Genomic DNA, 288,358 nt, shown 5'->3' on the forward strand with positions numbered 1-288,358 from the left:
AAACCCAATCCTCGGAAATATGGAAGGACATTTCAACAAGAAATCACTGGAAATTAAGAGCCATGGAGGGCTACTTATTCAAGGACAATGCACTACTCATTCCTTCTTACACGGAAGTTACAGCAAAAAATAATAAACCTTTGTCATGACACACTCCATTCCGGGGACAGAGGTATCACCAACACCCTCCGTCTTATACAGAGACAGTTCTGGTGGCCTAAAATGAAGTCTGACGTACAGCAATACATCCAGGCTTGTATAACCTGTGCCCAAAATAAACATGATAACAAAAGACCGGCGGGTCTTCTTCTGCAGCCCAATCTACCCTCTAAACCATGGGAAATCATTGCTACAGACTTCATGGTGGAGTTACCACCTTCCCGAGGATATACTACCATCATGGTCACCATAGATTTGTTCACCCATATGGCCCATTTTACGCCACTGATGAAACTACCCTCCTCTTCAGAGCTAGCTGGAATATTTCTGGAACACATATTCCGACTACATGGGCTTCCTTCCAAGATCATATCTGACCGGGGTCCCCAATACATTTCACAATTCTGGAAACACCTCTGTCAGGTACTAGGAATCCAACGTGCCCTCTCTTCAGGATATCACCTCCAAACCAACGGAGCCACAGAACGTGCAAATCAGACCCTGGAACAATATCTCTGATGTTTCGCCACCAAGGTCCAGGATGACTGGTCTCTCCTGATACCCGTTGCGGAATTCGCTTACAACAACTCCGAACACTCAGCGCTACAGACCAGCCCTTTTTATTGTAGTCAGGGGTTCCATCCATCGGTTTTACCCTCGGTTCTTCCTTACCCTACACCAGTACCTACTGTTGACTCCTGGATCGAAACTCTTATCAACATTCACCGGGAGGCTAAAGAACACTGAGAGAAAGCCAGATTACAGACCAAGAGGTATGCGGATTCCAAGAGAAGACCAGGTCCTTCCTATACGGTCGGTGACCGAGTGTGGTTGTCATCAAAACTACTCCCCCAACACTTGCGACCAAACAAGCTGGCTCCCCGCTACTATGGTCCATTTCCCATCAAGGAGATTATCAATCCTGTCTCATATCAAATCAAGCTACCTGACTCCTGGAAAAGAATTAATCCAGTTTTTCACACATCCCTATTGAAGCCCTACATCCAATCCTCTCGAAAATACAGTAGACCTCCTCCTCTACCGGTTGACAACCAACTGGAATATGAGGTGTCCCGGATTTGTGACTCCAGGTATAAGCGAGGCCATCTTCAATACCTAGTGGAGTGGAAAGGATATCCTCCTAGCGAAAGGACCTCGGAACCTGTTTCATATATCAAGGCTCCTCGGTTGCTCAGAGGATTTCACCTAATACACCCGGGCAAACCTGGAGGAAAAGGCCTTCGGAGGAGGCATGCTGTCATGAACTTCAGATCACGCCCCTTTTGGACCTCCTGGTCCTTGTCTCAACGGGGCTTACATTCCGTACTACTTCCAACATGGCCGTCCAGAGCTGAAGCCCTTGCTCGCTCCATGCGCTGAACGCGGTGTGATCTATTTATAGACCACGCCTTCCTGGGCTCCGCGTGTCTCAATGCTATTGCAGAGTAGCCTCAGACGTGTGTTCGTAGCTCGCGGTATTGTTTCCTTTGTCCCAGTGCTATTACCCGCTCCTGACCCTTTCCCCCTTCCTGATCCTGAGCATTACTAGCTTTTCCCAGACTCCCGGATTACTGGACTCCGCGTTCCCGGAACTAAACGCAACCTGGAACCAGACGAGACTCGAGCAGCGCTGCTCAGACCAGGAGCATTCGCAAGAAGGCAGCGATCGAAGACACCGGCAAACACCGGACCCAGGTGAGAAGGGGCAAACTCCTTGACACCAACATTCACTCAAACATGGTGACAGTCAGAAATAAAGTTGCACTGTATTTTGTTACAGAACTACTTTCCTACTTATCTGCTTGTTGACAACCTTCACACCGCATTCATCCAAGCTCAAAGGCATAAAAGCCGGCAGTCACTCGGATATCTGTCTAGCGGGGAGAGTGGTTGGGTATATGCTCTCAGATCATGCAATTCATATGTTCAAATACATTCAGCTCTGCTAACACCGCAAACTCTAGGTTCCCGCCAAATTGGATCAGAATGGAATAAATAATAGACACAATGTCCTTGCTTTGATTGAAGCGTCCTTATGGATCCACTATGATCTCGCTGCAGGGATCCAAACCGAGCCGAGAACGTGGCCTCCCGGCCACCCAACACTCTTCACACTCTGCACGCTCTGCTGGGTGGAAAAGTTATTAAAGTGAAGTGTTGTAAAAAGTGTAGAAAGACTGATTTTCCAGCAGCAGCCTCCTTTCTGCAAACGAGCAATATAGCAAATGAACAAAAAGGTGCTTTTCCTCAACACGAAACACTCTTCACACTCCGCTGGTGTAATCTCTCAAGGTTCTCCGAGGTCCCATTAGTTACAGACCTCAGTCAGGTCCGATACTTTTGTAAGGGCACGCTTCTGTTAGGTCCTGCGGGAACTACTGTGGAGCAGACCTAGAGGAAAGGGGGTAACTCCTACAGGGAAGGAGAGGAACAGAAACAGACGGATGCGAGACAGAGGCAGAGGGATTCTATGCTACTGTGCTAAATGGTACTAGAGAACTAGAAGAGGGCTTCCATTGGGGATGGGAGTATCCATAGAGGTGAAACCCAAAGGAAGCCTAGGCGCCACATGCCCAATGACTTAGTCCCTCCTTAAGAGATGGGGAATGACATAATTGATTGGTTTGATTGACAGGAGCCCACCTTCTGCATGCAGGATGTGGAAAAATAGTTGTGGGGTGCAGCCCCTATGAACCACCTACCGACGGCTGGTACTGATGTAATAATTAAGTTGGCTCCTGAGGAGAGACCCATTTATTAGAAAATGAAGGCCTCCATCCACAGGAAGTTCTGCAAGACCCCCCAACAGTACCTTAGGAGCTTTAGAGAGCTCATCAAGAAAGGAGGTCCAAAATTTGAGGGTTTTGCGCATCAATACTTAAAATATCTCAATGGAGGGGTTACAGGAAACAAAGTTGACACATTTAAGGTCATGTTCAACTTGATTGCATGTGAGAATACTCTTAAGAATTATTGTGAAGTGGAGTTACACCAGCATTTAGTGGAAAAGAGTATCACAGACCCATGGGAGCTTTCAAAGGCTGCTGACAGTTATGTGAGCACTGAAATCCAGAAGAAGGCCAGGCAACTACATCTAAATCAGATGACAAGGCAATTGATACAAGTAAACATAAGGAGGCTCACACCCCTTCCTGCCATGTAAGGGCCCCAAAAGCACAACAGGAAATCCCTGACACATGGTTCATTGGCACCCACAGGAAGAGGGAATTAGGGCACACCTAGCACTGGGGCACCAACCTCCACAGCAACAAGAGGCTGCTTTCCATGTGATAACATGCCACATAGGAGAGGAGATCAAGCCTGCAAGGGTAGACCCAAGCATGCCTTAGTAAGTGTTTCTCTCATGGCGAAAGAGGCAATAGTCAGTGTGGGTATCATAGATGATGAATTGCCGCTAGCTCAGGGGTTGGCCGGATGTACCATAACATCATTATGTGGGACAGGTACTGGGTCTCCTACCCAGGCCTGGTTCCCAATAACACAGCAATATTTTTGGACCATGCGTTCATAAACAAGAGCAATGCCCAAGCACTGTGAGTATCATTGCTATCCGACAACTGTGAATGCGCAAGGACCAGATTCTTCCTGCTCTTTCCAAGGTAGTTGGGGGTTTTGATGGCCTCACCAGATGCCAATTAGCTATGGTAGAGTTTAGCTGGAGTCGTGAAACCTCTCAGCTGTGTGTCACTGTCAACTATGCATTTCCAGTGGACTGTCTATTAGGGAACCACAATCCAAGATTGAATTAATTGCTGCAATCATGATATCTAGGGCCAAAGAAGCAGCATGGTTAGAAATACTTGAGGCTATGGGTCCAGGGGCACTACCAGTTGAAGACGGTGAAAGAGCAGTACTGCCGGTGCTGTCTAGTCCAGAGCCTGAGTCCACAAAGGGGCCTGCTCCTACCGGAGAGGATCTAGTGACCACTAAGGTGCCTACTGTGGTGGTACCAGATTCAGTGATCCAAGAGTTGCCTAAAGGTCTAGAACCACAAATTGGGGTAGAGGACATGGTTTTCTCAGACCTCAAAGTCCTGCCAGAGGTAAGTGACTTGTCCTTAGCTAAAGGTCCCAGTCAGACTGAATGTTTCCAGGCGCAACGCATCTATCCAACTCTGGCAGATCTGCATGAGCAGGCAGAGAAATAGGCTCAGAGAGAACCCTCTGAGGTATTCAAGGTGTACTGGGAGAATGGTCTCTTGTACTCTGAACTCAAGAATCTTGTGACAGGGGCCAACCGAAGGTTGGTGGTGCCGCAATATCACAGGAGGTTCCTCCTGGACTAGGATCATAACATTCCTCGGGGAAGCCCTCTCATGCCCAACCAGTTGTCAAGGAACCCTACATTTCATCATTGGAATGTGTCATCAACCAGGAAATTCAAGGTTTGTTGTCCCCTGAAGAAAATGCCAAAAGCAACAATCTTGTTTATGCAAGATCCCTCCAGGCCACTGTCCCCTGCAAGTCCAATGTTTATACTGATTCCCAGATGACATTGTCCCAACCAGAGAACCCAAAGCAGTACACTATGACCGGCAAAACCCCTGATCCCCATATGATGCCCACCGTATTGGTGGCACGTGAGCAATGCTCAACGGCAATCTGACACCACTGCACGAAGGAAACCAGAACACGTACCCAACGCCCTAGTGGGAGTTTATTTAAGCGTCATGGCCACGGGGGGATGGGAAGTGCTCAGTATTCCTCCATGGGGTACCCAAATTGTCCACTATTATGCGAGAACCAACAGAGGCCCTATTCACCTATTCACCAAATGTATACACTGGCTTCGTACGACTGGGGGTTGCTCTTTTGTATATAGGGAAACTTTGGTAGGCTGTCACAGAAGGAATAGTGATGGTAACAACCCTCATGATTCAGTAAAACTAGACTTTCTGGACCAGAGAGTGACCAGTGGTGTTTGGGCAAATTAGAGGATTATCTCCAGTTTGCCAACAGTGGGATTGCAATTAGCACTAGCCCCCAACATGGAAATGTTGATCTATCTAGAAACATGTTAATTAATCATGTTCTTTCTGGTGTGAACCGTAAACTCTTGGGGACTATCGGGAATCGGGAAGCAATGTGGGCCTGGGATATTGGATTGTGTCTTGATTAAATAAGGGTTCTTCCTTACTTCTGAACTGTTGAGCCCTTATGGGCTTTCTAGATACTCTTATTTGTCCTTCCTTCCCGCAATGATGATAAGATGTATTATGGAAACCTAGGTAAAAGTTGTGTTAGGATGTAATTTGATGGCCTTTGGCCGAATAAAGTTATTTGATTGCATTTCTTTTGGAGGTCCTTTAGGAGTGGACAAGCCAGCTGACAGGGTGTCAGCCCAGTTTTACTGGCCCTGAATGGGTGTAAAAATAAAGGAGTTTATGAGGTCCTGCCGATTTGCCAAGCATCCAGTAAGGCTAGCGGGGCAACAAAGGCCCCTTAATTCCACTACCAGTTGCCATGCAGCCACTTTCAGAGAATTGGCATGGACATTGTGGGTACTTTGTATGTCAGACCTCTTCTGGAAACCAGTAGATGTTGGTCATGGTACACAATGCCACCCAGTACCCAGAGGATGTACCCGTGAAAAACATCAAAGCTTCAGTGCTGGCGAAAGCTTTGATAGGAATATTCTCTCAGGTGGGATTCCCCAAAGTAGTAATTTGAGACAGGGGATCAAACTTCAAGCCCATGTATATGAAGGCTATGTGGGATGAATGTGGAGTTACTTGTAAGTTCTCCACAGCCTTTCACCCACAGACAAATGGGTTTGTTGAGTGATTCAAGAGGACGCTAAAGGGCACGATAGGTGGCTTGGAAGAGCACCTGTGGAGAAATTGGGATATTCCCCTGCCATGCCCTCATTTTGCCTACCGGGAGGAGCTACAGAGAACTGCAGGGTTTAGTCCCTTTGAGCTTCTGTTTGGCCATCCTGTTAGGGTTCCACTAAGCCTTGTGTGGGAAGGATGGGAGGGCTATTCCCAAACCCCGTCCCAACACAATGGATTATTTACCTGGCCTGAGATCCAGGATGGCCAAGAACAGAGGACAAAGCACTCAAAGTCTGAAGGCCAGCCAGGAGCTCATGAAGCATCGGCATGAAAAGAAGGCCACAGTGACAGAGTATACTTTAGGACAGGTGGCCAGGATTATGGAACCGGTCAAACCCAGTGCCCTTCATGATACGTGGACTGTGCCCTTTATGGGGCTTTCTAGTTAGTTATTTTTTGTACATGGTGTGTTTCTTTAATAGAACCCTGACTGGACATTCCTTTATTTTGGATGGTTATACTATGCTGTTTGTGTTGCTCGTGAACCGCATTCACACCCCTCTTAAAAGCAAAGTCTACCCTCATCCCAGGTTACCACAAAAGGCAAAGGAGGTATATCTCTTAACTGTGCCTGTTCTACCTTTATGATTGTGTTGGCTCTTGGTTTGGAGATTTATGAGGGCTGAGGGGGTGCTTCAGCCTCTAATTATCCTTGTACTCCCGCAGGGCCGAAGTCAATTCGTCTCAGCAGGTGAAGAGCATGTTTGTTTTTCAAACCTCTGCCCTTCTAGATCTGCTCCAAGTTCACATCCCATTGACCTATCTTGTAGCTGCTAGTTTGCTGTTGTTGATTTCAGTAACCGGTTTGGGACATAAAGCCCATTTTCCGAGCCCCCTCATAGACCTGTTCCCTTAGTGATGTGCCTTTGCCTTATTCATCTAAGCAACCAATTAGCATCATATTGCTGCAGGCACAGTTGTGTGTGTAGGTAATTAGTAGGTGGGAGTGGTGGCTGTAGTCTTTGGCAAATCCATTAAGAGGTGTGGAATGCAGGTGATTAGAAAGGGGAGCTGTATGCTGCTTTGGACAGTGACCAAAAGTAAGGTTGGTCGTTTAAGATGCGTATTCTTTCACTGCGTTTCTTTCAGTCTATGTAGTGCAGTAGTAAAATACGGTGGATGGAGTGGAGGAAAGTCAGAACACAGGTATGGGATTTGTGTTGCAGGCATTGTGTGGGTATGGGATTGTTAGGGAGTGGGTGCAGGCCAGCAGGGATCTTAGTTCCACTACATCTTTGTACATTTCAACCCCTGGGCCACAGCCAACATGAAAATGTGCTGCAAAATGCTCCTGTGTATTTGTATTTGATTTCATTTATAGAGTACTTTCGCCAAAGCGCTTTGACAATGAATAGAAAGTAAGACAATACACATAACAGCAAAGAAAGTGAAAAATCAGGAAAACAGAATTAAGTTTGAGATAACGACTGAAGCAGATGGGTTTTGGGCTGGATCCGAAAAACATGGAGGGAAGGGAAGGAACGGAGAGGAAGAGACTTCCATTGGTTGGGAGCAATAAGCAGAAATGAGTGGAAGCAAGAGGAGGCGCAGGGTGGTTTAGGTACAGAAAGAAGAAAGAGAAATTGAGAATGGAGAGAGCATGCGGGAACGTATGAAACAAAACAAAGCGCAGAACTAGAGTGGGGCAAGGCCATGGAGAGATTTAAAAACAAAGCATAGAAAATAGAAAAGAAGATAGAGGTCAAATGAGAGAAGGGAACCAGAGCTAAGCGATGGGGAGACATGGGGTGGATGGGAGCTGAAACAATAAGTGAATAGCAGAGTTAATAATAGACCACAAGGCGGCAAGATGAGAAGAGGGGAGACCAAGAAAAAGTACAGAATAGTAATTATATCTGGAAAAATCGAGTGACTAGAAAAGATTCTCCGTGGCTTGAAAAGAGATGAATGGTCGAGCATGACAAAGATTAAAGAGATGATAGTGGGCAGAACAAGCAGCAGCAGAAATGTGAAGAGAGAAGAAATAAGATTGTGAGCAGAAGAGGAAAAGGGAAGCAAAGTAGGGGGGAAATAGATACCAGAGGGCTGGAGAGAGGGAGAAGGGGAGGTGGAAGGAAAGTAGAGGATCTGAGTCTTAGTTGGATTGAGATGGAGAAAACGAGCAGCCATTCAAGTTGTACCAGCCGATAGGCTAGAAGGAACAGTGGCGTGAGGAGCGGGAAAGAGGGAAGAGAAGGAGAAGAAGATTTGTGTGTCATCAGCATAAAAATGACATGAAAGATGAAAGGAGCTGATGAGCGCAGAAAGAGGAATGGTATAGAGAGAGAGAGAAAAGAAGTGGGACAAGGACAGAGCCTTGGGGTACCCCAAAAAGAAGTGGACGGAACGAAGACAGCTGTCCAGCCCATTAAACCGAACAGAAGTGGTTAGAGAGATAGGATACAACCCACTTGCAGGCTCTGCACTGTTGGTGATCTGGAAACTACTGGAGTATTACATACGTGAATTTAAATTGTATTGCTCTTTGCTCATTTTCTTCTTTCTGTGCTAGTGTGGTAAAATGTATAATTTTTGACCCATTATTTTAATGAATTTCTCAGGGCAGCCCTATGAACGCCTCTGTGATTGTACAAACATGATCTCTGCTCTTGCCCATACTAATAACATTTACACAGCACCACTTTCACATTTCAGCAGTCACACAGGTTGTGTGTGTGGAACTTGGAGTTGTGCTGCCTATTCAATGACTATTCTGGGTGTGATTTGGAATATGTGAGTGCTGCTGCCCACATTGTGTCAGTTCTATCTGATTGGGAGAATCTTTCAGTGTTACTGCCAATTCAGCTCCACTTCTCAATGAGGGAAGCTTCCTGGCAGCACAAGCTTTAGCTTTTCCTCTGCTGTGGTCTATGCTGTTCCAGTTTCTTGATAAGATCGCTTCCAGAAGATCAATCACACAATTCCTCTCTTCGTGGTGCTACCTGTCATCACAGGAGACTGGGGCTGCAACCTGTATCCATAATCCACTCCCTCCATCAGGCGGTCGAAGGCTCTTCCATACCCTTATGTGCATGACAAAGCCTACCCCAGCAGTACCACCTTCCTTCTCGGTCATTCGGCCCATGAAGCAAGTGTCAGTGGAAGCCTTTGCCTCTACTTTCTCTGCCCCTCCTACTCCTGCAGCTGACTCACACTCTGACACAGCCAACTCTAACCTGTATCTTTCTATCTCCAACATGATGGAAATCCTTGCCCCTGTCATCAGAATCCACCTGAAGCCTACCTCCAAGTGCAACTCTTCGTATGACTGCAACCTCGCCACTCTGAAATGTAAGTGCAGGGAAGGGACGTCATTTTACCAAAAGGCCAGGGGTAGCGGAAGTGACATCACACAACCCTCGAACTCTGATGACATCACAGGAAGTGATGTAATTTGACCTTACCCTAAAGTGATATCACGGGAAGGGATGGAACACAACCTTTCACCCCTTGACAAAAGAGGAAGTGGCATCACATGATATGATATGGCATTTATAACGTGCCTATACACAAGTGTTTCAAGGCGCAAAGTATGTGGCATTGCATAGCATTGTTCCTAAGTACACTATGAAAAATAGGGTTACGATATCACTATAGTGTGATATTCATTTCATCAGCTCCCATCCACGCCATATGTATCGTTAAGATCAGCTTGTATAGGCCCAAATTACCAAATTACTTTGAATGCAATCAGACGTTCATGGCCAAATGATAATGATGTGTTATTATATAGCACTTATGCTTAAGCGCTTTATATAGAAACGTGTGCCTTAAATAAACCTTTAATGAGTCTAGTAATTATTATATAGAATTCGAGAAGGACACATTTTTTGGTATGCATAGTCTTTATTATTTATGGTCACTGCTGAAAGTATTAGACTTGTGGAATCCCTGTACTTTTTCTTATTTTTGTTAAGAGGCCTGAACAAGAAAGCCAGGTACTCCAGAGGTAAAGAGCCATATGGCACTGGCCACAGCCCAGGAGCCTGCATTAAAAAAAAGATAATTCTTTTAGGGGTAGCAAGGGAGACCTCAGGGGTCGCAGTCGCGACCCCTGGTGACCCCTAAATGATGTCCCTGGTGCAGGGTGGCTGAGAAGAAGTGGAGAGCTTCGGGTGAACCATCTGACAAACTGACCTGCCGCCACCTCCAACGGCAATACAGACTCTCTGTCCTCTCTAAGCAGAGGGTCCATATTCAAGCCTGCGTCTCTGCAGCATCTAACAACACAGACAAACTCTTTCAAATCTGCAAGGACCTGGCCAATCCTACCGCAGTCTTTGCCTCTCCTGTTACCTCCCAGGCCCACAACATGGCGCTGACTTATTAATTTCACCACAAAAACTCAGAACATGGTAACACAAGTATGACACTGACACAAGAGCTACAAGTTTTAAAACCTTAATAAATTCTTGGGGCTTGGAAAAACTCCTACTTTGCCCTAAAGCTGTGATGGGAGTAGTCTCTATCATCAAATAATAAATAAAACACAGCCCTAGTCAGTCTAAGTCAAATCAAAATGGCCTACACTCAAAAAACGAATACCTGCCCTATCTCTTTTACAAAAAGTGTGTAAAGAGGAATGTGTATGTAAAGGAAAATCTGTGTTATAACATAAAGGAGCAAGTTGGCTGAGTCAGCTCTCCTCCCCACGTTGGACAATACAGAGTAAAGCGTCCCCGTAGACAGGATGGCACACTTTGGCTAAGGTTATAAAAAAAAGGCAGTTCAAAACATGGGTAAAAGTCTGCTTGGCCTTCCACGTTAAAACCACCTATTTTTAGTTCATCAAAAGTTCTTTCACAGTTCAACAAAAGTTCACGTAGGTCTCCCTCTGTCGAGCTTGGACCTCTCAATGCTTCAACATTTCACGTAGGTCTCCCTCAGTCGGGCTCGGTCCTCTCAACAAAAAGTACCTGATTGAACGTAGTTCTCCCTCAGCTGTGCTCGGACCTCACAATCACAGCACTTGCAGGGGTTCCCTTCCCCAACCTATTAACCTTTGTTAGCGTTTCCCTTCCCCAAACTTATTTCATAATCCAGGTCTCCAACAGTTGGGCTCAGACCTTTCACTGATGTCAAAGACTTTTGAGTGTGGAAGGCTTTTTCGATAGCCCTCAGCAGGACCACTTCGACTTTCACTTCAGCTCTCGCTTATGGTAATTGCCCCAGTGTCTCTTGGTCTTGATAGTTCCACAACACAATAAGAAAAGTTCAAAGAAATCTTTCTCTTAAAGCAATCACCTGTTAACTTACCCTTTCGTCTGGGTTAATCTTGACCATTCCGCATTTCAGAGTTCATTCACTTTGTCGCTTTATAACAAAACATCAAACATTTTGCGGAGACTTTCGAGTGGGCTATTTCTGTAGACCACTGTGCTACTTTGTATCACTGGCTTCACAGTTATCAGTGACTTTAAAGTTCACTACAGGTTTGCTTTCTTTGGCGTCTCATCAGCACGTGCGCAACCTTCAACCAGCCTTTCATGTCTTTCGCTAACTCACTGGTTGTGTGCATTCCTTTCTTTCACTGCGGCTTTGAGTCACAAGTCAAGGTTGATACCACATTCTTGACCTCGCCTACCCAACTCTGCTGTTCACCCAGGAGGGTTGCTGGCGTCCTTGGAACACAACGCAGGCTTCTTCTTGTCTGGGATTTGGCTTTCTTCATGTATCCTTCACAGTTTCCTGGAGGCAACAACCTCCTGCAGGGATTTTCAGGGTTTCCCTACCCCTCACTCTGGTCCCTCGATTGGTCATCCTGCTCCAATGGGTTCAGGTTCACCTTCACCACGGAAGATCTGCTCCTTCTCATGTCTCACCTTGCTCAGAGTGTGTCAACATGTTCCGCCTTTAATCTGTGTGGCGGGAGCTACTGAGTATCAAATGTATGTGATTAAGGTCACATGCCTGACTTTGCCTGACCTTCTTAACGGCATATGTCCAATTAGATATGCAAGTGATAGTCTCTTTACTCTCAGTCCTCCTCTTCCTCAGCCCAGTGTTTGTGTAGAAAGTGGCATGGGGGGTGTTGGAAAATAGAATTGGGCATGGGAATGGGGGAATACCGCATCTCACCATTGGTTGTCCCACCCCCACTACCTGACGATCCCTCACCCAGGTGATCCTCCCACACTGGTCCACCCCCAGGATCTGTATCCAAAAGTGATGGCCCTGCTCTAGCCACCTGAGAGAGAAATCACTGGGGACTAGTAAGTGAGACACCCTTTGGTTTCTCACAACATCCTGTCCTCACTTTCCTCCTCCTCTCCCTCTACCTCTCGCAGGCCCCCTCTGGCCACCTCTCCCTCTCCTCTTCCTTTTTCCACCTTTCTCTTTGACAACACCTGACAACGTCTTTAGACAAGTCCGACCTATGAATATTTCATCCAATCAGGTGCTTCCCTGCTCTTCCAGAACAATCAAGGATCACATTTCCACCTTTGCTCCAGCCGTGGCCGACTTCTGCAATCACTCTTTCGCCACTGGATCTTTCCCCTCTCTCCTCAAGCACTCCCTTGTGCACCCCCTCCTTAAAAAGCCTTCTGCCAATCCTACCTGTCTGGCAAACTATCACCCGATTTCTCTCACCCCTTTCCTGGGCAAACTCCTGGACAAGCTGGCTTACTCTCCACACCAAATCTGTTGGTTGTCTCCATGACCATCAGTCTGGCTTCAGAGAAGACAGAGGCACGGAAACTGCTCTCCTGAACACCCGTAAAGATCTGCTCTCTAATCTTTTTTTTAAAAAAAACTTTATTCAACATGTGGCATCAGTATACAATAGGTACTCAGGTATATCTTCAGTTTCTTTATGTTTCATTTGCACATAGTTTGTTACAATCAATTCACTGTTATAATATGTTGAATACCGCTTCTAGCATTTAGTTCATAAGACTACAATAGTATCTCAGACAAGATATCGGTTTCAGGTTGTCTTTTCCATGTATACACAGTAAGGGGCCCATATGACTTTTGGCCACAATGTTGTTACTACGGTTTGCATTTATCCCTCCTCGTTTTCGCTCACATGTGCCATTTCGATGAACCACTGTTTTTGTGTTGGTGCCTCTCTTGTCTTCCATTTAAGCAGTATACATTTTTGGCGATTATACAACCTATGTGAATAGTCTGCGGGTCTTAGTGTCAGTTTTGCCAATATCACCCAGAAGGTACTTTAATGGATGAGGCGTTGGCGGGATGGCTACAATTTCATATAGTATTTGTGCAATTTGCTGCCAGAAATCAGCTATCGGTTGGCATCGCCAGAAGATGTGTATTGTATCAGCATCTTTGGCGTTACATTTTGGACAGAGCTGTATATCTTGAGGGTTGAATCTAGTGATATGTTTAGGGGTATAATTAAGTCTATTTAGGACCTTATATTGAATCATCCACAGTCGTGCATTGAGTATCTCTCTGGTCACCGTGCACATTTTCTGCCATTTGTATTCATCAATCACGGATCCTCTGTCCCCTTCCCATTGTTCCCTGAGTGTAGTTATTAGGGGAACGCCGTCTTGTATCTACAGTCTCATCGATAGTTTTTTCTTATTGTTGTTTTTTATCACCAATTCCATGCATTCATTAGTTTCAGGTTCTGCAGGATAGGATGGCCATTTTTGTCGCATAGAGCTCTTACATGATAATTTAGCAGTATTTTCCCCGGGTTGTCCCCTAGTTTGTCTTTAAACTCGCTTATTGTGACAAATCTGCCTTCTGGAAAGAGATCTGGTAATGCCATCGTCTTATTAGTGTCCCATGCTATCTGGACATCTGCATCCATAGTAGGGGGTAGATCTGGAGTCTACCATAGTGAGATGTTCCTGCTGTATGGGTTTGTGATTTTGAGTCTCGACATTATGCGTCTCCAGGCATCTAGTGTAGTGCGCAATGGATCGAACGGGCAGGGGTCTACTCTATGTGAGCATATTAGAGTAGATTTTATATCGTTCGGGCTGCAGAGAGTTTTTCCATATCGATATGTGAGTATTTGTTGTCAGGACTATACCACAGGCCAGCATATGGACCTGTGCAGCTAGATAATATAGCTTGAAGTCGGTTTACCACTGGACCCCCTCTATGATGTGGCTCAGTGAATGATTCCCATTTTACACAGGCAGTGTTACCGCCCCATACAAAACCCACAGCCAGTTTACGGAACGAGTTTAAGAATTGTCAACCAGTCCAGATCGGGATGGTATTAAAAAAACAATAGCTATGGGGCTACTATCATTTTAAGGATGTTAACTCGGCCTATTAGTGATAGCGGGAGCTTACCCCATAAAGTAAGTTTATGTTCCAGTGCATTGAGGTAGTTTGCATGGTTATGTTCATATAGAAGTTTATGTGTTCGTGCAACTTTGACCCCAAGGTATTTCACAGAGTCTTCTGCCCACTTCATATCATGTAGCTGTGTTGGCTTATTAGTTTTATCATTAAGGGGAAACAGTTCAGATTTCGTAGTGTTGATTCTATAACTAGAGTATAGGGTAAACTTGTCGACCTCCAAGAGGGTAGGCACTATGTTTTTCTCAGGGTGTTTCCGATATATTAGGGTATCGTCAGCATATAGTGATATAATCTGTGTGGGTCCCTGTATGTGTATTCCCCTATGACTGTGGGATTCACGGATCCTACTTGCAAAGGGATCTATTGTTAATGTGAACAGAATCGGGGAGAATGGACACCCTTGTCTGGTCCCTCTGGCAAGTTTAATTGTCTTGGAGTAATTCCTATTGGTGCGTACCCTTGCTCTAGGGTCAGTATATAGCAATCTTACAAATTTACTAAATTCCTCCTCCAGCCCCATGCGTTTCAGGTCCCCAAATAGGAAATTCCATGATACTGAGTCAAAAGCTTTTTCAGCATCTAGTATCATTGCAGCTGCAGGAATCTCAGGGTTTATCTGTGCCATGGTTCCAAATAGCCGCCTCAGGTTTAGGGCCATTGATCTTCCAGGTATAAACCTGCCTGGTCTGGGTGGACCAAGTCAGACATGTACAGAAGTAATCTGTTGGCTAGTGTTTTTGCGAAGATTTTTGCATCCAAATTTATCAGAGAAAGTGGACGTTATGAGGACATTTCATTTGGGGGCTTTCCTGGTTTTGCGAGGACCGTTATTACTGCCACAGTGAGAGAGAGAGGCAATGTTCTTGTATTGCACGCCTCCTCCCACACTTTAAGTAGTTTAGGGGCAAGGATGTCTTTGTAGACTTTATACAGCTCTATGCCAATGCAGTCTGGGCCTGGAGCTTTACTCAATTCTAAGGAGGATATGGCTTTGGCAATTTCTTCCACTGTTATTGGACTGTTTAGTTTACTGCTGGACATAATATCCAGTGTGGGTAATTTAGTTTGTGCCAGGTATCGGTCCACCTCTTCTATTGTAACCTTGTCGTTGTTAGAGTATAGTGTTTGATAGTAATCCTTAAACATGTCGTTTATTTCTTCATGTTTAATGGTTGTCTGGCCATTGGGTTTAGTGATCCCACTTATGTGTTGTGTATCGCGTTCCCCTTTAATTATCCCGGCTAACAGCCTACCCAGGCGGTCCACCTCCCCATATATTCTTGCTTGCACTCTCTTGGTTATGAACGGTGTTTCTCGGTCAGCCAATTCACAGAACGTTTGTCTGTTACCTTTAATTAGGTCTAGCAATGCCCTATTGTGTGTTCTACTAAATTAATTTTCTAGTTTTCTCAGGTTCTCTTCGGTCTCCCTGAGTTCTATCCTAGTGGTTTTTAAACTACCAGGTGCAGCGGCTATCATCAATCTGCGGAACCATACATTGAATGTCTCCCAGACCGTGAACATTCTGGACGTTTTCTGTGAAGAATGTTTGAATGTCGATCCTGAGTGTCTCCACTAAGGAGTCGTCAACGAGTGCTGTCGGTGGCATTCTCCATGTGAATTTTGTTATAGGCGTAAGTCTATTCGAGAGTGGGCATGCATTGTGGAATAATATGTGTATTGCTTTGAGGTTGGGTGTTCTGCTCTCCAGATGTCTATTAGTCCGTATTGGGACTGTAGTAAAGCAGGTTCCAGGCTTACTTAGGTTACAACTGAAAAGTTTATTACAGGTTCTTAAGTTACAGTTACATAAGTTATAAGGACCGATAAACACCAGCTCCCATCACCCAGGCAGGGGAGATCTAACTGCCTAGTAGTGGAACCCTCAACATAAACATTCTCACATTCACACATCAACATTCCACATGACATCACCATATACATAACATATCACCCTCCATTATCAATACACATACACACTGGCACTGGCACACTGGCACATCACAGAAAGGCACTACATAACACATCTCCCTCCATTATAAGTACACACACACACACTGGCATGACACAAACAGGAACATAGTAACAGACACCCATATATGCACATCACACCACCACCGCCGATACTGCATACTTTCAGCCACATACTGGGTGCCCCAAATATGTACGAAAGAAAGTGGGTCAATTCCAACCTCCATGCAGGAGAACAGAAACAAGTGGAAGCCAAATGCCTCCATCCTCTCACACAACAAGATTGTACCTACCACCAACTAACACTCCTCCCTGGAGCCGCCACAGCTTATGGCCAAACATCACATTACTGGAAATCCATACATGCGAATGCGTCCTTCACATCCTCTCAACAACTTTGAAAACCCATGCATGCAAATGTGCCCTTCAAAAATTTAAAACAATGACAAGGAAACTCACAATGCACCTTTTTATGGAGAGGTGCATTTCACATAAATCCTTGTATCTTCAATCCTATGGTTGGAGGCACTACCTCCTATTAACCTTTGTGGTACTATCAAACATACTCACTACTCCAACATGCCCAAATGGCTAAACAGAATGCGCTACCATCCAGCAATGCTGCGGCACAATTAACCACATATGCTAATTCAATTGAAGCGCTACCTCCCTGATACTCTTGTGGCACATACATCACATCCATAACACAAACTGGAAGCACTACCTTCCAGGCACTCTCTACCTAACTCAATAAACAGCACCAAAGAGGCGATTTCATACAAACATCACTCACAGCAATCATCCCTGACTTCACACACTTTTTCAGAGATACACACTTTATGATAACTTTAAAACATCTTCCAAACTTCTCATACTTATATTTCCTAGCAATCATTGGCCAAATGATGGCTGATAACCTTACTTTAATCCTAAAAGTCAATGTTGCATTATAGCAACTTAACGTCTGCAATTCCTCAAAACATTAACTCTATGCATCACATTTGGCTGATAAGATTGGTTTAATCCTAAGAGTCCATGTTGCATTGTAGCAACTTACTTGCTGCAAATCCTCAAAACGTTAAAACATATAACTCTATGCATCACTCATGCTACATTCATGCTCATCGCCTTCTCCATGCACTTCTCGCACTTTTACATATTTAACATTGCTGCTACAAGTTCTTTTGTGCTTTGCATCTTTAATCTGTAAAACTACACTAGACACAGAACATTACAGCTAAATGTCCACGGGTGTCATGCACCCCCAACCTGTAATTGCAAAAAGGGTTAAATATATACTCTCATATAACGTTACCCTTTAGGACATCTGCCGCACATTCTTACTCATCTAATATCACTTCAGTACATCCGTAAAGCTCTTGCCATTACCACGCTTCTAAAACATCATATCTATGCCTTCCATAGCAAACATGGAGAAGATAAAAAAAAACACAAAAGGATACTCATGGTCAAACGTTTTACATTACTGCAGCACTTTAACCCAAACTCACGTTATCAGGCTACATATGATACACAATTTCACCTAAAATGTTCCAACACCCGCAACGGATACATATTGTATATTTCTCCATCTCTTGCACCATGCTGCACCCACAAATGTGATCTTCTTCTCAGGGCAACTCCACTACATTTCACCGGTCTGTCCCGCGTCGAACCTTGCTTTTTCATCAACAAAATGTTTCTCGAGTTCATAATCTTCCTTGTATGACACCGTCCATCGGCTGCACTCCCGTGTCAGTCATTCCGATTTCCTTTTTTTTTTTTTAATGAAACGCTGCGACTCGGATCCTTTAACTCCTCCCTCTTAACACAGAGATGATGTCGCAACACCTTTCTTGTGATTCCCATATCATCCGCCGCACGCCGTGCAACGCCTTAGAGTCCTTTCCTCTTAATATAACGCTGCATCTCCATCATGTAACTATGGCAGTTAATCATCTCGAATCACAGGCAAAGATACGCTCATGGAACAGCATACATGCCAACATTCTGTGACCAAAAATCTGTAGTAATCTTAAAGTTTCAAAAATAGTCAGGCGAGGAGGCAATGGTAGGAATAGGGCGCGTCAGCAGCCATTGTCATTGAGTGAGCCCGCTGACGCGGGTGCATTCAATGACAATGAGGCGCCTGCCACGTCTTCTGCCACCACGCCAGCTCGGGGGAGCCCTTGAAAGACACCCCCGAGCTGGCGTGGTGGGGGGCTAATGGTGCCTTTTGTCAAAGGCACCCGTGGCGGAGGGGTGCATTTAGCCCACCGCTGTGGGTGCCTTTGGCATCAAAAGCCTGCATGCCGCGCCTTCTCCCACTACGCCAGCTCGGGGGAGCCCTTAAAATGACTCCCCCAAGTTGGCGTGGGCAAAAAAAAAATCAGTATTTGTTGCCAATAAATCGGTAGGCGGTAGGACTGCAAAAAAAAAAGCGGTATCCTACCGCCTAAATCGGTAGGGTTGGCAAGTATGGAACAGTAGCGTAAGTGAACCTTGGGAAAACTAATATTCAAGTCTTTCGCCATCTCCCTTTCCCTCAAACATGACGTCACCATTAGTGCAGCCACAGCTGAGCACTTCTGAGCTCCATCTGGCCAACCATCAAAAATGCCCCGCAATGACTCCGCAGGCAGCATTCTTCCTCATCTAGGTTTCCACCGCCGGCCCCCAACATCATTTTTCACTTATAAACGAGAGGCAACACTTTCATTTACAGCTCGCTTGGGCTAAACAAATCGGGAGCTCATTTACTAACTGTGGTAGTGCACTAAAGTCTGATTATGCAGGGCAACCACCTTCAGGATAACGAATGGCACTTGGGTCAAACTGCCAAAACTCGTCCTGACACAATCCTTAAGGCCCCCTTTCCTGTTACTGGGGTTTCTCCCTCCAGCCCACGGCCAAGCTTCCTTTTCCAGCTTGTGGCAGCATCTCCCTGTTTCAATTTACAGAGTTCCCATTCAACTGGTGCACTCCTCCAAACACAGCTTTTCCCCTCTCTCATGGGTATCTTCCCTTTTCATCTCATGGTATGGGGCCAGCTTCCCTTCTTAAAATATGAGCCCTGCCCCAACTCCTGCCCCTGGATTCATCTCTCCCCCCAGTTTATGGGAAGCTAATCCCTCCTGCTGTGGGGCTCTCCTCCTCCCCTTGCTGCCCTGGGTGATGGGTCTTACTCTTACTTGTCCTGGGGGCCACTGTTGTCCTTCTTCTTGTCCTATGTCTCCTGCACCCCCCCCAGCAGGTTTCTTCATCTATCTTCAGTTTCTTGCATTGGATTCTTCTTCTTTAAGACCAAGTCGTCGCCAATGTAGTAAAGCAGGTTCCAGACGTACTTAGGTTACAACTGCCAAGTTTATTACAGGTTTTTAAGTTAGTTACATATGTTATAAGGACAGATAAACACTGGCTCCCATCACCCAGGGAGGGGAGATCTAACTGCCTAGTAGTGGAACCCTCAACATAAACATTCTCACATTCACACATCAACATTCCACATGACATCACCAGCTTACATCAGACACAGGGAAGCACTATATAAAATATCTCCATCCGTTATCAATACACATACACACTGGCACATCACAGACAGGCACTACATAACGGGGACATAATCTGATTTATCGTTAGGGAGGGTTTGGTGATATTCCTATGTTTGGTGCTTGATCTGTCCATGGAAAGGTCTAGTATTGTGTAAAAGTCCCCTCCCCATAGTATGGGAACATCAGGGGTATGGTCTATCAGTGTCGCTAGTTTAATGTAGAATAATAATGGGTCATCAGTGTTAGGACTGTATGTGCTCACCAGAATCAGCGGTCTGCTATTGATGGTGCCGGATACCATAACATATCTACCCTCTGGGTATATATTTGTTGTTCCTACCCTGAAGTCAATTGGCCCTCATTCCGAGTAGGGCGGTAAGTATAGGCGATTACCGGCATGGCGTAAAGAGCGTTTCCGTGCTGGCACGTAAAAATCAGCCTATTCCGACTCCGCGTGCACGCGCTTTGCGCCATGCCGCTAACGCACCTCAGCGCCATGCCGTAAAAGGGCCCCAAAAGCCCTTACCGGCAACAAGCGCACCATACATAACACTACCTACATAACACTACCGACCGCTAATTACGGTCACCGTTAAAAAACGGAACTGGAAAAAACGCCATTGCACAGGAACGGGAAGGAGCACGGCGGCCATCTTTCAAATCACAATCCATTGCCATCCTCTCCATACAGGACCCGGAGCCATACAGTGATCAGAGAAATAGGCATTGGAGACCAGCTTCATGCCCAAAGCATTAAAAGAGGGTGCTGCACGCATAAGAAAGGAGCGCTTTAGCCAGGATGAGCTCCAGGTACTGGTCGACACTCTGCATGAACATGCAGACACTGTATTCAGCAGTGATATGCGTTGGCCCACCGTCGTCAGGAAGAAAGAGATCTGGGCCTTGGTGGCACAGAGGGTGAGTGGCGTGGGAAACACCCCCCACACCACCAAGGACTGCAGGAAACGTTGGGATGACCTCCGTCTCAGGGTGCGGGACCTCCTCTCGGCAAACCAAAGTCAGGCCCTGGAGACAGGAGGAGGGCCAGGTACCCCAATCAAAATGATGCCGTGGGAGGAAACGTGTGCGGCCATGATGGGCACAGAAGCCATAGAAGGTGTTGGAGAAATGGAATGCGGTGCAGCGTCATCCGCTGATGGAGGTGAGTGTCATGAGTCAAGACAGAACATGCATTCCTAACGTAAGTCACTGCCAAGGGCTGGGCAAGGTGTCACGTCATGGTTGGGCAACCCCCCCCCAATGAAATCATGCTGTAACAGGTGGGACCCAGGCTGATGTCAGGTGCAAGGCTGTAACCCATATGGCCCATACCACACAAAGAGGCCGAATCTGTGAGGCACACGGGGCAGTGATTTTAAACATTGTGAATGTGAGTCATCACAGTACTCCGCCAACATGAGTGACCCAGACATCTGCATGCATTGACCATCCAAGCCCAGATCACTGTCCCACTCACCAACCAAATGTCAACAAACCGCTGCAATCCCATTGTGATACGATAGGTATGTAGAAATGCTGACCCCCAAATCATTGCTCATGCCGTCTCTCTCTTCCCCCCCACAGGCAGTGAGCATGACAGCGAGGACCAGGAAAGCACCCGGGCCAGTACCTCCAGGGGCAGAGTCAGGGGCCGCCGCATACCTGCAAGCAGGAAGACAACACAGGCAACAACACCTGCTCCAGCAACCCCATGGAGGGTGCACAACCCCCACCCGCACCCCTACCCAAAGGGAAAACTCTTCGGAGATTCCTCCATTAAAGAGTTAACTAAGTTCACTAACTCCTACGCGGCGCTGGACAAGACGCAGGCCTCACTCAAGAGACTGCTTGGGCAACAGATTTTCGGAAGGGCCAGCCGAGGCAGGGGTCACTCGGCTGGCCGATTCCACTTTAACAGATCCTACCAGGACAGAAGCCAGTGGTGAGATCAGGAGGATCGAAGACAGACTCCCTTCTTCCCATCAAGGGGCAGAGGAAGGGGTAGAAGCTGGCGACATGGAGAGCATCAACAAAGCAACTCAGGTGAGAGCGAACAGCCCACAATTAATTACCCCAGTGGTAGGGGGAAGAATAGCAGAGTTTACACAAAATTGGCACACTATATCGGGGGATACTTGGATAATAGAAACCGTACAAGGTTTTCACATACACTTTCTAGAGACACCTCATCAGAGGAATACTCCAAGGGGCTTAGAGCTAAACAGAGAAGACAAATTATTGCTAGAGGAAGAAGTGAGAGGGCTAGAAAGCAAAAATGCCATAAGACTAGTAACAGATTCCTCAAGGGGTTATATAAGCAACATGTTTCTTGTGAAAGGGAAACACAAAGACTTGAAGGGTTTAAACAAATATGTGGTGTACAGGCACTTCAAGATGGTAGGGATACACCTGTTAAGAGATACCTTAAGTCAAGGGGATTGGCTAGCCAGGATACATTTAAAGGATGCATATCTAACTATACCCATAGCAGAGGAACATTGCAGATTCCCAAGATTCATCTGGGGAGAGTCGACATGGGAGTTTCGATGTCTGCCCTTCGGCCTGGCATCCGCACCATGGTGTTTCACCAAGATAATGGAACCAGTGGTGACGTACCTCAGGAGTCAGGGAATAGACTCATAATATACTTAGACGATATATGTCTGATGTGTCAGTAGAAAGAAACACTACTAGTACAGGTGCAGAAGACAATCAAATTGTTAGAGGACCTGGGGTTCCTAATAAATTGTGAGAAATCCAAAATAGTACCGGAACAGTCAATGGAATTTCTGGGGTTCATAGTGGACTCTATTCAGGGATCTCTCAGCCTACCCATTCCCAAGGTGAACAATATCAAAAAGCAGTTAAGACACACCCTAGCGAGGGGAGCAATGTCACTGAGGGACATCGCAATGTTAGTGGGCCGAATAGCGTAATTAATCCAAGGGATATTAACAGGACCGCTACATTACAGGGCACTCCAGAGGTTAAAGATCAGACACCTCAGGAGGGGCACTTCATACGAAACAAATGTTACCATCTCCCAAGAAGTGAGGGAAGAGCTGGAATGGTGGCTACACCACATGGATGTATGGAATGGGAGCGCCATATTTGGCTCATCCCCGGACCTGGTCATCAAATCCGACGCCAGCAGATGGGGCTGGGGAACCCGATGTGGGAATCTGTCGACAGGGGGCAGGTGGTCGGATCAGGAGACAACTCTCCATATCAACTGTCTGGAGTTACTAGCACGGTCCTTCGCAGTGAAATGGTGGACTCAAGAGAGGGCATAATGTTGTGTCCTGCTAAAGATGGACAATGTCTCGCCAATCAGGTACATAAACAGACTGGGCGGGATAAGATCCAGACTACTGGCAGAATTGGCAAAAGATTTCTGGGAACTCTGTCTGCAGAGGAAAGTGTCAGTGACGGCGGAGTATCTGCCGGGCCATCAGAACGAGGTGACCAATTGGAACTCCAGATATCTCAGGGATGCTAGCGATTGGAAGCTGGACGAGGAGGTGTTTCAAGAACTAATGACTCAATGGGGACCATGCCAGGTCTATTTATTTGCATCTAGACTGAACAAACCGTTACACCGGTTCTTCAGCAGGAGACTGGACCCAGAGGCAGAGGCGACAGACGCCTTCTTGCAAACAAGGGGCCATCAGACAAACTACGCATTCCCGCCTTTCTCCATGATAGCGAGGACGTTAGGCCAGGTGAGGCAACAGAAAGCATCCATAGTTCTAGTTACGCTGGATGGAGGGGTCAGGTGTGGTTCCCCATTCTACTGGAATTATCACACCACAACCCAGTGGCACTACCCAGCTACAAATTAATTGATCGAGACCCCTGGGATCTCAGCCATCCACTAGTGACGTCAGGCAGACTCAATCCAATCGCATGGGCGATTTCAGGAGATCTTGGGTTAGGTCAGGACTATCGAATGAGGCTGAAAACATCATTAGCGAATCCTGGGACCCAGGAACACACAGGACTTATATGTCCGCATGGGCTAAGATGGAGTAGCTGGTATTTGGAGAGGAGTTTTCATCCCGATGGAACGGATGATGGACACATAGCCAATTACTTAGCACAGTTGGCAGCCCAAGGGAAGGCATACAGAACAATCAATACAGCCAGGTCTGCGATATCGGCAGGACACCATAGGATCCAAGGCATAGCGATAGGTGAACATCCCTTGATTTGTAGACTAGTAAAGGGAGTAAAAATGACTAGACCCTCTAGTGAAAAATATACTCAATTGTGGGATGTCGGCACAGTTTTGAGATTATTTCTATCATGGCCAGATAATCAGGACCTATCCAGGAAGGTTATGTCAGGCAAGCTAGCCATGCTTCTATGTCTATTGGCTTGTAAAAGGTCATCAGACGTTAGAGCACTAGAAATCAACAGGAAGAGTCTATCACCAAAGGGAGTGACCTTTCCCATAACAAGAAGGACTAAGACAGGTTTAAGATCCATATCTTACAAATCTTTTCCGGGACAACCAAAACTATGCCCGGTCAGATACTTAGCAGCATATGAGTGTATGACAAGGGAAGTGAGACCTCCAGGAGTAGCTCAGTTACTGATAGCAATTTGTAAACCTTTTAAGGCCATAACACCGGCTACCATAGCCAGCTGGCTTAGATGGGTAATGGAACAGGCAGAAATCGACGTAGTAAAATATGGCGCTCCCTCAGCTGGAGGAGTGATGGCTACCAAGGCATTCAGCATAGGAGCCAGCATAGAGGACATTATGAGGTTGGCAGATTGGTTGAATGAATCAGCTTTTAAAACATTCTATTTTAAATCAACGGAAAGTGTGGCATTGTTAGTGGAGAGTAAGCTTTGAACAAGCATAATCTGAGCCTCTGGTCTTGACATTCAGATTTTCAACACATTTGTTCCAGAAAGTCATGATTCTATTAAGGATACAGAGGCGAAGGATTATCCCACCCTATCAATCGTAATAAAGTTGATGGAATGTAAAAAGTACTGGAATGTTATACATGTTTTACTGTAATTATTGAAATGGTTTATGATGAATACATTAAAGTGTTACAGATTTGTTAAATGCACAGAAGGATAATAAATAGAAATTGTGGTTGATATTACGATTGTCCCACCCTCTTTCGGTTTATAGTGACCAGTTACTTTATGTTTTTATTAGGTACAGTGGCAGACAACAAACAATCCAGAAATTGAGATCGTATCGACATGGAATGGACAGGATTGCAAAGCTCACAGACGCATTCTCAACCGGCAAAGAAAGATGAAGTGAAGTTGAGGGACAATATGGTTTAGGGATATGGAGTATGCTGATTGGATGTTATTATCATGTGGTCAGTTTGAAGGACCAATAAGAACAGAACTAAAAAAAGACTCAAAACAATGGTTGTTGTAGTTTTTATGAGTTTTTTGTTTCATGTTTATTGGTTTGTACATTTGCTGCTGAAATAGTAAAATGAAAGAGAAGCGTAATCCTTCGCCTCCGTGTCTTTAATAGAATTATGACTTTCTGGAACAAAGGTGTTGAAAATCTAAATTCCTCTCCTGCCAGTTCCTTCCCGCTCGAGATGAGGAGCTGATGCCGGATGCTGAAAAAATACATGAAAGTAACATAATGTCACATGACAAGGAGGAGGTCACATGACAAGGAGTATCTGGGGTGCTTTCTATGACCATTTCTCGCATTTGGAACATGTTTCTACTTCCCATCAAACGGAACGTAGACATGTTTTGCTTCCTTATCGCCATGTGACTTGAATGATGTTAAGGATTTTCTGCGCAATTCATTGGATGAAGCTAAGTTGAAATATTTTACCAAACCTATCTCTTTGGACGATCCCACCCTACAAACTCTCTAATACACTCCACATAATGCTGCAACCTCGCCCAACCCTAACTCTATTTCTTTTGTGTCTTTTAAATTCTGTGCCCCCTACTATCATCCAATATCTCCAAGATTCAAGATGTCCCTACCTGTTTAGCTCACCTTCGCCTCCCATCTCCTCCACAGTTACTCCAACCACCCCTACTATCTCCTTCTTCGGCTGCTTTTCCCCACCTGTCCTGCTGAAATTACAACCATTCGTCACAAACCTAATCCAGTACGTGACCCTGTAGACACTTTAGTCATTTCAAACATTTAGGGCACTGGCCCCATCACCTCCTCCTGCTTTTTATTCCGCTTACAGCACTCTCTCGAAAATTGAACTTTCTGGGCCTCATTTAAGAATGCTATCAGGGCCACTGCAACCACTAGGTGAGCTAGACCCTCGCCGAAGGTGCACTGAAGAGGTGGCATGAGTGCCATGCTATTAGAGGAAAGGCCAGTTAATTGCTTTGTTGTAAACAGGCAGGTTCCATGCAGTGATAGTGATGCATCGCCAGGTCAGATGAAAGTGAAACAGAACATTCCACATGTAGAGCTGCAAGGAAGGGTCGTAAATGTTGCACATGCGATCGGGAAAAGCAACTTGTTGCTGGGCACTTTGGTTGGAGGTGTGGACCATTGCCGGTTGCATCCACAGGGCTGAAGCCAGAGCATCATGAGAGGGAGCAAAACCAAGGGACCATTCAGGAAAAAAGTAATTGGAAAAAACAGGTGTTTGTGTGCTTGCATGTGTGAGAGAAACCTTGCGGAAGAGACAGAGAGAGGTGTGTGGGCTTGAGTGTCAACGAATGAGAGCAATATGGGGCAAAGCCTGTGCAAAAATCACCATGAAATTGTGTTTTACAGTCAATATGCTGGCATACATTAAGATAATCCCTTCTATCTCCCTTTTGCAATCAGTTAATTGTATTTCATCTTGGTTGTCATTGCCTGTTATCAGCGCTGTCACTCTGAACGGGGAAGACACTCAATTAACAGTGCATTGTACAACCCTGTTTTTCTCGACTGTAATTGCAAGGACTGTTAGTAAAACAGGCAAGTATGTCGTGTTGAACCTGCTGATTGTGTCAACAGAGGTAGCGGCAGCCTGAATTGCAAGTATTTTTACTGAGAATAAATCAAACAGTTTCATCATGTCGGTTTTGTGGAATCAACATTTACTTCAGTCAGGTGGGGTTTGGGCCTCATTACCTCATTGAATGTAAATATGTATATAGTACAGCCTATAGTGTTTATGTCCTACCCTTCCTATTTGGCGTGATACGTCAGGCACTGTAACCGTAGCTGGACCTCACCCTACTGTATGTAACTAAGTTTTGCAACCCTCTTGCTGCCTTTGCGCCTGGCTACCCCTGGGTTTGGAGCGCATTATAAATAAATAAATACAAATACAAATACAAAAATGATGAGGTCCGCGGTAACCCGCTGGTGCTACCAGCAGGTACCCGCCGATCTCGTAACACAGTTCCCGTTGCATGATATACCAGTGCCACCGGAACATTACAAGTCACAGCGGCCCCAGATGTCAGACGGCAGGAACTGTAAGTCTCCATTCCTGTGGAGTCCCATAGGGAATGGGGACAAAGAAGCACCAACACCTTTGTTACTGGTGCTGGTGCTTCTGTGAAAAACATGACTGCTGGGTGCGGTGCTCCAGGCTGGACAGACCTGCCGGGAGATTCTGCCCCTGCAGGCATTCTTGCAATCTGGCGGTCCGAAAAGTGTGCGGGTACATTGCTACCAGCACCCTTATTTCCAGACCACCACACTTGGAATGAGGGCCAATGGGGCATGTCAAAATTCACTTCTGTGGACAGTATATTCTTTCTAGCACATTCGAGCACCAGAATTGGAAGGGTACTAGATGGGACATTATCCACGTGTGAGGAGGGCTCTCTGTGCATGTGCTGTTTTCATAGTATTTCTATCAATACAGTAAGATCTGTACATGGAATCATCTTATTGTGTCCCTGACATTTTGTCTTTCCTTTTATTCTTTGGACACAACCATTATAAAAGGGGGCAATGAGGACATACATCGTTATTACAGTTCTCATGAAATTCTTTGGTCACTACAGCATGATATGTAAGCCAGGGCCTGCATATTTTACTGTGACAGGCCTTGCAACAGTTTTTGAACACAACCAGCAAAATGACACAGGACAGGTGCAGCAGCCAATCAGGTTGCTCGGATAACAGGCCGAATCCCACAATCCAAGCCCTCGTTCCAATAAACCTGGAGGCTTCTTACACCCACTCCACCATCTTTCCCCACTTTACCTCTGTTCTCCACTCCTCCCACCCCTCCCCTCCTACCCCAAACAACTTACCTGATTCCTCTGGTGGCGGGCCTACCGTCACTCCCACCTTCTGGGCCACCATTGAAATTGAAGTGGGGCTTCCTGCAGCCATCTTAGGTGAGTATTTGTTTGAATGAAAGGGACGCTGCGAACGTGTGACCCATCAATTGAAGGTAATACATTGCTTTCAGCACCCCAGATTAAAAACGGGGGTGTTAAAAGCAATAATACCCTTGCTGGTGGGTCATATGATTGGTAAAGCACTGGGGTCCATCATTAACTATAACTTGGGCCCCAGGCTGTTACCACACCGATCTGGCCTGCCGGCTCGTGTTTTATTGCTTAATTGAAGGGTGCTAAAGCTGGCATATATAATTCCGGCAGGCCTCATGATATTCTTTGGAAACAACCAACATGAAATATGTGAGAGGCCTCATGAGGTTGGTTGGGCACTAAGCAGACCTTCCGGGATTTTGCGGCATGAAATGGCAAATTTTGCGGCATGAAATGGCAAATTTTGCGGCACAAATATTTATTTATTGCGGCATTTTTGCGGGACATTTTGCATTAACTGGAGGGTGTAAGATTGCCACATTGCAGGAAATAGGCAGAGTGCAAGGCTACAAGAGAGCCAGGGTATCATTATTATGTATCTTTTGTATTAATTTAATAGGAAGATGTCTCTGGCTTGGCAGAACAGTGTTTGATTTGGCTACATTTCTGGTTTAATGTTCATGCCTATTTAATAGTATTAAATAAATTGATCATTATCAATTGTAATGCTGAAAATATTCCCCTTCTATGTTCTCCAATCCCCCAAACACCCACATACCTCTCTCACGAACACACATCTCACCAACTCTCCATCACAACTTACATTCCTTAACCTCTCACTCTGTCATACAAATACTCACGTGCTATGTCACACTGTCAAGTCGCAATTTGCACTGCCCAGCCCCTGCCATACTCCAAATCATACTCCCAGCTCACACCTTACGCTCTACAATTCCTCCCGCAATATGCAGTGCTTCATTCTTTTGTGCTGCTTCTGCATCTTGCATCCTTTCTCCCATTCTATCGCACTCTTCCCTCATCCTTTTTCCCAATCTACAGCTCACTGCCTCTTTCTGGCCAACCGCTTCCTCCCTGCTTTCTGTCTCACTGACCGCACGCTCCCTCTACTTTCTGTACCTCTGCTCGCTCTCAGATTTCTGGCCCACCGCATCACTGCTTCCTCTGCTCTCTTGTGCAGCGCTTCCTCCTCTGACCCACTGCTCTCCCTTGCCTATCACTTCACATCTCACCCATCACTCTCCCTCTCTTTCATAGTGTAACCATTTTTTTAAATGTAGATTTTGACCCAGTTCCTCAAATAATGGGGCATTTAAAAAAAGAATGGAGGATATGCTATTTTTAGACAACCCATTTTTGGAAATGAGCAGGTCACCTTATTCTCAAAGGTGACCGGCGCATTTCCACACGCTTGAGCTGTAACGCAAATTGTGCGCTGGCCAGCTGCCTTGAATGGTGTTCTGGGTTGTTTGACCGAAGTGTAATTATTTGCGGCGGAATTGACCGTAGTCAATTTCGCTGCAAATTGATTTGCATTTCTGCCAAACAACCCAAAATGTACCTTTCACCACCACCCCAACCCTCCCCTACTTAACTGCTTGGTCGCTGCCGCTTCCCCTGCAACCCTGCGGTGCCAGATCCGTCCCTCTAACGCGGGTTGGATCTGACTCTGCAGGGTCCCTTTTTCGTTATTTTCTTTTTTTTCTGTCCCTGCCTCCAATTTTGAGGAAAAAGGGGAAACACTTCTACAACCACCCTAGACCAAAAATACTGAACATGGGGAGCAGGTGACACATGTTCAGTATTTATAAAAATGGATCGAATAGTACTGGACGAAATAGGTCAAATTGTAACATTCGATAGATTTTTGTCATCAAAATGGGCAGCACTTTGAATAGAATCGCTCTCCCGACAGTGTTCTGCAAGCTCCCAGCACCTTTCACAGGGACAGGCCCTCCAGGTGCCTGCCGCTGTAAAATGCGACCCAAAAAATACATTTTTATCCTGTTTGAGGAACAGAAATGCAAGCGACACAGCAGCGGTTCATACCTTTAAAAGAAATGCATGACACGGTCAAGAAAGACCCTGTCATGCAGTGGCAGCCCCACATCCCGTGCGCGTAGGGTTGCCTACAATTTCTGTAGATTTAAAAGTGCATCTTGCCTGGAAATGAGGGATGTGCTTTTAAATTAACAGAAACGCCACTTTATTTGATCAAGGAGGAGAAAAAGGCCATCTGAATGGGCGTGCATATAAAATGTGCCCATTCATGTGTCCCTTGTGGATTGGGCTGCACTTTTTTGGGGCGCAAGTGATGAGATGTGTTAGCGCATTTCATTTCTTGTGTAAAAAAAAAAGTTGAGAACCTAGCGCCCTGAGTATTATTTTTTTTAAAACAGTAATTTTAGCAGATTACTTTTTTAAAAAATGTAAAAAAAAAATATATTTTTTTAAAAGATGCTGTTTTTGCACAAAATGGCCGTTTTTGCGGCATTTGCACAAAACGGCCGTTTTCGCGGCATTTTGCGGGATCGCAAAATCGCTATAAACTGGAGGGCCTATGAAATGTGGTGATGGTTTGACAGGTCACTGGGCGCAATCTTGACTTGTATTTTGTCTGGGTGAGTTTAAGGCTGTTGGTATTCATGCAATGGTTTATTTCTGTGAGGCAGTTGGTAACGGTTGGGTTTTGTTCTTCACTAGTATTGTCTTTGTTGATGATGTGTGTATCATCTGTGTAGTTGAAGCAGGTGAGACTGTGACTTTTGATGAGGTTAATGAGGCAGTCATGTAGATGTTGCACAGTAGTGGTGAGAGTGATGAGCCTCGTGGGGCTCCATATGTTCTTTTGTGGGGTGTTGGTTCAAATGGTGTTATCCAAGCCGTTTCTGTTCTTTTTGTCATGTAGGATTTCAGCTAGAGTTTTGCTGTGTTGCTGATTCCTATATCTTTGAGTCTTTTGATGAGTTGACTGTGTCAAAGGCAGCTGATGGATCAAGTACTAATAGTGCAGATTTGACGCTGGAGTCTGCGTTCGTTTTTAGTTCATCCCATATTGATAGTAATGCTGTTTCCCTCTAATGGGTCTGAAGCCTACTCGTGCCTGGTCTATATGTTCCAGGTTTTGTTCATAGAGACGTCGCTTTCCAGTAACTTTGCCGGGTATGGAATGTTTGAGATTGGTCGGTTGTTGGTTAGGTCTTCCCTGTTTCCTGATGGGTCTCTAAGAGATTTGGGGTTGAATGCCCGAAACGGAAAGGTTTGAGGGAGAAATGACCGAAGATATTTTTTTTCGAAATAATATTCAGTGTTTTCTCCCCTGATATTACCGATGTGCCCAAACTCGTACCCAAACCCCAACACACCACTGCCACTCCCACCACCCCCCTACTTACCTTGCATTCTGTCTTGCCATGTCCCTGCAACGTCTGTTCCCTTTCACTTCTGTGATCGGGAACCGGCGCAGCAGAGTCGTTTCCTTTTTTTTCTTTCGGGTCAGCTGCAGGGGTGTCCCCTGCAGGCTTTATTTTTGTGACTGCGGGACAGCTGCAGGGGATACCCCTGCAGCCCCCGTTCACAGTGCCCTGCAGCACCTGCAGTCATTTTTATGTTCTACTTAGCAAAAGTCGAACTTTTGGTAAGTAGAAAAATTAGTAGTATCTGTTTTAGAACTTTTGGATGGGTTGGACTTTTGTATTCAGTCTTTTTGCCTGAAACCCTTTAAGGAGCGGCTTGATGTATGCCGATTTGAAGACTTGTGTCACAGCCCCTTTTGCTAGTGAGTGGTTGAAGAGTTTGAGGAAATATCCTACTGGTGTTTTCTGGGTGGGGATAGTCTTCTATAAGTCTTGTGGGCAGGGGTCTGCTGTAGAGCTGGATCTGTTGGTTTTGGTCATCAGGCTGTGGAATTTTTCTGTCGATATTGGTGAGCGGTGTTTTAGTCTATTTTATTGTTTGTTTCTATGCTTTCCTGCTGGGTTTTTTGTTTGTCCTCCTGATTTTTTCTCCTCACTTGAGGTTTTTGTGCTATTCCATCATGGGGGAAGGTTCTGGGAGCTATGCCAGGGGCAGGAGCTATCCCAGGGATATGATCTACCCCAGGGGGTGTGAGCTATCCCAAGGGGTGTGAGCTATCCCAGGGGGCAAGAGCCATTCAGTGGGCATAAGCTATTGCAGGGTTGTGAGCTATCCCAGGGGCATGAGCTATCCCAGGGTCTGAGCTGCTCTAGGGGCTTAGATGTTTCAGGGCAGAGCTATCTAAGTGGAAGGAGCTATTCCTGGGGCAGAGCTATTCTAGGGCAGAACTATTTCCTGGCTGGAACTGACTGTTGTGTTGTACATCTGCGCAAAGGGGAGCCTCAGCTGTTGTTGCTGCTGCAGTAGACGATTTATGACGACATTGATAACTCAGGGCACCATTACCTGTTACATCCCATACTTTTCTATTTCCTGGCTGGGCTATTCGCCAGAGCTGGATCTCTGGGTGGTAAGTCCTTACTGTGTTAGGGTTCCAGGTTGTGAGTCCACGTAGCAATGCTGCCTTTATTGGTGAAAGATTTAAAGTGGTTTTAGCCCCACCAGTGTTTGGGTTCCCCTTTTTTGGGGGCCCTGTAGACGTATCGGCTTCATAGTGGCGAAAGCCTCTCTGTGGTGGTTGTATTTCAGTCTCCGAGTCTTATGGTGATAGGGAACCCCAGGTTATTAGGGTTTTGTAGTGGAATCAGGTTTACAGTGGTGAAGGCCTCCCTGTGGTGTTGTATCTTAGTCTCCTGACTTTGTGGTGCTTGAGAACTCCAGCTTTACAACAGTAGTGTTTGAGGCAGGGAGTTGAAAGTCTCCCAAATTAGTAGTGGGATGTACAGTGAGCTCAAATGTGTTTGTAGGCCCTCCTGAGTGGGAGCCTACCCCTAGAACAGGGTATTTGGCCTTGTTCATTCTCAGTAGAGGGTCTCCCTGACCTCTGTTGAAATATGTAAATCAACCCAACCTCGTGAGCGCTGTGGGAAGAAAGTGCAATGTGATGGAACACAACCGTAGTGAGATTCAAAAATGCAAACCCAGCATAAGGGGCACTGTGAGAAGAAAACACAATGTATTGGAACACAAAAATAACGAGATTCGAAAATGCAAACCCATCCAACCCAGTAATAGTAAGAAAAACATATGTTTCCACATGTACTATTGTCTGCTTCTTGTGTTAATACTCTTCAACTGTGTGCATGTGAGTAGTTCTCCATTGTTTTGCTACAATTGACAGCGGAATCAGCACAGAAACAAAATAAGTCTTAATAGCAAATGTTTCCAAGTCTTTTCACTATAAAATCAGTTCTTCGTGACAATTCTGCTTCTGATCTCAATGGATCATCATAGTCTTTGGTATCAACTTTGCCTAGCAACAATGCATATCCATTATAGTATGGGTTTAATACGTATCTGAAACATATGCACCACCATCCTTCTACTGGCACATCTAGACGGTATGTGCTGTCCCTTCACCACCCAACGGAAGGCTTGAGAGGGTAAATAGAATTCAATAGGGGTGGAAAGATGTACACAAGGCAGTGTGGAGCTGCCCCAATCTGCATGACACATTTCAGAGACGGGTGGCTGTCGCCTCATAGCTGCCTATACCCACCCTTTCATTGTCTTCCATCTGTCATTGATAAGGGGTGTGAGATCAGCCGCAATCCCAATCCATTCTGGGAGGTAAGTATCCTTATAATGAAAATAGTGGGGGAGTTTGGATTTTGGTGATGTGAAGTTGGTTAGATAGACCACCTCTCCACCAGCCAGGTAACCAGCCCACCAGCCAAAGGTCCCAATGGTCATGATTGTGTGGTTACATTGGACAAGCAGAGCAAAGTCATTTGCCGGCGTGGATTCATTACTGTCACCAGCAAAATAGACATCCCCGTTGGAGGCGTTGATGTTTTCTTTGCACCACGGCATCCCGTTGCTGGCCACCACAAATATGGGCTCTTGATACTTTTTACGGAAATAGTCCATGGCTTCTTGTAGGTAGGCTCGATCCCCAATGGCCCCTTTCCAATCTCTGGGCATATGGACAACGTAGTCTCCTCTTCTCACATGAACTCCGACAAAGGTGACATTTGTCCGAGAACCCTTCAGCTTTGCCAGCTGCTCATTGGCGCCGTCTCTTAGAAAGTCATGTAATGTGAACTCTCTGCGGATCTCATCTCGTATATCACGGTACCAGGTCCATGACCAGGGATCGCCCGTTATTTTCACATATTTGCCACTGATGGTCTTGTACTCTTCGCGCATCCAGTTACTGGGGTGAAATCCCTTCCATTGAATCTTTTGGGCTACACTGTCATGGATCACTGGAATAGTGATTTTAAAGATAGGGGCTAGATAACTGTGCATACGAGACAGAATATAGGGCTGCTTTCCGTTCATCTTTGCAAAGGCATATAGCGCACCATACCCGTTCATCTGATTGCCCAAGCGGTTGATTGAATTCACAGTCCACATGCCATCCCTTTTCACTTCGGTCTCTCTTGCCGGTGTGGATGTCTTAGTAGCCGAATCTTTGCAGAAACAGTTTTCTCCGTTAGAGTAGTGCTTCCTCCATTGGCTATTGGTGTATGACGATAGAACCACGATGCACGCCAGAAATACTGCGGTGAGAAATCCCCTACGAATAGAAAATAGATTTGGCTGCTCCATGTTCTTTCTTCTTCACCTGAGCTCCTTCCTTTTTCTCATTATCTAAACAGAGAAAGAAATGTATTTATTTTTTTAAATTAACCACTTTCTTCAAGTTTTCCCACTCGTTGACTTTCCACCCATCCTACCTTGAGAACTTAGCAACTTGTTTTGCCTGAGATGGTGCAAAGTAATTTCAGGCACACAGTTCTGATATGTACACCCTTATTCATATTTATCATGGTTCTTGGATTTTTGTATTCTGTATACGTCATAACATGTCATTGATATTTGAAAGCAGGTCCGATGCATTGTTCCCCCATTGCCTCCTTCAGGGAGTTTGGCATCATTTATTTCATGATTTCCTATCACCAATAGACATAAGAGAAACTAACAGAACCAATTTGGCATGTAAAAAAAGTGATGTGTACAAATGTTGCAATGAAGCAATGCAGGTGTGCCACATGGTCCACAAATACACCCCCGTTCATAAACTTTGTCTTAGATTATTACAACAAAGTTGCAATGCATGCACCTCGTGCATTATTTACTGCATCTCCATTTGTTGTTATGATTAAAACTGCGATCAGCATAGCAACACAACATTTCTCTAAGGCTTCTGAACATCGTCTTCTCACCATTCCTGCACATGTACTAGCACTGTTAATACTTTTCTTAATGGGGGGGGGAGTGGGCTTATTAAGAAATGTTGACTGTACATTGTATCTGTAGAGAGTTGTAAAATGAAAAAATTGCTAATAAAAAAATGTATTGAAATTACTGGGCCTAGCAAAAATCTGCATCTGGTAGGATGTGCATGTAAAACATTTCCAAAGCATGTGCATCAAGTCAGTATTGTGTGCATGAAGTCTGCAAGAACGAATCTTCATAATCTTACCATTTATTTGTCTGTGGAAATATGTAGCCTGTGCATTGAGTGATATTGCCTACTCTATAGTTAGCATTCATCTAACGCCTTAAACAGCATAATTACTTTGAATCATTCTTTGTTCATGTTGCGATTTTACTTAATTTCAGAGACAATACAATCAAAATGGCGGCAAAAGTAGGGTGGGGGAGGGGGAGGCTGGGTGTTAAATACATCATTTGCCTTACTCACCCAAAGATGCATGGCTTGGTTTTAAAGAACATTAAGTCACATGTAGATTACAAATCATTCTTAAAAAGTAGACCTCCCAAAACATATTGAGATGTTTCAGAATGTGGGAAGGCCCGAGCCTCACCCGTCTGCCCGCCCCTCTATGTTCATCCATCCGCTCATGACCATCACTCCTACGCAATGGAATCACCTATGTGAGTATCCACCTATGGAGACAGTCCCGACATAATATCCCCAACTAGAACCAGCAACTAAATGCTCAATACAAAATATACTGAGGTCCAACACTGACATTCAGTTTGCTGGCCGGTATTGTGGTGGCAAAGCCAAAGACTGGATCGCGGATGTCCTATTCACCATCAACCAAATCCACATAAGCTCAGAAACCTTAATACACGGAGGCATTCCCTGGGAAACCGAAGCCACTTTCCTGAAGGAATCCAATGGGCAATACACACTTTGGAAAATGGCATCATAATGTCCCTGGCTGGTAACGCCAACCTAGGAGCACTGGACAAACCATTCTCTCTGCTAATAGGGCAATAGAGGTGAATAATATGACCCAGCAAATGACCTGGCATTTAATGCAAGTTTCCACTAATCAAGATCATCGGGTTTAATTGCAAAAACAAACCGCTCAGCAGCCAGGACACAAGGAAGCTGTACGTGCAGTCACATCTGGCTGCTCTGCTCATTAGATGCTCTGCCCGTGTATTCGAAGTTCAGTAGCTCACACGTGATCGGTGCAGAGAACTATGATTGCATATATTACCCAGAATCAGTGGAGTAACTTTGCTGAAAATGTTGGGGGGGACATGACATCTGAAGAAAAGGTGCCCCAGCCAAATGAATGGGGACAAAATGGTGTGCCATGTAAATTGGGGGGGACAAACACCCCTGCCCCCCTAAAATTACGCCCATGCGCAGAAGCAAATATTTCAATTGGATCCTCGAAATAAAACATTCCAAAAATAAAAAAGAGACAGGAATAGGGTAAAGAGAGAAAGAGGGTCAGTCAAGCCAGGAAGAAAACAGGAGAAAGATAGAAAGATACAAGAGATCAGGAGCATAAAGTGTTGAACTGCTGCAGAAGCGCAGGATTCCACCCTGCCACCTGCAGGTCACACCTGGCTCGCAGCAGCAAGCGCTTATCCCACTGAGCCATCCTGCCAAATATTCCTGCTGCGTATCCCACTGAGCCATCCTGCCAAATATTCCTTCTTAAAATGTGTATACGGGCAGCTTCAGGTAATGCCTTGACTCTGGGGGCTGCGTTTCTTATTAATAAGTAACACCTATTATAACAGTGCTGCGAAGCAGGGGGAATATGTCATGACACATTATATAAAAAAGAGTGGAGTCGGTAGGTACAGGAGAGGGTGGTGGATATATATTTTAAATATTTATATTTAACTGCACAGGCCATCATACAGACTGCAGTACACGTGGATTGCTCAGCAAGTTAAATGCTCAACTCTGACACGTGCCAGCATGCACTTGCAAAGTTCAAATATCAGCCCTTCATCCTTCCGAGGGTGATGCATTGACTTGAGTATCATTACTTGTGGTAGTAATAACACCAGTTGTTTCAGCCCTTTGAAGCAGGAGGAACCCGGCATGAAGAGCTACATATAAAAAGGTGACATTATATAAACTATACAAGCTGTTTATGGGAAAAGACAGCCCACAATAACATCAAAGTGTGCAGCTTTGCTCAAAATAAAAAGTTAAAATAATCAAGGTCACTGACTCTAGAAAGACAGCGCTGCGGCAGGGCCATCACTCTCTTCAGCTGTACCCAGAATATAACACATTGGTGAAAGCCAAAACACACAATAAGGAAGACTTGTGGCAGGGGGTATTGTGGTTTAAAGTTCATACTGCAGCTCACATTAACTGCAATGTGCACACAGTTAAGCTGACTAGAGTGTACAATAAGGTCACTCACCACATATAATGCTTCTCATTGTTTCTGCGGACTGTACGTGCCGAGTGCAGAGCTTCTAGCTGCTCACTAGAGAGGGAGTCCATCTCTGGTTATATTTTTTCTTTAATATGGTAGGCTTGCATCGATGCAGCCAGTCTAAATGTATTTATTTACTGTGGCATGGCATTTTTTACTGGCCTAACTCACATGATGAGGGTTTTTATATTATGTTATGTTACCTTATGTGAATTTATACCGCACTGCTAACACCCAGGGGCAGTCTCCAGGTGCTCGCGTGGCTCTGCAAGAGATTGGGGTAGGGAGGTTAGTGAGGATAGGTTAAGAACCAGAAGGAACTAGAATCTGTGAGTGTTGTTTTAAATGTGGGAGTTGGTGCGGGAGGCCCTGTGGGTTTATTTTTTATTTATTTTATTTTTTTTATTTGTTACACGCCCAGACCCTCGGGTGTCACGGCGAGGTTATAAGATAGCTTAGAAATTAGTCACATTGAAACATTACATTAGTTGCATTACATGATATAGGTTACAACATATTCACAACAATATACAGTGGCCTAAGTATTCACAACAGTATCCGATGGAAGGGGTCCTATCTTTCGGTGCTAATATTGGTTGAATAACCAGGTTTTTAGCTGTTTCTTAAAGATCGTGAAGGAGGATGCTTTTTTGATGATGATAGGAAGGGTGTTCCAGTGTTTGGGGGCTTAAGTGGTGAAGGGTTGTAACCGTATGGGTAAGATTCAGTGCCTCGGGTGTGTGATAGTGTTTGTGTTGGTATTAGTGTGTTGTGGTGGGTTGTGGTTGTGCGCACTGGTTAGATGATGTCCATAAGGGATCCAGAGTCGCGGCTTGGCCGTAGCTGTAAGTGTCTTGGTGTGTACTTGCGTTGTTGACAGTTTTATGGCCTATCTGGGGTGGTTCACTCTAGGTGTGCTTCCAGCAACTAAAAGATGATGTGTGTGAACATATAATTGATGCTTGGTTTGTTTATGTGTAGTGTGGCTAGCCCAAGATCTGGTGTAGTGGCCTTGGTTATGTTGGAGGCCGGGGAAGTTGGTTAGTAAGTCTGTTGGTTTGTTGGAGCCTCTGGTGTGACACTTTGGTTGCTGCTTGATGGTATCTAGCCAGGTTCTTGGTTGTGGTTCGTTGTCCCATCTCACCCCCATTCTAGTTGTTTGTCTGTGATGTCATTGCTGCTGATGTCCCTTTGTGGTTATCGTTGTTAGTTAAATAGCCAGGTTTTGAGTCATTTCGTGAAGTTAATGCAGTGTTCTGTGGTTCTAATTTCTTTGGGCATGGTGTTCTACGGGTTAGCAATTAGACGTGAGAACACTGTTCTGCCGAATTTACTTTTTTCATAATGTTTTGCCTCGATTTGTAGGTTATTGTTGGATCTTAGGTCCCTTCTTGGGCATTACCTGCTGTCATACTGGTCTACATTGGTGCAGCCTGTCTGGACATATTTTTCAGTTGTGACATGGCTTTTTTTACTGCCAATAACGAACAGGATTATGTTCTTATCGGGTAATTCTGGCATATGTTGGTGCAGCCTGCCTGGACATGTATGGTTATAGCCAGTATAAAAAAATGTGTTAATTTGTTACTTTATTTCGGTATGGAACCATAATAGTATATACCGACAGTAGACAAAATTTTTACTTTCATAATCACAATAAGAACTGAGGACAATCATTAAAAAATTCAGTAGTGTGCCGTACATTTATAATAGAGTAATTGATTTGTGCCTAATTTTACCTGGTTTAGTAAAAACAATTACATCCTACAGGACAAATAAAACACCTCACTGCCCATGATAACAATTAATTACATCTTTTGTTTAAACTGGTATAAAGGCGTCAGGAAAATTCGTTGGGAAATGCTGCTGTGCACTGTTGTTGCATCTCTTGAATTTTTCATGTCACTCCACAAAACTGTTTGCAAACCGTGTGGTTTTTTATCATAATATTTCACAGAAAGTGTGCTGAAAAATGCACCGTTTGTATCTATTATTTCACGGGAAGACCTCCCTAAAGCAACCATTGATTCGTTGGGCTCCCTTGCTACGCTCGGTTTCTCATGACCCTCTAATCAAAAAATGCACCAACCGCCACTGTGACCATTCAATTCTTGCATTCTCTGTGGAACCCAAACACACGCACTAGTCTATATTTCCTCTAAGGTGCTGCCTTTACATTTACCCAGCCTTCGAGCATGCGCACAAGCAGTAGCGGAGGCAGATTTTGGTGTGCGGTGGGTGGCCTATAGGGCACCAGCGGGAAGATTGGGGGTGTCTGGGCAGCCGAGGGGAGCCCGGGCAGGGGCAGGGGGGTGGGGTTTAAGCGAGCGGCCGCTGGAAGTGTGCTTGGTCCCAAAGCAGCAGCCGCTTCCACCAGTCAGAAGCGTCTTAGATCTGTCCAGCAAACAAAAATCCCCTTTCTGTTATTCAATAAATAGAGCAGTTTGCCAGTTTCCAGGTGTTCTTCTTTGTATGCCATCCCAGTAATGTGCACTGCTACTTCACGTCTCAACCAGAATGTGAGAGTGAGTTTTTTAGGGATTGTGGGTAGGCACATTTTCCTTAGGAGACCTGCTTGCAGCCGGGTATTTTCCATGGTGATGTGTGCTGATTGTTGGTATAATGTATGTGCTGTGGTGTGGAACGCAAATAGTCACTAATCTCTTCACAGCGCAGGGAATGTGCGTTGACGGGTCCTGCTCAATCACTATATATATATATATATTGCCCAGTACTTGGTCGGCCATGTTCTTGCTGCACCTGCTAATTGGGCGGTTCGATACTGCAGCAGGAATTCCTGCAGCCGCCAAAACCTACCCTGCCTTTAGGTGCTTGCATTCTTTTAGTTGTTCATAAGCAATTCAACCCTTCTCTGGAAAGAGTGAAGGGTGTCAGTCATGACGAGGGTGCCTTGGCTACCTGCAGGACAAAGTGGCCGCCATAGGTGGTCCACTGACTAGAGCCCGACCAGCCACAGGATTTAGCCCTGGCAGCGGACTCATCCCGGTGTTATGTGCGTGGGGGCGGTGTCAGGCCCCACACTAGCATTCACTCATGTGCTCCGCATTCGCACAAGGAGACACGTCGGAGACGTGTGGTTGCTTGGGTCCCCGGCGCAAACTGCCGGCGGGCCATCTTTATTTCACACTGCGCATGCGCGAGCCTCGTCATCGCTCACGCATGCGCGCACTCACGTATTACTACGCAACATCCCTCCTTTTCCCCCAAACAGTAAACTTTAACAAACATTATATTTAACAGTGCACTCTTCACACCTTCTCTGTCCATACTGTACTGACTACGAGGCAGGGTCCATAATGAAGTCCTGGAACCTCTGCGGCGGCTTGCGCCCCGCCCGGCTCGGGTATCTGCGTGCCTCGGCCTGAGGCACATCTTGTGTCCCTTGAGTCTCTGGCTGTTCATCGTGTCTGAGTGTCGATCCTGTGTTCTGCTCTGGTCCTTGTGTGTCGGTCTCCTCCGTTTCCGCAGCTCTGATGCGCTTGAAAAATGAGACGTTCCTGGTGACTGTTCCTCGCGCATTGGCGGCGGTGTTTGAGTGCTGTCGGTCTCACTGACCCATCGATGTGGAGGCGTATCGGGTCAGCCTTTAGTGTCCCTATACCTCAGAAAATCGTCTCAAAACGCTGCAGTAGATTCTCCAGGTCGGCGCGGTAAACAGCAAATGAGAAATGTACAATGTTTAGTGCCTCAGCTGCAGCTGTCACCAGGATTGGTGATATCCTCGTCAGAGAACGTACAATCCGATTCGCCACCCTCCCCTAACTCCTCACCTTCGTCTCTTCTTCCAGTACCCTTCTTCCCTTTACTTCTTGGTCGCTCCTTTTTTTTATGTAGGTAGGGACGCCCACGGAAGGAAGCCACCGTGTTACCCAAAAAAGGGTTTCCGGTGCCTCCTCCCGGGAACGCCGGTAAGGGGAAAAAGCCAAAAGGCACAAAAAACCCCGAAGCGACCTGCGTGACTCTCCTTTGGAATGAGCTGGAATGTGTTGGAATGCAGTCGGCTGAAGCAGATCCTCCGTGGTTATTAGGATGAATATTAGGATGAAGCTCCGAAGGAAGGTAGGCAGTAAGTAGTACGGAATCTCACAGGGAGAACCAAGTCCAAAGGTGAAGCGCAATCAATAGGCAGTCCTTAAACAGGCCGGGATCTGGTACACGGGAGATCACAGAGTAAGGTATCCGAATCACAAGAATCAGCTATCCAAGTAAACAGGCCTAGGTCTGGTACACAAAGAGGCAGGCAGGAGGAGAAAACAGGAAGGGGGAATAGAAGAAGGAAAAAAAGGGCAGAAGGCAAGACAAGGGGAATAGGAAAAGGACCCGAATAGAATTCGGGTATAACCAGCAGTGAGTGAGAGCAGGCGAAAAGGGCAGACAGCACTAACGGAGGAAACCGGAAGCGTTGCAACGCGTACACAACCCGGAAGGAGCTGTATTTATACTCCGGGCCGCGTAAGCGAGCATACGCACGGGCGGAGCTGAAAGTGGGCCTGACAGGCTACCAGCGTGCACGGCTGGATAATGTCCGCGCCGCCAGCGGTTCCACAGGCGCCAAGTACCGCGTGGCATGACAGTATGCCCCCTCCCAAGGGACCCTCCCCCTGGTTTGCCCGGATGGTAAAAGTGGAATTTGCGCAACAGTGTAGGGGCAGAAATATGGGAGATGGGTTCCCAGGAATTCTCAGAGGAGGGGAAGCCTTTCCATCGTACAAGGTATTCTAGTTTGCCTCTACGATATCTGGAGTCGCATATTTGAGCTACCTCGTATTCTTCCGGAGTGGAATCCTGAGGAACAGTAACTCTCTCAGCTTGACGCCTCCAGGTATCAACATGAAAGGGCTTAAGCTGAGACGCATGAAAGACAGGATGAACTCTGTTCAGGCTGGCAGGAAGTTTAAGACGGAAGGCCACAGGGTTGATCCTTTGTACAATCTTATAAGGCCCTAAAAACTTCGGGGATAGTTTGGATGGATGGGCCCAACGAGGTAAGTATCTCGTAGAAAGCATTACCCTGGAACCAACCTCCCAACCTGGCACGGGTTGACGATGTCTGTTGGCTTGGGACTTATAGCGTTCCTGCGCTGCCTGAAGGCTTTCCATAGCCTTCTTGTGTATCTCTTTAAGGCGGGTGAGTGAGGAATCTACAGATGGTATATTAGTAGAAAGACAGGAGATAGGAAGAATAGACCGGGGATGGTAGCCATAATTACAGAAAAATGGACTAACCCCTAGAGCTGAGTGTACGGAATTGTTGTAGGAGAATTCGGCCAGAGCCAATAACGAGTGCCAGTTGTCTTGTTGGGAATTAGTAAAACACCTTAAGTATTGTTCTAGAGTTCCGTTTAGCCGTTCAGTTTGTCCATTAGACTGGGGGTGAAACCCTGACGTGAGAGCTCTTTCAATCCCCAGCCGCTCACAGAGAGCCTTCCAGAAATGAGAGGTGTACTGACTTCCCCTGTCAGAGATGATCTTAGAGGGCATACCGTGCAGTCTAAAGATGTCTTGGAGAAATACTTCGGCCATGTTGGCTGCAGTGGGAACTCCGGGCAAAGGGGAAAAGTGAGCCATTTTAGTGAATGAATCAACCACCACCATTATACATGTGCACCCCTGTGAGATGGGAAGATCCACAATGAAATCAGTAGAGATTGAGCTCCAGGGGCCGTCAGGCACAGCACAAGGTTCGAGTAATCCTATAGGTCGTTGACGAGGGGATTTACTTCGGAGGCAGATGATACAGGATTGAACATAACGATCCACGTCCTTCCTCATTCTAGGCCAGTAGAAGTGACGACGAAGGAATTCCAGGGTGCCTGTACCGCCCCAATGCCCAGCAAGGTTTGTGTCGTGACACCAGTTCAAGGCCATCTTGCGAAAGGCAGGCGTGGGTAGATAGAGTCTACCTTTGACCAGGTAAAGACCATCTCTAATTTCTTATGCCAAGCCTTTGGGATGTTTCTCTACTTCAAAGCGCCCTCCCGATTGATCTTTTACCTGACTGAGGAACGTCGAAACCATTCCGATGCTTCTGGGTCGGGGAAACATGTGTTCACGGGGAGACTCGGAATCGGGTAGGTAGTCACAATGCCGTGAAAGGGAGTCAGCCAGCACATTCATCTTTCCTGGGATATAAGTGATGTGAAAATCGAATTGGGCGAAGAAATGAGCCCATCAGGCCTGTCGGGTGTTGTAGCACTCGAATTGCCTCAGGACTTGCAGGTTCTTGTGATCAGTCCGGATTGTAAATGGATACCTGCCTCCCTGAAGGAGATGCCGCCATTCCACACAAGCCGATTTCATTGCTAGTAATTCTCGTTCAATGACCGAGTAGTTTCTTTGACTTGCGTTAAGTGTCTTCGAGAAGTAGGCGACAGGATGCTCTACTCCCCGAACCTCTTGGAGAAGGACAGCTCCTATGGCAGCAGCAGAGGCGTCGGTCTCCAGAATGAAAGGCAGCTCCTGGTCAGGCTGTAGAAGTATGGGTGCAGCACAAAAGGCGTTCTTAAGATCCCCAAAGCTATCCTCGGCCTCAGCCGACCATCTGAACGGCACAAAAGATTTCTTGAGGAGAGTAGTGATGGGCAGGATCTTCTGGGAGAAATTGGGAATGAACCTCCGATAGAAGTTCGCCAGACCCAGGAATCTTTGAATTTCTTTCACTGAAGAGGGTGAAGGCCATTCTAGGATGGATTACACCTTGTGGGGGTCCATTGAGATACCCTGACTGGACAAGATATAACCCAGATAAGGTATGGATGAAGCGGAGAAAACACATTTTGCAAGTTTGACTGATAAGTGATTGTCCTTAAGCCTAAGGAAAACTTCCTTGACATGTTCCTCGTGTTCTTTGGCATTGTTGGAAAATACTAGAATATCGTCAAGATACACTAGAGTTGTTTGGCACAACAAATCGGAGAACAGTCTGTCCATAAACCGTTGAAAAATAGAAGGGGCATTAACCAACCCAAATGGCATGACCTGGTACTCAAAGAGCCCAAACGGAGTCCGGAAGGCAGTCTTCCATTCATCTCCTTTCTGTACTCGGAGAAGGTGGTAGGCGTTCCTTAAATCGAGCTTAGTAAATGTTGTTGCACCGTGGACGGCTTGTAAGATATCAGTTATCAAAGGCATTGGATAACGGTCCTTAACAGTGACTTTATTTAAGCCTCGATAATCAATGCAAGGTCTTAGGTCCTTCGAATATTTTTTGGAAACGAAAAACAAGGAAGCTCCAGCAGGAGACTTTGAAGGTCGGATCAGTCCATTAGCCATGTTATCGTCCAGATAACCTCTGAGATATTGCTTTTCCTCCAGTGACAGAGGAAACATCCTGCCGAATGGTACTAAAGCTCCTGGAGTTAGTTCGATGCAACAGTCCTCAGGCCGGTGTGGAGGTAGTTCAATAGGTATCTTTTCTGTCACCACCTCTGTGAACTCCCTTAGATAATGGGGCAAACAATGGACAGACTTGGTTTCACAACTATTAGATGTCTTGACAGTTTCGAATCTTGGCTCGGGTAAACATTCTGTTCTACAGAAGGAAGATTGAAAACTCAATAGATTTTTTGACCAGTCAATACTGGGGTTGTGTTTGCGTAGCCAGCAGATTCCCAGAATGATGGGGAAGTGCGCGGCTCTGATGATGTCAAAAATAATCCTTTCTGTGTGCTGTTGTATCGACAAGGTGAGTTCCTCGGTGGTGTGGGTGATCATGCCTGAGCTCAAGGGCTCACCATCCACACCTTCAACCTTCTGGTCTTCCTGTTTGGCAATTCTTTTAAGACCTTTTTGTTTGGTCCAGTGAATGTCGATGAAGTTGCCGGCAGCACCACAATCCAGTAGAGCTAATGTAGTCACTTCTGTAGACTCTAGTTTGAGGGTAACAGTGAGCACCATAAGACGAGAGTCTTCAGGGATTTCGGGAGAAGACACAGATAGAGAAACGTAAGGACTAGGACCAGCCCCTCGGTAGTGAGTCCCAACACTTACCGAGGGTGAGCGTTTCCCGACCTTCTGGGTGGAACCTCCAAACAGTCTCGTAACATATGAGTAGAAGCTCCGCAATACATGCACAGGCAGCCATCCCTGCGCCGTTTGCGTTACTCAGGGGTAAGCGGAGCACGCGCTGTCCCAATTTGCATGGGCTCCTCCTTGGAGGAGCGTGAGAAGGGTACAGAAGGAGACGGGTGTGTTTCCAGGAGAGGGGGAGCATTTGTCTTGGTCTTTCTTCTTTCCATCCGTCGTTCGGTCAGGCGGAAATCTATCCGGAGGGTTGCCGTAAGGAGTTCCGCAAAGGATACCGGTCTTTCTATCCTGGCTAGCTCATCCTTTAAGTCTTCTCTCAGACCTCGCCGAAAGATTGCATATTGAGCCTGCTCCTGCCACCCAGCTTCAGCTGCCACCTGTTTAAATGTTGTAATGTAGGTTAGCAGATCCGAATTCCCTTGACGGATGTCCAGCAGATCCTCTGAAGCCAGGTAGGTACTTTCAGTATGTAGAAAGGTTTGTTGTATCAAGCCCTTGAAAGCATCATAATCCTGTAAGACTGGATCCGGCAGGTTCACCAACGGAGTAGCCCATGCCAGGGCATTACCTGACATGTGTGTTATCATAAACCTAACCTTGGCATGGTCCGAGGAAAAGGTCTCAGGGCGGAATAGGAAGTGTAAATGGCACGCATCCAAAAACTCTTTTACTTTTTTTGGAGTGCCATCAAACTTGCCCGACACAAGGGGGAGCGGTGGAAGATCGGTGGAAGGTCGTTCTTTCTCTGTTATTCGTTGCTGAAGGGTGGCATTGGCGGCCTTGAGATTCTGCATTTTCATATTTAAGTTCTGTACTGCTGCTACAAGTTCCTGTACTTGCTGTGGCGTAGCCATCTCAACTTCAATTTGGCGTTGCAAACTGTCACCAGGATTGGTGATATCCTCGTCAGAGAACGTACAATCCGATTCGCCACCCTCCCCTAACTCCTCACCTTCGTCTCTTCTTCCAGTACCCTTCTTCCCTTTACTTCTTGGCCGCTCCTTTTTTTTATGTAGGTAGGGACGCCCACGGAAGGAAGCCACCGTGTTTCCCAAAAAAGGGTTTCCGGTGCCTCCTCCCGGGAACGCCGGTAAGGGGAAAAAGCCAAAAGGCACAAAAAACCCCGAAGCGACCTGCGTGACTCTCCTTTGGAATGAGCTGGAATGTGCTGGAATGCAGTCGGCTGAAGCAGATCCTCCGTGGTTATTAGGATGAATATTAGGATGAAGCTCCGAAGGAAGGTAGGCAGTAAGTAGTACGGAATCTCATAGGGAGAACCAAGTCCAAAGGTGAAGCGCAATCAATAGGCAGTCCTTAAACAGGCCGGGATCTGGTACACGGGAGATCACAGAGTAAGGTATCCGAATCACAAGAATCAGCTATCCAAGTAAACAGGCCTAGGTCTGGTACACAAAGAGGCAGGCAGGAGGAGAAAACAGGAAGGGGGAATAGAAGAAGGAAAAAAAGGGCAGAAGGCAAGACAAGGGGAATAGGAAAAGGACCCGAATAGAATTCGGGTATAACCAGCAGTGAGTGAGAGCAGGCGAAAAGGGCAGACAGCACTAACGGAGGAAACCGGAAGCGTTGCAACGCGTACACAACCCGGAAGGAGCTGTATTTATACTCCGGGCCGCGTAAGCGAGCATACGCACGGGCGGAGCTGAAAGTGGGCCTGACAGGCTACCAGCGTGCACGGCTGGATAATGTCCGCGCCGCCAGCGGTTCCACAGGCGCCAAGTACCGCGTGGCATGACAGTATGCCCCCTCCCAAGGGACCCTCCCCCTGGTTTGCCCGGATGGTAAAAGTGGAATTTGCGCAACAGTGTAGGGGCAGAAATATGGGAGATGGGTTCCCAGGAATTCTCAGAGGAGGGGAAGCCTTTCCATCGTACAAGGTATTCTAGTTTGCCTCTACGATATCTGGAGTCGCATATTTGAGCTACCTCGTATTCTTCCGGAGTGGAATCCTGAGGAACAGTAACTCTCTCAGCTTGACGCCTCCAGGTATCAACATGAAAGGGCTTAAGCTGAGACGCATGAAAGACAGGATGAACTCTGTTCAGGCTGGCAGGAAGTTTAAGACGGAAGGCCACAGGGTTGATCCTTTGTACAATCTTATAAGGCCCTAAAAACTTCGGGGATAGTTTGGATGGATGGGCCCAACGAGGTAAGTATCTCGTAGAAAGCATTACCCTGGAACCAACCTCCCAACCTGGCACGGGTTGACGATGTCTGTTGGCTTGGGACTTATAGCGTTCCTGCGCTGCCTGAAGGCTTTCCATAGCCTTCTTGTGTATCTCTTTAAGGCGGGTGAGTGAGGAATCTACAGATGGTATATTAGTAGAAAGACAGGAGATAGGAAGAATAGACCGGGGATGGTAGCCATAATTACAGAAAAATGGACTAACCCCTAGAGCTGAGTGTACGGAATTGTTGTAGGAGAATTCGGCCAGAGCCAATAACGAGTGCCAGTTGTCTTGTTGGGAATTAGTAAAACACCTTAAGTATTGTTCTAGAGTTCCGTTTAGCCGTTCAGTTTGTCCATTAGACTGGGGGTGAAACCCTGACGTGAGAGCTCTTTCAATCCCCAGCCGCTCACAGAGAGCCTTCCAGAAATGAGAGGTGTACTGACTTCCCCTGTCAGAGATGATCTTAGAGGGCATACCGTGCAGTCTAAAGATGTCTTGGAGAAATACTTCGGCCATGTTGGCTGCAGTGGGAACTCCGGGCAAAGGGGAAAAGTGAGCCATTTTAGTGAATGAATCAACCACCACCATTATACATGTGCACCCCTGTGAGATGGGAAGATCCACAATGAAATCAGTAGAGATTGAGCTCCAGGGGCCGTCAGGCACAGCACAAGGTTCGAGTAATCCTATAGGTCGTTGACAAGGGGATTTACTTCGGAGGCAGATGATACAGGATTGAACATAACGATCCACGTCCTTCCTCATTCTAGGCCAGTAGAAGTGACGACGAAGGAATTCCAGGGTGCCTGTACCGCCCCAATGCCCAGCAAGGTTTGTGTCGTGACACCAGTTCAAGGCCATCTTGCGAAAGGCAGGCGTGGGTAGATAGAGTCTACCTTTGACCAGGTAAAGACCATCTCTAATTTCTTATGCCAAGCCTTTGGGATGTTTCTCTACTTCAAAGCGCCCTCCCGATTGATCTTTTACCTGACTGAGGAACGTCGAAACCATTCCGATGCTTCTGGGTCGGGGAAACATGTGTTCACGGGGAGACTCGGAATCGGGTAGGTAGTCACAATGCCGTGAAAGGGAGTCAGCCAGCACATTCATCTTTCCTGGGATATAAGTGATGTGAAAATCGAATTGGGCGAAGAAATGAGCCCATCAGGCCTGTCGGGTGTTGTAGCACTCGAATTGCCTCAGGACTTGCAGGTTCTTGTGATCAGTCCGGATTGTAAATGGATACCTGCCTCCCTGAAGGAGATGCCGCCATTCCACACAAGCCGATTTCATTGCTAGTGATTCTCGGTCAATGACCGAGTAGTTTCTTTGACTTGCGTTAAGTGTCTTCGAGAAGTAGGCGACAGGATGCTCTACTCCCCGAACCTCTTGGAGAAGGACAGCTCCTATGGCAGCAGCAGAGGCGTCGGTCTCCAGAATGAAAGGCAGCTCCTGGTCAGGCTGTAGAAGTATGGGTGCAGCACAAAAGGCGTTCTTAAGATCCCCAAAGCTATCCTCGGCCTCAGCCGACCATCTGAACGGCACAAAAGATTTCTTGAGGAGAGTAGTGATGGGCAGGATCTTCTGGGAGAAATTGGGAATGAACCTCCGATAGAAGTTCGCCAGACCCAGGAATCTTTGAATTTCTTTCACTGAAGAGGGTGAAGGCCATTCTAGGATGGATTACACCTTGTGGGGGTCCATTGAGATACCCTGACTGGACAAGATATAACCCAGATAAGGTATGGATGAAGCGGAGAAAACACATTTTGCAAGTTTGACTGATAAGTGATTGTCCTTAAGCCTAAGGAAAACTTCCTTGACATGTTCCTCGTGTTCTTTGGCATTGTTGGAAAATACTAGAATATCGTCAAGATACACTAGAGTTGTTTGGCACAACAAATCGGAGAACAGTCTGTCCATAAACCGTTGAAAAATAGAAGGGGCATTAACCAACCCAAATGGCATGACCTGGTACTCAAAGAGCCCAAACGGAGTCCGGAAGGCAGTCTTCCATTCATCTCCTTTCTGTACTCGGAGAAGGTGGTAGGCGTTCCTTAAATCGAGCTTAGTAAATGTTGTTGCACCGTGGACGGCTTGTAAGATATCAGTTATCAAAGGCATTGGATAACGGTCCTTAACAGTGACTTTATTTAAGCCTCGATAATCAATGCAAGGTCTTAGGTCCTTCGAATATTTTTTGGAAACGAAAAACAAGGAAGCTCCAGCAGGAGACTTTGAAGGTCGGATCAGTCCATTAGCCATGTTATCGTCCAGATAACCTCTGAGATATTGCTTTTCCTCCAGTGACAGAGGAAACATCCTGCCGAATGGTACTAAAGCTCCTGGAGTTAGTTCGATGCAACAGTCCTCAGGCCGGTGTGGAGGTAGTTCAATAGGTATCTTTTCTGTCACCACCTCTGTGAACTCCCTTAGATAATGGGGCAAACAATGGACAGACTTGGTTTCACAACTATTAGATGTCTTGACAGTTTCGAATCTTGGCTCGGGTAAACATTCTGTTCTACAGAAGGAAGATTGAAAACTCAATAGATTTTTTGACCAGTCAATACTGGGGTTGTGTTTGCGTAGCCAGCAGATTCCCAGAATGATGGGGAAGTGCGCGGCTCTGATGATGTCAAAAATAATCCTTTCTGTGTGCTGTTGTATCGACAAGGTGAGTTCCTCGGTGGTGTGGGTGATCATGCCTGAGCTCAAGGGCTCACCATCCACACCTTCAACCTTCTGGTCTTCCTGTTTGGCAATTCTTTTAAGACCTTTTTGTTTGGTCCAGTGAATGTCGATGAAGTTGCCGGCAGCACCACAATCCAGTAGAGCTAATGTAGTCACTTCTGTAGACTCTAGTTTGAGGGTAACAGTGAGCACCATAAGACGAGAGTCTTCAGGGATTTCGGGAGAAGACACAGATAGAGAAACGTAAGGACTAGGACCAGCCCCTCGGTAGTGAGTCCCAACACTTACCGAGGGCGAGCGTTTCCCGACCTTCTGGGTGGAACCTCCAGACAGTCTCGTAACATATGAGTAGAAGCTCCGCAATACATGCACAGGCAGCCATCCCTGCGCCGTTTGCGTTACTCAGGGGTAAGCGGAGCACGCGCTGTCCCAATTTGCATGGGCTCCTCCTTGGAGGAGCGTGAGAAGGGTACAGAAGGAGACGGGTGTGTTTCCAGGAGAGGGGGAGCATTTGTCTTGGTCTTTCTTCTTTCCATCCGTCGTTCGGTCAGGCGGAAATCTATCCGGAGGGTTGCCGTAAGGAGTTCCGCAAAGGATACCGGTCTTTCTATCCTGGCTAGCTCATCCTTTAAGTCTTCTCTCAGACCTCGCCGAAAGATTGCATATTGAGCCTGCTCCTGCCACCCAGCTTCAGCTGCCACCTGTTTAAATGTTGTAATGTAGGTTAGCAGATCCGAATTCCCTTGACGGATGTCCAGCAGATCCTCTGAAGCCAGGTAGGTACTTTCAGTATGTAGAAAGGTTTGTTGTATCAAGCCCTTGAAAGCATCATAATCCTGTAAGACTGGATCCGGCAGGTTCACCAACGGAGTAGCCCATGCCAGGGCATTACCTGACATGTGTGTTATCATAAACCTAACCTTGGCATGGTCCGAGGAAAAGGTCTCAGGGCGGAATAGGAAGTGTAAATGGCACGCATCCAAAAACTCTTTTACTTTTTTTGGAGTGCCATCAAACTTGCCCGACACAAGGGGGAGCGGTGGAAGATCGGTGGAAGGTCGTTCTTTCTCTGTTATTCGTTGCTGAAGGGTGGCATTGGCGGCCTTGAGATTCTGCATTTTCATATTTAAGTTCTGTACTGCTGCTACAAGTTCCTGTACTTGCTGTGGCGTAGCCATCTCAACTTCAATTTGGCGTTGCAAACTGTCACCAGGATTGGTGATATCCTCGTCAGAGAACGTACAATCCGATTCGCCACCCTCCCCTAACTCCTCACCTTCGTCTCTTCTTCCAGTACCCTTCTTCCCTTTACTTCTTGGCCGCTCCTTTTTTTTATGTAGGTAGGGACGCCCACGGAAGGAAGCCACCGTGTTACCCAAAAAAGGGTTTCCGGTGCCTCCTCCCGGGAACGCCGGTAAGGGGAAAAAGCCAAAAGGCACAAAAAACCCCGAAGCGACCTGCGTGACTCTCCTTTGGAATGAGCTGGAATGTGCTGGAATGCAGTCGGCTGAAGCAGATCCTCCGTGGTTATTAGGATGAATATTAGGATGAAGCTCCGAAGGAAGGTAGGCAGTAAGTAGTACGGAATCTCACAGGGAGAACCAAGTCCAAAGGTGAAGCGCAATCAATAGGCAGTCCTTAAACAGGCCGGGATCTGGTACACGGGAGATCACAGAGTAAGGTATCCGAATCACAAGAATCAGCTATCCAAGTAAACAGGCCTAGGTCTGGTACACAAAGAGGCAGGCAGGAGGAGAAAACAGGAAGGGGGAATAGAAGAAGGAAAAAAAGGGCAGAAGGCAAGACAAGGGGAATAGGAAAAGGACCCGAATAGAATTCGGGTATAACCAGCAGTGAGTGAGAGCAGGCGAAAAGGGCAGACAGCACTAACGGAGGAAACCGGAAGCGTTGCAACGCGTACACAACCCGGAAGGAGCTGTATTTATACTCCGGGCCGCGTAAGCGAGCATACGCACGGGCGGAGCTGAAAGTGGGCGTGACAGGCTACCAGCGTGCACGGCCGGATAATGTCCGCGCCGCCAGCGGTTCCACAGGCGCCAAGTACCGCGTGGCATGACAGCAGCACAACTCAGAAGGGAATGTGGGCTCACGCTTGTGACAAAGAACGTCGCTCTTATTTTGTTCTTCCCATGAGTTACTGGAGCCACGAACACTCCTTGGATGGGAAGAGGTGTGTGTCCTCCGGAGGCGTATATACGTGCTGTGGATTCTGGCAAGCCTGACGGACCAGGGAGTGCATTGTAGTGTTCAGTCGCCAGCACACAGACGGATGCTCCAGTGTCTATCAAGACTGGCGTGGGTGTTTCCCTAATGTTTACCGTGCACGTGGGTTGTCGTCTTCTTCCTGGGCCCTTGGCTATGCTTGAGATGAAGAAGATTCCATCCTCCTCCTCCTCGGCGATGTTTATATCTTGCATGCCTTGTTCGATGGACGACACTCCCCTTATTCTCCGAGTGTTGCCTCTGCCAATCCTCTCGGGCCCTCTAGATGCTGCGACTGGTGTCGTTGCTCTGCACACTCTAGCATAGTGTCCTGGTGCGCCACACTGGCCACAGACTCTCGATTTGGCTGGACAATCACCCACGTGCGGCAGGTCATACCCGCAGTATTGACACGATGGGGCGTTGCCATGCCCGTGGGGCTCTCCACTCCTCTTGATGCCCATCTTGCCTTCCCTGGGGTGGAGCGTCCGATTGCAAAAGCTTCATCTTCCTTTCTCCCGTGTGTGGCTGCGTCCATCTTCGCTCCCCTGGCATCGGCCAGTTCGTATGCTCTCCCTGTGTCCAAGATCTGTTGCAGAGTCAAACCTGGTTCTCTCCGGACCTGTCTCCTCAGTTTTCCAGAGCTGGAACCCTGCAGCAACTGGTTCCGAATCATCTCCTCTTCGTTCCCCCATCTACAGGAGCTTGCCAAAATTCTGAGCCGCGCACAGAATTGGTCCAACGACGACTCCTCATGTTGCTTCTCCGCACTCATGACAAACCTGTCAAAGTCGACATTTGCCATGGGAAGAAAGTGATCCTTGAGTGCTTGTTTCACGGCATCATATGTGGCGACTACAATGTTCAAAGTGTCATACATTTTGTGGACCTCTGCCCCTGCCGAGTACACCATGGTGGCTATCCTTTCTTCATCATCCGTAATCCCCAAGGCCCTGAAAAACATCTCCAACCTCTTTACCCACAGGAGCCATTTAGGTCCCAGTTTGGATGGAGGGCCTGTGGTATCGAATTCGGGCATGGGAGCTAGTGTACTGGTCATCCTGCGTGGGATGGGGGCAAGGGCACCTTCCTGTTCATCTTCCTCCCCCATTCTGGAGTGTGTTACTCACAGGTAATTGTCGAAATTCTCCAGCGATTGGGGCTCTGGTCAGCCTAGTCCACTTGTGGCATAGTTCCTTCTTCCTGCACTTCTTCTCACCTCCAAGCAGTGTGCCACAGCCTTGCAGCTGCAGAGGCTGTGGGCGTTCCAAAAATTGATGCTTTGCATTGCAGAGTGCAGGTGGCGCATTAGCACCCTCACGGGCCGCAACCACTGCACTCCGCGTGCGATCTAAAATGGCCGCCGGCCACACGTGTGGGTCAGTGTCGACACGGAGCAGCGTTCGCCTCCTCGAAAGCTATCAGAGCGGAGGACTGCTCCACCGCCGTCCTCGTTGCCAGTGTTATGTGCGTTGGGGCGGTGTCAGGCCCCACGCTAGCATTCACTCATGCGCTCTGCATTCGCAAAAGGAGACACGCCGGGGACGTGTGGTTGCTCAGGTCCCCAGCGCGAACTGCCGGCGGGCCGTCTTTATTTCACACTGCACATGCGTGAGCCTCTTCATCGCTCACGCATGCGCGCACTCGCGTATTACTACGCAACATCCGGGACTCATCCTTTCAACATTTGAAGCAGCTAAAATGAACACAGGTCAGCAGGAACATGCATTATAATACCGAGAATAGAAAGGGTGTGGTATTATGTTGTTACACATTGTAAATGTCTGGAACGTCCTGCTCAAATGTAACGGGTGCCTTAATCCATGTTAGATACTAGCATTTTGGTGTAGACATGTGCTATTGGCTGTGGCATCTATGCTGCGAACCTCCTGCAAACAATAAATAGTTATGACATAAAGAAAACAAATGCCAAAACCTCAGGCCCAGTATTGGGGCATCAATGAAGGTGCGACGTCTCAGCAGCTCTGCATCGCTTCCGCCTCCCGCGCAACGAATACAAGGTTAACCTTGTATTTAACGCAGAGGTGCAGGGAGCGCGGGTAAAGAACGCTGCGTTATACAAACACAATGCACAGTGCCCATTCCATCTAATGTGTTTCGTTCTTGCTAAACCACTGTGTTCAGGGGTGAAATGGGAACAGATTGTGTACAGTGCGAGATAGCCAAACCTCACTAGGCAGAGCTTGGGCGTTCTCTGTCCAAGAAACTTTTGAAGAATGGCTGCAAACGGCAAATTGTAAAGCACATGTGTCCCTACACAAGCATGAAAAAGCAGACAAATATAAAAAAAAAACAGTCTTTGTTGAGATTGAGAAAAACATGCTGGAAGATTTATAACTAATTCTTTGTAGCGACAGGAAACACAAAGCACGCTCAAATGTTGTAACATTTCAACTTTCTGACCAGCCCTTCTCAACAATACTGTGTTCCAGATCCCAGCCCACTGGAAATGTGTTCTGAACCTGTCATTCAAAGAGTGTTCACACAACAGCAGCATCTGTCCTTAATGTAAAATGACACAAAAATATAAGAATGGGGCGTGGCGGAAAAGCAAAAGGTGGGGCACAGGGTGGGGAAGATACGAGAGAGGACAGGAGAGAGTCAACACGCACTGTAATGCAGCAAAGAGGGATTGTGTGGGAGAGTGGTTCTCACAGTGCGACCAAACATTAATGCGGATGGGCATACTCCTGTGGAACTGTCGGTGTGTTCCTGTAGTGCCGGAATAATGTAGAGATGTCCTGCATGAATGATCCCTTCGTTATCGAGCAGATATGGAGAGCACGTTTTAGATTGCCCATAAATCTCTCGACTGTTCCGTTGGCTTGAGGCCAGAGCGGTGTGATTTTGCGGTGCTGGAAAACTAGATGTTCTGCGAACATTGCAAAATCATGCCCGCTGAATGGGGGTCCATTATCTGACTTTACAATGGTGGGAATTTCATCATGAGCAAAGGTTTTGTCCAGTGCTGGGATGACCGACTGAGTGCTCGTGGAATGGATCAGGTTATTTCCGGATACCTGGACTTCTCGTGCATGATTACTAGCACATATTTTCCATTGGAGAGTGGACCAAACATGTCGACAGTTTCTGGGGAATCAGTGTAATTTTGAGTGGTTCGGGGAACGTGCGTGACGCGACTGCTTTGCACGCTATGCATTGTCCCAGCATCTGTTCAACTTTAGCATCCATCTGTGGGAACCATACCTTTGTCCTGAGTTGCCGCTTTGTAGATATGATGCCACGTTGTCCTGTGTGGGCCAGGTCGATTACGTGATACTGTAAACTTACAGGGATGACAAATCTGTTCTCCTTTAATAGTAGTCCTTCCGGCGAGGTGGACAGAGTTTGCTTCATGAGGCAAAATGTCTGGACTTGTTTATCCTCTGCTGCCGACTTGGTCTTCTCATGGTTGTTTCTTTGATGCCACTTGCCGGATGTTGCACAGTCTCTTACTGCTGTGAGCAAACGGTCTTGCCTTGTGCCTTCCAATATTTGCGGTAGCGTGAGTGACTTTGGCAGTGCATTACTCACAATGTAATTTAAATATTGGTTTGCTTTGATGGACTGTCTCTCATCTTTGGCGAGTAAGGGATATCTGAATAGAAAATCAGCCAGATCATTGTCTTTGCCTGGTCAAAGTAATCATGGTAAAGGAATATTTTTGCAACTGGAGTCCCCATCTAGTGATGCGAGGTGGCATCTTGGCTGTTGGCTTGCCGTATATGGTCATGAGGGCTTGGTGATGGGTTATGATGGTGAATGGTCGACTGTATAGGAACAAATGATAGTGCTCGCACACCCATACGACGGCAAAACTCTCTTTCTCTGGTTGTGAGTATGAGTACTCGATCGGAGATAGGCTCCGGCTTGCATAAGTGTCACAACCTCGAACCGAGGCTATGGGTCTTGGGCACCATGGCCCCCATCACAGTACTGTTCCAAGGTCAGAAAGACCCACACTAGCCCGTTGCAGGTGCCCTGGTCGCAATCCTGGTGCCGTTGGCACCAGGCGCACTTGGCAAGTATGGTTCCCAATGGACAATGGGTGAACATGGCTGCCCCCGCAAGGATTATTGGGGAACTGCAGCAAACAGGCTAGCTTCAGGGCGGGGTCTTCCCCTAAGGCACCTGGGATACCTGCCGGGTATTTAAACCACGCCAGACCCGAGGAACACGCTTTGCGTTATTCTGCTTTTGCAGCGTGACATTCACCGGGTCCTGCTCTGTATCCTGGCCTGCTCGCCAAACGACTTGGAAGAACACCGCTATTCTAACCTGCTCAGCTCCAACTCTTCCATCCAGTAGGATCCTTCGAGGACTTTTTCATCAGTCCTCTGCCACTTATTCAGGACTAAAGAGGCAAGCATTAGAAGCTACTTACCATCTCACCTGGAAGGCCTCTGCCATTCCGAACATCACCTTTGGTGTTCTGTCCTCCACTCCATCAACGCTTCCAGGAATTCTCTGCGACCTGAGGAGAAACAAAGCACAGGTCAGCTCACTTGCAAGGACGCTCCCAGTGCCGCAACTAGCACATCCTTACCTTCTTGAACTCAATAGTCGGCCTCGGCATTCTCCATCAGCCCCTGCAAGACAAAAGAAGAAGGTTACTCGGACAATTATCAATATAGACATTATTCAAAAAACACTCAAAACTTACCTGAAAAGGGGGAGTCGCAGCCGGTCTGGACTCTAGGCGAACGCCAGTGAAGTAACTCGGCGGATCAAGCCAACAACGACACGCCCCTGCCTAGCTTGGTAGGACGGAGAGTGCGGAATTACGAAAATCAAGGTGAGCGAAGACCCAAGGGGAAATCGCAAGGGAAGACTGGGAGGTTGGCCACGGAAGACAAGGAGAAGTCGTTAAAACATTCCTCATATTTCCTAGAACTGATCCCAGGCAGAGTGAAGTCCGGGGGAGTTGTGGAGAGCCCAGCAGTGTCCCAGACCAGTCCAGAGGCGTCCCTGTGGATACAAGGTGAGCGTTACAATAGGCCACTAAGCGTCTTGCCGTGGATGGTGATGCAACTGGCTTTATTTTCAGTAGGATCGCCCCGAGGCCAACGGGGTTGGCGTCAACTGTTAGTTCAGTTTCTAGTTCTGGGTCGTAGTATGCCATGCACGAGGCGGAGGCGATACGTCTTTTAATTTCTTGAAACGCCTCTTCACAGTGGGTCGACCAGGCAAAATCTTGCCCCTTGCCATTGAGTAAGCAGAGGGGTGTGCTGACTGAGGCAAAGGGCCTCATTAGGACCCTGGCGCTAAGTGTTTAACGGCGCCGTAAAAGGCTGCTGCGCCGTTAAACACTTAGCACCTTACTACGAGGTCCCTTTGCGGGACCCGACCTGAACGGCTGGTCTAGACCAGCCGTTAAAGTAGGGACCCGCAAAGGGACCTTGGTGCTAAGTACGGTACCGCAATTTGCGGTACTGTACTTAGCGCCTTCCCCATTCCCATAGAGCCCTATGGGGCGAAAATGGGAATGGGGAAGGGCCATGGTTCAATGGGGAATTACCGCCCCGCCAACCTTGGAATGGGGTGGTAATTCCACATTGAACCATGGCGGACCTGTTACAACACCGGCACCAACCATGGTGCTAATAGCGCCATGGTTTAGCGCCGGTGTTGTAATGAGGGCCAAAGTCTTCAATGTACCTGGTGCAATAACTTGCCATGCCTAAGATTGATCCGATGGCAGACACTAATGTTGGTGTGGGAGCACTAGCGCAACAGCGGCCCCAGCAGCCCCCGCAGTGCGGGGGGCCCTGCCAGCATATGTCCTGGGAGGGGGCCCCACTGGAGGAAAAAAAAATGTTTTAAAAAAATATATATATTTTTTTTCTTTTTGAATTTACTCTGCATTCATAAAGAAATGATTTCTGTAATAGAAATCACTTCTTTATGAAGGCAAAGAGACTACAAAAAGAAACGTTCTTTTTGAAGCCTGAGGGCACAGCCCTCCCCATGGCATGGAGGACCCTAGGCTGGAGGTCTCCATGTCATGGGGTGAGGGGAGCCCTATGACTTCAAAAAGAAATAGTTTATTTTCGAAGTCACTCTGCCTTCACAAAGAAATTATTTCTGTTATGGTTCGCTCCTTAACGGAAATAATTTCTTTATGAAGTCAGAGTGACTTCAAAAAGAAACAATTGGCCTCATTACGGGTTTGGCGGTAACTGTGCCGGTGCTACCGGCAGGTTGCTGCCGGACCCATAATAATTTACTGGTGCCTGACATCCCGGTAACACCGGGTGATTACAACCCCGGCGGTCTGGGAAGTCAGGCGCCGGCAAATGTTAAGTCCCCATTTCCAACGGACTCTATGGGAATGGGGACCACAGAAGCACTGGCACGTTAATAATGGTGCTGGTGCTTCTGTGAAAACTCTGTGGGTGGGTGTCGTTCTGCCCGGCAGGTCTGACCTGCCGGGCGGACCTGCCGGGCGGGACGGCAACCGCCCGCAGAGCTGAATTATGCCGGTCCGGAAACAACAGTGCCGGTAAACTTACCGGCACCGTTGTTTCCAGACCGGCATAGTTGTAATGAGGCCCAATTTCTTTTTGAAGTATTAGGGCTTCCCTCAACCCCATGACATGTGCATGTGTGAATGTGTGTTGAAAGGGTGCACACTTAAATGTACGGATGGCTGCCTGAGCGAGCCTGTATAGGGAAAGGGTGCACACTTAAATGTATAGGTGGCTGACTGTGTGTGTGTATGGTGAAAGGGTGCACGCTTAAAGGTATGGGTGGGTGCCTGGGTGTGTGTGCCTGTATGGTGAAAGGGTGCACACTTAAATGTACGGGTGGCTACCTGGGTGTGCTTGTATGTTGAAAGGGTGCACACTTAAATGTATGGATGGCTGCCTGGGTGTGCCTGTATGGTGAAAGAATGCACACTTAAATGTATGGATGGCTGGTTGTGCTTGTGTGTATATGGTGAATGGCGTGTGTGCTTGCGTTCAGGGGCGCAACAAAACTACATTTCAGGGGCTAACCCTTCAAATGTTGGGAGAGGCGCTAACGTTATTTGCGGTGGGGGAGGGGCAAACTTATTTGTTTGGGGCATCTCATTTCTTTATGCATTTTAATGAGACCATTCTTGTGCAGCTTCAATGTTACAAGCAGTTAACTCTCTCCTTTAAGGTTGAAAGCACCCACTTATGGACTGCTGTGAGAATGAGTGGTCTCCTGTTCCCCCTCTACCCTTCCAATCACTCCCCTGGCATGCAAGTATTAAACCCACATCACGATTTCAATTGCCTAAAAAATGTGGCATTTGAATGCAGGTACTAATAGTGAAATGCTTTATGTTAGTAACTGCTGGGCTCTTGTTAACAGCGAAATCCAGGTGCCATTTAACATCTGTGTCCTGTTCTGTCTGGCAACTGCTCTGAAGGTCAGTCAGGTTGAGTCAACATAGCCTAAAATTTCAGGGGGGAGGGAGGAGTGCTGAATCCCAGTCAACTCAATGGTGTTGCACCAATACGTGTGTTTAATGCCTTGATTACTCATTACTCGTAGCCCTATTCTTCCTCGTCCCAGTGTGTATGAGACAGTACTTGTGTATAAGGCATGCTGCCTCATACACAAGTACTTGGGTGAGGTAGAGGTACATGGAGGTAAAACCTGATTTAGCTACCTGTAATCTTCATTACTCCTAGTCCCACTCTTCCTCATCCCAGTACTTACCTATGAGGCAAAGAGCCTCATACGTGAGCTCTGGGACAAGGAAGAGGGACGTGAAGGTAATTCTAGGCCCAGGAGCGGATTTTGGAGGATGGGGTATGGTTGGGAGGGAGAGGGGATGTGTGGGGGGCAGGATTGTGCAACAAATCATAATGGCTGTCCATGTCCTGACTAATCAAGGATGATATTTGGTATTAGTGGCTTGAGAGGCATTTCGGTGCATACAGTCTAGTCATTCCTCAGTTTGGTATGACTTTTTTTTAACTGGGCATTTCTGATAAAGCAGTCCTGCTAAGTGAATTACCTGGCTAGACTGCCATTTGTGTCCTGCTAGTCTAGCCATTTCTTACTGCAGCATTGTATATTTTTCTGGGCATCTGTGATCAAATTATATGATATAAGTCATTAATAACGCACCTGTACACCAGTGTTTCTAGGCATGACAAGACAAGTGAGGGAAGATAGAGGGAGGACAAGACAAACGATCTTACTAGGCCTTGTGTCATTATGATTGTGCAATTGCGAGAACGAGAAGTGCTGGGGGAAAGGGATCGGGGAAGTGCAAGGGAGAGGGGAGGGAAAAACAGGGCAGCAATGCTCTGAGTAAGTGCAGCCAGGGCAGCGGTGCTCTGGGTAGTTCAAGGAGAACAAGGGACTGCAGGGTTACAGTTACAGCCCCTAAGTGTGTGGTAGGCATAGCGGCAGTGCAAGGGTGACTGATCAAGAAAGAGTCTGGACTCAGTGAGATTCTGAGGGTAGCCAAGCAACCAGTCGGTACAGCAGACAGGTAGGTCAGGTAGTCCAGCAGGGGAGGGAGAGAGAGAAAGCAGAGAAGAGGAAAGTTTTGAGCTGCTTCCAGACCATCAGGTGGTCCGGCTCAAGTTTGAGAGGGGCAGGGAGGCTATTCCAGAGGGAGGCACCTGCAGAGGAGAGAGATCTACCCCCCACCCTCTGCCTGGAGAAGCATCTAAACCTTAGAGAGTTGTAGGTAGCTGAGCGAAGGGCTCGAGAAGAAAGCTATTTTGGAAAAGAGTGTTGGATGTAGTGCAGGCCCCAGGCCCAGGAGGCCTTGTGGACAATGCAAAAGGTCTTGAACTTGATCCTTGCAGCAAGTGGGAGCCAGTGGAGAGATTTCAGGGCTGGAGAGATATGATCCCTGGGCTTGAGGCCAAGGATAAGTCTCGCAGTCCTGTTCTGGATTAGTTGCAGAGCGTGGACAGTAGAGCAAGGCAGATTGATGAAGTGACTGTTGCTGTAGTCCAGCCTAGAGAGAACAAGGGCTCTGGTGACATTGAGCTTCTGGGGGAAAGTGAGAAAGGGAGGAGTCCCTTTGAGGAGGTGCAGCTGCTAGTGGGACTTCTTGGCGACGTCAGAAATGTGAGGAGAGAAAGAGAGAATGGAGTCAAAGATGACACCAAGGTTGTTTGCCTCACAGGAAGGCGAAGGAAGACGGCCCAAAGCGGGCGGCCAGAGTGAGAGAGGGAAAGCAGGTGCAGGAGTCCAAATGAGAAGGATCTCCATTTTACTGACATTAAGGCAGAGATCTTTGGAGGTACAACAATGAGCGAGAGAGGAGAGGAGTCTGAGGGGAGCCTGAAGGAAAGAGCAGTGTCATCCACATAACACTGAAAGTTAGAGGAGAAGGTAGAGATCAGGTGGGACACAGAGGCCAAGGAGAGGTTCAAAAACCAGGGTGAGAGGATGGAGCGGAGAGAAAGGGACCAAATTGGACCTGGGGGGGGCTGTCCAAGGGGAAGGAGGTCAGCCACTCAAGGGACTGATCCATGATGCCCAGGTTCTCATGGAGTCGATTGATCAGGATGGTGTGGTTGACCGTGTCGAAAGCAGAGGAAAGATCAAGGAGGATGAGGACAGAAGGAATGCTGGAATCAAGGTTAGAGAGCAGATCTTCACAGGTGTTCAGGAGAGCAGTTTCCATAACTTTGTCAGCTCTGAAGCCAGACTGAAGGTCATGGAGACAACCAACAGATTCTGTGTGGAGAGTAAGCTGGGAGATGGCCAGCTTTTCCAACAGTTTGCCCAGGAAAGGGGTGATGGAGATTGGGCGATAGTTTGCCGGGCAGGCAGGATCAGCAGACGGCTTCTTGAGGAGTGGGAGTGCTTAAGGGGAGAGGGGAACATTTCAGTGGCGAAAGAGTGATTACAGAAATCGGCCAAGGCTGATCCTTGATGGTTCTGGAGGAGCAGTGGAGGACCTGTTTGGATGACACTTTCATAGATCAGACTTGTCTAGAAACCTTGTTAGGTGTTGTCAGAGGAGAAAGGAGGAAGAGAGGTAGAGATGGCCTAAGGAGGTCTGAGAGAGGAAGAGGGAGAGGGAGAGGAAGAGGAGATGGAGGACAGGATGTCCTGAGTTTAAGCGGAGAAGTGAGATGACAGAGTCATACAGAGCCATACAGAGGGCCTGGGAAAGAACAGGAGAGGTAAAAACTGCAACAGGATTGAAGAGTTCCTTGCAGATTTTAAAGAGTTTGGCCGTGCTGTTAGAGGCCATGGGCTTGAATGTGTGTTCTGTTCTTGATGAGTGTAACTGCTTCGATTGGCATTTTGGTGCAACCAGTCTAGGTATGTCTAAATGTGGCCTGGCATGCTTTACTGTAACGTTATTACATGTCTACACTGGTCTACATTGTGCAGCCAGTTGGACATGTTTTCATTGTGGCATGGAATTTTTATTAGCAAAGCATTAATGTTCCTGTGCACTGTTGGTGACTTGCATCTATTGGATTGGTGTTACCCTACAAAACAATTGCAAACACTCTGGCTTTTTAGCCAACTTTTCTCAGAAAGTGTGCGGTATATCGCAATAAAACACACATTTATATCTTTCTCCTAGTGCAGTGTGCAGCATATCGTTGCAGCAGCACGTTTGCACGTATTGCGCAAGCATGATAATCTATGCCGGCCCAGAGTGAGGCACGACCAGTGATTTGTTGCCGAGTTGGGGGGGGGGCCCTCAGCATGGCTTGCAGGGGAGCCCCACATTTTGTGTTACGCCACTGTGTGGGAGCTTCTACCAACGCTTGCACGATGTCCGGATCTGGTTGTAGGCCTCTCTGGGAAAAGATGTGCCCAAAGATTTTGAGTGTTGATTGGCTTAGCTTGCACTCGTCGGCGTTTAAAGTCAGGTTTGCATCTTCAAGTGCCATGCACACTCTCCTCAGCGTGTCATCATATGCCTCTTTTGTCGCTCCGAAGATCAGAATATCATCAGTGTAGTTCAGATAATGGGAAATGTGTTTGATGATCTGGTGTATCTCATTCTGAAAGATCTCTGCAGTGGAGGATATCCCAAACTAAGACGTTTATATCTGAAGAGTCCTAAGTATGTGGTGAAAGTGGTTATATAACGAGAGTCCAGATGTAGTTCAAGCTGATGATATCCTTTATTTACTTGGAAAATACTTTTGCCCCATGCAACAGGTGCATCATATCGGACATTCGGGGCACCATGTGCCACTCTCTTTCAATTGCAACATTGGATGCTCTCCTGTCCACACCGATGCAAATGCTTTTATTGTTTTCTTTTTAGGGACTGGCATTATGGGCAAAACCCAGGGGTGGGTCCTGAAGCCTGTTCGATAATGTCTTGGTCTAGTAGGGGCTGTATTTTGTCCTCTACGTGCTTCTGAATGTTGAGGGCTATTCCCCGGTAATGTTGTGCTATTGGTTTGACGTGAGTATTAATATGCAACTTAATATGCTTTCCTTTTAACTTTCAAAGACCTTTAAATAGTGACTGGAACATTTTCATCATCATCTGTCTTCATGCTGTCTGTCGCTGTGGGACAACTCATTGCTTCTGCTCTGTGAACTGTCTGCTGGGTACTGTAGACTGCCACGTTCTTGAGCGAGGGCTTTCCCGGCTTAGACAATGACTTTACCACAGTCTGGTGTCTCCGTGATTCTCTGCTTTCTGAAAGAACTTGATGTTTTTACACACCAATTGGAAATGGTTCTCACCTCTGCATTTGTCGCAGTTGTGGCCTACAGCTGGGCATGGGCCAATGTGCAGGAAATTGTAGCCACACCTATAACATTTCTTCTGTTCTTGACTGCGTTCCGACGTACGCACAGGACATAGGGATGCTGTTGAGGCAGTTTGCGTGATGTTGATGCTGCTTAAAGATTCAGTCTGCAGGTACAACGCGGTGTCAGGACGGGGACGTCCTCCGCGTACAGCACTAATGAAGGGAAAGCCACCCAGCGGTAGCTTTTGTTTACTACAGCTGGCTGGCTTTTCCTTCATTAGTGCCGCAAAAGCAAAAGCCAGCACAGGAGGGCATCCATTTCACAAAATGGATGCGCCCATGTGCTGGCTTTTGCGAATTTTGAGCTTGAATAGCTCAAAATTTTACATAGGAAGTTTTAAAAAAGAGAATGCTAGTATTTATTTCTATTAAATAAAAAATGTTACTAGACCATGCCTTTAAAGCCTCCCTGATCCGGAGATTATAAACACATTGCTCTGACTACAGCAACCAAACCACCTCGATAATTCAGCAATTGGTGGGGAGCTTCTAAGGTTCTGGTAATCAGTAAATCTGTTTCTATGAGGCAGCTATTTCACAATTCGGTGCATGGGGACAGCCAAACTAGTATTTGCTGCATTATCTTTCTGTCAAAGAGAAATGGGGAGCAGAAACATACTTTAACCAAAGGGATTGTAAGGTTTTTTTCTTAAATGTAAACTGACATTGATCCTTTGTAACTGGGCAATATTTACACATGGTCCGCAATATCGGTAGGGGGTGTTTTCACTGATGCCATTCCACCTGCTATGCTGTACACATAGCTGTACATTTGCTTTCTTTTCACCGGGTGCTCTACATGTGGCACTCAAGATCTCTCAACACACATATAAGATTTCACATCTTGCGTCTCTTCATTGAGCACTTCTCTTTGTGCGATTGTGGGGGTTCTAGTTAAATAGGTCTATTGTTCCCTCAGTTTGCAAATAAATCTTCATCCCTTGACCCTCTAAAACATTGTAATGGTGTCAGCTGAGCAGACCGGCCACACAGATTATCGTGCAAGTCACTGGATACATTCAGGGAACCTGAAGAGGTTAATTGCATTAAGTTCCTTGCTAGCTCCTACGGATATACAAGAACGCACAAGGGGGAACTGCAAGTTAGACAATTGTATCTCCATCCAGTGTGTTCAGACAAATATGCCATCTGTGTATTCTATATACTACCAAGGGTGCTGCAGGACAGTTCAGTAAACATGCCACCAAGTGTGTCAGTATATTTGCTATAGTTTATTTAAAAAAATCTTGTGGTGTTTCCTAATGCGTTACAGGGAGAAGCATCCCACTTTGAGGTGCTAAGAGTAAAACAATGATTGCGTGGTGCGGGGAGGGACGAGGTGAAAGAAGTGAGAAGACTGCACATTCATTCAAAGGTAGACCATTAACCACATTCCTGAAGCAAGAAAAAGTTGGGAGCATGTGTTTATAGCATACATACATACATGTAATGCGGAGGATTTTACAACAGTAAATGCTAACTGTTAGGCAGAATCACCTGCAGTACACTTGGGGAACACTACAGGCAATTAGGACTACAAGTGTAAGAACAATTTCACCTTTGGTACAAGCCCGTACTACACAGTAAAGTGGTAGCGATGGCTGAGCAGCCAGACTTATCGCAAGAGTTTAAGTGAGCAGTAGCACAAGTTACACAAAGGACCAACCAATACAGTGATTCAAGTAAACACTTACTCAAGGTTTCTTGGTAAAAGAATATACATTTTTTTACTCAGTCAGTTATAAAACATTACACTAGCATAAGCAGCTCAATATCACACACTAATACACCACATAAATCCAACCGGAAAGTAAATTAACAAGTTTAGCTCCAAAGTGAAGTGGGAGCAAAATGGCACTTCAGATACTTAATAAAGGAGGGAAAAGACAAGGTTATAAGAATAGAGAGCCCAAATACATTCATAGGCAAGGCAAAGGGTTTCAGTTAAATACAACCAGCAATTCTTCTCAATAGGCCTGGGCCAAAGGCAATGGTTCAGAGTGTTTTGTATAGGATAGCACAGTTCTGGTAAGTAATGGGTAAGTCTTTGCCACAGAGATTAGAAGAATTTGGCTAGGCAAAAGGTTTGACGAATGTTTAGGGAAGGACAAACCTTCGTAATTGACGACATTTTCACTGACTTTCTCGATGGCCGAAAAGATTTCCGGACCGCACAGTACCGTGTCAATGAAGAAAGCTATAACTGAGGCAGTTGTTCCTAGCATCTACGAGCAGATCTCGCTGTTCCTGAGCTTCAGTCGTGGGGGCAAGAAGGAGGACGTCGGGAGGATCCAGCACTGCCCAGGCCAAAAACTGTAGCAAGACGTTGGTTTAAGGTGTGAGTGCCTTAAAGTCCACGAGCTGGCTTCCTTCCCTCTGGGTATCCGGTTTTCAACAGCACTCTGATGAAAATTCGACCAGATCGGGACAGTGTCCCGGTGGCTTGCGAGTTGGTTGTTCCCACCAAACTCAAGGGAAGAAGTTAACCTTGAAGGGCTTCTCTGTCATCAGAGTTTCAGACAATTCGGACCTGCAGCTGGGCTTCACCAGTCGTCCAGGAGTTGCAGCAGACCTCTTCCTTCCTCTCCTCTTCGGTTCTTTCATTCTAGAGGTCGACTCTGCTTTCCAAGTCCCAGAGACCTGCTTTTAAACAGTTTTCCCCCATTCATTCCAGCGTGGCTGTCACTCACACACAGCAGGGTGGCTATCTTTGCCAGACAGCCAGCTGGCCAATCACGCCAGAGTGCATTCAGGTCTCCTAGGAGACTATGCACAGGGAGTTTCGGGCACCTCCCTCACATCCTGTCCACCCCAGACACTCAGGTGCCAGAGAAGGGCTTCAGCACTGAAGCCCGCCAAAGGCCAACAAACGAATGGACCAAACCTGGTTTGGCGTGCAGAGACAAACACAAGAAGGACCTTTCCTAAAAGAAATGGCGATAAAAGATGAGCAGAGTCCGATTTTACAGATAGGTCTTGGGCGCAATATTGAAAAACATGGCTGACCTGATTTTTAGCTACCGTTGTTAGCGGTCAGGAAAAATTACGGTAGTTGATCTAAACCACTGCCACCAGACATTTAAAGTAGGAAAGGGTAACATTTTACTCTTACATGCGTGTTTTAACTCAGGGGAAGCTAAGCAGCTAACAGTAGTCAGTCCCAGAGAAGGTGTTTAAACCTTGGGGAGTCTGAAAGACACTCCTGTTCCATTGCACTGAAGGTGCTGTGTGACACACAGAAAAAGATGATGTCATGGAGTTTGTTTAAAACACCATAACCAAAGAACACAAAAGTAAAATACGCATCAAAATGCATGAAATAGTGGGAAAAATGGCTCACACTCTTTCCAGGTAAAACAATAAAATCCCAGAAATCCAGCAAAGTTGCTGGGGTTATCAGAAGGTAAGGGAGGATTTAATCCACTCCTGGATGTATCTCCTTACTCCAGTCGGTCAAACATCCTGGAGAGACCATCAGCATTTTGGTGGTGACACCCTGACCTGTGTTCAATGGTACAATCAAACCCCTGCAGGCTGATTGACCATCTCAGTAGTTCTGGGTTTTCCCCTTTCATTTGCATCAACCATCTCAAGGGTTGGTGGTCAGTCTGTATCACAAAAGTAGATCCATACAAGTATGGCCTAAACTTCTTCAGTGACCACACAATAGAAAAGCACTCACGCTCTATGGTTGCTCACCTTGTTTCCGGTTTCTTCAGCTTCCTGCTGATGAAGCAAATGGGGTGCTACCTACCTTTCTCATCCAGTTTAGTAAGTACTGCTCCTATACCTGTATTTGAAGCATCTGTCTGCACAATTAAGGGGTGGTTATAGTCAGGAGCTCTTAGAACTGGAGCTTGACAAAGGGCTTTTTTAGGCCTTCAAATGCTTGAGTGCACTGCTCATTCCATCTGACCTTTTTACGGAATTTGGGAGAGGAGATCACATTCAAGGGAGAAGCTATGGTCCCATGGTTCTCAATGAAGTTCCTATAATACCCAGTGAGACATAGGAAGTCTCTCACCTGGGTTTGAGTATTAGGGGTGGCCCAGTTTTTTACTGCTTGTACTTTGCTAGGCAATGGCCTGATTTCGCCTCCTCCTACCTCATGTCCAAGGTAGACCACTTTATTCTGACCAATTTGACATTTACTAGCCTTTATGGTCAGATGGGCCTGCTCAAGAGCCTGCAAAACATATCCTAAGTGGTAAACATGTTCTTTCCAAGTAGGGCTGAACATTGCAATGTCATTGAGGTATGCCATGCAGAAGTCCTCCATCCTATTCAGAACTTGATTAAACAGCCTTTGGAATGTAGCAGGTGCATTCTTTAGTCTAAAAGGCATTACCATAAACTGGTAGAGTTCTGTTGGGGTGGAAAATGCAGTGTTCTGCTTGGCATGGTCTGTCAGTGCTATTTGCCAATAGCCTGAAGTGAGATCAAATGTACTGAGGTACTTGGCTGAACCAAGTTTATCCACCAGTTCATCTGTCCTTGGTAAAGGGTGGGCATCAGTCTTGCTGACTGCATTTAGAGCTCTATAGTCCACACATAATCTCTACTCCTTGGATCCTGCCTTTGGTACTAGAACAACTGGGCTAGACCATGGACTGGTAGAGGGCTCTATTACCCCGAAGATCAAACATCGTGTTGTCCTCCTCCTTTATGTGGAATCTTAGATGATCTGACATTATGTAACCTCTGTTTTTGACAGGTGAACAGTTACCAGTTTGAATATCATGCTGGCCCCAAGGGGGAAAGCCTGGTGATAGTGAAAACAGGGAGGCAAACTGATTTAACAGACACTTGCACTCCTCCTGTTGTTCAGGTGTTAAATTAGAAGAGAGATTAACTCCTTCTATTTTGCCATCTAAAGGCTGGCCTCTGAGTAGGTCAGGTAGAGGTTCACTCTCCTCTTCCTCTCGGGCTGAAGCTAGAAGCAAAGCTCCCACTTCTGGGCTTGAGGCATAAGCTTTTAGACGGTTGGTGTGAAAGACTCTGGGAGCCTCCTTAGGATTGCCTAAGTCCACCAGATGGTTGACCTCTCCAAGTTTACTCTCAACCTTCAAGGGTCCAATCCTTTGGTATCCTTTGGTCCTGTGAGGCCCTCTGCCTTGTAGGTACCATAAGTAGAACTAGCTGGTCTTGAGAAAACTCAACCATGTTGCTCTACTGGTCATGCCAATGCTTCACCAGAGCCTGACCTGCTTTCAAGTTATCTGATGCTTCTGCCATCATGTGTGACATTCTCCTCTGGAGACCTATCACATAGTCAGTGACTCTCATTGCATTGGGGGAAGGAGCACTATCAAACCCCTCCTTAATTAGGGCCAAGGGGCCTCTAACTGGATGGCCATAAATAAGTTCAAAGGGACTAAATCCTACTCCCTCCTGAAGGGCTTCTCTATATGCAAAGAGAAGGCATGGCAGTAGAAGGTCCCACTTTCTTCTAAGGGGTTCCTCTAAGGCACCTATCATGCTCTTCATTGTACGGTTAAACCTCTCTACCAATCCATTTGTCTGAGGATGGTAGGCAGTTGAGAACTTGTAAGTTACTCCACAGTTTTTCCACATGACCTGCATGTAGTGGGACATAAAATTGGATCCCCTGTCAGAGATAAGCTCCTTAGGAAAACCTACCCTGGTAAAAATACCAAGTAGGGCCTTAGCAACAGCCTGAGCTGTAACAGTCCTCATAGGTATTGCTTCAGGATACCTAGTAGCATGGTTTACTACAACCAGGATAAACCTGTTTCCTGAAGATGTGGGAGGGTCTAAGGGACCAACAATGTCAATTCCACCCTCTCAAAAGGGACTCCCACCACTGGGAGAGGCACCAAGGGTGCCACATTCTTGGCTCCACTCTTGCCAGAGGTTTGGCAAGTGTGACAGCTCCTACAGAACTTATCTACATCATACCCCAACTTAGGCCAGTAGATGTATAGAGAGAGCCTTTCCTTGGTCTTCTTAAAGCTTAAGTGACCAGCCAAAGGTATCTCATGGGCTAACTGTAGGAACTGCAGTCTGCATTCAAGAGGCACTACAAGTATTCTGTAGTCCCCTGTAGAAGAGGCCATCTTCCCAGTACAACCTATGCTTCCCTGGCTCTTGCCCATCCAGCTGGGAAGCTGCCTGTTGGCGAAGACCTTCAGGGGTAGGACACTCTCTTTGTCCTCTTCTGAAGTCTGCCCTGCAGGGTCCACCTTCTGCCAGTAAGGAATGCAGCTCAGGCTGGTCTGCAGGATCCAGATCTCCAACAGGGGCAAGGTCCTCTTCCAGCACTGATTCCTCAGCAGCTGATTCAACCATACAAGGTTGTTCCACACACTCATCCTCAGATGGTGGAGGGATCACAGGTGTGATCTTGGACAGTCCTCTCTGGGATGTCCTTCCTGGTAGCACAGGAGTGCTGGCTGGTTTCTTCCTGGAGCTTTTAGGTTTTCCCTTTTCCTCCTTCTTCTTTGAAATAGCAGTCAGTAAGTCCTGTGGACTGGAGTTATAGTTTCCTCTATAATCTCCTCTGGAGAGCCCCTTAAAGTACTCTCTCTGGCCTTCCTAGTCTACTCCTGTTTCCTTTTGCTGGGAGGCCTCGGGGTGCTTGATACAACTCCAAGAGTTTCTAAGTCATTCCCCAACAGGACTCTCCCAGGTACTTCACTCTGCACACTTACAGGTATCTTGACAGTCATATCATTACACTGGTTGAGAGCTGGTAACTGCGGAAGCATTTGGACAGGACCTCCAGCAAGCTTAGTTAGGAATTTGGGTGCCTTAGCAACATCCTCTTCCTTGAAAAATGTTTCATCAACTACAGTTATGCTGGCCCCAGTGTCTCTGATGGCAGGGGTCTCCTGACCATTCACAAGAACACTGTCTTTGTAATACTCTTTAGTATTGTCTGGAATAGAGTTATACACATCTAAGTTAAGTTGTTCCCACAGACCCAGGGATACTAAAGAAACACTGGCTGAGACGTTCATGGGTTCCTCAGCCAGTAAGTGAAAGTTTCCACTTGCCATTCGTACTTCATCCACTGGGGAGAAGGCTAAGGAGACAGTGTGGACCCCTGAAGGTTTACACTTACATCTGGGATCCACTTTCACATGGTTAGTTGACCCACAAGCATAACATTTACCAAATGTCTTTATGAATGGGGGTTTGTTCTGACCTCCTTCTGGTTTGTCACCATGAGGTACACTAGCCTGATTTGGTTTCCCTTGTTGCTTACCCTGTTTGTGGCCCTCTTTTGGATTGGAGGTATTAGAATTCTCTTTGGTATCTTTCTTGTGCTGCTTCCCCTCATCCTTCTTCTGAGTTACTCCAGAATCCTTGTGAGTAGCCCTGTTAGCAACCCACAAGTCAGCAGCCCTTGCCAACTTCTTGGGATCAATTTCCTCAGGGTCAGCCATGTGCTGTCTCAGCTCAGGAGAGCTGGCATCATACATGGATTCCAACATAAACAGACTTCTCATACCTTCATAAGTGTTCACTCTGTAACCCTTAACCCATCCATCTAAGTTTTGCAAACATTCAGTCACCCAGGTAGCCCAAGGGGTACCCTCATGCTTTTTGAGGGTTCTAAACATCTTACAATACTGAGAAGGGGTCTTCCCAAATCTAGCTTTCAAAGCTAGCTTCACCGTTTCATACTCCTTTCTGTCTTTATCCCCAACACCATTACCACGTCCGTTGCAACAGGGGGTGGCCTAGAAAAAAGCCAAGGAATAAACTGATTCCCTGTAATGTCTTGATACCCATGGTTATATTCAAAAGCAGCCAACCAATCCAAAATATCAAGCTTAACCTCATACATACTTACTGCTTCTTTGGGCATGCAAGGCCTCTTAGTACTGGAAGACCTAGAGGACTCTGGGAGAGAACCAGTTTCAAGAGACAACTTTTTCATTTCAAGTGCATGATTCAATTCCATTTCTCAGAGTCTAAACTCTTGATGCTTTGTTTCAGTTTGAGCTTAGATTTTTTTAAATTCTAACTCCAATCTCATTTTTCAAGTGAGACGAATTCAGGACATAGATTTGGACCTGATGGGGTCCCTGTGGTCAAAGGTTGAGGCCTATGAGCAGGTAGAGGTAGGACAGGGCCTACATTCTGAGACTCTTCTGCCTCATCTAACTCATCCACAATTTTAGAGCTGGGCTCTGACATATTATCATCCTCATCAACATTTTCCACATTTGCTGCAGGTGTGGGGGTTTTAGACCCACTCTCAGACTTTGGTATTCTAACAACTTTTCTATCAATTCAACCTTTTTACCTTTTACAGTGAGATTCCTAGCTTTACACATATCTCTCAATTGGTCAACAGTTAAAGTCACTAGGGTCTCCTGTCTGTAGCTTTCCATATCAGTCATGATAAAACAATTGCTTTACTAATGTTCCTTTGCCTTGGGAGGATTATTTGAACAAAAGTAAAAGTAGCACTCTAAATGTAACAGGTATACTTTATCCTCACCGCTGTACACCAGTGTTAGGCAGAATCACCTGCAGTACCATTGGGGAACACTACAGGCAATTAGGACTACAAGTGTAAGCACAATTTCACCTTTGGTACAAGTCCGTACTACACAGTAAAGTGGTAGTGATGGCTGAGCAGCCAAACTTATCTCAAGAGTTTAAGTGAGCAGTAGCACAAGTTACACAAAGGACCAACCAATACAGTGATTCAAGTAAACACTTACTCAAGGTTTCTTGGTAAAAGAATATACATTTATTTACTCAGTCAGTTAGAAAACATTACACTAGCATAAGCAGCTCAATATCACACACTAATACACTACAAAAATCCAACCGGAAAGTAAATGAACAAATTTAGCTCCAAAGTGAAGTGGGAGCAAAATGGCACTTCAGATACTTAATAAAGGAAGGAAAAGACAAGGTTATAGACAGCCCAAATACATTCATAGACAGGGCAAAGGGTTTCAGTTAAATACAACCAGCAATTCTTCTCAATAGGCCTGGGTCAAAGTCAATGGTTCAGAGTCTTTTGTATAGTATAGCACAGTTCTGGTAAGTAACGGTTAAGTCTTTGCCACGGAAATTAGAAGAATTTGGCTAAGCGAAAAGTTTGACAAATGTTTAGGGAAGGGCAACCCTTCATAGTTGAGGAAAGTTTCACACAATTTCTCGATGGCCGAAAAGATTTCCGGATCGCGTTTGCACAGTACCTTATCAATGAGGAAAGCTGTAGCTGAGGCAGTTGTTCCTGGCAGTTCGAGCAGATCTCGCTTTTCCTGAGCTTCAGTCGTGGGGACAAGAAGGAGGATGTCAGGAGGTTCCTGCACTGCCAAGGGAAGAGGCCAAAGCCTGTAGCAAGACATTGGTTTAAGGTGCGAGTGCCTTAAAGTCCACAAGCTGGTTTCCTTCCCTCTGGCTATCCGGTTTTCAACAGCACTCTAATGAAAAATTCAACCAGATGGGGATGGTGTCCAGGTGGCTTGCGAGTTGGTTGTTCCCACCAAACTCAAGGGAAGAAGTTAACCTTGAAGGGCTTCTCTGTCGTCGGAGTTAACAGGCAATTCGGACCTGCAGCAGGGCTTCACCAGTCGTCCAGGAGATGCAGCAGTCCTCTTCCTTCCGCTCCTCTTCGGTTCTTTCGTTCCGATGGTCGACTCTACTTTCCAAGTCCCAGAGACCTGTTTTTAAACAGTTTTCCCCGATTCATTCCTGCCTGGCTGTTAATCACAGAGCAGGGTGGCTGTCCTTGCCAGACAGATAGCCGGCCAATCACGTCAGAGTGCATTCAGGTCTCCTAGGTGACTAAGCGCAGGGAGTTTCGGGCACCTCTCTCACATCCTGTCCACCACAGACTCTCAGACGCCAGAGGAGAGCTTCAGCACTGAAGCCTGCCAAAGGCTAACGAACAAAGGGACCAAACCTGGTTTGGCGCACAGAGAAAAACACAAAAAGGACCTTTCCTAAAAGAAATGGTGAAAAAAGATGACCGGAGTCTGTTTTTGCAGAAAGGTCTTGGGCACCATATTGAAAAACATTGCTGACCCAATTTTTTGCTACCGTTGTTAGCGGTCTGGAAAAATCACGGTAGTTGATCTAAACCACTGCCACCAGCCATTTAAAGTAGGAAAGGCTAACTTTACTATTACATGAGTGTTTTGAGTCAGGGGAAGCTAAGCAACCCCTCCAGCACCCTATAGGAAGACAGTGTGTGCTGGGTCAGTAAATGTAAAGAGACTAGTGAAGTCATTTTAGCTTTGCATGCTCTGGGAGACAGTAGTTAGTCCCAGAGAAGGTGTTTAAACCTTGGGGAGTCTGAAAGACATCCTTGTGCCACTGCACTGAAGGTACTGTGTGACACACAGAAAAAGATGATGCCATGGATTTTGTTTACAACACCATAACCAAAGAACATAAAAGTAAAACACGCATCAAAATACATGAAAGAGTGGGAAAAAAAAGTCTCACACTCTTTTCAGGTAAAAAAATCAAATCCCAGAAATCCAGCAAAGTTGGTGGCGTAATTTTAGGGGGGGACAGGGGTGTTTGTCCCCTCCAACTTTCATGGCACATGATTTTGTCCCCATTCATTTGAATGGGGTATTTTTTTTTCAGATGTTATGTCCCCCCCAACATTTTCAGTAATGTTACTCCACTGGCTGGGGGTCTCAAAAGGTACGGGTAATTAGCACATATTGAGAATTCTCCCTAACATTAACGTGTTATAAACCCGGCATTCCCACAAAGCCCTACAAAAAGTATTTTTCATTGTCCAGTTTATGAAAAAACAGTGTTGCCAGGCATGGAAGATGACACCACTTGCACTAACCCTTGGAGGTATGCTGCTGTGCTTGACCCACACTTGTGCATTGCAGCACCATTCTTCCCCAGCACAGTGGCATGCCATGCATGAATGTGGCATGTTAGCTGAAATGGACTCTACCACTAACTGCTGACAGACAGTTGCCTGCCCTGGTCAATGGCATAGATAAGATTCACAACAAAAGTCCCAGAGAGTCTGTAATAAACGTGAAAAATACTGCCATGGCTTGTTTTTCAACTCAGTTTTGCATGACCTGTTTTTCAAGTCCCAGCATGCAAAGTGCTGGAGGGTAAGCAGGCAAGACTGGATAAAGGTGATCCTAATCACATGCTGCACGTCACTATCGATGGATGCAATTTCTTAATGTTTACAAGTTGAAGTCAAGGTTTATGGTAAAAGGAAGGTACAATGTTTTGGAAAGAACAAGAACTCATTTAGGATTAAGACATGCATATTTTCCATTAATTGGGGCCTTTTGCCAGCAGGTGAAATAAATGCATTGCTTATTGGTATGGGTTGCAAAGCCAGCTGGCCAGCCTCACAGAGAATTGGGCGCTTTGACGTCCTTGCGGAAATTATACAGTAATGTGTTCTTAGTTTGATATTAAAGTAGTTGATGCTCACCTGTTGCTGAACCTACCAACATAAATGCAGCTCAGAATGCAGGTGTAAAGTAATAGCGCTATGAGGTGCCATTGCAATTTCTTTTGGCACCATTTAAGGTCTCCAAACTCTTAAAGTCCTACCCGCATAATGCAGCAGAAAATGTCGGTCTTAAAATTTTGAAAATCTGCCTTTTGCAACACGCTGCCACTAGGGATGTTTTTTATGATGTGTCATGTTTTACTATTAGAATTTACACCTTTTTTTTTAACAAATTAATTTGGTTTTTAACTGTGCTAACCAAATGGCTCTGTGTCAAAGTGACCTTCATGTATCCACTTGAGGGCAGTCATTTAAAAACCTAATGCATTCTAGGTGAAGTAGTTTTGGAATGTAATGTCGGATTACGATGGATCGCAAGGCTGAGGCAGAACCCTGGCATCTCAGTGTAGTGGGAAAAGAGCAACTGTGTGTGAGTCCGACTCTGTTCATAGGGTAGTCAGGCCTCCTTGCAGAAAATGTACACTCATCCTTGTTTGACAAATGGTCGTTTAAAGGGCAGCATCCAAGGACGTCATTTCACCAAAATGCCAGGGGTAGCGGAAGTGACATCACACGACCCTTGACCCCCTGATGACATCACAGGAAGTGATGTCATTTGACCCCACCCCAAAGTGATATCGCGGGAAGCGATGGAACACGACCTTTCACCCGTTGCCAAAATAGGAAGTGACATCACAGCATTGTACACTACGAAAAATATGGTTACGATATCACTATAATGTGATGTACATTTCATGCAAGAATGGATCACCATATGTAGCGTTAAGATCAGTGTGTATAGGCCCATATTACCAAATTACTGTGAATGCAAGCAGACGTCCATGACCAAATGATAATGATGTGTTATTATATAGCACTTACGCTTAAGCGCTTTATATAGAAAACATATACACCCAATATCACCCAACCTGTCTTGGTACTTATTTATCGACCTCAGAAGGATGAAAGGCTGAGTTGAGGCGTTTAAGAACAGACTAAATCAGTGACTCACCCGCTGACGTGTGCCTGAAATAAATAATGAGTCTAGCAATTATTGTACAGAATTCCAGGAAGACACATTATTTGGTTTCTTATTCTTTCTTATTTAGGGTCAGTGCTGAAAGTGTTAGACTTGTGGCACTCCTGTTCTTATTTTTTTTTAAAAGAGCCTGTACATGAGAGCCAGCCACTCCAGGACCTTGCATTACAAAAAACGGAAAAAAAAAAAATGTTTTTTTTTTTTTTTTTTTTACAGAGGTCGCAAGGGAGACCACAGAGGTCGCAAGGGAGACCTCAGAGGTCGCAGTTGCGACCTCTGGCGACCCCCAAATGACGTCCCTGGCAGCATCATACATGTATCTGGCCCGTGGGGATTTCTTCCGTCTGCCCACAAATCAAACTTCTGGATAGGCTACTAGTAGCCGGGTACACTGTCCTTAAATGCACTGCAGTGTGTGACGGAGTAATGACGAAACAGCTCAAGAAACACAGGGCCTCCAAGCCTACAAAGTGGGGCCCTCCCATCTCCATGGCCAGGCCGACTGTCCCTGATCTGTACACTGGGAGGCATAATTGGTCTTGGTGGGTTTTAAACCGCATAGGCTTGGGAAACCCTGCTTCCTCTCTCACAACAACAACAAACCATGCTCTTATCAGACCACATCAAGCTTCAAGCCACACTCTCCCTGAATCGTCAAACACTTCCAGGAAATCGCAGCAGTCCCAGCTGCCTTTCAATGATGCACACAAGCCCTGAACAAATGGCAAGCCCTTGTATGCAAACTTCGAGTTTCGCCCCACTTTCGGCCATAATCGTTGTTCTTTCCACATCACATAATTAACTAAATCCGAAGGTACTGATAGACGTGGCAATGCCAGTGCGTAGCAGCAAACTGTTTTATGGTGAACATCTCTACTGATAACCTGACATGTCCCTGCATTGGTTTCCTTCCTAGTCGCTCACACAATATTTCTGCTTCAAAGTGAGGAATTACACAAGTCGGTGCAACATGCCTAATAGCCTTCCTAATCTTCCCCTTTCACATTCTTTCCTCTTGTCTCACAGACGTTGATGATCACACTACAAACACACTTTAATTTTGGCATTCTGACTCCTGTCCCACCCACTGTGGGCCCAGCGGCCACTTCAATATTATGTTTTTACTTAATTACTTACTTTGCTTACTGGCTCAGCACGCTGGCCCATATGCACAAATTCTGTGTCCAGAGACAGTCTCCTTGGGCTGGGCCAGGCAGTTCGAATTGCCTGGTCCTTGTTAGTGCCTGGTGCTTAGGCCTGCTCACACTCGCAGTGCTCCCTCAACATGTCTACCGGCTTCCTCTAAATCTAAGTCCCCAGCATGTGACCACCAGTAGACTAATGCACATGACGATGTGTCACGCTGCATGATTGGTTACCGGTTGGACCACCAGCCAGTGACACACAGGCCATGGACCCTCGAGGCTCAGAATTCAGGCAGGCGGCAGCAGCCCCGCAACAGCCACTCCCCCACCCCAAGCAGGCCTGCAAAAGCGATCACGTGCACCTAGGCACAAGCTCAGCCTCAGGCAGTTCACCACCCAACCGCCCCCACCATTTGTTCTTGATGTGATGAGACAGAGAGAGAGCATGACCCGAGCGCTGCGGTCTCGTGGTTGGTGGCGCCATGATGGCGGATGGCTGGTTGCGCCTGCATGGGCCCTGCCAACAGCACAGCCTCATACTTTTGTGTTGCATTCATCAAAGCAAAGTGAACACTTAGGAATTAAGTGTCACTTTCTTTGATGAATGTAAGCATGACATGATGAATCCATCCACGAGCCGCGGCAGCCAGCAGGCAACGTGACTGACTTCTTATTAAGTCAAAACCTTACCTATGGATATTAATGACATGCAAACAGGCCTCAGGATGGCTCATAAAACTGGTCCAATGCCATTCACAACTTCATTTTCATTCTGCCACTGGCAGAACGTCGGATATGCCAGCCCGCCCCTGCCTCTATCCTCTCTGGACACTAGGTTGCAAGGGGATGAGGTTGCTGGTGGGTTTGGTGAGCTGCTGACACCCTCATTGACTGACATGATGGCAGGGCTTTACTTTAGAAAATTGAGGCAAAAGCTCACCTTTAAGCTGTCTTTTGGTGGTATGTCGTGTCCTAAACGTGAGTATTCCTGCAGACTGCACTGTTTACATATGTAACTGTGACCACAAGGCCTTCCTAGGCAAGTGCTCTCTCCTTTCTGATGCTGCCACTAGTTTATATGTCCCAAATGTCCTCAGTGGTGGTGCAACGAAGTGTGAAAACACACATGTTCAAAATGAAAAAATGCCCTCTCTGGCAATGTGAGGATTGGTAGAGTACAGAACGTTGGGCATGCCACGCATGCCGGCGAGATCAGGCTCCATTGTTGCTGCGTGTACGCACCATCGTGCAAAATGATCCGGATAGAATGCAGCACCAGCCAGGCCTGCCAACGCAATGCAGGTATCTTTGGTGGAGGGTCCGGTGCTGTGTGGCACCGGGTCCCGAGAAGGAGGGGGAAACACTCATGGTGCAGGCACTGCACACTTCTGCAGCTTCCCGGGCTAAGGACAAGTCCGTGGATGTTGGAGACCGGCAGCACGGTCTCAGAATGCAATATTACACCTCCCTGTCTGAGGCGCAGAGTGGTTCAGCCTTGTCGCCAATATTAAAACCACAGCAGCGGATGCAATAAAACACATGAAATGAAACTGTGCAGGCAATAAGACACAGGAGCCTGACATGTAGATCAAACCTCTTTATTCACCAGCTCTAAACAGTGCACTTGGCGGTGACCCAGCCTCTATATTTGTATGGTGGGCTGCAACCCACATCAGTAGTCAAAAGGGGACAGGTGGAATGCCTGTCTTAAAATTGGCATAGAAAGGGGACATTAAAGGAAGGACCTTGATTGGGAGGAGCACAGCTCTTTATCTGAGGTAAGTGAAATATGGAATTCCACGTATGAACCCGTATTTGTTTTCTTAAAGCGGGATTTCTATCAGAACGCAGCTAAACGAAAGGCATTTCCTATTTGTGAAACCCAAGGTAAGCAAGACTTTTACACAAGTACTCAGAGCAGGGCCGGCCTTAGGGACAGCAGCGCCCTGAGCGAATGGCACCCCCATTTACCCACGTGCCCCTGGTCAACAGGGGGTGGGGCAGAGGAGGGCGGTCCAGGATATGGCACTTTCTTTTTTTTCTTTTTAAACCTCCTCGCTCCGGCGAGGAGGTAATGACATGAATATGGTGCATCAGCATCCTATTGTTATTAGATGCGCTCTGGCGCCGTGGGCGTATTGAATAACAATGAGGCGCCTGCAAAACGTTCTTCCACTGCGCCAGCTCGGGGGAGCCCTTGAAAGACTCCCCTGAGCTGGCGTGGTGGGGTGCTTATGGCGCCTTTTCTTATTAAAAGCGCTCGCAGCGAAGGGGCGCATTTAATAACAATAGGGTGCTGACAACAGCACCCTTTTGTCATTAAATGAGCCTGCCGCAGCGTGCACATTTAATAGCAACAGCCCACCTGCCGCGCCTTCTCCCACTACGCCAGCTCGCGGGAGCCCTTGAAAGACTCCCCTGAGCTGGCGTGGCGGTGGCTAATGGCACTGTGGGGGGGTGTGTGGTGCCCCAGGCGGTCGCCTGGCTCGCCCTCCCCTAAGGCCGGGCCTGACCCCGAGGGTGCTCTGCAGTTCCAGGTTCCGCTTTTCCAAAGCAGCTAGAAAACGAATCAAAGTGAGCGAGGCGCGGTGCGTTTTTTTCCGTTTTCAGATGGTACCGCATCTACTGTTTATTTTCTTTTAAAGCATTCACAGGATTGGCAGATGAGGGAACCGAGACATGGGAGATACTGCACAGTGATTCGCCGAATCAGCATGTTTGCTCCTGCTTAACTAGTAACAATGTAATGGCACAAATTATTCGAGTTCACTTGCGTTTCTCATGCCGCAGTGCTATTTTGTGTACAAAATGCGCACAGCGACCTGTACAATTCAAGACAAATAATATGTGTACCCACATTAAATGGGAGTGACCTGGAATTGGGGTCCACAGGAAACGTTTTTTGCAGCACAGCGTTTGTTCTCACCCAATCCACTTTGGCACATTATCAGGATACCTGCACTAGGCACTGAGGAGGCTATAGGAAACCTTAACGGTGGGAAGGCCTTATTTTCTGCTTTAAATTATTTGAAATAAAATCACTCGATTAGTTGACCCTATTCTTGGTGGGCTAAACAAAGAGGCTACTGTATTATTATTAAAGTATGAATCAGAGATTTACTTTTGCAAGTACAATTCTTTAAGTTTCTCCACCTACGTGGTCCAGTGGCTACTAGCCCACATAGCCAGACTTGAATATTAGATCCAGCGCTTTAAGTGGGTAAGAATCGAGGACAGCTCTTTTACGTTATGATGCAAAATTTGGGGCCAAGGGATCTCGCGCAGCGGCAAATCCCAAGTAGCTAATAAAGCTTTCAAAGAGGAGTGGCTTGTGTAATCAAAGGACTCCTTTCCTGTCGCTCTTTGGCCGGCCTCTCTTGGCCTTCTCCATTCGCCCACCTGTGAGGCTAAAAGCCTTGGGGTCATCTTCGACTCCACTCTCTCCTTCTCTCCTCACATCTCTGACGTCTCTAAGAAGTCACACTACCAGCTGCACCTCCTCAGAGGTATTCTTCCTTTCCTTCCCTTCCCCCAGAAGCTCACTTTCTCCAGAGCTCGGGTTCTCTCTAGGCTGGACTACGGCAACAGCCTCTTTCTAAATCTGCCTGCTTCTACTCTTCGCCCTCTGCAACTCATCCATAACAGAACTGCGAGACTTGTCCTTGGCCTCAAGCCCAGGGACCGTATCTCTCCAGGACTGGAATCTCAGCACTGGCTCCCAGTGGCTGCAAGGATTAAGTTTAAAACCCTCTGCATTTTCCACAAGGCCTTCCGGGGCCTGGGGCCTCAATACCTCCAACTCTCTCTTCCTAAATATCTTCCTTCTTGAGCTCTTCGCTCATCCGCCTCCAACTCCCTCAGGGTCAGTCACTACTTCAAGCAACAAGTTGGTGGTAGATCTCTTTCTTCGGCTGGGGCCGCCCTCTGGAACAACCTCCCTGCCTCCCTGAAACTTGAGGAGAACCATCTCCAGTTCCGGAAGCACCTCAAGACCTTCCTCTTTGCTTCTGCTTTCTCTCCTCCTCTCCCCTGCTGAACTCCTGACTGAAACTGCACTGGTCACCTGGCTACCTTCTGATCTAGGTTTCCCCCCACCAGCTGCACACCTGCACTGCCTCCTGGGAAACCCCCGCACCTGGGGGCTGTTTCTGTATCACTACTGCCCCTCCAGCTCTTGACACTGGATGTCTGCACTTACCCCTGCACTTGCCACAAGCTGGCTGGACTTTTACTTATTGCTTTTATTTATTTTATGTATTCTTTACTGTTGATCCTATGTATTGCACTGTCCCTTCCCCCCGCACTTTCCCTTCCCCCCTCCCCTGCACTTGCACGATCTCAATGTCACCTGGCCTAGTAAGATCGCTGTCTATGTCTTCCCTCTGTTCCCCCTCAATTGCCTCGTTGCGCCTTGAAACACTGTGTATAGGTGCGTTATAAATTCCATATCATATCATATCATATATCATATATCTTATCTGTGACTTAACAGAGCCAATCGAGTTTACACATGTGAAATGAAAGGCAGTAATTCTGGTTCAAAATATGTATTTCAATATAGTTAATGTGTGTACATAGTTTTCCCAAAATAAATATATTCAAATATTAAACAGTACATCAGATCAAAAGGGGTCAGTACAACATGCAATCCCACAGTTCTTCAGAAATAAATCGATTATTCGTACATCTTAATTGAATCCTAATTAAAGGCATTCTAATGATAATACTTTAATACAATGGGGGTCATTCTGAGTTTGGAGGTAAGTAACTGTCCTCACCAGCATGGAGTAAATACTGTGTCCGTGTAGGTAACAGCCCGCTAATAGAGGGCTATTACAACTTTGCGGGCACAAGCTTTGTGCCATGCCGGTAAGGGCATTAATGCCATGCCATAAAAGCACCGAAAAAGGCCCTTGGCGGCATCATGTAAAGTGCAGATTGACCTACCGGCATGAATCAAGGTGGTATTAGCGGTGGCCGCTAATAACGGTCACCGTAAATAAGCAGAACTGGAAGTAGTGTCATCACACAGGAACGGGAAGGAGCACGGCAACCATCTTTAAAAACACAATCCATTGCTATCCTCAGCAGCCAGGACCTGTAGTACATTGTTGTGTGTCAAATTCTAATCACTACAACAGTACAATGCCTAAGGCTGTTAAAAAGGGCGCCTCAAGCCAGTGTAAGGAGCGCTTCAATGAAGATGAGCTCACCATGCTCGCGGAGACCCTGGCAGAGAGTGCCAATGTCGTTTTTGCCCAGAGCCTCAAGAGGGAGGCTGTCATCAGAAAAAAAGAGATCTGGGCACTAGTGGTGGAAAAAGTAAGCGCGGTTGGCAACACCCCCTGCACAACCAAAGACTGCAGGAAGAGGTGGGATGACTTGCGCCTGCGAGTCAGCAACATCCTCTCTGCGAACAGGAGCAAGGCCATGGCAACTGGCGGAGGAACAAGCTCCCCCATAAAGCTGTCCCGGTGGGAGGACATATGTGCAAGCCTGATTGGCATGGAGGCAATTAAAGGCGTAGGAGACATGGAGTGTGGCGCCACATCATCCACGGAAGGAGGCGAGTGTCCTAAGAAAACACTAATGCAGAGTCTGATGATAGTCCACCAATATGTCTGTCTAAAGAGGCAAGCCATGGCCCAATACACACACTTTCCCAGCATAATTGTCGTACTCAGCACAGACACATGGAGATGTCAATGGCATAAGCCACACTGCATGCGGGCCACAACAAATATGCATGTCACATAGCATACGTCTGCCCCAACATGATTGACCCCGACAGATCCTTGCATTACCCACCCATATAGCAAGCAACTTGATCATACAAACTGAACCACCTATTACCCTCGATTGCGTAGAGGAGCAATGATACAAATGTATGCATGATGCTTCTCTAACCATCACTCATGCCGTCCATCTCTTCAACCCCCACAGGCTCAGACCATGGCACGAGGCCCAGGACTCACCCCCACTGCCAACCACACCCAGAAGAGGGCCCGTGATGAGGGCAACAGGCCTTCAACCTCAAGAGGCCAACACACGCCTCGCCATGCACCGCAGAGGAAACCACCTGCGGATGCCGCGGCACTGGTTCCGCCAAGGGCCCTCTCACCAAACCCACAGCACCCCTGGCTGAGGGCGAGGAAGAGGTGTGGGTGCCGGTGGAGGACGACCCCTCCGACCTGCCCTGCACACCAAGTCCGGCATCATACCCCCAGCTGACATCGCTAGACTCCGACCACGCCACCACCCCGGAGCAGTCTGGTGGGAGTGTGACCAAGGGGCCATGAGTCCCATATGGGAACCAATAGTTGATGTGCATGACACCCATGCACCCTCCACCTCCACAGGTATACCGGCGGGGGTGCAGCGGCACGAGGAGCTGACCGCCCTGGTGCAATAATTTGTAACTGACAATGCTCAAGCAAGGCAGGAGTGGCGAGAAAACACTGCTTCTCTGGGCAAGATCATTGCTGAGACGAGACTGTGCGAGGAGGTCTCAGCCCTGCGGCAGGTCCTCAGCCGCATAGCTGATGTTATGGAGGCTGAACGTCCAGCACCCCAGATGGAGCAGGCGGCCACACCATCGTCCTCCAGCTCAACACAGACTAGCCTACTGCGCAGGTCGGCGCGCACCCTGCACTGGCTGAACATGCCGCCGCCAGGTGCAGGGAGTGGCAGGAAGTAGGCTGGCCAGCCTGATGAAGGCAATGGATACTTGTTTGGACATGTGTGGGGGAGTTTTGGGGGGAGGTGAGGGGGGATGGTGTTGGGGAGTTTTGGGGGAGGGGGAGGGGAGTGAGGGTGTGCTGAGGAGTTTTGGGGGGAGGGGGAGGTGGGTGAGGGTGGTGGGGGGTTGGTGCCATTTTTTCTTCATTGTAAGTTTCAATACACCCATTGTGTGAAAAAAAACATCTTGAGTGGACATTCATCATTGCGCATGTGTCATTTATTCATATACAGTGCACAGTGTACATGTACTCCCACACCCAGTGCCCTCTGTCAAACTGTCATGTCACCCTCTGCAGCCATGTGTGTCAGAAATATTGTGCTATCACTGACTGACGCACATCACGTCCCTCCTGTGCATCGGCACCGCGATGATGTGCAGCCACATCTTCTTTATCCCCTTCATCATCACCAGGTGGTAGCAGTTCAATGTCAGGGGGCGGGGGCACGTTCCGTCGGATACACATATTGTGCAGCATTAGACATGTCATGATGATCTTGCCCACCATCTCATGCCTGTAGAGTAGTGCCCCACCCGACCGGCTAAGGCAGCAAAATCGTGCCTTCAAAAGGCCAAAGGTCTGCTCAATGACCACACGGGTACGGGTGTGGAAACGATTGTAGTCCTCCTCGTGCCCGTTCTGTGGGTTTCGGACAGGGGTGAGGAGCCACGGCTTGAAGGGATAGCCACTGTTACCGGCATGGGAGGCAACAAAAGGTACATATCAGTCTAATCATGATGGACAGCTATACTAGTCACACATGCCTGCAGATTATCGTTGGTCACATGCACATGTCCCTCGTTGTATGCACGTTAGTTCCTCATTGTGTCCTGTGCCATGGACTAATGGTGTGGGTTGCATCTTCAAGATGATACACGGTGTGCACTGCCGTCTTGTTGCACATGCATCGTGTATGCATACAGCTGTGTTCGTGTCTAATTTTTGATGTGTTGTCTTCTGTAGGAATTGCTGACTGGGAGCGTTGGCAGTAGGCTCTGCAATGTTAGGCATTCAGCGCTGATTTTTGCCATGGTGACATGCTGCATTCCTGTGGTTGTGATGCCCCTGTGACAGACAGTGGATTCCTTTGGTGGTTTGGTTCAATGCACTCCCATGGATGCTTGTCCTCTGTGGTGATTTGCTGGAGACAGCAACATAGTGCATATTCAGTGCATGATGCTGGATGGTGTTACGGAAGATGAGGTCCGCTGATGAGTGGTGCACGTTTAGTGGGATGTGGGGTGGTTTACTGTTTGTCATGGTGTGATAGGTGTCTACCTTACTTCTGTCCTATGGGATCTGGATGTCATGTTCTGTTTGAGATGCTTTGGGGCACAGTGTTTAGTGATGTGCACATCATGCTGTCACATCAACAATGACACCATGTTGGTGTGTGCATCTCTCCCCCCGAATCAGTGCCACATGCCTGTCATGCAACTTACCAAGCAGCCAGACACGTCGTCCAGCATGTCGCTCCATGTAGCGTGGTAGAGTGGAGATTCACAGGACCATAGAGTCATGAGTTGATCTGGGATATCGGGCACAACAATGTGTTATGATCTTGCTGGCGTCACATACCATCTGCACATTGATGGAGTGGTATTGCTTGCGGTTGGGGTACACCACCTCCATGGCATGCGGGACCACCAACCACATGTGGGTGCAGTCGAGGGCACCTAAACAATTTGGCATGACTGCCAGTGCATGGAAGCCAACTTTGGTATCAAGAATCTCCAGGGGAGTCCGTGGTAGGGATATGTAGTCCCTTGTGTGCTTGAGGAGGGCATCCAGCACTTGGTTCAGAATTCAAGAAAATAAGGGTTGTGATATGCCATGCATGTGCCCCACTGTGTGCTGGTAGGTGCCTGTGGCAAGGAAGTGCGGTAGAGGGGGGATGGCCGTGCATATTTCAATGAGGCTGACAATGTCGTTGTGTATCATGTCCATGATGGTGGTGATGGTGTCTCGGTCCAGTCGGTACAGGGTGTGGATGTGCTCCGGGGTTAGATTGAAAGGACTGGCTCTGATGCCAGGGATTGGGGGCTGCCTGCGTGGTATCGCTGGCTGCACTGATGGGGCATGCTGGGCCTGTCTCACCCTCCTTCTCCTCCTACGTCTCCTCTGTGGTGCCTGCTGTTGCTGGTGTTGTTGTTGCTGGTGTTGCAATGCAAGCATGTCCTCCAGCTCCAGTATTGCTACTACTATTGGAATCATCTTGGTGTGGGAAGGGGTATAGTGTGTGGGTGTGCACCTTTTGCACTGGCCCAGACTCCATTTCCTCCACCTGTGCTGATTGTGTGCATCTGTGGCAGTTGGGAACACTGCACATAGCATTTTACGGTTGGTTCGAGATGCCGGTATTACCGGCATGCCAGTATCCCCTATTAGCGCCTTCATGATGCCGGTATTTGCTTGTCCCCCTGACTTGTGATTTCCTCCCATTAGTGGCATGCCGGTATTGCCGGTATGATGGGCCGCGTGCCCGCGCCCATGCCACTATTAGCGGCACCGTTATTAACGGTGCCGCTAATAGCGGGGTTTTAGGTCGGAATAGCCCGGAGTGGTAAGCAATGCCGGTAATCCTTTACCGGCATTGTTTTTCCCTTACCTCCAAACTCGGATTGACCCCCAATGTCTGGCAAAAATTAGCCCTGAGGTAGAAGGGCTGTGTTCATCCTACTGTTTGGCTGTGGCGGCATAACTCTTTCTCTGATACCTGATCTGCATTCCAAATCAGCTGTTTGTACGCGCAAGCAAAGGAAAGCAAGGCGAGCGTTGAAAAGGACGCTGCCGCCTTAAGATACTCATCTACGTGGATTCCCCCTTCCGCGACGCGATAGTCACGTGACTCTCTGCCTGAGGATATCAGCTGAGCTGTGCCGCCCTTGCGGCGTAAACCCTGAGGTAGAAGGGCTGTGTTCATCCTACTGTTTGGCTGTTTGGCGGCTAAACTCTTTCTCTGATACCTGATCTGCATTCCAAATCAGCTGTTTGTACGCGCGAGCAAAGGAAAGCAAGGCGAGCGGTGAAATGGACGCTGCTGCCTTAAGAGACTCAACTACGTGGATTCTCCCTTCCGTGACGCGATAGTCACGTGACTCTCTGCCCGAGGATATCAGCTGAGCCGCGCCGCCCTTGCGGCGTAAGCCCTGAGGTAGAAGGGCTGTGTTCATCCTACTGTTTGGCTGTTAGGCGGCTTTGGCGATCGGCGGTCTGAGAAAATCTAAGCCGAGAGCGATGCCAGACGAATCCTGAAATAAGAAGAAACGTTATGGCCGAGGCGGGCCCTCAAACACGCTCAAAATTAAAGACATGTGAACAGGTTATAGACAAAACAGTCACTCTAGACGGAAAATCAAATACTAAAAAATGTGAGCTTGAGGGATACAATTGGTCGAGCCAAAAAAAACAAAAGCCACAAACTGACATTTCGGAAATTGTGGCACACGGTTTTCAACCTGCACAAACATTACAAATGCAAAATAACAACGTCTCTGAGTTCCACTCCCTGGCTCAAATCACCAGCAATTATCTGGCTAGAATTTCTCCTGCAAGTGCCCAAAGTGGGCGTTTTGAGGAAGACAGGATTTATATACCAAATCCTGCCCCCATGGGCAACAAGTCAATCGACAAGTCAAACTTTGACTCTGACACTTGCAGTGAAACTTTGGAAAACAGAGAAATCGCAATGAAGAAAAGCGTGCCCACTGCAGAATTAAATCATCACTGAAACAAAACCATTGCGAGCTGCTTGAAAGCAATCTCAATTGAAAATTTATAAGAGGGATCAAACGTTAATGCAATTGAAATCAACACAGTCCTGTTTGACTCGCCATTTGATGTAACGGACCACAAATTGTTGCAACTTGCTGTTCCAGAAAGAACAGGTGAAGAGAGCCAAATGAGATTCGTTTATCCACCCGCAGAAAAAAGGATAAACAACGTAGAAGCAAGAAAGACGCTAAACATAACTACAACCAATCTGGGACAACAAGGCTACAACACTCCTGCCCACACCAATAAAGTTCCTTCAAATAAAGATCTGACAGACAAAGCAAACGGAACGAGGGAATCCATGGAAGCAAGGTTCGTGAAAGGGCCTGTAAGTCTGAGCAAATGCAATGATGGTCAGCAAAATAATGAAAGCATGAAGACAAACGGTCCCAAGCAGCACAGTGGCTTTGACTTTGCAGGTCGTGAAGCTCGCTTAACAGAGCGTTTAAAAGCCGATTTTGAAGCTATGAAGCATAAATTAGCGGAAAGCTTTACAGAAAAACACAAATGCAAAGATAGACAAGTACTAGCGGAGTCTCTTCAAAATTCTGCAAGGAACCAAGACTCAATAAACACACACACATCTCCTGAACAACAGGGCCTAATAGGGTCTCGTGGCTCGAACATCGAAAGCCAAAAGTCAAAAAGTCAACTTCAGGGCACTCCTACAAATACTCCAACTGTTAAGTTATATGAGCTTCAAGGAAAAAGGGGACGCTTAAGAAATTCCTCACAGCAACTAATAAGCTGCTCAACGCCTGCCCTGATGCACCTATCTGTTAATGCAAGTCCAGAGTTGCTGTCGGCCAAAGCAACCTTTAACCAGGGAAGAACCGAAAGGGAAACTGAGAAGACTTATCTCACACATCTTGACTCTGAATCTGAGTCAGTACAGAAATCTAACATATCCACGGCAGTGGCTATACAAATCCATAACAACGTTCTTGCCGCAACATCCCTGGCTCTAATTCCTTTTATCAAATTGTATGAATCCCTCCACGATGAATTACAAAATAATAATGAGTTACTCAGTCATTTAAATGAAAAAATTAATAAAATGGAAAATGCGAATAGAGAGCTCAAACAACAATTTGGAAATGAAGTATCCAAAAATTGGACCCGGTACACCGAGCTGAGCACACAGTTTAGGAATGATTGTGTGAAAAAAGCTCCTTACTGAATGCTCTAAGGGGAAGCCTGATGCAAGGTTCTCGGCACTTTAAAATGAGAAGCAACCTCTGGCATGATAACAGAACCGGAAAAGACCACAAAAATTCAGCCCTCTGATGGCAGAAGTAGCGGCACTAAGCCCACCACACATAACAACAAAGGTGTCTCTACTGATTCTCTATGCCAATGGATTGAAGAACAAGGCCAAAGAAATCAAAACAATGAACACTCACCGTCTGACGAACCACAGAACAGTATGCCGTGCGGCAGCACCCTCCCAAAGGTGGTGGTCATTAATCTGGAGGAGATGCCATCCACGAGTAAAATACAAACCGGGACGATTGGAGAAGCTGAAGCTGGAAAATCTTCGACTTTTCCTCGCGTTACGACTGAAAAAATAACCTACGGCATCTTTGGAGGAGCGCCAAAAAACATCATACGTGATGCCAAACCGGTTCAACCGAATTTAGCAAACAAATGCCCACCCAGAAAAAAAACTGAGAAAAAGAAAAACCTAGAGGCAACAAAAAAACACTCTAGTGGATCACGAAAGTTTATATGCAACTTACCTACCCCAGTTAAACTAAGTCTGTTTGTAAGAGACAAACAGGTTCCTCAAAAAAGATTGGAAAAGGAAAAAGCATTAATAAAAATAACAGGAGTAACAGACAATCCTGTCTCGACAAATCCTAAAAAAAGAATGAGATTGGAGTCAGACAATCCCTCCGTGCACTCGATACAATCTTCGTGGATCTTTGTGATCTTTCAACGTATACTGACGACTTCGAAGACGAATCAATGGCTGATCCCGAGGAGTTAGATGAAACATGTCAGTCAAATACGAAAGAACCAAACAAAGGAGCTGTAAAACGTTTGTCGACGCAACCAAATGTACAATTAACAAATATAAATGAGTCTAGAGAAAAAGAGATCTGGGAGGAGGTGGCGCGCAAAGTGAGTGCGGTTGGCACCACCCCACGCACGGTAAAGGACGTGCGCAAGTGCTGGGATGACCAGCGCCTACGCGTCCGGAACATCCTTGCAGCAAATCATAGCCAGGGCATGGCAACAGGTGGCGGAGGTACTTCACCCCTTAAGATGATTCGCTGGGAGGAGACATGTGCGAGCACAATTGGATTGGAGGCAATCGAGGGAGAGGGGGATATGGAGCCTGGAGCGCCGTCATCGGCTGATGGAGGTAAGTGTCCTAAGAAACCACTGTAATGCAAAGCATGAAGATGTCCCCCAAAACTGACAGTGAAATGATCCAATGATGGGGCCACCACACACATGCACGCAACCCTGCCTACAGGCAGTGCACAGCACCATCACATCCAAATGCATGGTGCACCTCATACATGTGTCACCCAGACGTATACCTGCATGACCCACCCATATGGCAAGCAACCTGTATGTCACAACTCCAACGGCAAATACCTGCCAATCCATAGAACTGCAGCAACCCCAATACATTCATGATGCACGTAGACCCATCACTGATGCTGTCCCTCTCTTGGTCCCCCAGAGGCACACAAGTATGCATCTCTCCCCATCCCTCCATCTCAGCCAGGTGAAGTATGCATCTCCCCCCATCTCAGCCAGGTGAAGTATGCATCTCTCCCCCCCATCTCAGCCAGGTGAAGTATGCATCTCTCCCCCACCCCCATCTCAGCCAGGTGAAGTATCCATCTCCCCCCCATCTCAGCCAGGTGAAGTATGCATATCCCCCCCATCTCAGCCAGGTGAAGTATGTATCTCTCCCCCCCCATCTCAGCCAGGTGAAGTATGCATCTCTCCCCCCCAATCATCTCCCCACATCACACTGTCATGTGCTTGCCATGCAACTCACCGAGTAGCCAGGAACGTTGTCCAGCATGTCGCTCCATGTAGCGTGGTATCGTGGAGTTCCGGAGAACCATTGAATCATGGGTTGATCCGGGAAATCGGGCAAACAATGTGTGATGATCTTGTTTGAGTCACATACCATTTGCACGTTGATGGAGTGGTATAGCTTGCGGTTGCAGTACACTACCTCCATGGCATGTGGCACCACGAATTCCACATGGGTGCAGTCGAGGGCACAGATGCAATTTGGGATGCCTGCCAGTGAATGGAAGCCAACTTTGGTGTTGGAGATCTCCTGGGCAGTCTGTGGTAGGGATATGTGGTCGCTTGTGTGCTTCAGGAGGGCATTGAGCACTTAGTTCAGCATGCATGAGAATAATGGTTGTGATATGCCATGCATCTGCCCTACCATGTGCTGGTAGGTGCCTGTGGCCATTAAGTGGAGCACAGACACCACCTTAAGTAGAGGGGGGACGGCAGTACGGATGTATATGAGGCTGACGATGTTGTTGTGTATCATGTCCACAATGGTGGTGATGGTGTCCCAGTCCATACGGTACAGGGTGTGGATCTGCTCAGGGGTTAGGTTGAATGGACTGGCTCTGATTCGAGGGATTGGGGGCTGCCTCAGTGGTATGACTGCCTGCACTGGTGGGGCATGTTGTGCCTGTCTCACCCTCCTTCTCCTCCTGCGTCTCCTCTGTGCTGCCTGTTGTTGTTGTTGTTGTTGCTGGTGTTGCAAGGCAAGCATGTCCTCCAGTCCCAGTAATGCTACTAGTATTGGAATCGTTTTGGTGTGTGAATGGGTGTGGGAAGGGGAGTGGTGTGCTCCTTTTGTGCTGGCCCAGTGTACATTGCCTCCACCTATGCTGATTGTGTGCACCTGTGGAAGTTGAGAACACTGCACATGGCCATTTACGGGTGGTTCGCGATGCCAGTATTTCCGCCATGCCGGTATCCACTTTTAACGCCTTCTTCATGCCGCTATTTGCATGTCCGCCTGACTTGTGATGTTCTCCTGTTTACACCATGCCGCTATTGCCAGCATGTAGGGTCGCGCTCATGCCGCTATTAGATGCATCGTTATTTATGGTGCCGCTTGTTAGGCAGAGTCCTGTACAGTGCCCTTAGGGACCACTACACACAATTAAGACTACAGGTGGAAATACAAGTTTTACCTTTGGTACAAGCCTGTACTACTATGTCAGAGTGGTAGCAGTGGTGGAGCAGCCAGGCTTATCTCAAGAGTATATGAGCAGTAGCAGAGATTACACAAAGGGACCACAATTACTGTCACTCAAGCAAACACTGACTCAAGGTTTCAGATAGAAAAATATAAGTACATTTATTTTTAAACCATTCGCTATAGACACAACACTTCTATTAAACTTAAACGCAAACCACACGTCAAATACACTACAACTAACCAATTCACTTTGTACAGTATGTCTCAAGGTAAGTACCCTGTGTGTGAATAAACCGGTGTTACGAACGAAACATGTTACCGTGAATACGATTGCGATCACTTTTTGACAGTTCGGTCTACTAAATAAACACATATCCGTGACATGAAATGCTACCGCGGCAAAAACACACTTAGCACTTGAGATACCCAGAGGGAGTTGGAGGCAAAAAATGACAGGCAATATTTTGGTTAGGCAGACAGAATCGAGAAACACTCAGAGACAAGAGTTCAAAAGTCAAAGGGCCTGAGCCAGGGTCAAGTGACACCAGGGGCCTGTTGCCGCAGATCACACAGTCAGATAGTTCACGATTCAACGTAGCCAAGAGTACTTCGATATTGTCAATGTTCGGAAGCAAAAGTTATAAGAAGGAGGGAAGACAAGGGCAAGCCTTGGAAATGAAGAAAAGGGGTTCACCCAGTTTCCTCAAGGAGAACACAGTACCTTATTCCAATGGTGCAGCTGGTGCCCTGGCAGTTGTTCCTGTTGGTTTCCTGCAGACCCACGATTCCTGGAGCTTCGTTGCGAAGGAGAACGTCTGAAGGGGGTCTGCACCACACAGGGATGAAGCCGGCAGCAGTGCTAACGAATAAAAGGTGCGCTCCTTAAAAACAGGAGAAACTCTTCAAATGGCTATCCGGACCACTACAGCTGTGTGCAGTGATTTCGACCAAGGAAGAGGATCCTCTGGCTGTGGGAGATGAGCTGGTTATCCCCACCAGGCAGGGGTGGACTGGGAACCAAAGGAGGCCCTGGAAATAATGTTCAAAGTGGGCCCATATTACACATTTTCAGAAAGCCCAACCCTTTTCCTAAGGGAAAATATGGAAATAAAATAGGTTACCACAGAAAATAGGCCAAGGGTGCAGAGGTCTACTGTGAAATCTCCAGAGATCCCTATAGCCCAGTCCACCACTGCCACCAGGCTCAAGGGAAGAAGACTCCGGGCTGGATCTTCTCTTAGTCGTTGAAGGGTAGATAGCTCAGGACTGCAGCAGGGCTTCACCGAGACGGGATAGTTGCAGCAGCCATCGTTCTCTCCGCTTCTCTTTGGTTCCTTGTAGTTCCAGTGGCGACTCTCTGACTTCTAGCCCAAGAGACCTGCCAAGAGACCTGCCTTTTATGTGCAAAACCACGATTCACACAGCCTGGCTGTCAATCACCCAGCAGGGGGGTTGTCCAGCCCAGACAACCACCTCAGCCAATCATGGCAAAGTACGACTTGGGTTTCCTAGGATACCCTGAGCAGGGGGTGACTACACCCCTCCCTCACATTCAGCCCACCTAGACACCCAGGCGCCTGGTGGAGGGCTTCTGAGCAGAAGCCCGCCAAAAGACGGTGAACAAAGAAGGCGAACCTAGTTTGCCGCGCAAAGTAAAACACAAGAAGGACTTTAACAAAAAGAAATGGCGAATAACCCCAACCGGAGCCAAAAGAAAGAAAATTTGGTCCAGCGGGTTTATGTTTGAGGCTAATATAATAGCCAAGAACAATACCACGTTTATCTAATATAATCGCAGTAGGAAAGTTAGGGTAGATACCACTGCCACCAGCCAAGTCTAAATGTTAAAAGAGCGAAACAATGCTCTAGGAGGTACAGATAAAAAGGGATACGAATTAACCGTTTCCAGTAATCTGTGGTAGATTGACTAAGTAAAGTTAATGGCAACTTTACCCTTTTCTGGGGGACTGTAGTCAGCCTCAGAAATGGAGTTGGGGGAAGTCTCAAAGACAACCCTGTGCCACGGCACTGAAGGTGCTGGGTGACACACAGAAAGAAGGGGGCTAGTGAAGTGGTGTACTTCAGTGTCCACAATCATAAAAACAGAGCAATACACATGGCAAAACATAGGTAAGAGTGGGGGAAAAGCTCACACTCTTACCAAGTGGAAAAAAATAAACTCCAGAAGTCCAGCAAAGCTGCTGGGGGACTCACCAGGTGAGGTAAATTGGCCATAAATGAGAATTCTCCCTAACACCGCTAATAGCGGGTTGGCGGGTCGTAATAGCCCGGAGCGGTTAACGATGCCGATAATACTTTACCGGCATCGTTTTTCCCTTACCTCCTACCTCGTAATGAGGCCCACTGTGCTGGCTAGCTTTCAGACACCGCTGCACTCTCCAGATGATGGCACTGGCTGTTTCCAGCTCCTGTCGGACATGCAGCAGCATACCAATTACATTTCGGATGTGTTTTATGATGGCTTGTGGGGGACAGATATGGCCTTGAATGCCACTGTCTCTGGCAGGCAACATTTGTGTGTTCTGGATTGGAGGACGGAGGGATTACAGAAACCTGCTGCGCTGAAGCTTCCATTTGAGGGTAAAAAGTTGTTTGAGGATGCTCTGGGGTCTAAAGCGTTCACAAGGTGTTTAAGATGTATAAGCATACAGACAAATTGAGGAAGAAGGTGGCACCTGCGTCTGCTGGAAGTTTTCAGCCTCCTTGCAAGTTGTATGTTCCTCGTCCCCGGATTGATCGTAAGAAGCAGGGTTTCCGGGCTCCGTTCCATCAACCCAGATCCCCTCCTTAGTCTCAGAAGTCCTGACGCTCACTGTTAGCTGGTAGGAGGGAGTTTGCCTTGTTTTTCTCTGATCTGAGAACTCTTTGCCTCTGACGCCCGGGGTCGTTCCACAGTTCGCTTGGGGTACCGGCTGGACTTTGCATCTCCTCCTCTGCAGTCCAATCTCCGGCTGACTCCTCTTCCCAGAGACATCTGTCAGTGTGTGGCCTTGCGCATCGCCCTCCAGGACAGTGGTCTAAGTGCATGAAAAGAAGTAGTGGAACTATTTTCCCTGCTGGCCTGTCCCCGTGGCCCACAAACGCCATTAGATGCCCGTACCACGTGCCACAAACCCCTGACAAATGCACCTGCTGTTGCACCAAAGTGCAAGTTTCAACTTCTTCCTACACTTTTACTTTAAAACATAACCATTCCGGAACTTTTTCTTTTTAAAATAGAAGTATAGGAACAGTGAAACGTAATTTAAAAAGTAGAGTAGAGGAGCACTGCTTCCAGCTGCTCCGAACCACTTCGACCACTGCTCCAGAATCTTCTTCAGAAGCAGGCCATTGTCCAGCGCCAGTGGGCTAGAAGTGGACAGGTTTCTGTTCAAGGGTGTTTCTGGTCCCCAAGCGAGGAGGGCACTGTTTCCGGCTCAGCCTCAATCTACGGGGCCTGAATGCTTTTGTTGAGATGCAGTGCTTCAATATGGAGACCCTGCAGTCATCATCCTGGCTGTGTCGCAGGGGGATTGGTTGGTTTATCTTGACTTGCGGGACGTGTTTTACCATATCCCAATCTTGTGGAGTCATCAGAAATTCCTGCAGTTTGCTGTGGGGTCGGAGCATTTTCAATTCTGTGTTCTGCCCTTCAGTTTCAATTCTGCTCCATGGGTGTTAACAAAGTTGTTGGCTCCCCTGATGACGTCCTTGCACCTGGCCAGGATTCAGGTGTACCCCTACTTGGCCGATTGGATGATCAAGGCCGGGTCTCGGCTCTTGGTGTTGGCCCATCTACAGGTTCTCTGGCAGGAACAAGTCCAGTGTTTTTTTTGCTCACTCTCCCGAAGTCGCATTTGTCCCCCTCTCAGGCTCTCCAGTTCATCAGAGCACTCAGGAGGGGATGGTCCAGCTCCCACTGGACAGCGCCTCCTGGCTCCAGTCACTCTTGAAGGATCTTTTCACAAGGACTGGGCTATGGCCAGGGACTGGATGTGTCTCCAGGGTCACATGGCTTCCTGTGTCTTTGCGGTCCAATGGGCACAGCTGCATTCTGGACTGTTGGTGCGTCACTGTTAGGGAGAATTCTCTGTTTAGGCTGAATTTCCTAACCTAGTGAGTCCCCCAGCAGCTTTGCTGGATTTTTGGGGTTTATTTTTTTTCTCCTGCCAAGAGTGAGACTCTTTTATCCTCACTCTTGGGCATGATTTGAGTATGTTTCTTTGACTCTAGATGTGTTTAATGGGCTATGGGGTCTTTTACTCCATATGGCTTCATGTGTTTTTGTGATGTGTGTTACACAGCACCCTCAGTGCAGTAACACAGGGGTGTCATAGTGACCCCCCAGTATAGACTCCATACCCTGGGACTGACTACTGTCTCCCAGGGCATGTAAAGTCACCGTTGACTTTACTAGTCTTAAATTCTGAACAGAACCAGTACAAACCATCATATTGTGGATGTACTGGCTGGGGAAATTCAATTGCCCGGGGTCTGTTAGTCGAGGGGGTATGTCTCCGTCCCCCCTGATCGAGTTTTGGCTGGTGGCAGTGGATACTACTATTTATATTCAACCGCAAATATTTCTCTATGGGATTTTCCCATTGTTCGAGGCTACTATCTTTATTTATTTAATTACGATAGCCTCGAACATACCGCCGGTTTATTTAATTAATATTAATTCTCCGGTTGGTATTTTTTGCCAAAACTCAGTTCTAAAATGGCGTTTGTGTTCTCTTCTGTGACTCCAACCGAAGTCGAGCCCTTTGTTCCACTTTTTGGCGGGCTTCTCCACAGAAGCCCTCCAAAGTGGTGCCACTCTGTCTGGGGTACTTAGGAGGGGTGGAGGGGGATTTAGGCACCCTGGACTGAGTTGCCAAGGCAACTCAAGTTGCACTCCGTCCTGATTGGCCCAAGTGGTGAGCCGGCCGGCTCACCACTTAGCATGTCTGAGTGACAGCTAGGCTGAGTGAATGGGGGTTTTCTGCATAAAAGCAGGGCTTTGGGGACTGGAACTTCAGAAGTTGCCACAGGACCTAAGAATCTGACGAGGGAGAAGCTGAGCCGACCTGCCACGACGACACCACCGGTGGAGCCCTGCTGGACCGTCTCACCACTTTTCCCAACGACAGAGGAGATCTCCCGGCTGGAGAGTCTTCTTCCTTTGACTGGTGGGGATAACCAGTTTCACCGTCTTTTCACCTTCCCGACATATCTCGTGGCCGCCTCGCCTGTGCCAAGCACCCCGGCAACCGGGATACCACGTTTTACCACGACCGCAAATTAAAGGGTACTACCTTTAACCAGAAAACTCTGCGTATGGTTTCTTCCCTGGTAGTGCAACAACCTTCATCTTTCCTCCAAGTCGAGATCTTCTCTTCCCCTGGACAATGACAAGACTTGCACCCACTGCCAGGAACAACTGCCACTGCTGGAGGATCCTTCCCACTTAAGGTACCGTGTCCCGCCTGGCTTCCCTTGCCACTGACTGTACGGGGTAGATTTAGCCCCCGGCTTTCGAACCTGGGTTAGCCTGGGACACCCTGGCTAAACTTTTCTGAGCCTCTCTAAACACTTTTTTGAACTCTCTGCAAGACTTTCCAAGCCTAGTGTAACTGTGTGATCTTGGGCGCATTTGTGCTCTGCTCTCTCTAAGAGTGGGCCCAGCCTATGGACGTTGGCTCACAAGTGACTTTTGCTCTTCTGCCTTGCTAATAATGTTCCTAAATCTTAGAGTGGTGTACCTTTCCATATTCTGTCTTTTTCCCTCCCTTTTTCATAAACTTATTGGAGTGCCATCTAGTTAAGCGCTCCCCTCTATATGAAAATAAGTGGTGTTTTACCAAGACTAATCTGATAAGGAATAAGGGTTGTATATATTATAATAGTAATGGTGTTTAGAGTGTTTTACAATAAGAGTGCTGGAGTGTTTCAAACAGTGTGTTTCTAAATAAATAATTATATACTTTGATAACAAAACTCTGGTCAGGTTTGTTTGTATTATTGTATCTGAGTGCCTATTGTGTATACTTTGCATACTGCCTAACTCTTCTTGAGGGAAGTCTGACTGCTCAGCCACAGCTACCAGGTACATCTGGGTGGTACAGACTGCTACCAAGTAGGTTTACTGCTAACACCTGTAGTCCTAAATCTTTTGCAGTGCTCCCTAAGTGAACTCCACAGGTTTCTGCCTAACAGTCACTTGCTGTCCCATTGGTGCCCGCCATCCCTTCAATACGACTCTTTGATCCTGGTCATGTCTCCCCTCTAGAAGTCTCTTCGCTGGTGGTTGGTCAGGTCCCATCGATGGAGGGGTGTGCCCTTGTCCCCGGCCTTGCTGATCCTTCTTACCACCGAGGCCAATAGCCTGGGCGGAGGGGCAACCCTCCAGGACTTGTCTCATCAGGCGGAGTGGTCTCTTCAGGACAAGGGGCGGTCCTCCAATTGGAAGGAGTTGGCCTCTTTTCTGAGTGCTTTGGTCTTCAGACCTTCGATCCTGGGGAAGGATGTTCTGGTTTGGACGGTCAATACCACATCTCTGGCTTATACCAACCATCAGGGGGTCACAGGGTCCCGCTCCCTGGAAGATCTGGCGTTGTCCATCAGGGCCTGGGCCAAGGCTCGCCTGGTCTCCTTGCGGGCAGTCCTTATCCGGGGGGAGGACAATGACCGGCTCAGCAGAGTGTTTTTGTTCTTGGGGGAGATGTACCTATTCCCTGAGGTTTTTCAAGAGGTGTGTCGGCTGTTCAGGTATCCTTGAATGGACCTCTTTGCCTCCCCTGCAAGACTCAACTTCCCTAGTTTTGTTTGTGGACTGTGTCCCCAGAGCCCAGGCCAATGGGCTCTCTTTCCTTGGCCTAGCAGCCACAGCTTTTTTATGCTTTTTACCCGGTTCCCCTGATTCCGAAGGTCATCAGCAAGATCAGGGTGTCTCGGGGTGTTTGTCCTGGTGGACCCTAACTGGCTTCTGAGGGGGTGGTTAAAGATTCTTTTGGAGATGCAGTACACTCCTGAGTGGGTGTTGTCCAGTTGACTGACTCTGCTGCAGGGGTTTGGTCCCCACTTCCCATCCATTGGGGGTCAGGAAACTGTGAGATGGGGTCTGCAGGAATTAGGCCTTTTGGCCATTGTGGCTGCGACGGTCCAGAGGGTGCGTCTGTCCTCTATGTTTAAGTCTTACGAACCTCATTGGGCAAATTTTCTGACTTGGTGTTCCCCGAGGTACGTGCAGGTGCTGGTCTGTGGTCTGACAGACATTTTGCAATTTCTCCATGACGGGGCTGAGAAGGGGTTTGCGGTCTCTACTCTCCATTCTCAGTGGGCAGCCATTCGGGCATTTCAGGTTTCTTGGTCCCCTGTGTCGGTGATTGGGAGGCTCTGGTCTCGAGGCTGTTGAAAGGGGTGGCAGATTCCCATCCTTTGGGCCTGGTTGGGGATCATCCTTGGGACCTTATTTTGGTCCTGTCTATGTTGCAGAGGCCTCAATTTGAGCACCTACAGGCTGTGGAGCTGAAGTGATTGATGCCTAAGACTACCTTTTTGATTGTGGTTATTTGGCTCAGTGTTTGGGGTAATCGTGGCCCTCTTGTGTGTGCCTCCATTTATGGTTGTCCGGGAGGAGGCTCTGGTCCTGCAGTGTCACCCTTTTTTTTACCAATAGTCTCCTCTCAGTACCATCGGTCTCAGGGGGTGGTTATTTATTTATTTTATTAGTACATTTGTTGGGAGGCTGCAACGCCCATGGGCATCCAAGAACTAGTTACAGACAGGAGACGTGCTAAGAGTCAGTGTTGAAGAGATGGGTTTTAAGTTTTTTTCCTAAAAGACTGATAGGAAGATTTGCCACGCAGGGTGGGCGGGGAGGTCATTCCAAAGCGTGGGGGCGCGGACTAGGAAGCAAGCCCCACCTGCTTTTTTCTGTTGAATCTGGGTGTTACAAGCCAATGCTGGTAAGATGATGTTACCGGTCTTGTTGTAGAGAGTTGGTTGATTCTTTTGGACAGGTAAGTGGGGTGTCGTTGGTAAGGCATAGATGGGTGATAGAGAAAACTGTGAACTTGATTCTGTCCTTGACCTTGTCCTTGGTCCTTGTCCTTGACCAGTGAGCAGATTTTCTTGCGTCTGAGATGTTGGTGTGTTGGCTGATGTCCATTGCAGCATGGAGGGCTTTGTTTTGGATTGTTTGCAGTTCATACAAGTTCTTTTTCCCAAAGTACCACAAAGTAGGCCATGTTAGGCCGAAACCTGTGCAGTTCCCTCTGGGACTACTGCAAAAGATTTAAGACTACAGGTGTTTGGCCGTAAACCCACTTGGTAGCAGTCTGTACCACACAGATTCACATGGTAGCTGTGGCTGAGCAGTCAGACTTCCCTCAATAAGAGTTAGGCAGTATACAGAGTATTCACAATAGGTCAAAAGAACACAGTAGAACAAGCAAACACTGACCAGAGCTTGGTGGAAAAGAGATATAATTATTTATTTTAAAACCACATCTAATAAAACACACTGGCACTAATATCAAGCAGTTCAAAAACACGGTCACTAAAAGATATACGCTCCCTTAAAAGAATATTAGACAAGTCTTAAGTAAAGCCCCACTTATTTTCAGACAGCGGTGAGCGCTTAACGCAGATGGCACTCTAATAATTCGGTTTAAAAGGGAGAGAAAGGCAGAGCATAAATTGAAACAGATCCCAACACTTTCAAAAGAACACAGCAAGGGAGGAAGGCAGAATCAAACTGTGAAGTTAGAGTTCAGAAAACCAGATCCACTTTAAGAGGATCAGAACGAAATGTGTCCAAGGTCACACGGTTGAAAAGTGCGCAAGAGTCTCAAAAAGATTCAGAAAGCAGTTGGACCAAAGGAAAGGGACCAGTTAGAGGGTCAAGGCAGCCAGCCCAGGCCAGAAGGTTAAGGGATTATTATTACCTTGTAGCAATCTTTAGAAAGGGAGGCCTGGCGGACACGGTACCTTAAAGTGGTGAGAATACTCCAGCGGGGGAAGTTGTTCCTGGCAGCGGGTGCAAGTCGGTGCTTCGTCCGGAGGAAGAGAGGATCTCGTCGGGGAGGAAAGCAGGAGTCCGTTGCACTGCCAGGGAAGAAACCAGCCGCAGAGTTCTCAGTTAAAAGGAGCAGTCCTTTTGTTTGCGGTCCAGTGGTAAGTGGCTATCCGGTTGCCGGGGTGCTTGGCACGGGAAATTCGACCACAAGACGTCCTGGGATGCGAGAAAAAGAAGGTAAACTGGTTGTGCCCACCAGTCAGGGGAAGAAGACTCTCCAGCCGGGAGATCTTCTCTGTCGTCGGGAAGTGGTGAGTCGGTTCCGCTGGGCTCCACCGGTGGTGTCGTCGTAGCAGGTCGGCTCAGCTTCTCCCTCGTCGGATTTTCAGGTCCTGTGGTGACTTCTAAAGTTCCAGTCCCAAAAGCCCTGCTTTTATGCAGCACACCCCCATTCACTCAGCCTAGCTGTCAATCAAAAATGCTAAGTGGTGAGCCGGCCGGCTCACCACTTGGGCCAATCACACAGGAGTGCGACTTGAGTTACCAAGGTAACTCAGTCCAGGGTGCCTAACCCCCCTCCCACACCCCCTGTGGTACCCAGACAGAGTGGCACCACTTTTGGAGGCTTCTGTGGAGAAGCCCGCCAAAAAGTGGAACAAAGGGCTCGACTTGGGTTGGAGTCACAGAAGAGAACACAAACGCCATTTTAGAATCGAGTTCTGACAAAAAATACCAACCGGCGAATTAATAGTAAATAAATAAACCGGCGGTATGTTCGAGGCTGTACGAATTAAATAATTAAAGTTGGTAGCCTCGAACAATGGGAAAATCCCATAGAGATATAGTCGCGGTCGAATATAAAAAGTAGTATCCACTGCCACCAGCCAAAACTCGATCAGGGGGGACGGAGACGTGCCCCCTCGACTAACAGACCCCAGGGCAATCGAATTGCCCCAACCAGTACGTCCACAATATGATGGTTTGTACTGGTTTCTGTTCTTAATTTGGGACTAGTAAAGCCAATGGTGACTTTACATGCCCTGGGAGACAGTAGTCAGTCCCAGGGTATGGAGTCTATGGTAGGGTGTCACTATGACACCCCTGTGTCACTGCACTGAGGGTGCTGTGTAACACACATAGTAAAAACACATGAGACCCTTTGGAGTAAAAGACCCCATAGCCCATAAAACACATTAACAGTCAAAGGAACCCCTCAAATCATGTCCAAGAGTGTGAGGAAAAGACACTCACTCTTGGCTGGAGAAAAAAACAAACTCCAGAAATCCAGCAAAGCTGCTGGGGGACTCACTAGGTTAGGAAATTCAGCCTAAACAGAGAATTCTCCCTAACAGGCCACTGCAGTAATCCAGTTTGAATCCTATTATGGCACAGGCGATTTTGAGGCAGTTCTGGGAGTTGAGGAATGATTTGCTTACATTGATGAGTTTGGTGCCATATCCTGAGGAGGAAGCAATGTGGTTGACGTGTTGCTCCATGCAAAGCAAGGAGTCCAGGTACATGCTTAGGTTTTTCACGGAAGAAGCAACAGGTATTATGTGGCCATCGATGGTGAAGGTTTTGTATGCCTCTTGAAATTTGAAAAGGCGACCTGGGAGGCCAATGACGAGAAGCTCTGCTTTCTAGTCAATGAGGCATATGGTGTGAGCGGCCATTCAGCACTGGGTGATTTCATAGATGGCATTGATTTGCAGGGTGTCTGTAGGGCAGTGCCCATAAGGGGGATGAGGATCTGCGTGTTGTCTGCATAGTTGAGGTACGAGATGCCCAGAGCATCCAGGAGGTCAAAAAGGGTTTTCATATACATGTTGTATAGTGTGGGCGAGATGCAGGAGCTATGTGGGATGCCGCAAGTGGTGGGTGAGGGAGTAGCAGTGGATTCCCCGGCAAAGAGTCAGGAAGATCTTTCGGCCAAGAAGGAGGAGATCTATTTGGAGGCATATTTGGAGAAGTGGGCAGAGGAGGAGAGAGCTTGGCAGAAGATGTCGTGATCTACAAGGTCAAATGTGGCATAGAGGTCAAGCAGTAGGAGGAGAGAGAGGGTGCCCTGGTCATTGGAGACATCCAGAGGATTCTTAAGGTCAAGGAGGGCTGTTTCCGTCCCATGTTTGGGGCGGAAGCCTGATTGACGCGATACTAGGATGTTATAGTGCTCGAGGTGTGCTTGGATCAGCAGGTAGGCGACTCAGTCCATGATTTTTAGGAAGAAGGGCACTGTTGTGATGGGTCGGCATTTGGTAGGAATTGCTGGGTTGAGGGTGTTCTTTTTTAACAGCGGGGCAATCCAGGATTCTTTGAGGCAGGATGGGTCCATGCAGGAGGAAAATGAGGTGTTAATGATGGTGGCTATGAGAGGGAGAAGGGGTTATGCGCAGTCTTTGACCAGAGTGGCTGGCCAAGCATCTCCCTTGCAAAGAGAGGGCTTGAGGCGATTAATGATGTTGGCGAGGGTAAAGGTAGTGACGGGTTGGGACTGGAAGGGGGGGTGGTGGTGGGGTCTTGTGTGGGAGGGAGTGGATGGCTTGGGACTGGTACCAATACCTGTTTGGCTCTGATTTGTGCTTGTAAGAGTGTGACTTTTCCTGAGAGAGTATCTTGGATGCTGTTACACCATGCATCGTCTTTTGTGATGGAGACAGGAGGGGTGGTGGGGGACTCAAGTTCCATGAGTATGGCAAAGCATTCACGGGAGCTGAAGGTGGCTTAGGAGATTTGTTAATTATGAATGCATGCTTTGGCGGTCAAGATGGCTTGTTTGTAGTGGCCGGAGGCACTGGAGAGGAGGGCTCTGTTGGCGGCCGAGGGCACTTTGCGCCCAGCCACTTCTGCTGCTTGTTTGGAAGCTCTGATGGGGCAGAGGCTGGGGTGAACCAGGAGTTCAGGTGTTTCAGGTTTTGGGCTTTCTTAGCTTTAAGCGGGGCTAGGTGGTTGATGGTGGTATTTAGCAGGGTATTGTAGTGCTCTACAAGGGCTGAGGGGTCCAGTGTCTGATCACTGGTTACGTTTCAGCGGCTGCAAGCCAATATGATGGCTGGGTTTGCTGTAGACTTAATTTGTGAGAGGGGAATAGGAGTGGTAAAGGAAAGAAAATGGTGGTCTGACCAGGGGCATGGGCGATTGGAGAGGGTAGTGATGATGCTGCTGTGGTCCACGCGCCAGTCAAGAATGCAACTATGGGTGTGGTTAGGTTGGTTGATTAGTTGGGTGCAGCCTAGGGCTTTTAGAGTCTTGCATAGTGAAGTGACATCGGTGTCAGCTGGGTCGTTGAATCCCAGGTTGAATGAGATGATTCGAGTCAGGTCGTCCTCAAAGGTGAGCATGGGACCTGGTGGGCGGTAGAAAGAAGTGGAGGTTGGGTAACGCAGTGGGCGAGCATTTCAACTTGGGAGAGAGTACTTCACAGTTTGGTAAGGGGGCAGACCGGATGGTGTGCAGTGGGAGGGAGTCCTGTAGATGATGGCGACTCTGCCACCTTCTTTGGATGTCCAATCGCAGCGGACCAGGGTGTACCAGCTGGGATGTCTATAGATAGAAGAGGTCCTGAGGTTGGGGTGAGCCAAGTTTCAGTTAGGGCCAAGAGGTCACAATCTTCTGCTATAGTGATGTCGTGGATTTCATGGGCATGGGCAGTTAGAGATCTGGTGTTCAGTAGGGCGCTGCGAAGGGGTGTAGGTGGGAGGGCTGTATGAGGCAGAGGGATGGTGGTTTTGAGGGTGGATGTGTGAAAGAGTGGCATGCTGCCTGGGATAGTGCGATATTGGAAAGAGGTGTTGTGTCTCAGTCTGGTGGGCTGCTAGGTGTCAATGGTGAGATGGGAGGTGTGTGAGGCCAAGTGGGCAACTCGATCAATGAGGGTGCAGTGGTGTGTGTAAGTGGATGATGGACTTTTGGGCTCACTGTGACTGTTGGGCGGTTGGGGGGCCTAATGGGCGTACAGTGATGTGCGTGATAGTGTGTTTACTGAGCTCTGGTGGTGGGAGGATGGGGCTACAAGCATTTTCAGTGCAGCATGGGTGGGAAAGGTAATGTTCGGCATAGTGGGGGTGGTGGCAGCTGTAGGCAGGGGAGCTGTTTTTCGAGCGGGATGATGGGTGCTGCAAGGTGGCAATGTAGGCACACGAAGTATATAGGTAGTGGATGGTGTTCTCAGGCAAAGAGTACTGAGGCAGTCGGTTGCTCAGGTGCAGAGTTGGGCAGGAGGGGTGACTTGAAGGGGATGTCTGAGCCATAGGCGGGTGGTAAGGAACAGTGTTGCTTGTGGTAGGGGTTGTTCGCTGTGGCAGATATAGCCTTCACGGGTTGGAACAGAGGCGGGAATGAGAATGGCATGAGCGTGCTGATGAGGCAAGATGGGATGAGATGGACTGGGCCGGCTTAGGTGATTGAATGTGGAGCACCGTGGGCAGCCAGAGAGTGCCTGTAAGACACCGGCGGTGAGGATAAGGATTGGATGGGTGGCGTGACAACGTGGATGCGGGTGAGGGTGGAAATGGGGTGCGGACGGCTCCGTGAGCTGAAGAATTATAATGGAGGGAGAAAAGGAGTCAGGCGTGGAGTATTTTTAACAATATTGGCAATTTAGAGGACAGGGTGGATAAAATGGCCACAGGACCTTCCACTGGACAGTGGCATGCTTCTGTGATGCTTGGAGTTTCGTAGATTTTCTCCTTCCCGGCCAGAGAGTGCGTAAATTGAATGTGCGCCCTGGTTGAAGGCCGTATCAAGGCAGCATTGAACATTCTAGGAATGGTGCGATCAGATAAGAAGTAATGAGATCTTCGAACTAGATGAGCTATTCATTAGCTATTTGTGAATTGATTGAGCAAACTTGATTTATGGAGTTTGAAGATACACTGTGTGTACTTGGACACTAGCACTACTCAAGTCCTATCTGGAGGAATCTCTACATTGAAATTGGAATCCCCGCCCCCCATTTTGTAAAGAAGGTTTCCTCTGAAGAAAGTTAATGCAACCTAAGCCAAGAAGAACTGAAACATGTCGGATATGTGTTTTGAAAAATTACACTTTTTTAGAGTGTATAGTATGTTAAAGTCCTTTATGTTTGTTAAATTGTTATATGTATTGAATTGTGTGTAATTTAGCTGAAGAGGTTCTGGATATATCCACCATGTGGGTAAATCTTGGGTCTTGTGGTTTTTGAAAAACTTTTTTAGTTTTTTACTGGATAATGAAATAATATATTGTTAAATTTTTTAAGGACTAATGGTGAGAGGACGCTATGTAACACCACACAGCTTTAGATGAGAAAACCAGTGGATCTGATCATATAACCTTTTCTTTTGTGTACAAATATATGGATAAAATGACAGCCTTTTCGCATAGGTGAAATATTTTGGTAGGCTTACCCTTAAAGTTCAGTTGGTCTGGTGGAGAGGAGGGTGCAGAGTCTCTATGTGGCCTTAAGTCATGGCCTTGCATCGGGGCTGGCTGTGCCTCCCGGCTTGAGAATGCACTTCCTGAAGACCAGGAGGCCAGCCAATAAGCAGAGGGGCACTCCAGGTCGATGCAGGGCTGAAGGTAGAATGCTGCGGCTATGTTCTACACCCCAGGCACCTCGTAGTGCCGATGGGGGAGGCCCGATAATTCAATGCACCTTGATGAATCAGCTGCTCTGCCGGCTTTCTGTCCTGCTCCGTCCTCTCCTGAGGAGCCTTGGCATTGTCTGGATGTCAAGCAGGCTGTCTTAGAGTATCTTTCCCGGATGGCTTCCTTTCGTCTCACTGATCAAATCATGATCACCTTTGGAGCGGGGGGCTGTGGCCGCCGGACTTCCACTACCACTATAAGCCAGTGAATTAGGTCTTTAATTCTGTGGCCTATGAGTCTGCGGGCTCTGCCCTGCAGGGCAGGTCTAGGGTCATTTCGCTGGAGGGCTGGCTGCCTACTGGGCTAGCTTGTGGGGGGTGCCTTTGCTGGACATTTGCCAGGCTGCTACCTTGGCTACTTCTAACACCTTCATTATACGTTACCAGCTCAACTCGGAGAGGCCCCAGTCCACTTCCTTTGGCATGGGGTTTTTAGGGGCTCTGTCTGATTCAGGTGGTGACAGGGGTCTTGAACTGCCCGCCTCCTTTATTCTGTTCTTGAGTAAATTGGTGTTGGTTTGGTTTCTTATTACCCTTGGTGTCTGTGTCTTTTGTGGTGGGCATGGGCTGTTTCTGCTTTGGTACAACTCAAAGGTAAGTTCTGGGAGGAGGAAGAGGGACGTGCAGGTAATGCTCTGATTACCGACTGGTAATCTTCATTACTCCTAGTCCTACACTTCCCCGTCCCAGAGTGGACTTCTCTTCCCTTCCTCCCATGGGTGGGTGGTGCCCTTGACTTGGCTTTGGATTTGCTGTCGTGTGGTGGGTAAGTAGGAGGTTATACCTGCAGAGGAGGTCAGCTTGAAAAAAAGAGTTCCTGGGAGAACAGAGCTTACTCAAAGGTAAGTAATGGGACCAGGAAGAGTAGAACTAGGAGTAATGTAATCCTAGCATGTTAGGCCAAGAATGAATGTTGGTTTTGTTTTTGTTTTTACATTTTGGAACTTGTAGTTAACTTGTTAACAGATGTCAATGTCACTACGGTGGGCCCAACCACATTAACTGTAGTCCCCACTTGTTATACAATCCTGGCTACGCTTCTGAGCACTACACGTTCAGACTGCAAACGAAAAAACAGGACTTGATGAACTATACCTGCATGAGATGGTTCTAGTCGAGTCTATAAATCCCCCAAACCATTTGAGAATATTGCACCTTGCCAATGGAACAGATTTACCATATAAAACAGGATTAATAATCATTCAGAGGCAGCAAAATTCAATTTAAATGGCACAGTTGCTCCCCCTACGGGATCACGCTAATAATAGACTGTAAAACGCATTCAGTTAACTGCCATGGGTTTTCCCCCCCAGTGCCAAGGCCTTTTTTGGTGATTTCAGTATTTCACCATGCAAAGCCTTCTAACATGTTCTCCTTCATTAACCCCTTAAGTGCCAAGGACGAGCTATCTCGTCCTTGGCACTTAAAGGGTTGCTTCCTCAAGCCACGCGTGGTTAGGTCACCCAGTTTTAGAGTTTGCTTTGCATTCTGGGACCTATAGTTTATTTAAAATGCAAAACTAGAAATCGGAGAATGCAAAGAATAAAACCAGGACTGCATGACCTATTCACGCATTGCCTGGGAAAATGTGAGAGCACTCTACATGAATATATGTTTTATGAATTTCAATTAAGGGTGCGTCAGAGATCTACCTATAACTATTAATCAGCCAGTTACCCAAATAAAACGCTGCACGTTTGTTTTAGGTCTAAGAATACTAGTTGCACCACTACACCCTTGAAAAGAAGATCAAGGATCTCAAGAAATATTTCTTGAGGCCTCAGAACTGGAATAATCCTAACCCTTAAAACTCCTGGCATTCCTCTACTGAGACGCCTCTACTGGCGCCATATTCACAGAAGGTGTCTTGCAAATCAACTAGAAAAAATAAGACATGCCCAAAACATAGAAAAGGAGTGCACCTCTATTGGGGATGGGTACCAGCGAAGTAAACATTGCCAGGAATGCATGCACCTGTCCCGACTGAATTAGCAAATGTATTTTATTTATTTATTTTATTTATTGGTCATGTGTTAGGCGCTTATACTGTTATCAAAGCTGTTTCAAAGCGCCCAAAGGGCGACAGGGACAGGTAGACAATTAATTAGAACAAAGATAAATAATTGAATTACTAGTATAAACAAATAGACTAACAGGGAGGGGAGACGAACCTACTATGTCTTGTGTGTGTTCAGAAAGTGCAAGTAACTAATCTATCATTTTACCAGATTTTGGATGAATATCAAGCGCTTACCAAAAGGGAAAGATGGTCCAGGAAGCAATATAGTAGTCATTTAGCTTACATGGACTGTCCTAATTGGTGTCATTTTGATATGTATTGATTAGCATAAATGTATTGTTTTAATTGGGAAATGTGTATATTTTATGTATTTACTATGCATTTGTTAGGCGGTTATACAAGTAAATTGGCTTTCAGAGTGCCCACGGGGCAACAGGGAGGGAACATGGGAGTGAAATGCAAATATAACAATGAAGGATAAATAGAGGCGGTCCTACTAGGCGCTGTGAGCATTCAGACAGTGCGAATGCAGAATTGTATTGTATAAAAAGCCAACTGTTTGGCTGTATTTAAATAAATATCAGCCCTTCATCCTTTTGAGGGTGATACAGAGTATCATTACTTTTGGTAGTAATAACAACAGTTGTTTCAGCCCTTTGAAGTAGGAGGAAGGAACCAGGCACGGAGAGCTGCCTATAAAAAGGTGATATTATATAAACTATACAGGCTTTTAAGGGAAAAGGCAGCCCACAGTAACATCCAAGTGTGTAGCTTTGCTGAAAAAATAAAAGGCTACAGAATGTTAAAACAATCAAGTTCGCTGACTCTACAAAGGAAGCGCTGGGTCAGGGGCATTCAATCTGCCAGCCCTGTATAGAAAAACTCTACCCTCTCCTGCTGTACCTTTGTGAATATAGCACATTGGTGAAAGTCAACACACACTATAAGGAAGGCTTGTGGTAGGAGCTATTGTAGTTTAAAGTTAATAGTGCAACTCACGTGAACTGCAATGTGCACACATTTAAGCTGACTAGAGTGTACAATAAGGTCACTCACCACATATAATACTTATCATTGTTTCTGCGGACTGTAAGTGCCAAGTGCAGAGTTTCCTGCTGCTCACTACAGAGGGAGCCTGTTTTTGGTTATATTTTTACTTTACTGTGGCAGGCTTTTTTTTACTAAACGTCATGGGTAAAGTACACATGATAACTGTTATTACGTGACTGACTGGCTTACATTGGTGCAGCCAGTCTAGATGTATTTACTTACTGCGTCATTGCGTTTTTCACTGGCACAAAGAGTAAAGCTAACATGAAGAGTGTTCTGACACTGTCATACTGTTCTGCATTGGTGCATTGCGTTTTTCACTGGCACAAAGAGTAAAGCTAACATGAAGAGTGTTCTGACACTGTCATACTGTTCTGCATTGGTGCAGCCTGTCGAGGCATATTTGTCTATTGTGGCATGACATTTTGTACGGGTAAAGCAAACAGGAGAACGTTATTATATGATAATACTGGCATATGGGTATAGTCAGTATAACTTCTTTTTTTTCATTAGTTAATTACTTTATTTCGGTATAAAAACCATAAAAGTATACACCAACGGTAAAAATAATTCGAACATGCATAATCACAACAGGAACTGAGGCCAAGCTTTAATGAATTTGGCAGCGTGCCGTACATCATGATAGAGTAATTGATTCAGCCTTATTTTATCTGCTTCAGTAAAAACAATGACATCCTGCACGACAAATAAAACACCTCGCTGATCATGAGAACAATTCATTAAATCGTGTTTGTACTGGTATAAAGGCATCATGAAAATGCGTTGGGAAATGCTGCTGTGCACTGTTGGTGATTTGTATCTCTTGATTTTTTCCATGTCACCCCCACAAAACTGTTCGCAAACCGTGTGGCTTTTTACGCAATATTTCACAGAAAGTGTGCTGAAAAATGCACTACATATTTACCTATTATTTTTAAAATGTTATGGGAAGACACCGCCCTCCAAAAACAGCATTGGTCAGTTGTGCTCCCTTGCTATGCTCGGCTCTCCGGACCCTCCAATCAAAAAATGCACCAACCGCCACTGTGACGATTCAATTCTTGCATTCTCTGAGGAACCCAAACACACGCACTAGTCTATATTTCCTCAAAGGGGCTGGCTTTGCATTTATCCGGCCTTCGAGCATGCGCACAAGCAGTAGCGGAGGCAGATTTTGGTGTGGGGGTGGCCCAAAAGGCCCCAGCGGGAGCACTGGACACCCAAGGGGGTCAGCCACCCCCCCAGGGCAAAGTGGCCGCCATAGGTGGTCCACAGACTAGAGTCCGACTAGCCACGGGATTTAGCCCTGGCAGCGGACTCATCCCCACGATTCATCCTTTCAACATTTCAAGCAGCTAAACTGAACAGACGTCAGCAGGAATTTGCATTATAATAGATAATGTAAAGGGTGTTTTACTTAGCTGTTACACATTGTAAAATGTCTGGAAACGTCCTGCTCAAATGTAACCAGTGCCTTAATCCATGTTAGATACTAGCATTTCTGTTTCAACATTTGCTATTGGCTGTTGCATCTATGTTGCGATCCTTTTGCAAATGATACATGATTATGCCCAGTATTGGGCTATCAATGCGGGTGCGACGTCTCCACTGCTCTGCATCGCTTCCTCCTCCAGCGCTAACTTTGTATCTAAGGCCGAGGTGCAGGGAGCATGGATAAATAACGCTGTGTAATACAAGTTGCCGCGTAGTTTCAATTCCCAGGGCCCATTCCATCTAATACGTTGCGTTCTTGCTAAATTACTGTCGTTGCAAGTGAAAAAGGACAGAGCCCCTTTAAGAGGGAAGCGCAAGACTATGAGAGTGAGCGGGAAGCGGGAGGAAAGGGAGGGGCAAGGGAAGAGGGAACACAGTCACTGTAAAGAGGAATAAAGAGAAGGTCATGAACAACCCTGGCTCCGGTGTGATGTGTCATTGGGTGAGTATGAGGCCCAGTTAAGAAGAACACAACAACTGGCGACGAGGCCGATGAGAGCCCATGCTCTGCAACAGGGAGGGCCCGTGTGCCCAGCAGTGGTGAGGGGCCCGTGTGCCCAGCATTAATGAGGGGCCCATGTGCCCAGCAGTGACCAAGGGCCTGAGCACCCACAATGAAGAGGGGCCCGTGCGCCCAGCAACGAAGGAGGGCCTGTGAGCCCAGCAGCGACGAGTGGCCCGTGTGCCCAGCAGCTACCTAGGGCCCGCGCACCCGCAGTGAGGAAGGGCCAGTGTGCCCAGCAACAGAGGCAACAGAGGGCCCATGCGCCCACAACAGAAGAAGACCGGTGAGGAGCTCCGGAGGAGGGCCTGCGTGCCACGCAGTGAAGAAGAACCCATGAAGAGGGCCTGTGAGCCCAGCAACAATAAGGAGAGAAGAAAGCGGAAGGACCCAGCGGACTGGCCAAAGGAGATGTGCCGTGAATGAAGAGGGACGGAGAGGCAAGCCCAGCAACAAGGAACCCGGAGGGGCGTCTGGCAGCGAAGCGCCCAGCAGTCCGTGGCAGAGCATGGAACAGCCCAGCAGCACTGTGGATGTGACACGGTGTGCAATGGTGCCGCGAAGGAGGGTGAAGAGTGGCTGACAGGCCCAGCCCAGTAGCGAAAGTAGTCGTGCTCCGGTGAGCAGGAGGACTCTGCCAAGGAGGAGAAGTGCACAACTAACCCGGCGACCCACGGAAGGACCCGATGAGCTGAGGGAAGACGTTGCAAGTGATGGAGGCCACCCCGACGACGGGAGCAACGAGCAGCACGGCTGGGAGCCGGTAAGGACCTCCTCCCCCACTGCCACGGCCCTGAAGCAACCCACACGCACAACACGCTTGCATGCAAGCGTATGGAAACTGAAGAATATGTGCACAAACCTAACAACACTAGATAGGTATCCCGCTGTACAAGAGGTAACCCTTTCACCACGAAGACCACTAGAGCTACCCACCCCGCAAGCCCACCGGATAAAGGCCACATAAACATTGGGCAAAGACCAGGTGGCACCAACCCTCCGGCCTACAGAGGGATAACCACAGACCACCACTACGGTGACCCCACGCTGCGCGGGTCAACTGAAGCGAGTGACACTGCAAGTACTCCCACAAAGCGGAACAATACCAACCCAGACCACCGCAAAGACACAGTGTGTCCCCATGTTGGAAACTGCCAACACCCCATGAGGGTACCAGCACAAATTGGCCACTTCAAAGGACCCATGATCACTGCCATAGAGCAGCATGCCACAGTAGCCCTCGGCCACTACTCCTACCCCAAATGCCCACAAACCAGGCCAGCAAAGGCAGATAAGCTCATCCGCCATAAGGAAATCTAACGAGGTGTGCACTCCAGCAATTGGCGACACAACGGCCCCCTCCACTACAAAGACTAGCAGAGTGGCACTTTAAGACAAGACCCCCTGCCAACTTGCAGAAGCCCAAGACTTGTGACCTACCACCACTAGCAACAACACCACGGCACCTTGGCCTCACCAGACCTCAGAAATAAATCGAAGCAACAAAACGCCACCACACCACACCTAGACACAGCTCCTACAATCTCGAGGAGAGAGACACCACGAACACCGGCCAACATGGACGACCAATCACAAACACCTGACGCAGGAACACACACCTTAGAAAATTCAAGCACCACACCCCTCGCCAGTCTCATGAGAAGGCCCAGCCCATTCGCCCTGAACCTGCACCACGACCAAGGAACAAGGTGGGAAGACTGGGTCGAAGAGTTTGAAGACTTTCTAGGTGCAATCGGGAACCAAGACCCCCCAAACAAACTCAGCATATTCAAGAACCTGGTAGGAAAAGAAGTAAAAGACATCATCAAGACAATTCCAGCAACAGACAAGACCACATACCCACGCCTTCTCAATGCAGTCAACGACAAGCTGATAGTAGGCTCCAATAAAGACTACAAGCGCCTTGAATTCAACCAACACAGGCAGCGTCCACACAAATCCATTGGAGGATTTGTCTTACGTCTCCAGCAGAAGATAGTGAACTGCAACTTTGCCAACTTCAATGATGAAGAAGCTATAAGACTGAGGATCATAGAAGGGTGCAACTCGTCAATGCTCAGAAAACTCCTTCTCAAAAAGCCCCTACCCCTAGCGAAAATACTCAATCTGGCAAAAACATACGAGAGAGTTAACGCACAGGCAGCCGCCATTGAAAATAAAGTTGAACGCAACGCCATCGCGGCCCTCACGAAGGGCAATCGCAACACTCGAAGCCCACTCGACAATGGAGACGGCAAAAACTCAGAAGACACTGGCAACAAAGCCAGAGCAGAGAGAAATGCCACAGGAGGGGCTGGAAACACGCACACAGACAACCATACTCAGCCCTTGGACGAACATGCTGGCGCTGGGGTCAGGAAGGTCACCTTCAAGCAAAATGCAGAACAGGAACACCTACAAGCGCTGCATGCCAACCCACACCACCAGCCCAGGCAAGATACCCGAGTCCACCAATGGCATGGTCAGACATTAGGAAAGACACTGAGGTCGTGAACACCAGCCCACCTAGACGTCACAGGCATGCACACCCCCTCTACCCTGAGTTGACCCATCCAAAAGGGGACAGACCAACACTTGGCACACGAACCTCACCCACCCTGCGAGAGGACTATGAGCCTCACACGCACCCAGTACCCTTCGGGACGTCGTACCGGGGGGGATGTGGAAACCACAGGAAACGCCGGCACAAGGCAACTACACCAGACAGGGGCAGAAGAACAACCCCTAGGCAAATCCCAAAGCCATGCCGTCTAATGGAGGTCAGCACAGACAGTACAGCAAAAAGGACAGTCACAATGCTACCCAACCCAAGAAGACTGCAGAGTGCCTGACGCTATCCGCATGATACCGAGTCCCGCCATAGGGCACAGCCATCTCAGCCACCGGACAGCACTACAGCACGCACTCATCAGCATTCACTATAGGCCATTCGAAGTAACCCACAAGAAGGACCACGCACCCGAGCAAGATGCAGGAGAGGCAAGCAAAGCCAAAGGACAGACGAATCGAACAGATCCTATCCTAGCGACAAAGGACGAAGAACAAGTGACAACCATGACAAGGAACTACATCAAAATGACACCAAAGGACTCCCTCCTTCACGAGTTATACTTTGAAGAGCATGAATCAACAAAAGGGGAATCGATCGAGATGGAGGAACAATTGAGAGCAGAGATTCATGAAACACCACAACGAGAGAGTGCAGAAGAGACCCACGAGCAACCAGGCAGGCTCCATCGAACCACAAAGAGACCCCAATGGCTTATCGAGCAAATGTAACCCGGGAAGTCTCATGTTAAGCAAGGGGGAGGTGTTGCGAGTGAAAAAGGACAGAGCCCCTTTAAGAGGGAAGCCCAAGACTATGAGAGGGAGCGGGAAGCGGGAGAAAAGGGAGGGGCAAGGGAAGAGGGAACACAGTCACTGTAAGGAGGAATAAAGTGAAGGTCATGAACAACCCTGGCTCCGGTGTGATATTTCATTGGGTGGGTATGAGGCTCAGTTAAGAAGAGTACAACAACTGTGTTCACTATAAACTGGGAACCGAATGTGCCCCTTGACAGGTTTTTCAAAGTTTTGTCAGATTACACAGCGCGAGAAAGCCAAACCTCACTAGGCAGAGCTTGGGGGTTCTCTGTCCAAGAAACATTTGAAGAATGGCTGCAAACAGCACATTGTAAAGCACACGTGTCCCCACACAAGCATTAACAAGCAGACAAATATAAAAAAAACAGTCTTTGTTAAGATTTAGGAAAAACATGCTGGAAGATTTATAACGATTTCTTGGCTTCCTGCAACAACATTAAGAAGAGAGAAGAGGGTCAACGACACCTGTACGAATCCCAGAAGCGAGCAACAACAGGCAGGTACTTATCACACGCCATGCTTACGGGGGATATCCCAACCATACTCCACTCCCAATGACATACAGCACAACGCTGTTGCAATTAGCACTCCACCTGTGTGTAAACACTGTCCACCTGTGTGTAAACACTGTATAAATAAACAATTATAATTAGAATGCATCTATCCCCCATGACAAAAATTCGGTCTAGCTGGGCACATAATGAATCTACTACTCTCGCCCCCATCCACTTGCCAGCTCGATATGGGTAGCTAGTAAGGACCTGGCTACCCCTACCCATCTTTGCTTTGGCTAAAATGCACACCCATTCTAATCTCCTCTAAATGTCCCATAATTGAACTTTGGTTCCCCCAATGGCGTTCAACCTACAGCGCGTTAGGACCATGCCAATGGTGAAAGGCTCTATACAAATGACCAGTACTACTAGTACTACTTCCAAGGGATGAGGAGAGATGGACAGAATGGGGTTTTGGTGACTGGGGGAGAGGGTAAGATGAGCTGAACAGCAGGGTGCCCACACAAAAGAGGCCGAATGAGTAAAGGCCCACCAGGAAATCTCCAGAGCGCCCCGTAGGCCAGTCCACTACCGCCTGTGCTACAGGTTGGGACTGCGTCGTTTCATTGTCTCCTCATCGTGACCATAGATGATCTGGGCATGGACGGCTGGAGTTAGAGTCCATCAAGTGCTTTGTACTCAACTTCGAGTGACCATCCCGCAGAGCATGCTTAGTTTGAGGCACGCATCCTGCTACCCAATAAACAGAGACTCTCTCACTTTCACCTTTTGCCAGTGCCATGAAAGGGCCCATCATAGGAACACGTTTCTGGGTCACTCAGGGTCTTTCCTCTTGCATCAAGCGTGATGCTTCTTTGTAGTAATGTAACGTAATGTAATCTCGGTCTTTCATGGAGCCTTCTGCCATTTTGTATGCCTCTTTGCACTGCTTTGTGCGAGGGCTTGGGTGGGAGGAGTGGAAGATGTGAGGTATCCTGGTGTGCAGGTGTGTGGAGATTCAGTAGTACCGGCTGTGTTTCGCCCTAGCTGCATTTCTGTGTAAAAACGACCCTGAGAGGCGAGCCATGTTGCCTGTTTTAGCTGGCGTATGTGTAGAGCAGTAGTCTTCAAACTGTGGGGCTAGCCCCCCAGGGGGGGGGGGCTCAGAAGATGTCTGTGGTGTAGAGGGGAAGGGGGGTGCAAAGCACTTTAAAAAAGGAGAATTAACACTGCTTTTAATAGAAAATATAATGAGGATACGCTTTGTAACACAATAGTTCTTTATTTATTTAGTCATTGGGCCTCATTACAAGTTTGCCTGTCTGGGAACTACGGTACCAGTAAGGTTGCCGGTACCGTAGTTCCTGGACCGGCAAACTACGAGGTGTGCTTGCGGGTGCCTTTCTGCCAGCCAGTTCGAACTGGTGGGCAGCGCGGCACCCGCAAGCACAACATATCGGATGCACCGGCACCGTTATCAACGGTTCCGGTGCATCCGACCTCCCCATTCCCATTGAGCCGTATGGGGCTCAAATGGGAATGGGGAATAAAGAATACCGGCACCCGGCAATGGGGACGGACCGGGTCCGCTAAGGTCAGAATGCCCACGTTCGTCCCATTGCCGGGTGCTGGTAAAATCACGAGTTTGGCGGCCAACGCGCAATTTTTACCAGCACGGCTACCGCCAGTCTCGTAATGAGGCCCATTGTGTCATTGTGTCATTTTATAAAGCCGCTATCGCTGGGTAATTATTTTTTTGGAAGCACATAATACAAAATGACAGATAGAAATTTAATTTTATCATTTAAAATACATTATAATACCTACATATAAAATATCATAGAGTGCAGTGTGTAATGTGCAAAAAATGCTGATATACCCCACCGCAATGCAACCCTCTGGATTTGGGATAAGTCAACTCTGTGCAACATTAATATGCGAGGGCCCCCAACATTTGTACACTAGAAAAAAAAAAACTAAATATAGGTGTCCTAATCGATGTGAAACGCACATCATCAAAAGGGAAACACCCATGGTCTATTAGGTGAGGCAGATTCACCACTGTCTTCCAAATTTAAATTGCGCTCTTCCAGAGGGTCTACTTATTTCCTCTCCTCCTAGTTTCAACATCCCTTCTATGTGAGGAAACTGTTTTCAACAGGACAGCTCTGTCATTTAGAATTCATCATGGCAAGTACATCGGTCGACCCAGTTATGTTATGTTATTTTGCATTTATATAGCGCCTTATATACCATTGGTATGGTCTGAAGGCGCTGGTAGGTTGAACGCCCTTGGGAACCGAAGTTTGGGTCAGTAGAGAGAGTAGAGAGAGTCCAAAGGTGCGTGTGCGCACCAGGTATGTGTGCAGCTGGTGTGGAATTTCGTGTAGTAGCTGCTTCTTGTGGTAGGTGTGGTGGTTGAGAGATCAGGAGTATGGGTTCGCTCCAGACCGAGTGTGGCTGCGTTAGGCCTGAGGAGAACGCCTGGCTGGGGGGTGTGAAACCAGCAATGTTTACTTAGAGTGATGGGGAGTGAGTGGGAGATGTTGATATGAGAACAGTTATACGGAATGGTGTCATAGTATCTCTGTTTTCTAGTTGAGTGGTGGTTTAAGGAAGAGAGTAAGCGTGGGGTGTGGTATGATATATGCTCTTTCAAATGTTCCCTGCATTCCAAAGCAAATTATGTACATCACGCAATTCTATGCGATCAAGTCAGTTCTATGCACTTTTATTCATTTCAGGCGTTCAAGATTGCCCTACACAATCCGGTCTGCTCGACACACTCACGCACTCTAGTCCACCTTGCATGCTCTAGTCTATCCCTCATTCTCCAGTGTGCCCCACGCATGTACTCCTGTATTCTATACGTATGCGCTCCTGTCTTTCCCGCGCATGCACTCCTGTCTACCCCGCGCATGCACTCCTGTCTGCCTACGCACTCATCCGCTCTGTACACTCATCCGCTCTGTACGCTCATCCGTTCTGTACGCTCATCCGATCTACACGCTCATTCGATCTACACACTCATCCAGTCCACATACTCATCCGCTCAACATACTACTCATCCGCTCTATGTACTACTCATCCACTCTACGTACTCATCCGTTCAACACACTCATCCGCTCTACATACCCATCCGCTCCATACACTCATCCGCTCCACACACTCATCCACTCCACACACTCATCTGCTCCACACACTCATCCGCTCCACACACTCGTCCGCTCAACACACTCATCCAATCTACACACTCGTCCGCTCCACATGCTCGTCCGCTCCACACACTCATCCAATCTACACATTCGTCCAATCTACACACTCGTCCAATCTACACACTCACCTATTCTACACACTCATCCAGTCCACACACTCATCCGGTCCAGACACTCATCGTCTTTTCGACATACTACTCGTCCGCTGTACGTACTCATCCGCTCCACATACTCATCCGCTCCACACAATTATCCGTTCCACACACTCGTCTGCTCCACATACTCGTCCGCTCCACACACTCGTCCAATCTACACATTTGTCCAATCTATACACTCGTCCCATCTACACACTCATCTAATCTACACACTCATCCGGTCCACACACTCATCGGCTCAACATACTACTCGTCCGCTCGACATACTACTCGTCCGCTGTATGTACTCATCCGCTCCACACACTCATCCGCTCCACACACTCAGCTGCTCCACACACTTATCCGCTCCACCCACTCATCCGTTCTACGTACTCATCCCCTCTATGTACTCATCCGCTCTACGTACTCATCCGCTCTACATACCCATCCGCTCCACACACTCATCCGCTCCACACACTCATCTGTTCCACATACGCATCCGCTCCACACACTCATCCGCTCCACACACTCGTCCGCTTCACACACTTGTCTGCTCCACACACTGGTCCAATCTACACACTCGTCCAATCTACACACTCATCCAATCTACACACTCATCTAATCAACACACTCATCCGGTCCACACACTCATCGGCTCAACATACTAATCGTCCGCTCGACATACTACTCGTCCGCTGTACGTACTCATCCGTTCCACACACTCATCCGCTCTATGTATTTATCTGCTCCACACACTCATCCGCTCTACGCACTCATCCGCTCATCCGCTCTAGGCACTCATCCGCTCTATGTACTCATCCCCTCTTCATACTCATCCGCTCGTCATACTCATCCGCTCTACATACTCATCCGCTCTTCATACTCATCCGCTCTGCGTACTCATCTGCTCTATACACTCATCCGCTCTACACACTCATCCGCTCTACACACTCATCGGCTCTATTTACTCATCCGCTCTCCACACTCATCCGCTCTCCACACTCATCCGTTGCACACACTCAGCCGCTCTCCACAGTCATCTGCTATCCACAGTCATCTGCTCTCCACACTCGTCTGCTCTCCACACTCGTCCGCTCTCCACACTCGTCTGCTCTCCACATTCATATGCTCCACATACTCATCCGCTCCACACACTCATCCGCTCCACACACTTGTCTGCTCCACACACTCGTCCAATCTACACACTCGTCCAATCTACACACTCGTCCAAACTACACACTCATCTAATCAACACACTCATCCGGTCCACACATCGGCTCAACATACTACTCGTCCGCTCGACATACTACTCGTCCGCTGTACGTACTCATCCGTTCCACACACTCATCCGCTCTACATATTTATCCGCTCCACACACTCATCCGCTCCACCCACTCGTCCGCTCTACGTACTCGTCCGCTCTATGTACTCATCTGCTCTTCATACTCATCCGCTCTTCATACTCATCCGCTCCACATACTCATCCGCTCTTCGTACTCATCCGTTCTACGTACTCATCTGCTCTACACACTCATCCGCTCTACACACTCATCCGCTCTACACACTCATCGGCTCTACTTACTCATCTGCTCTCCACACTCATCCGATCTCCACACTCATCCATTGCCCACACTCAGCCGCTCCCCACACTCAGCTGCTCCCCACACTCAGCCACTCTCCATACTCAGTCGCTCCACACACTCATCCGCTCTCCACAGTCATCCGCTCTCCACACTCGTCTGCTCTCCACACTCGACCGCTCTCCACACTCGTCTGCTCTCCACAGTCATCCGCTCTCCACAGTCATCCGCTCTGCACACTCATCCGCTCTGCACACTCGTCCGCTCTGCACACTCATCCGCTCAGCACACTCATCTGTTCTACACACTCATCCTCTCTACACGCTCATTCGCTCTTACACGCTCATCCGGTCTAAACGTTCATCCGGTCTATACGTTCGTCCATTCAGTATAGTCATCAGTTCTACGCACTCCTGCGTTCTATTCGCTTCTCTGTATTTACGTACTCATCAACTCTACACGTACTCATCAACCTTACACGCTCGTCCGCTCTACACACCCAACCGCTATACATACTCATCCGCTCAACATACTACTCATCCGCTCTATGTACTACTCATCCACTCTACGTACTCATCCGTTCAACACACTCATCCGCTCTACATACCCATCCGCTCCATACACTCATCCGCTCCACACACTCATCCGCTCCACACACTCATCTGCTCCACACACTCATCCGCTCCACACACTTGTCCGCTCAACACACTCATCCAATCTACACACTCGTCCGCTCCACATGCTCGTCCGCTCCACACACTCATCCAATCTACACATTCGTCCAATCTACACACTCGTCCAATCTACACACTCACCTAATCTACACACTCATCCAGTCCACACACTTATCCGGTCCAGACACTCATCGTCTTTTCGACATACTACTCGTCCGCTGTACGTACTCATCCGCTCCACATACTCATCCGCTCCACACAATTATCCGTTCCACACACTCGTCTGCTCCACATACTCGTCCGCTCCACACACTCGTCCAATCTACACATTCGTCCAATCTATACACTCGTCCCATCTACACACTCATCTAATCTACACACTCATCCGGTCCACACACTCATCGGCTCAACATACTACTCGTCCGCTCGACATACTACTCGTCCGCTGTACGTACTCATCCGCTCCACACACTCATCCGCTCCACACACTCAGCTGCTCCACACACTTATCCGCTCCACCCACTCATCCGTTCTACGTACTCATCCCCTCTATGTACTCATCCGCTCTACGTACTCATCCGCTCTACATACCCATCCGCTCCACACACTCATCCGCTCCACACACTCATCTGTTCCACATACGCATCCGCTCCACACACTCATCCGCTCCACACACTCGTCCGCTTCACACACTTGTCTGCTCCACACACTGGTCCAATCTACACACTCGTCCAATCTACACACTCATCCAATCTACACACTCATCTAATCAACACACTCATCCGGTCCACACACTCATCGGCTCAACATACTACTCGTCCGCTCGACATACTACTCGTCCGCTGTACGTGCTCATCCGTTCCACACACTCATCCGCTCTATGTATTTATCTGCTCCACACACTCATCCGCTCTACGCACTCATCCGCTCATCCGCTCTACGCACTCATCCGCTCTATGTACTCATCCCCTCTTCATACTCATCCGCTCGTCATACTCATCCGCTCTACATACTCATCCGCTCTTCATACTCATCCGCTCTGCGTACTCATCTGCTCTATACACTCATCCGCTCTACACACTCATCCGCTCTACACACTCATCGGCTCTATTTACTCATCCGCTCTCCACACTCATCCGCTCTACACACTCATCCGTTGCACACACTCAGCCGCTCTCCACAGTCATCTGCTCTCCACAGTCATCTGCTCTCCACACTCGTCTGCTCTCCACACTCGTCCGCTCTCCACACTCGTCTGCTCTCCACAGTCATCTGCTCTCCACACTCGTCTGCTCTCCACACTCGTCCGCTCTCCACACTCGTCTGCTCTCCACATTCATATGCTCCACATACTCATCCGCTCCACACACTCATCCGCTCCACACACTTGTCTGCTCCACACACTCATCCAATCTACACACTCGTCCAATCTACACACTCGTCCAAACTACACACTCATCTAATCAACACACTCATCCGGTCCACACACTCATCGGCTCAACATACTACTCGTCCGCTCGACATACTACTCGTCCGCTGTACGTACTCATCCGTTCCACACACTCATCCGCTCTACATATTTATCCGCTCCACACACTCATCCGCTCCACCCACTCGTCCGCTCTACGTACTCGTCCGCTCTATGTACTCATCTGCTCTTCATACTCATCCGCTCTTCATACTCATCCGCTCCACATACTCATCCGCTCTTCGTACTCATCCGTTCTACGTACTCACCTGCTCTACACACTCATCCGCTCTACACACTCATCCGCTCTACACACTCATCGGCTCTACTTACTCATCTGCTCTCCACACTCATCCGATCTCCACACTCATCCATTGCCCACACTCAGCCGCTCCCCACACTCAGCTGCTCCCCGCACTCAGCCACTCTCCATACTCAGTCGCTCCACACACTCATCCGCTCTCCACAGTCATCCGCTCTCCACACTCGTCTGCTCTCCACACTCGACCGCTCTCCACACTCGTCTGCTCTCCACAGTCATCCGCTCTCCACAGTCATCCGCTCTGCACACTCATCCGCTCTGCACACTCGTCCGCTCTGCACACTCATCCGCTCAGCACACTCATCTGTTCTACACACTCATCCTCTCTACACGCTCATTCGCTCTTACACGCTCATCCGGTCTAAACGTTCATCCGGTCTATACGTTCGTCCATTCAGTATAGTCATCAGTTCTACGCACTCCTGCGTTCTATTCGCTTCTCTGTATTTACGTACTCATCAACTCTACACGTACTCATCAACCTTACACGCTCGTCCGCTCTACACACCCAACCGCTATACACACTCATCGGCTTTAGTATGTTCATCTATTCTATACACTCATCCGATCTCCATACTCATTTGATCTATCTAGTCGTCTGTTCTTCCACTCATGCTCTCTTCCACTTAGTGCATTCATCTGTTCTATTCGCTTCATCCATTCTAACTATTTCATCCATGCCATTCACTTCGTTCCCTCCTCATTCATTATGTCCATTTCATCAGTTTAGATCTCCTTACTTTCCCAATGATTTATTCATATTATCCACTTCACTGTTTTGATCTACATTACTCGTTTAGTTCTGTTTGTCTTTCCAGTTTACATTCAAGTTTGTTAGCTGTCAATTTCTCGCATCAGGTAGTTTGTTGGGTCGGGGTCATTGTGATGCTGTTAGTTTGGAAAACCGGTTGGTTTTAGGGGAAGAGCCAGGTTTTCAGTAGTTTGCGGAAGGACGCTAATTCCTCAGTTAGGCGGTTGTGGGGTGGGAGCGAGTTCCACAGGGTTGAGGCCAGGGCTGAGAATGATGATCCGCCTAACCTGACTGAGTTTGTCTTAGGAATTACTAGGAGGCCGGCTGAGCTTGATCTTAGGGTGCGAGTGGATGATAAGGAATTAGCTTGTCTTGAAGATATTGAGGTCCAGTTTTATGCAGTGCTCGATGGGAGAGGCATAAGGTGTTTGAAAGCCACCCTACGGGCTACAGGAAGCCAGTGCAGTGTCTTAAGGGCTGGGGAGACGTGGTCTCTCGGACCGAGCGCAAGTAGCATTTTGGCTGCCACGTTTTGTGCCCTTTGGAGTTTATTCAGTTGGTAGGCGTGGATTCCGAGGTATAGGGGGTTTGCGTAGTCCAGTCTTGATGTAACGATTGATTGGACCGCAGAGAGTCTGTTGGGAAATGAGAGATATGGAAAGATGCGCCTAAGGGTTTTAAGGTGGTAGTGGCAGGACTTTGAGACATTGTTGACTTGGCGCGAGAGTGTTAGGTCAGAGTCCAGGGTGCATCCAAGATTTTTCACTGAGTTGGAGGGTGTCGGTGAGTTGCCCATGGCGGGTGGCCAGGGTAGTGGGTGCGGAAGAAGATCAGAGTTGCCGCAAACCATGATTTCCGTTTTGGAGGGGTTTAACAAGAGGTGGCTTTGGGTCATCCAGAGTTCTATGTTAAGGAGGCAGGATGCCAGGTCCGGTTGGGAGTTGGGTTTCGAGTTCAGGAGTTTTAGAATTAGTTGAGTGTCGTCGGTAGTTGTAACACAGGATGTTGTGTGAACGAATTATTGGTGGGAGGGTGATCAGGTAGAGAATGAACAGGAGGGCGGATAGACATGCTCCTTGTGGGACTCCCGTGTCGACTGGTCGGGCTTGGGAGGTATAGCTGGAGAGTGTTGTTATTTGGTGCCTGTCTTTGAGGAATGAAGCTATCCATTTAAGAGCAGTTCCACAAATTCCTAGGGAGTGGAGGTGGTCTAGGAGGATGCAGTGATTGATCGTGTCAAAGGTGGCCGATAGGTCGAGAAGGATTAGTGCGGCGCATCCCGCCGAGTCTGCCATCATTTTAAGGTCATCCCAGATCGAGGTTAGGGTGGTTTCAGTTCTGTGACGTGTTCTGAAACCTGATTGGGCGGGGTCTAGGAGATTGTTGGCTCCAACAAAGGCATTTAGTTGAGAGTAGGCAGTTCGGTCAATGAGTTTGGCAAGGAACCTGGTGTTTCAGATGGGGCGGTAGTTTGTGGGCTCGAGAGGGTCGAGCAAAGGTTTTTTGATTAGAGGTTTGACGTGCACCATTTTGAATGCGTAGGGAAAGATACCAGAAGAAAGGGAGTCATTTATGAGAGATCTTGCGTGTTCTCCTGCGCAGGTGGAAGCGAACATTTCTTTAAGGGTTGTGGCTGGGCAAGGGTCCAGTGGTGATCCAGATGGTTTGCGGGCAGATAGAAGTTTGAGAAATTGTTCTGCTGATATTGGACTAAAGGATTCGAACGTTGGTTGCGTAGAGGTCGCAGCTGATGGGCTGGCCGTTACGGGCGGAAGATTACCTGGTGGATGTAAGAGAGCCAGTTTGGTGGTTAGAGTTTTTGTCCTTTCGATAGCCGTGGTGTAAAAGTGGAGGGAGAGTGAGTTGCACAGTGATTGTGATGGGGTCGGGACAGTTGTGGTACAAGCCGGATTGGTGAATTCGGAGATGATTTTGTGGAGTTCTTTGCTTGGGTTTTTGCAGTTCTCATAAAATGATCAAACAGACCAGTATCTCTGCTTCATCATGGAGTAGTGTTTAATTCTGAATACTTCCAGCTATTGCCAATCATTTTCCACTCAAACAAATATAACCTCTGGAACATTAGCCAGTTGTGGTAGTCAATCACTGTAGTCCATCCTTAGTGCGTGCAGGCTGATGTGGATTCCAAGCATGGCACTGTGGACGAAATGTCCATTTCGAACACCGGCACGCTCGTGCTGCTCATATCTAGCCTATTGCCATTTATTTACTGTACCTAAGCCTGCACCCTCCTTTTTTCCAGGCAATCACAATCTATGCATATAAGAGAGTACTTTTTCCTTTGTTAATGTTTACCCAACCGTCATCTAGTTATAATACAGTTCTCCCCCACTTTCCTGTAAAGATTTCTTGGAGATTTATGTCTCTGATATGAATATAGTAAAGACCTAGCTTGGACCATTGCCATCTAGTTACAAAGGAGAGTACTTACCCCACCCTCGGCTTGCTTACTGCTCTGTACTCTCTGAAGCGGGTAAGATAGCTCAGCAAGTTGAGTGCTCGCTGCTCAATCTGTGTGTGATCTGTAGGTTGCAGATTTCAGTCCGGGCAAGGCTAACTCAGCCTTTCCTCCTTCCGAGGATGACAAATGCGCACCGACTTTGTTTGGTGGTTGATGTGGTACGTAAGTATGTTCTCTGTGCTATATATAGCACATCATAATCAGTTGTATGTTCACCTCTTCAAAAGTAGGAAGACTAGTCCCCCTCTCAAATTTAGATTCATAATTGGAAGGTTTACTTTGCATGTTGGAAATGGTTCTCAAAAGTAAGAGAAGCAGGTACTCGATGGACAAGCACCCCATTTTACAATGTGTCGAACCTGGAAGCCATTTTACGAAATAGGTATGTAAAAGAAATGCCTGATCGTGTAACTTTTGTAGGTAGAATGAAATCCCCATTGTCAGTTTTAAACTCAGAACAAAAGAGTTTTTATTTTATGGAATATTCTTTTTTTACATTCTTTTGTAGTAGGCAGTTTTTATATTAAGAAATCAGGTTTACAAAGTCAACCTATATTATGACAAATCATTAGAATTACATTTATAATAATTATTTTATTGGGCACTGTTTATTGTCATAATGTAATTTTCTTCTGTGTTTCGCTTGTCGTTGTGCGTTGGACCTGAAGCTAAAGCCCTTTGCGAGGACAGTCGTCTTTTAGGTGCCCCCCCTCATTTCTCATAAACGTGGTTCTACGTGATGTTTCCGAAAGGAATCCATGTTGCAACTCCCGTTGCGCTGGGCTCTTGTGCACTGGCACTAGTGAAAAGGATTTAATTTCCTTCGTTTCATTTTAAAATATACCTCTGTTCGACACTGTATCTTCGGGCAGCATATAAAGCATCCCTAGGTTACACCAACAACCATATTTGCAATTACAATTGTTAAAAGCAAGTAGGTAGGCTACACGTTTCATTCTTAGGGCTCTTCATTAGGGAAACCGATGCTAATTTTAATAGCACATAGATAACAGTTGTACTCTGCAAACTACACTATGGTTAAAGGCAGGCCTATGCAAGGAGGGCTAAAATAACATTAATCATATGACCAACATAAATAATCTCTTTCCTCAGAAGACTGGGTATATAAAAAGATGCCTACTCAAAAAATACAAAGGAATCACACAAACAAAAATTGCAATCCATATTATTAGCACTCGGTAAACAAAGAGCCCAGTTCATGATAGAGAAGCAACCCTCGTCATTATTGCAGTAACTTGACCAATATACTTCTTCTCCACGCTCTATGGGTGAATTTCGTCTCAAAGTAAATTGAGTTATGATTTGGGTTGATTTACAAAAGACCGTGGCATTATAACCCTCCGATCACTTTTACGGTCACACAAAGACATACAAGTGTGCTACCGTCGCTCCTGCCTTTGCACAGATGGGGCAGAACCTACTGTTGGACCCACTCTGTGATTTCATGCCCCTCCGCTCACCTCTCTGTCCCTCGGCTGCCTCTTCCGGCGACACCCCGAAAGCCCCTGACCAGCTGCCATCTTGCCTTATAGGGGGTACACCCTCAGAACTCTCACCGCACCCCTCCCCATTCCCTCCAATCCTCCACTCTCCCCGCTCACTGCTTACCTCACCTCCTCCTCTGCTAGCCCAGGCCCAGCCTATCCTCTCCCTGAGGACTTTGGCAGTGAACGACGTGGGAAACATCCTTGCTGAAACAGATGGCGCACAGCCTATAAATGGTTTTATGTGTTTTTACTGAGCACATCTTTACTGGCTGTGACGACTTCCGTCTTGCAGAAGTACAAGGCTGAGTAGAGGTTAAAACGCCCACAAAGCCCAATCACTTCTAAAAACCAAGAGCCAACACAATCATACAAGTTAAACTTGTTCAGCCAAGAGATGCCTCCTTCTCTTTTTGTGGTAACCTGGACCAAGGGAAGGCTATACTCTTAAGAGGGGTGTGAATGTGGTTCAGTAGCAACCCAAATCTTCTTCATACTAACAGCACACTACAGTAGAGATTGGATAACCAGGGCCGCATGACAAAACTAATCACACAGTTGAGAGGACTAAAGCAGGGGTGCGTAACTGCCCCTCTGCTCTATAATGTCTACAGGGAGTTTGAAACTGTCCGCCCAAGATTGGCTCATCTCACTGTGTGATTTTGGCGTATGCAGATGACCTAGTGTTGTTCGATCACACATTTGGTGGAATACTTAGATCGGCCCAAAGACCTTTTCAATATGCAGAGGCTAATGAACTGGTTATTAACCACAACAAGACTGAGTTAATTCTCTATACTGCTGGCAAGGTTGCACACCCCAGTATGCACATGCTGTCCGGTCAAATGGTCGAAAATAAAAGATTGAATGACCATTTGATAGAAGTCAAATGGTCGGGAAAAAAAAGGTCGAATTTTTTTATTAATTTATTTATATATTTTTTTTAGTTTTGGTTGGTTAAAAAATATTTTTAATAAAGAAAAAGGGGGGTTGAAGGGGGAACCCCCCCATAAAATAATTTTTTTTAAAAAAAAACCTTTGTTTTTCGACCATTTGACTTCGATCAAATGGTCATTCGATCATTTCGTTTTCGACCAGTTGACCTACAACCTATGCACATAGAAATAGTTCAGATAAAGTAGACAGATTCCTATAAATATCTTGGTGTGGAATTTGATAGTAAAGGCAACTATTTCCTGTGCATGCAGGCTCGCAAAATCAGGGCAGCGCAATTAACAACTATGATTTATAAATTCACACGAGATCAGAGTGGATTCTCTATTTGGGGTGCCTGTCAACTTTACATTCAATGTTTCGTGCCCATGGTAATCTATGGATTAGAATCTTTGATGAACATGAATCTTGGCTGGTTACAGATATTGGAGGGAAAATTCTGGAGGTGACTTTTGGGACTCCCACAATGTATCCCTATGGCCATTTTAAGATTAAAGTTGGGCATTCTTTCTCCTAATGCAATGGTGCTTCGGAAAAGAGCAGAGCTGTATATCAAAATCCAGAACAATCCTACTAACCCTCTATCAGTGTCCGTGAAGAAAGATATGGGAGGTAGCAACCAGTCTAAATTTAAGAAAGATATGAAAGCATTGTGTGAGTTGATCTTCTAGACCCCTCAGTGGGCACAAGATAATGAATGTATGTTTTACGATCTACATAGGCGTTTATATTTGTGGGACTGGCAGAGTAATTATGCACATTTAGCAACCTTAAAAAAAACGATACATTTGTGAGATTTGTACTGTTTACCTTCAAAAAGGCCCAAATGTACTTAAATCTGTGCCCTTGTCCAGCTCTTAGGCGGTTCATATTGTTGATGCGTATTAATCATCTACCCACGCTGGAGAACATTGGTCCGGAGCAATCTTTGGCTAAATCAGAAAGTTTCTGTAGAATTTGTGGGAATCGTTCTAAGCCGGAAACAGCGAGAGACAATATTAACTCTATGCCCGATGATGAGCATTAATCACAATAAAAACCTTGGTGAATTTGTACATTGTCTTGAACATATAAGGGACATTGAGTTCTGGTACCAATGTGTTAACACCCCTACCTCTAGATTGCACTTAGCCATTTTCAGAACGTGGTCTGAAGCTGAAAAAGTAATTACCACCAAAGGGTTATTTAGGTTACTCCTACACCGCCCTAGAGGGCCAAAACCAGAGATATTTTAAATAAATAGCTGACTATCCAGTTATTAGGCCGGGAGAGGCTATGTACTATGGGTTTGATTGGATCAGCTCCTAACAATGTATTAGATCTTGATGATGTTATTTTGCTGGCTGCTACTGATTTGGGTATAAGGATTCCTTTTCCTCTTGATATGATGAATTGAAGTTGGGTTTTTTCTTATGAATAAGTTTCATATGTCTTCTTTTATTTTATATTTTGAATACATATGTATTTCCTTTTTATGTTAAGTTTGATTGATATGATTGTTATGAATGTGTAAAGTTTTATTTGTTTATAAAACTGTATCACATTAAATAAATAAGTAGAAACCCAACAGCGAAGTATAACATTCCAAAATAAAGAAATGTCCAATCAAGGTTCTATAAAATATACATACTTCTATTAAACACACCATGTACACTAATAACTAACTAGAAAAAAACTACACAAAGCCCACCCCTGAGGAAAGAACACAGAATAGGCAAAGCTGGTACATGCAGCACTCTAGGTAATGAATCGGGGGTGAAATGCAACCAAAAGCAACAATGTTCTTGAAAAAGGATTTGTAATTGGGAGCACAAATATTTCAAAGTGACCCAACCAGTCTCTAGGACCCAAAAATAGACCAAAGCGGGCAGTTAGAAGTCAAAAGTACCTTCTTTGCAGTTCTTGGTGGTTGGGCAGCACCAAAACAGACTTCTTGGCACTGTGCAAAGCTTGGTAGAGAGCACAAGGCAGCAAAGGTGAGATGACTGCTCTGCCAGCAGTGTCAACCAAATCTCCAGGATGGCACAAGATGATTCAAAGAAGTGGTGGCAGACCCCCTCTTTTATAGGCAAAAGTCCCCAGGTGATTGGACTTAAGCTGGCTCCAGTGGAGCAATGGACTGGATTAGGTCCTTTCTTCTTGATAGGAAGTCAAGAATAGTTTGGGGTAATGCATGTTCCAAGCCCAAGCTAATCAAATGTGGTGTCCCGCAGGGAGCTTGTCTCTCCCCGGTATTATTTAACATATTTTGCCGCACTTTATGTGACATTTTGGATGCACTGGGCGTGCATTTTTTGAACTATGCTGACGATACCCAGCTCATTATTGAATTGAGCAGGGTATATGAGAAAGACCTGGAGAACATAGAACAAGCGTATAAGGCCATCCAAACTTGGATGATAACGAATGGTCTCTGTCTTAATGCTAATAAAACAGAGTTTCTTATTTTTGTCTCGACACAGGCACGTACTAAACTTCCAAATCAGTACAAAGGTTTTACTATAGAAAGCCACTATATTAAAACAGTCTCCAAGGTGAAAACCCTGGGAGTGATCTTGGAGTCATCCCTGGGTGCTGAAACCCATGTAAGCAGCATATTTAACAAAGCCCAATATTATTTAAGGCTGCTTAGATTAGTGAAGCCTTATGCATCTGTGGCTAATTGTACAACACTGGTGCGAGCTGTTATAATGCTGAGGATTGATTACTCTAGTGTGTTACTGGCTGGAGCTTGCTGTCAGCATATTGTATCGTTATCCTTGAACCTTCTGCCATCCTGACGGCAAACTCTATCACTACCCACAATGGATCAACTCAAGGTACCCAGATTTTATCAGACACCCAAATGAATCAGCCCACTGTCTCTGAGACATTCAAACAAGGCACTATATTTCACAAAACACAGAAAGGGGCAGATCTGCTGATTTCTCAATTGCCGGCAATGTTGGCTGTGGAGTTTTTCTCACACTGTTTTACTGAATGGTAAGGGCTTAGGCAGATGATGGAAACAGCAGATCCTCACTTGGAAATTCAAAGGCCCATTGTTTTTGACAAGCAAGCTATGTACTATGCTTGAACAACTAGATTAATGCGGCAGTTTGGAATGTACGTGAACAGTGTGATGGAAACAAAGACCAACTCACCATGGACATGTGAACCATATGGCCATTTATGCACCTTTTGTCACCTTTCCTGCTTTTATCATCACTCAGAAATTCCTCGAGGGTCATCAGTTGTATGCTATTCACCAATAAAGTACATTGTGCATGGACAGGTTTTAATGGAAATTCTAATGTGTAGTTGACCTCTGGATGAAAGAGGAAGAGATGGTGGCACAACAGCCAAATGTCAGACAGTTTAAAGTGGGCTTTGTGGAAGCTGACCGTGTTTCCAATGTTGTTAGACCCCTACAAATTGTTCCCACATTGCACGTTGGTTGCTTCTCTCTGTGTTGACACATTTAATCTGCCCCTGTGAGTGGCTACATGACATGATAGGTGTGGCACAGAAAATCAGCCTCCATTTCGGCTGCTCCTATTGAGCTTTAAATGCATTCAGAAAATGTGCAGGTATGCCACAGCATGCCACACCACCAACTAAATACCACTGTACCAATCCACTGTTAGGTAAGAATTGGTGCAGTCACACTGTGTGGGACTACACAACACTTATCTGCTTGGTATTAGGTAACCCACCCTTTGGTATAGGTCTGCACTGCACACGTTGGTAGTGTGATTGGGCAGCCAGGCCTATCTGAAGAGGGGTAAATGTGAGTTGCAGAGCTGTACAAATGAAATCCGTAAATACAAGTAGCCAAATAACACTTACACTCAAGGTTTCAGTTATAAATAGTTATTTATTTAATTAACATACATGTTTAAATAAGTGTTCTTTAAAAAGGCAATTCATCGTAACAATGTAAATATACTTTTCAGAATCAAAAAAGGTTAGTCGATAATCTTTGGATAGGCTTCTTACACCATTTCTACACCCTGAGGTGACTTCAATCACAAGGACAGTAATGGCATTTATATATCACACTAGTAAACTTTGCATATTCTGAGGTTGTAGAAAGGAAAGGTTAGAGAAGAGTTAGGGAAGGAAAAAGGTTAGACAGTTTCTCAGTACATGAAAGGACAACTAAATCTTCCAATTATCTCTAGATAAGCCTTTCCCAGCAGTAACAGTATACAACAAGCTACCACCTATGAGGGATGAACAGTATCAAAGGCAATGGGCTAGAAGAGTCTTCAGGGAGCCAGGACAGCCAAAGTCATTTGGGACACAGTCTATGGATCTGAGGCACTTCTTAAATCAAAGTCTTGCACAAGGCAAGAGAGTTTATTTAGAAAAATCACTTGTAGGGTCACAAGCTGTTAAGCCTGTGAGAAGAGAGTTTAAATCAACTCGAAAAGGTAAGCCAATGCAATGCACAACTGAGAAGAGCATGGCTAAAGGCAATGAGGTAAGTACCCCAAACCTAAACATAACCTCTGGTTTAAAGAAGAGTGGAATCTGTCTTGCTGCAGCGGTGCAGACCCATATTCCTGAGCCTCAGTCGTGGGGACAAGAGGGAGGACGTCTGGAGGGCTCCTGAAATGGCACTTGGGAGGTTGTCGGCAGCTACGTACTCTTTTCGATTCAGTGGCACTTTGCGGTTTTAGCTCTTAGCAAACAGCACCGATGCAGATCCCGGACACCGGTTGGACACTTTCGCTCCCTCGGTCCTGCACTATGGTGAGAAGACTCTGGATCTGGAGGTCCTGCTTCGGGGTGGTCATTAGAAGTCTCCTGGAGCTTCAGGTCGGCTTTGTTCCGTGGCAGATGTTGCACTGACTACGGACACTCGACCCCTGACATTGGGCTCTCACAGCAACGAAGAAGCACAACCAGTTGGGGATGGTGGTCCAGTGGAGTTCATCTCGGGGTTAGTTGTTCCCACAAACCCAAGGGGAGAAGTTGATCCATCTGGAGCTTCTCTGTTGAAGTGAAAAAGGCGTTTCAGCACAGCAGCATGGCTTTACCAGGCAATTTAAGGTCCCGGAGGTTGCAGCAGGCTTCGTTCACAGTTTCTTCGTCAGGTGTTTCTCCCAGTGGTTGACTCTGCCTGTAGTCCCAAAACCCTCACCTTTTAAGCAGGTGTCTTCCATTCATGCACAGTCTAGGCTGTCAATCACACAGCAGGGTGGCTGTCCTCCAAGGACAGCCAGCCAGCCAATCAGGACTAGTTGCATTCAGGCTTCCCTAGAGACCTAGAGACAAAGGACAGGGGAGTTTCTGGACCCTCCCTCACAACCTGTCCTTACAGACACACTGGAGCCAGGGGCAGGCTTCAGGGCTGAAGCCTGCCAAAGGCAAGACAAACAAAGGGCTCAAATCTGTCTCAACACACAGAATAAAACCCAAAAAGACCTCACAAACAGAAAATGGTGAACAAAGAAGACAGGGGCTATTTTGACGAAAGAGTCACCAATGGGTGCTGAAGGATTTCTCAGTGACACTGCACTGAAGGTGCTGTGTGTCACCAAACAAAAAGTAGATGCCTATGGAGTTTGTCAGACTCTGAAAACAGTTAAAACACAAAATCCAAATCAGGTAAAAACACATGACGGAGTGGGAAAAGGGTCTCACTCCACGGTTAAAATTACAAAGTCCTAAGTCCAGCACAAGAGCTGGGTGTCTCTGAGGTTGAAGGGAATTAGCACAGAAATAAGAATTCTACCTAACACCCACTTAACTTTGACCCAGTTTAAAAGAATCAAACACAAGCATTTCTAAAAAAAAAATCCTAGATTCCAGCAACAGGAGAGAGTAAGAAGGAAAAAAAAAGGAAAACTTTTCACGATCTTCACAGCATTTTATCTTTCCAATCATAACAGGCCCAGATATTACTCTCCAGAGTATAATGTCCCCACATTACATTGGGCCAACAGGTTAGCAGTTTTTCATTTGAGTCCTTCTCGGGACGTAGGATGGAAAAAGGTCCAGGGGCATCTAGCATAATGCATTTTCTGAAAAATGAAATTTCCTTCCACAAGACAATAGAGGACATTGACGGGAGGCGTAATTCATGGTGGATTTTTGCTGTAGATAGGCACAAAGGTAGACTTCAAATTTTACGCCAGAAATGACCTTCCATTTGTGGCCATAATTTTTTACTTAGATTTTGGAAGAGTCTCTGCACCATAGGTGAGAACCTGAATGACTTTTGCCGATAGAAAGTCAACATTGGTAACATTGAAAAGGCCCCATATTGTTTGTGGATAACAATTCCTTGGTTCATCAAAGATTGAAGTTTCAATTTCAACCAAGTTACATGAGCAATTTCATTAGTATTTCTGTACATTTTTATCCACAGATATATGATGGTAGCTACCACATACATGCGCAGGTCTCCTACCTTCCAAATAAACTTTGTTATTTTCCTCTTCCTAGCAGTTCTCATAATTAGAATTTGGGATTTCCTTACATTAATTTCCATACCATTAATAGTCAGATAGTTGTTAAAGGCTGTCATTCTCCGTTGCAGACCAATTTCTGATTGATCTAAAAAAAATGATGTTGTCTGCATAGAGTAACCATGATAACTCACATCCATTTAGCTTAGGTGGAAAAGCACGAATGACACTTTGTGAGATGTCTAGGTCGGATAAAACAGACTGAATAAGATGGGAACAAGTGCGCATCCCTGCTTTAGGCCACGGAATGTCAAGATTTTCCTAGACATCCGGCCTTCTGATCCTAGTCTAATCTGTATTGAGGTGTCAGTATACAGCGCTTATATTGCCTCTAGAATATCAGCTGGACAGCCCCAAGCCTTCAATTTAGCCCAAAGGCGGTTCCTGTCTATTCCATCGAAGGCTTGATGCAAGTCTAGGAAGGCCATGTGTATTGAGATGTTGCCGGCCAATGATCTCCGTTTTAGCAGATTTAAAATGTGGAGGTTAACAGATGTCCCCACCCCATTTAAGAATCCTGTCTGTCTGGGGTCTAGGATGCCCTTTGCAGTGGCCCATACATTGAGATCTCGGAGGATCAGTGAAGCAAATAGCTTTCCCAGAGAGTCCAAAAGGGCGATAGGATGATAGTTTTTTGGATCAGTCCTATCGCTCTTTTTAAATACTGGAACCACCCAGCCCTCTCTCCAAGAACTAGGCACCTGTCGATTTAACATCACCTGTTTAAACAGGGAAGAGGTGAATTTAGCCCAGGCCTCCAGGTTACTTTTCATCTCACTATTGGAGACCCCATCTGGGCCTGCAGCTCTCGAAGAGTTGAGCTTCATGATTATAGATCTAAGGTCTTCTTCGTTAAATTCAAACATCCAGCCATCAACATTCCTTCTCCTCGATGGCCATGGTATACCAGATGGGTCTTTAAACAAATTAGTGTAATTCTCGACCCAGTTTTCTTCTCTCATTCCCCCTAGTAATTGGTGTTTTTCTTACATATTGCACGCAGCATTTTCTCTGCATCATTTTGAATTAGTATTTGTCTATTGCATTTTACCCAGTTTTTATAAACTTGCCCACATTTTTTTAGTAGTAGTTTTGAAGCCAGGGTATTTATGCGTCTAAGTTTCCTTACCTCTGCTCGATGGAGATGGCAAACTTTCACTAGTTCAATATCATACAAAAAACAGTGGGCACTAAACGGGGCCCTCCATTTGTCCCCACTTTTTGAATAAACCCCTTCAGTGTCCATGCATATTCCACTAATCGCTCATCTTTGGCAATTTCAAGATCTACCATGCTGCCAAGAGGGGGGTTTTATCCAAGGGGATTTTTAATCTGTTCAAACCTTCTTTGATTTCTACTGAGGGCATAATATCCAGTTTTAATCTACTACTAGGGGCTAGAATGGTTATAGATTGTAGCTCATGGTCACTCTGGGGTAACAATATCACCTGAAACCTTGAGACCAGTTTCTCCAACGAAGAAGAGACGAAACAGAAATCTAAACAGGTGGCCTGTGAGCCATTGCTCCAAGTACTCATACCGGGACAGACACCCACAGTTTGCCCATTCAATAGCTCTATGTCTCGTACATTAACCTCATCCATCCATCTTTTAGCCATGCCTTTTAGCTTTTCACAATATATTGGGAGGCCCCCTTTAGTTAGCAGGTGGAAGTTAAAGTCACCACGGATACGTTTTTCACAATTACCACACTCTATGAGACATTGATCGATTTTTTCCATAATCACTTTCATTCACTGCTCGATAGAGGAACCCTTCATTCCTCTATACACATTTATTAGTAGTAGTTTAGAGCGGCCATTTATCTGTGGTCTTTCCACTTCCAATAGCTGGGTGTAGGGATTGGACGTATAGTGTTGGACAACCTCAAGGCCACAGTCCACTTTAACCAGAATCAATAAGCCTGAATAGGGTCTGCCTTGCACCCCCTTCAGTGCCAGATTCAAGTAGAATTCAAAGCCATCACATGCAGGCTTATTTCTTAACCAAGTCTCTTGGATGCATATGATATTATAGCCCCCAAGGATAAGATCTTTATCTGTAAAGAGCAACTCGAACCCCCGAGTGTTCCAGGATCCCACTCGAAGTTCTTCAGTCCTTTCGTTGCTGTGGATCTATACATCCTTTTCACCAGGCTTCCAGCGATCCAGTTCCTGCCCATAGGCCTGAAACATCTTTTCGATATTTGACCGTATTTTGATTGCCAAGGTTAGAGCAATCATTATTCTTGATCGTGAAGCTTCCCAGTTGAGATATTTTGTTCTTCGAAATGGGCCTTATCTGTCTTTTAGCCTCAAAGTCTGGCTTCTTAAATGAATTTTTCAAAATTTTAGGAGGAGAGATTTCATTCAATTGAGGTCTAGTTTGTTTCTCTTGAATGTGATTGTTTATCACTCGATTGTCCCGTGAAGAAATCTTCATGTAATCACTCAAGTCAAACCCCAGGGAGAGTAATCTTTTGCTTTGTTGCAGCAGTGCTTCTTTTATAAGAGTGGTATCTAGATGCAAGATTACATGATCTCCCCGATCTTCAGATGGGAATTCAACCACACTTATATCTTCGGTGGATATAAATCACAGTGCTGGCACGCATTGTAGAAGCTTCATCACATTCGACCTATTAAGAAGCAGGTATTTTTGATCAATTATTATCCTTGTCAATAGCAGCTTCGGCATCTTCTTCAGTTTATTTCGGGTAGTGGAATAATTCTTCTCCTCCTGCAAGGATCGGGGGTTTAATTTGGTCTTATTAGATTGATTGCCACCCCTCCTTGGTTGGAAGCTTGACTTTATTTTATCATCAGATCTTTTCAGGACAGGCTTTATTTTTTATATCAGCCCGTTTCTGGTTGACTATCGTAGGTCATTCCTTCTTCGTGTTGTTAGCACTCCATAATGGCGGGCCAATTTCCAAATCATCCTTTTTCCTTTTTTCTTCCATAGTAAGAAAGATGGGTGCTACTTTCTCAGATCCAAGACTGCAGCGACCTTTGTTTAGATCTCTGTTTTTTGACAATATCAGGGCTTCTTGTTTTTCAATTTCTTGCCAGTCAGAGGCACTTAGATTATTCCATTAATCATCTTCAGCCTCCTCTATGATCTCCAAGAGATCACTTAAACAATCATTCGATTGAAATGACTGTTCTTCCATGTTGCTTTCGATGTTAACATTTTGGGCTGGTTCTGTTGCGAGTTCCTGCAGTAGACCAAGAGTCGAGCTCAGCTCTTTTCGAGGTCTTTTTGAGTTTTCTACTGGGATCTGCTGGGACAGTGTTTGTAGATTCCGCAGGAATGGTCTAGAGCCATTCATCTTTTTTTTAGTGATCAATTTCAAATTTTTTGATTTCTTTTCCTGTAGGATTTCGCTTCCTTTTCAGCCCCCTGGTACCGTCTTTTTTAGATGGTATGGATGAGGAAGATTTGGGTATAGAGAAGGCATTTTTCTTAGGGGGCTCTAGTGTTTTTTCCAGCAGATCAATCGTAATTTCAGCTTGAGCTGCCAAACCAGGAGCACCAGTTTCTATTTCTGCACCCAGATTGACTGGGAGAGTGGCTTTAACCTTTGCAATTTCCCGCTCAGTAGCTTTCCAGTGCTCTCTCATCCATTTTCCATCTTCTAGCAGAGTATCCATCAGCACAGTTTTATCAGCAGACTCACTTCTGGCTAGATCACATAGCCTTCTCTGCCATTGATTAGAAGTTTTGGCTTCCATGTCAAACCGTTCTTCGAATTTTTTTGTAAATGAGTCTAAGTTTGCCAATTTCAATTGCCAAGATTGCATTAAATTGGCTTGTTCCTGTACTGCCGCATGGATGGACTTGTATAATTTGCCGAAGGGTGAAAGGGAAACAGTCAGCATGTTCATTACTGTGTTTTGAAGGCTTGCCAGGTCCACCGTTTAAAAGCCACCCTCCATGTGCTTGTCCCATCGTGGAACGCTGTAGCTTAGATCTATACTAGAGTCACCTGATGAGGAGGCATTACCAGATCCCACAATGCTGTTAAAACAATCCTCATTGTCGGGGGTTGCTTCTCCCATAGCCATATTCTCTAGCAATTCCTTGCTAACCGAAAGAGGTGCAATTTTTCTGGCATTTGCATTTGTACTTGTGCAGGCGTATGTGCCAGACTTCCAGCCGCCCCTTGAGGGACCATTTGTGAACTGTCACCGTCTGCTGATTTGCCCTCTTCAGAGATGGACTTTTTCTTAGGTGCCAGGTCTTCCTCAAGGGCCTCCAGTTTGTCTTCTATGAATGTAAGGCTCTTACGTCTTTGAGTGATGATTTTTACAGATAGGACTGATAGATCCGTTGATAATTTCGCAGCTAGGTCAGAGTTCGAAGGGCCTGGTGCTTGATTTGAGTCCATAGTAGCTGCCGTGGCCAATGAGATGTTAGGGCCATCCATTACAGTAGTGCTTGCTTCATTAGTTAAAGGCTATTCCACTGAATCATGACTAGAAGGATTTACCATAGCCATTACAGATTCATCAGGTTCAACCAGTTCCACAGGACTTACCCCATATCCCATTTGTGAAGATCTTTTTGGTGATCTTCTAGGAGAGCGCATATTCAGATGAGGGGTTTTTGGTAACAAGTCGCTGCCTGTGCAGCCCATTTTTATCTGGAAGCGCGTATGCGATCCTACTTGATTAACAGGCTCCATGATTTTTTTTCTAGGTGCACACTCAAAGTCTTCACACTGAGCGCTCACCAAGACCTATTGGTTTGCGCATGCCCGAGGGTGTAGCCAAGAATTATCAGGCGTTCTCCTCCCTGGAATTGAGGGTGGTCAATTAACTCCCGGTCTAATATGGCCGGAGATAATGGGCGTTACAAGTTGCGGGCAGGTAATTAGTGCAGCTGACTAGTCCACAAACAACATCTAGATATACACATGGGCACAAGGAAAGGCTTTCCTCCAAACTGGCAAATATATCAATGTCCCACGCCAACAACCAGAGCCAGTAGTTGGAATAGAAATGAGGAGAAGGAAGCTCAAGAGATGGTGGAAGCTTCATTTCTGCTGCATCGTTCGCATCTGCTGAGGCAATGATGTTGATGAGTCAAGGGCAGAGGGAGGCCGGGCCCGCCTTTGTCAGCACTCCCACAGCACTAACACTCGTCAACACTCTTCACACACGCTCTGCATACGCTGGAGCAGGAGAGTTTGTAGATTTAGCCTGCCTCCAAGTCCGGTCCGGTAACAGCCACGGAAAACAGACTTTCTCACTAAGAAAGTCAACACAGTGTGGAAAAACGCCACACTCGGCAACACTCTCCACACACGGTATAACTGTAGCCAATCCCCTTGCACTGTCAGAAGGCAGAGAAGAAGGACTGCCTCCCAGAGTGAGTGGAGGTAGGAAATAAAAAGAGGATTGCTGGTTCAGAGCATGAGCCTCTGGGTTCTTATGAGGCCACACACCCTCAGATCCCAGGATGCAAGAAGAGCAAGGCAGTGAATCGACTATGGCAGTTGCCGCTTCGCATTAGATTGCGCATACCTCACACTCTTTCAGTGACAGTACTCTTGAGCATTTGATGACATTTCCATGATGCTTGTTCCCTACAACATATGCCAGTATTGTATAAAACACTTTCATGAAGTCACATCCACAGCATAACCTCATTCCCAAGGCAGGGCAATTCCACTATGGTATCCACCATAAACCTTACAATGGGGAATAGAACCCATCTTATTTCATATTTCCTAATAATGCTTATCTCTGGCTATGTCTCCCACAGGAGAGGCTAACTTGCCCTACATATAATATATCCCACTAGATGACGTTGATGTGTCGCCTATCTAGAGATCGGGGATAGAGAAGAGAATCTATCTCTAACTACCACACACATCTGTTTTTCTTTTTTCTTTTCTAAAACATGTGAACACATTTTGTGAGATCAAATAATTATACCCGGAAGAACACATTAGTACATGTGCAATAAGTGAATAAACCGAATGCCATCCTGTAGGGAGGCATGGTATCACAAGTATTGACACTGACACAATGGATACAATTTGTAAAAACCTTTATTCAAAATGTTGGGGTTGGAGAAACTCCTATTGTGCCATATAACTAAGATGGAAGTAGTCCCGACCATCAAACGATAAACAAAACAGTCCTAGTGGAGTCTGTCAAATTAAAATGGCCTATGCTAACAAAACCTAATGTCTGGCCTATCTCTTGTACAAAAAGTGGAAAAATGAGAAATGTAAAAAAAAAAGGAAAAAAATTGATGATCTGTCTGAACTGGCTCTCCTACCCACATTAGGCCTCACAGACTACGGCGATCCTTGTAGGCAGAATGACACACTCTGGCTCAGTTTCAAACACAATACACAGTTCAAAATTGCGGATCGATGCTCGACTGGCCTTCCACATTAAAGTCCCTTTCTCTGAATGTTTCAACCAAAACTTTCACAATGGTCTCCCTCTGCTGGGCTCAGACCTTTCACCACACAGTTCTCATAGGTCACCTTCTGTCGGGCACAGACCGCTCACGATAAAGTTCAACACAAAGTTGCAAGGAGGCTCCCTTCCCCAAGCTTATAACACTTTGGGTCTCCCTCTGTGGACCACTTTTGGATGTCAAAGCCTTTCGATTGTGCCTGGCTTTCTTTACAGAGCCATGCAGGACCACTTTGAGTCAACGTTCATTGTTTGTCTCTTCCCTTCTCCAGGAATTCACTTTACTCTGGCTGTTTGTTCGCCTTTAGCTTCATACAATGTACCATTCACAGAGACTTTTGAATGGGCTACTTCCTTTCACCGGACCACTCCGTTACTGAGAATCGCAGATCTCACAGCTACATTTTACATTAAAGTTCATTCACAGGTCTGCCTTTCTTCACATCTCATCCACCCTTGTCCAGCCTTCAATTGTGATATAATGCTGCTACTCCGGCGGTGTGCACTTCTTTCTTGTTTTACGATTTCAATTTTACGAGTCAAGGTTAGTACCACAGGCTAGGTATAACTTGGCCTCACATCCCCAATTCTGCCATTCACCCGGTAGGGTCGCTGGCATCCTTGAAACACAATGCAATCCTCACTTGTGGGTTCTGGCCTTGTCCAAGTGTCTTCCGGGGTCTGTCTGAGGGAACGGCCTCCAGTAGGGACGCCTTGGGGTTTTCAGCCCGTTGCTCTCGTCCCTTGGTCCGTTGCTCTGCTCCAGTAGGTGTGCTTAGTCCCAGAAGTTCTGCTCGTACTGGTGTTCCACCTTGCACATAGTGTGTCTTTAAGTGTTGCCTTTTATTCGTGTGAGGAGAACTAACTGGTGACAGGTGTATGTATGCACTATTAACGGGGCATGTCCAGTACGATGTGAGTTAGTCTGATTACTCTCAGTCACCCTCTTCCTTGGCCCAGTTTTTGTGTAAAAAGGGGTACGGGGCTGGGATCAAAGAGTATCCTAAAAAAAAGGATGGAGTAGATAAACAAAAAGGGGGGAATACCGCGTCTCACCATCGGCTGCCTCTCCCCGAAAACCCCTCACCTAGGTGATCCTCCTGCACTGGTCCATCCCCAGAAACCGGATCCAAAAGCGATTGCTGTGTCCTGGCCACTTGGATGACAAGACCCTGAGGATTAGCGGGAGAGACACCCTTTGGTTTCTCACACATCCTCACTGTTCAAAAACACAAACTTTAAAAAGCTCTCTCTGTTGGAAAGAAAGCAGAGTTAGTGCAACTTTAATATCGCTCCCTCATCTGTTCCATATGCAGTGAGAGAATTTCACCTTTTCTCATATTCTATTTTAAATTCCATGTTAGGGAATGCTGGGGTAGACTCTCTTATCCCCAACCTTTCCCTCACGTATTTAGGTATCACCTTGATTTTGCAAATCCCTATCTTACAGTGGTTGACAGGTTTCAGCGTTTCTATGGGTTATTCGAGACTGCTGTCTTCAGAATCCTAAAAAACTCCATTTTTTTATATCTCTGGTGATATGTTTGCTACTCCATTCTCACACACAATGCCTGGAATTAGTGTCTTATATTTCTTTCCAGGGGCTTGTGTTACATATGCCAGCATGGCTCTGTAAACTAATTTTTAATGCTGCCTGTGCTGCACCGTAAAAAATGTTAAGATGGTTGTTTCATGCACACAATATATTTGTCAATAGGTGCTGGTAAGTAATAGTATGCTGAAGCATTTTACAACATTTTCACGATGCTTGATACCAACAATACATGCCAGCATTCCCCTTGTAAAATACTATCATAATGGTGCCCATAATACACGAGATCACAGCTACTGAAAAGAACCTATTCATGATATTCAAAATAATGTATATGCCAAAATGGCTCTGTACACATGTTTTTCATGTTGCCTGGGGTCGAATTTTTACCATTATACTCACTAAAATTACTTTCATGATGGTTGTTGGATTACACAATGTATGGCAACAAAGGTGCCAGGTAACCAACAAGAGCCTTTAACAACAGTTTCTTCATGCCTTTACCCAACAAAATATGCCAGTATTGACATCGTACAACAGTTTCATGATGGTGCCCTATCATATATACCAGTATTCCCACTGTAAAACACTTTGTGCTGCTTCACACACAACATATATGCCAGCATCCCCACTGTAGATAACATTCATGATGCTGCACCCATAATATATGCCAGTATTCCCATGGTAAAACATTTTCATGATGCTGCATCTCAAATATATGCCAGTATTACCACTGTAAAACACTTGTATGATGGTACTCACAATATATGTGAGCATAAGCATTGTAAAGCACATGTTCGTGATGGCTTGTGTCCACAATATATGCCAGAATGCCCCAGAGAAACCCTTTTGATGATACTTGTGCCCAAATATATTCCAATAGGCACAAAATATACCAGCATACCATGTAGAAGCATTTTGCATGCAGCCTTTGTCCACACATATTACAGTATCACCACTGTAAATCATTTTATGATTATTATACATACAGTATATTCCAGACAACATGGATACCAGGTCACCAACAGTACACAGGGCAATGCTTGTTCCCAAAAATGTATGCCAGCATTGCCAGGATAAAACCCTTTCATAATTCTGAATCCACAATGTATACCAACATTGCCACTGTGAAAACCTTTACCATGCTGAGCCCAAAAAATATGCCAGCATTCCCACTGTCAAAAACGTCCATGATGCTGCACCCAAAATATATGCCTTGATTTCCAATGCAAAATATGTTCATGAGGGTGCACCCACAATATACATCAGAATTACCACTGAAAAATACTTTTGGAAAACAGATGTTTCGATGCAGTGGAAGTAAGCGTGTTGTCTTGAGACTCCATTCATAGGCTCTGGAACTCTAGGGACTTCAGAAAGGCTGGCAGTGGAGATCCACGCATATGGGACCCAGACCGGGAATCATAACTTGGTTGCAAAGGAACGCTGTTGTAACAAGTGCTGCTTACTGCTGATCACATGCTCCAGTCTGGTATGCGGGATGACTGAGTGCACTGTTTTAACACCGCCCCTCTACTGTCGGGCAAATAGAAGAGAGGCCCAAAAGGGGCGCTACTGGGAGCCAATGAATCACTGCATGTTGCTCCCAGTCACAGTTATAGAAATAAAGAAAGGCCTGCAAAATGTGCTTTGCTAATGGAAGATTGTATGGATCTAGAATGCTCATATATATTTTAAGGACATGAACAAACGCACACGTAGGCAATACGAATAACAAGCATTGGCAAAGCTAATAGTTTTGGCAATTTACATTCAGTATTGTGAAGAATATATAACAACATGAGCGTTGCTCATTTCGGCAGAGGGGCGCTCACATTTTTGGCAAATGTTTTAACGCATAGTGCTTATAAATAAAGTGGCTGAAGACAGACCTCATTAACACATTTTTATAACACTAGACAACAATAACTCTCTAAAGACTGCTATAAAAAAAACACTGTCAAACACTTTAAGCACAACGTTTGATAGTGAGGCTTGATAAAGCTAGCTCAAAGATTCCAACGGGATGTGTTTTGGGCTTTCCACCTGCTACCATCAGCATCCAGTTAATACCACTATAGCAGTGCCTGGCAAGAGCCTTTCCTATGCCTACTCAAAAGCCCAAACATAAGCATCAATTGTACCCCAGACTGGTACGGCTACATCAGCTCATATTTGCCTGGGCAAAACCCTAAGACCTGCAATTTGTAGTCAATTTGCAGTGGTTTCCCTTCTGTCTTCCCTCTGGTGCTTTTCAGATGTTCCAAATAATAACCCATAGAGTTAAACAGGATGACAATAGAATGCTGCCAGCCATGCACCATGTATAAGTGACATAGAAAACCACACACCACTTGCAAGCAATGTGCAGAGCAACTGTAGCATTACCATCCTAATAAGTACCATTAATGGCTATTTTACAATAGTCTTATCATTTGCAATACTATTTTGCATGGAACACTTTGTGAATGCCCATTAGCAAAGCATAGACACCCCAATGGCTCCAATATTATTTGATTTTTTTGTCGAGGATCTAGAGGTCAACCTGGAAAATAACATATCCTTTCCAGCAAAGATAAATGGAACTGCGCTGGGATTGTTACTTTACGCTGATGATCTGGTGCTGGGATTGTTACTTTACGCTGATGATCTGGTGCTAGTGGACCAGACCCTGATCGGCCTATATAGACAATTGGATATTCTGCAGGACTACGTCAAAGCAAATGGCCTGAAGATCAATGCATCTAATTCCGAAGTAATGGTTTTTTGGTGCAGGGAAGAGCAATAAAGGAATAAAGGAAAATGAGAATGCTGGTCCCTGAATGGGAAACGTCTGGTCCCCTTACAAGAGATTAAATATTTGGGACTAATCCTGAGCTCAGCGAACAAAGAAAAAGGCATGGAGCGACTGCTTGAAGAGAAAAGCCAAGTCTTTGACATTGCAGGGAACAACCATCAATAAAATATTTGGAAGATTTTCTCTTCAACCAGTGTGAAATTTTACAGCCAAAATGTTTCCCCGATCCTCACCTATGGAGCAGAGAGCAGTCTTGGGCTCAGTTGGGAGTGGTGGGACTATCTGGAGGGTTACTCCATCTTTCAAAGGCGACACCAGTGGCAGTTATAAGGCTTGAGCTAGGCCTGCCGTCACTCTACGTGAGGGTGACATGGAAAGCTCTGCAGTTGTTCAGAAAATCCATTTTGCCAAATATTTCGCCTCAACTGGAGATCATAAGTACCAAAGACCCTGATATGACGGACTGGGCACTGGGCCCATGGAAACATCTGTGCTTAGAAATACTGCAGGACTTGGGACGTCTAAACAGATCTTATGCAAGAACCTGATGTATGTCAAAAAGATACTCTGGGCGGATGACTGGTGAATTACAGAGGAAAAAAGCGCAAGCTCCATCACTCACACGCTCCTACACACTAACCATGGGCAATTAAAAATCCTACCGGAATATCTGAAAAGGTTCCCAAACAGCGAGATCTCTTTCTGAGCTTCAGGTTGAATGTTCTCCACACTAAAATTACGTTTATAGAGATATGGAGGCAAACAAGTAGACGAACAATGTCGCCTCTGTGGAGCCCCAAAAGAATCTTTGAAACACCTGACACAGCCCAAAAGACCTGAGATCGATTCACCTGTACAATAAACTGTTTGAAAGGATTGGGCTGGATGCAGAACTTTGGTGGGAGACCTTGTATGGAGGTCAAAACCCTAAAATGGTGTTCCCCCTGATAACATTTTTGGAAGTGAGGTTTATTAAGCTGGAGAAGAACTAGGAAATGCAACTGTCTAGGCCAACTGGTCATAAAATGGCTATTGGAGTTGCCATGAACTGGTCGCTAAGGAGGACCAAGAGGAACTTTTTGTAGATTTTATCAAGTGCGGGATGAAAGTTTAATGGACATTTTATAATGTTTATGTGAACTGAATAACAAAACAAAAATAAATAATAAAAACAATGTTTGCCCTTCTGCAATGGTCTTGCTAAGTGCCATTTACCACGGGCAGGTGGACAAGAAAGATGAAGGCACCAGGAGTAGGGCTTTGTGCCATTACCTCATCCAAAGCCAATACTACCTACCATCTCACCTTTGAACCTCCCACAGTAATTGGAACCACATTTCTCCACACCATCTGAACCCTGAAGCGCTCTATGACAAACAACCTTAAATACTATCTCAGAGCACATGACATCCATGCATGAACTCCAACCAATTGATGCTTGAAACCAAACATACCAACTCCAGGCTATGATCAGGTCAGTGTCACACAATAGATTTGTCTTCCAAAAACACCTAGATGTTTACACGCACACAGTGCCCGTTTTCTTCAGATCTGCAGCATCAGCTACCTTTCTGCCATCGCTCTAATCCTTTCAACATCCCAACCCAAACATCATCCCACTTTTTGTAGATCCCTAAATCACAACAGGCCCTTAACATGGCAGAAGGCACACTGCCTGAGACCCAATTACATAGCAGGAGGAGTACTGCAATCCACCAGCTTCCAGAAATCAGTGCCTCCCTTGCAAATCAGTCGAAGCTCTGGAATAACCCACAATGCTATACATGTCAGAAAGATAGACGTTGGTGTGTTAAATCCGAGTGCACTTGTGTTTTTTAACGTCACCATTTCTTGGAGACCAGAGGCACCTTACACTGCATACTCAAATGTCCCTGTCCCACCTACCATTGGAAAGCATGCTTTACATTTTAGAGGTGTACGATGTATGGACGCTAAGAAATGCTTGCACTGTTCAATCCATATTATAGGTACCAATGTGTAAATTGTCCCTCAGGAATATAAGACTAAATTGGCAGTCAAACATGGATTTGACGTTTTCCCCAAAGCATATGTTTGTTGTTGCAAGAATTCTTCAGCTAACCTATAATTTACTTTAACAAGGTTTATCTCTACGCTTTATGAAAGTCCAGTAGAAGGTTTGCCTCCATTGACTGTACGGTGTTTTGCTGCATGCTGTCAGTTGGGAGAGATTCGATTTACGTCATGAAGGAAATCATAATGACTCTCCTTATCTGTCAAATAGTGGAAATTGGCTTCCCTTTATTTCCAGGCTGCAACCACTAAAAGCAGAGCATATGTCACAAGAAGGACTAGCAATCATCAAAGAAAATATTGGAGAAGTCTATAGTTTAAACTGGACACATTCGTGCTAACCATTTCTTTCTCTACTGCACAAAAAACACAGAGGCCGACACCATGGAACCTTGGAAGGACAAACATAACTCAGTTTGCCTAGCATCTTGTTGCATGCGAAGGTGAACGTCAGTAAATCAAAGTCGGGGGCGGCATCAGCAAAGCCAAGGCGCAGACGACTATATGACTTTGTTTCACTAACTTTGCAAATACATTCCAGGCGGGTTAACATTAATCCGCCCCAGGCACAGATTTGGAACGTTAGTAAAACAGTCAAAATCGGTGGTGGCATCAGCAAAGCCAAGCTGCACTTAAAATTAATTGCACAAAAATTGCAAGTATGTGCTTGTTGCGGGTTATCAATATTAATCTGCCTCGGCACAGATTTCCAACGTTTATTTATTTATTTATTTTTATTTATTTTGGCATTTGTAGAGCGCACCTAACCCTGAGGCATCCGGGTGCTGATATTCTTAAAGGTTACATGCATGTTATCAGTAGCAATTGCAATAGCTTGCATGCTATAAATTTGCATACAAGTAAAGCATAAGCGATATTATAGGTTATAACTTTTGAGGTCAAGGAAAAAAAGGAAGTGAAGGTCGGCAGCATGCCTTTGCATTTGTAGGTACATCGGATGAAGGATCGTGCCGATACCAGTGCCAGTAAGAATTGAGGGGGTTGTGGTGAGGGTAAAACTGGGGATCTGATAGGTGGTTAGGTTAAATATGTTACGTGTTTTCAAGAGTTTGCAGAATGTCAAGAAGGAGGCTTTGGCCCTTAGTGATGATGATAGGGTTTTCCAGCGTTTAGCAGTTAGCACTGGGAAACTGTTGCCTCCTGCTTTCTGTTATTTGAAATTGGGGATGGTGAGGAGATGTGCGTAGGCACTGCATGTATGTCTGGGTTTGTTCAATGCGAACTTGTTCGATAGATATTTGGGGGCTGATTGTGAGATGCATTTGTGAGTCAGGGATAGGGTTTTAAAAAGGATGCGGTCATGTACTTGCAACCAGTGGGCTGAACGTCTTGCCTCGCTAATATTGTTCTTCTTAGGGATGTTCAAGGCTGCTCTTAGTGCATTATTTTGGATCAGCTGTAGTTTTTTATGTTGCTTTTGTTAGTCCCAATGTAAAGGGCATTACAATAATCCAGTCTGGATAGGATGAGAGCTCTGGCTAGGGTTGTGCAGCTGGCTGAGGACAGGAAGGGTCTACAAGCGATAATGAGCTTGGATATATAGACAGCCGCCGAGGCTGTGGCGTTAACTTGTCTCTTTAGCGTAAGGGCTGAATTGAGATAGATGCCCAGGGTTTTTACTTCCGTAGATACGTCAATGGTGTTGCCATCTATTGTAAAGGATCTGTAGGTAAAACAAATTTAATGTTGACGGCTGCCTAAACCCGCCGACACAAATGCTAATAAACATTACAAGAACAAATTAAATTCTGGCGGCGGCTTAATAACGTTAAAGCACATAAACCAAAAAAAATACAGGTTGAAATCAATTTTAATGGAGTGAGGCAGGAGTGTTTTACTGTGTTGATGTGCTGACGAAGTGCGAGCATTCTGCAGTCTTTCTACAGTGGTTGCGACTGCGAAGGATGAGCCATTTACAAAACCCCTTGCCTCTTGCGGAGCGAGCGCGGAGTGAGGCAGGAGTGTTTTACTGTGTTGCTGTGCTGACGACGTCTGAGCATTCTGCAGTCTTTCTTCAGTGGCTGTGACTGCAAAGGAGGAGCCCTTTACAAAACCCCTTGCCTCTCACAGAGTGAGGCAGGAGTGTTTTACTGTGTTGCTGTGCTGACGAAGTGCGAGCATTCTGCAGTCTTTCTACAGTGTCTGTGACTGCGAAGGAGGAGCCATTTACAAAACCCCTTGCCTCTCACGGAGCGAGCGCAGAGTGAGGCAGGAGTGTTTTACTGTGTTGCTGTGCTGACGAAGTGTAAGCATTCTGCATTCTTTCTACAGTGCCTGTGACTGCGAAGGAGGAGCCATTTACAAAACCCCTTGCCTCTCGCGGAGCGAGCGTGGAGTGAGGCAGGAGTGATTTACTGTGTTGCTGTGCTGACGACATCCGAGCATTCTGCAGTCTTTCTACAGAGGCTGTGACTGCGAAGGAGGAGCCCTTTACAAAACCCCTTGCCTCTTGCAGAGCGAGCACAGAGTGAGGCAGGAGTATTTTACTGTGTTGCTGTGCTGATGAAGTGCGAGCATTCTGCATTCTTTCTACAATGGCTGTGACTGCAAAGGAGGAGCCCTTTACAAAACCCCTTGCCTCTCGCAGAGTGAGGCAGGAGTGTTTTGCTGTGTTGCTATTCTGACGAAGTGCAAGCATTCTGCAGTCTTTCTACTGTGGCTGTGACTGCGAAGGAGGAGCCCTTTACAAAACCCCTTGCCTCTCGCAGAGCGAGCGCAGAGTGTGGCAGGAGTGTTTTATTCTGTGTTCTACGGTGTCTGGAGGTGGGAAGGAGTCCACCAATAAACTGCCGGACGAAGAGGTAAGCAGTTACTCGCACAGCACGCAACTCGAATGGTAAATATCTCTGTGTAGTGAGTGTAGTTCACGAGTGCACCAAAACTCCTATAGAACTCAAACACTACAAATAACTTGTGATCCTGGGCCGGGGAGCGGGTATACACCTTCATCCAAACTACGATGCCAAGCAAAGGCAGAGCCCCAGCAAATAATTACAATTTGAGGAAAAATCCCCCCAGCCAAAAAACACAGGCAACCAGTAACACACGGCTAAGGGCGGTGGAAAACAAAAACGCCCAAACCACTAGCTCCCTACGCAAAGTACAAGGGGAACTGGGAGGAGGCACCATTACTGGGTACTTCCTAAAGGGCCCTGTTAAGTACCCAGAAGACACCTTATCGAACACCAACAACATCGGTCTGCAAAATGAAGGGGGAGTAAACACAAATGAGACCAATCTGTCCGATCCCCCCTTCTCTGCGATAGATAACAACAACTCGCTGCTTGCCTTATGCTACACCCTGAGAGACACTTTGACAGCAGGAAATGCTGAGGATAAAGGGGCAAACGTCAAAAGTAGGAGCAAGGAACAAGACATTGTTGACTCAAATGAAACAGAACCCCGGCTACTGTTTCTAGCACAGAAGAAGGATCACGGAGGCAATCTTTGACGGCCAATTTATGCCCTTAAACAAACAAGGAATAAGTGTCAGTAGCACAATTCCCCCTGAGACGTCTGAAACGGGCGAAGCAACTTATGCAGACATCCAAGTGCAGCTATCAGTTATGCAATTTGTAACGAAAGTTCTCCTCTGTATGAACGGTAAAATCCTGGAGGAATTGGGACAAGAGTTCAAGAACAGAATCACACCCCCGGACACTAACAGCCATAAATACCTGGATAACCTCAACTCAGTGATGAAACAAGATAGGGCTAACACTCTGCTGCAACAAGATACCCTGCCTCCCCCAGAAATGAGAATATGGAAGAGGGAGCCCGGCAAACAGAGGAGCCAGATAACGTAATTGATGAAACATCTATCATACACCTTACCAGGAAACAGCGCAGGCAGCAAAAGCGCAAAAAGCTACAAAAGGCAGGAAAAGCCCCAACAAAAGAACGGCGGCAGAACAAAGGGAAACATGGGGCAAAAATGTGGAATTGCAAGCGAAGGAAAATAAAAAGAAAGTCAACAAAAGGCAAAAGCAAAAGGGAGCACCATTGGGAACTCTCACAAGTTGGCTCCTCAATCAACAAAAACGATTCTGATAACTCATGTATGTCATCTGTGGAAGACATCTCTATTCTGAGTGTGCAAGCTGTATCACCAGTAAGAACAACAACTGGAGAAAGTAATGGGCCTTTATCTGTAGGCCCTCTGACCAGAAGCAACAACGGTATGCCTACAGTGACGACACAGGAGCCCATTAATGAGCCCACTATCATCATAAAATGTATTAACCGGATTGCTACAAAAAGACGTACACACATAAACAGATCGGAATTTCTAAAAATGACAAGAAAGATCTTGCATGACATTTTTCTATTACAGGAATTATGTTTGTTATCAGATTTTAGCATTGATGGAGCATTGATGGATACCAAATATTCCAAAGAATGGCAAACAAAAAACAAAGAGGGCGCCCATTTGAGGGGCTCACAATCGGAGTCAGGAATACAAGCCTCAAGTATTACCTCAGAAAATCGCTCTGTATATGTACTAGCCGTAAGAAATGTACTCCCAAATGAGGGGACCCATATGACCATTATCAATGTTTATGACCCACCGGGCATCTTATATACATCTGACATCATTGAGCTGGTTGAAGAAATTATATGTGACTCAAAGATGCCCGATGGAAAGGGAAAGATCTTCCTGGGTGGGGATATACATGCCTGTTGCACATGCAAGATGGCTTTGATTGAAAGAGATTCTGTGTCTAGCAGGGCAGACACGGGAAATTGGAAATATAACCTGAGGAAATAAGGGCTCCAGGCAGCAGTGATGAAGAAACAGTAATTTATTTCATTACAGCGACAGCGGCCTATGAGAGCCGAGTGCCAACATGGCTCTCTCCCTGCAGTCTCTACTGTCTCTCATCCACATTCTTAGAATAACATTCTTAGAACTTAATGAGCTCATAGTGCAGCTCAATGTTTAACTAGGATCTGGTAATACATTTTTATGAACTTGTTTTAACTTACACTTACATCATAACACATCTCATCCCTTATGTGCATACAGCTGTTTACTCCACATAATAATCCTTAAACCAGCCGGGTTTGTTCTTGACTCTATTTGAATGTGTCTCTGCTGCAGACCTTGAATTGTTGTCATCCTTGGAGCACTTATCTATGACACTAGAGTCTCTGATACTGTTATTAGCAAATTCACCATTGTCATGTTCACCATTGTCATGTTTATCATGTGCATTGTCCTTCATGCATTCTGGACATTTCACAATTCTGGACATTGACCAACACTCCCCCCCTTCTACAATTACTACATTGTTTCTTACCGCAGATATTTTCTTGGGACCAATGTATTTGCTTTCTACACATTTGGGAGTGAATCTAGGGTTCTTTATGAGAATACAAACTCCCACTTTCCAGGTATTACTTTTGACACTCTTGTCCTCATCAAATCTTTCTTTGTACACATCCTGTGCTTCTTTGATGAGAGTCATAATTCTCTCGCGATCAATGTTGGAACTCTTGGCTAAGCCAATCCACCCTGGACATAGTTTTGTTCCAGGTTGTCTCCCTTTCTATGACATGAACGGAGATACATTTGTAACTGAGTGTGGTGTGGTACAGTAGTTCCATATCATTTCTCTTACTACACCAAACCATCTTAGATCAGAAGCCATGGCCAATTGCAAACCACCCTTTATGAACCTATTGGCTCGCTCAACGAGCCCGTTGGCCCTTGGATGATATAAAGCAGTTCTAGTGTGTTTGATGCAAAATTTCTTCAAGAAAGTTAACATCCTTTCAGAACAGAATTGTACTCCGTTATCAGTGATTAATTCTGTCGGGAAACCCTCCCTGTAAAATACTTCCTCGAAGAATAACACCATCTCTGCAGTGGTTGACTCACGCAAAGCCTTCCATTCAATCCATTTGGAATGGTAGTCTACTAACACAACAATGTATTTATACCCATTGTCAAGGTTTTGTAATGGTCCCATCAAATCAACTGCAACTTTTTGCCATGGTTCACTCGGTACTTTGACAGGATTTATTGGTACTTCTCTAACCATCTTGGTCTTGTCACTCTTACCACACTCTCTACAACCCCTAACACACTTCTCTGCATCGCTGTCAATCCCGGGCCACCAGAAATATTGCCGCAAATATCTCTTTGTTCCTCCCATGCCCAGGTGACCTTGATGTGCTATATTCACTAAATGAGATCTGACTCCACTTGGGGGTATTATCCTATTTCCTTTTCTAAGTTTACATCCGTCCTCAGACATACTTAACTCGTCCTTCACACCAAAATATCTGTCAAACTCTTTTCCCACAATATTCTTGTGAGGCCATCCTTCTCTGGTCCAAATCATAGCTTGATTCAATATTAAATCCTCCTCACCAGCTCTTATCCACATCTCTTTATCAATGGCATCATGCTCAATTTCTGCAATGCTCACATCTTGAAATTCAGGTGCTCCCTCCAACTCACCATCACACACAGGTAATCTGGATAAACAATCTGGTACCACATTCTCCCTCCCGGGAATGTAACACACCTTGAAATTATAACCCAAGAGTTCTACCATCCACCTCGAAACTCTTGGAGACCCTTTGGCCCACTCAGAACCGGTCATCAATTGAACCAAAGGCTTGTGATCTGACAATAAAAGGTCGACCCCATAGAAAGAACTTGAAGTGCGTGACTGCCCAAAATACTGCTAGTGCCTCTCTTTCAAAGACCGAGTAATTTTTTTCTGCTCCTCTAAGTGGCCTGGATGCAAATGCAATTGTTATTCAGTTTTACCTGAGTCAAACTGAGTAAAAACTGCTCCTAAGCCAAGGATACTAGCATCAACTGAAAGCAATGTTTTCCTGCCAAACAGGAATCCACTTAAGGATGGGGCCTTGACTATACAATCTTTGATTTGCAAGAATGCTTCCTGACACTCTTTGGACCATGTGTACTTCACGTTCTTTTTTTAGTAACTCCCTCAATGGAGATGAGATGGATGCAAAGCCATTCACAAATTTATGGTAATATTCCGCTAGTCCCATGAAAGAATGTAGTTGGTCCTTGTCTTGGGGCTGAGGAGTATTACTAATGCTTTCTATGAGTGACTTTTTGGGAGAAATACCTTCTTTCGAAACTTTGTGTCCCAGATACTCCACTTCCTCTACACTTATTTTACATTTGCTTCTTTGGACCGTTAACCCAGCCTCTTTCAGTCTGCATAGTACTGCCCTAAGTACTCTGTCATGCTCATGCTCATTACTTGCAAAAATCAGAATGTCATCTTGAAACACCTTAACATTTTCCAACCCTTTTAACACTTCCTCCATCACCTTTTGGAACACAGATGCGGCCGAGGCCAACCCAAATGGCATGTGATTGTATTTATAAGTGCCTTCAGGTGTGATAAAGGCAGTGAGATGTTGCGATTCTCGGGAAAGGGGAACTTGCAGAGAGATCAATGACAGAGAACAATTTGGGTTCGCCAAGAGTGGAGAGTGTCTCGGAAATGTTGGGTAGGGGATGTCTCTCCACCAGAATATTGTTAAGACTGCGCAAATCTACACACACTCTTAATTTACCATTATTTTTGGCCACTAAAACAATGGGGGACAACCACTCTGTGGCCTAAACAGGTTCAATGACACCCTTATCTACTAAGTTATTGTGTTCACTGCGTAGTTGCGCTCTCATGTTTAACGGCACATGTCTCACTTTATGAACAATAGGCTGAGATTCTTTCTTTAGTCTAATATGGTGTTCGAAGTTCTTGAGTCTGCCCAGACCTTCGGTGAAGACCACTGGGAACTCTCTTGACCACATATCATCAATCTCGGCAATGGTGACAGGCTCAGTGGCACTAGCTTGCACCCTGACTCTCAACTTCCTTTGTTCCTCCCAACCTAAAAGGGAGGCTCCCTTTCTTGCAACCAAAATGTCAGCTATGCATTCTCCACCTCTGTATTGTACACTTGCAATAAACTGTCCCAGCATCTCAATAGCGGATTCTGCATAGCCGCAGGGCCGAATTCTTGGTGGATCCAGCATTGATTCATCTTTTTTTAGAACATCTTTAAATGTCTCTTTAGAAATGATGGTCCATGGGGAACATGTGTCAACTTTCATGAGTATTTCTTGACCATCAATTACAAAAACATCTGTTGGACCTTTGCTGTCTCCTCCTCCAATGGTTGAAATCTCGAAGACATGTCTGGGGTTGTCTTGCGAGGAGTACACCTCCTGTATGTTGTAAGCTGAGTGAGCACCTTCTTCTTGGTTGACTCTGGTTTCTAAGAGATTTATTGATGACCTCTTGCATACATTAGCGAAATGTCCTCTGGTCCTACACTTGAAACATTCAGCATTCCTTGCTGGGAACGAAGGGTAATTCGGACCATGCTTGACACTGCCACATCTGGTACACTTCGCACCCCATGTTCCTTTCCTGCTTGTATTGACATTAAGTCTCTTCCTGTGATCAACTGCGCACACAGCTTGGGTACTCTGTTTGTCAGACTTCAGTTCTTTGACATATTGTGAGGTTTGTTCTATGCTTCTGGCTAGGTCCACTGCTTCATCCAACTTCATGTCTTTTGCCAACAATTTCTCCTGTATCCTTATATCATTTGTGCACCTCACTAACTGATCTCTAATTAACGAGTCAGATAGATGTTCGAATTCACAGGAGTGGCTTAATGTTCTTAATGAGGCTATGTACGATTCCACGGATTCTGAGGACTCCTGCGTACGCTGAAAGAACTTGTGCCTCTCGAATGTAACATTTTTCTTAGGCTCAAAATGATCCTTGAGTTGTTTAATCGCAAGGGCATATTCATCTGTGTCCTCCACTTCACCAGCTTGTGCACTGCCTAACCCATCAAACACTGCACGGCCTTCCACAACAAGATTGTGAAGTAATAATGCCTTTTTGCGAGTTGAGCTGAATCTCTCTCCTCCCATTGCCACCAGGTAGTTTTCAACATGTCTTTCCACCTGTCCCACCTAACTTGGGGGCGTCCAGGTTCATTCAAAAATGACATTGGCGGAGGTATTGAAGCTGCCATGTCTTAAGCGGTAGAAAGGTGGTAAAGAGTGGGCTTGCTGGATGCAACCAATAGACTCTGGATCAGTTCAAGTATGCCCAGTGGATGCACAGACTGAGCAGTGACAGTGCTGTGCTATGCAGACAAAGGGATCAGTCTTGTACGAGTACAATCCCTTGTGTATGATGTCACAATCCTCCTTACATCAGTCTGAATTGGAACATGATGGCTGCTCATCCACAGAATGGATACATGTCATAATGGCTGGCTCCTGAAACTTGCCAGAACTGCATGGGCAGGTTGCTCAGCAACGATAATGTCAATGCTAGGGATCCTTGAAAGTAAACACTGTTGCTTTGAGACAGAGTCAATACAGTAATGGGGAAGGCAAGATTACCCCCCAGGGGACGCGCCTGCTGACCTGTTGTTCCGCTCCTCCTGACCTTCCTGCAGCGTCCGCTGTCGCACAGGAGTGTGGAATAATGCAGGCTGCGCTATGACGAGACTTCAAAGGAGTAGGGAGAAACTGCTGAGAGCCATCCTCGTCGCCAATGAGGAAATAAGGGCTCCAGGCAGCAGTGATGAAGAAACAGTAATTTATTTCATTACAGCGACAGCGGCCTATGAGAGCCGAGTGCCAACATGGCTCTCTCCCTGCAGTCTCTACTGTGTCTCCTCCACATTCTTAGAATAACATTCTTAGAACTTAATGAGCTCATAGTGCAGCTCAATGTTTAACTGGGATCTGGTAATACATTTTTATGAACTTGTTTTAACTTACACTTACATCATAACATAACCTATGTTACTATGGGTCGATGCACTGGGGGACTGGGCATGTTGTATGTTAAAAGGCCAGGTATTTGGTGGCATAACTGTTATGTTATGTTATGTACATTTCTAAAGCGCACGTACACCCGGAGGTATCTTGGCACTAGGTAGAGCAGGAGGCAGCAGCAGTCAGGAGCAGCCTAATATAAATTAGTCTTTAAGGCTCGGCAGAAAGCCAGATGATTGTCGATCGCATGACGCAACATTGTAAGGCTGTTCCAGGTTTTTGCGGCCATTACAGAAAAGGCGCTGCCACCAATACGAGGGAGTCTGACTGGGGGGACAAAGTTCAATAGAGCAGACTGTGAGCGTAGAGGGCGAGACAGCACATAACAGGGAAATTTAGCCTGGATGTATTCAGCGCCCTGCTAATAAAAGGCACCACGTACCACCTGCTCAAGATACATGGAAAAATGGGTAAAGAACGCAAGGCTTGACTACCTCTTCTGCAACGAAGAAGTCTACATTCAGGCACAGCGCATGTATGTAGCGGCGAATGAATTTAGCGATCATGCTTTCCTTACCTTTGACTCGGGGGGTGCCCCAGGGAGGGAAGAGGTCGGCATGCTTAAAGATCTTAATATAAACATGGTGGGTGGCAAGATTAGCTGGCCAGAGAAAAATCTAGAGAAGACGAAGCAGTTCGCTGGCAGACAATCCTCCTCTATCTCCTGCTCACTAGATCAACTCATAGCAGATGAAATTGAGATCTGGATAAGAGTAATTATGAGGGCTCATATGCCACATTAACTAAATCCACCACACGTCACCACTATGATGAAACCATCAGGGAAAAGAAAACTGCGATGAGGAAGGAAAATAGACACATAGGGAAATTAGGTTTGCCCTTGCTGACAAGTGTCAAAGAGGTAAGATGAGTCAAAAACAAGTACAGAAATTGAGTTAGGAGGTCGTTGCAGGCGGGACGGAACTCCCAATGGCAATACCTGGTGATGGTAATTAACAGTAATGACAGCAGAAAAATGTGGAAGCTGATGAGATCTTTCAATTCCACAAAGGCCAAACAAGCTTTATGTGGCTTAGGGCAGAAGGCCTGGTATGAATACATTGCCGAGAAATGTAATATCCCAGAGTCATCGTCTAAGGGGAATCTGCAGCCAACCGTAAAACTTCACCTAGACTTTGATCTCCAAGAAATAAATATAAAAATAGGAAAGTTAAAAGAATCCAGGGCCTCAAGCCCTGATGGCCTTTCAGACGCAGTACTGAAGGGGGCACCAGAATTCTGGGCAAAAATAATGAACATACTGTTCACAAAAGTATACCGGGAAGGTATAATACCTCAATCCTAGCGTAAAGCAATACTGGTTCCCATCTATAAGAAGGGTGGTAGATCAGTGCCCTCGAATCATCGATTGCTGGCAATGTTAGACATTTCAGGCAAGATCTTCGCCTCACTCATCCTAGATAAACTGGAAAAATTGAGCAACCGCAGGAATATTCTTGGCCCTTTCCAAATGGGATTTAGAAGGGGATTGGGCATGGTGCAATGTTTATGACTCATGGACATCATGACAAGGAAAGCAAAGCGAAAAGGTAATCCTTCCCTATATTTGGCCATGATTGATTTTCAAAACAGCCTTCGATACTGTAGGCAGGGGAAACGCGGGGCAAAGATGTAAGTATATGGTTGCCCTGAGTCACTGTTGGCTGTGGTGAAAGATCTGTACGGGGGAACCACTGTCCAGGTAAAATTAGACAGTGGAGGTACCACTACATGACCCATCGAAACATACAGAGGGGTAAAACAAAGCAGTATGTTAGCTCCAACACTTTTTAACATGTATTTGGCTGTCTTTCCAATCTGTCTGAGTAAGCTTAACGCGTGTCCCCCAAGAGTGGATGGCAAAAAAATCCATTGCCTAGCATATGCTCAGGGCTTGGATGTTTGTGATCACACATATGCAGGTCTGAAAAAAATCAAATAATTTGGTAGAGGAGTATGCCAAATAAAATGTGAACTGGATATTGCCAGCCCTTTAAGGTGAGTAGTAGTACCCGGGAGATGGATGGGGGTGCAGATTTTAATCATACATCAATAATCAAAACTACTCAGGTAGTTTGGCAAAAGGAAAGCTGTTTTGTTGTCAATTGTCTAAAACAGGGAGTACAACGAACATCAACGGACTCGCTCGATCCTCTTATTCAAAGCATCTTATAAAATAAAAAACAGCGGTTTTATACTCAAAATTAGTCATCAGTGACGTTGACCTGCGTCACTAGCAACGTCTTCCTACGTGGCAAACAACAAAAACCTATGGGCAGTAGTGATAGGTTCTAAGTGAATATCTAAGAATACGTTCTATACTAGTATGAGACAGTGAGTGGAAGTGATAGGGTACTTAACATCAGGTGGGGTAACTAAGCTCTCCCCTCAAAATGACCACTATGAACGTCACTAAATGTACAACATCCCATTGGCTACTCAAACTATAGGACCCTTAATTACGCGGTCCTCTACAATTGGTTGGCTTCTAACCTCCGTCAGTACTTTTCCACCTATGTCTAGCAGCATGCAGGCTGAACATCCAGGTGCTGGTGAGCTAGTCTTAACACTAGCTTCCCACCAATTAGCATGCTAATCCATCATCACCTCAATTGTCCACTGTCAATTAGGGCTTTGAAGCTCAGCCTTCAGAGTGTTCTAAGCTCTGAGAAATTCAGGGAGTGAAGGCACGGCCTGCCCTTGTGCGTAGGTGTGACCACCTCGTTCGTCCAACTTCATCCTTCCACACTGGAGACCATGAAATAGAGTTTTTCGTGCATTTAACATACTATTTTCTAATAGACCTCCGACGTCTTTTGTTTGGTTCATCCCTTCTGGACATGAGTTCTGTTCTTTCACACAATTTGTATCCAATGTCAGTTTGCTCCGGTTTGATAAGACCATGGCTCCTTTGGCTCATCCAATTTTGCTTTCCGAGATTCATTTTGTTAATTCAAGCTATTTTTTAACTGCGACACACTGAAATGAGGCCTTCTTGCTAATGTCCTGCTATAATGCATAGTGGAAACATCCATCCTTTACTTGATCATTTGCATATATGTATATATGGGCGCTTCCCGCAATCTATTCACTATAAAGCTAGCCTCATGATTACTTCGTCTGCTTGCGTTTCTTGCATCTGTACATGTGTAAAATGACTTGATGTCTTCATCAGTTCTGTGGCATAAGCTTCTTCACCTTGATCCCAAGATGTCACTTATTCTCAACACTTTCTTGATGCCTTATAGAATATCTTCATTCTCTTATGTCTCTTCATTCTTTATGTACATCATCTTTGCCATTAATCTGCTCTGCTTCTTTAGTAATCTCATTTAAACGACTACCGTACTGCCTCGAATGCAGGTATGGTTTCCTCAATGGGATTCTTGGTTCTAGAATTCTATTAGGTATTGAGATACCTAAAGGTACAGCACAGTTTTCACACTCTGCCCTTTGTCATTTTAAGTGCTACGTGTATGTCACATACTCTGGTTTCCAAACTTTAAGCAATATAGGTGAAGTGGTTCAGGTGGGGGTACTTGGCTCCTCCTCTACAATTGGCTTAAAAATAAACTACGGGAAAACCAAATTGATACTTTTTACAAGCAAAAAGATGGCAAAACTACCCATGGTAATTGCAGGGAAACAAATCGAGTATGTTGAGCAATTCAAATATTTGATACGTGAATTATCCACCAAAGTTAATTATGAGGCAGTCATATTAGACAAAAAGAGGAAAGCTGTCACCTGCACACTGATGATTCAGAAGTGTGCCAACCAAGTTGCTGGATATAGCTTACATGGAATACTGGCACTATATAAAAAAAGTTTTTGCCCAACTATCCTTTACGAACTAGAGGCCTTATGCATAGCAGATCTAAATTGGTTGAACATCATACAAGGTACATTTTGGAGAAGCATCCTAACTCTGAGCCCCAGCACACCTCTAGAAATAATAAGACTGGAGCTAGGCCTCATGTCCTGGACTATCATGTTGACCAAAAGGAGATGCTTATTGTATATTAAGACTTTAACTAACCCTGTATGCCTGTTATTAAAACCTCTGGGTAAAGGAAAAGATACAGGTCCGGAGGGTGCATTTGAAGCACTTGCCCATATAACATTCAATGAAATCGGGTGGATGCCTGACTGGAAGGACGATCCCCATGAAATAACAAAGCAATTCTGTGTAAAATTGGAAAGATGGGATTGGTGTGAGAACTATACCCACATTTCCAAATTAAAAAGCTACAGTATTGTAATGCAACACTCGATTGACTCATATAGAGCTCCTCAAAGTTACTTAAAAATACGTTCCTCCCCTGCTCTACAGAGATTTCTATTAATGCTGAGAATAATTAAGCTCCCAATTTTGGAGGTAATTGGTCCTGCATTGAAGATCACCAAGGAAAATAGAGGATGTCCATTATGTGGCATATTAGGAATAAGAGAAAGTGCACAGCATGTCTTAACGGAATGTCGAGAGCATGGAGCACTCTATATGCGTTTACTTGGTAGATATGTAGATAACATCGATAGCATAAAAACTGCAACTTTTTGGTGCTCCTGCTTGAACACCGACAATAAAAAATTGCATTTAGCACTATATGGGGCCTAGAAAGGAGCAAATTAGTCAGGGAAACTGAACAGACCAGAGCCTAGTTAAGAATGGCTGGCAGAGAAAGTTTCATATTGCTAGATCTACAACAAACGAAACACAAAATAGGAAATACATGATGACAAAGAACACAAAATGATGCTGTAGCAATCTGGAAATGAAATCTGGGGGAAATGTATGAATAAATGAGTAATGCTATAAGTTTTAATTTCAATTGATGTAATGAATTATGTATTCCTCTTTTTTTTAACTTTCTTTTTTATATTTATAGCAATAACGGAATGAACCAAATGTATTGTTTTATACTATTTTGATTGTCTTAAATTTGTAATAAATAACTATGTAAAAGTTCTTATGAACTGTATTCATAATGAATAAAAAAAGATTTTAAAAAAATCTATTCCATATAAAAGCATTATTTATTTTACAACTGGCAATTGGAAGAAAAATGCATTCTGTATCACAGCCACAAAGCAGTTCAACACACAGCTTTACCTCTCTCTTCATATGTATAGAAGCAAAATGGCTTATTTGTACAAACAAAGACAAAGGCACATCCAATCACACCACTAACGACACAGCCAATCAGGTGCTCCTTACATCAAAAACACTAGACTAATCCCCAACAAGTAATTAAATGTACATTTACATAGCCATTTTAAACCAAAACATTAGTATTACACTACCTTCTTTATTTTTAATAAGAAAATACTGTGAAATGTGTAACATAACTTAAAAGTTGCAGTAAATATATTTGAAAGCATCTATTAAGTCAAATAACTTTAAAATAACATTAACAGATATCGGCCACCATTTTGGAAGTACACATTTTGGACAAATTCCCACCCACCGTGCCCTGATTTGCCAGGCCCAGTCACTGGGTGAATCGAGGCTGTAGGCCCTTTGTTCCGTGTGCTTGCACTCTATTGTAAAGCAACCTGAGGTGAGGCAGCGCACAGACTACATTTTGGGGTATTTCACATTTTGATTTTACAACACTAGCGCATCGGTGCTCTCTGCACTGACCCCCTCGCTGCTTGCAGCTTCTTGCTGGTTCCGGCCCTTATTCCCGCCTCCCACCCGCCGACTGTGCCCTGATTGGCCAGGCCCAGGGTGAATCGAGGCTGTAGGCCCTTCATTCTGTGTGCTTGCACTCCATTGTAAAGCAACCCGGAGGTGAGTGAGCGCATAGATTGCATTTTGGGGTATTTCAAATTTTGATTTTACAACACCAGTGCATCAGTGCTCTCTGCACCGACCCCCTCTCTGCGTGTGGCTTCTTCCTGGTTCAGGTCCTTGTTCCCATCCTCCCACCCACCCACTGCACCCTGATTGGACCATAGCCCCATATTACTCATCACAACAGGGCAGCCCATCTGCCGGTGCAGCCCCTCCGGCGAAGGACCCGTGGCAAAGGACAGCTCATAGGAAGCAGCTCCAGTCCATGTTGGCCGTGTTAGCCTGAGGGGCCTGTGGCCATCAACCAACATCTATCAAATATAGTAAGAACGTTCAATATTCAGGCAGGAAGTGCAGCTACTACTGCACCTCACTTAACTGCCCACCCCACTCTTACCTTATTCTTGCTTTAATAGCATTTAAACTGTGGTCCACACCCAGAGTCTGCATAGTAACCATCTCTTGCATTTGACCTGACTATCTAAATTAGCCGGATTGTGTGATCTAGCCATCTCTCACATTGTTGTGGGACCCTAGTGCTCCCATTTTGTGTTTCCACCTGAATTTCCACCCAGGCGGCTGCCAGAGGGCATGCCCGCTCCCTCGACCCATCCCCCATGGTTGCCAAGGCATAATCCCACCCCCGGCTGTGATTGGCCAAGAACTCTTACAAGACTCATCACACTAGAGCAGCACTCTGCCCTGTGCAGCACCCCCGGCGAAGGACCCGAGACAAAAGACAGCAACTGCAGAGGCAGCCCGAATGGTGTGTGCAGGTGTCAGCAGGGAAAGCAGGCAGCCATCAACCATCAGCAACTGATAAGGTAGGAACGGTGCAAACAGTGAGAACATCTGTTTCAGCTAATCTTTAAACCACCCCACCATCAATACTAGATAACAATACTATCTACTGCACGCCAAGAGCATGCAAGACTTTCTTTAAGTAGCACCAAGATCTAAGTTTGTCTCACTGACGAGTATGCAGTACTGTGAAGTGTAACCCTTCCTCCCACTATCTAGGATAAATCGAATCTGGGTGTCCCTCCTTAACTGCTCTGCAGTGATGTATAGGCCTTTTCCCCATTATCTAGGAAACTTGAATGTGTGTGCCCCTCTTTTACCGCTGTAGTCTGAGGCATAGGCCCTTTTCCCACTATTTAGGAAAAGTCGAATCTGGGTGATCCTCTTTAACTGCTGTGCTGTGAAGTATAGGCCTTTTCCAACTATTTAGGAAAAGTCGAATCTGGGTGTCCCTCTTTAACTGCTGTACTGTGAAGTATAGGCTTTTCTCCCACTAGCTACAAAGAATCAAAACAGGGTGTCCCTTCTTAGGTGTCCCACTCTCTAGGAACATGTTGAATCTGGGTGTCCCCCCTTAACTGCTTTGCTGTGAAGTCTAGGCCTTTTCCCCACTCTTTAGGAAAGATGAATCTGGGTGTCCATATTTTACTGCTGTGCTGCAAAGTATATGCCTTTTTCACACTATCTAGGAAAAGTCAAATCTGGGCTTCCCTCCTTAACTGCTGTGCTGCAAAGTATTTGCCTTTTAACCACTTTTAGGAAACAGTCGAATCTGGGTGTCCCTGCTTAACTGCTGTACTGTGAAGTATAGGCCTTTCGCCCACCATCTAGGAAAAGTCGAATCTGGGTGTCCCTCCTTAACTGCTGTGCTTTGAAGTAAAGGCCTTTCTCCCACTATCTAGTAAAAGGACTTTGAGTGTTGGCTGGTGAAGCACCTGGACAGGATTGGGATGCTGATCTGCGTCACGTCCAGACGGGACTGTGAGTGTTGGCTGGTGTCACGTCTGCACAGGATTGTAAACATTGCATTGACTGCTGTACCCTCTGTAGGCCTTTCTCACTCTAACCAGGTGTCTCAGATGGAGGCACTGCTGCATTGACTGCTTGCCCCCTATTTTGAGCATTCTCCCTCTGGCCAGGTCTTTGAATTCTAGGTGTGACAGCGTTGACTGTTGTGCCCTCTGTGGGCCCCACCCACCTGTCCAGGTATCCCATCCAAGGTGCGACTGAATTGATTGCCGTGGCCCCCGCCATGCCCTTCTCCCTCTAGCCAGATTTCCCAATTCAAGGTGTGACTGCACTGACTGTTGCGCCCTCTTTAGGCCCGCTCCCTCGGTCCAATGATCCCAACGTAGGTGTGACCACTGTTACAATTGTGCCCCCAGTTAAGCCCTTCTCCCTCTAGACAGGTGTACAACTCTAGGTGTTAACCCCACCCCCTGGTTATTTCAGATATTTCCACCCAGCCGTGTGCACACATCAGAACCAGAAGGAAAAGGCCATTAACTGGAAAGAACCATGAGGGTTTACCACCACCGGCTCAACAATTCAACAATCAACAACCATAACCAAAAGAACATCCACACATCTACACCCAACTGGGTGTAGACACCAGAACCAGAAAGAAAAAGATCACTAAAAGGAAAGAACTGTGAGGGTTTACCACCCCCGTCTCAACAATTCAACAATCAACAACCATAACCAAAAGAACATCCACCCATCTACACCCAACAATTCAACAATACAACAATAAATTCAACAATCAACAACCATAATCAAAAGGACCTCGAGGATAAAAAAAAACTACAAAAAAAACATAGGATCCAAAAAAGAAGAAGCAATAAACACCAGAGCCACAAAGTCCCATCAACAAAGGTCTCAACTACCCACAACCTACCAAATACAAGCAACAACAAAGCATAAACAGCAAAGACCAAACCTGAAAGACCAGGAGAAACACTAATCGAAAGAGGAAACCCACTCAAAGGAACACAACCCACACATCATACCTCGCCACAAGAATGACAAAGAAGCCAGAACAGACAACAGAAATAATAAGAAATCCCAAACCACTCGGGAAGGTACCGACCAGCATGATCCCACAACCCTGAATAACTCGACAATAAACATCCCAGATGACATAAGGGGACATACAAATAACAGAGCAAAAACGGACTACATTGCTTGCTACCTGTCCATTTACAACAACGTGGTAAACAAAAATGGCACAGCAACAACTAACCGACAGCCAACACGCGTCACAAATACAGACCCAACCAGGACACCATCAGAACATAACAACTAATAAACCATCCCAACCCAGTCTCCACCATGGGCAATACCCCAACCAGAACAAGGGACAAGTTGGAATCCATCACAGTCTACACCACCTACATCACCAAAGACTGGAACAACAGAGGGGTAGCTACCTTATTATTCACCTGGAACGAACCGGAATGAACCAACCCTGCCATAAACCTTATCGGTCTACTCAACAAAGAGGCTGACCAACAAAGAACCATCCCACCCAACAGGCTCAACTGGGGAAAACCGACCTGGAACGGAAACCCAACCAACAACACACCCATCAGAATAAACAATACTAACAACAACCCGAAAGGGAAATCAAGCAAACTACACTGCAGCCTCCTCAACATTAGATCCATGGCAAAACACTCAACAGAAATCCATGACCTCCTAAGTGAAGGAGGCACAGACATGCTCTTCCTTACAGAAACCTGGCTATTAGTCAACTATAGTGCCATCGCGAATGAAGCAATACCGATAATTATAAATTAATAGACGCCAACAGAGAAAACCGAAAAGAAGGCGGAATCGCAATTATACAAAAAGAAATCATCCGAGCATCTCGAATCATCACAACCAATGCAGAAGACACTGAATCCCTCCTCACCAAGATAGAACTCAATGACAAATCCAACATAGTATTCCTCCTGATCTACAGGCCACCTTCTTACAACCCTAACTTTGCAACAAAACTAGCGGACGAGGCCACCATGGGATCAACCCACCATGGGAAGCTAGTCATACTGGGAGATTTCAACATATGGTTCGAAAAAGAAAATGAGTACACAGCAAACTCACTCTGTGCACTCCTGGAAACCTTGCATTTCAAGCAAATAGTAAATGGATCCCACTCCACCAGACACACCCTGGATGCAATTTTCTGCAGGGAAGGACTATGTGCATCCGCTCAACCTATACCAATGATATGGAGTGACCACTACTTAATACCATTTAACATCACACACCAAACTCGCCTACCAGCTGGGAAGGAGATACTCCACACCAGCAAGAAAAGAAACTGGAAGAACTTGAACTTAGAGGCCCTAACAAACCCTCTAGACACAACCGTTGCAAGCGAAAGAGATCCCACTGATACAAACATAGATACAACAGAAGACACGCTCAACAATTGGATCACGAAGGCCATTGACCAATTAGCACCAGCTAAATCATTCAAAGCAACACCCAAAAAACTGGCAGCAAAATACTTCACAGAAGAACTGAAAAAACTCAAAAAAGCCAACTGCAAAATGGAAACAAAATGGAGAGAACAATACACCAGACAAGACAAAATAAAATACCAAAGACAACTCAGACTTTACAAAGCAAAAGTCCTCAATGCAAAAAAACTCTACTATGCCGCAAGAATAGAATCAGCAAACAATCCACAGAAAGAACTCTTCAAAATCGTCAAAGAGATAAAAAGACCTCTTCCTCCAAAAATTACATCACCCCTACACAAACACTTTGTGACAAGATCACCAACCATCTGAGATCAAAATAGACACAATACAGGAGACCATCAACTTAGCCAGGGCAAATACAACTGCGACCACCGGACCACAGACACCAGAGGAAACACAAATTACAGCAAAGCTCAGCTGCCTTGAACCAATCACAGAGGAAACTTTCGCCACACTGATCAAGAACACTGACCTAGCAGAATCCCTACCCCCCGACGTCTTCAAAGGAATCCTCAACCACAGAACCCCAGCGACATGCTTCTGGAACTTAATGAATCTATGACTCAAAAGAGGAATAGTACCGTCCTCCTTCTAATCAACATACATCAAACCACTGATAAAAAGGAATCAGAAAGCACAGAAGACCCAAGCAACTACCGACCAATATCCAAGCTGCCCTACCGAGTGAAGATGCTGGAGAACCACGTCTACAAAATCATTTCTTAAACACCTCGAAACAAACGGAATACTCAACCAATCACAAGTTGACTTCAGACCGATGAGAGGAACAGAATCAGCACTTCCATTGATATGGGATGACCTGAAAATAAACGCAGACAATGACACCCAATCGGCCCTCATTCTATTGGACATATCTGCGGCTTTTGACACAATCAGCCACGCAACACTAATAAAATGATTGATGGAATGTGGCATACAGGAATCTGCACCTAAGTGGCTTTCCCCATTCCTAACAAACCGAACTGAAAGAATCTACCTACCACCGTTCACCTCAAACACCAGAAATATATCCTGTGGAGTCCCACAGTGTTCCAGCCTCTCCCCTCTACTTTTCAACATCTACATGGGCCCACTGATGAAAATCATTAGATTGCACAGACTTACCACCTACAACTACGCAGATGACACACAACTGATTGTGAAAACAAACAGAACACAGGAACAAAATAACAACCTCATCAACTGCCTCACAGACATATACAACTGTATGACAACCTCAAACTGAACCCGGTAAGAACAGAAATAATGCTCTCACACTCAGGAATCGAAGGAGGAAACTGACAACTGGACTGACCAATCGGCATGGGAATGCCACCAGAGACTATCACTGGAACCGCAAGCCAACGCAATCACCAAACAATGCTTCTTCCTCATATGACTACTCAGAGGATTACTACGCCACCTCTCCTTCCCCCACAGAACCCTCACAATCATATCCCTGATACTCACAATAATTGACAACTCAAACATCCTCTACCTAGGAATGCCAGAAAGACTCACCAAGAAACTCCAATGGGTGCAAATTACAGCAGCCTGGATCCTACTAAGACTAAACAGAAGAGGTCACATCACTCCAGCAGTGAAAAGCCTACACTGGTTACCAGTAAAAAGCCCATCAAATTCAAAGCACTCTGCATCATCCACAAAGCCTTGCACAGAAAAGGAGCAGAAATGCTCCAAGACAAAATTAGCCGATATTGCACAGGAAGGGAACTAAGATCCAGCAACGACATACAAACAGAGGCAAAACACTACCAAAAAAGGAAACTCGGCAGAACAGCGTTCTCACATCTAATTTCTAAGACCTGGAACAAGATGCCCAAAGTAATTAGAAATACAGAAGGCAACATCACCTTCCGGAAACTGCTCAAAACCTGGCTATTCAGCAGACAATGACAACTTAGAAGGGACACCGGCAATATCACTGCAGACAAACAACTAGAGAGGAGATGAGAGGGGCCAAAGAAATGCAAACAAGAACCTGGCTAGATACCGTCAAGCGGCATCCAAAGGGCCAACCCAGAGAGAGACCACAACCAACTGACCGACTTTACTAACCCTATTTCCCTTTCTGCTCCTCCTACATTAGTGACGCTTCTACACCAGATCTTGGACTAGACTCTCATAAACATACAGAGACCCATTACTATGCCAACATTCAGAGTGAACTACCCACATAGCCCAATACCATCTAAAATGCAACAACATAGCAAAATGCCGGCCTACCTTACATCTACGACCACCTGTGACTCTGGATCCCTTATGGACTCTAGCTCACCAGTGCACACGACTAACCCATCGTACCCTGTGGTGTGCAGTTAAAGGCCCCACCCAGAAGTCCCTTTCACGTGAATGGCAGGATTTTAAACACTGAAACAAAAATGGCCAGGTCTTTGTTGTTGTTTGCCATGTGGAAAGGAGCCTACCTGTCATTACCAATGAACAAGCAGCATCTTAATTTACAAAAGCAGGAGGAATTAAAGATCCCTGCCACATGGAAAACAGGAATGTTAAACATTGAAAACAAAAACCGCCTTCACAGGTGTGTGCAGATAAAAACAGTTTTAAAAAGTAAAAGTGAAAAAAATTACTGCTTACAGAAAAAGTCAGGAAAATAAAACATGATGTGCGGGTTGACCAAAAGCAATGTATTATATGTTTCACCTACAAAGCTCCAGTGACATTTGAAGAGCCACTGTGACTTCATAGAAAATGTCAGCTCAAGGCAGACCCTTTTGCTGGCTGTCGGCAAGACTTCACAAGGACATCTCCCACTGCCAGCCTGGATGTCACATCTGCCATCTAATGAACAACCGCAATAAAAATGTCCTTCTAAAGGTGTCAAAATTCAGTGTTCTCCAGACCTGCTGGCTCTGAAAGTGCTGACTTCAAGAACAAGTTACCCTTGGCTGGAGCATGACTAATATGTGTGAAAATGGGGGCACCCATTTCTAAGAGCAAGCTTCCAGCACAAAGGAGACCAGTAAAAAAACTCTGGGCACAGGCTGACCCAGTGAAAAGAAATGGCCAGAAGGCAGTAGTCTGGGCCATTTGTCCCAAATGATGATTCACAATTAATTAAAAAGGACGGTTTATAGTCATTGCATTGAATGCCAAAGCATTGAATGCCATAGAATCTAAAAAAAAACGTAAAAAAAAAGCATCAAATGCATTTTTTATAATGTGGTTGATCCCCCCTTTTTAACCTTTAAATACCCAATACAATAAAAATAAATCCTTTACCTTAAAAAAACTGCATTAGATGCTTTTTTTTCGACGCTTTATTTTAGATGGTAAGGCATTTGATCCTTTGGCATTTGATGCTATGACTAGATACCAAAAGGACTATTATCATTTAGGCCTTTTTCTCAGCAACCATAAGGTGAATTGATTTCCTTTTTTTAAATTTTTTATGTAATTTCCAGGCGATTGTGGGGATATAAAATTCATCTGCATGTGACTCTGGGAACTGTAATGGCCCGTTAAACTAGGTTTCCGGGTGATATGAACATGCTCCAAATGTGAGAGTTGGTGAGCAGGTGGAAAATGAAATTAGGGATATGTTTAATAACTTACATATTCATAACTGTTGTGCTTTTTATGGAAATGGCAGAAAGATGCCACATGGTCATGCTATATGGTACAGATTTGGTGGTCAGCTTATCTAATTCTCCATGAATAGCTGAATCAGAAATATGTTTAATATGGCAGTTGCTAGTAAAATTATTTACATTCGTACCTACATTCGTAGCCCCTATTTCAAGCTCTTATGTTAAAGTTCTTTATTTTAACAACAACAGTTCGGCTGCTGGCTGAATCAAAATGGACTTGGGGGTGGCCTGGGGCTGGTTTATAAGCAACCCTTTGGCCAATTGTAATATCCATAGCAATAGCAAGGTTACGTTACTTACAGAAGTTCAACTTAAGTTACAAAAATCCATTACAGCCCATTAGATGGCCTTGAATCAATTTTTGTAACTTAAGATGTAATTGTGTAAGTAACGTTGCTGTCTTCTCGCTGCGCAGTGGCGCACAACGTATTCAGATTAAAATGCGCTCACAGTCGGACTGTTGGAGAACATACATTAAAAAAAAGTTAACAGTTACGAAGTGTTCACTTTGCTTTGATGAATGCATGATGTGCCAATAGCATGAGGCCGTGGAGGTGCCATTGCCACAGCCATCCGCCGGCGTGGCGCGAGACCTCTCTTTCTAAACAACAACAGTGTTGTGGGGGTGCTGAGGGGCTGGGCTTGCGTTACACTGTGTGTCTGTACATCATGTTTGCTTGCCTGCCTGGCTCCTGAGCTGCGTCCTCTCTAAGGTAAGGGCCAGCCTGCCTGGATGAGCCCTGTTGTTATGTGGCAGCCCAGGCAATCATGTAATGTGTCCCGGGTCATCATGCGCATTGGTGTGCTGCTGGGTGCAGCTAGCTACCACACCCCAGCACATGAGAACAGAATTCGGAGGAAGGAAGTGTTGACGGAGGCGGCAGGACATCGAGGCCTATTCGAGCCTGGCCCAGCGGACAGAATGTGGGCACGTGGGACGGCGTGCTTGCATTGCGCTAACACACAGAAACAGTAAGTAAAGTAATAAAAACAAGAGAAGAACTAGCATATTTCTTTTTTGCACTGTGTTGCTAAATCCAGCACATTTAATTGAAACCCTACTTAAAGCGGTAGAGTTCTGGGGATGTGCTTTGTTGTTGGTTTAACTTAGGATGAGCTGCGGCTCAGACAGATTGTCCTTCTATCCTCGCGTATTAGGGATTGCAAAATATTGCAGATATTGCGTATCTTGGCCAGGCTCTCTTCTGCCAGGGGATGTGGTAGGTATCCTGAGCTGGCTCTCTGTATCCGAGAAAGTGCAAGTGATTCCTGCACTGGGCTCGCATCTTCTAAGGCTCACACCTTTCAGGGCTGGTGCCATCTATCCTACAATAGGCTTTTATTACACAGGCCAGGTACCTGGGCTTTCAGAAGAGGTGCCAAGTATCCTGCCCTGGCTCTCTGCTCTGAGGAAAGGGGCAGCTAGTGCCTGTTGCCTGCGCTCATCTCTTTCATAAGTGGTGCCTGTGCTAGGCTGTGGTAACAATTGCTGTTAATCTTCCACTGGGTCAGGTCCTTGTCAGTGGTGCTAGATATCCTACACTGAGCTCTTAAGGGGGCTGACGGGAATGTCCTACGCGCACTGGTGCCGAGAGATGTGCCAGATATCCTGTACCAGGTTCTTTGCTGGAGGGGTTGCCTTTGTCCGGTTCTCCCAGCTCTTAGGAGTGATGTCAGGTATCCTGACCTTCGCTCTGATATCCTTACCTTTGCTGTGTGTAATGCCTTTCCACCATGAGCTCTTGGCTTACACAATGGAAAGGACCTTGTTCTTGGCAACGTAGAAAACCTCACACACTGCTGCAGCACACTTAACAGCACCGCCCGATGCCTTCTGCAGCTTTGATGTTACCTTTGCCTGACGGTTACAAAGAGGCCACAAGTGGAGAACCCAGGACATAACCTCCTATCACTGCCTCATCCCCCTCAGCGACTGCCTGTCTTGCTGTCCCGGCTATCGCAGCAGCCTCTTGTTCCATGGCCTCCCTTCAAATAACTAACACTCCACTGCTAGACCATGGACTGCTGCTCGCAGCTTCTGCTCGGGTGCAGTAGTACTCATCATTTCCGTGTGAGCATCCCTGGTCACTCCATAGCTCACCCGCTAATCGCCCCAGGGGCTCACTCACCAGTGCCCACCTGCTTTAGTGGCACACAATTTAAATTACAGCCACACTCTCCTGACCGCCAGTCGCTAGTACTACTTCAGAACCCAGGTGCTCTGCTCCGTCTGCTCCAGGGCTCTTGCTGGCCTGCAGGCAGTGCTCTCTTGCGCCACACTAGCTCTCCACTTTTGCAAGCTGTTCCTGTGCTCACTGTCTCTTCCTACAGTACGCGCCCTTGTGCAAGGGCAGCGATCATGGAGTGCTGCTGTTGCCCCTAACATAGCACACCTTGGCCAATGTTGTAAGTGCTGCTTCCTTCAAACGTCAATGACTATGCTGGGTACCCAGGTCCGTTTATCAGGTAACTGTAATTATATAAGTAGTTACAAGTATTTGACCAATTCCATATACATTACACAAGACATAGGTACACACAAACACTGGCTACCACCCTTGCCCAGTGTAATTGCCCTCAAATTTAAGACACTACAGTCCATTCACCATGTATTCCGAAGACCATTCATTGTGACATCCCTGACCAAACATTCCACGCACACACACGTAAGGGAATAGCAACAGATGCAAAAAAAACCCAGTTCTGTACCATGTAACGCAGCGTGTCGTGAGAAAGGGGGGATCCTGCAGGGGGATCCTGCAATTTACAAAATGCCTTGTCACCGCAATTGTGCAGCGCCTGCTTTCTTTGATTGATATTGGTGCTGTTAGTAAGGCTAATGACGTAATGTTTTCATATTTCACACATGGGTAATGGAAGGGTAATGGAAGGGAGAGTCAGTGGTGGGCCCACAGGCAAGGGACGGTGACATCAAAAGGAGCTTTATGGACAACTCATTGCGATTCTCGGTGTGGTCGTGGGTTAAGTCAGTCTAGAACGCAGCAACTGCATCCGTGGTTGAAACGCATAACCTGGACATTTGTTCACATTTGTACCTACCTGTTTGCTCATTCCATTCGCCCCCTTCGATTCCCCACCAAGGAAAAGGGTGCAGAAAGAGACATTCTTTCTTTGTTGGCATATAGGGAACGATTTGCTGTTCTAACAGTATAACATAATTAAGTGTCCAAACCGTGCTTCCCCCTTTATCCACTGTAGGCCAAACCTCTCCCAACCATTCTTATCTGCGCCCCGCCTGCCCTTGCAGGTGTTCCTGAGCTGGGGAGTGCTGTCTTGTCGGGGGAAGCTGAGCCCTCATTGATACCTCCAGCACCCCTGCCGCTTAAGCCACGAAGGGGCGCTGGTTGTGAGAAGAGCGAAAACCCTTCCTGCTTTTCCACGGCTCGTTAGTAGTCTGTATCTTGTCACTGGTCTCAAAAACACTGCCACGCCAAAGGTGGGTCCATGCCCACCGTGGCTCCCCCCTTTCCTTCTCTTATAATTCCAGCAGTTTCGTGCATAAATTCCAAAAGAACAGATCCATGCCTGTTGATGACAAATGCACTCCGTCCTTCACATAGTGTTCCGGGGATTTTAAATTGATCAGACTGTGCCTGACCTGCGGGAAACCTCTGCCCCTGCACAATTTAGCCATTGCCCCGTTTAATTTCCTCCTTGATTTCTACACTGAAGAATGGCTTTCTCCGCCCCTCCATTCCTGTCTCAGAATGATCTCTGATCAGATTATCTCTGTCTCGCCCAACTGCAAGGACAACTCCTGTAAAGCGAACATCATTTCCCTCATCAAAGACCCCCCTACCCAAGCTTGTCAGGTCATTGCCACCTAGATGGATGATCAAAACGTCGGGCCGGTGCTGCTTTCCCAACAACTTGTCAATATGCCCCTGCAACTGTGCCCATCTCATCCCAAGCACCCCATGCCACCAGATCTGGTACTTGCCGGTGGTCATCCTCTCTCTTTCCGCCATCCAGCTGGCCGTGGCCCTAGACACAAAAGAATGCCCCACTACCCAAATGGACCTTCTCCTCCTTTGAGGTGCTGTTAATTGGAAGGAGGTGAGAAGGTGGTCATTAATACTGCATCTTGTCGGGCCTTATGCACCTCCTCAAACACCCTGACTTCCAACCCCCGACTCTCATGATTGCCTCCTGCCCCATTCCCGGTTCAGCCGCTGATGTGGCCACCCCTATTCTAAAGGAGTGTTTACCAAACACTCCTCCTGTTGCTGCCATCCCTTTCAAAGCCATATCCATCACACTCCTGAACTGGAACCTGCTCAGGGCCGACCCATCCCTGTGCAAGAATAGGGGGGACCCCGCACCCGCCTATTGCCTCTCCTGTAGGTAAGTGGTCAACCCAGCTACTGGACACACTATGCTCCCCTGGATGCTATAAAGGGTGACTGCCCTCCCCTTTTCCTTCTGGTCGGTCTTGGACTTTCTTAGATAAATGCACACCCGCTCCTTTGATAATTGCACATCTTCCAACATTAAAAAACCAGCGCCCCGTCCCTCTCTATTCTCAGGAATCAGCTTGCTTACCCTGAAGGCTCCAAAGAAGGCCAATGAAAAGGCAACCGTGAACAAAACCCTCTCCCCCTCACTATGGCAAACAGTACGCAGGATTTCAATTAAACTGTGCAATTTTACAATATCAATGGACCGGCTTTCATCAGGCTTTCTCTCCATTTGCTTTGCCCAAACCTTCATTGCCATTGCGATGTAATGCTCCTTGGTAGGATCTGGTTTCCCCCCGAGCTTGTAGTAATGAGCTATTGCGGCCAAATATTAAAACATCCAGGATCTGGTTTTCCCAGACCGCCATCCCCATCCGACAAAGGCGGGTACTGGCGCTCCCATTTGCCCTTCCGTCAAAATGTCTTCTGGGAATGCCAGGAATCGCTCCCAGCACCTCCTGTACCTCCTTGTTGAGCCCAGGGCCAGGGTAGTGTGAATTAGAGAGCTCCGATTATCCCAATCATGCCCCACCACTGCACCTTGAATGAGGTCATCCTCTTGCTTGCCTCTGGACAGTTCTCCCGAAATTTCTCCCACTGCAAACGAGAGAGAGCGTCAGCTGCCACGTTCTTTACCTTTGGAATGTGTCGTGCTCTTACCTCAGTGTTTAATATGAGCAAGCTTGTTGTCAGCTCTCTCAGTAAGCTCAGTACCCTGACATTGCTGGACGTCCCCTGATTAATCATTTGGTTCACTGCCAGGTTATCTGACCACAGAATCACCATCCTATTTGTTAATGACTTTCTGCAAAGCTTAAACGCAACCACGATTGAAAACAGCTCCAGCAGGGTGATGTCCCTGGTAATTCCCTCCTGATGCCATGCTGCCGGCCAGGCCTGCCCGCACCAGTCGCTCCCCAGAATGGACCTGAATCCATGTGAGCCTGAAGAGTCAGTAAAAAGCTTGAGCTTCCCGCTAGTGGCCCACTGCTCATGCCACAGTAGTGCCTCATTGAAATCGTCCAGGAAACCATCCCAAATTTTGAGATCCTCTTTCACCTCCACCCCCAGCCGCACATGCTGGGAAGTGCGTTGCAGCCCTACCGTCTTGAGTTCAATGCTCCTGGCGAACACTTTCCGTGCCGGGATCACCAAAGTTCAAGTTCCCCGCCAATGATTGCAGCTCCATCAGGGTGGATTGACTCCTGCCCCTCAATTTCCTGATTTTTTCTTTAAGCTTCACAACCTTTTCCTTTGGTAATCTACACTTCCCTTCCACTGAGTCTATCTCTAGTCTCAGGAATGTAAGCCCAGTGAGTGGGCCCACTGTCTTCCCCTTGACCAAGGGGACCCCCATCTCCTCCATCAATGCCTGGAACATGCTCAGGAGCACTCCACATTCATCTGTCTCTTCTTTCCCAATGAACAAGAAATCATCGAGGTAATGCATTACCACCCCGCCTTGAGCCCTCTGCTTCAATGCATACTCCAGAAAGGTACTAAACTTTTCAAAATAAGCGCAAGAAATAGCGCAACCCATCGGTAAGCACCTGTCATAGAAGTAAGAGTCCTTTACTTTAAAACCCAGTAAATGGTAGCTTTCCTCATGAATTGGCAGCAGCCTGAGGGCAGACTCAATGTCGGCCTTCGCCATCAAAGTGCCTCTCCCCGAGGTCCTCACTAGCTCTATAGCATCATCCAATGAAGAATAATGAACCCTTAACTTTCTGGAACATTCATTTGGAAAGGAGCATGTTCAATTGCTGCAAACAAACTGTTTTGTTACTAAAAATGCATGCATGCTTTTTCTCCTCCATTGTAAATACAAACAACAACGCATATGAATTCTTATTCATGTTCGTCTTTCTGAAAAATTAATTTGAAAGGAGCATGTTCAATTGCTGCAAACAAACTGTGTTGTCACTGAAAATGCATGCATGCCTTTTCTCCTCCATTGTAAATACAAACAACAACACATATGAATTCTTATTCATGTTTTTCATGAGCTAAAATATCAATCATTCGGTAGGGTGGCATTTTCTGCACCACTTGCACCAGCGTAATATGGCACACGTCTATTTAGTAGGAAACCCCAAACCGTACATGTTGTGCAAATGCAAAGTGGCATTAAGTTCACATTTGTCCTTTCTACCTAAATGAATGACTGACTTTCACACTAATCAAACGATTGGTAGAGAGGTGCCGTACCCAAGACTCACAGAGTCTAGTGAGGGATGGAACTCTTCACAGATTGGATGCCAGAGTAGGATCAAGATGCTACACTGACAGGTTTGCAAATGGTTTAGCACTTTCATAATCACACTTATCAAATGGCGTGGCAGGCTGAAACACAGTAACTTGGAGGGATGCACAGACACGAAACTTAGCAAGTATCCTGCCCTGGGCACTAGTTAGTGATCCTGCACTGTGCTCTCAGCTGCAATGAAGAGTGCTGGGTATTCCGCCCTTGGCTCTCTGGAGAGATGGAAAGCATCCTGTCCACAAGATATTTCCAATCTGCCAGGCACAGAGTGACGTCAGCTCATCCGGGTAAACAGTAACATCCTTAAGGTCAGCAGGCTATCCCCTTTTCTGCAAGGTGGGACGAGCATATGGCGTCTTCTCAGATGAAAGGAGGAATAAGTGTAGTTCAATAGTAGTTTGAAGGGGTGAGGGTCAAATTCATTTCTAAGAAGAATACCACCAAACCCAGTTTGGTTACACATGTAATTATAACCTCCACTTGCAAACCATGCAGTAAAAACGTGGCCTGAAGACCACCATCAAGGCCTGGTTCGATGTGCTGCTATTAAGAAGCACCCTGACAAATTCATTAGTCATAAAACAGAAATGAAGTACCTTTTGTGGTGATGTTTGCCATGGGTTTATCTTTTAAGGGGTGTTCGCGAGTTTCTGCCCCGACTCGCAGCCCTGCAGTTTTGCCCTGGAGTCGGGTGAAAAGAAAGCCCTAAAGTGTGAATCGAGTCCAGAGCTGCCATACAGTGTGTGGGGGCATCAGATCTTCACGTTGTGTTGTCACTGATATTTTCACCCTACCGATTTTACCCTGTGTTGTAATTTTCGAGTTATTTTGTGAGTCGAGGGTTGAGCAGAATGGGTTGGAAAGGATCATGGGACGTGTTAATTTTCAGAAAGTCCTCAAATCTTCCTGGAAGGTAGTAATGTTTGAGTTGTTAGCACTGTGATGTTCGGAGGCCTTTCGAAGCCAAATTCCCACTATTCATTGGCACTGTGAAACAAGGAAGTTGATCTGTTTTTCATAGAAATGTGCCACTACACTCTGCTATCTCCCTTCCTTTCAGTTCTCAGAAACAACTGGCCAAACTGGTTGTCAACTTGCTCTTCTATTTCTGAACAGATGAGGAGGAGATAAGAACATATTTCTATCCAGCAATTTTTTAAAACGTTTGTCAACGGGCTGGATCACGCGCATCAGCCGCAGGTCCCTTCATTAATAGCTATTGATGTGTCCAAGGGTGAGGGAGAAGAGTTTGGGGCTACTTCACTGGTTGGGTTAGAGGAGAAATTAATACTCTGTGGAATTGGTACAAAACACACTAGCCGAGGTTGTCTATCATTACTCACCCACAATATGCAATGCAATAGCGCTTACATCTGCATTGGGGCTAACTCGCCATCTGGGGCATTTGATCTGCATAAAGACCTCATCCAGGACGATGAGCCGCCTCACCAACCACAGATGCAGTTTTTGAACAGTGCATAATCCACACACCTGGGGGGTGATTCAGGCCCCAACTGCCTGGCATTGTTCGAGCAGTGCATCTACAGTCCTGAGCGGGAGCAATGCATCTGCAGCCCTGAGCGGGAGCAGTGTATCTACAGCCCTGAGCGGGAGCAGAGCATCTACAGCCCTGAGAGGGAGCAGAGCATCTACAGCCCTGAGAGGGAGCAGAGCATCTACAGCGCTGAGCGGGAGCGGGGCATCTACAGCCCTGAGCGGGAGCAGTGCATCTATAGCCCCGAGCGGGAGCAGAGCATCTACAGCCCTGAGTGGGAGAAAAGCATCTACAGCCCTGAGAGGGAGCAGAGCATCAACAGCACTGAGCGGAAGCAGAGCATCTACAGCCCTGAGCGGGAGCAGTGCATCTACAACCAGGAGCGGGAGCAGTGCATCTACCGCCCGGAGCGGGAGCAGAGCATCTACAGCCCTGAGCGGGAGCAGAGCATCTACAGCCCTGAGCGGGAGCAGTGCATCTACAGCCCTGAGTGGGAGCACAGCATCTACAGCCCTGAGCGTGAGCAGTGCATCTGCAGCCCGGAGTGGGAGCAGTGCATCTACAGCCCAGAGCGGGAGCAGTGCATCTGCAGCCCTGAGTGGGAGCAGAGCATCTACAGCCCTGAGCAGGAGAAATGCATCTACAGGCCGGAGCGGGAGCAGTGAATCTAGAGCCCGCAGCAGGAGCAGTGCATCTACAGCCCTGAGTGGGAGCAGAGCATCTACAAAAGGGTGCAAAAGGAAAAAACGCAGGCAATATTTCTTTTTGTAGTAGTTTTCTCCAGTGGTTGTGAATTCCTCAGGGTAATATTGCACACGTGGATGTAAGCTGTACTACTGGAGCTGGTCTCAAGTTGTCTGCAACTGAGGCTCTCCCGAGGGTTTGGACTACAACTACCATGATTCCCCCAGCCTTGAATATGCTCCCTGCGGCTGATGGAAGTCCAAAAGGTCTGGACAGCCAAAGGTTGCAGATGCCTTAAATATAACCACATCACAACGCATTGACATGTTAAAAAAGGGGGGAATGCGTGTGACAGGAGTGCCCTGTCCAATTTACCACCATTGCTTTGCCAATTTACCACCGTTGCTTTGCCAATTTGCCAACTTTACCTTGTGTAATTAATCACATAAGGAGCAAAATGCCACCAGAACCCACATTTGACTGATCCGTAACATACAGTGCAGCGAGGTAAAGGGATTTGGCTTTCCAAATTGCTTTTGTTAATGCTCGTTTTTTTCTCCATCTTTTTCGGAGGCGCAGCAACAGATTCAGCGTGTTTAGAGGCGGATTCTTGACACTTTGAGGTATTTTGGCAATCATTACCCACATTCAGTACTTTGGTTACTAGTGCAGTATTCGCTCACCCCAGCAAAGATGATTCAAGCTGCACATTATAGTAGTTGTAATGTTGTTTTCCTATTATAAATGCAGTCCCAGAATGCAAAGACAAACAGTCCTTCCGAAGTCAGCGACATTTAACCTGTGACATTTGCTTGCGCCCTGGGTTGATAGTTGGAAGGTTAGGAACCTCTTTGAGCGCTTTGAAACACTGTCCTGTGTGTAGGCGCTACATAAATAAACAATACAATGCAATACCTCAAATACTGTGGCTGCTGTTGGGCTCGCTCTGTGGCAATATCTTGAAAGTAAATTAGGGTTTTGAAACAGGTTTGTAACTGGTGTGGAAAGTTCACCCAGGTAGGGCTCAAACATTCACGTGCTCACAAATAACGACCCTATGCTAGAAACGTTGGGTGGCACAAGGGACGGGATGTTCTCCCCTGATTTAGACCGAAAAGTTGCCCACGCTGCACAAAATGAATCATAGATTCACATTCAGAAGTGCTCCCCCCTTTTAGGTATTTATGTAATTGTGTAATTGGCCATAATCAGAGGGTGGACGAGGGTGTTCTGCACATTCTGGAGCACAGCCCACATTTCCAAGTAGAATGCAAGTTGAAAAGCACACAGAAAAAATCATTCCATGCTGCCAGTTTGCAACTGTTGCAGGAGGGTGCACATGAACGATAGGGTCTGACCCCTTCGTGCATTTTTTAAGTGAGAATGGAGTAATGGGTCCTGCTTGCATTTCTACCCAGGGTTGGACTGGGACAAGAAATGGGCCCGGACACCAAAAGAAAAGTGGCTCGCCCCTCGCCTCAAAAAAGTGGCCCACCCCTCGCCTCAAAAAAGTGGCCCTCAAACCATCCGTGAATCGCGTCAATTCACGACTTTACAGAAAATGCTACGTATGGAGGGTTCATGTGGCTGTTACATTACAACACAACTCATAAAATAACATTACTTTGCATACAGTTCTGTGACAGGGTCCGTCCACAGCTCTGAGACGCAGGAGTGGCATAAACCAACCACCCCCACTGCGGTTTTGGGACCCGATGCAAGTCAATGCTTATACAGGACTCTGCAACCCCAGCAGGGAAGGAGGGTTAGGGTGACGATGGTTGGATAGGAAGGGGGGAGGGGAGGGGACGGGAGTAGGGAAACCGGCATGAGGTTTAGGGAGAGGTTATGGATAGGTTGGAGATTTACTGTTCCCCAGCCTCACCATAACCTCCCTTCCAAAAAAGAGTACAATATCCAGCTGGGTCCATAAAATGCTGAGTCTAAAAGTAATCCAGTCTCATTGCATGGTAAATGAACTGGATGCATGCATGTTATTTCTCCAGGCCAGCAGTGGCCTGAATGTTGTATTATGGTATGACATCTGAGAAATAATTAGTAGCCAAAAAAGGAAAGCTGCATTGTAATTAACTTATGAAAAAAACCAAGGGTGCATGCTGCAACATACATATATCAAGTGAATTCCTGATGCATGCACAGGTTTGTGTAATCATCCTACCCTCCACCCCAGTGTTTGAGAGAGGTATAATCCAGGTTTTCCTTTTGCCCTAGCACACATGAGGTCTGGATGCAATGCAAATTCACAATAACACAACTTGGTCATATTGAAAGAGGAGGCATAGAATAGGAGCTCTGCCTGGCCACTGTGCTGATTATAGGCTGGACTGGAGCCTAGGATGGCCGTGCTGGGGGGAGACAACAAGTGTGTATAAAAAAGGCTGCCAAAGTGGTTGAGTGTGCTATACAGGACCACCTTACATTGCACTGCATTGAAGATATACAGTCACTAGTGGTTACTTACCCACAGGGATGGGCTCGCCTGGCTGGCAGTTGCCAGTAGCTCTGCGCTAAGGCCTGACTAGAATGGATACTTGAACAGCGACCTGCCTGCAAAAAGAAACAAGGTAAAGATGACGAAAAGCCAATAAACACAGTATATATCATATAAATACAGTGCATGGCTTGTAACAAAGATATGATGGGCGCCGAAGCATCCTCCAATAGCTAGGGGCTAAACCATAGATACTCTGTCACAAAAAAAGGAGTAGAGCATCCAGGTCCATAAAGGCTGTATACAAATTGTCAAATTGAGCTAAAAAAAAATTGAGGATGATTTGTGATTTGTTGATGTATTCCTTGTTTTATTTGAAGGTTGATGTATTCCTTGTTTCATCTCTGGGGATAGACGGCCAAAGGCTGGTGTTCAGTGCCCTACCAAATGAAAAACAAACATTGGCAATGCCAAATGTTTGGCCTTTTGTTTATATATGGGAAAGACATTTGCCAGGCAGTTTTAACTGCCCATTGATGATAGCAGGTGCAAAATGGTGCGAGTACTCGGGCAACTAATAGCACCGCCAGGCAAATGCCTAATTTTTTCTATACAAGCCAAAACTGTTGGCTTTACCAATGCTTGTTTTTAAGAAGACTTCAGTGAGGACATGCATAGAGCTTTTCATTTTAGTGGCTGAAGACAGACCTAGCTAAGACATTTGTATTACACTAGTAGTACTTTACTGCTTCATTTAAGTCATTAACTCTCAGAAAAATGCTTTGCAAAAATACTGGCAGGAACTTTGAGTGCAAATTTTCAAGGTAAGGCTTGATTAAAGCGAGCAGAAAGAGTTCCCATGAGGTGCTATTTTGGGCGTAGAGGGCCAGGAACTGGGTGGAAATGGCCAAAGGGATGAGCGTGGCCATGGGCACTCAATGGGTGGGCAAATAACCAAACCACACCTACAAGCCTTGTGTCCCTCCTCATGCCATTTTTCCCTAGTTGTACTCTAATGCAATATTTTCAGCTTATAGGTGGTGCATTAGCCAAACTAACAAGAGGACCCTGGAGAAATATAAGACAATTACCAAGTGGTACTAAAAAGAGTAACAAAGCACTTTTATTTGAAAGGCGACATACTCAAGCACCATCTGCTATACCACAACAATTGCCTTAAAAAACCAGGTCAGACTGTGGATGACTTTGTGAAGTGACATACTCAAGCACCTGTGAATCATGCCCTCGTGAGTGGCAATCACTTTACTCACTCCTACAAACACCAACGCACTTGGAGTTATCAGTTTTTTTATATAATAAAGTGCGACTTTTCCACTCGGCCCTGCATCTTCCCCCGAGGCTCCCCTTTCTGCCATCGGCCCCCCTTTCCTTTCCACCCCTAGGCATATCTGGTGAAGGTCACCGACCTTGAAAATGGCTGGTGTAGCCTAGGGGGGCTCATGTGGTCTCCTGAGAGAGGAGATAAGGTTCGCCAAATTATCTCTGCGGCTCGGAGGAAATCGTGGCTTTGGAAAATGCCACTCAAATGGACTCTAGGCAGAACAGGGCCACAGGCAATTTTGCTTGCAATGTGGTTCACTTAAAGACAGGCTGTGTTACTAACATGCATATGCAGTCTTCGTGTATTTTTAAATTCATGAGTGAGAGAGAAATGAAAAAGGTAATTGTAGCGTTCATGCAGCTGGTAAGAAGGGCTGACATTTCTATGCAAATAATGTATTCCTAATTTCGCCCTGGGTGGTTACACGAGTTTCTTGTTTCAGCTGCTGAAGTGAGACAATTTAAAGAATGAAACCCTATTCTCTTGTTGTCCCCCTGCAGCCCTTATCCTCCTTCACCCTCTTTCCACCTGTAAGCTCTCTTGCGCTGCACTTGCTGTCACTGCAGTCTGGCATCAGAAACATGGAACGTCACTTCAAAAGGCCGCTGTTACATCAGCTGCTTGAATTGACAGTCGTTCGGAGGGGTCGAGTCTAGGCTCTTCTCGGAAAGTCTTTGTGATCTTGAGCAGACCATTATCAAACGTCCGACTCAAGTGCCTTGTACGTGGATTGGGTCTGAACTTGAGACCCCAGCATTTGAACATATATTGCCAGAACAGTCAGATGAATATCGGTGCTCAGCCCCGAGCCACGGAGTGGATTACTGGCCATGGCTGGAAGGATACTAACCGTGCCCTCACTTTGGATCCCACCAGGGACGCAGCGGGAGCAGAGCAGAGAGTGGGGTGGTCAAAGTTTCCACATGGGCCAGACACCTTTTTCGCAGGATTATCGCGGTGGGCGGAAGGGTCAATGTTTTGGCATTAGCGCCTTGAAACCATTGTGTATAGGCAGCGCATTATAAAAACCCAATAAATCAAATCAAATAAAATGTGGCTTCTTTTTCACCCCTCCTTAGCCTCTCCATTATTTAAACTTCATGCATAGGATGCAGACAGAGCCTCGCCAGAGGGGGGCAGGGAAGGGGGAGGGCGGGAAGCTGAAACGAAAAGCCCAGGGGTGGACTGGGAACCAAAAGAGGTCCTGGAAATAATGTTCATTGTGGCCGCATTTTACACATTTTCAGCAAGCCCAACCCGTATCCTATGAAAAATGTTTAACATAAAATAGGTTTCCCCACGAAACAGGCCCAAGGTGCAAAGGCGTGCCGGGAAACCTCCAGCGTTCCCTGCAGGCCAGTCCACCCCTGGCAAAGGCACACGAGGCTCCCAGCTTGAAACAACGTCCTGTCTGTCCTCCAGAGCGACTGGAGGCCATGCAAATTGCAGTGGTGTGCGAGTGAAGTCCCAGCAACATAGCATAATATACCCTGTCCCCTTCAGGTTGCACAAAGACATCTGCAGTCAGCGCATGAACTCACTCAGATATTTTAATGGAATCCAAAAGAGCGACATTTAGCTTGCACACAGATCAGTTCAAGAGATACATTAGCCCTCTGAGCTACCTAATGGGAATTCCACGCACCGAAGTGCCCCTGCAGTGCTGTTCGGGTGGGCGGTGGCCATTGGGCGTGCTTAGACCTCTTCATAGCGCCTTAACTGTTGCAGCGTTATCTGCCGCTTTATAGGGCTCAGCACTGTATCTACTACGGGGAGCATTTCTTGCGTGCTCAATATTGTGTAACATTTTACCCAAGCTTCATACACACTGTTGTGTATTCGTGGAGGGAGCAAGGGCTGGCTGCTGTTAGTGGGGCGCGCAAGCAGGTCTTTGAGCAATTGCTTTCCTAGATCGTGTCCGTGCACGTGCACGCTGGCAGCCTTGGCCTGTGTGACTGTTTCAATGGTGTCTACTGCATTACTGCATCCGTCTGAAGCCCTTATAGTAGTTCAGGCCGTTTGATGCATGTGTAGGAATGTTCATTACATGGGTGCTCATATGTGCCTTTCACAAGACTTCACTCGGTGGGGTCCTCGCTTTTCATGCATTGATTTAAGATTGCAGCACATATTATTGTCTAGTTAAACTTTGCAGGTGTTTAGTGGACCGCCCGCACCTATTTGGTTGTGCTGTACTCTGTAACTCTCCTTATGCAACTCGGAGTTTGTTCTGCAATTTCCACAAGTGGCATGGTTTTCTTAGTCTCGCCTACGAAGTTAGGAGGCTCTTAAAAGATACTTTGGCTGAACCCCCTCAGGTGCTCTAAGGGCGGCTACCAAATAGGATGAAAGGAGGGCGCATTCCCTCGGAGCTCCACATCTGGAAGGGTCATCTTTTGTAAACTCTGCAATGGGATATGGAGATCAGTCTGACTTCATAATACTAACGTGCTACTTGTGCAAATCGACCCGAAAGGGCCAAGACAGAGCCGAGGAGGATTCTAACAACATATTCTGGACTATTTCTAGTGGTGGCGACTTTGAGCAGAATAAATAAAGAAATAATTATCTAATTTCAGTGGCACTCACCGTCGATAATGGGCTGCGACTGCGACGTGTGTGGCACTGGCAGCAGGTCTCAAGTCAATGCACACACAAACAGCAAAGTGGCCCGAGGGCTCAGTCTGCTGCTGCTGGGGGCCAGGCTCAGGGGGGGCAGGCTGCTGGCTGTGGGCGCCACGGCGACTACTAGTGCTGCTGCAGTGCCTGCTGGTTGCCTGCAGACAGTGCCTTCTTCGTCGTCAGTCTTGGGCAATGGCTGGGCACTGGGCTGGCTCAGCTGGCTGACTCTCTGTGGGCTGCCTCATCGACTCGTGGCCAAAAAATAATGCCAGAGTCAGGAGGAGGCCCACTATATCAGACCAGAGAGAGAGTCACCCACGTGTCCACACTCTCTCCGGCTTCAAGATTGTGGCAGCACAGAGTCTGTCTGTCGTCGCTGCCCCAGCCCCCACAGGCACAAGTTGCTTTCAACTTTGTAGGGCAACAAATTCTTTGTTGAGACTTCCTGAAAGTTGAAAGTAACTTGCTGTGTGTGAACTTGGGCAGCCCCGCCCCCGGCAGCCAGGCCACACCCTGAAGGCATAGGAGCCGGAGGGAGCGAGCAGCCTTAGCCAACCTCCTGACTAATGATTCTTCTATTTCACACTGTGGGTTCTGAGAGAAAGTCATACATTAGTCCCCAACACTGATGCATGCAAGAGGGCTGGCCAGCACATTAATGCACAAGCCACAGTTACTTAAAATCAGGCAATTAAATAAAAGTGCATGCTCTGCACTTTTTCTACTTATGTGATTTTCTGAAAAGTCAGGCCCTTTAATATAACAATGCAAATATCAAAGTTCCACAACATTTCAAGTATATTACAGGTTTACCCAAACTCCTGCATGACTACACATCTTCACTTTTCTCATTCGCTGTAATGGAGATACATGAGGTATAAAGTTGTTAATTCACATATGAAAGGTCTGCTGTTTGTCCCACTCACCTTATTCCAGGCTCCTCTGGTTCCACGGTGTCAATGTGATGTCCCTTCCGTCCGTGCTCAGTCTGTTCTGGCGTCCAGATAGTGACTGCTGACTGTCACCTGCTCTGTTCTATCCACCACACCTTAGTCTTTACCACACTCTATTTATCCAACTCCTGTAAGGCTATCCCATGCCACATGCATTTTTATCCGGGGACAGAGGGCACACATGAGAGTTTGATTTCTAATTTCTATACCACAGACCTCTGCACGCAGACCCACTCTTATCGCACGTGCACAGACTCAAATGAAAGCCTTGATTTAGCTTAAGGGATTGAAAGAACTGAACATACTCAAAAAACCCAACTGCAAAAATGGAAATAAAATGGTGAGAACAATACACCACATAAGACACAATAAAATACCAAAATACCAAAGACAACTCAAACTGTACGAAGCAACAGTCCTCAAAGCAAAAGAAATATCTACTACACCTTACAAATATAAGTGGCAAACAATCCACAGGAAGAACTCTTCAAAATCATGAAAGAGATGAAAAAAAACTCTTCCTGCAAAAGTTCCATCACCCCTACACAAACACTTTCTGACAACATCACCAACAATCTGAGAGCAAAAATAGACACAATACAGGACACCATCAACTAAGCCTATGCAAATACAACTGTGACAACTGGCCCACAGAACCAGTCGAAACACAGATTACAGCAAAACTCAGCTGCCTTGAACCAAACAAAGAGGACATTTTCGGCACACTGATCAATGAAACCAACATAGCAGGCTCTCCAAGGGACCATGCCCCCCGCACGACTTCAAAGTAATCCTCAACCACAGAACCCCAGCTAAACGATTCTGGAACCTAATGAATATATCACTCAAAAGAGGAATAGTACTGTGCTCCTTCAAATCAGCATACATCAAATGACTGATAAAAATGGTATCAGAAAGCACAGAAAACTCAAGCAACTACAGACCGATATCCAACCTGCCCTACCCAGTGAAGATCTTGAAGAACCATGTCTACAAAATAATTTCTTAAACACGTTGAAACAAACAGAATACTTGACCGATCACAAGTTGGCTCTAGACTCATGAGAGGAACAGAATCAGCACTTCTATTGATATGGGATGACTTGTAAATAAACACAGATGATGACACCCAATCGGCTCTCATTCTATTGGACGTATCAGTGGCTTTTGACACAACCAGCCAAGCAACACTAATAACAAGATTGATGGAATGTGGCATACAGGAATCCTAAAGTGGCTAAAGTGGCTTTCCTCATTTCTAACAAACCGAACCGAAATAACCTACCTACCGCCGTTCACCTCAAACACCAAAAATATATTCTGCAGAGTCTCACAGTGCTCCAGCCTCTCCCCTCTACTTTTCATTATCTACATGTGCTCATTGATGAAATTCATTCGATTCCACTAACCTACCACCTACAACTACGCAGATGACACACAACTGATTGTGAAAACAAACAAAACACAGGAACAAAATAACCTGAACAACGGCCTAACAGACATATACAACTGGATGACAACCTCAAACTGAACCCAACAAGAACAGAAATAATGCTCTCTCCCACAGGATGCGACAGAGGGACCCACAAATGGACTGACTAATCGGCATGGGAACGCAACCAGAGACTATCACTGGAACCGCAAGTCAACTCAATCGCCAAAAAATGCTTCTTCCTCCTACGACTACTCAGAGGATTAGTCCACTACCTCTCCTTCCCCCACAGAACCCTCACAATCATATCCATGATACTCACAAGAATTGACTACACAAATAGCCTCTACCTAGGAATGCCAGAAAGACTCACCTAGAAACTGCAAAGGGTGCAAAATAAAGCAGTCTGGATCCTACTAAGACTAAACTTTAATGTATTTAATGTTATATTTTAACATAAACTTTACACATATGAAACATATAATATAAAATAAAACGAATTCTATTTAGAACATTACATCACATTACATTATGCATATACTTATGCTTCTCCTGATGGTACCGAAAAGATAAAACAATCACTCTTTAGGTCAACATACAACGTCAAGTCAGTGCAGTAACCGAAAACAGAAAACAGGCAACATAATGTGCTATAAGGATAATAGAAGAAATGTTAGGAACATCCTCAATGAATATATGTGTTTACCAAGTTGATTAGAACGAGATGAAATGGTACAATAAAATAGGATAAGGGGGGATAGGACTAACTGGTTAATTTCCTACAAGGCCAATCATCATTCAGCCCCACTCAGGGCTTGTCCACATTCCTCTCATTTATCTGACAACAGACTTAACTGCCACTCCACAGCCTTCCATTCTCTGAATAAAGCCATGTGTAATCCCCCATTTAGGGAGTTAACACATCGCTTCCAGAAGTATTCGTCTTGAATGGACTCTAGATGGTGAGTATACTTGCCCAGATGTTTCAGATAGTCTGCCCCCATCTGCGGGCATTCTGTCATGACATGCTTCGATGTTTCAATATTTGATTTAATATAGCATGATCGGCAGAAACAGTCTTCCTTTCTTATTGAGAGTGAGGGGCCTAGTACACGCAGGATAGGCAGCCGATTGATGCGCAGAAGCAGTATGAACCTACTTAGTCCACTGGACGGACATGACCTTTATAGGTGTATAGGACATCTGGGACAACCGAATAGCTCTTCAGACTTGCAAGATGCTTAACGTTTTGATTCCAGTCCCATAACCCCAGCTGCTTTTCAAATTTTCAGGTAAGGGTGTCAAAATTATCTCCCTTCTCAGGTCTCCACCCTATATTACGAAAGAGGGTGGTCATAGCACTTTTGACTCTAGATCAGAGTCCCGGTCTACATTCTGCTTGATGGAGACTCGTTAGCAGCAAATTGACAGAGCCTGTCATCATTCTAAGAAACATACCAGCTCTTTTCTTCTACACACAGTATCGCCATAGGGACAGATTGCGGCAAGCCCAGTATGCACCTCCAAAGTCGACCTTCCACATGCTGTAACCATTCCAGGTCGATGTTCGCCAAACTCTGAAGGCCATAAATAACTGCAGGATTGAGGCATTGCATGTATAGCCGCATTGCCTTCATCAGCGTGTAACTGCCCCGTCTATTATTGAACTGAGCAATCAGAGAGGTTAGTTGGTTTGCCTTCCGAATATGGGTCTCAATACAAGTTTTATAACCTGATTTCACGTCAAATTCTACTCCCAGATATGTGTATCTAGGAGTATATGTGATTGCCATGTTAGAAATAATAAGTTTGGGGTGAGCTACCTGCTTTACAGTGAACAGCATAAACTGCGTCTTGTCCTTGTTGATTGCAAGACCATTGATTTCAGCGTACGCCCAAAGTGAAGTGGCCATACGATGCATACAGGGAACGTATGGTCTAACAGGACAAGATCGTCAGCATATGCATGAACTGTGCAGTGTGTCTGATCGATTTTGGGAGGACAGCCCCGGGTCGATGCTAAGAACCGGGGTAGATCTGAAGTGTACAGATTGTACAAAAGCAGGGCCGTAACACACCCGTTTCACCCCCTTAGTTTGTTCTACCAGAGGTGTCATGGTGCCTCTTGAGTCAAGTCTAATGGAAACAGTGGTATTCTTGTGCAATAGTTTAAGATAATGCTAAATCCCTATTGTATAGCCTAAGACTAAACAGAAGAGATCACATCATTCCAGCACTGAAAAGCCTACACTGGTTACCAGTAAAAAACAGCATCAAATTCAAAGCACTCTGCATCGCCCACAAAGCCTTGCACAGACAAGGAGCAGATTTCCTCCCAGGCAAGAATAGGCGGTATTGCCCAGGAAGGGAACTAAGATCCAGCAACAACCTATAAACAGAGGCAAAACACTACGGAAAAAGGAAATTCGGCAGAACAGCGTTCTCACGTCCAATTGCTAAGACCTGGAACAACATGCCGAAAGTTATTAGAACTAGAGAAGAGCACATCACCTTCAGGAAACTGCTCAAAACCTGGCTATTCAGCAGACAATGACAACTTAGAAGGGACACCGACAACAACACCGCAGACAAACAACTAGAGAGGAGATGAGAGGGACCAAAGAACCGCAAACAAGAACCTGGCTAGATACCATCAATCGGCATCCAAACGAGCCACCCCAGAGAGAGACCACAACAAACTGACCAACTTTACTGACCCTCTTTCCTTTTCTGCTCCTCCTACATAACTGATGCCTATACACCAGATTTTGGACTAGCCACACACAAAGATACAGAGGACCATTACTATGCCGATATCCAGAGTGAACCACCCACATAGCCCAATACCATCTAAAATCAACAACACACCAAAATGCCGGCCTACCTTACAGCTACGACCACCTGTGACTCTGATCCCTCATGGACTCTATCGAAACAGTGCACGCGACCAACAAACCGTAACCACACAACACTAACACCAACACAAAACAATGCCACACACCCGAGGTATGGAATCTTACCCATACTGTTACAATGCACAAGGCCTCTCACAAATTATCACATGTAAAACAATGGTACGCGCCTCTGGGCAAGGGCAGTGGCCATGGAGTGCTGCTGTTTCCCCTACCACAGCACACCTTCTTTGTTCATCACCTTGTGGCCAATGTTATAAGTGTTGCTTCCTTCTAATGTCAATGACTTTGCTGGATATGCAGGTACGTTTTCAGGTGTGTGTAATCATGTAAGTAGTTAGAAGTATTTCACCAGTTCCATATACATTACACAAGAGATAGGTACACACAACCACTGGCTACCCCTGCCCAGTGGAATTGCCCCCAAATTTAAGTCACTACAGTCCATTCACTCACGACTCACCCATATATTCCGAAGACCATTCATCATGCCATCAATGACCAAACATTCCACTCACATGCACATAAGAGAATAGCAACAGACGCACACAAAAAAACAGTCAGGTTCCATGTAACGTGGCGTATCGCGAGAAAGGGGGATACTGCAATTTACATAACCTGGGCATTTGTCCATAATTATACCAACATCATTGCATCTCCCTTTGCCACACTTACCTCCTTTTCAGGAAGGTGCAACATGAGACATTTCCTTTTGTTGGCATAAAAGGCAGCAGATTTATTTTTACAACAATGAAAACCAAACATGTGATATAGCTCTCCAGGTGCGGCAACCAGCCGACTGCTCCATGTCCAAACCCTATTTCCAAACCCTATTTCCCTATTTTCCTACCCCTTTCCCAACCAAGACTACTGTAGGCCAAAGCTCCCCCAGCCATTCTTGTCTATTCCCGGCCTGCCCATGGAGGTGATCCTATGCTGGGGGAGTGCCGTTTTGTCGGGGGAAGCCGAGCACTTGCTGATACCTCCAGCGCCCCTTCTGCTAGGCCTCAAGGGAGCGCTGATTGCAAAAAGAGCGAAGACCCTTCCTGCTTTCCCACAGCTCCTTACTAGTCTCTACAGTTTACTGGTCGCCAAAAACACCGCCAAGCTGTGCCTGACCTGGGTGAAGCCTCTGCCCCTGCAAAATTTGGTCATCACGCCATTCAACTTTCTGCTCGATTTTTTCACAGAAGAAAAACTTTCCGCTCTCCTCCATTCCCACCTTGGAATGATCTCGGGCCAAATGATCTCTGTGTCTCTCCATTAGGCAGCCAATTCCTGCAGGGTGCCATTATTTCCCTCATCAATACCCCTCTGCCCAGGCTCGTCAGGTCATTTCCACCTAGATGAATGATCAACACATCAGGCCTGTGATATCTTCTCAATAATTTGTCCATGTCTCCTTGAAGCTGTGCCCATTTCATCCCGGACACCCGTGCCACCAGATCCGATACTCGCCAGCAGTCATCCTTTCCCTGTCTGCTGTCCACCTGGCCATGGTCCTTGTCACAAAAGAAGGACCCACCACCCAAATGGACCGCCTCCTCCTTTGGGCTGCTGTTAGGGAGGAGACGACAACATGGCTTGTTAAAAATTACATATCCAGCCTTATGTACTTCTTGAAACAGCCAGACTTCCATACCCCAATTCTCATAATTGCTTCAAGGGTCATGCCCATCTCTGCTGCTGATGTGGCCGCCCCAATTCTAAAGGAGTAAATTCCAAAAACCCCATCAGTCACTCTCATGTCTCTCAGTGTCATGCCCATCACTGTCTTGAACTGGTACCTGCTCACAGCCGTCCCATCTCTGTGCAAGAATAAAGACGACCCTGCCCCAACGGGATGCCTCACTCAGAGTTAAGCAGCCATCCCGACTACCAGACAAACTATGCTCTCCTTTATGCAGTAGAGCGTGATCACTCTCCTCATGCCCTTTTGGTCGGTGTTGCACCTCCTTAGATGAATGTGCACCTGGTCCTCTGCCAACTCCAAATCCTCAAGCCTCAAAAACCCCGCACCCCAGCCCTCTCTGTTCTCCGGGACCAGCTTGCTGACTCTGAAAGCCCCAATAAAGCCACAGAGAATGCTGCTGCAAATAAGACCCTCCCTCCATTGCCCCTGCAGGAGGTTTTAGGCAGGATTAAACTGTGCAGTTTCACAATATCTATGGTCCGCCTGGGGTCGGGCGTCTTCTCTGTGCGCTTCGTCCAACCTTTCATGGCCATTGTGACGTAATGCTCTTTGGTAGGGTTGGGCAATCCCCCTAGCTTGTGGTAATGCGTAATAGCCACCAAGTGGTAAACTACACAGGACCTTGTTTTCCCTGTCTGCCAACCCCATCCGATAAAGGCGCGCACCACTGCTCCCCCTTCATGTTTTGTCAAATATTGCTCCTTGAAGTTCAGATACCGCTCCCAACACCCTTTGTAACGCCTTCCTGTGCCAGGCACCAGTGCAGTGTCGATTAGTGAGCTTACATCCTCCCAATCATGCCCCACCACTGGCCATTGAATGGGGTCATTCTTTCTGCTCCCCCGAAACCGTTCCCACTACAAACGAGAGAGTCAGCCGCTACATTCTTCACCCCTGGTATGTGTCGTGCTCTTACTTAAGAGTTCAAGTAGAGCAGGCTTGTTGTCAGCTCCCTAAGAAACCTCAATACCCTCAAGTTGCTGGACATCCCCTGATTTATGATTTGCACCACCGCAAGGTTGTCTGACCAAAGAATCACCCTTTTATTAGCCAGTGTCTCTCCCCATAGCCTAAAAGCCACTATGATGGGGAACAATTCCAACAAAGTGATGTCTTTCGTTATGCCCCTTTCGTGCCATGCCTTCGGCCAAGCCTGACCACACTGCTCATTCCCCAGGATTGTCCCAAAAACCTTGAGTACCTGAAGTGTCTGTAAACAGTCTCAATTTTTCGCTACCGGCCCATTCGTCCTGCCAAAGGAGTACCCCATTGAAATTACCCAGAAAACCATCCCACATCTTGAGGTCCTCTTTCACTTCTGACCCCAACCGCACATGCTGGGATGCATGCTGAAGCCCCACGGTCTACAACTCAATGCTCCTAGTGAAAACCCTTCCTGCCGGAATTACATTGCCAGTGAAATTCAAATTCCCAACCAAGGATTGGAGTTCCCTCAATGTGGCCTTACCTTTGCCCCTCAACTCCTTGATGGTCTCCTTAAGATTCTCCACCTTGTCCCTTGGCAGCCTTGATTTCCCTTCTACTGAATCGGTCTTGATTCCCAGGAAAGTCAATCTTGTGAGTGGACCTACTGTCTTCCCCTTGGCCAGCGGAACACCCATCTCCAGCATCAATGACTCGTACTTGCCCATCAGCGATCCGCATTCATCTGTACCTTCCCTACCGATGAACAGGAAGTCATCCAAGTAGTGCATCACTTTGCCAACCCCCATTGTCTGTTTCAGTGCATATTCCAGGAATGTGTTGAACGTTTCAAAGTATGCACAGCATTTGTCATAATAGTAAGAGTCCAAGACCTTGAAACCCAGCAAATGGTAGATCCCCTTGTTGATGGGCAGTAACCGGAAGACAGACTCAATGTCCTCCTTCCCTCATCAGTGCGCCCCTCCCCATAGCCTTCACTAAGTCAAACGCATCATCAAGGGAAGCGTAATTCACTCTACAAGGCTCTTCTGCTATGCCATCATTTACTGACAAACCATAGGGAAAGGATAGGGGTTGAATGAGGCAAAACTGTCCAGCTTCTTTCTTGGGAACCAAACCCAGAGGAGAGACCCACAAGTTCTTAAAAGGAGGGGTGGGGAAAGGACCCGCCACCCTACCCAGCCCAATCACTTTAGCAATTTTTTGTTTCACCACCTCTGGCATTTTCAGTGCTGACTTTAGGTTGTCCGCCTCACTGCCCCTCTTGAGCCCTTGTACGGGATTGTAAAGCCCCACCTGAAACCTTCCCAAAGCAGTTTTGCATCTGTGCTATTGTGGTATGTGTTCAGAAAAGGGATCAGTTTGACAAGGCGTATAGGCGTGGGTAAAGTGGTATCAGTTACCCTTAGCATTGTCTTTTGGTTTTGAGCTACTGCCCTTCTTTACCCCATCACAAGAGTCAGTGCTGTGGTTCCCTGCACATTTACCACATGAATGTTTAAATGTGCAGACTTTGCCAAAGGGGCAATAGCCTTGTTCAAACTTCCAGCATGTTGCTTGTTCCCCCTGCTGGTAAATGGGTCTACTATTCCAAGAGGAGCACCCACGAAAGGATCCCCCCTCTTGTCCCCATAAGACCATTTATCCCTCTTATAATAAGGCTTCTGAGCCTGATAATAAGGCTTCTCCCCCTGCGCTTTTCCTCCGACTTCCTTTGCTGACACCATCTTCTCAATGTAGCCTGTAATATCAACCTCATCCCATGACAAATTTCAACCATGCCTCCCTGCCATAGGTCAAGTATGCAGTATGGATATATTGCTCATAAGCGAATAGTGACCCCGCATCCTAAGGATATTTCTCTATCATGATGGATGCCAGCAATCTGAAAGCCGCTAACAAATTGTCAATGCTCTCTTCTTTCTTAACTCTCTATCCGTCTTCTCCCTTTCTTTCTCTGTCGTAGGTCAAGGCCCACCGGTTCAATATCGAGCAAGCTAAAAATTAAAATGTACAAATTCTCTCCTTGTATGCCATAGGGATATGCCACACCAAAGCATTCCACGCAACCCGCACTGATACAAAAACTGGCATGCCTCTCCCATACTGAGTTCCATTACCTATGACCATGCATAGCCCCTGACTACTGGCTGGCGCTATAGTCACCTGTTGTAACTGGCTGCCAACCCCTAGAGAAACCTCCCTAGGCAAGGAGCCTGGTTGACCCAGGCTGCCAGGATTCCAGACCCCTTCCGGACCACTCAGCCCCCTTGTTAAAACCTCCCCCTGTTGGTGTATTACCTCAATTCCTTCCCAACTGGTGAAATGCATTGACATTCCCACACAACAATTGACCATTAACGGCATTGCCCCATGCTTGCAAGCACTGCATAACGATACCTTTGACTTGCTCCAAGGATGCAGGTCCCTCAGAAGCCTGCGCCACCGTGTTGGCCGCATGCGAGCTGGGTCCACTGCCGCTAATCCTTGGAGCCTCTGCAGGCAAGGCCTCCGGATTGGCAACAAGCCCCTGATTTTTCCCCTTGCCTTTGTCTCCCCCAGCTGCCCTTTTTGCTTTGGCAGCCTGAGTCTGCTGCTTGTTAGCCTTAGCCTTTGCCGTCAAGGTCCTCCTTATTTCGGACACCGGCTCCTTCTCCTCAATGAACTCTGGTTCGTCATTTTCAAATTCCAGTAGCTTTTGCCTAGCTTCCTGCTCCGTGTATGTAGGGATCAACAAAGGAGACTGTGCTCTGCTGCCTGAGGGCCCTGCAACTTCGCATTCGAGCCAATGTCGCCACTCTCTGCAGCCAACCTGCGCCGTGCCTCGCAGCCGCCATCCATGTCATTTGAATAAACTGTGCCAAGTCTCTATCAGGGCAGCTCCATGCTTGTGTGCTAGGCCCCTGTGTGGACCTCTCGTGTGGCCTGTAATGGTTCTTCGTTCTGTAATAGCTTGTTTCGTACGTGTCAACTCACGTGTCTTTGTGGTGGCCTCCCAGGCACATGCACCGCTCTGTATGCAGCTGATGTCTCTTCCCCCACTGAATGCTGCTGAAATGTTATGTGCACCCAGGCTCGTTACCCCTGTAATGAGAAGTGCACCCAGGCTCGTTACCCCTATAATGAGATGTGCACCCAGGCTCATTAACCCTATGATGAGATGTGCACAGATGTGCACCCAGGCTTGTTACCCCTATAATGAGATGTGCACCCAGGCTCGTTATCCCTATAATGAGATGTGCACCCAGGCTCGTTACCCCTATGATGAGATGTGCACCCGGGCTCGTTACCCCTATAATGAGATGTGTACCCAGGCTCGTTACCCCTATAATGAGATGTGCACCCAGGCTCGTTACCCCTATAATGAGATGTGCACCCAGGCTCTTTACCCCTATAATGAGATGTGCACCCAGGCTCGTTACCCCTATGATGAGATGTGCACCCGGGCTCGTTACCCCTATAATGAGATGTGTACCCAGGCTCGTTACCCCTATAATGAGATGTGCACCCAGGCTCGTTACCCCTATAATGAGATGTGCACCCAGGCTCTTTACCCCTATAATGAGATGTGCACCCAGGCTCGTTACCCCTATAATGAGATGTGCACCCAGGCTCGTTACCCCTATAATGAGTTGTGCACCCAGGCTCGTTACCCTTATAATGAGATGTGCACCCAGGCTCGTTACCCCTATGATGAGATGTGCACAGATGTGCACCCAGGCTCGTTACCCCTGCAATGAGATGTGCACCCAGGCTCATTATCCCTATAATGAGATGTGCACCCAGGCTCGTTACCCCTATAATGAGATGTGCACCCAGGCTCGTTACCCCTATGATGAGATGTGCACAGATGTGCACCCAGGCTCGTTACCCCTATAATGAGATGTGCACCCAGGCTCGTTATCCCTATAATGAGATGTGCACCCAGGCTCGTTACCCCTATAATGAGATGTGCACCCAGGCTCGTTACCCCTATGATGAGATGTGCACAGATGTGCACCCAGGCTCGTTACCCCTATAATGAGATGTGCACCCAGGCTCGTTATCCCTATAATGAGATGTGCACAGATGTGCACCCATGCTTGTTACCCCTATAAAGAGATGTGCACTCAGGCTTGTTACCCCTATGATGAGATGTGTACCCAGGCTCGTTACCCCTATAATGAGATGTGCACCCAGGCTTGTTACCCCTATAATGAGATGTGTACCCAGGCTTGTTACCCCTATAATGAGATGTGCACCCAGGCTCGTTACCCCTATAATGAGATGTGCACCCAGGCTTGTTACCCCTATGATGAGATGTGCACAGATGTGCAGCCATGCTTGTTACCCCTATAATGAGATGTGCACCCAGGCTCGTTACCCCTATAATGAGATGTGTACCCAGGCTCGTTACCCCTATAATGAGATGTGCACCCAGGCTCGTTACCCCTATAATGAGATGTGCACCCAGGCTCGTTACCCCTATAATGAGATGTGCACCCAGGCTCGTTACCCCTATGATGAGATGTGCACAGATGTGCACCCAGGCTCGTTACCCCTATAATGAGTTGTGCACCCAGGCTCGTTACCCCTATAATGAGATGTGCACCCAGGCTCGTTATCCCTATGAGATGTGCACCCAGGCTCGTTACCCCTATAATGAGATGTGCACCCAGGCTCGTTACCCCTATAATGAGATGTGCACCCAGGCTCGTTACCCCTATAATGAGATGTGCACCCAGGCTCGTTATCCCTATAATATGTTGTGCACCCAGGCTCGTTACCCCTATAATGAGATGTGCACCCAGGCTCGTTAGCCCTATAATGAGATGAGGGCGTGCTAATTCTTGCAGTTATAAGGCTTGGACGATTCCCTGCGACAATCACTGCTGCGTCCCGATCAATAATGTGGGCATGTTTAATGTACTTTTTCGTCCATCAAATGCCTCTACACCGGCCCAAAAGCACAGACTTCCGCGGCCCAGGATATATTAAGCCTCCACCCGCTTCCTTGTTCTGGGCACGGCTAGCGTTAGTGTTTTAACACTTATCACGCGCTCTCCCCGATCCTCCTGCCCCTCCTCTAGTCGTCGCAGCACTTGCTCCAGTTGCAGGGGCTGTCTGGGATGCGCGCCGCCAGCCAGCAATCACTGTCGTGTGCAGCGATTCCGTGCTGACTCCTCTAGTATGCGGCGGCCTCAAGGCACATGCACTGCTCCCTTCCACGAAACTCCGGCACCGCTGGTTGCAAATATGCTGCTGCCAGCCTTCTGAGACCCTTATATCCATTGGAACACCCCCCTTTTCTTTTGTTGCCCTTTTCGTGGGCTTTGGCCTCTCGTTAGCGGGCTTCCTGCCCTTTGTGTCCTTTCCACGGCTTGGTGCCTGATTTCCCAGGCTTTTGCCCAACTACTCCTCAACCCTACCCCTCTTTGCGATTCTCTGTGTTCTGTGTCTTAAGTCGGTCTAAAACGCAACAACAGCATCCATGGTGGAAACGCAGTTCATCACTACAAATGTAAATGAGCTTTCAGGAACATTAATTTGTAAAGGAGCATGTTCAATTACTGTAAACAAACTGTATTGTCACTGAAAATGCCTGCATGCCTTTTCTCCTTCATTGTAAATACAAACGACAACGTACATGAATTCTTACTTATGTTTTTCATGAGCTAAAATATCAATCATTCGGTTGGGTGGCATTTTCTGCACCATTTGCACCAGCGTAATACGGCGTACGTCTATATAGTAGGAAACCCAAACCATACATGTTGTACAGATGCAAAGTGGCATTTAGCTCACATGTGTCATTTCTACCTAAATGAATGACTTAATTTCACACTAATCAAACGATTGGTAGAGAGGTGCTGTTCCTAAGACTCATAGAGTCAAGTCAGGGATGGAACTCTTCACAGATTGGATGCCAGAGCATATTATATGATATGATATGATATTTTATTTCTGTAGCGCTCGTACACAAGTGTTTCAGAGCTCGACAAGAGGGGAACAAGAGAGAACAAAACAACGATCTTACTAGGCCCCGTTACACCGAGAACGCGCATGGAAAGTGCATGGAAGGGGGAGAGTGGAAAGTATGCAGCAGAGGAGAACAGATAAATAAAAATAAATAATAGAGGCAATAAACAGTGGTAGTGCAGCCAGCAAGTGCCAAGTGCTGTGTTTACGGCAGCAGACTGGGTAAGCCTGATAAGTGCAGCAAAGAAGAAAATGGGGGACTGTATGGGTACAGATACAGTCCCCAGTGCAAGGGGTGCCCAGGAGGCAGTGCAGGGTGAGCATGTACTTGGGCCCAGGGGACAGAGGGTGGCCAGGTGCATGGTGCCAAGAGAGAGCAGATCTGCAGGGGAGAGGGGGAGCGAAGGCAGAAACAAAGACAAAGTTCTTGAGGTGCTTCCGGAACCGGAGAGGGTTCTCCTCAAGTTTTAGAGTAGCAGGGAGGCTGTTTCAGAGGTAGGTGCCAGCCGAAGACAGAGATCTACCCCCAGCTTGTTTCTTTGAAAAACGACTGACCCTGAGGGAGTTAGAGGTAGAGGAGCGAAGAGCTCGACAGGGGAGCTATTTGTGGATGGATAGCTGAAGGTATTTTGGACCCAGGCCCCAGAAAGCCTTGTGCACAATGCAGAGGGTTTTGAATGTAATCCTTGCATCCACTGAGAGCCAATGGAGAGATTTCAGAGCTGAGGGGATACGATCCCAGGGCTTGAGGCCAAGGACAAGTCTTGCAGTCCTGTTCTGGATTAGTTGCAGATGGCGGGGGGTAGAGGTAGGTAGATTTAGAAAAAGGCTTTTACAGTAGTCCAACCTAGAGAGAACCAGAGCTTGGGAGACTGTGAGCTTCTGGGGGAAGGAGAGGAAAGGCAGAGTACTTCTGAGGAGGTGCAGTAGGAAGTTTGACTTTTTAGAGACCTCAGAGATGTGGGCGGAGAAGGAAGGTGTGGAGTCAAACATTACCCCGAGGTTCTTAGCCTCACAGGTGGGGTTTCGGAGCAGTGTCAAGGGAGGCCGGCAACAGAGTGAGGGGAAAGGATGGTGAAGGTGTGCCGATGAGGAGCATCTCCGTCTTGCTGGCATTCAGACAAAGATCATTGCCGGCACACCAATCTTGAATGGCAGTTAGGCAATCAAAGATGAGAGAGTGACAGCAGGTGGCCGAGGACAGCCTGAAAATGAGTTGAATGTTGTCAGCATAGCACTGGAAATTAGAGCAGAAATTGGCAATGCAGTGGGCGAGAGTTGCCAGGTATTGGTTGAAAAGCCAGGGCGAGAGGTTAGACCCCTGGGGAACACCACAGGTAGAGAGGAAGATAGATGATAGGAAGGACCCAAGTTGGACCTGGGAGGGCCGATTAGAGTGAAAAGAGGCCAGCCAGGCCAGAGCCTGATCAGTGATGCCCAGGTTATCACGGAGACGGTTGAGCAGGATGGTATGGTTGACCGTGTGAAAGGCAGAAGAGAGATCGAGTAGGATGAGGACAGAGGGAGTGTTCGAGTCACGGTTGGAGAGCAGATCTTCACGGATGTTCAGGAGATCAGTTTCTGAAGCCAGACTAGTGGTCATGGAGACGCCAACAGAATTGGAAGGAAGGTTTAGCTGAGAGATGGCCAGCCTTTCCAGGAGTTTGGCCAGAAAAGGAGTAATGGAAATTGGGAGATAATTAGTAAGACAAGAAGGATCAGCTGTGGGTTTCTTGAGAAGAGGATGCACAAGGGAGTGCTTCAGAGTGGAGGGGAAGGATCCTGAGGCAATGGTGTGGTTGCAAAAATCGTGGGAGCAAGGGTGTCAATGTGGTCCTTGATGGTTTTAGAGGAACAGGGATGGACCTGTTTAGACAAGTCTTTCATAGATCGGACTTGTCTAGCAACCTCATCAGGGGAGAAAAGAGGAAAGGACGAGATGGAGGTTGGGAGAAGGTTAAAGGAGGGTCATCAAGCACAGACTGAGAGGGAATAGGAGTGGTGGGGAGGAGAGAGTGGTCAGGATGTCCTGGGTTTTTGGGATAAAGTGAGAGACAAGGACATTGCAGAGAGCCTGGGAGGCAAGAGGAGGGGTAGAGACTGCAGCAGGGTTGGCAAGCTCCTTGCAGATTTTAAAGAGTTCAACCGAGTTGTTAGATGCCGCAGGCACAGGCTTGAATGTGGACTCTCTTCTTGGTGCTGACAGAGAGTCGGTAGTGCCTTTGGAGCAGGTGACAGGCCAGTTCATCAGAGGATGACCAAGAAGCCCGCCATTTCCTCTCAGCCGCCCTAGAAGTGTAGCTAGGTCGGAGTCATACCAGGAATTGCACTTGGCTTTGCACTTCAAGCGAATCCTCATGACAGGGGCAAGAGCATCAAGAGTATCAGAAATAGAAGAGTAGAGAAGGGATAGGGCTGTGTCCGGGTGTGAGTCAGCCAGAGGAGGAGGAGGAGGAGAGAAGGTGGCAGCGAAAGCCTCAACTGACATGTCCGAGAAGGTAGGTGGCAGTGTTGTGGTGGGCTTGGCTTGGGGGGAAGAGAGTCAGAGATGAGAGGGGACAAGGCAGTGATCACTCTAGGAGAGAGGAGTGGTCAGAAGGATAGAGCGGGGGAGGCCAGAGGAGATCAAGACATCAAGTGTGTGTCCTGCAGAGTGCTTCGGGCCAGAGGGGAGGATAGAGAGGGAGAGGGAATCACAGAAGTCGCGAAAGAGCAAAGATGCGGGACAGGGAGAATCGAAGTGGATGTTGAGGTCACCAAGGAGTAGGAGTTGAGTGGTTGAGGCAAGGAGGCAGGAGGAGAGGGCAGCCTATTTAGAGAGAAAAGAGGTGATTTGACCAGGGGGCCGGTAGAGAGTAGCGACAGCAAGAGAGTGGCTAGGAGAGAATGAGAGCATGCAGACAAGGCATTCGAAAGAGGAGTAAATCTGAGTGGGAATGATAGTGGCAGGAAAACACTCAGGAAAGATCAGGGCGACGCCCCCTCCAGGCCAAGTGGATCTGGGAGCAGAGAGGACCTTGTAGCCATCAGGGAGGATAATGTCAAAGCTCGTGACAGAGCTGGCTGTGAACCATGTCTCTGTAAGACCAAGGACATCAAGGTCCAGTTCTTCAAGGAGGTGGCAGATGTCAGAGGAGTGTTTGACAGCAGAGCGAGAGTTGAGGGTGGCAAGATGAAGAAGGTTGCCTACCTTAAAGACCTTCCGGGGAGGGGTAAAAATCAGAGGTACGCCCTAAGGAGTTGTGGAGGTAGCCTGAAGAGGGGCAGAGGAGGTGGGGAGAGTGGGCAAGGTAGCCAAAGAATGAGAGGAGGGGATAGCCGGAGATGAAAGGAAGTTGATGAGGCGAGGGAACTGTCTATCGAAGAGAAGGAGATTGGCCTGAGGACCTTGGACGATGACAGTGCCATTTAGGTAGACATTAAGGATGACTCTGGAGGAGTTGAAAGAAGCCATGAGGACTTCCCAGTGAGTGCCACCGTTAATGCGAGATGAGAAAACAGGACAGGGCACAGAGATCATATGGGGGGGTCTATAGATCAGGCGAAAGAACAACAAAGAGGATGTCGGTGAGGGTCTGTCTAGGGTAGGATCAAGATGCTACAGTGATAGGATTGCAAATGGTGTAGCACTTTCATAAACATACTTATTACAATGTGTGGCATACATACACTTTGGGTATCACATGGCGTGGCAGGCTGAAACACGGTCGTTTGGAGGGATGCACAGACACGAATCTTAGCAAGTATCCTGCCCTGGCATAGTTAGTGTTGCGTAGTAATACGCTGTTGGGCGCATGCGTGAGCCAGAACGAGGCTCATGCATGCGCAGTGTTAATAAACACAGCCTGTGCGGCAGTTCGCGCCGGGGACCCAAACCATCCACATGTCTCCGGCGTAGCTCCTTGTACGTATGCGGAGCGAGTGTGTGTGTGACTGCGTGGGGCTCCCAATGCCCCCACGACACTCAACACTGGCGACGAGGACGGCGCGGGAGCCATCCTCCGCTCCGGCAACGTTCTAGCAGAAGAATGTTGACTCGCGTCCACACAAGTCCACGCGTATGGCCGGCAGCCATCTTGGTCAACACGTGAAAGGCAGTGGTAGCGGCCCGTGAGGGTGCTTGTGCGCCACTTGCACTTTTGCTTTGCCCAGCAGCAATTTTTGGAAATTCCACAGCCCTTACATTTACAGGGCTGTGGCACAGGTGACCAGGAGGAGAAAAGGGTGCAGGAAGAGCACCACATCGCAAGGGGACTCAGCACACCAGCCCTGCAGCCACAGAAGTTGTCCAGCAAGTACAGGAGAGTGCTATCCACCAAGATGGGGGAAGAAGATGACCTAGATGGTGCAATTTCCCCCATCCCACGCAGGATGAACAGCACGCTAAGTCCCATGCCTGAATTTGATACCACAGGCCCTCCATCTAAGCTGGGTCCAAAATGGCTCCTGTGGGTGAAACGGCTAGAAATGTTTTTCATGGCCGCGGGGGTCACGGAAGATGCAGAGAAGATCGCCATCATGGTATACTCGGCAGGGGTGGAGGTACACAAGATCTATGACTTGCTGACCATCCCTGTGGCCACCTACGTTGTAGTGAAACAAGCACTCAGGGATTACTTCTTCCCCATGGCAAACGTAGACTTTGACAGGTTTGTCATGTGCGCGGAAAAGCAGCGAGAAGATGAATCATTGGACAAGTTCTGTGCGCGACTCCGACACCTAGCAAGCTCCTGTAGATGGGGTAACGAAGAAGAGATGGTTTGTAACCAGTTGCTGCAATGGTGCAGCTCCGGAAAACTGCGGAGGCAGGTTTTGAGAGAACCTGTGCTAACCCTACAACAAATCCTAGACATGGGGAGAGCGTATGAACTAGCTGATGCCAGGGGGGCAAAGATGGACGCAGCTACTCATGCAAAGAAGGAGGAAGAAGCTTTTGCAGTCGGTCGCTATGCACCAGGGAAGGCAAGATGGGCGCCAAGAGGTGGAGACCCACCCACAGGTTACAGCACTACCCCAGCAATGCTCCATCATGCCAATACTGCAGATATGACCTGCCACATGTAGGCGAGTGCCCCGCCAAATCAAGAACCTGCGGCAGATGTGGCACTCCGGGACACTATTCGAGTGTGTGCAGGGCAACGACACCAGCCGCATCGTCAAGAGGTCCGGAGAGAGTTGGCCGAGGCACCTCTAGGAGGATACGGGGTGTGTCGTCCATTGAACAGGGCATGCAAGATTTGAACATCGCAGAAGAAGAGGAAGAGGAGGACGAAATCTTCTTCATCTCCAGTATCGCCAAAGGCCCAGGGAAACGGCCCCAGCCCACGTGCACAGTGAACATTGGGGAAATACCCACGCCGGTTCTGATAGACACTGGAGCGTCCGTCTGTGTGCTAGCGACTGAACATTACAATGCGTTGCCTGGTCCAACAGGGTTGGCAGAATCCACGGCACGCATATATGCTTTTGGTGGACACACTCCTCTCCCCATCCAGGGGGTATTCGTAGCACCAGTGACTCATGGACAGACCAGAATCAAAGCAAGATTCTTCGTCACAAGTGTGAGCCCACACTCACTCCTAAGTTGTGCCGCCGCTGAAGCGCTAAACATTGTCCACTTGTCCGCAACGGTTCGAGACAATCTTCAATGGCATCGGAAAACTGAAAGCTGATCCAATACGCCTCCACATAGACGGGTCGGTGAGACCAACAGCTCTCAAACACTGCCATATCCCATTCCATCTGAGAGCACCGGTGGAGAAAGAGTTGCAGTCCCTGATTGACCGAGACATCATCGAAAGGGTGGAAGGCTCCACCCCTTGGGTCTCCCCAATTGTAGTGGCCCCGAAGCCTAAACAGCCAGGCGCGGTGCGCATCTGCGTGGACATGAGGCTACCCAATGTAGCCATCAAGAGGGAACGCCACATCACGCCCACCTTACATGATATCGTCGGGGAACTCCAGGGAGTGAAAGTATTCTCAAAACTGGACCTACAATCTGGATATCACCAGTTAGAGTTACACCCCGAATCCAGATACATTACGACCTTCTCGACTCATGAGGGGTTATATCAATACAAGCGGCTCAGTTTTGGAGTCTCGCCCGCGGCAGAAGTCTTCCAAAATGCCATCAGGGGAGCTCTGTCAGGACTCAAGGGAGTGATCAACATGTCGGAAGACATCCTGGTCTTTGCCCGATCGGAGGCAGAACATCTGATGAGCCTAGAGAACACCCTGGAAAGGCTGCGCACTCAAGGTCTAACACTACACAAAGAAAAGTGTGAGTTTCTGAAAGACAGGTTGGAGTTCCTTGGTTTTGTTTTCCATGCTGGAGGGATCCCCCCTGATCCAGAGAAAGTGAAGGACATCCGTGAAGCCGCTCCACCGACATCTCCAGAGGAGATTAGAAGCTTCCTGGGGATGGTTAACTATTGCGGTCGCTTCATCCGTGACCTAGCCTCGCTATCAGAGCCCTTAAGAGCGCTCACCAGGAATGACGTCGCATGGAACTGGAGTGGAAAAGAGCAGCGGGCGTCGATGACATTAAGAGCGCCCTATCAGGGCAAGAGACCATGGCTTATTTCAACTCGGACTGGGAGTCTGAAATTGTGGTCGACGTGAGCCCCGTGGGCCTGGGAGCAGTTCTTATGCAGGCGGACAATCAAGGAATCATGAGGTCCATCGCTTATGCCAGCAAAGCCCTGACAGAGACAGAGAGGAGATACTCTCAGATCGAGCGGGAGGCCTTGACCATACTGTGGGGTGCAAACATTTCCGTATTTACATTCTGGGGAAACCGGCTGTCGTGGTGACGAATCACAAGCCCCTAATCCCAATTCTATCAGGGACCTCATCCAAACCACCACCTCGCATTGAACGATGGATGCTCTCGCTAATGGAGTACGCGGTCAAACTACTGTATCGCCCAGGAACACTTAACCCGGCAGACTATCTGTCCCGCCACCCGGGCTCGGGGAGGCTCGGAGACTCCATTGAAGTGGTCGACTGCGTAGAGGCCGTACACCTGGCTGTCGAATCTGCGCTGCCCATTGCCCTGGCCCGCCAGGTAATTGCAGAGGAATCCAACAGGGACGAAACGTTCACCAAAATCAGACAGGCGATAGCGAGTGGGGAGTGGCCACCAGATTGTGATCCCGAGAACATTAGTTGACAAAGTCCTACATCTCACCCATAATGGCCACCAGGGGATGGTCAAGATGAAAGCTCGTCTGAGATTAAAGGTCTGGTTCCCGGAGCTGGAAAGCAGAGTGGAGGAGTTTGTGAGGAACTGCATTCCCTGTCAAGCTGCGAGTCCGGTGGAAAGAGGGCCGCCGATCCAAGCAATGGTAAGGAGCGACCAGCCATGGGGGACGGTACATGCCAATTTTGGGTCCACAGGCCTGGGAATGTACTTTCTGGTGGTGACTGATCAGTGGTCACGATATCCCGAAGATGAGCTGGTGGAGACCACAGCCAGCGAACACACCATCATGGCGTTGGAGAAAATGTTTGCCACGCATGGGTTTCCAAGGGAGTTGTGCTGGGACAACGGTGCCCCGTTCAAAGGGCAGCAGTTTGCAACCTACTGTGAAGAAAGAGGGATAAAACATCGTAAGGTCACACCCCTCTGGCCAAGAGCAAATGGGGAGGTAGAGAGATTCATGCGAACGCTCAACAAGGTGTTCCGCATATCAATGAATGGAGGGGAAGATCTAAGACGTAACCTGTTCGAATTTCTCCGAGAGTACCGCTCGACCCCCCATCAGTCCACTGGGGTCGCCCCGGCGGAGGAGCTCTTCAAACGGGTGCCAAGAGGATTGTTACCAGAAATCGAAGGTCGACATCCGGGAGAGATCAATAACGAGCAGGTGCAAGCGGAGAGAGCCACTCAGAATCAAAGAGAGACCACCAGGAGGAGGCTCCCAGAGAAAGACATTGGCGTGGGTGACACCGTGCTAGTGCGAAACAGAAGGCCGGAAGGAAAGTTGTCACTACCCTATGAGACGCAGCCACTCGGGGTGATGCACGTCAAAGGGTCTATGGTCACCGCCGCCAATGCACGAGGGACTGTCACCAGGAACGTGTCCTTCTTCAAGCGCATCGGAACTGCGAGCTCGGAGGAGACAGTCACACCCGACCCGGAGCAGAATGCCGAGTCAACACTGAGACACGATGAACCGCCCGAGACTCAAGGGACGCCCGATGTTCCTCAGGATGAAGCACGCAGGTACCCGAGCCGGGCGGGGCGCACGCCGCCGCAGAGGTTCCAAGACTTCCTTATGGACCCTGCTTCGTGATCAGTGATACACTAACAGTTTAAGTTGTATTTGAGCACTGTTAATTCTATGTTTGTTCATGTTTTCTGTTTCGGGGGGAAAAGGAGGGATGTTGCGTAGTAATACGCTGTTGGGCGCATGCGTGAGCCAGAACGAGGCTCACGCATGCGCAGTGTTAATAAAAACGGCCCGTGCGGCAGTTCGCGCCGCGGACCCAAACCATCCACATGTCTCCGGCGTAGCTCCTTGTACGTATGCGGAGCGAGTGTGTGTGTGACTGCGTGGGCCTCCCAACGCCCCCACGACACTCAACAGTTAGTGATCCTGCACTGTGCGCTCAGCTACAATGAACAGTGCTGGGTTTCCTGCTCTTGGCCCTCTGGAGAGATGGAGGGCAGCCTGTCCATGAGATAGTTCCAATCTGCCAGGCACAGAGTGACGTCAGCTCATCCGGGTAAACAGTGACCTCTTTAAGGTCAGCAGGCTATCCCCTTTTCTGCAAGGTGGGACGAGCATATGACATTTTCTCAGATAAAAGGAGGGATAAGTGTAGTTCAATGGTAGTTTTAAGGGGTGAGGGCTTAAATTAATTTGTAAGAAGAATACCACCAAACCCAGTTTGGTTGCACGTGTAATTATAACCTCCACTTGTAATCCATGCAGTGAAAACGTGGCCTGAAGACCACCATTCGATGTGCTGCTATCAAGAAGCACCGCTACAAATTCATTAGTCATAAAACAGAAATGAAGTACCTTGTGTGGTGATGTTCGCCATGGGTTTCTCTTTTAAGGGGTGTTCGGGAGTTTCTGCCCTGACTCTCAGCCCTGCAGTTTGCCCTGGAGTCGGGTGAAAAGAAAGCCCCATAGTGTGAATCGAGTCCCCAGCTGTCACTGTGTGGGGGCATCAAATCTTCACGTTGTGTTGTTACTGATATGTTCACCCTTCCGAGTTCGCCCTGTGTTGTAATTTAGTTATTTTGTGAGTCGAGTGTTGAGCAGAATGGGTGGGAAAGGATCATGGGACGTGTTATTTTTCAGAAAGTCCTCAAATCTTCCTGGAAGGTAGTAATGTTTGAGTTGTTAGCACTGTGATGTTTGGAGGCCTTTCGAAGCCAAATTCCCACCATTCATAGGCCGTGTGCCACCAGGAAGTCCATCTGTTTTTCATAGTAAGGTGTGAGAGAAGAACCCTCATCTTTGCAATGTCATCATGTCACTCACACTCTGCTATCTCCCTACCTTTCAGACCTCAAAAAACGGCTCGCCAAACTGGTTGTCAACTTTCTCTTCTATTGTCGAACAGATGAGAAGGAGATAAGAACATATTTCTACCCAGCAATTTTCAAAACGTTTGTTAACTGGCTGGATCACATGGCTCAACCGCAGGTCCCTTCATTAATAGCTATTGACGCGTCCAAGGGTGAGGGAGAAGAGTTTGGGGCTACTTCACTGGTTGGGTTAGAGGAGAAATAAATAAATGTTCTATGGAACTGGTACAAAACACACTAGCCGAGGTGGTCTGTTATTACTCCCCCGTAATATGTAATGCAATAGCGCTTACATTTGCATTAGGGCTCCCTCACCAGCTGGAGCCGGTGATCGGCATAACGCTCTCATCCCTCCAGGCGGATGAGCCGGCTCACCAACTACAGATGCAGTGTTAGAACAGTGCAGAATCCACAAACCGGGGGAGGGGGGTTGGGAGGGGGTCATTCAGACCCCAGCTACCTCGCATTGTTCGAGCAGCACATCTACAGCCCTGCGCGGGAGTGGATCTACAGCCCTGCGCGGAGTGCATCTACAGCTCTGCGCAGGAGTGCCTCTGTAGCCCTGCGTGGGACTGCATCTACAGCCCTGCGCGGGAGTGCATCTACAGCCGTGAGTGGGAGTGCATCTACAGCCCTGAGCGGGAGTGCATCTACAGCCCTGCGCGGAGTGCATCTACATCCCTGCGCAGGAGTGCCTCTAGAGCCCTGCGTGGGACTGCATCTACAGGCCTGCGCGGGAGTGCATCTACAGCCCTGCGCAGGAGTGCATCTACAGCCCTGCGCGGAGTGCATCTACAGCCCTGCGCAGGAGTGCCTCTAGAGCCCTGCGTGGGACTGCATCTACAGCCCCACGCGGGACGTGTCAAGCTTTTCTCACAGCGGCCACAGCCTGGGTAAAGTAGGGGATTCTCTCCCAACTCTGCTGATATGTTTCCACTGCCTCTCCTACATCAGCTGAATCGGTGTAGCCTACAGTGCCTCGGGAGAGAGGGATCTCACCTGTGATGGTTCATGGGAGCTGCACAAACATTCACACCGTTTCTTGTTACTCCAGGGTTTAGTCAAAGTCGAGATTTTTTAAGGAGTATTGTATCTGCATGAATTACCACTTTTTATGAAAAGACAGGGAATCAGTTGGCGGCACGGAGCACCATTTTTGGAACAGCTGAGCTAGTTAGACTGCCGGGTTCTGCACATCCCCACAAGCTCGTTTTCCAGCAAACCCCAAAGGTCTTTCCATCTTTGATCCATTCTAACACAGGTGAACTGTGTTTAGAAGTCAGCCATAAAGCCAGAAAGAAGCAGGGTGACCCAGACCTCCTATTTCTCAATATGAAAGAGCTGTTGCAGACTACGAACCCCAATGTCCCTATTAGGTAACTTTCTGTGACTGCAGCCACATCCCTTTACCTCGCTGCACTGTATGTTACGGATCAGTCAAATGTGGGTTCTGGTGGCATTTTGCTCCTTATGTGATTAATTACACAAGGTAAAGTTGGCAAATTGGCAAAGCAACAGTGGTAAATTGGCAAAGCAATGGTGGTAAATTGGACAGGGGGCTCCTGTCACACGCATTCCCCCCTTTTTTAACCTGTCAATGCGTTGTGATGTGGTTATATTTAAGGCGTCTGCAACCTTTGGCTGTCCAGACCTTTTGGACTTCCATCAGCCGCAGGGAGCATATTCAAGGCTGGGGGAATCATAATAGTTGTAGTCCAAACCCTCTGGAGGAGGATATTACCCTGAGGAATTCACACCACTGGAGAAAACTACTACAAAAAAGAAATATTGCCTGCGTTTTTTCCTTTTGCACCCGCCAATGAATGTTACGTGATCCAACCTCATATCTCCGTGCGTGCAATTAAAACGTCACATCACATCTCCGCAAATTCGGCGTAGCAACAGATTCAGCGTGTTTAGAGGCGGACTCTGGACTCTTTGAGGTTTTTTGGCAATCATTACCCACATTCAGTACTTTGGTTACTAGTGCAGTATTCGCTCACCCCAGCAAAGATGATTCAAGCTGCACATTATAGTAGTTGTAATGTTGTTTTTCCTATTATAAATGCAGTCCCAGAATGCAAAGACAAACAGTCCTTCCGAAGTCAGCGACAATTAACCTGTGACATTTGCTTGCGCCCCGGGTTGAAGGTTGGAAGGTTAGGACAGAGAGGTGTTTATGGGAGGGCAAAAGGGGCACTTGCCCAGGGCCCCCACCTTGGAGGGTGCCCCACAGTGCTAGCTGATCTGAAGAAGTGAGATTCTATTGTTCACCAGTCTTAAATAGCACACGTCAGAATATTTTATGGGGTGCTGCTGAGGCTCTAAACCCATTGCCTTTCTGTTTTGGCAATGCATTCTGCCTTGATCAATTCATCATGTATTGCTTCCTGCGTTCACTGTGGGATACATAGTTTGTTTGTTCCTTATGGCACAACTCTGTTCCTTCCTGTGGGAATTATGTTGATAATGTGCAATAGGCAATGGTGAAATGCATATTGATAAATTGAGTGCCACAATGGTTCAGAAGTTAGCTCAGTGTGTGAAGCACCCATTGCAGAGATATGTGTTCATGTGCAAAATTCAAATATCACATTCCAGCAAGGCTGCCTGAGCCTTTCCTATGTCTGAAGTTTATAAACCTGCCTGCATATGTACTTGGTTTTGCAGAACAACATCTGCTATTATCAGCAATGTACCTGTACCAGATAGGGGTTGCTATAAAAACTAACATATCATCCGTATGGTGAAGGTCTAGAAATTGGTTTGTTCAGATGGGGTGTTGTAAAACCTAGGCAATTGCCTCCAACGATGGCATAAACTGTTAGTCCAAGAGGTGAATAAGTATCCAAATTCAAGACTATGGAACGACAGCGTTCATGTTTGTATCCTGAATTTTCCAGCAGATGATACGGTGATCCTGGTCAAATAATTTAATATATTTTACATTACTGTGCTGTCTTCTGTGAGGTTTGGCTTCTTGCATGCTGCTGGTATCTTGTAGCCCATTACTTGATCTTTCTTATTATGTAGGTCATTTGGGTGGAACAGATTGTAGACAGAAGAGAGCGGACCATATGTTGCATGCCTCAGGCAAGCATATTTTAAGGTCTGCTTGTTTGACACAAAAAACGTTTTGCTTTTTGGTAAAAGTCAAAGGTTTTTATGCACGTTTATAAATTAAAATGTCACAAGCCATTGTTTTGAAAGTATTTCAAGCTTTAAAATACAAAAGACAAACCCAGATTAAATTTGTTAAATCACATCGATTGGTATGCTTGTTCTTATATACCTCCCTTGATGATGGAGAGAATGATGCTAGAATAATTTCCATTTTGCAGAACACCCTCCAATAATTTATTTAAAAATGGTCATGTTTGGTAATGTGATTTGTGTACTTTCCAAGTCTGTTTTTTATAAAATGAGATTGTTTTAGTTCATGGTAAGAACTGGAAAAGAAAGTGTTCAAATGCAGAAATTGCAGAGTTAGCACAAATCCCAGCTTCACCCCTTCACCGCTTAACCAATGTGTGATCCTGGGCATCTCATGTAATCTTGTATTGCCTAACCTCTCAATATTGCCAGTCCCTAAACTTTTCAAAATTCGCAGCCCTTCTGAGTGATTTCCTTCTCATGGTATGATCTTCATAAAAACCTTATTTTTATGTATTTAATTGTTTAATTTTATTTATTTAGTGCATTTGGTTATACGCCTAGACCCTGAGGTATCACGGCATAGTTTACTAGAATACTTCCGCTTACTTAGGATTATTTGTTACAAAAGATTACTTACAAGCTTATTGGTTACTTAATGGATGAATGAGAAGACATGCAGGATATTTGGTTACAATAAGGTTACAATATGAATACGTTAATCATATGGCAAAAACATTTGTGGGTGGAGATCGACCAGGTAGTCCAGGCAATTAGAATGTATTAAATAGCCAGGTTTTCAGCTGTTTCTTGAATTGTGGGAGGGAGGGTTTGTTGGATTGGATGATTCATGGTTTCACTATGTTAATAGTGAGCATATTTATATTGCATACGACAGGCATTTGTTCCTTTGATATCTAATGGCAACACTATTTGAAAACCATATCCCACTTCTCATCTCAGTCTGTCTGGATAAAGACACCTTCCTGCTAGCTTCTAATCTGCCCCCACTATCCATGCTATGGTACGTGTAGCGTTCTCCTTCCTCCCAATTGGTGGTCTCTACCCATGCATGAGCACTTTTGCATTCTCTGAGGCAGCTAATGTGAGTTCTCTGTCTATTATGAGTTGCATGTACATTTTACATACAGTCCTGCATTAATACTACATCTACCTTCCTGGATGTAATTAATAAATAGTATCCTGTATGTACCAGAACAGTAACCCCTTTGTAGATTGCTAATGTTGGTCTTCAAATGCTACTTGTTTATCATTCTGATTAGAGCAAGGATAAAGAGGGCAAGTAGACGAAAAGGGAGTAAACGTGCTTATTATGCTTTGAGACCAAATATCAACCTATAGGTTGTGAGCGCGATGGGTGGGGGGCGCGACCAGTATTCTTGATCCCTTAAGTCCTTTGGTTTGGTGGAGGGGGGCCCCAAAAAGTCTGTGCCCAGGGCCCATAAAGTGTTTAAGATGGCCCGGGGTTAGGAACCTCTTTGAGCGCTTTGAAACACTGTCCTGTGTGTAGGCGCTACATAAATACACAATACAATGCAATACCTCAAATACAGTGGCTACCGTTGGCTGCACTCTGTGGCAATATCTTGAAAGTAAATCAGGGTTTTGAAACAGGTTTGTAAGTGGTGTGGAAAGTTCACTCAGGTAGGGCTCACACATTCCAGTGCTCACAAAAGACGACCCTATGCTAGAAACTTTGGGTGGCACAAGAGTCGGGATATTCTCCCCTGATTCAGACCGAAAAGTTGCCCACACTCCGCAAAATGAATCATAGATTCACATTCAGAAGTGCTCCCCCCTTTTAGGTAGTTATGTAATTGTGTAATTGGCCATAATCAGAGGGTGGACGAGGGTGTTCTGCACATTCTGGAGCACAGCCCACATTTCCATGTAGAATGCAAGTTGAAAAGAACACGGAAAAAAGCATTCCCTGCTGCCAATTTGCCACAGTTGCAGGAGGGTGCACATGAACGATAGGGTCTGACCCCTTCGTGCATTTTATAAGTGAGACTGCAGTTATGGGTCCATTTCTACCCTTCAATCCTGGACAGAAATGATTCTTCTATTTCCAACTGTGGGTTCTGAGAGAAAGTCATACATTAATCCCCAACACTAATGCATGCAAGAGGGCTGGCCAGCACATTATTTGTGCTGGTGCACAGCCCCCAAATAATGCACAAGCCACACTTACTTAAAATCAGGCAATTAAGTAAAAGTGCATCCTCTGCACTCTTTCCACTTATGTGATTTTCTTAAAAGTCAGGCCCTATAATATAACAATGCCCAGGCAAATATCAAAGTGGACGAGTTCCACAACATTTCAAGTATATTCCAGGTTTACCGAAAATGCTGCCTGACTACATAACTTCACTTTTCTCATTCGCTGGAATGGAGATACATGGAGGCATAAAGTTGTTAATTCACATATGAAAGGTCTGCTGTTTGTCCCACTCACCTTATTCCAGGCTCCTCTGAGCAGGGACTCCCTCTGGTTCCACGGTGCCAATGTGATGTCCCTTCCTTCCGTGCTCTGTCTGTTCTCGCGTCCAGATAGTGTCTGCTGACTGTCACCTGCTCTGTTCTTTCCACCACACCCTAGTCTTTACCACGCTCTATTTCTCCAATGCTTGTAAAGCCTGTCACATGCATTTGTATGCGGGGACAGAGGGCACACAAGAGAGAGAGTTTGCTTTCTAATTTCTACACCACAAACGTCTGCACATTAGTTCCACTCTTACCGCACGTGCACAGAACCAAATGCAAGCCTTGATTTGGCTTAAGGGATTGAAAGTGAGCTGTCGATTATGAGAAAGCCGATCCTTGAAAACACTTTGGGCCTGGTTCATAGAATCTTGCGCAGTAAAAACGCAAGGGCCGCGCGCTGAGAAGGAGCATGCACCAGCCGTGGTGCAGAGAAATGATTGCGCAGTATGCGTATTCATGGATTTCCCGAGGCATCTGTAACCGTGGCGCAAGGAACATCAAGCTGCACCAGTAACACCCCAAACACGCCCCCACGTGCAGTAAAAAGCTAGTGAAATGCCTAACACGGCACAAGGCCCTGCGCCATCCCTGGACCAGCATACAGCCCCCCTGGCAAATTGCGTGAAAACACTGTGATCCCCAGCCGCACCCCAGAGTAATTGTGCGAAAACTTTGCGCATTCCCCAGCCGCACCCCAGATTAATGGCGCAAAAACACCTCAGAAACCCCAGCCGCCCCCCAGCCAAATCACCTGCAAACTCTGCGCGTTCCCCAGCAGCACCCCAGAGTAATCACGCGAAAACACCTTGCAATCCCCGGCCACAACCCCAGCCAAATCCTGTGAAAACTCCACATGTACCCCGGCCGCACCCCAGCCAAATCACGTGAAAACTGCATGCGTACCCCGGCCGTACCCCAGCCAAATCGCGTGAAAACTCTGCACGTACCCCAGCCGCACCCCAGCCAAATCACGTGAAAAATACACGCGTACCCCAGCTGCACCCCAGCCAAACCACATGAAAACTCTGCGCGTTCCACGGCCGCACCCCAGAGTAATCGCGCAAAAACACCTCGCAATCCCCGGCAGCCCCCCAGCTGAATCGCGTGAAATCTCTGCACGTTCCCCGGCCGCACCCCAGAGTAATCGTGCAAAAACACCTCACAATTCCCGGCCAACGACCCCCAGCCAAATCGCGTGAAAACTACACGTGTACCCAGGCCGTGCCCCAGCCAAATCGTGCGGAAACTGTGTGCGTACCCCGGCCGCATCTGTAGAGGAGGTCCCAGACATGGCCTGCACCCCTTCCTCTCATCTCGAGGTACCAGCAGCGTACTCGCCAAGGTATGTGACGTATGAAGAGCAAATGAACCTACAAAGAGCTGCAGTGGGACTCTGCCCAGTATACATCAGAAGATCCATACTGGTTGAAGCACCCATAACCAGACAACCCTGGGCAGCATGGTACCCTATCAGACAGCCATACCTGCCGCTGATACGAAATGAGGAGTACCACACATGGTCCACGAAGAGACCCCGAAAGCCTTAATGGAAGGCCAGTGGAAATGACACAAGGGCCTGAACAGATTGGAGAATGAACAAGAGCAGCTATCGAAGATAACACGTCGAGTAACTACGAAATTTTATGGAATATACGCAGAGAAGAGACAATGTTACAACGTGAGGAAACAGTGTTACGAGACAAGATGGAAGCAACTGCCCTGTTAAACGCGTGTAAATAGGCTTGAAACGCAAGATGCTAAGAAATCGATACTGCTTGCAATGATTAGTAGTTGATAGAGAGGCAAGCGCCAACCGTATATCTACCTCAATAAGGTACATTATATAAGTGCGACTACATTTTGTAAAAGCAAAAAGGTACCCAGGCGGCCAGAGGCCTGACAGGCCAAGTTTCGAAACCCAGTCAAAGGCAAGAGAAGGAGCCAAATCGAAACTCAACAAAGAGCGGCTCATGCCTAGGAAATCGAGGTCAACCAGAGAAGGGGAGGAGAGCGTCAGCTCACAAGACTCCAACTTCAGAGCATACCAGGCTGCCTCATGAAGGTCAAGATAAGGGGGGCCCATGCAGTTGGCTAGGCCGACATAGAATTAAATGCACTAAAAGCTGGAAACTGAAGCAGATTCATGGTGAACTAACACGTGACCAGCCAGGCGCAAAGAAGTACCATCGCCTGATGTCATCCAGGACCCGAGGATGCCATAACTTTTCCCGATAAGAGACTACAGTTTCGAGGCCATCCTTAGCCAACTAATTGACACGTCGCCCTAAAACACTGATTGATGGAAGGGAGGCAGGGTGAAACTTGGGACACCAGGCACAGAGGTGTCTATTCTGCATGCTGCTAATTAAAGTGGAGATTTATGTTTAGGGGTGTAACTTGCCCAATCACAATGGACCATGTAATCTAGGGTCCTATAGACACTGTAGCCAATGAGACGTCATACTTGTAGTGACGTCAATCACGTGTGATATAGAGGGATGGGCGTAGACGTTATCCAATCCACATGCTTTATTTCTATATACAGATATGGCACCTATACTTAAGTTATCTTTCCTAACCAATTATATTACATTGTGATTTTTGTAAAGTTAGACGTCAGTAATGACGATTTCTGCCTATAAGAAGTGCTGTCCGACTGAAGTTCGAGGAAGTCGGAGCGAGACAGGTGATCGCACTACAGCTGATTCCCATTTGTTTCCCTGTTTGATGTATGTATCATTAAACGGACTTCCATTTGCCATTTGTTTCCCTGTTTGATGTATGTATCATTAAACAGACTTCCATTTGCCAAACTACTGAGTCCTCGTTATTGAGTCGTGTCGGAGTAAGTGAATCCTGCACCCCCTGTCCTCACACGGTGCAGCTATCTTGTCTTACAAGTTCTAGAGGGTGAGTGCTGACCAATGGGCCCGTCAGCGAATTCCTCTCCTCTAGAACACTTGGTAGCGTGAGGATGGTTACGGCCATCGATTATAGATTATCAATTGATATAGTCATAAGACACCCTTAGACCGAAGGCACGAAGTAACTCTGGGCCTTCGGTAAGATCACGAGTCCTTTCGCCATTCCGGCTGAGTAGCTTCCCGTGGACAATGATAGAGTAAACATTTCTAAAAATCTGCAGTGGGTCTGAAGGAACCCGCCTTTCCAAGCATTACCCTTCTCATTCCCACGGGCAGCGGATCGGACCAAAACCTTAAAAGCAGGAAGAGGAAGGGGCGGTGATCCCGAAGCTCCAGAGAGGAAATGATGCAATCGGTGGGTGAAACAGTAAACTCGTTATTTTGGCAAATGTCGTGTAGAATGTCGTGTAGGCATTAGAGCCAGCAACGGAAAGGTAACGGAGGGTGGTGGAGAAACAATTAAATAGTTAGAAGTAGAGAAGACTGTATATATATATAGGGGTTAATGACTCGAGCATAAGAAATAAAACGTAAGGAATATCAGGGGGGCACCTGAATTAAAAACGGAAGGAATATCAGGGGGGCACCTGAAGTAAAAACGTAAAGATTTGCCTTGTTCCTGCGCTTTAAAGAGTGGTCAGAAGTAACGTGAACCCAGAGCCCACAGTGGGGGGAAAATTTAGGCTACGATGACGTTTAAAGACGTCATAAAGGGGGTTCGTTCAAATCCCATGACGGGGTATTAATTAGAAGGCAGGTATACGTATGACCAGCTGGTGTCTGTCTAGTCTGTCAAACGTCTGTCATATGTGTTCTTTTGTATGTCGAATGTAAAATAATTGTATTGGTGATTGTTTAAAATGAATTTTGGATTTACGCGATTCTGTAACTGAGAGGGAATCGCCACTGAATTGATGAGTTTTGAGTAAATTGTTGGTATAAAATTTGGTGGGAAAAGATTGGATTGGAGCTTGCGTATTTGGTGCTACTATTAAAAGAGTAAAAGAACTGTATAATTATTGTTGATGACGAAATTAAGAATGGAGGAAGTTACCCCGCTTGCGCATTTATGCAAGCAACTGCCCAAGCATGCAACAAAGCTGAAGAAATATAGCCAGGATTGGGTTAAGATAAGATGTTTATGCCGTGGCCCCAGAACGGGTCACTCTCTAAGGCTGTTTTACAGCACATGACCACCTTCCTACATGCCACATATACCGGCAAAAAGCTAGAGAAATGTCTTGCTATGCTGGAACTGTGGGAAATGTTTGAAGAAACGAAGGTGGAAGAACCACCCGCAGATTGGATATTAAATGTATGTACAGAGGGGGGGTGAGACGCCTACCGCGCCACCTGCCCCGCCTGAGCCAGTGATCGAAGGAAGTAAGTCAGAGGGTCTTTACCCGCTAAGAGAACTTAAGGCAGCCACGGGGTACAGCAACCTGGCATATGAGTCGCCTGCATGCAGTGGTGACGACATCAAAGAAAAAGAGCAGGAAAGTAATCTTGCCTCCGTAGTCCTGAGGGACAAGGAGAGACGGGGTGATGAAGGAAAGGTCAGGCACAGAGTAGTACATCTCTTGAGAGAGAGGGAAAGAAGCAGAAAGGAAGTAGCGAGTTAGCCTTCGCGAAGGACGAGTGGATGGGAGGTCAGATATTGCTAAAACTTGATGGTAAAGGGAGTGATGACATAAGACTGAGGGAATGGTCTGATGAGGTGCTGAGAAAGGAAAAGGAGAAAGAAAAGGACATGAGAGATGAGAGGGTAAGAAAGAAGGATAGGTTGAGGCGAGAACAACTATATCGCGAAGAGCAAGGAATACCGCTCAGTCGCACACAGTGCGCAGCCTATGAGAAGTGCAGGCAAAATATACTAAATTTGGAGGTAGAAAGGAGAGTGCACGAAAGGAAAGTAAAGAAGCGAGAAGACGAGGAAAGTAGAAGGGCAGAGGAACGTAGAAATTAACGGATGAGGGAAGTCAATAAGGCTAGAGAAGAAGCAAAGAAGCGAAAGGAAATAGATGAGGAAGCGGAACATAAGTACAGACAGAGGGCACAAGATTTAGAATATTTACAACGGGAAGTTAAAAAACCCAATCCTGTTGTAGAATGGGATGACATAGAAGAATTCTTTCCTGCAAGCGATGCGGTACCAAGTACAAGCGGGACAAATATTGAAGATGACTTCGACACCAGAAGCATCGGGGAAACGATTGATAACATTTATGATGATATGGGGCTGGAACTAATTACCCAAGGGGGAAGGAAGGATGAGCGCTTATAGAGCACTCAGCTATATGACACTGAGGATGTCACCCGAAGTAGTGGGAGCAGGGACAGGCTAGAGATTGGGCAGAACGAAGAAGATGCAAGAAGTTGCGTAAACTGGGAGTATTCAGGGTCTAACTTCAGTGGGGAAACGGAGAAAGTGGCATATGACGAAGAGAGACGGTGCGAAAAACGGCTCCCAAGGGACCGAGAGGTACGATGGTCAGATGCTAGCGGGTCCGCAAGTAGGACACTGAAGTCCGCTGGACAATCTAGCCGACATGAAGAAACACCCCAAGGTCAGAGGGGGCGTCAGCGCCTGCCTATGCAGACAGGTTAAGGGCATTGCCAGGCAGACGGCAAGGCGGGAACGTAACCCCAGCGGTAGACGGGAGAACTATGGGGAAAGAGAAGGAGGACTGTGCTTTCCAATTCCCGTTGCTAGAAAAGGGGGGAGCAAGACCACAATATATTCCATGGCCACACATGGACCGAGAGAACCTTAAAAATAAACTTCCAATGTTGACATCGGGAGCTGGAAAGTGGATACATGAGTTACAGAAAATAACGGGGGGTGTCACCTTAGCTATAGGAGACATAAAGGGCCTCCTAATCGCCATACTGGGTGAAAGAGCCGATGATGTATGGAAACTGGCAGGCTACCCTAGGGTAACCCTAACTGACACCTCCCATGATGGAGCGCCATTTAATAACTGTAGAGCAGCAGTGTGGAAAGCGCTGCGTACGCTATATCCAGACACGTCTGATATGGGCGCGATAATGACTGAAAAAATGAAAGAGGATCCGTTGCTTTATATCCAGAATTTTCAAGATGCGTGGGTGCTCGAAACGCATGAATCTTGGACGAAATCCATCCCTGTATTCTATCATATATTGTGCCAAGGGTTACCAGAACCGGTGCAAAAACAGCTCAAGAAATTGGCAGGAATAGAAGCTAAAACATAGGCCGAAATCCAGTTGACAATTGCACATTATTGTAGATTGCTACAGGAAAAGAATCGGAAAAAGGAGGCAACGCGTAAGGGGGAGGAGGCAAAGCTGGTGCAAAGGAAGCTCTCGAAGTATGCTCTCAAGGGAGCAATGCTCACCAGCCCGGCCGAACCAAGCATACAGCAAGCGACTAACCCCTCACAAAATAATCAAGGTAGCACAGGATTTTACCCGAGGGAAAGAGGGTTTGGAAATAGAGGATGGCAGAGTAATCAGGGAGGGTTTCGAGGTAACCAAGGAGGGTTTCAGAATGTTCAAGGTGGCTTCCAGAACACACAGATGGGCAATCCAACTATGCCAGATGGACAGATGACCTGACCACCGCCAGTATGTTGGCTGTGTGGAATGACTAGACACGTGGCACGGATGTGCAGAATTCATGGCATGTGGCAAAATAACCAAGGGATGGGGGCAGGCATGCCGAATCAACCTGCCATCCCGCAACAGGGCGGTGCCTAAAATTACACGGTGCAGCAGCAGGCGGCAGGCTTGCAACAAGGTGCACAGCAAGTGGTTCAACCACCGAACATGGGGAATATGCCACAAGGACAACTCCAGCAGGCAACGCCGCAGATGGCTCAGGGCAATAATCCCAGAGGGGGAATTAACCCTGGAAATGGGGGAAACCCACAAGTGTACAGTGGACCGAACCTATATATAAAATAGGACAGCTCACAGGAGACCCTGATGTGTTCTATCCTATCAGTGACACCAGACCCTAATAGGGAACCTAGGGTGAATGTCACCATAGGGGGTAAAGAATATTCCTTCCTAGTTGACAAGGGTGCAACACATTCGTGCATACGAGAAGGCACATTTTCCTTGTCCGGCGAGGCCATAGATACCCAGAGTTTCACTGGAGCTCATAGTAGAGTTCCCTTTACAGATGCACTCCCAGTCTCAGTGGGAGAGCGCGAAATGAATGTACCTCTATTATATTCACGCCAGACCCCAGTAAATATTCTGGGTCGGGACCTGATGACTAAACTAAACATGACCATCTTGTTTACCGAGGATGGTATAGTATGCTCCACCCCAGGAATGCATTATTCAAATGTGTGTGAAATGATCAGAGCATACTCAGGACGTATAGCTATGAAAGCTATAGCGTTAGAACCAGAAGCCTTTGCATATGGCGTGCGGGTGCTCATGGCGGGATTGCCAGGCCTCGCAGACAAAACTATGAGAACCCCTGATGAGTTTCTATTCAGACCTAGAATACCCATGCACGAAGAGGAGGGACAAGTATTTCCCTTGGTAATACAATCTGCCGCAGTGTGAGGAAAAGTGGTATTGGTTGAAGGATATGACGATGAAGGCAGACAATGGTGTGCGATCATTGCCATTGAGGAAGGGTATCGAGTGACTGACGTCACCGATGACGATCTGTTCGAAGAACACCCTGACCTAGAAGAGACAAGAGTGGAAGTGAGTCTCATATTTTGGGTCAAAATGATCAGATGGGAGGTACCACAGAGAATGATGTTGGCACTAATACGTCCAGAATACTTTGATGATGACATGGCCCAAGTGCCTGCAATAGTATGGACTACAGGGCCCTATGATGTAGGTCTCCTGAAAGGGGCGGGTGAAGTGAAAATCAAATTGAAACCAGGAGCAATTTTACCACAAGCGCAACAATATCCCATGTTCAGAGAGGCAGATGACGGAATCGCGAAAACAATCTCCGCCATGACGGAGCAGGTCATCCCAGTGACGTCAGAATCACCTTGCAACACAGTGATTTACCCTGTCAAAAAATCAAAGGGAGGGTCTTGGCGTTTAATCCAAGATTTACAAGCACTAAACGATATAGTTGAAGCCGAGTTCCCTCTAGTCCCGAACCCCTCCACAATTCTGTGCAACATACCCACCGAGGCAAAATATTTCACGGTGATCGATCTGAAAAATGCATTCTTCTCAATCCCGTTGCACCGTGACTCCCAAGACCTGACGTCATTTACTTTCAGACAAATGCGCCTGAAAAGTACGAGGTTGCCACAGGGGTACTGTGAGTCTCCATCCATGTTCAACAGAGTCCTGCAGATGGAACTAAGCAATATTGCGGTGGACAGTGTTGTTTTGCAGTATGTAGATGACATTCTGATCTGCAGCACCACTGAAGAGCAACGCAGGCGCGATTCTGTCCAACTATTGACTATACTGGCCGAGAAGGGATACAAGGTTGATAAGGAAAGGTTGCAGTACTACCAACAGGAGGTGTTGTACATAGGGCAACTGATCTCACATGAGGGAAAGAAGGTAACCCCAGAAAGAGCTGAAGCCATCACGAATACGACATAACAAATGCAAAGCTTCTTAGGCCTGTGCAATTATGTCCGAGCATGGGTCTTTGACTACAGCTCGTATACCAAGCCCTTGCTTCAGGCCCTAAAAAAGGCCCAGACAACAAGGGAACATATCGAGTGGAATGAAGCAATGGAGAAAGGGTTTACAGAACTCAAAGGGGCAATTTGTAAGGCCACAGTCCTCGGGATTCCTAATTACGCAGAGGAAATCTACTTGTTCTCACATACCCATGGCAGCTTTATGACGGCAGTGTTCGCACAGCGAACCTCGCTGGGATACAAGCCCCTAGCATATTACAGCAGTAATCTGGACCCAGTCATGAAGGGCCACTTCCCATGCGAACAAAACCTAGCTGCTGCCGCATTCGCTATCAAAAAGGCATCGTCCATTGTGATGGGATGCTCCATGACATTGTATGTTGAGCACTCATTGTTTGCCATACTAGAGAAGCCAAAGGGCACACTGACATCTCAAAGAGCATCCGCCTATGAGGTGATTATCTCCAACCCATCGATCAAAATAGTGCGATGTAAAACTGTGAACCCTGCTACATTCATAGCTGAACCAGTCACAGAGGGAGAACCTATACACGACTGTGCAGCGAACTATGAGGAATTCTACAATGAGATCCCAAGGGTAAAAGAGAAGGCCCTGGAGAGTGGGGAGATCGTCTTTATTGACGGGTCTTCAAGAATCGACCAAGAAGACGGACAAAGATATACAGGCGTTGCCGTGATAAAACACCTAGCGAATGGGGAGTTTCGAGTACTCGTTAGTGCACGAATACCATCTCACTATTCTGCGCAAGCTGCAGAACTGCTGGCACTGATACTCGTCATTGAGAATCATGCAGGCCAGGAAGTAACTGTGTACAGTGACTCAGCCTATGTGACGTCCACAGTACATGCAGAACTAGCGCAATGAAAAAGGAGGGGCTACCTCCGAGCAGACAGCATGCCAGTACAACATGCAGCCTTATTGGACAGGCTGTTAAAAGCACTGCAGCTCCCAGTTGGCATAGAGGTCGTGAAATGTGCCGCTCATACCAAGGGGACAGATTTCGTGTCACGCGGAAATCATGAAGCGGACACGGAAGCCAAGCGCATGGCATCCAAAACTGAAACAATCATGGACGTGGAGGTGGCACGTACCCATGAACGAATGATGGTAGCGCGAGCCACACCAGAGACCTATAGCAATATGGGGCAGACCCAGCTAATGGAGCTCCAAGGGGAGGCACCACAAGAGGAGAAGAATTTATGGAAGCGTCGAGGGTGTTCTTTAAACCCCTCTGACGGGCTGTGGAGGCAAGACAGCACTGGCAAACCAGTAATGCCTGTCGCCCTCCTGAAGGTAGCATTAGAACAACTGCACTACCCCATCCACATGACAAAAGAAAATCTTGCTGCAACGCTTGTTGAAGACTGGTTCACGCCGAATTTAGCAGAGCATTTTGCATTTTTTATGGTGAACTGCATTATCTGCCAGCAATTCACCGCTGCACACACATTAAAAGTAGTCAGAGGAATCATTCCCAGACCAAATGGACCATTCCAGCACTTACATATCGACTATGTCGACATGATTCAAGTGTGCAACGGGTACAGGTATTTAATTGTGGTGGTGTGTCCCATCTCTAGATGGATAGAAGCAGGCCCCTGTACACACCCCGACGCTGCCTGTGCTGCTAAGTTCCTGGGGAGGGAAGTGTTCCCTAGATGGGGGGTGTGCGAGGAAATGAGATCAGATAACGGGGCCCACTTTGTAAATTCAGTGTTCGAACAGATTAGTTCATTGCTTGGTATAAAGCACAAGTTCTCGTCGGCGTATCATCCAGAGGGGAATGGGATATGTGAACGGATCAACGGCTTGCTTAAAGAGAGGATAGCCAAGTTGAAGCTCACATTAAAAAAGGGATGGCTGCACTGCCTACCACTGGCATTGTATGTACTTCGGAACCAACCAGGCTCCGACCATCACCTCACGCCGCACGAGATAGTTACAGGCAGAAGGATGAGGGCCCCTCTTACCCCCAGAGATAGAGCTAGTTGTGATGCCCAGCTGACTAGGGAGGTTCTGGGAACATAGATGCATAGGTACCTGAACTATTTGACATCCAGTACCTCTGTCATTTCAGGCCAACTGCAGCAACGGCGAAAAGGGGGTGGCGCAGCACAAAACGCAGCAGGAAGTGCTGAAGCAGACATCGAACAAGGTGTACATGCGCCCCTCGTCTTCCCTGGTGACAGTGTTTTGGTGAAGAACTTTACCAGGAAAAGGTGGGACGAGCCAAGATTTAATGGCCCTTTCATTGTAGAAGACTGCACCCCCTCCGCCGTCAAGCTCCAGGGCAGAAGGGCATGGATCTTCCTAAATGACATTAAACCCTACGTAGGAGAGAGCCCTCCTGCTGCATCCAACTGCAAAGAAGCAACAGACAACAGGGAAGAAGCACGTGCAGACAAGATCCATGGTGAGGAAGAAGGACGCATGAGCAGAAAACCAAGACAAAGAACCCAAATGCAAGTGTGGCATAAAACTGGACAGGTTCCCCAAGCAAAGGGGGATAAGGACATAACGAACACTCTGTACATCCCAGTTGCAGGGTAAAGGGAAGCACAATCAAAGCCACAACAACATTGATAAAATGAACTGTTGAAAGCACGACATGCCCAAAGTGATACAAGAATCAAGACCCTGATGGACTGTAAACAAAACCTTGCCTGAGAGTGCAACGCAGTATCCTGAAGCAACCAGTATCGAGACTTTAATCACAGAATTCATGGTATATTGCAGCAGAAATCTCAAGTGGGATGTGCTAACCTACTTTCAACTCGTGGTGTTATCATACGCGTCACTCACGTGAGGGGGGACATTGGAGAAGCACTCGTCCCTCTGATAGTAACAAACTCTCGAAATACGAGACCAGAGCAAAAGAAGGAATAAATAACTGACTATGAACTCATTCGAATTGGGGGCCCAGAACAGTAACTTGGGTTTACCCCCAACAGAAGGGCGCCCCCGCTTTCCTGGGAGAAAATGTTGCCAGATGTCTTACAAATCTATCATGTGTATATGCTTGGTGATCATCGTTGTCTTTCTGTCATTAACTATCAGAACTGCTCTCTCCATTGGTGCACGAAGCGCTCCAATTTCGGTGCACCTACCAGATAATGAACATACTAATCCCACAAAAGCACCCAGACCCTACATAGTGATTCCAGTTCCAAGAAAAGCGAATGATGAAGCAAATGATTTAAAATTGAATATAATTAGCAGTTTTACGTATACACATGAGGTGATGAATGAGAGAAAAGGCTGGAGACAGGGTCAGCACGGAATGAATGATAATGTAGCACTGGCCATGGCACGCACCCACACTCAGAATGCACACAAACAAGGGCAAGTGTCAATGGCTACAAGGCCTCCAACGAAGGCAGCAGAGAAGGTGAGACTGCCTGCCGAACTTTGAACCAATGGTGGTTACGGGAAGTTTATGGCAGATTGCAAAAGGGAAGGAAAGGAAGCACAAATCCTCCTCCTACCCCAGCGATGCAGTCAAGGCAGCCTGCTCCATCGAGATACCCGAAGTGGAAAAGCAGCACAGATGCATTCAGAGACGTAGTCATAGCAAACTACAGAAGAACGCTGAGAATCAAGAGAAGCCCTCATGAAGATAACAATGAACTTAATGACTACCTGGACAGCACAGCCCATCTCGGAAACAACATATGGTACCAACACATGAAGGAAGTAGGACGAAGGCAGTCAGAAGGAGAATGCTTTGTCTGTGCACTCCTACCATACAGCATGGGAAAGTCCAAGATCTTCGTGGCTGTAGAAATTGATGTCCCTACAGCACACTGTATGTCACATGTAGCTATGTGCAACACCAGAGGACAATTTATGGGAAGAGACGCCTCGTTGATATGGGCCAACGAAAAGGATTACCCGGATGAAGATGGCTACGTCCAGGACATTAAAACAAGAAACCGAGCGCACACCAGAAATCATGTGATCAGGTACGAGGACCCTGGCATCAAAGGTTCAGGGATAAGATGGGAAATAAACCCAAGACTGAACGTTCAAGGGAAGACTGCAGAAGAGGCTCAAATATGGAAAAACAGAGGCCAAATACAGATCTGGGGGTCAGTGGTCTCCCCAGATGGATGGGAGGACGGAGTAGTAATCTGCCGAGCATGGATGGTCCTTGGAGCCTGCAAGGAAGCAATAGAGAATTCACAGAGGTTATGCAAACCTCTGTGGCCAAAGCTAGTAAAGTTACTAACATTGGTCAAAGATAGAGGGGGACCCCTGCAGATAGTGCCACTGGAGAGCCCGAAACTATGCTTCAGAAACAATGGCACAAGGAAGATGGGAGAGAATCAAAACTGCGGACAAATCTTTGAAGCGCCAGGAATGACACAAGGAACCGCAGTTAATATGGACCATTACTGGGCGTGTGGATCCAAGGCATACATAAGACTGCCGAAAAACTGGGGAGGCATAGGCACACTAGTGAACGTCCACGTTCCCGCACTAGTGATCCCTAAGAATGACCTGAAGTTGGACAGTTTCCCGAAAGCAGATGCTCATCTGAGAAGAAGAAGAAGATCTGTGGAACTGATATCCAGGATGAAGAGGGAAAATTACTTTTCTCCCAAATCAGAAGAGGCATTCAATGCAATCCCGTACGAACACAGGCTGTTCAGCCTCACCTCAACAGTATTCACAACACTGCTCCTGCCCCACATCCAAGTTGGAGTGAATGCTAAATGGTTGCAGATAACCAGATGGGAGTTATTGCAGCCCATCAATACCACTATAAAAGGATTCAACGCCATCAAAGAAGAGCTGAGAGCAATCAGACTGATGACCCTCCAGAACAGATATGTGCTTGACATGATCACTGCAATGGATGGAGGTGTTTGTGAAAAAAAATCGGAGAATCATGTTGCACATTCGTACCATCACACGATGAAGAAAACGGAACCCTAACAGAGGCCATAAGCATGCTGACAAGCCTAAAAAACCAGATGATCGATGAAAGTGACGAAGTAGACGATGACAGCTGGTTTGGAGACCTTTTCTTGTGGGTCCCACAATGGATGGCAGATATATTCAAGTTTCTGGGAGCTCTACTAGCAATGGTATTGCTAGGATTCTGTGTAATCAAGATAATCATTACACAGTGCTAGAAAACTGCAAAGAAGGCCATAGGGATGAAAATAATGATTGATGTCGGACCAGGATGGAAGCCCAGAGACCCGACTGATGAAGAAATAATAGACTTTGTGAAAGCCAGCAAATTTGCGCCAGAAGGAACAAAGTTCACATACCCTAAGAAACGAAGAAGGTATGAGGGAAAATGGATCTACTGCAGCCGAAATGGACAATGTCAGCTAATGACGTGGAACAAAGACGAACATGTGAAGACAGCAGGGAGTTTGAAGGGAGTGATAAAAATATGGACTCCAAAGGCTCACACATTCACACCATCATGTACCAACGCAGAGGATGATGAGCATGACACTGAAGAAACAAAAGAAATGAATGCAAAGGAGTTTGCAGAAGTGGTCGATGAACCGACCAGAGGGGGGAGTGTAGAGGAGGTCCCAGACATGGCCTGCACCCCTTCCCCTCATCTCGAGGTACCAGGAGCGTACTCACCAAGGTATGTGACGTATGAAGCGCAAATGAACCTACAAAGAGCTGCAGTGGGACTCTGCCCAGTATACATCAGAAGATCCATACCAGTTGAAGCACCCATTACCAGACAACCCTGGGCAGGACGGTACCCTATCAGACAGCCATACCAGTCGCTGATACGAAATGAGGAGTACCTACACACGGTCCATAAAGAGACCCCAAAAGTCTTAATGGAAGGCCAGTGGAAATGACACAAGGGCCTGAACAGATTCGAGAATGAACAAGAGCAGCTATCGAAGATAACACGCCAGTGCGAGTAACTACGAAATTGAATGGAATGTACGCAGTGAAGAGACAATGTTACAACGTGAGGAAACAGTGTTACGAGACAAGATGGAAGCAACTGCCCTGTTAAACGTGTGTAAATAGGCTTGAAACGCAAGATGCTAAGAAATCGATACTGCTTGCAATGCTTAGTAGAAGATAGAGCGGCAAGCGGCAACCGTATATCTACCTCAATAAGGCACATTATATAAGTGCGACTCCATTTTGTAAAAGCAGAAAGGTACCCAGGCGGCCAGAGGCCTGACAGGCCAAGTTTTGAAACCCAGCCAAAGGCAAGAGAAGGAGCCGAATCGAAACTCAACAAAGAGCAGCTCATGCCTAGGAAATCGAGGTCAACCAGAGAAGGGGAGGAGAGCGTCAGCTCACAAGACTCAACTTCAGAGCATACCAGCCTGCCTCATGAAGGTCCAGATAAGGGGGGCCCATGCAGGTGGCTAAGCCGACATAGAATTAAATGCACTAAAAGCTGGAAACTGAAGCAGATTCATGGTGAACTAACACGTGACCAGCCAGGCGCAAAGAAGCACCATCGCCTGATGTCATCCAGGACCCGAGGATGCCATAACTTTTCCTGATAAGAGACCACAGTTTCGAGGCTATCCTTAGCCAACTAATTGACATGTCGCCCTAAAACACTGATTGATGGAAGGGAGGCAGGGTGAAACTTGGGACACCAGGCACAGGGGTGTCTATTCTGCATGCTGCTAATTAAAGTGGAGATTTATGTTTAGGGGTGTAACTTGCCCAATCACAATGGACCATGTAATCTAGGGTCCTATAGACACTGTAGCCAATGAGACGTCGTACTTGTAGTGACGTCAATCACGTGTGATATAGAGGGATGGGCGTAGACGCCCACCCGATAAGAGTTATCCAATCCACATGCTTTATTTCTATATACAGATATGGCACCTATACTTAAGTTATCTTTCCTAACTAATTATATTGCATTTTGATTTTTGTAAAGTTAGACGTCAGTAATGACGATTTCTGCCTATAAGAAGTGCTGTCTGACTGAAGTTCGAGGAAGTCCGAGCGAGACAGGTGATCGCACTACAGCTGATTCCCATTTGTTTCCCTGTTTGATGTATGTATCATTAAACGGACTTCCCTTTTCCAAACTACTGAGTCCTCGTTATTGAGTCGTGTCGGAGTAAGTGAATCCTGCACCCCCTGTCCTCACACGGTGCAGCTATCTTGTCTTACAAGTTCTAGAGGGTGAGTGCTGACCAATGGGCCCAGCAGCGAATTCCTCTCCTCCAGAACACACTCCACCCAAATCACGTGAAAAATACACGCGTACCCCAGCCGCACCCCAGCCACACCCCTGAGTAATCGTGCGAAAACACCTCACAATTCCTGGCCAACCACCCCCCCCCCCCAGCCAAATCACGTGAAAACTGCACGTGTACCCAGGCCACACCCCAGCAAAATCGTGCAGAAACTCTCTACATACTCCAGCCGCACCCCAGCCAAATCGTGTGAAAACTTCACCCGTACCCCGGGTGCACCCCAGCCGAAATGCTTGAAAACTCTGCACGTTCCCCGGCCGCACCCCAGCGTAATCGCTCCAAAACACCCCGCGATCCCCGGCCGCTCCACACCCAAACAGTGATTCTGCACCTCGCAATCCTCTGGAAGCAGACCCCTCCTGACAGGACACCCACACCCAGCCCCATCACCCGTGATGCCACCCTGCAGGAAGCCCCCTCCACATGGGACACCCCGGGCCCCCTCCCCCCAGTCTGCAGAAACCCCCTTCCACATGGGACACCCAAGCCGTAACCACCCGTGACGCCACCCTGCAGGCAGCCCCCACCACATGGGACACCCCAGCCCCCCTCACCACAGCCTGCAGACAGCCCCCTCCACATGGGACTCCCCAGCCACCACCACCCGTGACGCCACCCTGCAGGTAGCCCCCACCACATGGGACACCCCAGCCCCCCTTACCCCAGCCTGCAGGCAGCCCCCTCCATAACAGACATCACCTGCATTCTGGACGCAGAAATAGAGACACATGATCACTCCCTCGATGGCGTGTCGTGCACCTCGACACCACCCTCAACATCCATGGCAAAATGTATCCTGCAAACACAATTAAATGCATACACCTGGGCCACATCCTTGAGTGTGGCAGGTGCTCAAACACAATTGCTGTCTGCAACCATCGCCCAACATACACATCGGACAAGTTAATGGTAAAGTGAGGCCCTGCTGCCCATGTGACAATGTCATGTCACTAATCCCCATGGAGAAATAGTCACACAATGACAGAATAAAAAGGAGCCTCAGTGTGTGCCACATGAACAGACACTGCCCAGGTGCATCACGGCCGGAGCCTCAATGAGCTGCCATTACCAGAACAGATATCCAATAAACACATCACTGTTTCTCCCATGGTTGAAGGACATGATATGAAATCATATTAAATGACATGGCATTCATAATGCGCATATGCACAAGTGTCTGAAGGCGCAACGCGTCCGGGGAGGGGGAACAGAGTGAAGACAGAGACAACGATCTTGGTAGGCCAGGTGACATTGAGATGGCGCCAGTGCATGGGAAGTGAGGAAGGGAGAGGGGGCAGTGCAGTACATGTGAAGGACATCATAAGAAACACAACAACGAAAATCATCAAAGTGGGGCCAGCTGGTGGCAAGTGCAAGGCTAAGTGCAGACATCAGGTGTCAAGTGCTGGTAGGGGGCTGTAGGAATGCAGAAAAACAGTCCAAGTGCAGGGGATGCCAGGGAGTCAGTGCGGGTGTGCATTTGGTGAGCAAGGGGACGTTGGCCCGGGGTCAGAGGGTAGCCAGGTGATCAGTGCAGATTCAGACAGGAGTTCAGCAGGGTAGAGGAGGACAGAAAGCACAAGCAAAGTGAAATGACTTCAGTTCTGATTGAGTACATGGCAATTAGACAGTGCGCCATGCACCGAGACTGCTGCATTGGTCTGCCGATGTGTAAAACCAAAGTAATGCCAATATTGCATGGCAGTGCAAGATGCAGACCAACACCAGAGACAATGATAACTACATAAACACATGCTGGTGAAGGGGAAATCACGACATGTGTGTTACACAGAATCAAGCAAATCATGTGCAAATATCGTGAACATGTAACACTCCCACAGGCAACCCACCCACCTCCCTCACAAACACAGTGAGGGCTAATACACAGTGATGCTGCACATGTGAAAGCAAATGCCACTTGATCGTGCACACCCAAACTCCCCCTTCACACTCCTCCACTGGTCAGCCACATGTGTATATTCAGCACGCAAATGGATAGCAAACATGACACATGCATGCAAGTAAGCAAACACATGACCAAGGATGGTCAGTACCAGGGACACTAAACGGACTGATAAAGCAGCATACTGGTAAAAATAAATCTGAGAAAATAATCACTGAGTAAAGAAAATAAATTATATTGTACAGTTGTATTCTGCTCATACACACTGTAAATCAAAGTTCAAAATATGTACATGAATAAATCAAAAGAATGCAAAAATGTCCATGACCATAATAGTTATTTACAATAGCAGCAAAATGATAAAAAAAAACATTACTGCATGGTGAACAGAAAATAATAAAACTATGTACAAAATAAAGATGGAGTAATGTCCGAAGTGCACTCCAAAAAATAAAATAAATAAAAGGAAAGCCACACATTAAGAACTATGTACAAAAAACGGAGTAAAGTCCAAAAGCTCCAAATAATAAATAAAACCAACGGAAACTTATATCTAAATAACCATTTACAAAGGCAGCGGGCTAGTCCTCCTCACCATTCTCCCTCAATGTTTCGGCCAGGTCATCATTGGACACTGCGTCCAATTCCCCGAGGCAGGCCTCCACTCTGACCTCGAAGGCTTGCAGGGACTCCAGCATGGTCCTCTCCAGCCCCTCGCACTCACTGCAAGTCTCATCGAAGTCCTCAGCCCGCCTCTCTGCCCGATGCAGTGCTATCTCCGCCCTGGCTATGGTGAGTTTCACCTCCCGAGCCCGCTGCCTCTCTACCCCGATTTGCTGCCTGTACCACTCTAACACGAAAGACATCCTTATGCGAAGGTCCACATTTGCGCCCTACCTGACGCCGGCTACCTGCCCATTTTCGGTGGTATGCCCTGAGTCACGAAGCCTCCTACTCAGAGCCTGTTGTTACCTTATTGGCCGGTGCCTGCATTGCCTGGCCAGCCTCCGCACTGATGAAATTACCTAGGGGCGTCTGGCACGTGCCCTGCTCCTGGTTGCCTGCTCTCCCTCCATTGCCATATCTCCTGTCACAGCCTAGATCGGCGTGGTGACCACCTTGGCTGATCCAACATCGACTGCCAACTCAGGCAGGGATGTGATCTCCACCAGGCGGGCCGACATGGATGGGACAGGTACACAGGGGGAGCTGGTGGTATCTGGGCCGGAAGGTGCCAGGGAGGATGACCGGCTCACAGAGGAGGAAGACGAGGAGGGGGTCGCATAATTGGCCAGCCCACGCACACAATTCGAGACCCGGAACATTGCTAGCCAGTTCAGGAGACACCAGACCTCATTGTGATGATGTTCAAGCCCACAATTGTAAGCCTGCACATCATCATGAATGACGGCCGTAAGCCTCGCAATACCAGCTAGCACAGGGTTCACTCTGTCTCGAATGGCGTGATCCGCAGGCATTGGCGTGTCGGTTTGTGTGGAAACCTCCAACATCTGCGGATGGGTCCAGCCTGGGCCATGCCGGCAGGTGCATAATGGTGCAGGCGCAGGCCCAGGGGCAGGATTTGACACAGGCACCTCCACGTCGACCTGCTCTGCCTCCTGTCCCTGAGTCTGGACTGCACCAGTCACATCCACCTCATCACCCCCGCCTGGCCCCATGTACTGGGCTGATACGGCCTCCTCCTCCTCCTCCCCTGCCAACCTGGATGACTCCCCAGCGTCTTCCGCAGTGGATTGCCCCTGTGTGAGCTCACCTGTCCCCCCCCCCGCTGCCGAGGAGTCCAGGTCCACCTTTGCCCTCTTGGACCTTCCCTCAGCGGCTGTGGCCGATGTTATAGACGCGGCACCAGTCTCCTCGCTCCCCGATGATGTTGATGCCAGGGGCCGTGACTGGGCCTTGTGTCTCTGCCTGGTGGAGGCATCCCCGCTGTCTTGCTCCACAGCACCTTTTCCACCCTCTTCTTCCAACGCTGCTGTGGATAAGGAGACATTGAACACAAACATCAGGGTACTGTACCTATGTATTTTTGGCACAAAACATATCCACATGATCTACACTGCCAAAGGTCACAACCATCATCACCCTCCACAACACACTGGTACATGCAATGTACATACCTTCACGTACATGTCTGTCCTTCACAACAGACAGTGACATCCTTGGAAATGGCACTGTCAACACCTACAAATTGTGCATGCAACACACACTTGCATCATGGGACATACTCATGTTGTGCAAACACATCACCTAACAGTCATGTGCCAGTGCACTGAGATATCACATCAAAGTCCCCTCAACGTCAATCAGGCAGTCACATCTCAGAAACATACACATGTACACCATGCCTGGTCATATGTTGACGACAACACCCATATTCCATTCCTCTTACAGGGGCACGTCTTAGACACATGTAAGAAACCACGTGGACATCGTAATATGCTGCAGTACAACACACTTTCTAAAGTAACATAGTTGGAATCACGCATGCTTCATTGAACACATGTGCAGCACTGTCTGGTACATTCACACAGGCAGCCGTTCAAGAGGCATACTTGCTGTAAGGTCAAGGTGCACACTCCCACCATAAATCAACATGCACATGCAAAGTGGAGGACAGCAACACATGGACACTCACCTGACGACTTTAGACGGTGCTGCAAATCGCTTACCTGGGTGTGCAGCGCTGGGTAAAACCTCTCCAGGACCCCTATGTCGGCCTTGTTGTGGGTCCTGGACTTCAGGTCCTCCCAGCACTTGCTCACATGGTGGTAGTCACTGGGTACCACCCCCTCCGCGTTGATGGGACCCACGATCTGGTCCCAGATCAGCATCTGTCCTTCCTTGCCACGTTGCGTAGAGGGGTTGAAGAGGGCATCATAATGCCCCAGGACATGCTCCACCAGGATGCCAACTTCCCTGGCAGTTAAGTTGACAGCCCTCTGCCTTGCTGCCACAGGGTCACCACTGACCTCTGAAGATGTTGGTTGAGACATGGCAACCCCCGAGGCAGGTGTGGGTGGGCAAGGTGCTCCTGGGGCTGACCTGTGGAGCAGTGGTTTGGCACGTTAGGAGTCTTCTGGATCAGCTGAGGTGGTCACAGGGCTGATGACAGGAGCACTGGCAATAGCTGTACAGCAGGTACTCAAGATGCAGGGCACGTGAGCAGTAGGCACACACAGTGGGCAGGCAGCAGCAGATGGCTTGTGGGAGGCAGCTCAGGCAGTAGGAAGCAGATAAAATGGCTCATAGGCAGGAGCACGTGGGTCTTCTGTGTTACTCGCGTGGGCAGTCGGAAACAGAGTGACAGTTATTTTGCGTGTGCAAAATTAGAACATACATGTGAAATCAGAGCAAAGGGTCTAATCTTGTAAGTTACGTGACACACACTGGCCGTTGGGCGTTGGCGTTGAGAATCAGGATAAAGATGTGCGTAGGATAACATTACAATGTACGTGCATTTTGTAGCGGACGGACATGTGGACTTCGGGATATTTTGAGGTGCCACACAAATTGTTCACTACTGTGACAGTGCTTACTTCTTGTTTTGGTGGGGGAGTTGCATCCGTGCACACACCAGGCCTGGACTGACCCACCGGGACACCGGGACTTTCCCCGGTAGGCCGTAGGACAAAGGGCCTCTTTTTCTTGGTGGAAGGATCCATGGTTATGTTACATGATTCGTTAGGTTCAGCAGCAATAACCTTGCGCAGCGCTGGGGTGGCTCACATTGCACCTGCGTATTATGGTGGTGGAGGGCACCACACTGGCGATCCGCACCTGCCCTCATGTGCTGCTGCCTGCTGCTCGCATGCGCAGTTTCAGTCCTTAAATCAGACAGCGAGTCTACGACGTGTGCTCAGCAGCTGCTGGCCGCCTGCTCCCCCTCCGTCGAATTTCGGAAAAAGCCTAAAGGATTAACTGGCAGTGTCAGCAGCCAGCAGAGCCAGTTGCGCAGGTTTCCCATCCCGAATCCCGACCGTCTGACGTCCCCCATACCCGTTAATTCCATTTAGGGTTTCAGCAATAGGGAGCGATGCCTGGTGTGCCATGGTTGGGATGCAGCTGCCAGCAGTCTCAGGCCTCTGGATGCCGACTGGACATCCCCATGTTAAGGTATTTGCATGCCTGCTAAAGAATCAACGGTCCACAATGTAATGTGAGCAACAACAACAAAATCTCATAGCATAGCCTAGTATGACGTACTGTGATATGATCGCATGACATGACGTTTGTCTGCAGTTCCCCTCCCTCGTGTACATTTAACTTGGACTTGTTCAACCTTTATTTGCTCATAAAAGCTGTTTGGCCTACCCAGTGCTCTGTGCTTTCTGCATTGATAGTGAGCAATTATTATTCGGTCACAAGACCCTCTGCTCGAAACCCTCATGTGATTTTCTTCGAACACGCCAGTACTGATGACCATCAGGAAAAAAAAGGGGAATAAAAAAAACACATGGTGAGGGGGCGCTTTAAAGATGGAGAGGCGCGTTCTTCACTATGGAGCCTGTCTGGCTGCTGCATTAAAGATGAAGACTTTGGAGGCCTACAGAAGCCTCGGATGCTGTCTGGGCCTTAAGGGATAGAAGCGTTTTGGAGGCAGAAAGACGCTTTGGAAATCAGAGATGCGTTGGAGACAGATGTGAAATGGGTCATTTTTTTTGCCGTCCGGTTTGCTTTTGAAAAAAGCCGGATCGGACTGAAAGTAAGGTAAGGCTGAGCCGCTTGGCTCACAGGGCCCAGGGACCCCCAGACAGCACTGCACAGGTTAAGGTTAGGCAGTGAGGAAAGGTTAGATAAATGTTGCTTCCCAGGCTGGCGCTCCACATGTGTGACAAAGACGGGTGGTAAACAAAGCAGCTATTCGTTACCGAGTGTGACATCTCTGAGCACTCATTTTCATTTTTGCATGCTAGTTCATAGACTAACCTATTGTGATAGGTATGAAGAAATCATTCAGCGCATCTAGAGATTCGTCTGTTGAAGCACAAATCTGGCATCCGAAGCATGTTGCAATGCGTGTCTGCCATGCGTGGATTACAGACTTTTTATTTTGTATTAAAGATCATGTGTGACTGATTCAAGCCCAAGGCAACAACTGCTGCCGACTCAGAAAGGAGACACTAAATGGCTACTTTACAAAGTAATTTCCCTTCGCCTAGCTTATGTTGTGAACGGCACTTGTATTAAACATATTAGGCAACTGTACTTGAAAGTAAAAGCCATTCACCTTCCGCTCCTATGGAGGGCCTTCCTGCATTTGGGATGGGAGCGCACCGCGGCATCATGGCAATAGCCTGCTGCCGTTCATAATATGCCACACAGCCGCTGTACTGCCAGTGAAGGCACACTTGGTCATCGCCGCCTGAAGACGGGGCCCAATGCTTTTGAACGCTAGCCATCTCACATATGCCTTTGCCCTAATAAAGCCATCTAGAGGAGAGTATTATTTCCCAGCTAGGCCTGAGCTTAAATAAGGAGTCTGCAGCTCTACAGATGTTTTGTACTGCGACTCTGTGATTCCTCAGCATTGACTATGAAGGCTAGGAATGATGGAAGTTGTAGTGAAAAAGATGTGGGTGCCAAACATTGCAGACCCAGGGTGTAAATGGTTAATTAATATGAAATTCATTTGGTTTACGTTGCGCTCTGTTGAGCTTTTTCAAGGGTGGAATGCATGAGGATAAAGTGTATTTTTTACATGTCAGACTACTACTGAAAATAGACACAAGGGATAGAATTAAGGTACATTTGAACATGTGCCATCACATTAGCACATGTACAAATTATATTTGAACTTGTGCTATCACATTAGCACATGTGCAAATGCACCACAACTAATTTGCACTCTAGCTAATATAGTTGCAAACATTGAAATACCTTGTGTTCACGTCAACATGTTTTGTAGTATGGCCCCCAAGGGTCTCATTAAACAAACGTTGCACTAGGTACAAATCGTGCAAAATATCTTCTTTAAGGCATTTTTCTCTAGGGTGATCTTTGTCGTAATGTTGATATGGAACAAATTTGACCTGTGGCAAAAATATATCGAAAGAATTTATTTTTGGCATTGGGGCAATTTTTCCCCTTGTGCACATGTGGTTCAAAATCACGTTTGCAGCAGCACAACATTTCTGTATAACAGCCTCTGGTATTATGGCACATTCTATCCTGCACATTATAAGTTGCAAGCCGCAGACATGGCTGCCTGCCACGTCAGCAAAAGAAGTCTTAAATCAAGGAAATGTTAACAATTCGAATGTGCAGGTTGCTGGGAATACGCAAGTCCACTTCCGGGGTGTTTTTATTTTGCACAGCAATGTGGTTTGCACATTTTATTCCTAGTGCGCTACTCACCTTCCCCCCTCTTCCCTACACATGTGTTAATCAACAACTGACAATGTGATTGTAGTATGGGTAATGAGTTTGGTGGTCTCTGTCTGGGTTCTGAAGTTTTTCTTACTGTCTCCACGTTTAGTTTGCTCCTCCACACAATCATCACCATTAAAGAGGCATGTGTTGGGAACAGTGGTGGACTGGGCTATAGGGATCTCTGGAGATTTCACAGTAGACCTCTGCACCCTTGGCCTATTTTCTGTGGTAAACTTTTTTGTTTCCATATTTTCCCTTAGGAAAAGGGTTGGGCTTTCTGAAAATCTGTAATATGGGCCCACTTTGAACATTATTTCCAGGGCCTCCTTTGGTTCCCAGTCCACCCCTGGCACCCGCGCATGTATTTTTCTTTTTTCCAGAGGCTAACAGTGAGTCGCGTATGCATTATTCATACTCTGGGTGCCCATTCTCAACATCAGAGTAGCTTACCAGGGCTTTGTGTATGCATTTTTCGTGTTGGTGGGTGCCACAATGTACCACGTGATGCATTATTTTTTCAAATGAGCTATCGAGGGGTCGCACACACGAATCTTTGATATTTTGGGTACCTGTGCGTTTCGCGTCCCGTACATTTTTTCAGCAGGAGTGATATTGAGCCTTGCTGGAGCATAGTAGTACGTTTAACATTACATACCCGGCCCCCTCACTGAAATTGCCCAGGACAATTGCTTGCTGCTCCTCCCTTTGTACAACTCCATCAGTACCATGAGTGGGAAGGGCACTAGAGGGAAGGGTGGCCGAGGTGGCCCATGTGGCCGAGGTGGGAGAAGTGTCTGAGGTGTCCAGGGTCGGGACGTGCAGGGAGCGTTATGCCCCCCACCCAACAGGGCCAGGGAGCTGCAGGTGATGCTGACATCTCCAGCACCCAGGGTCCGGGAACTGCAGACGCAGCTGCAGTCCCCACCACCCAGGCTCAGGGACCACCAGCGATGTCTGTCGTGGTCACGGGCCAGGTCCACAGAGATGCTGGGGCAGATGTTTTCCATGCGTCCAAGGGTAAGGGACGTGCAGTGAAAGGACCTGGCACCAGCACCCAGGGTCCAGGCGATGCAGCAGCAGCTGCAATCCCCACCACCCAGGCTCAGGGACAACCAGCATTGTGTGTCGGGGTCACGGCCCAGGTCCACAGGGATGCTGGGCAGATGTTGTGCATGCGACAAAGGGTAAGGGACGTGCAGTGAAAGGACCTGTCACCAGGACCCAGGTACGGCTACCTGCAGGGGCAACTACTGTCCCAGCATCAGTGGGCGATGCCATGGCCCAGGCCACTAGTGCTCCAGCCCCTACTGACCCGAGTGGTCCCAGCAACACAGGGTCTGCACCATCTTACAAGAAGGCAAAGGTGCAGTAGCAGAACCGGCTCAATACCAATGCTTGGCACAGGAGACCGCCATGTCGAGGAAGAGGAGCTTCAATGATGAAGAAATCCAGATCCTCAAAGAGTACGTGCAAAGTGACATGCTCATGCAGGGAGCACACATACGCCTGCTCAGCGTAAGGTACACTGGCAGCAAGTCACGGATCACATCAATGCCTTCGGCAATGAGAGGCGCACCACTCGTAAGGTAATGAAGCGGTGGAATGAAATCCACCGGCGAACCAAACAGAAGCTGGGTGCCAACTTCGCCTCTACTCTGGTGACTGGAAGTGGGTCACCACAAGAGGACGAGGACCTCACACCACATGAAGAGACCGTCAGTGAGTTGATTGTGTGGAGCAGATGTAAGACGTGGGAGGCCTGCCAGATTATGAGGAAAAGTCTGGTGAGTGATGAGGCGTGTGCATCCTGAATATGTATATGTAGATTTTATGAATTGTTATGATTGTGTAGCACTTATGCCTGCATTTGTATGACTTGCATGGGTGAACCATGTCATGGTGTACTGACCCGTGCTTGGTGTCGCGCAGACTGCATAATACTGATGTGCTGCACACCGTGATTCTCCTCATCACCACACCTGCTTCCTCCTTTCCCATCACTCTCTGGCCCGCCTCTCTTGGCCCTCTTCCTGCTCCCACCTGTGATGCTGGATACCTTCGGTTAATCTTCCACTCCACACTCTCCTTACCTCCTCACATCTCTGACATCTCTGATGAGGTCACACTACCAGTTGCACCTCATCAGAGGTATTCATCCTTTCCTCTCCTTCCCCCAGCAGCTCACGGTCTCCAGGGCACTGGTTCTCTCAGGGCTGGGCTACTACTACAGCCTCTTTCTTAATTTGACTGCATCAACTCTCTGCCCTCTGCAACTCATCCCGAACAGGACTGCGACAATTGTCCTTGTTCTCAAGCCCAGGTATCGTATCTCTCCAGAACTGTGATCTTAGCACTGGCTCCCAGTGGCTATGACGATTAAGTTCAAAACACTGAATTGTCCACAAGGCCCTCTGGGTCCTGCGGCCACAATACCTTGAGCTATATCTTCCTAAATATCTTCCTTCTCAAGCTCTTCAATCATCTCTCTCCTACTCCCTCAGGGTCAGTCGCTTCTCATAGCAACGAGTTGCTGTATGACGACTTTCTTCGGCTGGGGCTTCCCTCTGGAACAGCCTCGCTGCCTACATGGAACTTGAGGTGAAGCTTCTACGTTTCTGGAAGCACATCTGATTCTTCCTCTTGGGTATTGCTTTCTCTCATCCTCTCCCATGCTCACCTCCTGGCTGAATCTGAAACTGCACTGGTCACCTGGCCACACTCTGATCTCCGGACAGGTCCTCTCCTCCGCCAGTTGCACCCATGCACTGGCTCCCTGGCATCCCCTGCACTTGGGGACTGTTTTCCATATCCCTCCAGCCGGGTTCGATGTGATAATATCGCTGCAAAAATATCGCCATACAAAAATGTCGCCATATTTTTGCAGTGATATTACCCCATGGAACCTGCGGGGGACACCCCCGCAACTCCCATATATTTTAAAAGTGGGCAGGGGATACCCCCGCAATCCCTCCCACCCATCTACCCCATAAATTATCCCCACCAGAAATATCGCATATGGCCGTTCCCGACGACCATATGTACGGCGATATTTTTGGTGGCGATAATATTACCTGATACCTACAGCCGCCTACCAGCACTTGACACCCGATGTCTGCACTTGCCCTCCCACTGCTGACACCTGACCGCATTTTACTTAGTGCTTATGTAGTAATATTTATTTTACTGCCATTCCCATGTACTGCACTGCCCTCCCACTCCCCACCCACCCCCAATTCTCCCCTTCCCCTTCCCCTGCACTTGAGCAATCTCAATGTCACTTGGTCTCATGGGTTTGGTGTGTGTGGCTTCACTCGATTCCCCCTCCCTTGACTCATCGCACCTTATAACACTTGTGTATATGCACTTAATGATTCACATATCATGTCATGTGACATCAGTTCTACATGGCTTTGGTACAGTGGTCATCATGAACCGTCTCATGGAAATAGACAGTTCCGGCATGCCTACACGATGTGGCATCTGGGTATTTACATCAGTGATGTTTGTGACTGAACTATGGCAGTGAGGCGCTTGTGTCTGTAGCAGGTGCTATACACCATGCACTGCATGTGTTGTTAAGTCCATCCACACATGTCCATGGGTGGTTTCATGCTACCTTTACCTTCCATTTACACTGGCAGCGGGTGGGAGATTGTGCCATGAGTGATATAGCATGTTAATGTATTGCAGGACACCCTTGTGATACCTATGTGTGTGGGCTATGCTATTTACATGGCTCTTCATGTCTTTTTGTGTCCATGTGCAGGTGATGAGGCACTGGATGCAGAGGAGGAGGTTGAGGAGGAACGGGATCCTGAGCCACCACAGGGCACCAGTGGAGAACGTGTTGTGGCAGCCCATGATACTCCCCTGGTGGTACAGCCCATCCAGCACATGACTCAGTATGAGTCCACCTCTGATGAATCCAGTTGCTCTGGTGGCAAACTGGATGACAATTCCTCTATGCTGTTGTGGTTGAGTGTATCAAGTGTCGTGCCTCTTGTAGCCCGTGCCTCTGCAGGGGGTAACATCCCCTCACATGGCCAGTCAGTGTTGTCACATAAGTCTGTGGTGGTTACGGCTGCAGGGCCACGCTCCATGGTATTAGTTCCTGGTCCGGGACAGCCAAGCAAGGGAGGAATGCAGGGCTGCAGCCACAGACAGCGGCATCACATCAAGGGCCATGCTCCCTTGGGTCAGGCAGTCGTGGGGCACGCACACGATGTGGCCGTGTTGCAGCTGGCGATGCAGTCTGGGAGCATTCCATGCATAGTGTTGCATGACAACAGGGTGCTTCCTATGAAATGGTGGCTCAGGCCATGGATAGGATGGTCGATTCCATGATCCCCCCAGCAACACAGATAGAGCACTGGGTGCAGGCATTGCGCTCCACATGCCGCTCACACAGGCTGCACATGGAGGCCAGCAACAGGAGCCGATGGGCCAACCTGAGATCTCTGCAGGCATCTCTGGTTGCAGAGGGTCGGGCCCACAGGGAAGCCCTGAGTTGAGAGTTTCTGGCCCTCAGAGCTGCACTGGAAGTGCTAGAGGCAGCCTGCAGTGCACAGTATGAACAGCAGATGCAACTGCTGACTTGTACCATCTCAGAGGTACTCCATGCATCCCGTGAGGTGTTGCATGCAGACCTTCAAGGCTTCATGTTGCAGATGCACTCATCTAAGTCCCGCCTGGCTGCTGCCATGGAGGACCAGGCCAGGGCTATATGTGGTGAACCTCCCTTACCACTACCACCTTCAGATGCTACACAGGAAGGTGGTGACAGCAGCGACAGCCCTCTCAGTCCATGATAGTGGTGCGGCCCATTAACCCATGGAGGTTTTTTTCCCCTACATCCACACATGTGGGTGTTGACGTGCACCATGCCCCTCCACCCTCCTGGGTGGGAACACCCCCCCACCCCGACGGTCCAACATGGACATTTTTTATTTTTATTTCCTTGCTTTTCCCCTCGAGGACCTTGGTTACTTTACTGCCTATTTTACCCTAGTTATTTTAGTTGCAGTTCTTGTCCTCACTTGTGCATCTCTTTTTCCTTTGTTCATAGTTCGGCTACTGGGGTTCAGAGCAGGCAATCTGTGCACCTTTCCTTCCCTTCTCTTACCTGTAGTCTATTGTGAATTTATGTGACAGTGTGTTGCCTTCTGTTCCCTCCAAGGGCATCTGCTGTCGGTTCCAGCTGGACCCATACCGGCTTGTCTCGTGTTAGTACACTCCTTGTTTGTGCCTTAGGATCCATACACAGAAGCCACTCCTGCTACCCCTTTCCATGGGCTTGCAAGGAGTGGTGCCTGTAAAAGTAACTTACACAGAGGCATTGGGCTTCCCTTATATCTGTGGCCAGTCTCGAGTCCAACCTGTGAATACACCCCTAGTGGGATTCCTGATTGTTTGTCCAGTGCATGGTTCCCATGCCTGTTTGGTTGAACTTTGACATGCATCCTTTGTTCCTGTTCTGGCATTATTATTTACCTTGCACATCTCCATTCTTGTTTGACTTCCTGGTGTATGCTCATACCTGCACCCTTACATTAGCAGAGACACACAAAGCCTACATGGGTGCCCTGTGCAACTTACAACACATTGAGGTAATAATGATGAGTCACTGTCAGACAGATTCACTGTTAGGTCCAGTGTTTATGCTATGTTGCACTGGAAATTACTGTTCCTGTCAAAATTATTATGGATATGTATGAGCGTGTGTTATTTCTGAACTTGTTCAATACATCATTGAGCGCTTTGTGACAGTAGTGTGCTGTATTGGCCTTTTATGTATCTAGTTTGACATTGCATGGTATGGCATGGCGTGGTATGGCAATTATTTTACATGACTTGTGGGAGGGTTTATGTGACACACCGGCTATTAGATGTGTAGTTTGGAATAGTGTTAGTGGCATACTCCCTCTTCTATGTGTTCCTTTTGTACACACCAGATTTAATTAGTTTTAGTTCTAAGGGATTCACACAATGTAACACTTCCAATGACACATTCTCAGGGTGGTTTGGTGGACACAGATGATTGTCCATTTGTCATTGTTCAATGGCACTTGGTATGTGCCTGGGCCTTGTACACTTCACAGGGGTTGGATTTTAGGTGAAAAATTGTGCCACAAGCTGGGTACGGGCAGCCTCGCCACATGCCCTTTCCCCTAGCATGCGCAGGCGACGTGCATGTGGTTAGGGATGTGGGGGCACCACCATGTCCACCGGTACGCCATGCCATGTTGCAACATTGTGAACAACACATGCTGCCACAATGATCCTGCACCCTACTGGTGGGGCATATAGCAGCTCACCACCAGAGTGGTCAAGGGAGCGGAAGCGTGACTTCAGCACTCTGAGTGTGCGCTCCACTATGCCCCGAGTTGCAATATGGGCTGCGTTGTATCTTACCTGGGGTGGTGTGGCAGGGTTCCGTATGGGCGTCATCATGTAGGTGCTCAGAGGGTAGGCACTGTCCCCAGCAGAGGTGAAAATATTTGTCATTGGTGTGTATTTGTGTGTGTATGACATGCATGCATGTGCTTGGGCATTTGTATTCACCAATGAGCCATGTGTTGCCATGTCTCCCACCTTCCAGGGCCTGGTCAAGGCGTGACATTCTGAATATGAATCTATCATGGGTGGACCCTGGATAGTTTGCATATACCGAAGTAATGATCCCCTTGGCATCACATACAACCTGCACGTTGATAGAATGCCAGTGCTTGAGATTGCGATAGATGTGCCCTGTGGCCCAAGGTGGACGCAGAGCCACATGGGTGCAATCAATCGCACCAAGCATTTTAGGGAAGTGTGCCACCCCATAAAAATCCTGGACCACGGCCTGTCTTTCTACAGGTGTTTTGGGCATGTAGATGTGCCTGCGGACTGAGGGGCGTGCAGTCATGATTGCCAACACCTGGTGTAGGCAGCGTGACTGCGTGGGCTGTGAAATGCCCCCAACTAGTGGCCAAAAATGCAGTACATTGAGCATCCTTTCCAAGGGGCTCAGTGCTTGGAGCACAGGCTGGGTGATGTAAGGTCATCCTCCCACTCCATGACCAGGTCTAATGTGATAGGAGGTGGAAACCTATACCTGCCATAGACCTGGTCATCAGGCATCCCAAAAAGACTGGTCCTAGGTAGAAAAATCTGGGCCCTGGCCATCCTCCTCCTCCTGCGTTGCCCCACGATCACTGCTGCGATAAATGGTACATTCATCATAGTTGTATTTGTGCGTTTGTTGTTCGCGCGTCTTTTTTATGCATTTGTTTTAGTGCACAGTGACGCTTATGCTAGCTTTCGTGTGGTGTATGTGTTTTCGGATTTGCACGTCTTTTTCCACACGCTGGAGAGCCCGATTCAATTCCATAAATACAGGGTTTTGGCGTGCGTTTGGGCGCTGCAAGGAGTTTAATGTGGTACTTCCCTCGTTATGCCCAAATTTTCACTTGTTGTTCCCCATTCCACCTGTTCCGCCCCCTTTTTAGGGGACTGTGCAGTACGGAACACCTCTTCACTACGAGTCTCATGCAAGGCGTTCGTAGTGTCGCAGTGACGTGTTGGACCCGCGTGGATTCCCTCGCAAGTCTGAGGTAAGCCGCACGCATTTTGTTCCATAAATACTCAAACTGGGGCTTGCCCGTGTTTTTGTGTGCAAATCCCCCTTTCTCGGCGCTAATAATTCCATGAATCGGCACCTAAATCTTTAAGGGGGAGATCTCCATTCATAGGGAACGGGTAAATATGTTGCTTTTTACTGATATAAAACATAGTTGTATGTTTATTTCCATTTCAAATAACTGAGAGACAGAAGCCGAAATGTTTAATGCGAACTGGCACTGCTAGTTCGCAGATGCAACTTCATTCATTACACGTTTGACAGCCATGTCAATGAAAATAGCTGTACTTACTTTGTTAGTGGTTAGAGTTTAGGCTTGTGGATGGATGGCAAGGTCATCAAGCGAAGCCCGTGTTGGATGAAACATGCTCAAACTGCAAGGTTGAGAGGAAATTGGGCAATATTTTCGTTTTTAAAGCATTTTACTGTTATGAAAACATTGTTTTATGTTTATTTTCATTTCCAACAAATCAAAAAGAGCCACAGAAATGTGTATCCCAACTCAATTTCTAATTGCCAGAAGCCTCTTTATTCATTACACAATGGAAAGTCATGTCATAATGAAAATAAAATATTTGTTTTCTAAAGTTTCCTCTATGTCTCTCTTTGGGCCTCATTACGACCCTGGCGGTAAGGGGTTAGCGCCAGCGTTAGCTGCGCCGACCCCTTACCGCCAATCACGAGTTCCCTTTCCGCCATGGCGGATTTTACACCTGCTTCTAGCGGGTGTAAAAAACCATGGCGGTAAGGGAACTTGATGTTAATTACGCCACCGTAATTTACGGTGGCGTAATTAACGCCTTCCCCACTCCCATTATGCCCTATGGGGCAAAAATGGGAATGGGGAAGGGTAAATGGGGATTGGGGACTTACCGCCCCGCCGACCTCGGAATGGGGCGGTAAGTCCGCCAACCACCATGGCGTAAACGTAGTTTACGCCATGGTGGTAAAGTCACGGCCCAGGCGGTAACTTACCGCCTGGGTCGTAATGAGGCCCTTTCTCTCCACATGTATATATTCAGGGAAACATTTCTAGTTAAGAGTGAGTTAAACATATCAGAATGAAAAAATGTAAGCCCTGTAAACGAAGACCTAGTAGCTCAGTAGTTATAATATGAATTTATAAATAACAAGGTGGCCACTTCAAGCTTCTCTTTGGCTAAAGACTACTCAAATCGAAGATTACAGCGGTCTGTTGGGCTTAAATAGGTGAAGCTTGTAATGCCTATCACTGTTGTGAAAAGCCTTGTGTTTTTTTTCCTTTCATTTAACTCAGAGTGATGCAGAAATATGGATCTCGACAGGCATTATTAGTTCCCAGGGGCATCTTCATTCAGTATATCTTTGACAGTTCCTGAAATAAGAAATAGCTTCAAAAGGGAGACCCTGTAGCTAAGTGGTTGGCGTATAGGCATATCTGTAGCAAGGTTGCAGGTTCAAGCAATTCATTGCTAAAACTCCTCAGCATGGTTGAACTGTGCTTTCCAGTGAAATAGGTACACCATTTAGTTTTTAGTCCTTTTTACTGTTATAAACTGATCATGTTAAGTTTATTTCCCTTACAAATGACTCCAAGAAAGCAGCATATATAGTGATCCAAACTGGCATTGGTAGTATCCAGATGCAACTTCAATCATTACATGTTTGAGAGCCAGGTCATAAGGAAAAACACTATGGCCCTCATTACGACCCTTGCGGAAAGCGACTGACCGGAGCGCCACAGCGTAAATAGCGTTTCCGCCATTGTACGAAGGAGCAAAGTGCGGCCCATTCCGACCCATCGGGCACGAGCACCACGCCACGGCGGAAGTGCAAAGTCCGCGATGGCGGAAATGACCCCAAAACGGCCCACACCGCCGCCGTACGGCGCCCTAGGTGCAATACCGCCACCCCTCTTAGCGGTCACCGCAGTGTGCGCCTACCGGAAAGTACGGTGCCCGGAAATATACGGAAACGGAAGTTAAAACATGGGCCCGGAACGGGAAACATCCCGGCGTACACCTATAAAAACACTAAAACCACACAACCACTAAAATCACTACCCTGAAACACACCCCAACCCGTCAACCACCCTCGCGAAACCAAGAAAAATGGGAAAAGTAGCGAAGAAAGCGTGCGACCGCAAGCGGCAGGTCCACTTCTCCCGTGAGGAACTCACCGTGCTAACAGAGACCCTCCAGGAGAATGCTGCCGTCGTCTTCTCCACGCAAATGACCAGGACGGCACTTGCAAACAAGAAGGCCATATGGGCTCTGGTGGCACAGCGGGTAAGTGCGGTGGGGACCGCACCCCGCACCCCACAGCAATGCCGCAAGCGATGGGACGACCTGCGGATACGCGTCCGCAGCATACTCTCTGCCAACCGCAACATTGCCACAGCCACCGGGGGAGGTCCTGAATCACCCATCAAGTTGACCCCCTGGGAAGAAATCTGTGCCTCCACCATCGGAATGGAGAGCATAGAGGGAGTCGGAGGGATGGAGAAAGGAGTGCAGACATCCGAAGATTCAGGTAGGTGGGCCAGATAAAACAATGCCAAATCCACACAGTCCATCCATGTGAAGTACCATGCGTCCACATAGTGCAACAGAAACACATGTCCAGGAGAACGTCCACACACATCGGCCTGAAAGCGCACGTCAAAACCCACAATAAATACATAAATAATTAAAAACCCCTAATACACGCACTACACGTGCAGCAGGCACACCCTAACTGCAGGCTGCCAAACAACTGCACCCTCACTCCACACACAAATCAAAGCACCTCCAAGACCCCGACCCAAATCACCCTCAGGTACCACCCCAATGCATGTGATACAATGCCATTCCAATTCCCACTGACCCATCAATAACCCTCGCCCTCCTTTACTCCACCACAGGGTCCGATCCAAACGACGAGCTACAGGACACCCCTACCAGCACACCTGCAAAGAGGGCCAAGACCAACGGCCAGAGACCCTCCACCTCAGCTGCACGCATCAAGACACGGCAGCAGCACAAATCAGGTGGCAGCACAGAGGAGGGAACATCAACAGGCACCCCAGCAGCCAGCATGCCCACAACACCACCACCACAGGTCCCCCCAATGGATGCCACAGAAGGCACTGCCTCTGGTGGCAGCAGCACCATAGGTGACACCCCATTGATGGCAGCATGCTCGGACACAGAAAACGGGGATGCCGAAGTCAGATCCATCCATGACCTGTCCCAATCCCCCTGTCTGTCCCATCCCGTACAACATGAGGATACCACGCAGGGGCACCCACAAGACGACGACTGGCCATCCCCCACAAGCCCTGTGGCAAGGCAACATGAGGTCAACAGCCCCTCTGTGACACCCCCGCAAATGGCCATGGCCCAGCAGAGGCAACAGTCCCTCGACCAGTTGATCGAACAACAGCAGCAACTGGCCACACTCCTCAAGGACCATGCCGATGAATGTGGGGGCACTAAGGCAGACATAGAAACATCAACTGAGACACTTAGGGCAGAAATGGAGAGAGGTACAGAGACGCTAAGGGCACAAATTGAGAGAAGCACCGAGAGCCTGAGGGGGGAACTGCATGCGACGTCCAAAGACGTATGTGCCGAACTTGCCGCAGTGCGCCGTGTGCTCACTGAGCTCTCGCAAACCCTTAGGGACATGCATGGACGTGAGCAGGCAGACACATCATCCGTTGCAAGTTCCGTCCAGGGCAGCCCCCAACGTAGATCTGGAAGGAACCTGCGCTCCACAGGCAGGGGTGCCCCTGATACCCGCAGAGGGGGCATGCAATAGCGACAGCCCACTGACAATGAGCATCTTTGGACACTGGTGTTCGGGGGGGAGGTAGGAGGGTGGAGGGGGTGTGTTGGGCTCACTTGGGTGGCGGGTCGATAGGGTGTTCAACATGATATCACATATGCCATAAAAAGTGCACGATCAACCAATGAGAAGTGTGGACATTGATCTTTGTGTACTAGGCCATCATAGGCGTACAGTCCATATTGTGCATGTCCCAGACACACGCAGTGCCACGAGTCCCGTGTCCATGTATCAGCCACCAGGCGTGAGTGCTAGAAGCATACATCAATGAGATGCTGACGAATGTCACGGGCCTCCGGTGCCTCGCAGACTCCATGAGGTGCTGCCACATCCCCACCCTCATCATGACCATCATCAGGTGCTTGCAGTTCAGCGTCAGGGGGCATGGGCACATTTCTACGTACGCACATGTTGTGGAGCATGACACATGCCATCACCATCTTTGCAACCTTCTCATGGCGGTACAGGAGTGCACCGCCAGACCTGCTGAGGCAGCGGAAACGGGTCTTCAGTAGGCCGAATGCCTGTTCAATGACTACACGGGTACGTGAGTGGGCATGGTTGTAGTCCTCCTCATGCTGGTCCCGTGGGTTCCGGACTGGTGTGAGGAGCCATCTCTTCAGTGGATATCCAGCATCACCTGTATGTGGACGAGAAACGTATGATGTGGAATGCCATTGATACGTACGCACACCCCCCCCCCCCTTCCTGGCAGGTCATTGACAATTCACATACCCCACATCATCATGCATGTAATGAGACTCACCGAGTAGCCAGGATCTGTTCCCTGCGTGTCGCTCCATGTAGCGTGGTATTGTAGAGTTCCTCAAGACCATAGAATCATGGGTTGATCCAGGGAATCGGGCACAACAATGTGTAATGATCCTGTTGGAGTCACACACCATCTGTACATTCAGGGAATGAAATTGTTTTCGGTTGCGGTACTGGGCCTCCATGGCATGTGGGACGACCAATTCAACATGGGTGCAGTCGATGGCACCAATGCAACCCGGTATGCCGGCAAGTGCATGGAATCCCACTTTTGTGTTGGTTATTTCCTGCTCCGAGCGTGGTAGAGAGATGTAGTCGTCTGCGTGCTTCAGGAGGGCATCGAGCACTTGCAATAGTGTCCGTGAGAACAGTGGCTGAGAAATGCCATGCAACTGTCCGACTGTGTGCTGGTAGGTGCCTGTGGGCAGGAAGTGGAGTACAGACACCACCTTCAGTAGGGGTGGGATGGCGGTTGGGCTATCTATCATGCTGACAAGGTCAGCCTGTGTCATGTCCACAATGGCGGCTATGGTGTCCCGGTCCAGACGGTAGAGGGTGTGGATCTGCTCATCAGTGAGGTTGAACGGATGTGCTCGGAGGCGTGGAATTGCGGGCTGCCTGCGTGGTGGTAGTGGCTGTGCTGGTGGGCCTTGCTGGCCCTGCCTTAGCCTCCTCCTCCTCCTGCGTCTCCTCCGTGCGGCTGGTTGTAGTTGGTGTTCGTCTACTTCTTGGAGTCGGAGCACTTGCAGTGCTATCAGGTCCCCCAGGGCCAACATCGCGAGTCCTGCCGGTAGCATTTCGGTGTGGTTGTGGGAGGAGACTGGCTGTGCAATTTATGTGTTTTCAGGCTGTATGGCCTCCACCTGTGGTGATTGATTCCACCTGTGCAAACTGCTCTCCCCTTTGGCCGAGCACGTCCCGCGCACAACGCTGCAATTCGGGGAATTGTATCTTGCTATTGCAATCATGTATTTGTACCCGATGGCCGTGTAAGATTGGTTGATATGTTCATTCTGCTGTGGTCCCATTGTTTCACATACTATCTGTGCAGTCGCGAACAGACTTGTGAGGGGTCAGTGGGACGTAGTACTCGAGTAACGGTGGGCCCTCATGCATCACTGTACCGAGTTGCAACGACGGGCGGGGCGTCCCATTCGTGGGTGAAGGCAGTTGCCATTTTCACACACAGCCGCACTCGATGGAATAATTAGTGATTTCAAACGGCCACAGATGCCTTTTCGACGTGATGTTGCAAATGAGGAATTCGAAGGGCGGCGCTTTCGGTTTCCAGCTAGCGGCGAGGAGATGCCCACAGGTCTGACTGCAAATGTAACGTTCTATTGTTCTATGTCCTTGAGACAGGGCCCATGGCGAGGGAGCAATGATTGATATGAATAGTTTGGGATGCGCAATAGCTACGTGGGCGATGAGGCCGTCCGTTCCCAAATACATGTTACTTCACAACACTGGAATTACGGGCTGGGGCACTGTGGATTTAGCAGGCTGCATAACGCACAGACTCAATGGATGTTTCTAATGTTATGTGAGTAATTATTCAGGCATTTTGATCCCGGGATGAGGGAATGATGGATGGATGCATGGGCAGGTGATTTGATACAGAGTTTGCCATGTACAGGGCTTCTTGGGATCTATCCGCCTCCCCTACGCTATGTGATGCAGGGCTGCCATAGTGGGACCATCGTCCATCTGGCCTTGTTGAGCCCTCCCTGTCTCGAGGCGCCCTCAGACACTCGTTTGTGATGGTGTTTGCACCTCGATATAGATGGTTATGAGTCGCAAGTGGTTTTGGGGTGGTGATGTTCCTTTGGAGTGGGCTAGCATGCATATGGCTGTGGATTTCGTGTGATCATTGAAGTGAGTTGTTGGTATGTAGTTCTGATGGCCATTCTGTTCTTTTTCTTTTCTTTTGGTTGACAGGTATCTCCTCCCCTTTTGCCACTGCCATCTGTATGCCACTCCTGCAGATGGAATTTACTCCCGACACCTGCTGCTTCGTGTTAATCAGTGGAGCAGCATTACGATCTTATGGGACGATCGCCAATGGGCCACATGCCCTTACGCAGTACTGGTGGCTCGGAGCAACATTTCGGCCTTTCAGCTGGACTAGTGCCTCCCCATTGGGACGGCCCTGCGGTTCTGTGCGCTTCCATGTTGCCTTTTCGTACGTGAATGTGGCTCTGTGTACCATGGGGGAACAGGGCGACACACAGGTAGTGGCTGGTCATTTCTTGCGGAAGCAGCCCACAATGGTGATTTGTGTTTTGGAGTTCATGGCCTGATGGCTGTATGGGCTTGGTGATTTTGATGTGCATAAAATTTCTATTCTGATTTGGCCCGTGTAGCGTTTTTCTTTGCAAGTGATGTGGCATATGCCTATTTGGGGGGCGATGTATTGTGAGGAGATCTGCATTGGGTTCCAGCTTCGGGGTTTAGTTGCGTGGTACTGTGCTGTGCGCGTTTGCCTACGAAGCCCAGTGAGGTCAGGGATGGGGGCTGCCAATATGCCAGTTTGAATGTTGTCATGCTCAGGGGCGGGGGATTGGGTTTTGTGTAACAGATGCCGGTCAGCCAGGTGGACTGGTGGAATGATGTGGTTTTCGGAATATTGCTGGTCACAGGTGCCTGTGTTTGCGTGCGTTTCTTGGTGGGGGACTGTGGTCATGTCCATTGGGATGGCTTCTGTATTCGTGCCATCTGTGCCCTGCAGCTCCCATTGGCCCCTCTTGTGTTTCTTTTGTTCGTTGGCATGCATGGGTGACTTGTACATTTCAATGGTTGCATTGTGGCTTCATTGCACCTACGGGGAGTTGTACTTTGTGGGCAGGGAGCGGTGTACAGGCACTCAGTGGGGCCGTTTACGGTTGATTCGCGATGCCGTACTTCTCGCCATGGCGGAATGGTACATTACGCCGTGCCTGATGGCGTTAGGTACATGTCCGCTAGGGTCGGAATTGGCGTACCGTTGCACCATGGTGGTGTTTGCGGTTTGGCATGGCGCGCGCGCGCGTGCTTGGTGCAGTTAGCGTTGGCGTTCACTACGGTGTCGCTAATGGCTTCGTACTTTGCGGTGACGGGTCATAGTCGCACCGAGCGCTATTCGATGGCGGTATTGCATTTCCGCCATCGTTTTTCGATTTCCGCCAGGGTCGTAATGAGGGCCTATGGCCCTCATTACGACCCTTGCGGAAAGCGACTGACCGGAGCGCCACAGCGTAAATAGCGTTTCCGCCATTGTACGAAGGAGCAAAGTGCGGCCCATTCCGACCCATCGGGCACGAGCACCACGCCACGGCGGAAGTGCAAAGTCCGCGATGGCGGAAATGACCCCAAAACGGCCCACACCGCCGCCGTACGGCGCCCTAGGTGCAATACCGCCACCCCTCTTAGCGGTCACCGCAGTGTGCGCCTACCGGAAAGTACGGTGCCCGGAAATATACGGAAACGGAAGTTAAAACATGGGCCCGGAACGGGAAACATCCCGGCGTACACCTATAAAAACACTAAAACCACACAACCACTAAAATCACTACCCTGAAACACACCCCAACCCGTCAACCACCCTCGCGAAACCAAGAAAAATGGGAAAAGTAGCGAAGAAAGCGTGCGACCGCAAGCGGCAGGTCCACTTCTCCCGTGAGGAACTCACCGTGCTAACAGAGACCCTCCAGGAGAATGCTGCCGTCGTCTTCTCCACGCAAATGACCAGGACGGCACTTGCAAACAAGAAGGCCATATGGGCTCTGGTGGCACAGCGGGTAAGTGCGGTGGGGACCGCACCCCGCACCCCACAGCAATGCCGCAAGCGATGGGACGACCTGCGGATACGCGTCCGCAGCATACTCTCTGCCAACCGCAACATTGCCACAGCCACCGGGGGAGGTCCTGAATCACCCATCAAGTTGACCCCCTGGGAAGAAATCTGTGCCTCCACCATCGGAATGGAGAGCATAGAGGGAGTCGGAGGGATGGAGAAAGGAGTGCAGACATCCGAAGATTCAGGTAGGTGGGCCAGATAAAACAATGCCAAATCCACACAGTCCATCCATGTGAAGTACCATGCGTCCACATAGTGCAACAGAAACACATGTCCAGGAGAACGTCCACACACATCGGCCTGAAAGCGCACGTCAAAACCCACAATAAATACATAAATAATTAAAAACCCCTAATACACGCACTACACGTGCAGCAGGCACACCCTAACTGCAGGCTGCCAAACAACTGCACCCTCACTCCACACACAAATCAAAGCACCTCCAAGACCCCGACCCAAATCACCCTCAGGTACCACCCCAATGCATGTGATACAATGCCATTCCAATTCCCACTGACCCATCAATAACCCTCGCCCTCCTTTACTCCACCACAGGGTCCGATCCAAACGACGAGCTACAGGACACCCCTACCAGCACACCTGCAAAGAGGGCCAAGACCAACGGCCAGAGACCCTCCACCTCAGCTGCACGCATCAAGACACGGCAGCAGCACAAATCAGGTGGCAGCACAGAGGAGGGAACATCAACAGGCACCCCAGCAGCCAGCATGCCCACAACACCACCACCACAGGTCCCCCCAATGGATGCCACAGAAGGCACTGCCTCTGGTGGCAGCAGCACCATAGGTGACACCCCATTGATGGCAGCATGCTCGGACACAGAAAACGGGGATGCCGAAGTCAGATCCATCCATGACCTGTCCCAATCCCCCTGTCTGTCCCATCCCGTACAACATGAGGATACCACGCAGGGGCACCCACAAGACGACGACTGGCCATCCCCCACAAGCCCTGTGGCAAGGCAACATGAGGTCAACAGCCCCTCTGTGACACCCCCGCAAATGGCCATGGCCCAGCAGAGGCAACAGTCCCTCGACCAGTTGATCGAACAACAGCAGCAACTGGCCACACTCCTCAAGGACCATGCCGATGAATGTGGGGGCACTAAGGCAGACATAGAAACATCAACTGAGACACTTAGGGCAGAAATGGAGAGAGGTACAGAGACGCTAAGGGCACAAATTGAGAGAAGCACCGAGAGCCTGAGGGGGGAACTGCATGCGACGTCCAAAGACGTATGTGCCGAACTTGCCGCAGTGCGCCGTGTGCTCACTGAGCTCTCGCAAACCCTTAGGGACATGCATGGACGTGAGCAGGCAGACACATCATCCGTTGCAAGTTCCGTCCAGGGCAGACCCCAACGTAGATCTGGAAGGAACCTGCGCTCCACAGGCAGGGGTGCCCCTGATACCCGCAGAGGGGGCATGCAATAGCGACAGCCCACTGACAATGAGCATCTTTGGACACTGGTGTTCGGGGGGGAGGTAGGAGGGTGGAGGGGGTGTGTTGGGCTCACTTGGGTGGCGGGTCGATAGGGTGTTCAACATGATATCACATATGCCATAAAAAGTGCACGATCAACCAATGAGAAGTGTGGACATTGATCTTTGTGTACTAGGCCATCATAGGCGTACAGTCCATATTGTGCATGTCCCAGACACACGCAGTGCCACGAGTCCCGTGTCCATGTATCAGCCACCAGGCGTGAGTGCTAGAAGCATACATCAATGAGATGCTGACGAATGTCACGGGCCTCCGGTGCCTCGCAGACTCCATGAGGTGCTGCCACATCCCCACCCTCATCATGACCATCATCAGGTGCTTGCAGTTCAGCGTCAGGGGGCATGGGCACATTTCTACGTACGCACATGTTGTGGAGCATGACACATGCCATCACCATCTTTGCAACCTTCTCATGGCGGTACAGGAGTGCACCGCCAGACCTGCTGAGGCAGCGGAAACGGGTCTTCAGTAGGCCGAATGCCTGTTCAATGACTACACGGGTACGTGAGTGGGCATGGTTGTAGTCCTCCTCATGCTGGTCCCGTGGGTTCCGGACTGGTGTGAGGAGCCATCTCTTCAGTGGATATCCAGCATCACCTGTATGTGGACGAGAAACGTATGATGTGGAATGCCATTGATACGTACGCACACCCCCCCCCCCCCTTCCTGGCAGGTCATTGACAATTCACATACCCCACATCATCATGCATGTAATGAGACTCACCGAGTAGCCAGGATCTGTTCCCTGCGTGTCGCTCCATGTAGCGTGGTATTGTAGAGTTCCTCAAGACCATAGAATCATGGGTTGATCCAGGGAATCGGGCACAACAATGTGTAATGATCCTGTTGGAGTCACACACCATCTGTACATTCAGGGAATGAAATTGTTTTCGGTTGCGGTACTGGGCCTCCATGGCATGTGGGACGACCAATTCAACATGGGTGCAGTCGATGGCACCAATGCAACCCGGTATGCCGGCAAGTGCATGGAATCCCACTTTTGTGTTGGTTATTTCCTGCTCCGAGCGTGGTAGAGAGATGTAGTCGTCTGCGTGCTTCAGGAGGGCATCGAGCACTTGCAATAGTGTCCGTGAGAACAGTGGCTGAGAAATGCCATGCAACTGTCCGACTGTGTGCTGGTAGGTGCCTGTGGCCAGGAAGTGGAGTACAGACACCACCTTCAGTAGGGGTGGGATGGCGGTTGGGCTATCTATCATGCTGACAAGGTCAGCCTGTGTCATGTCCACAATGGCGGCTATGGTGTCCCGGTCCAGACGGTAGAGGGTGTGGATCTGCTCATCAGTGAGGTTGAACGGATGTGCTCGGAGGCGTGGAATTGCGGGCTGCCTGCGTGGTGGTAGTGGCTGTGCTGGTGGGCCTTGCTGGCCCTGCCTTAGCCTCCTCCTCCTCCTGCGTCTCCTCCGTGCGGCTGGTTGTAGTTGGTGTTCGTCTACTTCTTGGAGTCGGAGCACTTGCAGTGCTATCAGGTCCCCCAGGGCCAACATCGCGAGTCCTGCCGGTAGCATTTCGGTGTGGTTGTGGGAGGAGACTGGCTGTGCAATTTATGTGTTTTCAGGCTGTATGGCCTCCACCTGTGGTGATTGATTCCACCTGTGCAAACTGCTCTCCCCTTTGGCCGAGCACGTCCCGCGCACAACGCTGCAATTTGGGGAATTGTATCTTGCTATTGCAATCATGTATTTGTACCCGATGGCCGTGTAAGATTGGTTGATATGTTCATTCTGCTGTGGTCCCATTGTTTCACATACTATCTGTGCAGTCGCGAACAGACTTGTGAGGGGTCAGTGGGACGTAGTACTCGAGTAACGGTGGGCCCTCATGCATCACTGTACCGAGTTGCAACGACGGGCGGGGCGTCCCATTCGTGGGTGAAGGCAGTTTCCATTTTCACACACAGCCGCACTCGATGGAATAATTAGTGATTTCAAACGGCCACAGATGCCTTTTCGACGTGATGTTGCAAATGAGGAATTCGAAGGGCGGCGCTTTCGGTTTCCAGCTAGCGGCGAGGAGATGCCCACAGGTCTGACTGCAAATGTAACGTTCTATTGTTCTATGTCCTTGAGACAGGGCCCATGGCGAGGGAGCAATGATTGATATGAATAGTTTGGGATGCGCAATAGCTACGTGGGCGATGAGGCCGTCCGTTCCCAAATACATGTTACTTCACAACACTGGAATTACGGGCTGGGGCACTGTGGATTTAGCAGGCTGCATAACGCACAGACTCAATGGATGTTTCTAATGTTATGTGAGTAATTATTCAGGCATTTTGATCCCGGGATGAGGGAATGATGGATGGATGCATGGGCAGGTGATTTGATACAGAGTTTGCCATGTACAGGGCTTCTTGGGATCTATCCGCCTCCCCTACGCTATGTGATGCAGGGCTGCCATAGTGGGACCATCGTCCATCTGGCCTTGTTGAGCCCTCCCTGTCTCGAGGCGCCCTCAGACACTCGTTTGTGATGGTGTTTGCACCTCGATATAGATGGTTATGAGTCGCAAGTGGTTTTGGGGTGGTGATGTTCCTTTGGAGTGGGCTAGCATGCATATGGCTGTGGATTTCGTGTGATCATTGAAGTGAGTTGTTGGTATGTAGTTCTGATGGCCATTCTGTTCTTTTTCTTTTCTTTTGGTTGACAGGTATCTCCTCCCCTTTTGCCACTGCCATCTGTATGCCACTCCTGCAGATGGAATTTACTCCCGACACCTGCTGCTTCGTGTTAATCAGTGGAGCAGCATTACGATCTTATGGGACGATCGCCAATGGGCCACATGCCCTTACGCAGTACTGGTGGCTCGGAGCAACATTTCGGCCTTTCAGCTGGACTAGTGCCTCCCCATTGGGACGGCCCTGCGGTTCTGTGCGCTTCCATGTTGCCTTTTCGTACGTGAATGTGGCTCTGTGTACCATGGGGGAACAGGGCGACACACAGGTAGTGGCTGGTCATTTCTTGCGGAAGCAGCCCACAATGGTGATTTGTGTTTTGGAGTTCATGGCCTGATGGCTGTATGGGCTTGGTGATTTTGATGTGCATAAAATTTCTATTCTGATTTGGCCCGTGTAGCGTTTTTCTTTGCAAGTGATGTGGCATATGCCTATTTGGGGGGCGATGTATTGTGAGGAGATCTTCATTGGGTTCCAGCTTCGGGGTTTAGTTGCGTGGTACTGTGCTGTGCGCGTTTGCCTACGAAGCCCAGTGAGGTCAGGGATGGGGGCTGCCAATATGCCAGTTTGAATGTTGTCATGCTCAGGGGCGGGGGATTGGGTTTTGTGTAACAGATGCCGGTCAGCCAGGTGGACTGGTGGAATGATGTGGTTTTCGGAATATTGCTGGTCACAGGTGCCTGTGTTTGCGTGCGTTTCTTGGTGGGGGACTGTGGTCATGTCCATTGGGATGGCTTCTGTATTCGTGCCATCTGTGCCCTGCAGCTCCCATTGGCCCCTCTTGTGTTTCTTTTGTTCGTTGGCATGCATGGGTGACTTGTACATTTCAATGGTTGCATTGTGGCTTCATTGCACCTACGGGGAGTTGTACTTTGTGGGCAGGGAGCGGTGTACAGGCACTCAGTGGGGCCGTTTACGGTTGATTCGCGATGCCGTACTTCTCGCCATGGCGGAATGGTACATTACGCCGTGCCTGATGGCGTTAGGTACATGTCCGCTAGGGTCGGAATTGGCGTACCGTTGCACCATGGTGGTGTTTGCGGTTTGGCATGGCGCGCGCGCGTGTGCTTGGTGCAGTTAGCGTTGGCGTTCACTACGGTGTCGCTAATGGCTTCGTACTTTGCGGTGACGGGTCATAGTCGCACCGAGCGCTATTCGATGGCGGTATTGCATTTCCGCCATCGTTTTTCGATTTCCGCCAGGGTCGTAATGAGGGCCTATGTTTGGTAAAGGGAGGCCCAGTGTATTTGTGCTTAGAGCATGGAATTATCTGAAGCATGGTTAAATATTCAAGGACCTCACAGGCTAGACGGCACTGAAACTGCAAAGTTGAGGTATCGGTTTGGAGAAAATAGGTAAACATTTTAGTTTTTAAAGCATTTTACAGTTATAACAATATTTTGTATCTTCATTTTCATTGCAAATTATTCAGAGAGAGAAGCACAAAGGTTTATCCCAACTGTCATTGCTAGTTTCCAGGTGCCCCTGCAGCAAACCATGGAACAGTCCCAGGCAGCCAGCCTACTCCCCCACGAACTTGGATCTCTGCAACTCTAAGCACCCCGCAGAATACCAGTGAGTGATGGCTGGACATTGTCATTACCACGCCACCAACCATAACAACTGTTGAACCAAGGTGTGCCTACAACATCCTGCCTTCCTCCCTTACTTAATCTCACTTATTCCTTCGCTCATCACATTTTGTGTCTCTTTTTGCAAACTCGAAGCCTGTTGTGTGTTTTTTAACTTCTCTACACCCCATTGTGCATTGCATTTTGTTTCTCTTTTGCAAACTCAAAGCTAATTTCTCTGAACCGCATTTTGCATTGCATTTTGAGTATCTTTTGAAAACTCAAAGCCTGTTGTGCGTTTTTTAACTTCTCTGCACCCCATTGTGCATTGCATTTTGTTTCTCTTTTACAAACTCAAAGCCTAGTATGTGTTTTTTTAATTTCTCTGAACCCCATTTTGCATTGCATTTTGTGTATCTTTTGAAAACTCGAAGCCTGGTATTTGTTTTTTAACTTCTCTGCACCCCACCGTGCATTGCATTTTGTGTCTCTTTTGGAAACTCGAAGCCTTGTGTGTGTTTTTAACTTCTCTGCACCACATTTCGCATTGCATTTTGTGTCTCTTTTGCAAACTCAAAGTCTGGTATTTGTTTTTTAACTTCTCTGCACCCCATTGTGCATTGCATTTTGTGTCTCTTTTGCAAACTCAAAGCCTGGCGTGTGTTTTTAACATCTCTGCACCCTTCTGCAGTACTAAAGTATTACCAGTGCATCTGTTCCCTTGTTTGCCTTGGCTACTAGGCCGCCTGGTGAGTTTGTGCTCGGACTGTGCTGTGCAGGCTCTCCTCTTTCTTCCAACTATCCTCAGCCGCCCCTACAGCACTCACCATCTCCCCTATCTTCTCTAACTGCTACACTATCACCTATCCTCCCTGACTAACTAAGTCTGGAAGAAGAAATCTCAAAAAAGACATCCTGACCACTAACCCTGGCCTACCTATCACAGACACCTATGCCAGTGGAACTTCCAGACAGATCTTCACTGATATCGGGCCTCATTCCGAGGTTGGAGGTAAGTACTGGTCGTTTCCGGCATGGCGGAAAGTACGACTCCGGCAAGGTGACAGACCGCTAATTGCGTCCCATTCCGACCTCGCGGACACGCGCTTTTCGCCATGCCGGAAAAGTACCTAGCGGCATGCCGCAAAACCCCCCGAAAAACCCCTACCGGCCTGCTGCGACACGTACATTACAACACCGCCATGGAAGCAGCAGCGACAGTAAATAACGGGGACCGTAATTTACGGATCCCGTAAATTACGGTCACCGCAAAACAACGGAACCGGAAATTACGTCATCGCACAGGAACGGGAAGGAGCGTGGCGGCCATCTTTAAAAACACAATCCATTGCCATCCTCATCAGGCAGCACCCTTGGGAGCAATCCGAAGTTGGGGAAAGCATCAGGAACCCAGGAACTATGCCTAAAGCACCTAAGAAGTCTGTGGACCGGCTCCGCAAGAAGCGATTCTGCCCTGATGAGCTCCAGGTCATGGTGGACTACCTGGCAGAACACGCTGACGTGGTGTTCAGCCCCGACATGCGGAGGGAGTCCAAAAAGAACATCTGGGCAGAAACTGCCCAAAGGGTGAGCGCTGTAGGCTCCACCCCTCGCACCCCCAAGGACTGCCGCAAGCGGTGGGATGACTTGCGGGTGCGGGTGCGGGGACTCCTCACTGCCAACAGGAGTCAGGCCATGCAGACTGGAGGGGGCCCAAGTTCCCCTGTGCGACTTGAGCCATGGGAGGAGACATGCGCCGCAATGATTGGCACGGAATGCATAGAGGGCATCGGTGAAATGGACTGCGGGGCAACGTCGTCTGCCGATGGAGGTGAGTGTCCAAAGTCAACACTGCCAATGGCAATTGCATGATGTAGACTCCCCCAAGGGCCATAAAAGGCACCTTGTCATGTAGCCACCCCCCCCATCCAACTAATGCAGAGTCAACTGCAACGCAATCCAGGGCCAAGTGCAAGTACATAACACACATCAGCCATAGTGCAGTAACTTGCACATTCCATCATGCACATTGTGCATCAGGTTCGGCAGTGTGTGAGCCAGACTGCACATTACTATGGCAGGATGAGTCACTCCGACACATGCGTACACATGCGTACATTCAATTCACATTCATATGTACTAGTACTGTTGCAACGCCCAGAGGGCCACAAACCCCAAATTACAGAAATGTGAATGCAGCGATCTATGCAATTAGCGCATCATACAATCACTCATGTTGTCCCTCTCCTCTACCCCCACAGGCACCGATCATGACAGCGGGGATACCCAGACGACCCGTCCATCCACCTCCACGTGCAGAGGCCGGTCCCGGAGCATTCCAGCACGGAATAAGAAAACAACCCAGGCACCACAAACGCCAGTGGAGGATGCACCACCACAATCCCTCCCTGCCTTGGCACCTGCCACATTAGACACCCCAAGGTCGGCAGAATCAAGCATTGCTGGGGAGTTGGCAGCTACGGCCACCCAGGAGAATGTGGACAGCCCCTTATCGATCTGTGGTGCCACTGAGGAGGACTTTTACCCCACAGTCCACACCCCGGAGCCCACCAATGTCCCCCTGCCATCAGGCAGTGACTCTGTGGAGCAGGAAACACCTGGCCGTAGTGCTCCGGCAGATACTGGACCTATTCCACCAGTTGAGGCCATGCCAGGGCAGGTAGGCCCAAGACCCGCCAGGAATGTACCTACATACATTGATGAACCACGTGCACATCAGCTGACGGACCTCATCAATGTGTTCATGGAGGACACCCGCCAGGCCAGGGTGGAGTGGGTGGATGAGCTAAGGCAGATGCGTCAGGCGGTCACTGACAGCAGCAATAGGTTGTGTGCGGTCCTGGGACGCATCGCGGATGCCCTGGAGGCTGCACCTCCCACACGACAGCCCCAGCGGGAGGACACACCGTCACAGTGCTCCTCCACCCAGACCAGCCCGCTCCGACGCTCATTGCGTACATTGCGCCGGCCCAACATGGATCCCCCTGGCTCTGGGGGCACGCCTTGAACATGCTGGCACACACATGTGGCCTATGTTGGCCTTATGGCACTATTCTGGGGTTGTTGTGGGTGAGGGGAGTGAGGGTGTGTTTGGGAGTTGGGGGGAGGGGGAGGGTGGTGGAGGTTTTGTTGTACACGTTTCATGACAATTATTCAATACACTGGTTGTTCATAATGTAAAACGGAGTGGACATTGATCATTGCGCAGGTGTCATTTGATGTCTCACAGTGCATGGAAGGCAACATTTGCATCCTGGGAAGTCCGTGGTAGGTACATGTAGTCCCTTGTGTGCTTGAGGAGGGCATCCAGCACTTGGTTCAGTATCCGGGTAAATAAGGGTTGTGATATACCATGCATGTGCCCCACTGTGTGCCGGTAGGTGCCTGTGGCAAGGAAGTGGAGCACAGTCACTACCTTCAGTGGAGGGGGGATGGCAGAGCTTTATTCTATGAAACTCACTATGTCGTCATGTATCAGGTCCACTATGGTGGTGATGGTGTCATGGTCAAGCCGGTACAGGGTGTGGATCTGATGTGGTGTTAGGTTGAAGGAGGTGGCTCAGATGCGAGGGATTGGGGGCTGCCGGCGTGGTAACGGTGGATGCACTGGTGGTGCATGCTGGGCCTGTCTCACCCTCCGTCTCCTCCTGTGTGTCCTCTGTGGTTGGGGCTGTGGTTGTTGTTGTTACTGCCTTGTAAGCAAGGCCTCCAGCTCCAGTTGTGCCACTACTATTGGTATCATCTTGGTGTGGGAGAGGGTGTGGTGTGTGGGTATGCTCATTTTGTGCTGTGCCAGACTCCATTGGCTACACCTGTGCTGATTGTGTGCACCTGTGGCTGTGGAAACCACTGCTCAGTGTTCTTAACTCCTTCTCTGAGATGCCTGTATGTACTCCATGCCGGTAAGGTACTTTACGGCCTTAAGGAGACCGTTATTTACGTGTGCTCCTTACTTGCGATCAGCTCTGGTTTACGCCATGCCGTTGATTACGCCATGGTGGTGTGCGCGCGCGACCCAAGACCGTAAATTCAGGCATTGTTGTTTACGGTGCCGTAATTTACGGTCTGAATAGTCGGAATGGCATGGAGCGGAAATCCATGCCGGTAAATCATTACCGGCATGGTTTGTACCTTACCTCCAACCTCGGAATGAGGCCCATCCTCTTTTCTGTCCCCTTTCCAGATCTATGGACTCCTCATCTCATCTTTACTCTCTTTCCTCTCACATCATCACCCATTAATGGTGGCACTAAATGGGAAGTCCTCTTGGTGGGCTTCGCATCATCCAGGTGTGTCATTAATGTGTATCACATTGGCACGGTCTTGGTTCAGGGTCCTCAACCAAACCCCCTACTCTTTGACTGGCGTCTGCCATCCCTCATGAACTTCCTTCCCACACCAGCAACTCCTTCTTCCACTCTCTCTGTCCCCCCCTCCTATTGGTGTACCACGCCCCTGTACCCCTCCTCGGAAAACCTTCAAAGGTGGAGAGCACTTGCATCTAGCCACACTTAATGCTTGTTCTGCCATCAAACACTCTGCCAGCATCTGCCTCCTCCTTGAAGACCTTGACCTCGATATCCTCGCTCTTACCGAGACGTGGTTCAATGCCAGCTCAGTCACTGCTTTTGACTCCCTTCTCCCTAATGGCTATAAGATCATCTTCAAGCCTCATGATCACCGTGCTGGCAGTGGGACTGCTCTGAGCTTCCCTGAGTGGGCCCCTTCTTCACTCATACACACCCAGCCTTACTCTTGCTTCGAGATCCTGGTTTGCAAGCTGGTAATTTCTCCCACCTTCTCTCTGTCCATTGCCACTATCTACAGGCCTCCTAGCTCTAATGGGCTGATATCTCCTCTCCTTCTCCTGGGCGATTTCAACATCCACCTTGACTCCTCAATCACTGCATCCACTCTCTTCTGTGACCTCTGAACCTCACTCTCCCTCTCTATTCTCCCTTCTGGTCATACCCACTCAGCTGGACACACTTTTGATGCCTTCATCCACACTGATGTTTCACTCTCCTCCCCACTAATCAGCCCACTCTCCTGGTCAGACCACTCTCTCCTATCCTCTATCCTGGGTCCTCTCGGCCCCCTGACCGCAGATACCCCAGCCCTGCTACCCACATTCACGAACATCCATCCAGTGAAACGAGTGTCAGCTGCTGCCTTCGCAATTACCTTCATTCCCCCCTCTCTCCCACCACAGACTCTACCTCTGACTCTACTCTCAGCAACCTCCATCTTGTCATTACTAATATCCTTGACATTCTGGCCCCAGTCATGAGGATCTGCCTGAAACATGCTTCTAAGCGTAACACCTGGTACGACTCCAAACATACAGACCTGAAACGCAATTGCAGAGCTACGGAATGGAAGTGGCAGACCGCAGGGTCACCCTCCGACAAACAGGCCTGTCGCGTGCTCCAAAGGTAATAGAGACTCTACATCCCTGCCAAGAAAAGGGCCCACATCCAGGCTCATGTCTCTGGTGCATCTAACAACATGGCTGAACTCTAAAATCTGCAGGGAACTAGCTAACCCTTCCGCAGTATCCTCCTCACCTCTTCCCTCCCAGGCCCTCTGCAGCGCACTGGCAACACACTGTACTGCAAAATCTCAGGACATCGTGAGCACCCTTGCGTCCCTCTCCCCTTCCCCTTAGCCCACCCCCTGCCTCCTATGCCCTCCCTTCCTCCCTCTGCCTTTCTCTCCTCCTTCTCTCCTATAACACCTGATAAGGTCACCAGAGTTGTCCACTCTATGAAGGTTTCCTCCAAACAGGTCCCCCCTGCTCCTCCAGAACCATTAAGGACAATATTGGCTCTCTTGCCCCTGCACTTGCTGATTTCTGTAATCACTCTTTTGCTACTGGATCTTTTCCCTCCTCCCTCAAGCACTCCCTTGTGCGCCCCTTCCTGAAAAAAACCTTTTGCAGACCCGTCTTGTCCAGCCAACTATTGCCCCATATCTATCACCCCTTTTCTTGGGAAACTCCTGGAGAAGCTGGCCTTCCCCCAACTGACCCAGAGCACTGAACCTGTTGGTTGCCTCCATGACCATCAATCTGGATCTGGAACACCTGTAAGGAACTGCTTGCATCTCTTGATTCCAACTCTCCAGCTGTTCACATTCTACTTGATCTCTCCTCTGCATTTGATATGGTCAAACCAGTCCATCCTCATTAAACGGCTCCATGATACCCTAGGTGTCTCAAAGCGGACAATGGACTGGGTGATTTCCTTCCTCAACGATCGTCCATCCCAGGTTATTCTGGGCTCTTTCTCCTCCCCCACCTCTAACTCCACCTGTGGTATCCCCCATGGCTTCAACCTTTCTCCCTGGCTCTTTAACACCTATCTTGCTCTGCTTGCATACCTAACTTCCATCTTCTCCCCTAACTTCCAGTGTTACACAGATGGCACATAACTCTTCTTTAAACTTCCCTCTGACCCTCTCCTTACTCCCTCCTTTATTTCTGACTGCCTATCTGCCATCCAGATCTCTGGTGTACTTCCAATGATCTCTGCGTCAACACCAGCAAGACTGAGATCCTTCCTATTGGGACCCCTGCTCCCTCTTCTTCCCCTCACTCTGGCCATCTTCTATGGGCTCTTCCCCTCTTCCTTCAGCTGAAGCCAGAAACCTTGGGGTCATCTTTGACTCCTCCATTTCCTTCCTCCCTCACATCCAGGACCTTTCCAAGAAGGCCCACTTTCAACTTCACCTCCTCAAAGGAATTCTTCCTTTCCTCACTTTTCCACTGAAGCTCAAAGTCTCTAGAGCTCTGGTTCTCTCTAGCCTACACTACTGCAATAGCCTTTCCCTTTGTGTACGACCCCTCCAACTAATCCAGAATAGGGCTTCAAGACTTATCTTTGCCCTCAAGCCCAGGTGCCACCTCTCTCCAGTCCTAAAAACTCTCCACTGGCTCCAGGTTGCTGCAAGGATCAAATTCACATCCCTCTGCATCATTCATAAGGCTGTCTGGGGCCTACAGATCTGTACTCTCCCTACAGATCTTTATGTTCCTCCGGCACCAACTCTCTGTGTGTCAAGCACTTCACTAAACAGTGAGCTGGTGGCTGATCTCTTTCCTCCGCAGGCTCCCTCCTATGGAACAGCCTCCCACTCCCTCTTTGTCTTGAGCCGGAGCGCCTCAAATTCCAGAAGCTCCTCAAGACTTTCCTTTTCACCTCCTCCTTTCCTTCCTCCCTCCTCTGCTAAACCCCACATTGCTGCGATTGGTGACCAGGGCCCTTATGTGTCCTCCTGGGTCCTGGCCATCCCTCTTCTGTGGAACAGCCTCCCACCCCCTCTTCGTCTTGAGCCGGATTTCCTCAAATTCCAGAAGCTCCTCAAGACTTTCCTTTTCACCTCTTCCTTTCCTTCCTCCCTCCTCTGATAAACCCTTGATCGCTGCAATTGGTGACAAGGGCCCTTATGTATCCTCCTGGGTCCTGGCCTCCCACACCCAATTGCCTTCAGCCTGCCCTCCCACTGCCAGCACTTGCCTTGGCACCCACTGGCCTATGCCACCACAGGCCTTCACTTATTTATTGGCAGCTGACCACTCCCTAACACTTGCCTCTTGAGACACCTAGCACTTACCCCCCCCACTCCCTCATCCCTTCTCTATCTCTCTGCACTTGCACATTCTGAATGCTCACAAGGCCTACTAGGTCTGCCCCTATCTTTCATTATTATATTTGATTTTCATTCCCATGTCCCCTTCCTGTTGCCCTGTGGCCACTCTGAAATGCGATTTACCTGATGTATAAGTGCCTTGCAAATGCACAATAAATAATGTCATAATGAAAAAAGTAGAGGTGCACTGAGTGGCATATTTAGGATGCGGACGAAATTGAGTATGAAGCTGAATAGTTGTTTTATTTAATATATCATGTTCTAAACTTGATATATGTTTTTATTTTTAAAATAATGAAATGTCATTTTTTAAACATATGTTCTATGTTTAATTTGCTTCTCTTTATTTTAATCAACTTCTAATCTTTGTTTAACACACATAAGCCAACAAACAAACCGAAAAAAGCAGGGACCTAATGCAAGAAAATATGTTGAATATGCAAACCAGAGCCACTCAAAGTAGGAGACAAAATAGACACTGAGATGTACACCTGCCATTCAAAATCACACACAAGGCAATCTCTTGCAAATTGAAGGTAGCTTAGATGAGAGTGAATTTCATTGAAGCTCACACTGAAGTGTATAAACAGTGTCAGTCTGGTGACATTTGAGGTGATTTTACGGGCTCTCCCTATTATTGTTAAATAGTGCCTCCCTACCCCAAACATGGGAAAGGACACGTGACTGAATATGATGAAAGCCTACAAGCTCTGAGAAGCTACTTGCCTGCTAGGAAGTCACTGAATTCCACAAAATCTCAGTCCATCTTCACTTACCCCTCCTCCTCCCCACCACCACACTATTCGATAAAAGGCTGTGTGGCATTTTCTCTGTCTTTCTATCTTTAACTGTCCACCCTAAAACACCAGATGATACAGTGTTCGCTATCAATATCGGTCCTCTCTTGCACGTTGCCTTTTGGGACAGACTAGCCTATAATGTTAGTTGAGAGATTTCCCAAAAGGCAAGTTTTCCCGAAAGGTCAATAAGGTTTGGGAAATATTGGCCACATCAACCAGTACCTTACATGTAACTGCCTCATCCCCAGTCCTTTTTGGCACACATAAGGGAGCCCACATGTTGGGATGTCTTCAGATTTCCAAATATCCTCCCTTCCTACAACTGTCGCCAATGGAACATAGCTCTTTGAATATGTCACCTGCAGAGTCTTCACATATATCTCTCTCTATACTCTCGCTGGCTGACTAGCCCTCAGGGGAGCTAGAGGGATTTCCCAACATGAAGATCCTCATAAGAATCTTAGGCTGCGGCATGTCACTCTGCCTGGCATATAGCTGACAACCTCAGTGTTACTATTCTCCATTACCTGTTATGAATTCAACTTTCTTCATAGACATTTCAATATGAACAAACCATGCTCCTCTCTTACTCATCCTCACCGCTAGTCTTGAATACACAAACATGTGCATCTCAGTCTTATAGTTAATCTGGAATGCTTTGAGACAAGATTTAATTCCAGTCCCTTTTCCAATACACTCTCAATATTTGCCTGTCTGTGTTGTTTTTTTACAGTAAAAAGAGAAGGCAAAGTATTTTACTGGCACCGAATAGCAAGAAATGATTTGTCCGGAGCCGAATAGCTATTTTTCAGCCTAATTTGCTGATAACTTACTTGAAGCGGAAGTTTGGTACACCCCAAGTATCTCTTTGGTTTTAATATGGGTTTATCCATAGCTAGGTTACAGTGTCAAGCTTTTTGTTGGCTGGACATTTCTCCAACTCCGTTGGGTGGAGAGGGTGTTTCACAACCAAGTCCCCTCGGATTCCGTCCTCAGGTGGCTAGGGGAAGGCCATCGCTTTTGGATCCCGACCCTGGGGGTGAACATGCGAGTGAGGATCACCTGGTTATGGGGTCCTTGGGGTGTGGGGGAGAAGCACCTGATGGTGAGACATGGTATCCCCCTTTTCGCCAACACATCTAACCCCTATCCCTACCTATTTTATAGGAAACTACAGCTCCCATAATTCCTCCCCACTTCACAGTGACGACACTACTGAGCCGAGGAAGATGAGGAATGTGACCAGGAAGATTACTTTTTACCTCCACTGAATCCTAACTACACACACATGCCACTTGCTTACACTCCCTGTCAGGATAAAAAGGTGGCGTGCACACTGGGAGCGAGGCTGGGTAACAGAAGGAGCAGCTCTTCTGGGGCTGATGCGAACCAGGCTTTCAAAGTTGGAAGGTCAATGGGCTGATCGGCACTTATAGAGAACGAGAGAGAGAGCCAGGTGAAAATTCCACACTTTCAGAAAGTCGTAGGCGTTCCAAGACTGAAACCGAGTGAGCAGAAAGGAGATAACTTTAAAGTGCTTTGAGGTGGCCCGTGGCCGGTGACCCTCCTGGGTGAACTACGGAGTTGGGGAGGAGCAGAGGAGGCATTGGTAATGGCCTTGACTGCTACCTGAAAGCCGTTGAAGAAAGAAACCCAATTAGCACGACCAGTGAGTTATCGAAGGCAACAAATGACTGGTTTGTGTTAAGTGACTGTAACAAGAGTTGAAGATTGCGCATGTGCTGATAAAATGCGTAATGGAAAAGACAATTGCTGAAAACGGTGAGTGTATTCAAAATAACAGAGTGGTCCTGCGAGACGGAATCGCACATTCGAAAGTTGCTGTGAAATATTTAAAGTTATGATAAAGTGGCAAACGAAGGCAAGAAAGTAACTGCAATCCCGAACAAGAGTTGATTGAGTGAAAAGAAAAGCATATGAACTCTGAATACGCTAAAAGGGCAAAGTATATGGACTTTGAAAGATGCCAAGAGGGAAAAGTAAAGAGAAGAAAAAACTACAAGAAGCGGTGTCCAGTTATAGTTTTGAGAAAATAGTTTCTACATACAAAAGTTTTGAATACAAAGTTTCAAAAAAAAAATCGAATGCATTTTTTTCATGTTACAGGTTGTATTTTAGTTTTGTATAGAAAAAACTGTTTTCAAAAGAAAATGGGGGGTTAGGAGGGAACCCCCCCATTAAAAAAAATAAATGCATTCGAAACTTTTATTCCGATGCTTTTGTGTCTAAACATTTGCATGTAGAAACTTTAACTGTCGAAATAATCACTATGGACCCAAAGAAGCATTGGTGTTGGGAGGTCATGAGGATTGTTGATTGATAAATTGTTTAAAGAGATGTTGAAATGGTCATGCAGAGGTCTACGCAAAATCCTTGCAGTTTCAAAATTCTTCGACAATAAAAAGTTAGATAAAACATAACCTGGGGAAGGGAACCCCCATGAAGAGAAAAGAGGGTTTGAGCCCGGCGGTGGGAGGCCCATTTGAGAAATGAAATTTCAAACGTTTATGAAAGGAAAGACAGGCTCAAGCCCAGTGGAGGGAAGTCTGTGCTGAACTGTGCTAAAGTGAAAGTTAAGTGTGAAAAGAAAGACAGGCTCGAGTCCTGGAGAGGGAAGCCTATGCTGAACTGTGATAAAGTAAATGTCAAGAGTAGAACTGTGTATTTGTGGCAAGGCGGATGAAGCCTAAAGAACTTATTGAACTGTCAAAAGCTTGAAGCCCAAGCCTGAACTGCTGAATTGTACCAGTAAGTCAAATTGTGCAAGACTGATAGAACTGTGCCATCCACATTTCCTTTTAAGAAACTCTCGAGACCCCGAGCTTCTGAACGTGGGGAAAGGAGTTGTTACTTATTTCTTTTAAGAGACTATTGTTCCTTTTTATATCCCCTTTGCACATTTTTTATTTGAGAAGTAGAGCAAGAGGTTAGTTTTTATTTAGTATAGGCCTTTTTATTTTGACTGGACTGACTTGGACTTATTTGTTATTTGTTTAATGGTTGAGACTACTCCCATTCTAGAGTTAGGGCCAGTTAGGAATACTCCCAACCTTACTAAAATTCAAAATGAAGGTTTTTGAAACTTGCATCTATTGTGTTTGTATCTACTGTTGATACCATGCCTTCCTTACAGTGCACATAGGTTACATTGTTAGTTTGAAAGCTTTTTCTGTGATTAAAACATTGTTTTAGCTTTATTTTCATTACAGATAGCAGCAGAAATATTGACCCCTCAACTGTCATTGCTAGTTCTCAGGTGCACGTCACTCATTACCCCTTTGACAGCCACGTCATAATGAAAAAAGCTATGCTTTCACAAGGGAAAACCCAGCAGCTCAGTGCTTAAAGCACATGATTAGAGCAAGGTTGCAGGTTTAAGGGCATCATTTATTGCAAAAATGCTCAAATTGACAAGCTTGCGATGTCTGTCAGTAGTAAATATGAAAATATTATAACTTCTAATGCATGCTATTGGTATGCAATTGTTTTAACAGTATTTTCATAAGCAAAGACTCTGCAAGAGCAGCAGAAAGGTTGAACCAAACTGGCATTCCTAGCTCCCAGGTGCAACTTCGTTCATTACACATTTGATAGCCACGCCATAAAGAAAAAGCAGCATTTACCAGAAGTGATCGGGTAGCTCAGTGGGCAGAACATGGGCATTTTTTCAACCACTCATCGGCTAGAAAATACTTAAAGTTCATGTTTGAGAGAGGTAGCTGATGTTTTCTAGTTTTTAATGCTTTTCCTGTTAAAAAATAATTGTTTTCTGTATATATTTATGTCAAATGATTCAAAAAGAGCAGCATAAATATTAATCCCAACTGGCATGGCTAGTTCCCAGAATCATCGTCATTCATTACAGCTCTGACCGCCATTTCATAATGATGAAAAGCTATGTTTACTGGAAATAGACTCAGTAGCTCAGTGATTAGGGGATGGGATTATATTTAACAACGTTGCAGGTTCATGATTGTCATTGGCTAGTAAATACTTAAACTACATGTTGTGTTCCCTGTTGAGAGGATTGATTAGATTATTATGCTTTTTACTGTTATGAAATCATTCTTGTAAGTTTAATTGCTTTTAACAATGACTCGGCGAGAGGAACAGGAATATTGATCCAAACTGGTATTGCTAGTTCCTAGATGCAACTTAATTCATTATGTTTGATGGCCATGCTATAAAGAAAACAGGTCTTTTTAACTAATGACAGAGTACCTCAGTGGCTAGAACACAGGATTATCTTTAACAAGGCTGCAGGTTCAAGCACCCCATTGGCTAAAAAACCAAAACTACAAGTCTGAGGTCTGCATTGATGTCTAGAGTTTAACGTTTCAATTTTTACTTTTATAAAAACGTTGTTAGATGATTATTTCCATTACAATTACTCAGAGCAGCAGAAAAGTTGATCCAAACCGACACCGGTAATGCCCAGGTGCATCATCATTCATTGCACCTTTGATAGCCATAAGGAAATAGCTGTTTTCACTGTTATAAAATGATTGCGCTCAGCTGCTTTTCATTATAAGTGGCTCAGCGAGAGCAGCAGTAATGGGCATTGCTAGTTACCAGAGGCATCCTCATTTATTACAACTTTGACAGCTTTGTCATTTTGAAAAATACATGATTTCTAAAGTTTTCTCTATGCCTCTTTCTCTCTATTATATATATACATATATATATATATATATTGCTTGGCCCGCAGTAGCGGCCGTGTAGTTATGGTTAAGTTGCTAAACTCATAGGAAGAGCATTTTTTCTGCGGCTTATAACTTCGCTCCCGCTGGAGGAATCCTCACCAAACTTTGCAAAAGAAGTATATGGGCGGCTCTGAATTCTTTCGCGAAGTTGAGTTAAGTTTCGTGCCGGGGGGGGGGGCAAAGTTATAGGCAGGGTCCCCAAAACATTTTTTTCCCCATAGACTGAACGGGGAAAAAGTTTGGGCACGGCTACAGGCCGAACACCTGGATGGATTTTCACCAGAATTTCGCCAGGAGCGGGGGATTGGGCCAGAAAGTGTGCTTTTGTGTGTTTGGTGGAAATCCCACCAGTACTTTTTTTGCAAACTACTAAAATGTAGGTCCCACCAAAAAATGTGTGATATCTGGGTCCGCTCTGTGGACCCATTTCCCTGTTTGCTCTGCGGTCCGAACTCTCATTGGCCTGCGGTACGGTGTGCTGTCGGCGAACGGTGGACGCGGCTGGTGGTTGGCTGGAGGAAAGCGTGCTATGCGTCAAAGATTTTGCGAAACTCCGCCATGGTGTATCAGACGATAGTGTTGTGCCGAAAGGCGTTACAAAACATGGTGTGCAGGAACAGCTTGGTGAAGGAGGGCGAAGCGAAGATATTGGCAATATTTTCAGCTGTAGGCTATGGCTGCCGGTGGTTCTGTTGCCTTAGTGCGTTTGCGTTGTATGTTTGTTTGGCTTGGCTTGTAGTGATTGTAGGTAAGGCGTAGCCTTTGTAGTGCATGGGCAGAGGTCGCAGCCTTTACCTTGTAGTCAAGAGCTGTCAGGCAGAATTACATGCGGTACCCTTTGGGAACACTGCACACAATTAAGACTACAGGTGTAAGCACAATCTCACCTTTGGTACGAGCCTGTACTACACAGTAATGTGGTAGCAGTGGCTGAGCAGCCAGACTTATCTCAAGAGGGATGTGAGCAGTACAAGATGTTACACAAAGGACTTGCAATCACAGTAGTTCAAACAAACACTTACTCAAGGTTTCTTGGTAAAAGAATATACATTTATTTACACATTTAGTTAGAAAACATTCCACTAGTAAGAAGCAGCTCAATATCACACTATAATACACTACAGTACACAACCAATACGTTTCTGAACAAGTTAGGCTCCCCTGAAGTGGGAGCAAAATGGCACTTCAGTAACTATCAAAAGGGGTAGAAAGACAAGGGTAATAAGAATCAAAACACAATTACTTTCAGGGGCAGGGCAAATAGTTTCAGTTCACTACAAGAGGCAGTTCAATTCAATAGGCCTGGGCCAAAGTCAATGGTTCAGTGTCTTGGATAGGATAGCACAGTTCTGGAAGTAAACGGTTAAGTCTTTGCCAATGTTTTTAGAAGTAGTTTGCCAGAAAAAAAGTGATATGTCAGATTAGGAGCAAACAAGACTCCAAACTTGAGAAAGTTTTACAAACTTTCAGCGCGGCAGAAAGGATTTCCACACCGCGTTTGCACAGTACCTTATGGACGAAGAAAAGCTGTAGCTGAGGCAGTTGTTCCTGGCAGTTCTTACAGATCTCACTGTTCCTGAACTTCAGTCATTGGGACAAGAAGGAGGACGTCAGGAGGTTCCTGCACTACCCAGGGAAGAAGCCACAAGCTTGGCTAAATGCCGGGGTTAAGGTGTGAGTGCCTGAAAGTCCACAAACTGGTATCCTTCTCATTGGCTATCCGGTTTTCAACAGCACTCTGAAGAAAATTCGACCAGTATGGAGCCGGTGTCAAGGTGGCTTGCGAGTTGGTTTCCCACCAGCTCAAGGGAAGAAGTCGTCCTTGAAGGGGCTTCTCTGTCGAGGGAATTTCAGGCAATTCAGACCAGCAGCAGGGCTTCACCGGGTGAACCAATGGTCCAGGAGTTGCAGCAGTCGCCTTCCTTCAGCTCGTCTTCGGTTCTTTCGTTCCAGTGGTCGACTCTGCCTTCCAAGTCCCAGAGACCTGCTTTTAAACAGTTTTCTCCCATTCATTCCAGCCTAGCTGTAACTCATCCAGCAGGGTGCCTGTCCTTGCCGGACAGTCAGCCAGCCAAACACGCCAGAGTGCATTCAGGTCTCCAAGGAGACCAAGCACAGGGAGTTTCGGGCACCTCCCTCACATCCTGTCCGCCCCAGACACTCAGGCGCCAGAGGAGGGCTTCAGCACTGAAGCCCACCTAAGGTCAACAAACAAAGGGACCAAACCTGGTTTGGCGCGCAGAGGCAAACACTAGAAGGACCTTTCCTAAAAGAAACGGCAAAAAAGATGACCAGAGTCTGTTTTTACACAGGGGTCTTGGGCGCCATATCGAAAAACATGGCTGACCTGATTTTTAGCTACCGGTGTTCACGGTCGGGAAAAACCATGGTAGTTTGTTCTAAAACCACTACAGCCAGCCATTTCAAGAGGAAAGGGTAACATTTGACTGTTACATGAGTGTTTAGACATAGGGGATGCTTGGCAACCCCTCCAGCACTCTATAGGAAGATAGTTTGTGCTGGGTCTATGAATTTAAAAAGACTAGCAAAGTCAATTTAACTTTACATGCACTGGGAGACAGTAGTCAGTCCCAGAGAAGGTACTTAAACCTTGGGAAGTCTGAAAGACACCCCTGTGCCACTGCACTGAAGGTGCTTTGTGACTCACAAGAACAAGATGATGCCTATGGAGTTTTGTCTAAAAACTCCACATCCAAAGAACACAAACACAGAAAACACATTGAAAATTAAATGTTCAAAGTAACAAAATATAGCAAAAGAGCTGGAGGACTCTAAGGTAGAGGGAATTCAGCACTTGGGTGAGAATTCTCCCTAAGACTCGTCCCCCCAGACTAAGGGACAGGAAGATCTTATCCCCACCATGATGGATCTCCTGTTGCAAGTCGGTTAAATGGCCTGCTGAGTACACCAGGAACCTTTTGTAACCCTTGCTATGACAGTTTGTTATCAGTGGTTTCCATATGTAAGCTATATGACCTACAAACCTGTTGTGGTACATCTCTCTTATTTAAGGTGTATGGGATCTGATCTAGCAGTCCCTCAGAAGTTGTGACAACCTCTGAACCTACAATGGGCGTTTTCAAGGGGTCCTTAGAAAAGAATCCCTAAGATCTAGATGGACCTCCATGGTTCCTCACCACCTCTCTCACAAGAGCAGGTTGGGTCTCGGGTATCTTGGTTGGAGGGGTTGTGGTTAAGCAAGGTGCATGCTTCCACTTCCTCTGAGATCTGGTTTTACCTGGCTTAGAAAATTCCCTCCTAACACTTGGATTTACACTGGAGTCTTCAGTAGAAGATCCAACAGCCATAAGGTATTTAGCCTTAGACCTATTTTTCCTGGTTTTCCACCAGATTTGAGAATTACCAGTTCTCACAGGCCTAGGGAGGGGTCCAACTTGTCTATCCACCTCTTCCTCAGAGGCAGGGGTGGTCAAAGACTTTACAATTGGATGGGCAATGATGGACCTTGGTTGGGGCTCCCATTTCCCTACTATTCTAGCCTCAGATTTGCCTTGGTTAGAAGTCACTTTACTAACACAAGGGTTTACAGTGGGGGTCTCTATAGAGGTTCCCACAGGCTCAGAGTGGTCTCTTAAGGTTGCCTCTCTAGCCAGTTTGGTTTGGTTCTGTTTTCTCTCACTGGGAGGCCGGGGGGTACTGGATACTACTCCTAGAGTTTTTAAATCATTCCCCAACAGGACTCTCCCAGGCACCTCATTCTGGACACTGACAGGAATCCTCACGGTCATATTATTACACTGAATGAGAGCTGGTAGAATTGGAACCAACTGGACAGGGCATCCAGAAAATTTAGTGGGAACTTTGGGTGCCTTAGCAACATCCTCAGGCTTGAAAAAGCTTTCATCCATAATTTTTCTGCTGCCCCAGTGTCTCTCGTGGAAGGGGTGTCCTGACCATTTACAAGAACACTGTACATGTAATATCCTTTGGAGTTTTCTGGAATGGAGTCAGACACACCCATATTCTGTTTCTTACCCAGACCCAGAGTCTCTAAGGATACAGTGGCCTGAAGTCCCTGAGCTTTCTTACCAGCTTAGTGACAAAAGAAGGGTTATTGACAAAAACGCTATTCATTATAGAACAAAGCATAGTAATCCCATTGTTGGGTTCTTTATAATGTAGAAGAAATTATAGGCATGAAGGGGACATAAAACAGTGGGGACAAACTCCTTGAGTATGGACTCAACAACAGACATGAAACCAGAAACCGCAAAGGGGTTTGAGAGTAGGAGCTCAGAACCAGCCCATGGCTCAAGAGAGAGGAAGGGGGAGCCCAGAATCAGCTCACCCACTAGCTCAGACTTGCACTTCCCAGTATACATTTAATTCATGACACCATTAGGGTCTTATAAGAGCGGCAGAAAAGGATGAAGTGATAGCACAGTGTGTGTGAAGACCCAATCACAGCCAAAATGCTGAGATGCACTTGCACAACAAGTTATTAATGACATTCAAAGAGAAATACGTAATAATGTTCAAAAAGATAATTTAGTCAAAACTTTGAGGTGCAGGGGAGAAAGACTCAGCCTTGGTATCTAAGCTGGAGTATAGTAGCGAACACAAAGGAATCCAAATCTTGGAAAACTGTGTCCCCTGCACACTGTCAATGAGGCAATAAGCCTAAAGAGATCTAATGAAAGGTCTGGATAATTTAGAAAAGGCTTTTTTTATATATTTATCCACATATACCGTGTAAACAAATGTAGAGTGACAGTGTTAATAAATTCAATATTTTCAAAAAATGACATTCAACAATTCTGTTGGTTTAGAGCAAGGGAAATCTTCTCCTTCTTTATTATTTTCAGGTTGGCCCAACGCGTTTCGAGATTCATTTTCTCTTTATCAGGGGCATAAGTATTTCAACAATTCTTTCACTTCAATCTACAAAAAATTAGTCCAACATTTATTAATGTTATTTTAAAGAAAGTAAAGAGAAATCAATAGCAAACCAAGTTACATCACTTTGTTTAGCAAGCAGTCAGAAAAATAATTTATAAAGAGGCGCATCCCTTTGCAAGTAAGTCAATGGACCTGTGTTGACTGCGGTGTAATTTTTTCACAGAGCAATAGTTTGATTCATCTTGTACATATTAATACATAGGTATTGTGTCATATGTGACAATAATGCGGATTAATCGAGATTTAAACCCATCATGAACCTTTAATTTACATAAGCAAACTGTGTTGAGAGTAAAAAATGCCTAGGAATAGTCAAGTGTAAAATAAAAATAAATATAAAAAATAAAAACCTTAATATAAGGTAGGGGGGAGAGAGAGAGGAAGAGCTCACCCTTCTTCTATTAGAAAAATGGATTCAAGTGCAGGGAGAGGGCAGCTGGTTGCTGTAGATAGTCTGGTAAAGAAGCTCTGTTCTCCTATAGTGCTTAGAATTTGTGTAGGCTAGAGAGATAGCCTAAAAGTGTAAGGAAGAAAAGACTTACAATTAGATACAGGAAGCAGGAACGGTTCACGGCGGGTACGCAGTCAGGAAGCAATGCTCACCTACCGCATCCGCCGTTGACCGCTTATTTATACTGTGTGTAAGAACAATTATGACGTCACTCACGCACACGCGAGCGGTGAAATGTCAGAAATTGTTAAGATGCGCGTGCGCGTGCGACATTAGAGACACGTCCCCCGCTACCGCGTAATCAATGTAAACAAGACTGGAAGTGAAATTATGACGTCACTTTTGTAACGCGCTATTCGAACTTGTGAAAACGAATGAAAATGAATATAATCAAGACTCACTATTACGCTGTGTATAGGAGAGGTACCGAAGATTATGATGTTGTATAAAGACCTAATACTACAACAAAATGATATTTACGGCTAAAAGCCATTCTAGTGAGCTACATAAGTGAGCAAGATCAGGATTCTGGTTTGGTGGGCAATGTTGTGTCTCAATGTTAACCATCAGGAAGATTAAAATATCAAACTTTTACATATCCACATATCAAAAAAGAAAGTAGAGAATAGACACGTATACAAGTAGTCTAACCTATCAAACTTTTACATATCCACATATCAAAAAAGAAAGTAGAGAATAGACACGTATACAAGTAGTCTAACCCAAAACGGAAGGGTGTACAATCTAATATCAATACCTTTCTCACAGTTGTCATGATTTATAAACACATTACGGGATATTGGAAAAGCATTGTGTGATTTAGAACAATACCCATGTTAACAGAAAGGGTCCTAGATAGTTGTTGTAGTTTATAGACACATTTCGGGATACGACAAGATACAAACCTGGCTAAGATATATCGACGACATATTTGGGATTTGGAAAGGTACAGAAGCAGAACTGCCTCTCCTATACACAGCGTAATAGTGACAGGTCCATTGAGTTACTTGCAAAGGGATGCGCCTTTTTCTGACTGCTTGCTAAACAAAGTGATGTAACTTGGTAAGTGATGTAACTTGGTTTGCTATTGATTTCTCTTTACTTTCTTTAAAATAACATTAATAAATGTTGGACTAATTTTTTGTAGATTGAAGTGAAAGAATTGTTGAAATACTTATGCCCCTGATGAAGAGAAAATGAATCTCGAAAACGCGTTGGGCCAACCTGAAAATAATAAAGAAGGAGAAGATTTCTCTTACTCTAAACCAACAGAATTGTTGAATGTCATTTTTTGAAAATATTGAATTTAATAACACTGTCACTCTACATTTGTTTACACTGTATATGTGGATAAATATATAAAAAAAGCTTTTTCTAAATTATCCAGACCTGTCATTACATCTCTTTATGCTTATTGACTCATTGACAGTGTGCAGGGGACGCAGTTTTCCAAGATTTGGATTCCTTTGTGTTCAAGACTCAATCACAGGACATGATCCATCAATGGACAATTCACCTTTGCATATGTCACCTGTTGTATTGGAGTAGACTCCATTCTTTGTTTTATGATAAGTGCCTTCATTTGTGGCTGGTGCACTCTACCCAAATAAGCCCCATCGCCCTAGTGAACATTTATAAGAAGATACAGAATCCACAAGAAAGAGTGCTGCATACTGGCTGCTTCTGTTTGTTTGCTCTTCTTCAGTGCTTCTTTTTAACATAGTCTGGTGCAGATTTTTGGAGGCTCGTGAGGAATCCCATCCCTGAAGGCAGCCTATGTTATGCAGAGTAGACTTAACAAAGACACACCCATCTAGGAAAGGTGCAATTCTCCGAGCTAGAATTGGCTTCTATTGGGCTCTGAATGTGTTTTCCTCTGGAGTCGACAGCAGTCAAAACAAAAGGAGATGCTTTTTAGTGCCAGCACTTCATTTATATCTCCCAATCCTGATTCATCCTTCATGGAGACAATAGAGTTTGTTCCTATTTAGGGACAATAAAGTCTCCAAAGGTTCACCTGTGCCCATATATCTGCACCAAGGTGGATGCCCAAGTCTTAACATGAAAAGTCTCTGAAGATGCACCTGCATCATTCCCACCAGGCCACTCATTAAAGCATCTGTCTCTCACCCTGGACGTTTGCAGACCCTGATCCGTTGCTGCAATCTGGTGGGACTATGCACCCATCTGCGAGAATTGAATATCCAAATAGTTTCAAGTTTATGGAAGAAAAGCATTCCATAAATCATTTACACATACAAAATATCCCATCAAAAAATTTAAAAAGATATCCATAAAATTGAACAAACCATAAAAATCAACATAGTATGATCTGCATACAATAAATACTCAGTCAGCATGACATACATATGCTTCTAAATGTTATGGTGGAACGAGGTGAGATAGCCCAGCCAATTAGTTGAAAATCCACCCTCAGTATGAGGCAGGGTGGCGTTGGCTTGATGCTGCATCTCTCGGTATCAGTAATAACGTTTTTTGCCCTGGTATGAGAATAAGCGGAAGAAAAAAAGATAGAATACAAAAAATCTCTGCAGGGTGCAGAACAATGGCTACAATTACCGTCTTGATGGCTAGCTAACGATTTGGCAGTAACAGATCTCAGGTGTAAAAGATTGAATCTAGCTGTGGTAATTAAAAAATAATATTTTAATTTGCTCCACAGTAGGTTTGCCTGTACATTGGTCATTGATAAAATAAAATCGTTTTGGTTGTAGGTTTCACACTCAACAATCAGGTAGGTGTTATAGTTGTATTGGATGGAATTCACCTGGTTGTTATTAGGTCATCACATGTGCATTCCGGAACCTTGGAAGAGCACAGGCAGGATTCCACTGACGACAGTTGGAGGCTGGCCTTAGTGTCTGTGCTAATAAACTTCTCTCCATGTAAAGCGGCTTTGGAAGTTATTTATTACAATGGCGACAAAAGGGGCAACCGCACAGCTACACAAACCAAAGTGTGAGACGAGGATTCACTGAGTTGTCACAGTGAGACATTGTCCCGGAGCCCTAGAAGGATACAAGTGAAGCTTGGTTGGGCAGGTTGTTTGGAGTCTTGTCAGATAGAGCAAAAGGGTGTGCACCGCTGTACTACCACATCGAGGTGAGTAGGTGACAGCATCCCTGCAACTGCACATAGCCATGTTGAGGTGAAGAGGCAACCAGTAGACCATTGTGCAGACAGAGGAATCAGGGTCGTGCGGCATAAAACTAAACCCACAGAAAAAGAGACAGTGTCAGATGAGCAGGCCATCTCTGAACAAAGGGGGCGGTAGCAGCCAATCCAACCTCATCATAGAACCAGTTATGGTTAATGAGCTGCCAGAAGGGGTAGGAGCCGAATGTGACATGTGGCACGTGCCACAGCGTGCCCCAGCATGTCACCAATCTCTGGACTGGCTGATGCAAAATGTACTGTTTAAATAACTTGAAAGACATTAAACAAGTGAAAAACACCCTCTGAATCATTGTGGGGTATTATAAAGGAATTAAAAAAAAGAAATAGAAATTCTGACCTTGCATTCAAATTCTCAACATCATGCATCAGAGCCCTAGACTCTATCACTGTACTACCTGCCAACATGGTGCCTCCCATTGAGCCAGTTCTTATAACCTTTTCAGACAGCAGTTTTTGATAGTCCCTTTCCACTGTCAATGTATTCCATGCTGTGTCATGCCACCTACATTTCTCTTCATACCACCTTGAAATCGGTCTTCTCTTGTCTTCAAATAGTACTGCAGGCCTCTCTCCTCTTAGCCTCTTGTCTTATATTAAATAACTTTCAGCAATTGCATGGTTTAAAGCACTTATAACACAAGCGTGCCCCAGCATATCACCAATCTCTGGACTAGTTGATGTAAAATGTACTGTTTAAATGACCTCAAAGATATTAAACAAGCGGGAAATACCTTCTCAATCATTGTGGGATATTATAAATGAAATTTAAAAAATAAAAAAATAAAAATTCAGATCCTACACTCAAACTGCAAACCTTATGCATTGGAGCACTAGACTCTACCACTGGACTAAATGTTTGCCCGGTAACTGACATTGAGCCAGTTATCACCTTTTCAGACATCAGTTTTTGCTAGTCCCTTTTCACTGTTCATGTATTCCATACTGTGTCATGCCACCTACATTTCTCTTCATATCACCTTGAAATCAGTCCCCTCTGCTTCAAATAATACTGCAGGCCTCTCCCGACAGCTCCCTAGTGGTCAGATAAGAGTGGACGGGGACGGGTGGTGCTAGCCATGCACCCTTCTCCACCGAGCACATTTCTCCAGCATCTCGAAATGCAGGTTCTGCGGGAGCTGACGCCCTCTGTCACCACACCGGTGGTGGCGTGTTGGTGAACCCCACACCGATTCAAGATGTGCCTGGGCCCAGCCTCTCCCTCCCATTCACCCTGTGTCGTTGCAGAGCAGGCCGGGCTGCAGGCGCCCACATGACCGAACTGTCCACCCAACCTGCACGCATCGGGGGAAGCTCTTTGAAGCTCGGGTTCTGCAGACGGCCCCAGTGGGTGCGAAGGTCAGCTCCAAGGGCAGGCGTGCGGCTCCCCGCATTGCCACCCTTCAGCAGTTGCGGCTACCTGGTTGATCCTGCCAATACATATGCTTGTCTCAAGGATTAAGCCATGCACGTAAGAACACACATCTGGTACAGTGAAACTGCGAATGGCTCATTAAATTAGTTATGGTTCCTTTGATCGCTCCATCTGTTACTTGGATAACTGTGCTAATTCTAGAGCTAATACATGCCAACTAGCGCTGACCTGCGCATTTATCAGACCAAGACCAATCCGGGCTCGCCCAGCAGCTTGGATGACTCTAGATAACCTCTGGCCGATAACATGTCCCTGTGACGGCGACGACGCATTCGGATGTCTGCCCTATCAACTTCCGATGGTACTTTCTGTGCCTACCATGTTGACCACGGGTAATGGGGGATCGGGGTTCAATTCCGGGAGGGAACCTGAGAAACGTCTACCACATCCAAGGAAGGCAGCATGCGTGCAAATTACCCACTCTTAACACAGGGAGGTAGTTATGAAAAATAACAATACAGGACTCTTTCGAGGCCCTGTAATCGGAATGAGTACACTTTAAATCCTTTAACGAGGATCCATTGGAGGGTAAGTCTGGTGCCAGAAGCTGCAGTAATTCCAGTTCAATAGTGCATATTAAAGTTGCTGCAGTTAAAAAGCTTGTAGTTGGCTCTTGAGATCGAGCTGGCGGACCGCAGCGAGGCGAGGTACTGCCTGTCCCAGCCCCTGCCTCTCAGCGCCCCCTTGATTCTCTTGACTGAGTTTCCTGGGGGTCTGAAGCGTTTACTTTGAAAAAATGTGAGTCTTCAAAGCAGGCCGGTCGCCTCAATAATTCAGCCAGGAATAATGTAATAGGACTCTGGTTCTGTTTTGTTGGTTTTTGGAACTGGGAACATGATGAAGAGGGACGGCTGGAGGCATTTGTATTGTGCTGCTAGAGGTGACATTTTTGGATTGGCGCACGACGAACCAAAGTGAAAGCATTTGCCAAGAATGTTTTCATTAATCAAGAAAGGAAGCCGGAGGTTCGAAGACGATCAGATGCCGTCGTAGTTCCGACCATAAACAATACAGAAAAGAGATCCAGTGGCGTTATTCCCATGACCCGCTGAGTAGCTTCCGGGAAACCAAAGTCTTTGGTTTCCGGGTAAGTATGGTTGCAAACCTGAAACTCAAAGGAATTGATGGAAGGGCACCACCAGGAGTGGAGCCTGCCACAGAATTTGACTCAACACGGGAAACCTCACCTGGCTCGGACACGGAAAGGATTGACAGATTGATAGCTCCTTCTCGATTCTGTGGGTGGTGGTGCATGGCCGTTCTTAGTTGGTGGAGCAATTTGTCTGGTCAATTCCAATAACGAAGGAGATTCCTCTATGCTAACTAGTTACAAGACCCGCAGCGGTTGGCGTTCAACTTCTTAGAGGGGGAAGTGGCGTTCAGCCACATGAGATTGAGCAATAACAGGTCTGTGATGCACTTCGATGTCCAAAGCTGTATGCACGCTAAACTGAACGGATCAGCGTGTGTCTACCCTTCACCGACAGGTGTGGGTAACCTGCTGAACCCCGTTCGTGATAGGGATTGGGGATTGCAATGATTTCTCATAAACAAGGAATTCCTAATACGACCGGGTCATAAGCTACTGTTGATTAAGTCCCTGCCCTTTGCACACATCGCCCGTTGCAACTACTGATTGGATGGTTTAGTGAGGTCCTCGAATCGGCCCCGCCAGGATCGGCAATGGCCCTGGTGGAGCGCAGAGAAGATGATCAAACTTGACTATATATAGGAAGTAAAAGTCATAACAAGGTTTCTGTAGGTGAACCTGCAGAAGGATCATTAACGGCAGAGCAGCAGGAGGAAGAGCCACAGGCCCAACCTTGGTTGCATCCCAGATACACACACCCACAGCCCAGGGTGCCCCTTGTGCTACGGTCCGGCCAGCAGAGCGGTCTGCAGCTGGGGCACAAGTGCTGGGGAGTGGGATTCCCTTCCACTGGAGTGAGGGGCGGCCGCACCCAGATGGGCGTCAGCTACAGTTCGGGACAGTGCACACTCAGCAGTGACAGAGGCTGGGGCAACCCCCGTACAGCCCTGGCCTGAGCCCGGCCACCCCAAGCTTTCGGCCCCCCGACTAGGACCTTAGATCAGATGTGGCGACCCGCTGAATTTAAGCATATTACTA

At 47.2% G+C, this 288,358-nt stretch overlaps 1 protein-coding gene across 3 annotated transcripts; it reads right to left on the reverse strand.

Annotated features, from left to right (window-relative positions):
• Positions 1-33,179: 33,179 nt before the first annotated feature.
• Positions 33,180-217,198, reverse strand: LOC138527217 (galactoside alpha-(1,2)-fucosyltransferase 2-like). 3 transcript variants are annotated; one of them, XM_069638337.1, is made up of 3 exons: positions 217,072-217,198; positions 184,072-184,157; positions 33,180-34,836 (listed from the first exon to the last, which is right to left on the reverse strand). In XM_069638337.1, exon 3 carries the CDS (start codon positions 34,792-34,794, stop codon positions 33,730-33,732), a length of 1,065 nt encoding a protein of 354 aa, XP_069494438.1. In that variant the 5' UTR covers positions 34,795-34,836; positions 184,072-184,157; positions 217,072-217,198; the 3' UTR covers positions 33,180-33,729. The 3 variants fall into 3 exon arrangements, with proteins under 3 accessions (XP_069494438.1, XP_069494439.1, XP_069494441.1); XM_069638338.1 differs by lacking the exon at positions 217,072-217,198 and adding an exon at positions 187,973-188,415; XM_069638340.1 differs by lacking the exons at positions 184,072-184,157; positions 217,072-217,198 and adding an exon at positions 78,387-78,520.
• Positions 217,199-288,358: the final 71,160 nt, after the last annotated feature.

This window comes from Ambystoma mexicanum, chromosome 1q (assembly GCF_040938575.1).
Source record: "Ambystoma mexicanum isolate Mex_15411 chromosome 1q, UKY_AmexF1_1, whole genome shotgun sequence".
Classification (NCBI taxonomy): Eukaryota; Metazoa; Chordata; class Amphibia; order Caudata; family Ambystomatidae; genus Ambystoma; species Ambystoma mexicanum.

Excerpts from the sequence above, each read along its gene's own strand:
- LOC138527217 (XM_069638337.1), bottom strand. The coding sequence starts at position 34,794 with ATGGAGCAGCCAAATCTATTTTCTATTCGTAGGGGATTTCTCACCGCA.